At 43.9% G+C, this 255,072-nt stretch overlaps 10 protein-coding genes and 1 long non-coding RNA gene across 18 annotated transcripts; 7 read left to right on the forward strand and 4 right to left on the reverse strand.

Moving 5' to 3' along the window:
• The first annotated feature begins 1,758 nt into the window (after window positions 1-1,758).
• On the forward strand, window positions 1,759-14,399 carry LOC135256780 (angiomotin-like 2a). The gene is made up of 11 exons (XM_064338917.1): window positions 1,759-1,969; window positions 3,349-4,170; window positions 4,348-4,537; window positions 6,368-6,512; window positions 6,767-6,856; window positions 9,516-9,811; window positions 10,028-10,221; window positions 10,338-10,439; window positions 10,587-10,759; window positions 11,184-11,354; window positions 12,195-14,399. The coding sequence occupies exons 2-11, from the start codon at window positions 3,437-3,439 to the stop codon at window positions 12,278-12,280; spliced, it is 2,181 nt and encodes a 726-aa protein (XP_064194987.1). The 5' UTR covers window positions 1,759-1,969; window positions 3,349-3,436; the 3' UTR covers window positions 12,281-14,399.
• A 17,857-nt stretch (window positions 14,400-32,256) lies between these two features.
• Window positions 32,257-37,219, reverse strand: LOC135256782 (uncharacterized). Of its 5 annotated transcripts, none has more exons than XR_010330521.1 (3): window positions 36,729-36,863; window positions 34,953-35,134; window positions 32,257-33,332 (listed from the first exon to the last, which is right to left on the reverse strand). XR_010330521.1 is itself a non-coding variant. In XM_064338920.1 (3 exons), exons 1-3 carry the CDS (start codon window positions 37,030-37,032, stop codon window positions 33,012-33,014), a joined length of 660 nt encoding a protein of 219 aa, XP_064194990.1. In that variant the 5' UTR covers window positions 37,033-37,219; the 3' UTR covers window positions 32,257-33,011. The 5 variants fall into 5 exon arrangements, 3 of the variants coding, with proteins under 3 accessions (XP_064194990.1, XP_064194992.1, XP_064194991.1); XR_010330522.1 differs by lacking the exon at window positions 36,729-36,863 and adding an exon at window positions 36,179-36,307; XM_064338920.1 differs by lacking the exon at window positions 36,729-36,863 and adding an exon at window positions 36,876-37,219.
• Window positions 37,220-40,451: 3,232 nt separating this feature from the next.
• sap130b (Sin3A-associated protein b) lies at window positions 40,452-54,710 on the forward strand. Its single transcript, XM_064338919.1, has 21 exons — window positions 40,452-40,899; window positions 41,872-41,997; window positions 42,268-42,524; window positions 42,918-43,085; window positions 43,193-43,319; window positions 43,873-43,994; window positions 44,976-45,100; window positions 45,739-45,886; window positions 45,994-46,084; window positions 46,484-46,588; window positions 47,039-47,180; window positions 47,721-47,839; window positions 48,153-48,425; window positions 49,176-49,347; window positions 49,471-49,575; window positions 50,363-50,730; window positions 51,196-51,438; window positions 51,869-51,994; window positions 52,108-52,211; window positions 52,421-52,534; window positions 52,884-54,710. Exons 2-21 carry the CDS (start codon window positions 41,889-41,891, stop codon window positions 53,040-53,042), a joined length of 3,177 nt encoding a protein of 1,058 aa, XP_064194989.1. The 5' UTR covers window positions 40,452-40,899; window positions 41,872-41,888; the 3' UTR covers window positions 53,043-54,710.
• A 6,173-nt stretch (window positions 54,711-60,883) lies between these two features.
• Window positions 60,884-89,933, forward strand: LOC135256783 (unconventional myosin-VIIb-like). 2 transcript variants are annotated; one of them, XM_064338923.1, is made up of 48 exons: window positions 60,884-61,149; window positions 62,427-62,452; window positions 62,634-62,735; window positions 63,024-63,176; window positions 64,387-64,571; window positions 64,774-64,895; window positions 65,015-65,157; window positions 65,620-65,733; window positions 66,138-66,291; window positions 66,403-66,479; window positions 67,005-67,124; window positions 67,427-67,569; window positions 68,123-68,333; window positions 68,449-68,584; window positions 68,976-69,145; window positions 70,344-70,484; window positions 72,209-72,367; window positions 72,840-72,932; window positions 73,821-73,915; window positions 74,221-74,305; window positions 74,853-75,071; window positions 75,582-75,785; window positions 76,278-76,493; window positions 76,693-76,842; window positions 77,074-77,151; window positions 77,379-77,533; window positions 78,285-78,411; window positions 78,682-78,801; window positions 78,892-79,065; window positions 79,545-79,772; window positions 80,455-80,622; window positions 80,835-80,952; window positions 81,424-81,550; window positions 81,859-82,025; window positions 82,427-82,608; window positions 83,397-83,518; window positions 83,723-83,859; window positions 84,626-84,779; window positions 85,012-85,167; window positions 86,075-86,180; window positions 86,270-86,383; window positions 86,849-86,951; window positions 87,059-87,165; window positions 87,649-87,834; window positions 88,345-88,461; window positions 88,563-88,646; window positions 88,763-88,882; window positions 89,230-89,933. In XM_064338923.1, exons 2-48 carry the CDS (start codon window positions 62,435-62,437, stop codon window positions 89,323-89,325), a joined length of 6,456 nt encoding a protein of 2,151 aa, XP_064194993.1. In that variant the 5' UTR covers window positions 60,884-61,149; window positions 62,427-62,434; the 3' UTR covers window positions 89,326-89,933. The 2 variants fall into 2 exon arrangements, with proteins under 2 accessions (XP_064194993.1, XP_064194994.1); XM_064338924.1 differs by lacking the exon at window positions 60,884-61,149 and adding an exon at window positions 61,807-61,827.
• Window positions 89,934-92,001: 2,068 nt separating this feature from the next.
• Window positions 92,002-98,615, forward strand: LOC135256784 (uracil nucleotide/cysteinyl leukotriene receptor-like). Its single transcript, XM_064338925.1, has 2 exons — window positions 92,002-92,073; window positions 95,101-98,615. The coding sequence occupies exon 2, from the start codon at window positions 95,110-95,112 to the stop codon at window positions 96,130-96,132; it is 1,023 nt and encodes a 340-aa protein (XP_064194995.1). The 5' UTR covers window positions 92,002-92,073; window positions 95,101-95,109; the 3' UTR covers window positions 96,133-98,615.
• Window positions 98,616-99,771: 1,156 nt separating this feature from the next.
• LOC135256788 (F-BAR domain only protein 1-like) lies at window positions 99,772-153,014 on the forward strand. Its single transcript, XM_064338930.1, has 27 exons — window positions 99,772-99,959; window positions 109,493-109,541; window positions 120,359-120,450; window positions 124,773-124,847; window positions 125,229-125,370; window positions 126,202-126,354; window positions 127,036-127,140; window positions 129,279-129,377; window positions 130,143-130,239; window positions 131,023-131,137; window positions 131,645-131,669; window positions 135,258-135,315; window positions 136,833-137,014; window positions 137,580-137,604; window positions 138,134-138,196; window positions 139,041-139,092; window positions 139,542-139,621; window positions 140,868-141,926; window positions 142,395-142,504; window positions 143,362-143,494; window positions 143,790-143,904; window positions 144,488-144,643; window positions 144,753-144,885; window positions 145,106-145,302; window positions 145,703-145,767; window positions 146,083-146,250; window positions 152,382-153,014. Exons 2-27 carry the CDS (start codon window positions 109,515-109,517, stop codon window positions 152,408-152,410), a joined length of 3,555 nt encoding a protein of 1,184 aa, XP_064195000.1. The 5' UTR covers window positions 99,772-99,959; window positions 109,493-109,514; the 3' UTR covers window positions 152,411-153,014.
• A 142-nt stretch (window positions 153,015-153,156) lies between these two features.
• LOC135256787 (DNA-binding protein RFX2-like) lies at window positions 153,157-197,020 on the reverse strand. Of its 2 annotated transcripts, none has more exons than XM_064338927.1 (17): window positions 196,818-197,020; window positions 196,436-196,563; window positions 178,229-178,341; window positions 176,643-176,725; window positions 175,494-175,755; window positions 170,842-171,023; window positions 169,427-169,546; window positions 168,618-168,739; window positions 167,042-167,160; window positions 163,023-163,135; window positions 161,418-161,569; window positions 161,086-161,183; window positions 160,483-160,632; window positions 158,224-158,432; window positions 157,805-157,958; window positions 156,090-156,126; window positions 153,157-155,436 (listed from the first exon to the last, which is right to left on the reverse strand). In XM_064338927.1, coding segments are annotated over exons 2-17 (2,040 nt in total). In that variant the 5' UTR covers window positions 196,437-196,563; window positions 196,818-197,020; the 3' UTR covers window positions 153,157-155,311. The 2 variants fall into 2 exon arrangements, with proteins under 2 accessions (XP_064194997.1, XP_064194998.1); XM_064338928.1 differs by having other exon boundaries at window positions 196,384-196,563; window positions 196,818-197,017.
• A 2,853-nt stretch (window positions 197,021-199,873) lies between these two features.
• Window positions 199,874-205,365, forward strand: LOC135256790 (uncharacterized). Of its 2 annotated transcripts, XR_010330524.1 has the most exons (3): window positions 199,874-200,191; window positions 200,718-204,115; window positions 204,635-205,365. It is a non-coding gene; the product is annotated as an uncharacterized LOC135256790 (long non-coding RNA). The 2 variants fall into 2 exon arrangements; XR_010330523.1 differs by having other exon boundaries at window positions 200,718-205,365.
• Window positions 205,366-212,683: 7,318 nt separating this feature from the next.
• On the forward strand, window positions 212,684-225,419 carry LOC135256786 (long-chain-fatty-acid--CoA ligase ACSBG2-like). Its single transcript, XM_064338926.1, has 15 exons — window positions 212,684-212,705; window positions 215,915-216,038; window positions 216,134-216,240; window positions 216,884-217,152; window positions 218,166-218,254; window positions 218,645-218,765; window positions 219,634-219,714; window positions 220,095-220,244; window positions 220,654-220,830; window positions 221,347-221,528; window positions 221,651-221,890; window positions 222,661-222,878; window positions 223,089-223,228; window positions 224,495-224,741; window positions 225,059-225,419. Exons 1-15 carry the CDS (start codon window positions 212,699-212,701, stop codon window positions 225,136-225,138), a joined length of 2,232 nt encoding a protein of 743 aa, XP_064194996.1. The 5' UTR covers window positions 212,684-212,698; the 3' UTR covers window positions 225,139-225,419.
• Window positions 225,420-228,341: 2,922 nt separating this feature from the next.
• Window positions 228,342-245,229, reverse strand: LOC135256789 (protein ENL-like). The gene is made up of 13 exons (XM_064338931.1): window positions 243,489-245,229; window positions 241,092-241,272; window positions 240,397-240,479; window positions 237,554-237,697; window positions 236,862-236,987; window positions 233,333-233,944; window positions 233,221-233,286; window positions 232,737-232,827; window positions 232,461-232,572; window positions 232,074-232,167; window positions 231,733-231,801; window positions 231,494-231,565; window positions 228,342-231,168 (listed from the first exon to the last, which is right to left on the reverse strand). The coding sequence occupies exons 1-13, from the start codon at window positions 243,534-243,536 to the stop codon at window positions 231,040-231,042; spliced, it is 1,827 nt and encodes a 608-aa protein (XP_064195001.1). The 5' UTR covers window positions 243,537-245,229; the 3' UTR covers window positions 228,342-231,039.
• Window positions 245,230-247,009: 1,780 nt separating this feature from the next.
• LOC135256791 (alkaline ceramidase 1-like) lies at window positions 247,010-253,827 on the reverse strand. Its single transcript, XM_064338932.1, has 5 exons — window positions 253,556-253,827; window positions 249,994-250,132; window positions 249,651-249,788; window positions 249,173-249,310; window positions 247,010-248,719 (listed from the first exon to the last, which is right to left on the reverse strand). Exons 1-5 carry the CDS (start codon window positions 253,668-253,670, stop codon window positions 248,542-248,544), a joined length of 708 nt encoding a protein of 235 aa, XP_064195002.1. The 5' UTR covers window positions 253,671-253,827; the 3' UTR covers window positions 247,010-248,541.
• Between the last annotated feature and the right edge of the window lie 1,245 nt (window positions 253,828-255,072).

The following is a 255,072-nucleotide window of genomic DNA, read 5'->3' on the forward strand; positions in this document are numbered from 1 at the left end:
GAATTACAGCATTTTTTATACATAGCCCCCCAACCCATTTTAGGGGACCAGAAGTAATCATACAGTTGGCTGCTCAGCTGTTTCTTCCTTTGTCTGTTGCATCATTAGTTCATGCACAAGAAAGGTCAGAAAAGGTCTAGAGTTGATTCTAGCTGTGGCATTTGTCTTTTGTCGCAGTCTCTCAACATGAGGACAGAAGAAGTGGCAATGCCATCATAATGAGGCTGAAAAATCAGAATAAATAAGACATACCCAAAACACTGAGTGCATCAGAATCTACTGCTTGAAACATTGTTAAGATGCAAGAACGCACTAGTGAGCTCAGCAATACCAAACAACCTGATAGACCATGAAAAACCACTGTATTGGATGACAGAAGAGATGAAAAGGATGAAAAAAGCCTGTAAACTGTATGGAACACACTGTGCCCAGAATAAAAAGTTGCACCCCAAAATCTGTGGCTGCACCCCCCCCCCCCCCCCCCCCCACACCCCCAATCAGAACAGTCCAGAAGCAGGACTGTCTCAGGAGAACAGATGGCCCTCACAAAGCCATCACAGGGTTTCTGAATCCTGTCTGTCTCATGCATCTGCATTCTGCGTCATGATCCTGTTGTTAGCGTGGGCTCCTAAAACACTTAATCGCATCTCATTTTTGTCCAGCCGAGTACAAAATTGGACATATTACAGTGGCTTCAAGCTCCTCCAATTCGGTCACGTCTGGCGTGTGGTCAGTGTGCTTTCCACAGAGCCTATAGATTGGCTGATGTCTCTCATCACACGCTGGAAAGGCCATGGCCTGTGTGGCCATATCCCGGCATGTTTTTCTTATTTTGTGGGCAGTGGCCATACCTGTGATTTCTGTACCAGCTTCAATAACAATAAGCAGTTGGATATACTGTACGTACATGTGCCTGCTGCATAACATACCATTACATTTCAGGACTGTTACAGTTGCCCATCAGGGTAACATTGTGCGTGGATGCCTTTTATTCATTGTTAAAATCATCAAAAATTGTTAGAATTATTATAATTATTAAGTGACATGCAGAAAGATAGTGTGTAGCTACCATCTTAATGGTCTCTGGCATGAAAATGAACCTCCAATGCTGTCGCCATCTTACCTGACAATTCAGTTATTTCTCTTCTGAATAATGCTGCCGTTAAGATCAATAATGCGTACGTGGAAACATAAAACATGTACAGCTATGAAAACTACAGCAGCTACTAAAACATTTGGAGACTATATTATTACAATGACAAGGAAAATACTATTAAACTATTTAAAAGCTTTACCTTTTCGTTTGATTAAATTAGGAATAGTCATTTCAGTCATCGAAAATTTTAACATAGTCATTTCTGAATGACTATGTTAAAAGAAAGAAATATTAATTTCCTATATGCTTGATCTCCTATACAGTATCTTCAGATAATTAGTTTCCACTAAGGAAGCGCACCATACAACACTGGGCCAATGCTGAAAACTATCAACGCGTGATATAGCGCAGTTGCTACACAGTTGTGGTGGACTGGAATTGCGATTTAACTAACCCTCCAATTATTCAAAAACATGACGTTTTCTATGTTTGCTTTTTATTACATTCAAAATGACAAACCGAACGGGTTAAGTATTTTATTACCTCTCTCTCTTTCTGTCTCTTGCTTGCTCGCTCGCTCGCCCTCCCTCTCTCTCTGTGCGCGGTTTCAACATTTGATCCCGGGAGAACCTGGAGCTCGCGCATTCCAAACATTCCAGCCTCAGCGAACAATCAGGCCTCAGTTATTTATTAGCTCACTGCGCTCGCAGCGGAGTTCAGTCTACAGCACGCACACTCTCTGGACGTATCCACAAGCGCTCTCAGTGGATCTTGAACCGGGTTTCAAATTAAAGATTGAGGATTCAGTTTACGGAAATAAATACGCGCGGTGTACACGTCCAAAACCTCTGACTGTGATGAGTCTTTGAGTTTGTGAGTACTTTCGTTTTATTTGTATTCTAGTGTTTTTGTGTTGTGCTATGTTTTAATTTAGTTTGGCTTTACTGTGTGTGAACCTGTGCCGTGTTGACTGTTCATACTTTCATATGCTTATGGAACATTGGTTATGGTTATTATTTATTGAGGAATGTATTTATTTTTAACTGAGGACAAGGGCGCAATGTATGCAGTACAATAATATAATTATTGGATACGTATGATTTTCCCCAAAAAGTATTTTGTTGGAAATAATGGAACCTAGGCGTTCTGCCTTTTAGTCGCTATGATTCCGCTGTTTTGGAAACGCTGTTTGTTTTTGTTTTATTTAGCTCAAAGATTTCTTTATCCCAAGTTTAACGCGAAGTTATGTCCTGTTATGATTTTCATTAGAGAAACCTATACCGCCTTCTCGGGAGGTAAAGTTGTGTCAGTGTTTCGTAAAATTTACTGGTGGAGTCCCGAGACGAGTGAATCGGTCGTTGTGAGGCAATGCATATGGAATTTGCTCATTTCCCAGGAAGTGATCTACGTAAAGCAACACCCATACACGCATTCCACATTGCAAAATCTAAATAAGAAGTAAATAACTGTTACCAAATGGTTTATTAAATCTATGATAACGTGGGTTCAGTTGTCAACTTTTTTTTCTTTTTTGAGAATATTAGCGACACGCAGTAAAAAAATTCGGTGCACTCATGCTTACACGAGCTGTGCTTTTATTGTTTTTTTGTCTTACTATTTAGAGTTGTTTGTCTTGCACATTCAAACTCGCGTCAATATGTATTCTCCATTTGGGTGCCAAAAGAAGGGTTCTCGAGGGAAAATGAATTGATATTTTGGGGCAGCCATGTCGTTGCTATGGCAATAACCCTTGAGAGTTGGAACATGTAGCCCCACGGAGTCACGACTGGTATGCGCCGTGTTTTTGTATCGGGGCACATGTGCCCTAGAGGGTAAAAAGATTCCACAGTTCCATTCAGCATTCAAGATGGGGCCTCGTTAGTTTTGCCGCTGCCTTCTGTCTTTTCCTGCATTTCTGGAAAGCATGGGTTCTGAGCATTCCCTTCCAACTTAAGTTTATTTTCTGTCATTTTGTTATAAATAGAATGGTATGTATTGGGAATGCCAGCAACTGGAAGCCAACAATAATTGGAACTGCTTATTTCAGCTCAGGTATTTCTGTGAAAGAATTTACCTCCCGTGCTATTTTAATCCCATATATTCATAGGTTGGTGTGACTGGTTAATGTGGTGTTTTCTGAAGTGGTGTAGTGTGTCTTTTGGCTTCTCGAAATCCAGGGAACTAAAATTTGTTTTTACATTTTTTTTTGTTTCTGCTTAAAGTGCTGATTGTTCTGCTTCTGTTCCAACTAGGTTCACCCATCAGACGAGCATCCCCCTTCCCCCTCTTCACCCAGTGTGAATAAGTCATCACTACCTTTTGCTTCAAGTACACCTGAAAATGAGAACAGCGGAGGAGTCGTCTGGCACGGTCCTGCACCGCCTCATCCAGGAGCAGTTGAGGTTTGGCAACCCCACAGACACCCGCACGCTGCTGGCCATCCAGCAGCAGGCCCTGCGAGGTGGGGGCAGCGGCGGGGGCGCAGGTAGCCCACGCTCGTCCCTGGAGAGCCTCACGCAGGAGGAGTCCCAGTTCCTCCAGCTCTCAGCCCGACAGGAACCCCAAGGCCAGGAGCACCAGGGGGACTACCAGCACTCTGAGAGCTACCAGCTCTACCAGCTCCATGGAGAGGAACTGCCCACCTATGAAGAGGCCAAGGCCCACTCCCAGTACCTAGCCTCCCAAAGGGGCCAGATGGGGCTGGCTTCATACACCCTGCCCGAGGCCACAGTCATGGAAGGGATGGATCAACAGGATGAGGCCTTGCGGGACATGAAACGGAGCCACGTGCGCTCGCTTAGCGAGAGGCTAATGCAGCTGTCCCTGGAGCGGAGCGGGGCTCGGGCCGGCATGGCCTTGAGCTCCTCGCACAGCTACCCCCAGCTCACCAGCTACAACAATTACCACGAACTCGACCCCAGTCAGGGGTCCCAGTACAGCCCCGACCATCGCGGCCCCCCTCCGGAGTACCCCTTTTCTGTCAAGGCCCCCGAATATATGCTTTACAATTCCCAGGAGCATGGACAGTGCTACAGCGAACCACCACCACCACCATTCCATTCCCAGCATAACAGGTAATGGATGTAATGGAGTGAATGGACTATCACTCAAAATAAAAAGAAATGGTTATTGAGTAATTTCAAAACCACTTCACCTCCTTGGCAAAAATAAAATCTGGTGTGTGGTTGTACATAATACATCAACATTTTTGGTTGGTAGTTAATATATAACCATGGTCCTCCTTTTTGCAGGTATGTGCAGGCTCAGCCACCAGTGTCACACCAGAGTGCACTGACCTCTGCTGGTGTGGAGGCCTTCATGGCAGCCCACGCTGTCTCTAGCAGCAACCAGATGGCCCAGATGGAGGCGCTCATGAAGGAGAACGAGAGGCTGAGGAGGGAGCTGGAGGGCTACAGTGAGAAGGCCATGAGGATCCAGAAGGTGAGGAAAAGACTTTGTTCAAATTTCATGAGTGCTCAGTTTTACTTTCACACACTCCTTCCACTCCACTGTAGTCTTTCTAGAGGTGTTCTCTAGATAGAGATTTGAATCTGAGATATTTGTGAGCACAAATGGTATAGCAAATATCCATGTCCCATCAAACCCAGTTGAAGAACCAAAACTAAGGCAGTAGTAAGGGTAGGGTGTGAAGTCTGGTTTTAATATGGTTTACGAAGGGTGTGGATTTCATTAGTGATCAAACGTTAGTCATTGCCACACCAGAAAGATTGACATTCCAGAAGGATTAGCTTTCTAGCAACTCTGGAATGTACAACAGGGGACTGATTAATCTTTTTCTTCATTTATGGTCATTTGCATTCACAATGGTGGGATGATATTGTTGTCAAAAATATCAAACAACTTGTGTTTTGTAGTGTTAAGCACCGTAACACCTCCCAGTGGTATGTTTATGTATATGAAACTGAAATAAAAGAAAATTGGTGAAGAACAAGTTTGTGCTGACTTCAGCCTCTTACTGTAGCAGTGGGGCCATCACAGTCCTTAAAAACCATCACAGATGCAGTTGGTCTAATTGTTTTTAAGGGCTGTAATGGCCCAGCTGTGGGTTCCGGAATGCAAGCGTATCAGTGAGCGCAAGAGTAGCAAACCCAGACAAATCCCATAATCCTCCTTGGGGGCAAAGGCCCAGAACTGGGAGTCCTTGTTGGGCAGGCTGGTTGGTGAGCACTGTCTGTGTTTGAGGGGTGGGGGGTTGGGGGGTGTGGGGGGGGGGGGGTGGATAGAAAGGGAAAAGCAGCCGTCGTGCAGCCAATTCCTGCTTTTGTTGTCAGGGCCCCTGGTGAGCATTTGCCTGCACCCTGAGCGGCTGCAGATGCCCTGGCTAATCCAGGAGATGTCAGGGTGTGACATGGGGCCCTGACCTCAGTACAGCTGAGGGGCTTTGAGTACAGCAAGCGACAGGCAGCTCTAACAGTTGGCTCTCTGAGACTGAAAGGCCTTATTCACTTTCAGCCTTCACTTATTCCCTACCAGCCTCCTTAAGGGTTGGTTCATGCCCTCATTCTTCTTCCCTGTCAGATGTGAGCACAGAGATCCTATTGTGTGTGTGTGTGTGGGTACTTTGAATAGGAAAACAGATTTGGCTAGCTGACTTAGTTGATCAAGTCTGAGAGAACTGACTCCTGTTATCTCTTACAAAATGTTTAAAAACCCACACATGTAAGTCTTAAATCAATCAATGAGGCCTTATGTCTTGTTTTTTCCATGACCAGCCCCATACCTTTTTTTTTCCGATTTCCGTTGGCGCGTTTGGAGTCTTCTCGCGAACGATATGTTGCATCACCTGGGTTCCGTTCTCTCTCATGCAGAAGGAATGATAATTATAGAGGTGGAAAGTTACACAAGCAGGTTGCCTGGAATAAATACGCCCAGGCAGATATGATTTGAGTAATGTTTCCTTTGTGGAGGCTTGTACACATTCGCCATGGCTTACCCCCCCCCCCGCCGCTCTCTGCTTCGCTGAGCTGGCTCTCTGCCCACTCGAGAAATAAATGCGGCAACACCTGGAACTGGGGCCTTAGCTCTCAGAAATGTTGATTCAGTTCCCAGTCCCAGAGGAGCAGTTTGCATGTGGGCACACGTGATAAATGTGGCGACTAGGTACACGTGCGTATACAGTCTGCCGCCATATTTTCTGCCTAGTGAAGCTGATCTTTGTTTATTGAGGTGACTGCAAAGGTATGTGAGACGTTCCCGAGGCTTATAATGAAAAGTGGTTCTAAGTGGAGAATGCATGTCTCTGTTTTTCAGCTGGAGCTGGAGATCCAGAGGATATCAGAGGCCTATGAGACGCTCATGAAGGGTTGCTCCAAGCGGGAGACCCTGGAGAAAACCATGAGGAACAAGCTGGAGGCCGAGATCAAGAGGCTACACGACTTCAACCGGGACCTGAGAGGTAAGCCCCTTAACCCTTCAGCCTCAGTCTGCCAGCCATGTAGTTTCACATGGCCTGAATACACGTGAGGTCAAAAAAAGGTCACCATTGGTCATGTATGTGCTGACATACATGACCAATGGTGCTCATGCTCTGGACCTCCTGGTTAGCATTTGGAAAGTTTAAATCTGTTGCAGAGACATTGATGCTGGTTGTGTGGTCATTTTCCACTGGGGAAAATTGTAACTGTTTGGTCTGACCTTTCTTTGTCGCAGACCGCCTGGAAACGGCAAGCCAGCAATCTGCTAAAGAAGTCGAAGCTGCTGACCAAAACCAACATGTCTTGGCCGAGCTCACAGAGCAGAGTGAGTAGAACGATTGTCACATTTTATGCTAAATGTCTAAAGAGCCTGACTGGAAAAGAAATGTGCACTCAATAAGGTTCAAGCCTCCTAGTGTTGAGTGTTGAGTTAGTGACTATTTGAAAGACTTTTTTTCTCACTGTCTCAGAAGTGAAAGACCAAAGATCAGTAGAATTAACTAGAGTTAAACTCGGTGACTCAACCTACAAATTTATGGTGCATTGTGTACAACTTTAATTTGTTTCTCTTGAGTCAGGCTTTTATTTTTTAGATTAGGATAGTGCCCTTCTGGAATCTGTTATGTATTGCAGATTTTGCAAGCTTGAGAGTTTCTCATAAGCCTGCAGAGGAGCATGAGGTTTCTGGCAGGGCTGTCTGTTTGGGGAATTGTTGTGGTTTGCCTCAAAATGCCAAAAGTTACAAAGCGCATATTGACACTCGGTGACGTAGAAAAAAACATTTTAAGGAATTCATAAAGGGGGGGGTGAGAATCAAAGTGTCATCAGTAATCAACACCAAATGAGCCCGTTCTGTCAGGGGGAGGGCTAGGAGGTGGGGTTCTAAGGAATTTCCTTCCTGCGACAGGAAATAAAAAACGAATCTAAAACAAAACAGAAATGCAATCTTCGACAATCTGGGCTGTTGTATAAAACGATGTGTTCCCGAAGCCCCTGTTTTTAATAAGAGGAATGCTTGACTGCATTCATATGCCATGACCAGCGCCTAACAAAATTTTGTTGTGAACCTTTTGTGTTTATGCCAGTTAAGCACATCCTTAAGATACGGCAATCTGAGCTATTGCAATTATGCAAGAGTGTTCTTTTTTTCATCAAAGTTTAGAGACAGAGAATGCCTGTAACTCTGGGTTAAGTCGGGGGCTGGGTTAAGTATGGTAGGCAGCGATACTTTGTGAATGTGTGCTGTGGGATGGCTGGAGGCTTGGTTAATGTGTAGTCTGCCCTCCCAATTGCAAGCTGCACTTGGCATATGAGCAGCAGCCATTCTTCTCAGGGGCAGTAAATGTGGCCTGGATTCTTGAAATTCCTTGGCCAATTCAGGCTGTTCCGCACACCGGGGATGCCTCCCTCCGGCAGCTAGCACAGATAGCCGTCTTTCTCTCTCCCCAATTTGAGCTGCCAGAACCAGCATTCTGAGACTCCCATCCTGGCTTCTGCCCACTTGGGGCATACCAGATCCAGTCTGCCATGTCTCCTCTTTGCGCCGTTTTGTGACCCAAAGTCATGATGGAACGGGGGGAGTTCTGACCAAGTCTGCTACTCTCCCGCCACTTCTGTTTTTTTCCCCCCGCATTGTCAGATCAACAGCATCTGATCTGATCCAGCAGACTTGGCAGGAAGACATCTGTGGCATTGTTTATCTTTGAACAGATCCTGTGCTTGATTTGATCAGCCATTAATCTGTGTGAACACAGTTTAAGTCCTTAAGTATGTACAAGGTGGCTTTTTCTTATCTGAAATGGATTTATTTTTCTTGTTTGTTAAAGTGGCCCTGTCCATATTACAAAGAAATGCCAGAACAACGATTAGGGCCATACATTCCAAACATAACCAATAATGGTTTTGAAATAGTTTGCTTTTAGTAAATGCTACATCCTACTGAATTACTTTAATCGTGTCATTCTTCCTCAGAGGGAAGTGTTGTCACAGTGTTTAAAAATCACAATATTTTATACAGCTAACAAATTAAGTTTTGCTTATGTGTCCTAAAAGTAAACCAGCAAAAAAAGTGACAATCTGCGAGACAATTTTGTGTGAAACAGTGAATGCCTGGAGCCATGTTTGAAATGAACCGCGCTGTTTCTGGAGATGCTGCGGAGATATGAGGCTTTTCTATGCTGCAGGGGCATGTGGACATTCTTTAGCTCCAATGAACACAAAGGCATGTTTGTGGCACCAAGGAGGGTGTGCATTCTCAAAGTGGAAGCCATTTAGGTTGTGTAATCTGTACTTACTCTGAGAGCGCGGTTAATGGTGAAAGCTCTCCAAGCTTGTTCAAGGGATTAGGTGTTCAGTGTGACCAAAAAAATACGCTTGAGTGAAAGTTGAAAAGGGCTATTAGTGGGGAAAAATAATTTGCTGCAGAGCAATGCCAATGTGTTTACATCATTTTCCTGCCATTTGTTTCATTGTCTGGTCCATTCATGGGAATTGAGTTATCTGAAGTGCTGGAACTCAGATAAGGGTGCAGGGTGGAGGGGCTGAGGCGCCAGTTAGAGGTGCGGGGTCTCCCTCAGAGGAATGCCCATAAGTGGGTCACAGGGAGTAGGCGGCTCCTCCTGGCTCTTCCTTGCATTCCAGACGGCCTTGTGTAAATCAAGCGCTCTGGTCTTTGTTCAAACTCCGGGACCTAAAAGAGCAGGAAGTTGGGGGGGATGGGATGGGATGGGGGTGGGGTTGATATCCCTAGAGGAAAAAGGCATTCAGGAATCCACCTCATCCCCCCCCCCCAACCCCACCCTGATGTTAGTATGATCCCCATTTTGATTTAACAGCCTTTCTTTCAGGAGAGCCCCAAGTGACAAATTAGTGTGCTTTACAAAGGAATTCTCTGATGGGCATCCTTGGTTCCAATCCACGTCTTCAGCAGTAAACAAAAAAAGACCAACTTTCTCAAAGCAAAAATGTTTCTGTCACCCCTGCAGATGAGGAGCAGCAGCGGGAGAGGGCGCGCCTGGAGCGGGAGGTGCTGCGGCTGCGGGCCTCCGGCGAGGAGCAGCGGCAGAGGCTGGAGGCGCTGGAGCAGGCGCTGAGCTCGGCCCAGTCACGCAGCCGGCAGCTGGAGGAGGAGCTGCGGCGGAAGCGGGCCTACGTGGAGAAGGTGGAGCGGCTGCAGCACGCGCTGGCCCAGCTGCAGGCCGCCTGCGAGAAGAGAGAGACCCTGGAGCAGCGGCTGCGTCTGCGGCTGGAGCAGGAGCTCAGGATGCTGCGCGCGCACCAGGTGAGCCGTCCTACCCACAAGCCTTTGCTTTTCACCAAAGCCACAGTCCTACCCTCAGTGTTTTTCGTCAAGGCCCATAGTTCTACGTGCATTCCTGAATGCTGGTCCAACCCAGAATTCTTTTCAAGGTGGCCGTGCCTTTTATTACATCTCCATTTGAAGTAGTTGAAGACCGGAATGTTCCTAACCAGGTTCTCCCCTTTGTGTCTCCTTTAGCGGCAGTCACACAACACGGGTTTGGCCACGCCGAGCGAGCTGAGCACAGCCTCCTTGCAGGAGAGCCTGCGGGAGAAAGAGGAGCGGATTCTGGCCCTGGAGGCTGATATGACCAGGTGGGAGCAGAAGTATCTGGAGGAGAGCACCATGCGCCAGTTTGCCATGGATGCAGCCGCCACAGCAGCCGCCCAGAGGTGAGTCACAGGTCACATGGTCACTGACCCAATCAGGGAGACATGCATTGCCGTTGTTTTTATTTGATGTTATGGTTTCTTTATGGATTCCTAATGGTTGCTGTCTTATCCCACAGGGATACGACCATCATAAACCACTCTCCCCGTCACTCCCCCAAAAATAGCTTCAATGAGGATTTACCAACAGCCAATCAGAGGAATCAGGAGATGGAGAACAGGTATTACCACGCCCAGCTTTCCTTGTTTGTAGCTCTTCCCTTGTGTCATGTTAAGGCATTTAAGAAATACTGTATTGGAAGTGTGTGTATTTTTACAGCATGTAGCTAGTTTGGTAAGCAACGCTAAGTGTTGCGTGTTGTTCGTAGGATCCGGGCGCTGTACGCGCAGATCCTGGAGAAGGACGCGATGATCAACGTGCTGGAGCAGCGGTCCCGTCGGGATCAGGCCAGGCCCGAGCAGCAGGGCCTGCGCTCCGCCAAGTCCGTGCCCTCCATCAACTGCCTGACCGTATCTGCCGACCACGCGGGCCAACCGAAAGGTGAGCGCAGAGTCGCACTGAGAGCAAGTTCAAGATGGTAGAATCCGCAGCAAGATTTGGGTCAATTCAATTATGATTCAGTGAATCCAGGGCGTTACTTGAGGTTCAGTTCATTCACTGGAAAAAAATCCTCACAGACATTTAGACAGCTTATGAATTGCATTCCAATGCATTTCCTGAATGGAAATTGAACTAACCCTTATCCGTAAAGTTGCCAATTCCATGGTTCCAATTCCATGACCGTCTTCAGTGTGCTAATGAACGCTGTCCCCACATGGCCTTCAGGAAAATGCGTGTAACGTTGTCACTCAGGAATCCTATGAATTGCAAAGAGAGCTTCTCTGAGAAGAGAAATGTGTACTCTACAGGCGAGACTTGGCGGTAATTAACGGGCTTCCTCTCGTTTTTCCTCTGCGTGCAATAGGGAAGAGCCTCTCAGATGACCAGACAGCTGTCGCGTCTTCTTGTGCCCTGTCTGGCTCTCCTCGGTCCTTGAGCCGTGACTGCGGCACCCAGGTTGACCTCCTTCCCCAGGAGTCTCCGGTTACGGCCCGGCCTGCCGGCGCCCCGGTGTCCGGAGCGGCTCCCACCCCCGGTGAGTCTACCTTCCCTCCCCCCACCCCCACAGGAATAGTGGGCCCCCTCTGGATTGTGGATCAGAGGCACAGAATTCTTGAGGACCTTTATTTTTTACTTAGCTGAAAACCCTGACCGCAAACCTGTTGGGCCTTCTTAGACATGGCAGGTTCACCCTTTGGAATACCAGTTAGGCAGAGTTGAGAAACACTGAGGAATAAGTGACTACTGGGGAAAAGAATGGCTTCCATATCCTGTCACCCCCCATACTCGAAGATCAGTAAAATGCAGCTAATGCTAAACGATACACAGGCTGTTATGTATTTATAGCTCAGCAGAGCAGACCAGTGCCTTCACACTCGCATGGTTAAACTGTAACTGGGGCACTCGGTAATGGAAGTGGTGGAAGTTTTCCATTCAGGCCACTGGCGATTTAGTTATGAAAACCTTGACTGTGTGCCTGTACCTGCCATTACCAAGGTTGTTGCCACCGTGTGTACACGCGGGCGGTTTGCTTTTCCGCGCAAACATTAGGGCCTGTTTGCAGAGCCGTTTGGATGTGTTTGTGCAAGTGCACAGCAGCACTTGGAAAACGAGCCTCTCTGGTTCTGTTCACGGTCTGCTCTCCACTCGAGCGTGCGCTTGCACACCATCAAGGTGAACGCGCAGTCACATATTAGCCGAGCCACAGTAACTGTGGAAAATCAGTGACCGAGTCTGTCAGCACAAGTCAAGCATGCAGTCAGGATTCCACCTTAGCCAAGTTATAGCCCAGGTGCATAGTGATGTTTTTACATTAGATGTGCCATGTGCAATGTTAGCAAACTCCTAATATTCCTTTTTTCCTTTCTCTGTATAGATAATACGAAGCAGCAGAAGCCCTCTATCAATGCGTACAAGGGCCTCAACAGCTTGGAGGCAGGAGCGGTGGAAATATTTATCTGAAGAATTCGTGGAGACCCCATGAGACAAAGGCTTTCCACAGCTGCGACGAGGCAGAAAGAGACGTACACCCTCCTGCGATTTCACGAGAAGGGGACGCTGCGCTTTGCCGTTCAGAAGCTGCAACGAGAGAAAAGGATCTTCAGAGAAAGGCTGGCTCCTCCCACTTGGTGAAAAGCCACTACTGTGAAATGGAAAAGTACGTGCTTGTTTCGAGACGAGAAGGACGGGACTGTGGAGTCGCACGTAAAAAAGAAAGCCGAGCTTTCCTTAAGTGCGTCTCTACTCTAAAAAGGGCTCACGTCGGTTCTGTCATTATATTCATCTGCCTGGTGCAAGAGATGGGTGTGAATCTTTCGAGGTACATGGACAGTGTTTCACCTGCCAAGGGCAGCTGATGGACTACATGTATATAAAAACCTTCTTTGTAATAGCTGCTGCTTCTCGTGACAGTGTGTGAAGTGCTGTTGTTGCAGCACTTAGTTCTTGCCCCCAAGATGGAAAAGAATCCTGAATGTATATTATTATTATTATTATTATTATTATTATTATTAATGCATCGACATACCATCCTCATGTGCATGTGATTTTTATGTATGTTTCCATTGTATGATGAGGTGTTGAGCTACAGTGTTGAGGATTCTCATGTCTGTTTGTAAGAAAAGCATACTGCGTCCACGGTGTGTCATGTCACAGAAATGTCGTCTATGGCGACCGGGCCTTTGGTTGCTCCTCTCCCTTGCTGGCCTTCCCCGTACGGTGCAGCGCATTGTTAAGCTAGTAGGAATCCTTGCGCAGTGCACTCCATTCTTCTCTCAGGGCGACGGCCCTGGCGCATTCTCCCCCTGCCCCGCAGCATTTGCACACTGCATAGCAACTATTCCCCCTGCGCAGCAATAATTTCGCGCTGCACAGCAACAGTTCAACATAGCGACGGCTAGTTTTCTGCGAACGTAGATAAACAGCGGTCCGCTATTAGTCAGCCTGAATTTACGCTGTGGCCGGTAGTCTGTGTTAATGCCCGACGAGGCCCATTGTCAGCCGTACAATGGGAACGGGGACCCTCGCTTCGCGAGCTGCGACAAGGTGGCAGCCTGCTCTGTTTAATATTGTCAGAGACACTTAAGATTTCACTCTCGGGAGAAGAGAGGCCTCTTTCACAAGACTCCCATTTTTCAGATACCTCTGAAGAGCAGGTTATCGTTTTGGACCAAGGACGGCAAATGCCCGAATGCCTCTCCTTAATCTTCCCGCATTCCTCTCCATTGGAATGGCTCTGGTGGAGGAACAGGGCTATCTGTAGTTTGATGACACCCACACACTTTCAAAATGGCAAGCATTCAGTTCATTTCCTTGGTCTATTTATTTCCTCTTAGCCCATGTAGCTGGTTCTGTTCATGGTTTTCAAAATTGACAAGCAGTTATATTCAGCACCTTGAAAGTAACTTGCCTTGTTTGGACAAGTTATTGTCATTTTGTTTGCTGACAACCGTGTTCTCTGGTGAAACAACACCATTTTAACGCAGCAAAACAGAACCCAACAGTTGTGAGCTAGCGTGTACGTGTGTGTAATTATGTTCACCTTGCATGGAGAACCAGTGGAAGTCTCTATTGATGTGTCTGTCCTTTGTGTTCATCAGTAGGCTGTGTGTCTTGCAAGATAGGATGTGTGTCTTGGCTGGCTGTGAGCTTGAGAGGAGTGAAGATTGATTGTTTTGTTTCAGAAATCTATAATCCCTGTCTTTCTCCAAATGCTACTCTTTTATTTTTGTATTTTCTAATGTGACGCATCTGCTGGCCAGAGCGACACTAGGAAAATCCTTTTGCTAACCCTTTTGTCATTTGATCTCTGTTTACAGAAAGACTGTTTTAAAATGGAAAACTTAATATATTTTGTATTCTTTAATATGCATTTACTGCCATGAACATAATGCCAAAGATTCGCATTACAATTAAGTTATAACAGAGCGTTAAAAAAACTCAACAGGACTATGTCTAGCTACCCTGTTTAAGTTTGTTGACTCGTACTTCGATGTTTCTGTGAACCTGGGAATTTTGTATTGAAATGCCAGAAACATTTCATTAATACAATAAAAACCTTAATATATATGTAATATTACAACTTTGTCTTTCTTTCATTTACAGTTCCTTTTTGTTCCTTGTTCGTATTTCACTATTGTTATCTGCATGTATTGTGTTCATCAAACCATTTTTGTGAATTAAGATAATTGTGTAAATATATGTCACTGTCAGTGTAATGACAGAGTCATTTCAGATAGATGCACAATGCCGCTTTTGTGCCAAATTCATCGAGAGCATGGTAAGATTGGATTGGACTCCTGGTGAGGGGGTGATGTTTTTTGATCTGTCCGCTTATCAAAATTCTTCCACATGTATGTTTGGCATGCCATCTCTTATTCACTGCTTAAGTAGGCCATCTGATTGGCAACACAGTTCTGGCACCTGCTAAAGAATGGGCCCTATCAGTACACTTCCCAAAAAGCTCCCAGAGAATCTGGCCTAAGGAACTTCCTGGAAAGTGATCTCAAGGTAACGCCTACTGTTTACTAGGAAAGGGTTTGTTCATTCACAGTACTCTATGGTGGCGTCAATGGCAAAATAACTCAGTCACCCCAGACTACACCTTTACCAGTCACCCCAGTCTATACCTTTCTACTTGGTAAGCATTTGGAGGTTTTGTTTACAAATACCATTTCCCTTGAGAACCTTTGGATGTCAAATCTCTGAGGATAAATATTGAAAATTATGACTCATTGGAATAGTCTGCTGTAAAATGATAAAAAGAAAAAAAGGTGGGCATGTTTTTTTCACTCCACGTGTGAACAGTATGTAAATATTTTCCCACCCCCCCCCCCCCACCCCCCCTCCCCAGGCAAACAGGTGCTATAACAACAAAGAATTGTGTGTCAATTGCACCCATAGATCTCAGGTTGCTCTGAGAGTGGTCTTACTGAAATCTCAGTATATAAATTAAGTGATATTAGCCACTAACTTCAGCTACAGCTTACATAACTATGTTTTATTTTGTCATTCAAATGATATGCACTGCTACAGTTCTCTCAACACATTGATGAATTATTTGAGAAAACCAATCAAGAGCACACATGGTCTCTCTCACACACACACAAACAGGAAGGCCCCTTCATCCTCTGATTCTGAGTAGAATTAACAAATGTTGATTTATTCCAAAAAATGTATTCTCCATCAAGCTTAGATTGAAATTGTCTTTGTCATGTTGGCTCAGCCACAAGGAATGCACAACAAAAACACATACCACACATTGCACTGAAACTGTTAAGAAAAAAATAGGCGGTTGCGTAACAATGTTTGGGAAATTGAGCTTGTAACCTCAATATTGCAGATTTAGTTCCCAGGTGGAGCAATGCCATTGTGCCTTTTAGCAAGATATATAAGCTGAATTGCATCAGTAAATATCCAGATGCATAAACTGGCTTGTTAAAAGAATGCAAGAATGTATGTTTGTCTGGATAAGAGTGTCTGGTAAATAACTAAATGTAGGAAACTTTACAAAAAACAGAAAGACAAAGAAGCAGTGATCAAATTAAAAAAAAATTAACATCTGTTGCTACTGAGTCATTGGCTCAGATAGTGCAGAAATCATATTCATTCCAGGAGCTTACTTTCAAAAGTGTGCAATGAACATCGTCATTTTCAAGAAGGCTGCATAAAGGAGCATATGAAGAGCCTAGACTAAAGAGTCACATTCAAGTATTGCACTGCATCGTCAAAGGATAAGGATAATTTACGCATTTTGGATATTTAGCTTTATGTGTAAATAGGAGAGGTTAAAGGGTTCAAGATAGACTCAACAGCTAAGAAATGGGTGTGTTGCCAATTGTTTGATATTGATATCTCAAGAATTGTGTTACCTTGTCTCTCGGCGGGGTGAAGAAAACTTCACTGCAGCCACATTTTTGTTTATTTTATCCCGCTGGAATTCCAAATATCCTCGACTGTGTGGCCTCACAGGCGGATCGCATTCCAAACTGGCTTTGTGTGCGGAAAAAAAGACATGGGGGCTCGGCGAAGGATTCAATGAACCAGATCTGATGCAACACCTGTCCAGCAGCATCAACAAAAGCCTGTTAAAGAACAATTAACAAGGTCACGGGGTATTGCTGGAACAGCAGTTTGGCAGAGCCTGCTGCATGTGCCTGTAAAGTCAGCCCAGAAATACTCAGCGGATGGATCATTAAAACCAGGGGAGACATTCCTCAACTCCCTAATCACGTCACAAAAAAGTATCTGCATCTGATTCACATCACGACGGTCAGTTCTCACTGTTAGGAAGTTGTATTTAGTTCTAAACGAAAACAGAAATGCCTAATACAAGGATGCCTGAGGCAAACTCTGAGGAGCCTGAGATAATCGGAATTAAAAATTGAAAAATGAAAATAAAAATGCTGTGTACAAGATATGTCTTTCTACAAACCAATAATGAATGAAGGCAAATGTGTAGTAGTTCATGTGATGATTAAAGCTGTGGGGCTACTATGGTTTCTGGATGGCTTGTGACTTGAAGAACAGGTTTGTTAAATAGCCTTTATAGCAGATTGTATTGAAAGCTAATGCAGTAGTTAACAAAGTGATACATTTTTTTTTTTGTGAAGTGTATCCCAAATGATTAAAAGTAATTTTTCTAAATTGAATCAATTAATCTCCCCAACATGATGTGAAGGAGCTGTGTGTTTACTGGCCAATGGATTATTCAGATTATTGGCACACTTGTTAATCATGGAAAATTAATGAAAAGGTTGAGACCAATGATCTAAAGTGAGTTTTTTGCCCTGTTTATTTTCACTTCATCAACTGCCTCTGGGAATAGTACAGAAAGCTAAATGGTTTCATTCCACATTTGGATAATTTGGCTAGGGAGCTAGCAATACTTTTGGAATACAGGATTGAATAGCCAATCTTTTTTTGAATAGCCAGTACCAATGAGCAGGATGTCATACTATAGCAAAAATACATAAGGAATGTTGAGACATACCACAGACATATTTTTGTTATTGCACACAAAGCTAAATGATTTTACTCCACCTTTGAAACCAGTTGCAAGAACAATAGTCTTGGCTGTTGATCAAACCCAGAACATCAGCTTTTGAAGTTTGAGCAAATAAACCATTTGACAATGGGTCAAACAGTTAAAAGAACAGTAATGTATTACTATACATGTGTAATATTCTATGTTATATTATAACATTCACATATTCCTTAAGAAATGTTTTTTTCTTCCAGACCACTAGCTGTGAAAGAAGCAAAATAAAGTGACTAACATACTTGTTGGAAGACGAAAAGAAAAACTTGAGAAACTGGCACACACATAAAGCAATAATAGCACGTTTCCAGCTGCCTTAATTAAATTAGACCTTTACTAATCGTGACTCCAAAACATAATGGAATACTTGTGGCCTGATGTAGCTGTAAATGACGTAGGGTTGAGCCGCACAGGACAGTTGGGTCACTGCAGGAATTTGCCCTCTCTGTGCTACAAGACCCAAATAAAGGGGCACTCCACAGAAGCTGAGGGCAGGACAAAGGCAGCTTTAAGCTGAGCAGAACCAGTATGGTTAGTAGAGAGCTGCAGACAAAACCCTTGGAGCAGATAATTAGTATACGTGCAGCTTCCCTCTTGCATTGTCCCGTTGTGCACATGTCAGTGAAAACGGATCCCCTGTTCAAGGTTACGTTCATTTTGTATAAAACTTTGTGTGAACCTTTGCATGAACTTTTTGTTAAAAAATTCATCTGACCATGCTGATCCAGGTGCATTATTAGACCTGGATATAAAAATGTATTACCAGGGATAAGACACCTGAATTATCAAGGAAAATAAAATGTAAAGAAAATAGCCACAAGTATTTATTTTTTTTATTTTTTATTTTTATGCTATTTTATCTTTATCTACCCAGCATGTAAGTTAACTGAAAACTAAATTATGATTTGCAGTGCCAGCTGGTTTTCAGGTGTAAAGGCATCTGAATACAATCTGTGACTTGTTTCTCTGTATTATTTATGTAGATGACGATGGGATTCCTAGAAGCATGATTTAACAAAATCCCACAATTACATTTTTCCTTTAAAGGAACTCTTCCCAGAGTAGAGTTTCCAATTGAGCTGTACAGTGAACAGAGGGCGGGGTTTCCACGAATCGGTCACAATAGCCGTGAATACATACGCATGGTACCAGCTCAACTCGACTCGACTCTACTTGCTTTTGGTACCAGGTACTTCGTTTCCCACTGCAGATAGTACCCCCGTCAATGTAGCTGCTCGTCATTAGCGACGCCGCATGAAATGCGTTGCTCTGGCCAATCAGTGTTTTCAAGTCACCTTTTGGTATCGCCTCAGCTCGCTTCGAACCTCGACGGAGGTGATACCAAAAAAGTACCAGGTACCAGGTACTATCCACAACTTTGCACGATGGAAAACCAAAAAAGTCGAGTCGGGTTGAGCCGGTACCATGCAGTGGAAAAGCGGCTAATGTGAAATGTGTCCCCACACACCTCTTAGCAGAGAAGGTGTGAGGCGGCTGAGGTGGCAATATATAAATACTTCACAGTTCGCTGTGAGCATGTTTAGTTGTGGCAGACCGATGTGACTTTTGTTGTTTTGGGGCGGGGGGGGGGTTTGGGTGGTGACATTTCCGAAATTCTTCACCTCGTCAACACAGACGTAGGAGGCCAGGCCACTATGTTTGATCTGCTCACCAGAGGTGTTTTCTGCACCACCCTGGGAAAATGACAGGGCTGTCAGAATCAAGAGGCATATGTCTTAGGCAGTTCAAATAATGGCAGGTAATATCAGGGAGATACATGATCCAGTGTACTGGATATCTGATTTTGCCATGTAACATTTTATTAATGTTAACGTAGCCAGGGTTCTGTCTTATTTACCATTTCCCTAATGAAGACTTACAGCGGAAACATAGCTTTTCAAGATTGAATAACAATAGACATTTTATACTTTCATTGTTCTCATTCTTATAATACAGAAACAATTCTATTGCATTTCATGTTTTTTTTAAGCTTTCTTTAGCAATCTTTTCTTTATAGAAATATAAAATGCGGAATGAAATAGTGAATTTTTATGTATGTAGCAAAGTTTTAGCAGCCGAGAGAAACTGACATGACTCCAAAATACGCATACGTGCCAGTATGCATTACTGTCAGCAATGGTCTTGTCTTAAATTGAACCATTTAATGTTTTTTTTAAAATATGCAATACCTTTTGTGATTCTTCATGCTACTTTGGTAAAATGTACTTTTTATAAATTTTAATTAAATGGTGTTTCAAAAGTGTATTTGCGTATTCAAAATAAGGGTCTGCATGAGAAAAAAGCTGCACACAGGTCCGCACCACATAGGACAGAACAACATATCCCATAAAGAATATTTATCTCTGGAAAAAAAATATTTCTGTGACAAAACAGAAGATGTCCCACCAGTGAATAACATTCCAAAGTGTCTCTATAACATGTTATTTTCTTGCATCCACATTATAGCAGTGTTCAAGTGGAAAAGCAACCACATAATTTATGTATGTGAACAGGTTCTTTTTTTTTTTTTCCTGGATAGTTTCATGTTAGTTTCAGTCAATCGTCCATGCCCTTCAGCTTCGGGGCATGTGAGGTAATAGATTGATTTCCATACATCAATCCATTGCATTCTCATTTCTTAACCAAGCCAGCCTTAATTATATGGATTTCTTTGTGGAATGCCCTGGAACAAATATTTTTGGAAAAAGAAAACATTCAGTCAAGTGCTTTGTCCACTTGTTGTAGTGATTCCAAAATTTTGTGCCTGTAGACATTTGAGAATGCGTTCTTTCCTCCCACCCCACATAAAATGAGTTTCTCTCTGTTGAATTATTGTTTTGAAACTGGAAAGGATCATTTAGCTTTCTTATTGCTGATTTTGCGGACACACAATATTCAAAATAAAATAAGAAATTTGTCTCCAGGACCCAACATCATTTAGAAATAAATGTAACTGGAAAGTTGTTGAATCAGTTCCATGGAAAAATTGAATGCACAATATAATGCATACTATACATTTAAAAAAAAATATAGACATTAAGAGGAATTAGAAAAAGGAAGACATGACAATGAAAACATTCAATATTACATTTATTAATACTGGTAAGATACTGACTGAGCTCTTATTACTACAGGGAACAAATTCATTTGGGAAGCTCGCATTTAAAAGCATGTGATGAACTCTCATTGGCATTTTCAAGAGGACAGCATAAAAACAGGAGGAACACACAGTACATAAGCGGTAAATACAGGTAAACACCCGTCGGCATGTTAACGGAATGTAGAAAAAAGCGTGAACTTTCTAAAAAAACGGCATTTCTGAAGGTAATCCGCACAGGGTCACGAGTATCACCAAAACAGTATGACGTAAACGGCAATGAGTTGGATACATTGGCATTTCAGAGGAGCAGACAACATGTTATGAGTCACGGTGTTTGGGTGGGTGAAAAACAACACCAAAAAGGGTGTGTCCTGTATTCAGTCACTCATGAGCCTCCGGGGTGAAATGCAAACTATGCGTGTACTGTAACAGTTTCTTCAGTGCTATCATTCAGGGTATTGAAATGTGTTGTGACGGAAAGGACATGGGCCCATGCCCTTGACAGCATACCCAATAAGCACCTAAGTGACGTTACAGCCATGTGACAACGACCAAACAATGTTACAGAAACGTTACCAGAAGGTTGTGTCTGTTGGGTAATTATGGTCAGATTATCTCAGTCTCTCCACTTCTGTAATTTGGCAGCAGGACAGACTCTTACCCATCAAACACAGATGGTATCTTACTGACCCATCTCCAGACACTGCCTCATATGATTCTGTAAATACAAACAGAATCCTGGTAAGTTATTTAGTTGAATGAGCTAGTTCTTGAGGGAGATTTGTTACTTGTACATCCCAGTAATTCATTTTCTTAGGCTTCATTTACATGTTCACATAAACTACAGAAAGCTTTCAGTTAAATTCAAGCTTCAGTTATGTTACTGTGAAGCAATCTTCAGAAGTAAATAGTCTGACTGTCACAGAGCAATTATTGATGCCTTTTGAATGTGAAAACATGCAAACCAACTGCAGAATTGATTTAGTGTTTTACAAGCTCACCTAATTCCACAAATTGGTCAACAAAGGGAGACAGCAATGCACTTCCTTGTTAATTCAGAATTTCACATAAAAAGTTCTAACCGAAAATATTATATCCCTTAAGAAATGGAATATACTGAAATTATGCTGCAATAAAAGTTATTGCAGCCCTTTACTATGTATGGGCAAATATTCAAAACACTTTTGCTTTCAGATACTGCAGTACATTTTAAAAACACTACTGTAAAACATATTTATCATTATATTGTCTAAATATTTCTCATACTTTATTTCAGTATTATCCATTTTCATAAGGAATGTAACCTGAGGGTAGAAGAGTAATACATTTCAATAATATTTAGATATTCTATGTCTTCTTAAATGCAGCTAGAAAGCTGAAACATGGATTTATCTGGGAACTGTGTGATTATCTACCATATATTTTCACAGTAGCCTAATTGATTCTGTGAAGCTACCTCATAATTCAGAGAAAATGAGCTTGAAATGTCATTTGAACCCTTTGAAGTCCCTTTGAACCCTATCTATAGAAATTCTGCAAATTTTTACTATGTTTATCTACACAGAGGTCTGTTGTAATCCACATCACTCCTACTAAATCAGGAGATACACATCATGCACAATATCTCTCCCAGGGCCTCAGTCAGACAGAATTCTGACGGACAGCAGTAAGCCTACGATCGCATCTGGAGAATTTGCCTTATCGCCTCAGCAAGCACAAACCTGGTCTTGGGATCTGGGATTCCTGTATGCGGGACCAGGAATCCCAGATCCAGATGGAAATATATCCCTAATTTTTTTCGATAGCCAGGATCGCAGCGGGAATTCTGGAAGCAGCGGTACGCTCTCGCCGAAGCGGTGGCAGCTTTTATTTACGAGCTGCGGAGCGCTCCGACAAGCTGCCAGCGTTCTTTATGCTTTCGGCAGGGGTTGTTATCCTTTGGCCTCCCAGTCCCTCGGAGAATGTACAGTATTCAGGAGGAGGGAACATCGCAAAGGGTGTCACAGGTTAAATTCCAGCAGAAGCATGTCCTGTCTCGAAACGTTTGTTTCCAGGCTTTACAATCGTTTCTGATCCTGTTGTGTAGCCGCGTCATAAATCCAGTCGTTAATAAGGTGTGAAGTTAGTTTGATTTTAGTCGCTGGCATATCTGAATGACACTCATGGCTTGTCAGTACACTTCACTTGCGCTTTTTAAACGATGATTTATTATCATTTATTTATTTATACATATTTGTTGGCCAGTGATTAATAGTGAGCCACCCAGACACCCAAAGAGTCTAACTCAGAGAACATGCCAGTCAGTTCATGTGTACCCTTTACTGAGGTTATCCCGAGGACATCCAGCAGATCGAATGATTTCACGGGGCTTGAATGCATTTCAGCTTGGAGCAATGAAACAAGGTGTTGTTGTTCACTGGCTTGTATCAAAGCATCTGCAAAAACAGTTCCTGCAGTGTTCAATGTCCCTCCATCTTTAAAACACTTTCATGATCGGAAAGAAGTGATTTGTGTAAAGAATCTGAACAAAATTACACAGCTGTTATTGGTAGGAGAAAGCTGTCACTGCGGAGCATGTGTGTTGTGATCCTGTTAGCCTATCGATCAATTGCCCTGACTTCGGATACAAATTTCCACCATCAATTAACTGGAGGGGGAAATAAGCTCAGTGACAAGCAGGGTTCAATTCACATGGGTTGAAACATCCCGAGAGGCAAATAAATTGATATCATCTTGGCAAAGTCGCTTTCAAAAGAACAGCATGTGCAATACATATAATACATGTGCAATCTATTAGTCTTGTAACACAACAGGGAGTGATATTGAGTCTCCACCTCTCACAGAAATAAAAAATAACCTTTGCTCTTCTATGTACTGTATGTTAAATATGTTACAAACGTTAAGTATGCACATTTTGTTATACTGCCTTTCAGCACTTTTGCCTTTCAGTTCATTTCAGTTCAACTTCATTAAAATTAGTCGCAGGGTATCTTTCAGAGAATGACATGTACAGTATAGTCACAATACTATGTTGTAAAGTGCTGGTAGGTACTGTGCCCTTGTTTTTTATTGTGACTTAGAGTATTACTACTAGGCTGCATAATAAATAGCCTAAAAGGGACAATAAACAGTTAGTTCAGTTTATCTGTCCAACAGGGCTTAATCTAGTCCCAAAGTTCCATTATTTGAGCATGCATCTCTATATCACTTAAATGATAATAAGGTCAATGAAGTGCAAGCATAATTTCAGGAAACAGAACAAATGGAATGCTATAGACTGTCTGCGGGGGCATGAAATCAAGGTATCTCTGAAGGTTGGCAAGTAGGAGGACCAAATGGATTTGGCTTCAATGCCTAGATGGTCTCTATGTGCTGGTGCATTCACTTCTCAAATCCAGACCTTAATACCCAATGAATCAATAGCTATAATGAAGCAGAAAGATTTTTTTTTAAATCAATGAATTGTTGTGTGTTGATGGGCCAGATCCTCTTTTCCCTCCATTATTAATCAAAAGCCCAGTTATACAAACCTTCATTGGACAGAGGGTGTAATTGTTAACCAGCTATGTGATTGATGGTTAAAATGACACATGTTTGGGACACATGACAAATTAACTTGGCTGTCTAACAACACGTACTTGCTTTTATTTGTTTAAATGATTGTTTGGTGACTGACGAGAGTTTCGTCCTATTAAAGCACTGTTCTAATTCATTCTAATTCATGGATGGATGGGCCTCTGATATGGATTCTGGACTGGACTAGCGCCAACTGTGGCCAGCAGTCCTGCAGGGCAACATGCAATTGACTCTAGAGCTGTGCAGGGAGAGGAGGGATTCAGTCAACCAGGACACATTGCACGCCAGCCATCCTTGATGGTCGAAAGGAAGTCCACCCATAAAGCTGCACATGAAGTGTCTTCCTCCGACTCATGTCTGTGCGGGCCTGAATCACGAACTGCAGTTCGGTAAGAAGCAGCTGCTGACATCACGTGCATCGGAGGTAAGCGCATGCTTGTCTGCACTCTCCTGAACTGAAAATGAAGGTTGCATGAAGGTAGCAAGATTGGGCATTCCTAAGTGAGGAGAAAAAGGTGGAGGGACGCATAAAAAACATGGCTGCTTGCCGCACTGAACATCGTGTAATAGAGTGGTTGCATTTAATTCCATTAACACAGATCATAGTGCACAAATTGAAGCACCTCTTCCAAGTCTCAAAAACATAATGAAATGTTGCCTGCATTTACCCAGTACCTGTAATGAACCTTGCGGCATGCTGCCAGAAAAATAATTTGGCAATTTATTTTCCGCATCGCTGAGCTCAGATCAAAAAATGTCTATTGTTTGGGGATCTCTGAGACATTGAGATATCAGACTTGTGTGGAAACTGAAAGCCTTGGACCGATCATGTGGTAACACGCTTACCCTCCCAAACGCAAAGGGCAAAGCACGGTGCGAAGAAACATTAAACATCTGAATTCAATTTGCAGCATGAGGATACGTGCCCACACAGTGACTGATTCTCAGCTGTGAGCTTTCAGTTCATCAGGTGGCCCACTTAATAACTGTTTCCCGCAGAATCCAGATATCGCCTTTTATTTCCAGGGCCCAGGAACGCACATTTCTGAGCGCATTGCAAAGGTCTCCAGTTGGAACTCGGTGGCTGACAGCTGGTTCGCGTATGTGCGAGGAAACTTACTGTCATGAGGATATCCAGAAAGCAGATACTCACTCTCGAAATATGTAAAGATTGTGCCCAGGGAGAAAGACCGCCATTTTGGCTGAAATCTTACCAAAGTACCAGGAGAGAATTTAAAACATTGTGGCCATCAGCCCCCTGACACACAGGCAAAGCTGATGTCATCCAAAATGAGCATTGCAGCAGGGAAATGCTACCTGACAGAGCAGCCAATCACATTACCTGTAGTCCAGGCCTGTTTATGGCTTCCACAGGTAGGGGTGTAGAGAGACCAACATACTGTAAGTGCATTACTTAGTAGATCTGAGCTGGCATTATAATATGCTGCTGCTGGCTCTTACTTTGTAGTGTCTTGGTATGTCAATGTAACGATCAACAAAAGCTATTTTCTAAAAGTGGTGTTTACCGTTTAAAGGACAGTTTACCGTTTTATATTTATTAGACCATGGTAAAATCATTATTCAAAATACTTAACTCTGTGGTGAAACCAGCAAAATTCCTGCTATTTGAATTCTTAACAATTTGAAAACAAACTCTACACTCTAAATCTGTAAACTTTTTTCACCAATTTTCAACAATTTTTAAAATTTGTATGATCGTGCATTTTGGATCATTACATTTTTAGTTGATTGTGTCAAGAATCTGAAAGAGTGTTTTCAAATTTGACCAGTACTAAAGGGTTGAATTATTTTAAGGTCATGTTTAACGTGAGTCTGATATATAGACAAATGGAAATTATTTTTTGGCACATTAAATCATAACAATAAAAACATGGTTTTCGTATATGGTGCTGTCCTGGAATTCTTACGCTCCTTGACTGTCGGGACAGAATGTTCTCTGAAATTATTGTTTTAATGTTTGTATCAATAAAATGCATAAAAGGTTGTTCCCGGAAGATTTGGCAAGATGCTCGATAGCTATATATAATTAAACGGGATTCAAGGAACTGAAGTTATTGCTTGAACCTGTTACAGTCTTCATGCTGTATCCATGGAGACCATAATATTTTCATCCCCATCTTTCCCTCCTGAACGAAAGCGATGCCAGGTATCCATTGTTTTTGGACACAAGCCTGAAAAGGCACTGAGCCATAATGGAGATCCTGATCCTGGAGAGCTCAAGCTATGCATCAGAATAAGCCTGACAGATTGTATGTGTTTCTTTCTGTTTATTTATAATCTACGCACTCCTTGCACAAGCCTGGCAAGCAAGTATTGTTTTATTAACAGGGGAATTCCAATATTTTATTTTACGAGAAAAAGTATGCAAGTGTGCCATTTTTCTCATTGAAAAGTTTCCTTGGGATATTTTGAACTCATGTTACGCTGTTTGCCCCTACATTACCCAGTAAGTACTTCTATGAGAGTCATGCACATCAATCCATTCATATAGCTTGTTTGTTGTTTGTACTGTACATGTATTGTATGCATTACGTACATTCAAGCTAGCAAGCATACAGTGGCCCAATATAGTGGCACACCTGTCAGTCCACCAGCATCTTGTCAATTGGCACCATGGTGGTGTGCTCGTGAACAGCTGAAGTAATCAGCACAGTAACAGCTCAGGATCAGGATCAGGATCTGCTGGTAAGGCAATGCAAGATAGCTGGTGAATTGTCCTGAAGCTAAAAGAGTGTGGATTTACAATATACTGTCGGGAATGTGTTTGCCTCCTGGGATAGCACGAGAAGAAGCTTTGTTTGGAAGTGCTGAGCTCTATGGTGAAATTTAAAACAAAGAAAAACCACTAAAGAAAACATGAATTAAATGAACACACATATACCTGCTGGCAGTGGACACAGTAGGGGTTTCAGTCTGCCTGAGGCTTTGGCATAACGTCGCAGTGAACAGGGGAGGAGGCTGTGTTTTCCCTGCTAATTGCAGTGGAATCTGTTTAAATATGGGTGCTGCCAGCTTCAAGCCGCTGAGGGCCACCGCAGCCCCGTCACATGCGAGAGCAAAACAGAGAAGCCTTTATGAGCACAGGCGACAGAAATAACAGCCAATCCTGGCAAAATGGCCAAGGTCTGGGAGCTCTACACTGAGGTGACACAGAGACACATCGGCCGGGTGACATCATAGCTAACCACCAGGCCTGGTCAATGTGCCAGTAATGCCTAGCATACACTACAGGATTTTCAGGAACGATTTTTCGGGTTTCAAGATGTTAAGAAAATCTTCTAAAAATATTAAGTCTTTGCATGAACGCTGCGCATACGCACCCCGACGGCCTTTTAATCTGAGACGGTCAGAGACTCAATCGCAGCTCTGCCAATACAGCCTTAAGCTAGTCTGTGGCTCTCATGAGAATATAAACTGATTTGATTTTATCACAAGTCTTCAAGCATGGCTCGTTTTGTGTGTAATCTCTTGACCATAGACTGAGAACACATGTTTAGTGTGAGCATTCCTAGGATGAAAATACCAGTGATTTTTATAAGAGACGGTCATTAAATTTTAGATGCTCTCCATTGTTTGGATTTTGAAAGTTGCGTAGTGTGCGCAAGGCATAAGATGATGCTCACAGTGGCCTGTATTGTGTAGGAGAGGGGGGCGGGGTAGCAGCTACTCCCATGGCTCCGCTTCCCCTTTCCCGTGGCCTCGCTCCACTGCTGACATCATTTCCCTTTCCTCCCTGGCACACACAGGGCCTTGTTTTTTGCCACCTTCCCCTTCGCCCTTGTTTATTCAGCATAACAACATTTCAAGCTCCCAGTGGGTCTACCTGTCAGCGTCTGAATTAATGGGCCTGTGCATGTCAACATATTCTCTGTGTCAAAGGCAGTGGAGGCAGTTGCCATAGCCGGGCAGAACCCCCCGGGTGTATCTGCAAGGTTTTCCATGCGGAAAAGCACAAGGTTCTCTTCCAACTTCAGGCAAACTGTCAGGATTATTACAGCCTCTGGGGATAACTGCACACGGGCCGTGGGCATGCACACTCAGTCACTGAAAACTCCCAGCAGACGGCAGCAATCTTACGATGCCAAGAGGAGGCAGCAGCACTCTGTGTCATTCGCACACACGAGTCAAATAAATATTTCAAATACGTTAACGCTTTAGACGCCAGCAATTTTCCTCAGCGAGCAATGCAAGCTATAAATAGCCTGATCTGATAATTGCTCATGCAAACAGCTTTCTATATATTGCTTTTCACAATGCTTGACCGGGTGAATAGATTGTACATAATGTGTTAGTATGACAAAAAATACTAACACGTGCACACCCAAACCAGTGATACAGGTCCACAACATAGCAAAGTAGGTAAATGTGATAGAATCTGCACCCCACATTAATAGCTGTCAAATAGCCAAGAATGTATTTTAAAATACACCATAACATGATCAGTGTTTTGTCCTGTACTGCTTCTTCTTCTTCAGGAATTCCATGCAAGGCATTAACCAAAAGTGTTCAGACTTCAGACAATGAGAAACAATCACTATCGCGGTAGCAAATATAAAAGAAACTTCGGAATGGAATGCAAGCTCTGGAGAAAAAGACCTAGGCAAGTGCCTGAATGTCTCCATTTCTCAAGAAGTTCTTGTCAAAATATTAGGTTAGCCCTCCGGAATGACATCTGAACCTAAGCCAGAAAAGTTTATTTTGCTGATCCTCTCCCGTTACCAGTGACAGTCGCAGTAAGTCATACGGCAGGAGCCGTAATGGAAACCTTTCCTGGCGCTTACATTACCCACACTCCTCTCTGGCAGGTGGGACAGGCACATTTTTCTCTGTACTCCCTGGACAGGAAGTGGGAACGTCACCGTTTTAGAAAGTGACTGGAATGTAAAACAGGTGGCAGCGCCTAGCGCTAATGAAAATGCCTTTTGTTCAGGCAGCTTCTGAACAACTTGTTAACTTAATCTCGGAGTTGACGCATAGCAATGCTGACAATGGCAACAATGCTATGCCATTGTGTGTCAACGGGGCAAGGGACATGACATACGCTTAAGGGATTTTAAACTTCGGAGCCAGCACAGATACAATTAAAATTTGATTCAAAATTATGGGATGCACCACTGGACAAAGACATATTGACCGGGCTGGATTGGCCACCAGACCCTGACATTTTCTATGGCAGTAAATATCCTGTGTCCTTGGGTAAACAGGCTATTTGTAAATGTCCATAAACTAATGTAAATCAAGAATTCTCCTTTCCTAATCATCAAAATGTCCAAGACAACCACATGATTTATGATCCTCCACATTTATTTCTAATGTTAAGTCAACGTCACACAAGACTATATATTATGTGGTTATTTTACTCCTATCCCCAACCAAGAATTATTCGCAATGAAACCAAATGCAGTTAACTGAGCTGCACTCATATTCTGGCTGATGTCAATTGATTTTAGGCCTCGGGGTCCTATAATAAAAACACCATTGAAAACGTAAGAGATGTCTCACTGAAGTATATGCTTTGTACACGGACTGTTTGTCTTTTGCATTTCATATTAAAAAATCACAAATCTTTGATTTCACCAACAATGAAATGATGGACAGACAACATACAATAATATTTTTGGACCAAGAGGATTTCACGATCAGTGAAAATAGTAAAAGCTTTAAAACTACTACTTCTAAACTTCACCTACCTTTTCTTAAAAGAAAAATTGAAAGGCTCAAGAAATTCTTATTTTGCCTGATGTCCTTTGCCATTGTGTCCTTCATCACATCTGGATGCTGTGATCTATTTCCTTTAAGTTCTTAATCTTCATGAAACACTGAATGGAGGAGTTTGATGCTGCTTTTCAAGGGGGAGGGGGGGAGGTCGGAGGGTTATAAAATGAATTATATGATAATAATTTTTGGCTGCACAGATAACAAATGGTGGAATTTGAAAGACCAACCATCCAATCATGCACAGCATACCAGCGAAGCAAAAAAGCACCAATGGGCTCATTGCCAAACATCTGCATCTCATTCCCACTGACATATGCTTACATACCAGGAGGGTTGTGCATTTTAACTTCCTTTACGTGTTTGAATTCCTTGGACACAAGTGGTTATAATGAGATTTTGTCATGGGCCAAGGTATGTGCAAATAGAAGCAAATACTTTTTAAAATACTTTAATTTCTTTTGACAAAAAATTGGTTACGTTGTTATATGTTACCAGTGTATTCAGGTTTTACTGTTAATTTTATGAAACATATCGTCATAAAAACACTTATTGTGTGCATTTATTATTTTTGTTCAACATTAATATGATCCTACTTGATTGGTTCTCATTGGGAAAATATACCCTATGACAGACTGAGTTCCTTTTCAACCTTTAAATCTTTTGCATGAGGTACTGCTGCTACTGCAGTTATTATGAGTGCATGGTGAGTGAAATGTCAACAGTGTTTTGGTAAAACTAAATACTGCCACCTAGTGTTCTCAGACAATAATTATAAACATTCAAGAGGATCTGCATGAAATCGTTTCAAATAGGCTAACCTCAATACAATTCTCCCAAAATACAAAATAACAGTGCAAAAGAAATACATTGAATATTTAAATCTGTTTCCAAAAGTATATATATATATATATATATATATATATAATTATTATTATTATTACATACGTATGGTTATCTAATATACATTACACAAAGTAAATGCACTTTTCTTTGAGATCCAGGGGTTCCTACCTTCACATCAAAGGTGAAAAGTACTTAAATAGACTCACAATTATTGTGCCAGCATAAAAACAAACCAACCAAATGGAGACAAACGACAACCATAACAATAATATGTTTATGCAAGAGGGTTAGGCATGGACAAATGCCAGATGAAAAAAGGGGGTATTACTGATAAGTCCAAAAATTAAGTGTGATGGTTTTATGCAATACTTAAAAATATCTCAAATTTTACTTCAAAAGGTGGGATGTGAAGAAGGACTGTGTGATGCATAGGCACAAGCTAAAGTACTGTAGACTGCCCCCACATCACTATGATGGCAATGATTTGATTGTAGCTCTAGTGTTGGTTTTCTAGACATGTTAAATGCACCTTCAGTAAGTGGCATTGGCTAAAAGCAACTAGTTATTTCCTAAATTGAAAATTGCAACCAGAGCTGTACCTGATGTGTAACTTCTAGTAAATTATTTGACATGCAAACAGACCAACGCGGCAAAAGTACACAATATTCTGTACTTCATAATCCAGTTTATTTACTTCTTAGCTTATTTAGTTCTTAACTGTAACATTAAGGAAAGTGTACATTGCAGTCCAAACCCATACCTGAACCAGTAACCTCCTGCTTAAAAACCCATCTCTTAGGCCACGTGTGTGCAGTGTTTTCACCTTCTACATCTTCTGATTTATTTATGGTACTCTTCTTATAATGAGCAAATGTGGCAGCCATATTAGATTTTCCAACGAACCATGTGACCTCACAGTACAGATGCAGTCCATTGCCCACTACACTGTAAAAATGGTGAAGTGGCAAAGGTACAAAACTGTAAACAGCTGAAATGTAAATAATTGTATTATATTATTGTATTTTATAATATCAATTGTGAAATGGAACTATTGAATGTAATTATACTGCACGTGATGGATTTTCCGTAACCTATATATGCGATAATGTGTAAAATGTGTATTTCACGGCATAACATGTACATGAATCGACACGTGATTTTGGCATGGTTATTTTATTATTTATTTTTTCTATATAGATAATAGCTTCATACATATGTGTTTTTTTATACTCATTTTACTCTGTGGTTGTACGTGTGGTTTTTGGGCAGCAGACACAAAGCAAATTTCTGTGTTACCAGAAAAACTTAAAAGTATAACCTTCTCTTATTTAAGGTGAAACACTGAAATACTGAAATATTTCTTCGACATACCGCCTGCTACCGTATGCTTAATATATCGGTACAGGTATTTATATGGTAAAGGTCCGGTGACCCAGTTTCCAGTATTTTGCCGTAAAATGTACCTTTTTTTACAGTGTACAAACATGCCAGGTTTTGCAAGCATTTGAGAATCTGGATTTTACACCAATTTTTCCAAAGTGGTGGATGAGAAAAAGAAGAAAAAAACCCTGAGCAGTATCAATATGGTGCCTTACACACCTGCTCTGTGCCATTACAATAATGCCATAAAGTCATATCAAGTCTTATTAAGTCATATTTTATTTACATTTCAGAGACAGGGAGATTTATGTTATTCTTCACTGGCACCGCTGTAGCCTCTTTGCCCTACAAGGCTAACCAAAGGGTAAGGGAAGATAGCATAGAGCAACAGAAAAAGAGCAATTAGGATTAACCAGGGGGCCGTAGTAAGTCACATTTTACATTTTGGCCTGGAATTGTGGGTCCTCATCCTTACAGGGCTGCACAGAGTGCATATATAGGAACTGTAGAGATTAGGACGTGCAGTGCAGGCTAAGAAGTAATGGAAAACAGCCTCTACTGCGCATGTTGAGTGCAAAAGAGCTAGCTGCCCATTGAGCTCAATGTAGAAAACCAAGATGATTTAACTACCGAAGAAAACCTCATTGGTCAGTTTTTTGTGATCATAAATTTCATTTTGTGAAATGGTCGTTGTTTTAGTCCAAAAGTTTTGGAAAAATATTTATAAAAATGTATTTACTGCACATTTGCCTAAAAAATTCAACATTTCATTTAATTAATCTGCTGTTCACATGAAACGTTTCGATTATTAATCGAGTTTCAAAATACTATTGGGGAAGGTTTATTTTGCCTTCAAAAGTCTGATATTCCCCATTCACTTTGATGGGAGCTCCATGTTTAGCGCTCAACACGCGCAGTACAGGCTTACTTCTGGGGCTACACAGCTTAGGCTGGCTGAGGGCCTGCTTGCCTGTCCAGTTAAATATGCATCTATGGGACTGCGTTGTGCTCCTTCACTAAGACTGGGAGTGCTCTTGGTGAGGAAGCTGCATCACTGTGTCCAGCTGCACGTCCAGCAACACCTGCTGTATGCGCAGTCTCGCCACTTTCTGAATTTGCGCCGTTTCCATCTGCCTGAGTTCCGAAGCAACAAATTTGCCAAAAATGTCAAAGGAGTCTTCTGCCGGAGGTTCCCTGGCATTCCCAATGTCCAATCTGTCTTCGTACGCCAGCCTCATCCTTTTCTCCGTGGCGACACTGCCAGCATTACCGTTCTGTGGCTGGTTTGGAAAATCGGCCTCCTTCTTCTTGTCGGTCTTCAATCTGTCTTCGGTCACCTGCAAATGTGTGACCAGACATATGCATCCCTTCAAAAAACACACTCATGTGCAGATGCTATAATATATTACTCAGAAAAAAACTCAATGGCTGAAACTGTCACTTGTTATATGCTAAATATTTCTTTTTTGTGGCTTCCAAATGAAACATGTGACTACACTCTTTTTTCATGAGACGTTATTCAGTTAATTCATTACCTACAGTGCAATATTAGGTGGCCAGTAAGTCAGCCATTCTTCTCTAAAGACTGAGGTGAAACCAGTTCTCAGTCCATCAAAAGCAAAAATACAAACAGAAGTAATGATTCTGGATCAGACCAAGACACTTCATAAAGAGCATGAAATGCAGGCCTAATGTACTTTCCCAAATATGATGCTCTCTATCTGTGACCTATCAGTGCTGCCTTAGACTGATTGGCTAAACATCCCCTGACACACCCCAAGTGACAAACCACTACTCTCTTTATAAAACTGGATATATAACAGACTTGTGGAAAAAGGCAACCTTTATGTCTGCTGCAGCTTTGACAGAGAGATTACGAGTTTGAACTGAGTTCATGTTCATTAAATATTCATAAATGATCACAGCAGTTAATAACATGACAGCTCAGCTGATCCTGGACGACTTCTACTGGGCAGTACTAGTCTGTTTTCTTATGGGAACATCCTGGTGATCTCAAAAACATGCATATCTTGTAAAATTCCTTTGTAAGCCTTGATAACTTAGAGTGTTGAAAACTGGTTTGCTATTTATTATTATTATTATTATTATTATCAGTTGTTGAAGTAGGACATTTAGTAAATAATGTGCTTCAAGAATTGGCACCTGTTTGTAAAAAATCCTTTCACTGACTTTAGTAGTGCCTGAGGATTTGCCTCATTTAACACAGCTGCTGTTTGCATATGCAAATTACAGGCCTACTTACAGCTGGTTCTCCCTCCCCTTCCTCTGACAGTTGAGCACAAGTAGGTCAGAAGACACGGCAAGGAAAAACCAAGTGGTTTGATTATTAGTATGTGTGATAAGCAACCATTGTGGATAGGTTTTATGCATAGAAGCTCTCCAAAAGGATATCTTTTGGCTGAAATACAGGGCTTAGCCAAAAATATGGAATGTAGTTTGTGTGGTTCCTTTGGCAAAATTAGCTTCTGGGAGTGGAAGATGGGTGTGAAAAATAGATATTCACAATATTGCAATTGGGAGAGGTTTGGTGCCATTTTGAGAGGCTTTTGGGAACAAACCATTGGTAAAGCACATCAAATTTCACTTCTTCGTTAAATTGACTCCACAACTTTTTCCCTGGTATTGCAGACATCCCGGAGTACGATTTCGAAAAATAAACCTGGTTTTGTCCAGTATCAGAAATGCATGTATTCACTACAGAATAAAGAAGTATTACATTTCATTGTTGTTTTTTAGAATAAACATGTCCTGTATGTTTACTGAGTGAGACTCCCATAGGAACAGGGAATTTGGTAATTTTGGAACTAATGTGCTCTTTATTTCAAGCTTTGACCAATTTCTGAAATGTATATAGTTTTGGCAATAACAAGGTTTATTTAAGATGGGTGGATTCTTGGGGTTTAAGTGGTTATCATTTAAATGATTTTGAAACTGACCTCTTCATTGACTTCAATGGTTGATATTGAGGCATCAGACTTCTCTAAAAACTTCAGTACTGACAAGAGGTACCATTTTGATGAGGACACTTGACAGCTAGTGACAGGTGAAAAGCGTGTCTTCTGTCTCTCTCTGGCATATTGACTTCGTAAGTTCTTCATTTTTTTCAGTAGTTCTTCCACTGTTGGGCAGAAAAAAACAAAGGATCATTGTAATATGAAAACAAATCAATAAATTTTAAAATTACTAGCACAACATAAGTAAAAGCATACAAATGCCAACCAACACACTTCACATTGATACACAGTTGTTGTGCTTGCTGCCCAGAGTGGCAGGGTTTACTTTTTGTGTCCCTACCAATGTCTGTCCAACTCCAGTAATTATGTTAAAATTCTGGACCTGTAACAAATAATGTCTGCCCTTGTTGATCAATGCCTATACCACCCTGTTTTACATAATAGCAACCAATTTTTTTTTATTTTATTTTTTTTACACTCATGGAAGTAGATAAGCAGACTTCAAGCAAGTTATGATTTTTAAAAACACTTTTTATTTGTATATAGCTTCCTTAATTAATTATAAAGCAGAGGACAGGCGCCTAGGGAGCTATTGAGTCTCTACAGCTTGTGAGTCTGGTTGTTAACAATTAACACTTTACATAACAGACTAAATTAAAGTGTTTCAATTCAAGGGACTGAAACTTAATTCGCAAGGTCACTTGTGGGTAGCTGCTCCTGTAGCTAGTGTTCAATTAGTATTAAATTAAACATAACTAATCGTTCACTGTGCGTTGCAATTTAAGCCAACACTCGTCATGAAAATGCATTTGCAAGGCCATTTCCAAAAATGTTTGTTTAAAGTATTATTATTATTATTATTATTATTATTATCCTAATATTTGGCAAAACGCTGTTCAGTTTCCCATTTGACGATTTATGTTTACACGAATACCTTGCTAATACCAATGAAAATGCTTAATTTTTCAGCCTTACGTTTCCGTGTAGCCTATTGTTTTAATCAGGTAGTTCAGTTCATTTATGTTCATCTGGACAATGTCAAGCTGCTGTTTTTGTTGAACACCATCGTCCTCAAATAGCCTTGTATCGTAAAGAACTCAAATAGCCATTATAGCTCAGCAGAACTATAGAAAGTTAGCAACAGAGGAAACAGGCTCGACATGAACGAAATATATATATTGCACTACCCTTGCTTCATTTATACTCACGTTACATGACCATTTGCCATAATCACCAGTTTTGTTGATCTACCTAGCATTTATTTCCCTTCAGCGGACGTATTTTGTTGACTTATTTTGTTCCTTCGCCCAAACGGGCGACTTTGACCATTCCTCTCGACTTACCTGTTGTGCCCAAATGTTGAGCAATTTCTTCGGTATCACGCATTTTGTGTCATCTATCACGATAATCATTAGCACATCAAATTTCACTTCTTCGTTCAGTCGACAAACTTTTTTCCTGGTGTTGCAGACATGCATCCCGAGGTACGATTTCGAAAAATAAACCTGGTTTTGTCCAGTATCAGAAATGCATGTAATCACCACAGAATAAAGTATTACATTGCATTGTTGTTTTATGGAATAAACATGTCCTGTATGGACTCCTGTAGGGTCAGGGGATTTGGTCATTTTGGAACTAAAATAAACAAGGTACTTCAATAGCCATTCTAGCTCAGTAGAACTGTAAAAAGTTAGCAACAGAATAAACAGGCTCGACATGAACGAAATATATATTTCACTACCCTTGCTTTATACTTACGTTACAGGACCATTTGCCATAATCAACAGTTTTGTTGATCTACCAAGCATTTTTTTTTCCTTCAGCGGACGTATTTGTTGACTTATTTTGTTCCTTCGCCCAAGCGGGCGACTTTGACCATTGGAGAGTTGAGCAACACCGACTTACCTGTTGTGCCCAAATGTTGAGCCATGTCTACGGTATCACGCCTTTTGTGCCATCTATCATGACATTCATTATCAACATTGTGCAGTGAGGGCTTTGTTTTCCATAGTTTACAGAGCTCCTCTACTTTTGGACGGGTCCAAAATTCTTTCCCCTCCATGCTGGTACAGGGAACTGTCTACTGTGCGAAACAGATTAGCCTACTTTCACTTCCCTGTCGATGAGCGTAAACGAGAGATTTTAATGTTACCGTTTGTCATAGATTATCGTCGGAAACGAGTAGAAGTGCGAACCAAGCAACAACCGGAGACAAAATTGTGTTTCCGGTGCAGGATAGTTGCCTCATTTGGCGTTAATGCGCAGGCGCAGTGGTAAATACACTAGTATGTAGCGAGCTGCGAGTGTGGTCACCACGCTCAGAGCTGTGAGTGACCAAAAGAGCTGCGGGCAGAGACACCACCAGCTCCACTGAACTATATAAGAACTAGAAGGGAAACTGCCTTCTCAAAACGGTGTCAGTACAAAAGTTGTTGCTCGTATGAAACGTGTTGCTTTCCGCTTTCAGTCGGGTTCCGGAACTGGTGTCAAAGTACATTTCTTTAAATTAAACAATAGAGTACAGTCATGACGTCGTTTTGCTCGCCAACCCGGAAACAAGGTATGTGGTTAACGTAAGGCTAAGCGTTTCACGTTTTGTTCTAGGAGATAAATTACAGTAATTAATGTCTCAACCGTGAATTTAGAAGCCGTTATGTGGTTTAAAGAAGTGAATTGCTAACAAGTTGCTATATTGAAACTACAACAACGGTCCATTTCTTAACTACCGCTCAAGGTTCCATATTAGCCCGCCGGCCTGCGCGTGACAAGCATTGTAGTTTCAATATAGCAACTTGTTAACAACTTACTTTTTTAAGTAAGTTGTAATTTATCCTGTAGAACAAAACGTGAAACTCTTAGGCTTACGTTAAACACAGATCTTATTTTCGACAGAAAACGAAATCTCTACGGGGGAAAAAAACGTAAATCTGGTGAGGGAACCCATGACTGAAAAATATTATATGTAGCCTACTTCCAACTTGCTGATGGAAATACAACAACACGATTGGTAGTTTCCGGACATTAAAACCACAATGCAACAGGAAATTAATTCCTCCTATCTTTTTGGAAAATTTCCCTGGGCATACAGAACCAGAATCTGTCTTCTGATTTAAAAAAAGAAGTATTTTCAGCGTTCCATTGATGCAATTGATTTTCAGAGTTCAGTTGATATTCAGAGCTCCATTGATACAATCATTTTCAGCATATTGCTTGCAGACCAGAGTTTTCAACAAAAAAAAATTAAACGAGGACCCCTTTTTTAAAAATAATTTTTTTTTTGTCATACTTGTTATTTGAGTAATTCCTGTTTTGAGTCTATTTGATGTGAGATGTCAGCAATTTATAGTCAGAATTAAGAAGGTCTAGTGGTATAAAATTGCGTTGTATTTTTGAGTCCTTTCCTGGTTTAGGTAGTAGAATAATAACTCCTTGCCTCTTAGTAGGAGGAAGTGTATGATTTTCAATTATTTCCTTTATAGTGTTATAAAAAGCAGCTCATCCCAAAAGTGTCCATAGAAGTTAAAAGTTAGACATTCTGATCTAGGTAACTTGTCCAGTTTTACACAAAATAAGGCCTTATCTAGCTTCTCAGGGGGTCCTTAGGTCCACATCACAAGTATTTTTAAAACTTTATTTTGGGGATTAAGTGTGTCACTTTTCTGAAGAAAGCAGCACAATAAGTAAGAGGAAAAGACGACAAATAAAGATTATGGTGAAAGTTAAAAACGTCCTTGTCAATAGTGTTATGGTCATTACATTTTATATAATTTATGAGTAATTTTTATGGCATTTCTTTCTTGGTGTATTTTTTCTAGCTTACAAAAGTGTGCTGTGACCCTTTCCCCCTCTTCAATCTACCTAGCTCAAGACGTAATATAAGCCCCCTTTTATTTCTTTATGCAAATTTCATCTAGTTATGGTTAAGCTATAATGTTTTGTTTATCATTGTCAGTAAGAGTGGCCTTGTTACAGAATTAGTTCATTCCTGAATTTGATTGGCCTCCTCCAAGCATTGGAGTTTGTTAAGGGGTTTGCTAAATGAAATTGAGGAATTCCCACTTTTTGGAATAAGATGTAAAGTTCTTCCTGTTTACTTGCGATATAATACATTTAATGCCATTACAGTAGTTATTGTATAAAACAGAGGAGTTGAATTTCCAATAGCCTTTATTATGGAGCATTACCGGAGGAGAGTTTTCTCTATCATAAACTAGAAGTCTATACAACACTACATTTTTAGGCCTTGCAGCAGGGCCCCCTTTGTTTTGTGGCACTGAACCTCTGAAGGACAACAAGAAGTTGGAAGTACTGCATGTACGTGTGTCTCTGTATGTATGTGTGTTTTTCCCACGGTGGGCAGGAACTGGCGGTGCATGGCAAATTGTGGTCACTCACTCACTCACTCACTCACTCACTCACGGACGACCTTTGAGGGACGTTTTGTGGGACGCATGCGCAGGTGGTGCTTCGTTTAGTGGGACGCATGCGCAGGTGGTGCCAGCTAAAATGTGTCTGCTGCAGTGAGTTGCGCCGTGGGTCTGGACGGTTCTGTGCTTGTCTTTCTCTCTATCTCCTCTACATTTCTCAGAGTCCAAACTGGTGAGCTTGGCCTTTCCATTATCCTCCCCCCTGCCATCCTACCAGGGAGGAACCATGACACTATGCTGTCTGGGACTCTGAGAACAACTCAAAGATAAAGTCTAAGTAATTATTTTTGATTTAAAACTTGTTTATGTAACATTGAAGGCTAAGAGGTCACTGTGTGCTCATTCAGTTTTCATGCCATATGTCATGCCTGGTTATTATCTGGAGAGAATTTTCCCTGCTCAACAGATGCAAAACCAGGGGGTTTTAATCCAACCAGATTAAACAATGATCCATTAATTGTGCAGCTGATTGATAAGTTTTTTGACATTTTTTGAAAGGTTTTGTGTGTGAAGAAAGAAATTTTTTTCAAATGATTTAGAACAGGAATACCTGCCCACTCCAAGGTAATGTTTATAATTGTGATGCTGCTAAATTAAATCTGCTCATATTTATAGCAAGTGGAAATGTAACATCAGAGTACAAACTCCTTTGGAATTACTTGAAGTGTACTTTTTTCTTTAGACCACAAACCCATAGCTGCAATTGTAAAGTTGGCAGGTATTCAGAAACTTGTCTAAATATTTAAAATATCCAAAGTGCAGCCCAAAACTCTGGACCAAACTGAAACGTTCACTAAAAATAAAACTTAAAAAACACAAGCAGAAGTGAAGTACCCCTTTAACTCATGGCTTCCATTTTATGAAGCCTTAAATGAAAAATAATGATCCTTTCACAAGAAACGTTATATTTGGTAACTATAATTCAATTCTGAACTGACTTCAAGTTCATTGATAACTGAAGTGGTCAGGTTGGCTCATTAACACCAGTACCCCAATACGATTAGCTGAATAGCTTATAAATATTTAGAGCTTGCTCAAGCTCATTGGTTAATTAGGAAGAAAGGAATTCAAATAGGGCGGGTTCGCATTGAACCAAAGAGATTCGCCTTTGTGGCCATTTCTCTGGATACATAACAAGGCCCTAGTTGATTGGTTATTCTGTTTCCAACACGCGCCCTTCGAAATGTTATCTGCTATTGGTCAACTCAGAATCATTTTTCTTTTGATTGGATGTAAATCTGTGCGGTTTTCGCCGAGAGCAGTCCTCTTCCGGTGTGACTCATTGGTGTTGTTGAAGAGACGGATGGAGAAGACTGACCCCGCTAATACGGTTTATGATGAGTTGGGCTGTTTGTTTTAAAAGCAGATATTGTTGTACGGCAAACTGAAAGAATAAAGTGAAATCGATGAAAAGTAAAAGGACTGAACAATCACCCGGAATACATATACCTGGAACATTTCAGCATATCTGACGAAGAACGAAGCTAAAAAGATCATTTACGGTAAGGGGCGCCTTGTTCTTTGCACATTTAGCAAGCTTAATAGCTGCCTTCTCTTGCGTTTGATTGATTTTACTTTGAAAATAATAATATTCTTCTTGAAGAAATGCTGACTATCTTGATTTGTTCACTTGCCGGCGTCTATGCCTGCATACTCCGCTACATAGCCGGCCACATATGTATCATTGATGGCTTGCTGTATAGCTCGCTGGAGCTAGCTTTTTATTTTACACATCCACGCGTCGTTTTGCTGTATATTTCTTCTTCAGTTACTAGCAACCTCGTAGTGCAAATAATGAAATTATGTAAAATGTGTTCTAATTAATTAGCTTGTTGACGTTTGCTGGATAGCAAGTATGGCATGATTTGTTCAATGCAGGGGTGGGAACAAACAACCCATTTTTATAAATGCATATTCACCGCCTTAATAATATTGCGGAAGAGTATCTGGCTCTGGAGTTATTACTGTTGTCAGGGGAAGTATTTACGTGTATTTAATTAGCGTTACGTTTGGTTGTCTGAACTGCGACGTGAAATGCTGGACATCGAGCATATGTGTAGGGTACCTGCCTGGCTAGCAAGTTAGTTAGCAACCGAATCGTGCTAGCGAGCTTTGGCACTAATGGGATCTGCTTTTAGTAACGTTACTGTTATGTATAGACCTCATTGTGCAGTGAATCAGCATATCCAGGGTACCTTACAGTTTTTTTTCTCCCATTTAACCTTTTTATATACCCGGCATTGATAATCTTTTTAAACGTTTCATTTGAAAGTAACATTATGTTTGCTGCATCCTGAATAAAATGCGGGAACTAGCTTGCTGAGGGCATTGACTGTAAACATTGGCAGCAGTATGTCTTGCTATAGCCTTAAGTTTTGTTAAATAGTTAATGCGACTAGTGTTTCGTAAACATTTAAATGATCAAGCACTGTGAACTGTAAGACATGTCAGACAAAACGATACTTTCTGAACAGAAATAAAGTTTGCCAACATGAGCTCCCAGCAGTTTCCGAGGTCCGGAGTACCCGCCCCTGGCCTAGGACAAGCCCAAATGCAGGGAGCCACCACTACCATGGTGCCTGGAACCCAGTCAAACATAGGTAATGTGAAGTTGCAGAGAACTGAGAAGACTTTATGCATTAGTCCTAACTGCTGTATCCAAACTACAAAATGTGCAGAGTATGGTTGTTGTATAGACCTGTGTGGTGTAGGTTTTTTTTACAGTGTGGAAAAATTGGATTGTGTAATGGTTCATTCAGTCGAGTGTACCATGGGCATCATTTTTCAGATGGGGCCAAAGTTGCCTGGCAACCAAAATCAATCCCATTCAGTCAAATGCTTGCTTGCTTGCTTTGTACCGTGCCCTGCAGCGGGGAGCGAGGACGGGTGCAGAGACGGCGACCACGGGCCACGTGACCACGCCCCCAGCGGAGGAGCGGCCATGCCTTTCCGTGACGAGAAGCAGGAGACCGTGGTGGTCCGGCCCTACCCGCAGGTCCAGGGCCACGGGCAGCCTTTGACTCTGCCCCAGCACCTGATACAGCCCGGCACCCCTGTCACCGTGTCTGCCCCGCCCGCCCACCTCACCCAAGGCCTGCCCCTGGCCTTCACCGAGGGACCCATGAAGGTAGATGCCTGGCCTGGGCGATTGTGGTTACCCCTGTAGGAACTGCAAACCTGAACCCTCGAACTGTAAAGCTGCAGTTACTTCTGCTTTGCTTCATTAATGAGTCTTAAATTAGCTTGATAGAAATAGCTGTCTTTAACTGCTGTCAGGCTATCAGTAATGTAGAAATTAGTCATATGGACATATGCTAGCAATATGGTGACTGGTGAACTAGGATTGGTTACCTGGGCTGCTTGGTTGAAACAATTGGCAAACTTTTTTGGTGATATTTCAGTTTTATTTATTTATTTTTTTTTTTTAAAGTTCCATTCATCGCAAATTCAAAATACGCATAAAAACGGTTGGATGGAAACCCGACTGTTGTCATTTATCCGAACTTCTGGTGTCTTCCAGTCTGCCCTGAAGACGCCCATGCCCAGCAGGCTGATCGCCCCGGCGCCAGCCTCCAGCCAGGGCCACCTCGCGGTGCCGCCCAAGGTGCCCGGCCACGTCACCGTCACCATGGAGAGCAGCATGCCTCAGACCTCCGCCATCCCCGTGGCGACCATAAGCGGCCAGCAGGTGAGGCCCACGCTCTTCCCCCCCCGCAGGCGCGCACGCGCTCCGCTGAGGGCTTTTCGCGTCCCTGGTCCGTGGCGAGTCACGCTGAGGTGTGTCTCTCTCCACAGGGGCACTCCAGTAACCTGCATCACCTCATGGCCACGAACGTGCAGATCATCCGGAGCAGCACGCCGGCCCTGCAGATAGGCTCGTCCCCGGCCCCTCCGCACACCTTCACCTCCCATTTACCCAGAGGTCAGTGGGGGGGACCTGCTTCCTCCGTGATGCTCACACCCGTTGGAATCGCTGCCATATATTTGGTTCAAGTTTGGGTGTTTTCAAGTTTGGTGTAGCAGTTTTATTCATCCTTAGTTTGAAATGCATCCTTTAAATGACCGTAAGCTTACTGCAGGTTAATGGCAATTTTCAACCATATTCAGAACAGATTTCTTCTTTCATGTGTGTGTTTTGGTTAGGAACGTTTCGCTGGAACTTCACAGTGCTGCAGGAGTGTTTTCAGACTTTAACAGCATGCCAATAAGTCTTTAAAATGCATATAGGACCCGTTTCCTAAGTTTATTTATATAGCAAATGTTATACATAAGAGAGTCATTCATACAGGATGCAAACTTGCATACATGCAAGAAAAATGTATGAAATATAGCGCTATGCAGGTCAGCCCTGTCCTGCATTTCGACGGCGGTTTTTGTGTGCTGAGCGGTGCTGTGAATGGGTCGGGTGCTCAGCGCTCGTGGTACTCAGCGCTCGTGGTGCTCAGCGTGCGTTTATGCTGACCGTCTCCCCGCAGGTGCCGCCGCCGCCGCCGTGATGTCCAGCTCCAAAGGGCCCACGGTCCTGCGGCCGGCCGCGGGGCCCAGCACGGGGGCCGGCCAGCCCGCCGTCCCGAACTTCATCCACCAGCCCATCCAGGTACCCCCCGCCCCGCGCCAGAGAGGGGTCAGGGCTGACCCGATTCAGCTCTGCTCCCTTTCAGTTTGGCCAGTTCACGACATTCAATTGTTTTATTGAGATATGTTGTACTTTTTCAATTCATTACATTACATTGCAGGCATTTAGCAGACGCTTTTTTCCGGAGTGACTTGTACAAATTTTTTTTCATAGCATTTACATAACATTGCATCCATTTATACAGCTGAATATATTACTGAAGCAATGCAGGTTAAGTATCTTGCTCGATGTTACAACGGCAATGTCCTACCTGGGAATCGAACCTGTGACCTTACAGGTTACAAGACCAGCTCCTTACCCATTATACTACACTGCCGCCCAATTCATGAATTTTAACCGGCTGAATCGAATTGGGAATTGAAATTGTCTGCGAGTACCCTAAGGATTCTTTTTTTCATGTAAATATTTTACATCTCTGATGTTCTGCTTTTAATTTGCCGTTTTGTACTTGAATGTGGATTGTGTTTTGTAGTTCAGTCAAAGAAGTGTGTCGCATTTGTTCGCATTTGTGTCAGTTCGGTGAGGTCCAAGTCAAATGAAACCAAAGTGCACAGTCTGAGTTCAGGCCATGCCCGTGCAGAATGGGGCTGGCAGTCCTGCGGGTTTGGTGCGAAATTGACCGTAGCATCACAGAGCAGCAGCCTCTGGTCTAATGGCCTCCTGCAGTAAGTGCACAATGAAACGTGCCACTCCAAGGCAATAACTGCACAGCTCAGCTGGAGGACTGCGGAGTGAAGACGAGCGTCGTTTGGCAACGCGGCGCTCGTTCGCTCTCCCCCGTTTACGAAAGGCGTTGGCGGAGATGGCGGCTAGGAACATAACTGCCCATTCCATATGGGGGGGGGGGTGAGAAGGTTCTAGACTACGAAGGGGTTCCGTAAAGAAAGAGGAAACGTTTCTGACCGCCAGTCGGAGTGACCGCCTCTCTCTCGTTTCCCCCAGTCGCGCCCCGTCGTCACCACGTCCACGGCGGTGCTCCCCGCCGTGGTGGCCCCCGTCTCGGCCACCCGGGCCCAGTCCCCCGTCATCACCACGGCCGCCACGCACTCCGCGGAGATGGTGCACGGGTAAGGACCCGCCCTTTCTGGGGTTCAGCGTTAACATCCGACAGTCACCAACAGGACCACAGAGGATCACGTCTGCTCGGTAGTCTGTGGTAGTCAGATTCATTCCTGCTGCGTCTACCTTTGTGTGCGATATATTTGATTGCATGTCTTGCTGTAGTGAGCTACAGGTGATGGAAAACAGGTCATGGTTTCTACAAGGGCTGTTGATGTAGTTTAATTTGCCGTTTGATATTCAAGCTATAGTAGTAGTAGCCTGCAGCCTTGGACGTCCAAGTACAGCTGCACACACAACATCAAAACTCAGGGAATGATGAAATATATGACTTTGGAAGTAGGAATGAAAAACCTGTCATTCATATTAGAATACTTCTTTATGCTGAGGTACTAGGCCATACATAGAAATTTGATATTATTGAATTGGGATTTGTTGAAAATGTAATGTGTGGAAGAAATTTGCCACTGCAGCATTTGTAATAACCATTAGCCTTGTTCGGCTGATTTCCTTTAATGCTAACTTCCTGGTAATGATTATGCAGAATCCATTCATCTGAATTTCGTCTACTGTATGCGGAATGCATGCCACTGCACCAGGTGGTGACGCTTAAATCTTGTAAATCTGATCTCCGTTCCGGTTTCAGACGTCCCGGCCTGGCCATGCACCCTCCCTCGACCACCATCAGCATACAGCGGCCCCCCTCCTCGCGGGACACCGCCACGCGCATCACCCTGCCCTCCCACCCCGCCATCGGGGCGCAGAAGCCCCAGCAGCCTCACACCATGACGCAGGTCAGGGCCCCTTCCCAGCATGCCTTTCAGGCGCGGCCTCCTCCTCCGTCGCGCTTTCGTCAGACCCCCGTTAAGCAAACTCCCCTCCTCTCTCGCCCCTTCTACAGAAGCCTATTTTTAGCACTGTGACTCCTGTTGCTGCGGCGACAGTGGCCCCCATCTTGGCCACCAACACTGTGCCATCCCCCACGACTACAGGTACGCCTGCTCGGTGCACACTTTATTAATGTGTACCATAAAGTGATTCTGACGTTCCTCTTTTTCTGTTGACAATTGATTCAATGAGAACAGAATCGGCTGTCATTAAGCAAATAAGAATCTCTTGTCTTTTGCTTATCCGAAAAGTCCAGTGACAATTCTGAACATTTCAGTGCTAACAAAAAGAATGGCCTATCCTTCTGTTATGTGCATTGCATAGAAAATGTGCGGGTAGCTAGGCTTTCAAGGTTTGTTCCTGAATGGAGCAAATGGAGCTGAATTTGCTAGCTGAGTGCTCAGTGACACAATGCTGAGTGCTAAGTAACTCACAATGGTGTGAATTAGCCAGGGATTCAAACTGAGCATGATGCTAGCGAAATGCTTCCTCCTCTGTCGCAGGGTCCGTGCCCCACACGCAGATGACTGCCAGTAACATCGTCACCATGACGATGCCTTCTCATTCGTCCCACGCCACGGCGGTGACCACCTCCACCATCCCCGTGGGTAAGCGCGTGCCACCTTGTCTCGCCACCGCGCTGGCACAAGCCACCCAGAATTCCACGGCAAACTCTTTCCTTCCTCCCAGGGTGATACTCTGTCTGCCATCGCTCCACCCCCACATAAGGAGGTTTAACAGTGTACCATTTTAAAAACGACTCCACCGTATGATTGACCCTTAAAGTGCAGGAATGGACACTGCATTGCAGTTCGACCATTTCAGGTTTTATTACAAGTAGGTATTGCTACAAGCAGGTTGGTGCATTGAGTTTAGTCTGCCTGTCGGTGGCACGCTAACCTGCTTATGGTAGGACCTGAAATGGCTCCAGCTGCTGTGAGTTAGTTAGCGTCATGTTTGTCTGCAGTGTCCATTTGAAATGTGTGAGCTAGTCCAAGGCTTTTTGTATCTGAAGCTGAGTATATTTGTGTTTGTTTTGACCGTCGCGCTCTCCGCAGCAAAAGTAGTGCCTCAGCCGATTGCCCACACCTCGCCCCGAATCCAGCCGGACTACCCCGGGGAGAGGGGGAACCTCATCCCAATCTCCGGCCACCGCTCCTCCCCAAACCCCGTCACCATGGAGGCCCGCAGCGACAACAGGTAAGCATTGCTGGGACTCTTTATGATGAGCTTTTCACAGATCCTGTGCGGGAGTAGTCTTTAGGATATGGCTTTTTTAGATCCAGTGAGGGAATAGTCTTTAGGATCTCCCTTTCACAGATCCTATGAGAGAATAGTATTTAGGATCTCCCTTTCACAGATCCTATGAGAGAATAGTCTTTAGAATCTCCCTTTCACAGATCCTATGAGAGAATAGTCTTTAGGATCTCCCTTTCACAGATCCTATGAGAGAATAGTCTTTAGGATCTCCCTTTCACAGATCCTGTGAGAGAATAGTCTTTAGGATCTCCCTTTCACAGATCCTATGAGAGAATAGTCTTTAGGATCTCCCTTTCACAGATCCTGTGGTCTTTAGGGTACTCCTTTCTAAGATCCTCTGAGAATATGAGCTCTAAATGCCTCGGTAGTGCCTAGCAGATGATGTGGAAAAACTGAGTTTGCTGCTGGCATCTTGAAGCAGTATTGTTTTTTTTTTTCCTCCACTGACCTTATCAAAACCCCTGTCTACCCCCCCTACAGGCAACCTGTGCCAGTGCAGTTCCAGTACTTCCTGCCCACATACCCCTCCTCTCCGTACCCGCTGACACACACCTACACGCCCATCACCAGCTCCGTGTCCACTATACGCCAGTACCCAGGTACTGCACAGCGGTGCATTAGAGGCCTGTTCTAAAGCCAGGCGCTCTGTGTCTACAATGGGAAAGAAAATGTGCTGTTTGTGTAACTGGTTTCTGTAAGAAGTAATTTGCTATTTAGCCAGCTGCGAGTTGGTTGATGAGCTTACTGCACCACCATAGAGGTTTATGGTTTGAATCCCTCCCAGCCACACAAAATGATTTGTCAGGATAAGTGACTCCCCATTGGTTTATGATCAAAATGCATGTGCAGAAGTTGAGCTGAGCGCCTGTTCTGATTGGCCTGTTCCCGTTGTTTTTTCCCATCGTCGCGCAGTGACGCCTCAGGCCCCCAGCTCGGCCATGCCGGCCCAGACGGGGGTGGGCGTGGCCTCGGCGGTCCACCTCAACTCCATGCAGCTGATGACCGTGGACCGGATCACTCAGATCAGCACGCAGGGCATCCAGCCCGCGGCCATGGCCGCCCAGGGCATCCAGTCCGCACCGATCGGGGCGCAGGGGCTGCACACCTCGGCGCCGATCGGCACGCAGGGCATCCAGCCGGCGCCAATCAGCACGCAGCAGCCGCAGACGGAGGCCAAGGCGTCGGGTAAAGTCTTCAGCATTGCAGTCTTCAGAAGTGCTTTAATTTTACCCTTAAAATTGGTTACTGAGTCAAACCAATGAAACTGAATGAAGTGGCTTAACTGTGTAATCCCTGGTTTTTCAACAGAGGGTCCTTGAAGGTGCTGTTGGGGGGGTCTCTGATCGGACGGTGATTATATTGAGATTTGGGGAAACTTTTCAAATGATTTTTGGAATTACCCTTTGATTTGATGGGGGCCTCCTGGGTACTTTTGAGCCTGGGTGGCCGGGGGGGGGGGGGGGGGGTCCATGTATCAGAAACGGTTAAATAGCTTTATTTTTACCAAATAATTATTGGGCATCAGTGAAAATTGCAGTGATAGAAAAAAACAAACACTCACCAAAAAACGAGTGTAAGTTGATCACAGGAACATACGCAATTGGAAAGGAGAATACTCGCACACTCGCTCGACGCTCAAAAAACAAATAATTGTATTTATTTGCCTTGAGATCGGTGGCATTTGCCTTCGACCTCACGGGGTATTCATCAGAGCACTGATTACTATTCAAATGGGTCAATATAAAACCTGCACCCTCGGTGTCCCATAGGTACATGACTCCATTATGTGAGCATCTGTGAAAACCAGCAGACCCTGTAGCTCTCCTGACTAGGGCCGGTGACCCCTGGTCTACCGCATTTGTGTGATGGCGAGACATCTATTTTTTTTTGATTCCTCTCTAAAGTAGTGGCTTCTGTTTTGCTCTCTTTCTACAGTCGTTCTGCCGGACGGCTCCACCCTGGTGGCCAACCCCATCAATACGTTCAGCGGCACCCAGCCGGTCACCACGGTGGTACAAACGCACCCCCAGGGAGGCGGCACCGGCGCGCCCACCCTGGTCTCCTCCCCCCGGCCCAGCATCCTCCGCAAGAAGCCGGCCAATGAGGGGTGAGGAGGCGTGTCCCGAGACCACCAGAAGATCACACTGCGTCGCACGCATTCGCCAGATTGTGTTTGCTTGACTGTCCGGGCGAACCGTTTGATTGGCTGTTGGGTTGATTTTGTCCTCAGGTCCGCGGTGCGGAAGAGCCTGATCCCAGCACAGCCAGGCGAATCCACGAGCCCCAGGCTGGACGGCAGCATACGGAGCGCGTCTGGGTCCCCACGGCCAGCTGGGTAATCTATCCACGACTTATATTTAATGTTTTAGGGCATCACTTCTGTAATCTATATATTTTTTTCAAGTTTAAGGGTGTAATTAATACCCCAGATGCATTGCCATTTTGAGTAGCACCAGGCCCGATTAGAAAGGTGCAACTGTGCTGGGTAGTAGCCTCCTACTGGTGGCTTCAGCTCATTACACTCACTCTGCATAAGACTGGAGCTGGAATGGTTCAAACTGGTGTGCAGTGGGAATTACTATAATAATGTAACAAGCCCGGATGACACGCATTAGTATGCATTTGGAATGAATGTAATCAATTTGAAAAGGCTGAGGGGACCAATTTGTGGCGTAATCTATTTCTCTCTCTTGTTCTAACTCTTTTTCCATCTTTCTTGCTTTCTCTTTAAAATTCTGGCATCAGTGTTTTGTGCAAGTTTAGTTTTTCAACGACCTTTGGCAACTTAGACAACAAACGGTGCAAAAGTCCGTGCCAACTTTTTTGCATCGTGTAGTGTTGGGAAGGGTCTTGCTCGCCCTAGGGCTTACTTTGCTTTAGCTGAAGGCATCTGCTAAATTTCCAAAACTGTAATTGTAGATTATATGTCAGTGGTTGATTTTTGCCTTGGCTCCCCACCTACATGTGATCACATCTCATCTGAAGAATAATTGATCCATTGGTTTATTACTGATGCATCTCCCTGGATTGAGCTCAACAGATTGTCGACCTGTAGAGATTCATAGTATTTTAGAGGTGTTGTAAGGTAATAATTTCTCTTTAATCTGTAATCTGTCTTTCAGTGTGAAGCAGAAGCCTGACATCCACGTGGCCATCGCTCCCCCGGTGACGGCCGCCGTGGAGGCCCTGCCCAATCAGAGCGGCGACCACCAGCAGCAGGCCCCGCCCTCGTCGGCCCAGCACCCGTCCCAGGCCGTCCCCGCGCTCCTGGCCGCGGCGGCCGCGCCCCCCTCCCAGCCCGCCGCCGCCGCGCTGTCCGCCATCCCGGCGGCCGTGGCCGTCACCCCGCCCATCCCCGCCTCCATGGCCAACGTGGTGGCCCCGCCCACGCAGCCGGCGGCCAGCAGCACGGCGGCCTGCGCCGTCAGCTCCGCCCTCCCGGAGATCAAGGTCAAGCAGGAGGTGGAGCCCGTGGACACCTCCCAGCCAGGTAGCCCGCCTCGTTCTCATTTAGACACGCTAACCACGCCCCCTCAGTCACATGACAGTCACAAATCTGTATTACCGTCAACACCTTTCAGATTTTTCTTTCTTTGAAAACTTTAAGACTGTGGCCCTCAGCTCTGTTTGTACTGTAGACCTTGGACTCTGCTGGTTTTTTGTTGTTAAAGGGATTTTCCCACATCTAACCCTATTTTCAACTTCCTTATGATGTTGATTGATAAAAGAACACGTCATGCCAGTTCAGCCTTCACATAATAACCAGACATGGAGTTCCTGTTAGTGAGCTGCAGCTTATAATGGAACTGAACCAGGGCAACCTAATGCAGCCCCAGAACCACACACATACTCCACAGTGCACCTTCAGTGAAAAGAATTCCAGTTTTCGGTTCCAAAACGTGCAGATTCGGTTTGCCCGAAATCGCTCTCTTAACGGGCTGCGTGTCCCTCGCAGTGCCCTCGGTGACCCCCAGCGCCGCCCCCGCGCTCACCCTCATGGGGAACTCCCTGTGCGTCGCCGCGGGCGACACCATCCCCGGCGCCTCGCCCCGCAAGAAGCCGCGGAAGCAGCAGCACATCATCTCCACCGAGGAGAGCGAGATGATGGAGACCAACAGCACGGACGAGGAGAAGGTCACCGCCCGGCCCCTCAGCATCCGGCCCGAGAAGCGCAAGTCCCCCCCAAAGGAGTACATCGGTACGCCCCCCGGCCCTCCCTCTCCTCCCTTTCCTCTTACTCATTGTGCTCTGAATCATTGTGGTTGGGATCGTAAATTACCAGAGTCCAGGGTCATAGTGAAAGTCCTGCCATGTGTTTCTTACACCCATGAACTCAGCCAGCTGATTGCAGGAATTGGTTCTACTTCCTGGCTGAAGAATTGTGCTGATCTAATCTTGAACTAATCTGAGTGATTGGAACAAAATACCGGGGAGGACTTTTACTTTCTGATTCTGGATTTTCCACCTCTGGAAATTATGATCCGACTACCTTAGCCTATAAGTGAAGTGAAGTCTTGTTGTGAATTTTGATGACCCCTTCCGTCTTGCAATGGCACGTGGGGCAAAGTGCTACTGCCCGGCACAGCCCCTGATGGCACAGCCCCTGATGGTACGCTCTGCCTTTTCAGACGAGGAAGGCGTCCGCTACGTCCCGGTACGCTCGCGCCCGCCCGTCACCCTGCTGCGCCAGTACCGCAACCCCTGGAAGGCCGCCTACCACCACTTCCAGAGATACAGTGACATCCGGGTCAAAGGTCAGCTCGCCGCGCGACCCTAACTCCCGTGTCAGATCCTAATACTCGTCGTTTGCGATTTGGAGGCCGTGAGGAGAGCGTGTTGTGTGATGTCTGACGCTGCTTGCTTGCAGAAGAGAAGAAGGGCTCCCTGCAGGACGTGGCCAATCAGAAGGGCGTGGTTTGCAGGGCGCAGGGCTGGAAGATCCACCTCTGCGCCGCGCAGCTCCTGCAGCTGGTGAGCGGGGATCCGGGTGGGGGGCGGGGCAAACTGCAGCGAGGTTCCCGCCTTTTACTCCCTGACTGTTGTCTTGGAGAAGCCGACCCTTCGCATTTAAGGAGTTCCTTTTGTTGTTGTGTTGTTCGAAAATAGAAGAAAAGCCAAAAGAAGGAAGCGAATCTTGAATGGGCCTAGAATTACTCATTCTCTTCTTCTTTGGTCCCCAGACCAGCTTGGAGCATGACGTGTACAGCCGACTCACCACCCTCCAGGAGGGCCTGATCCCAAAGAAGAAAGGCGGGTCCGACGACGACCTCCACCGCATCAACGAGCTCATCCAGGTGAGATCCCCCCCTCAGCGCTGCTGGCACAGGAAACAATACAGCGGTTACAAAGAAGTGAACTTTTTTAGTAGCGTTAGCCTGACTCCTCTTTCTGAGACCGCTGTCTCTCTTCAGAACCTTGAAAACCTTTATCTTTCTTCATTCTGTGCCCCAGGGCTGCCCAACCCTGTTACCGGAGATCTGTTGTCTTCTAGGTTTTCATTTAAACCCTGATTTGGCTCACCTGACTCTACTAACTGGCAGCTCAATGAGATTTCTATCTGTCGAATGATGTGTGCTTTGATAGGGTTGGAGTAGAAAACCTACAGGACAAACACAGAAATTGAAAATGTCTCTTGCCCTCTAGGGTAACATGCAGCGCTGCAAGCTGGTGATGGACCAGATCACCGAGGCCCGCGACGCCATGATGAAGGTTCTGGACCACAAGGAGCGGGTCATGAAGCTGCTCAACAAGAACGGCGGTGCCAAGAAGGTGTCCAAGCTCAAGCGCAAAGACAAGGCCTAAAAAAAAACCAGCCGCCGCCCCGTTTCTTCCAACCTCCCGTCCGTCGGGAGGAAGACGGCGGTTCCCAGGATCGCGGTTGTTCCGCCGAGCACAATCACACCGGCCGCCAAAAGAGAAAAAAAACTGAACGAAAGGACAGCGGGGAGACGGCGGGATTCCGCCTTGGGGGCTCTGGCCGGTATAGGAACCCGTCGATTTGTATTTTTTACCGGACAAATGGCTCCGCTTCCATCACCTTAAAAGCCGGACGTTTAGAGATGGGGCCAATCCAGACCTTGGTTTCCATTTCTCCGCCAACGTTGCATTTCAATCAAGGATTTAAAGAGCTTTTGTCCTTTCCTCTTGCCTGCCTCTGTCGGTGACAGAGCCGGTAGCACTTCTTTTGTGGGTGAGGACAAACACCGAATCTGCCACTGGCGTGATTTGTAAGCGTTGGAAAGAGCACTAGGTGGTGCTAGCAGTCTTAACTGTTCACCTGAACCTTAAGGAGCCAGCAGCGGACACTGCTGATCGTCTTCGCCTGGCAAAACTCCTCTCTTCTGAAAGAAGCTTTCCGTGTCTCCGTCTGCCCCAGTTTTGTTAGACGTCTGACAAATTACCTGTCCCCTTAATTTTGAAAAATTCCAGGAACTCAGATGAGGGTATTAGGCTTTGATTTTCAAGTGCTCCCCCCCCCCCCCCCTTTTGCCAATAAGTAATCATGAAACCATGACTCTGCCACGATTTGTCCTAGTTTCGGTTTCATGTGAAGGTTTCAATTTAAAATAAAGCCTAGGTTCAGAAGGCCGTGGGGTGTGGCCTGACGTTCTGAACAGAAGCACAGGAACGAAGCATTGGAAATGGTCTGTTTTTCAAACTTAACGTGAGGTTGGACATGCGGAAACCTTTATGCTTTTGGGCCTCTCCCCTAGAACACTTACAATAAGCTACACCCATAGCATATTCATTGGCAAATGTACTTGGTTCCCCTCCAGAATCAATGTGAGCCTTGAGTATGCCATGAATTGGTAACGTGATGTTGCCGTACACCCGTATTTGCACTCCCGCTGCTTTCAGATTGACGTGGAACACCAAATCAATATTGTATATTACATCACTGTTGGCTCTGTTGAGGAGTCGTATAGCGGGCAGTTGTTTTGGCCCTTTTTGTTCTGTTTTTTTTTCGACAATACAGGCAGATTTGCCTTATAAAGGGAGATGCTGACTTTGAGGTGAGATCTGCTTGGTTGTCGAATGTCTCTCCTTACGAAAGCTGCGTGGGGAGTATTTCACTGTCAACAGGTGGATAACATGAAAATCATGTTTAAAAGTAGAAACATTATAAAGTGACTATAAAAGAGAGCAAGAAAAGTTAAATCTATATAATAGGAATGCCAAAAATGAGCATTTCTTTTTATGTTATGTGTTTAAAAAAAGAAGCTAAATAAAAGTAGGTTTTTTTCGTCTTGTAAATGAAAATGAGTTTTATTCCTTGTTTTTCTTTTGTATTTTATTAAGTAGTTCACTCGTACTGTTTTGAAGCATTTGATTTTGACTGTGCCCTGTAATTTTGCTGATGGTTGGTGTATGTTTATGCTGTTGTCACCTTAAAATCGGAACCTCTGTACATAGGTTTTCTGTGTCATGAGATTATACTCCCATTGCTGCAGTAAAATGCTTTGTACATTTTGTGCTTTTGTTCATTTTTATGCCTTCCCACGTTGCCTTTGAAGAAGCTGATCTGTGGTGCGGTTTTCCGTTTACACCGCAGGTAATATTTATTTTGTTTTCCATCTCTAGACGTCTCTCCCTGTCCAAACCTTTAAGGCAGGGGTATGGAACCCTTATCTCAGGAGGAAGTGTTAGTTTCTGGATTTCTTGCTAACTTCACTTAATTTTTAATTGGCCCAATCACTTGTGACATTTCGATTACAGTTATTGGTGAGCATGAAGTGTGTTTACTTCACTATATGAATAGTGAATATATGTACTGTGTATATATATGTGTATATATACATATACACATATATGTGATGCACTATATGCATCACTATGTGAAGCCGCAGCTGATTGAATAGTAGTAAAGGTTAGAAAAGAAGCTTCGTAAATATAAGGTTGTGGGTTTGGGCCCCAGGTGAGGTAGTACTGTTGTACCCTCCAGTTAGGTTCTTGTTTGCAATTCCTGTGAATTTCCCATAGGAGTGCGAGCTATGCTACTCCCATATATACACTTGGAAAGGGCGGTGGATAGAACTTAAGAAATGGGATTGAAAACATAGTCAAATGTGCAAAATGATAAAGTTAATTATGTGTGTAATGTGAATCAAGAATGTAGCATCAAGAATGATCAAACCTGGCAGGCATGGCCTCAAAAAGAGAATAGCACGCCGATCAAATAATCTAGTCTCCTTTCTGTTCCATCTGGAATTTTCTAATATGGGCATTAGCCCAGAGGTACAAAATATGACAATACCAAATTCTTCATTGAGTTCTCTGGGAAACCTGGTTTGTAAATTTTTGTACATTTTTTTCCCCTTTGGAACGTAAGAGGAAATATTTGTCTACTGTGAACTTGAAGATGTTTGTCCTTTACCAGTAATGATTTGCTTCTTATCCTCATAAGATACAGGGATGACTGGCTATCTGCTTTTCCCATTTTACAACGTCTCAGCAGAAACATTGCCTTTACTCTAGTTTTCCTGTAGCACTATAGTAACGCTCCAGGTTGTCAGTTCCTCTATACAAGCTCATAAATTCCTTCGTACTGTAAAACCGTCACATAATTTTTCCACTTTTTGACAGAAAAAAAAGTTCATTTCCCACGAAAAGGTGGTCGCTGAAGATTTTTTATTATTGTTGTATATGCTCTTATGTGCTCTTTGTGAAGTAGGTCATCAGAATGTGTGAAAAAATAAGTGCTTTCAAAAAACAATTTATCTAGTCAAGACCTGAATGGCTTATAACCACAAGTGGTAATTCTTTATGTCTGGAAAAAGACCATTAACCCAATATTGATCAGTGTTTTCAGTATGCTGTTGTCTGTGAATACTGATACTAACGCCCATTAACTGGAGATCACCCTGGTGATAATCAGCTGTGTAAACGGAACAAGAATCGCACGCACTGCCACTCCCTTACTGAGAGGCAGTTCGCCTCCTGGGTCACTTACATCACATCCACTGTCATAATCTATTTTCATCCAGACCCCCATATTGAAATTGGTTTGCACTATTCTGTTACAGTCGCTGCCAAATTTTGTGGCAAAGTTGAAGGTACGTGAACATCCTCAGTCCTACCTGTTCTGGGGTCCAGACCCCCCCAGCTTGTTGCTAACAATTATATAGTCCGGGGACTTGCACTTGTGAACTTACAGTACTTAGTGATGTGAAAAAGAAAGTAAACTCTCTCTTAATTCTATGGTTGTGCATATTAGGACATTGTTAACCCTCATATACTCAGGAGGTCCTAACCGTAAATCTTAACTCATGTGACAACACACAATAGATCATTTTATGTTGTCATTATTTATTCAACTAAAAATGAGCCAGCATGCAGAATCCTTATGTGAACTAGTGTACCCCGTGATTCAGTCTCTTGTAGAACCACTTCCGCAGCATTAACCTGAAGTTTTCCGTATTCTTTCATCGCATCGGCCCACTCCTTACATTACTGCTTCCGCTCATTGACATTTAAGGGCATTTGTTAATGCATTGCCCTAAAAGTCCCTCCACAACATCTTAATGGGGTTGAGGTCTGGATATTGACGTAGCCATTCCAAAACCCTGATTCTTCTCTTTTCCAGCCATTTGCTGGTATGCTTAGGATCATTGTCCTGTTGTATGATGCACTTTCGGCCGAGCTTTAATTGTCAAACAGATGGTCTCACATTTTCCCCTAGGAATAAGGGGTGGCAAACTCTCCTGGAGGGCCACAGTGTCTGCAGTTATTTGTGGTTTTCTTTCAGCAGTCAGTTAAGGCCTTAGTAACATGGTGTGTGGAGTCTTTAGCCAATAAATGACTTAAATGAATCACTTGTGCTGAAATGCACTGAAAACTAGCAGATTTTGCGGCCCTCCAGGACTGGAGTTTGACACCCCTGCTCTAGAATATGCTGGTGTAGAGAGGACTCAATGATTGAGTGGCATCCATATCCTGTGGCTGTGAAACAGCCTTAAATCATCACCCCTCTACCACCATGCTTGACACTCAGTGGATTTACATGATGTTTGAAAAAGTCGATTTATTGTATTAGTCCGACTAAAACTGGACTTGTAAAAATCATGTAAACATCGTAGTCCGACTGAAATCGTACGAAGTTGAATTTTTCAAAGTTGGACTAACATACCTAGATAATGCGGTTCAGGGTTGATTTACTACGGCATGCATACGCTTCAATCGGACTACAATTGGCCTAACATCTGCGCATGTTCCGTAATTTACATAGAAATTTTATGCTCACGGTGGCCAAGCGGAATCGATAACGTTTCAGAAAATATATAACTTTAAAAGATTTAATTCAATCTTCAACTGGGACTTTTGCCGTTTATTGAGGGTGTGACTGAAAATTTCAGTGCCGCTGACTGTAATTGAATGTTTTTCACATTTACCGTTTGATTGGGCAAGTAGCCTGCCATTGAAAGTACATTTTTATGGGTTAGTGCTGTCCGATTGTACTTCACATTAACCTTGTACGGCGATCAATAAAAGTTAACAGCACAGTATCACTTAATTATTGTCACTTTTATCACCACTGTAATGAACTAAAAAAAGGCGACAAACAACCTTTTCTGTGAGAAATGCATTGTCGAGCTCACGCGCATACACTGCTGACGACATTCTAAAGCTCCGTTTTGCCCTCCCTAGTATCATGGCAAAAAAAACATTTCTGGACGGACAAGGAGACCAACTTCATGCTATCGCAACTAAAGGAGTTAAATATCCTAAAATACATGGATGGAAGAAAACTGCGGAATGACGAACTATTCAAAAAAGTTGCGACAAGATTGGAGGAAGCTGGATTTATAAGAAGCCTTAGTCAGACACACCTCGGTCAATAATTCGATTCTTTCCGAGTCATGTATATTGGGACAACGACAATAATCCAATTAAATCTCATCTTTGGCCAAATCGAGCTATTAATATATTTCAACTGTGCATGTAAACGTACTTGATGTGTGGTTCTTGTGGTGATATGCAGTGTTTGATTTTCACCCAACATGGCATTGTGCACTACTGCCAAACAACACCATTTTCTCTCATTTGTCTAGAGAAGTGTTCAAGCAGTTTTGTGATTCATTCAGTTGGAATTTTGCAAGCTGTCTGAAAAAATATTACAGAAATAAACAGATTAGATATGCATGCTAATCTAGTCTCCTTTCAGTTACAAATGTTCTAATATAGGTAATTAAACATTAGACTACTGTCAATCTCCAGAATGTACGAATATGGTTTTTTGACAGATTATTCAATGGGACCATCGGGGGACCTACTGTAACGTGTAAAGGTGTATCGTAGATAGATATTATCATCACATGTTTGAATAAGTCAGAGTAAATATTTGTCCACCATCAAGATGAATCTGTGAAGGCGTGTCTGTTCTTTACGAGATAATTTATTTCTTACCCTCGTAAAATAGAGGGATGACTAGCTATCTTAGATTACTGTTTTATGATGTCCTCAAAGAAACATAACCTTTCTTGTAGTTTTCCTTTTGTAGTCATTCAGTTCCTCTGTAAAAGCTTACATAAAAATGAATTTGTACTGTAAAAAAAAAAAGTTTTGCTCCATGGAAGAGGTAGTCGTTAAAGACAAAACTTAAATCATTCAGATCCAGTGGCTGCAGAACAGCCCCAAATCATCACCCCTACTCCAACATGCTAGACAGTTGGCATGAGGTTCTTGTGGTGAAGTGGTATTTCATTTGCATCAAATTTGGCGTAGTGCATTTCAGCCAATCAACTCCATTTGGGTCTCATCTGTCCCAAGGATAGTGTTCCACAAGTCATGTGGTTCATTCAGGTGCAATTTTGCAAACCTAAACTGTGTTTCAATTTTTGTAAAGAAGAAGACATTTTGTCCTGGCTATCCTTCCATGAAAACTATACTTATTCATTCTTTTTCTTGGAGTTTACCATTTACCATGTTGACATAAGTTGTTTAGATTCCTAGGTGTAGCTTTGGGATTCATTGTGATTTCTCAGACCGTATAGTCTGATGTTGGGGTGAATTTGGTGGGACACCCACTCCTAGAACCAAACTGACTTGAATGATCTCCAAATGGAAATTATCTTTCTCACTGTGGAATTACTTTGAAGGTGGAAAATCCATAGGTTTAGAAGGTAAAGTCCTCCCCAGTATTTTGTTTCACCTGGATTTGCTAATTAGCACACTTCTTCAGCCAGGAGGTAGAACTAGTTGGTGAAACCAGCTGGCTGAGTTCATGTGTGGAAGAAAGACATAGCAGGACTTTTACTTTCTGTCCCCTTTCCACCTCGAGGAATGATGACCATTTTTATAGCCCTTCCCAGATTGATGAGGAGAAACAATTGCTTTCTATTACAGATATCTTTTGTGAGCATGCTGTTTTAACATATAAACCTAAATTCACCAGACCAAACTGTCAAAGTTTCACCTTCTACATACAGGTGGTAGCACATCCTGATACTCAACTAATTGTATGTGTGTTTGATCCTAATGACCTTTACTGATATGGAAGCAGTAACTTTTTGCACTTACTTTTTCACACATGGCATTTTGGCTTATTTTTGGTTGAATAAATAATGACAAAATAAAATGAGTTTGCTGTAAGTCACATATGGATAGATTTACTGCCAGGACTTTGGTTGGTCTCCATCTCTCATACCACACAAAGATTGCCAATGGCAGACCAGGAGCGCTAAAAGCATTGCAGTGGGTGCACTGATCCAACCTGAAAATGATAAGACTGTCGTTCTATTGTTTAAGAACACTAAACCCAGCATCTTCCTGCCAAAAACATAACCACCTTTGATTGGTATGGTCCAACTTCCTTATTGCTGCTAAGATAATGTGATTCTTTAAAGCGTCAGATGGTATTTTTGACACGCGATGATGGTGGAAATTGCCTGTTTATTCACATATATAATTCTGCAATAATATAACTTTTGAAAAGTAGTCAATTCTAATTGGTATCTAATTGCAACATAGTTAGTGGAACCCCATTACTATCCTGAAACTGGATCAGGTAAGAGTGAAAACACATTTTACAATTTTATATGCTCCACCTGCTACTGGACCTGAAAGAGGTGATATAACAAGGCCAGATTGTAAAACTGTGAAAAGGCATTTTGAGCATTTCTACCATCCTTCTGAGCAAATAGATGTGTTCTAAAAGCAATCGCGTGCTTATCATAATTGGTCTCAATATTTATTCACTGATATTCAGCATGTACCTAAAGTATTACATACTGATTTGATTTACATACTGATTTGATTTTGTATGTTTTCTGGTTGTGCTTCACTATAAAGAAGAACAAGGAGGTTTATGTAAGATTAGTACTGCCTTGATTTTGTCTTCTGCAGAGTAATGTTTGTTCAGGGGGATGTGCAAGTCCACTAATTCCCTTCGAGAGGAACCACTCCTTTACAGATATTAAACGTGGGCGCTATTGCTGTCATTTACAGCATAATTGCCTCTCTGTTTATTCTGGAGGATTGCATATGTATGCTACGTGTGATGCAGGTCTCTGGCTCCAAAGTTCAGGGGGCATTGAGCATTTCTGATTCTATAACTGGAAGACGGCAAACAACGTTTGTTGCCAGTTATGACCACACCAAGTGCAGTGGCTGTAATTTTTAAGTAGTTGCTCATATTTGAATATAGTTTGGTATACAGATTTTTTTTTTTTGCAGCAGGAATATCAAAGTTGAGTATTTGGGGTTAGGGAAAATTACTTATAGGGTAAAAGTCAGCGGGGATAAAGAGTGGGGCGTTTCGAGCAAAGTTCCAATTGAGACGTCACGTTGGAGGTGGCGCCCACTTCCTGGTCCATGTGTCAGTAGCCGAGGTGGAAACGAGTTTGGTTGGGCACTACTATTGGGGAGGCCAGAGAGGATTTTAAAGGACAACCACTGCAGGCGTTGTCCCTAGGTAAGACTAGCCATCAGGTTTAATACCTTTTGTTTTCTCAGGCTGCCAAGGTTTATTTTCAAGGCTATTTTATTATTTTGGTGAACTTGACATTCACCTCGACAGAAATATTAGCACAACTAGTTTTCGAATACTTGCACTGTCATTGAGTACAAAATGGCTGGATTAGTAAAATCTCATAGATGCTAGCTGTCTCAATTAATGTTCTGTTCTGAGAAGCCATGACATAATACTGATACTGTATATGCTTTTCTGTGATCATTTGCAAATTATGAGTTTTGGTATTGTTTTATGAAACATATGACACAATAAATAAAGAAACTGGGAGTTGAAGTTACTTGATTTCTAATACTGTTGCATTGAAAAACAGTACAGTGCTTATATGACAATATTCACAAATCACAATATCAATGTTTTCACATTTCATATTATTGTGAATTAATGATATCATGTTTGGCTCCCTGGTGGTCAGGATTTTGTGAAATATATTTTGTACATTCACACAAATAGCACATTTTGTAACAGGTACTTGGAAAGGACATTTTCCAAGCTTTGCTTAGTAGACCTGAATCTCAATTCTTCTGAAAAATGTATAAAATTTGTTCTTAGTAAGTAGTTGATTTATTTACTGAACATTTTCAGGCAACTTGCATTGTTAATCTGAGAAGCTTTCTTATGGTAAGAATATTATCGTCCTTGAATTTGATTTGAACGTATAACTCTCTGTGTACCGTAGAAGAATTCTAAGCTGTCCATAAGTTTCTGAACTTGTATAGAACCAAACGAAATACAGACTAGACCACCAAAGCATAAAATAAATCAATTGTCTCTGGGACATTATATTTCGAAGACATTCTAAATTGCACTTACCTAAACAAAACAAAGTTTTAAAAAATATGGTAACGTTTTTATATCTAACAATGTCATGTGTATACTTTTCTGTATGTCAAATGATATTAGAGATTGTTTGGCAGTAAAAAAAAGTTAATATTCTAGTTATTCATATGTATTTATTTATTAAATTTATTTAAGTACATTTTGAACATTTTATTGAATAAAAGACTGCTACACTTCTTTCTAAGGGGTTGTTAGCTTAATAATAGCACCTCATTGCCTCAAGGAGCTATAGCTCAGGTGGGGCAACCTTCAGTTCCAGCTGACTTCCTACCTGAACATGACAGCGAGATAAAAGTTAGGGAATAACTCTGGGGACAGCAGGTGTGTGATCAGTTTCTTTCATGATTTGAAGCTCTTTTTATTCTTCTGATTTTTTTCAGAATCAGATATGGTAGTGCTAAGAGAGGTAAGACATCCATCCAGTCATGCTCTGCTATTTTTCATATATGTCATGCTGTGTGAAAATCTTACATATTTCCCAAATAATTAAACCTCGAGTGAGATTTTTGCTTTCATTTTCTGGCGGCCATTTTGGTGAAAGCTGCAGACGTGCTCAGTGACGTCTGACTTTGGTTGCTGGGTTTCAGGGAGATTATGTGTGGGTGGATTCCAGCATCGGGGTGCCAATCGGCGCCCAGGTCAAAGTCACGGGTGCTGGACACCGGCTGCTCATTGACGATGAAGGAAAGGTAGGGTGCAGGACAGCCATTAGCCTAGATCTTTTCAGCAGCTAATCGTGGCCTGTATACAAATCAACATATTTACTCTGACTTTGAATAAATGAGGTTCAATATTTTTTCCTCACAAACATAGTATAGAAAGTTAAGTGATCACCAAATTAGCCCGTTAACTGTGTGAAGAAAATAAGTAATGCTTAAATGTATTTGTAAGTCAAATTTAAAGATACATTTTGATGAATCCAGGCCCACGTCAAGTACATTTCTTTTATACTGGGTACTGTCTCCGTTACGTTGCAGGAGCACAAGATCACCAAGAAGAACGAGGGCTCAATTCGGCCTATGAACCCCACTTCTGTCAGCGGGGTGGACGACATGATCCAACTAGGCGACCTCAATGAAGCAGGCCTCCTCCGCAACCTCTTGATCCGTCACAGAGAAGGCCTCATATACGTGGGTTCTGGCAGAGTGGTCAAAGCCACCTTTAGTGACGTTGTTACAGTAAATCTACGAATACATTGCCTGAAAGCTGTGGAAATTGGTTTCAGTATTAAATAACACAGCCAGAGTAAAACAGCCTCAGAGTACCATAATCATTTATTATATAAATGAAGTTATTGTGTAGTATAGACAGTCCTCTTTTTTGGACTTTTTAGAGCATGTAGTCTGCCCTTTTGTAATAATTCTTTGCTTCTTTCAAATAGCGGAGAGGCTATCAGATAGTGAAGGAATCACAGGTCAGAAAGGGCCATAGACAGGGTATCAAACCCCCGCCCACAAAGGGAAGTTTCTGCATGGCTCTGGAGCTTGCTAACCTATGGACTGCACCACAGGTCTCACCAGACTTCAGTTGTTTTGGAAAGTCTGTAATAGTCTTTCCTGGTTCGTAAAAACTGGGGAAAAGTAATCCATGTTATATTGTAAAACTGATAAAAACAATGAGGAAATGTATCTCCAATAACCAAGCCCCTATATAGGCTCATAACCAGACCATGGGTGGCAGCTTCATGAGTGACAATGAGCTGCTGGTGCCAGCCTGTCTGGCACTTGTCTGTGACTGGGGCTGGCTCTGCCCATGGACCTGCAGACTGTGGGAAATTGCTCAGAGGAAACATTTTTTAACTAGTAATAATTCTATTCAGTGAAAAGATGTGGTGTCATAATTATCCCTGTCTGTTTTCAGTACTTTGTGCACCCTCCCTTTGCAAGCATAACACTACAGAGTGGTTGTCTATAGAGTTTCATAAGATTGGTGAACACATTAGATCTTTGACCCTTCCTCTATACATAATATTAAAAAATCCTTCAGATGCTTAATTTGCCATTTATAGACTGCCCTCTCCAATTCAAATCGTGGGTTTTTGATTGTGTTCCAGTCTGGTCATGTTGAAGAAATTCATTTTTTTGGGCAGTTAAATGTTTCTTGGTAGAATTTTTGGTTGGGATTATTGTCTTGTGGAAATTTTTTCTGGACCCATAGATGCAAAGCAACCCTATAGGATTTTTGACACCACATGCACTGCTGGTGCATGTGGTCAAAAAGGTTCCAGTGCTATTTGCTCATCAAGGGTTCCAATGAATTGTTGAGGACACTGTATGGAGGGCACTGTATTTATGTACAGCATGTGTAGTGATGTAACAGGCAGTGTTCTTCCCCATTCAGACCTACACAGGCTCCATCCTGGTAGCAGTCAACCCCTACCAGCTGCTGCCCATCTACACGGCCGAGCAGGTGCGCCTCTACCACAACCGGCGTCTGGGCGAGCTGCCCCCGCACATCTTCGCCATCGCCGACAGCTGCTACTTCAACATGCGGCGCAACCTCAGGGACCAGTGCTGCATCATCAGGTTAGCCCCGCCCCCACTCCCACACAGCAGGGCCAGCCCCGCCCCTTTTTCCCTCTTTCTGTCCACCTGAGTCAGTGGGGAGCTCCGTTTATGTGGCTCTTTCACTGCCAGGTCTGCTCATTCTAAGGGAGCCCGTTCTCATTATGTGTACTGTCTGTGTCTGTGTGAGCGCCAGTTAGCCTGTCTCGTTTCTCTGTGCCAGTGGGGAGTCTGGTGCTGGCAAGACGGAGAACACCAAGCTCATGCTGCAGTTTCTGGCCGCCGTGAGCGGTCAGCACTCCTGGATCGAGCAGCAGATCCTGGAGGCCAACCCCATTCTAGAAGGTGTGCTATGCTCTTTACATTGTTTTCCGGTCACACACAGTCTGTGATATTCAATGATGCCTCATTAAAATTCCAAGTTAAACCTCCTGGTGACCTCAGTGACCCTGCTGCTTCAACAGCCTTCGGCAACGCGAAGACCATTCGAAACGACAACTCCAGCCGCTTCGGGAAGTACACCGACATCTACTTCAACAAGAACTGGGTCATCGAGGGGGCACGCGTGGAGCAGTACCTGCTGGAGAAGTCCCGCGTCTGTCGCCAGGTGGGCACACAGTGTGGCTGGGCCTCTGCCAGCTTCTGTGAGAGAGCGGTAGCTTGCACGCTACTCTTACTATGAGCTGTATATAAATTATAAATGGCAAATTGTTTCTCTGAAGCTTGGGTATGTGTCTGAGTGTGGTATAAGACATTGGACCCCTAAGCTTGTTCACCCTTATGGGTGGCAGTGTGGTGTAGTGGATAAGCAACTGGCCTGGTAAACTGAAACATGCAGGCTCAGATCCTAAGCCAAGAGCTATTTGGGTGAAGTCACACAAGGGACATGCATAGCCTTGATTACTCCAATAAAGCCTACCCAGCTATAAAATTGATGGATGAAAAGCGCCAGTTACTGTAACTGGTCCTAGATAATTGTGTCTTTTGACCAAATCAGTTATGACCAGCCCGTTTCTTGGCGCAATGAGGAAATTTGATGATTTTTTAATTTGTCATTTATTCTTTGCAGACTGCAGAAGAACGAAACTACCACATCTTTTATTGCATGTTGTTGGGGATGCCAGCCGAGCAGAAGAAGACTCTGTCTTTGAGAGGTGCTGAAGAGTACACCTACCTGACTATGGTATGGTATGGCATAAGAAGCCTAAAGCATAACGATCCAGTTTGCCAAGTAACATGACCTCGACTAGTTCTCGTGGACAAGGAATATACTGCATTATATTGTGCTTCTATGTGGACTTTTTGGAAAATATGTTAAATATATGTCATGGCAATAGATTCAAAAGTGTATCTTGCAATATCTGAAAACGGTAATAATGAGTATATTTGATCATATATTGTCACGTTTTATTTCTGTTGATTGAAATTTATTCCATTCCCAGAAGTTTCTCTAGTTGCATAGCATAGAAGTGATAAATAGGCGCAATAAACTTATCACAATGATGCTTCAAAGGCATGAGGTCTAAATGTTGTTTTTATGAGTCAGCACTCATCAAATGGCAATGACTGAAGCCTCTACCTCTACAGGGAAACTGTACCACCTGTGACGGAAGGGATGATGTCAAAGAGTATGCGCGCATCCGCTCGGCCATGAAGATCCTAACCTTCACAGAGAAGGAATCCTGGGAGATCTTCAAGTTGCTGGCTGCCATCCTCCACCTGGGCAATGTCAACTTCGAAGGTGAAGACCGGGGCCCATCAGTCCCATCTATGGTGGAGGAGAAATGGATTCTGAAAGCTTTGTGGGTCAACGGGACTAGAATGAATGTATTTTTTTTTTGCTGTTTAACAGGCACTATCTTGAACAACATGGAGGGCTGTGACATCATGAACTCAGATCATTTCAAAATGGCCGCTAAGCTGCTGGAGGTATCTGTGGCATGTCGCTTTCTTATAGTGTCGTGTTATTGCATTTCTAATAATTTGGTCAGTGCACTTATCCAGAGTGACTTGCAGGGCTATTGTGGAATGTAGTACATAGAGTGTGCATCATGGGAGCTGCATAGGAGAATGGGCATGCATATGAAATGTATGCAACATCAAGTAACACGTTAAACAGTAAAACAGAAAGTCCCATACAAAAATATTCTCTATGAAGTCCATAGTGCAGTGAAGCACTTCACACTTAACCTTAGTGCCAGAGTTTTCTCAGATTTCAATGTCACTGGGCAAGAGCAGCTCCTCTGACAGATTATGCTCCTACCATCTACCTGCATTATCTTCACATGAACCTGAACCTTTATGCTGTTAGGAATGTTACTACTAGTCTGCATTCCCCCTGGGCACACTGTAGTGACAGGAAGGGCCTAGGTATGAGTAGGAAAACAGTAAATAATTATATGTAGTTAGAGAAATCTATTTTATTTTTTGACTCCATTATTCTTCTTTCCTCAGGTGGATATCCAGGCATTGGAAACCAGTCTTACATATCGCTCCATCCTGACCAATAGGGAGAGTGTGACTAAGCCCCTCACCTCCGAACAGGCTATGGATGGCAGGGATGCCTTCGTCAAGGTATGGAAACTGCCTCAGAAATGTTGATTGCCCTGCACATTTTGAACTTGGCTGACCTTATAAATGGCAATGGGGAATGATAGATCCTTAAAAGCGGTCTCTGTTTAATGGGCTCTGGTACTTTCCTATTAAACAGAACAAAGCATTTTCCCAAAACACATCTCATTTCAAGTTGTGTTAATGTTATCAGTGGGCCTCAGCTCTTTGCTCACTGTACTTGCTGTGTGCGTGTGTGTGTGTGTGTGTGTGTGTGTTTGTGTCTGCATGTGCATGTGTGCGTGTGTCTGTGTGTCTTTCTCCAGGCCATTTATGGGAGGATGTTTGTATGGATAGCTGAGAAAATCAACAGTGCCATCAACAAGTCTCCTTCTAATGGTCCTACCTATGTCCGTAAATCCATTGGGCTGCTGGACATTTTTGGCTTTGAGAATTTCAACAAGAACAGGTGGTTGCACAATCACATGCTTTCTCTCCACTTACATGTGTTGCAATACTATGGAATCCTGCAATATTTGTTCATTTCTATAAAGTTTTTATGGACCGCTATACCCATATGATTGAGATATGGTTATGCAATTTCCTAATCAGAAGGGTGTAGTTGCTGAGAAAAGGAGAAAAGGTGTCAAAATTGTTCTTCAGGGATGTTTACAATGATGGGCATGTTTGACTGAATACTTTCACAGGGTTTTATTTTATTATGCAGTTATGCTAGGCTTTTGATAGTGGTGAAAAAAGGCTGAGGTGGATGTATATAATAGCTCATATTCCAATCTCAAAATGGAGGTCTTGCTTTTTCCGCAGTTCTGTTGCATGCGATTTAGTTTTAATTCACCATGCAATTCCTTATTTACTCTTTTTGAATACATATCAAATTAATTGGCTATGATAAAACCGTGATTCATTAAATTGAGAGACCAAGTGGAAAAAAAATAAAATATATATATTAGGCTGTAGCAAATACACACATTTTGCATTTGACGTCAATTTATGTGGTCTAGCTTTGAACAGCTGTGCATCAACTTTGCGAACGAGCAGCTGCAACAGTTCTTCGTGCAGCATGTCTTCAAGCTGGAGCAGGAGGAGTACAACTGCGAGAACATAGTCTGGAAGAACATCGTCTTCAACGACAACCAACGCACCTTGGACTTGATGGCAATCAAGCCCCTCAACATCTTGGCCCTCATCGATGAAGAGAGCACCTTTCCAAAGGTAACACACGTGCCCCCTGCTTTCTAAAGTTGGTTGGCAAGTCTCAGCATGTTGTAGTTCATTGTTTGTTGAGTACATTTACAATCTGTAACAGTAATATGTGTAATAAATTCAGGGTACGGACATTACCATGTTGAACAAGATGAACCAAGTGCATGGGAAGAGCAAAATATACCTCCCTCCTAGGAACTACCATGACAAGCAGTTTGGGATCCAGCACTTTGCTGGAGTGGTCTACTATGACTCCGAAGGTATCCAGCAAGATACTGCACATGGCCTTGAGCTGCCACTCTAATCCCTCTTTATACCTTTGGTGATTCCTACAATATAAGGGTCTATGCTGCTTTTCTTGTCTTTAATCAATATGAGTTAATAATACTGAACCAAAATACATTTTCTTCTGCAGCAACAACATACATTGACAATATATCTACACAACATAAATAAGTCATAAAATTTCTCAATGATGAAACCATTATGACAAACCTCCACAACTTTTTACAGTGTATTTACAGAGTTTACGTCAGATACTTACAAGACATACCTTTCTCAACATATAGTCAGTGTGTTATTAATGCAGTATGGAAGCCGAACTTTTGAAAACATTTATTATCTTCAGCTAATTGTTTGGTCGTTTTCCAGGTTTTCTGGAGAAGAACAAAGATTCCGTTAGCACAGACATCATGAAGCTGGTGGAAAACTCATCCAGCAAGCTCCTCAAGCAGATCTTCAGATCTGACATCACATCAAATGCAGTGATGAGCTCTGCCCGCAATGGTCGGGTAATACTAACCCCGAAAAGTACCCTGCGGGTGAGTAGAGTGAACTGAAACTTACTATTCATGTTTGGATGCATTTATGAATGCATTCTCAATTAAGTCCTGTAGGGCAGAAAATGAAGTTGCACTAAACCAGAAATCCAAACATCATTAACTTAAAATATTATTTAAAAAATAACAATATTTTATTTTTAAGATTTTACAATATCAGGAACATTTTCAGGAAAAATAAACACATTTATCTTCTGATATTATGCTTTGTCAGATGGAACAACAATTCATTAGTACTAAATTTAATTTCAGACAAATCTTCAGCTAGACACATTTGCATTGATTCAATCTTGCAGTTTGTCTATTATTGCATTGTAATTCAGTCCTCCGCCAGCTAGAGGTCATGATAACCTTTGTCAAGCCTTTGTCAAGCCACTTCTCAAACAATAATCCCAATTGGACAACCTCAATAATCTAAGTTGATAAATAAATTGCTACTAATTAAGCATAAATGATGATTGACAGCAATGTTTGCTAGCAACACTCATGTTAAATTCAGTTCAATTACTATTGTGGACATTCTGCAGTATTTTTAAAGGTTGTACAGGGGCATGACAGGTTTTATTAGAAGCAGTGGGAAATGCCCACATTAAAAATGACAGCAGTTATATAACAATTTACTTGCACAAAAAAAGTTAAAAATTTAATTAAAAAATTAATTCTTTACTCAACTAATTAACAAATCATGGTCTTAAATGTAGACTTTAAGTAAAATCAGGTTTCTTGATGCTGGGCTAAGAGAAAGCCTTCAGCCACACTGGCCATTTTCAAATAAGATTGGACACCCCTGATGTTCTGCGGAACAACAAAAGCCAGCAGACCCAGCTGCACTCAATGACCAGGTTTGAGAACCACTGGCTCAAAGATATACTTTTCATTGCATTTCAACTTCCATCCAAGTTCACTTTCCTTCCTGGCTCTCCCCACATTACGTCAACTAATTATTTTCATAAATGTTTCAATTAGAAACTCAAGTGTACAATTAGTCACTTGACTTGGCTGTTGAAGTGCCTGTGGGGACTACTGGAGGACAACCATTGAAATTGAAGTTTAAATCCCTGCAGGTCACATGGTGGAGACAAACTTGTGTCCCTAGTCATTGTACATTGAAAATCATCAAAACTACATCAATGCAGCAGATTTTTTTAATCTACATACAAACATCTCCTTCTCTCCATAGCAAATGTCAGAAACAAGGAAGCAGATGCCCACACTGAGTGGTCAGTTTCGCCAGTCCCTCGACTCCCTGATGAAGGCCTTATCAGACTGCGAGCCCTACTTCGTGCGCTGCTTTAAACCCAACGAGTACAAAAAGCCCTTGGTAATTAGACACAATCTAATTGTATGCTTATCTCTACTGCATTTTGTCTTACGTCGCATTTGTACTGACTTAATGTTATCTATGCTTGTTCATTGTCTTTCGGCAAAATTAATCAAAATGACCAAGAAATTTATTTTTTATCCAGTTTTTTTTTTGTTAAAATTTTCACGTGGTTTTGAAGGTAACATATCTAAAAGCTAAAAATCACAAAGATTGAAGCCATCCCCGAACCTCAGTTTCAGACATTCAGAATCCTTTGCATTGTACCTTGAATGGTATTTGCTCAGTGATGGAATAACACCGACAAGGTTTTGGAACTGGAGTCCCTAACCTAGCCGGTTGTCCAGATGACAACCACCTGCATGTCCCTCTGCTCTTATCCTCTTTGGCAGACCTCAGAATCGCAAGATATCTTAATCTGTGCTACCCTGTCTCAGGGTATAGTAGAATGCTGGAACGTGTAGACTTACACGGCTGGCAATTGAATCTGCGGTTTTTGCATGACAGACAGGCACAGTGATCTAAACATTATACTACACTGCCACCCTATATCTATGACTATTGACAAATAGACACAAGAATGTCGCAACTGTAAATTCCTAAGAAATTCCGCTGTTGAAAATCCTACTAGCCTTGAAGAATTGCTCAATAAGTATACTACTGCCCAGAGGGTTCATGCGGAATACAACCTTTAACTTGACATAGTTTTTATGTGCTTACGGAGGGCTTGTGCTGAGTCAGGAGAAATGGCTGGTTCATGGCTGGACCTGCAGAATGTGTGTAATCATATGGCTCTCCTTCCTGAGGGAATTCTGTGTTAGTCTGATTTTCTGCATGTTTTTGCTGTTCTGGCACCTGTTGGTAGGGAACTCAATGATTTATATATACAGTGCACACACACACACCACAATACTAAATATATATATATATATATATATATATATATATATATATATATATATATATATGCTTCTTTGCAGATGCTTTTATCTAAAGTGATGTACAGTATATACTGTATATATGTATACATTTTTTAGTATATGTAGCCCTCTGGGATCAAACCCTCATTCTACCAATGCTTAATGCTCGGTCAACTGAGCCATGGGAGTACTATTGATTGATTTAAACACCTGAGCACCACCCAGAATGCACAAGACATGATACCCAGATAATGTTAAGAACAGCTGATATTCCTGGAGCAGGAAGCAAATCGCTGCCTGGCAACAGCATTGATCCATAGATGACAGATGGTAGGTGCTAATAAAAGAAAATATCACAGTTATGGCATATCTACAACTCTATTGCAGTTATCAGGTTTAGCATCCCTCTCAAACTTCATACAAGAAATTTCATATTTTGTTAGAATGGTCAGTTTTGAGCCATCAATGTTTGGGAGTTATATCACTGAGGATATTTAAAGGACCTTACATAGACCTTGAAGATTCCATATCAATAATAAAACCTTTATTTGCATGGACTTTGTATTTAAGCCATAAAACGATTGGCTTTTATAGTAGCCTTATGCTGTCAGTTAAACATTAGACAGAAAAAGTAATTGTGATGAACAGTGAGTTATGCATTTCTGAATCAAATTTGATCATGCAATTTTGACGGCACTATTATACAATACAGACCATATTTTGAGATTTGTAGAATCATCGACTATGATGTAATGGTCTACAGGGCTTGGTATTTTAGCCTTGAGCTTTCTTTCCTCCTCACAGCTGTTTGACAGGGAGCTGTGTATGAGACAGCTACGTTACTCTGGGATGATGGAGACCATTCGAATTCGCAAATCGGGGTACCCCATCCGGCACACCTTTCAGCAGTTCCTGAATCGGTACCGGGTGCTGCTGAAGACCACCCTTTGTGATCCCAAAAAGGTGACAGATATGCTTTTACCCTCAATTTGATCTTTCACTCTTCATACTGGCTTTTGCAGTGCTAGCCACTGTTGTGTCCTTGCCTCACCAGTTTACCTCTTTTTGTTTTCTCGCATGATACAGTCCTCCATCAGCTGTTTGCTTCTTGGGATTTATTGATAAATTTCCAGTTGTGCAAAATACTAAATTAGTCGGTATGCAGTGTACCAGGTGGATACTGCTTCACTGATTCACTCAAAGACATGCTTTTCATAGCATTTAAACATCCATCCATGTTCACTTTTCTTCCTTACTTTCCCAAAATTAGACCAACTAATTGTTTTCTCAATTAGAAACTCAGTTTTATGATTATTCACTTGACTGTGCAGTTGAAGTGCCTATGGGGACCCCTTGGTTAAATCCCTGCAGGTCACGTGGTGGAGATAAAACTGTTGGCCTTACTCATTAGTAACAACTGACTTCTCCTGCACAGGAACGTGCAGACAAGTGCTGTGACTGTATCTGCAAGGCTGTCATTCAAGGGGCAGGAGACTGGAAAATTGGAATGACAAAGATTTTTCTGAAGGTACTGAAGGCACCAAACCTGTCTAAAACATGAGTTAAATCTTACATGGGTGTAATTTAAGTGCATTCAAAATGGAATTTCTGACAGTGGATATTATTTTAAAAAAATATGGTCCAAGGTAAAAATGTTCTTTTTCAACACTGGTTTTCAGTGTAATGATTCACTCCTGGGTTTAGAATCAGATTAGCATGTCATAGTAGTCCCACATAGGTAGGAGGCCATGTGTGGTATCATCACCTAGAGGGGCTTTCATTCGGCAGGGTTGCATCTGCCACACTGATCAGCTCTTCTGGTTGATTATAAGGGCTATATATTGCTGTCCATAGAGGTGTACATAGACACAATGGGCCTCATTCACAAAACTTTTGTCAAATTATTATTACTTTTGTTCTTAAAAATGTTCCTATGAAAAAACACTATGAGACTCATGACACATGTGCAAACCTTTGTTTTTGTGCATATCCCAGATATGAGATGATGAATGCTGGCTATTTGTAAATTTTATTCACAATCCTGTTCAAGTGATTTGCATGAGGAAGCAGCCATGAACAAAAATAAATCAGAAAAAAATGATGAATGCCGAAATGTTATTGGAAACATTCTTACACGCAGTTTACAATCAAATGTGATCATACGCATGTTTTGTGAATGAGGCCCAATGACTGTACAATGCAGTCGGTGGGCTAAGTGACTAATTGGGCACAAGATCTTTGGTGGAGAGGAGCCTTGTTTGTCTGCATTTGCCCAAATCAGTCAAGGATATTCCTGGGATGAGAAGGGCCTATGAATATGGCTGGGCATTCCAAACTGGAAAGAAACATAAAAATCAGTCTTAATCGTTTGCTGAAAAAATAGCGAAAAGTATAAACCTTGGTCCCTTGATCCTAGGATTTCCATGACTCCCTACTGGAGCTAGCGAGAGACAAGGAGATCCACCGGAAAGCCGCCATCATCCAGAGGGTCATGCGAGGCTACAAACACAGGTACGGACACAGATGCACCAGTCTCTTTAGTGTGACAGATCATTTCCTGGACTGGCTTTACACTCACTTCCCGCCACTGTTCACAGCGTCCACTCAAGATCCATGAATTTCTTATCATCAACGTGAACTACAGCATACCTTAATTACTCAACTGCACCCATTGAACTTCAATCAGCTGGTGACTGAAGGGCACCTCATAGCACATTGGATCTCCAGGATTGGTAACACAGTCAACTGGTGTATGGCTTGGATTCCCAGTAGTGGTCATAACAGAGCTGTTTGTTGTCACCCTGTGTGGCCTGCAGGAAGAACTTTGTCTCGCAAAGGAAGGCAGCGTTGCTCATACAGAAGACCTGGAGAGGCTACAAAGGCAGGCAGCAGCACAGAATGGTGAGCTAATAGCCCATTGGTTAGCAGGAGCAGAGAAACTGAACCTTTACTCCTGTAAATAAAATTGTCTTTACAGTTGTTGCCCTCGTAGTTGACAGTTTACGTTTCTTATATGAAAATTAAGCATGCAGTGCCAAATTCACAAGCACAGTTTCTCACTGCATACATTTAATGTATACGTTACGGTCTTACAAATCATTGTCATTTAATTTAATCTGTTCTTCTTTTCTGTCTTTGTTGGTCTGATGTAACAATAATATCTTATTACTGTCATATTGTCATCTCGGCCCAAATTCCTTGGATGTACTAGCCAAGTACCAAGTAGACTTGCATCAGACACGTTTATAAAAATACGTCAAAGTTTTTTGTAACCGAATCCCCCCCCCAACACCACCTCACCCTAGCCCGAAACAAAAATAATGTTGTCTGAACTAGATGCTGATGAGCTGACGAATAGGGATGTGAGCTAGTGAGCGTCATGAGCTGATCAGCTGACGAGCTGGCTCTGAGCTGATGGAAAGGCCCTTTGCCCCTGTACCCCTCGCAGGTCCAGCTGGGTTACCGCCGACTGCAGGCTAAGATCCGCGCTCGACGGATGCGCTCGCACTACATGCAGAAGCAGGAGGCGGCCGTGCTGCTGCAGGCCCAAGTCCGGGGATACCTGAACAGGAAAGAGTGGGACCGCAAGAAGAAGGCCGTCAGGGTGCTCCAGGCCCACACCAGAGGAGCGCTGGCCCGGAAGACCTACAAAGGCATCAAGGATGCTGTGAGTTCATTATGTCTGGAGAAACTGGCTCAACTATGACAGTGTGGATCCAGGTTGAGCCTGTGAGCAACTAGACATATGAACCAAAAATGTTAATGTTAATTTATGTTTTACAGACTGGATTTAACATTTATCCTTTATATTTTGTAATTATTTGTAAAGTTTAAAAATCTTTGATAAGCATTTCATCTTTTGTTTCCTGCATGTGTAGGTATTAATGTGTGAGACTGACAGGGTATTGTCGTATTTGATGAAAATGACGGCATTTCATTATAACTTATATTGTATTAAAGGCTGACTGCAGTCAGTACTATAATGCATCACCCCCCTCAGTCTGATTCTGGGGACTTTGCGCCAACATGCTGGCTAATTCCTGCCAAATCCAGTGTCTGTATTTAATCAGCCTCTGCTCTCGGAGCTGCTAGGTGGTTTATCCGGTTTAGGCACAGCTCCAGTGTGTGGATGGCCCCCCGGGGTCTGGGATCTGACATTCCCTTGTGTCTCCGGCAGGCCTTCCTTTCTGCCCAGGAGAAGCGAGCCCAGGAGGAGCACGCCCAGGAGCTGCAGCGTCGTTTGGAGGAGGTGCTCCAGAAGCAGGAGACCAGCACTGCGTCCCGGGAGGAAATTAGCGACCAGGAAATGGTGGAGAACATCTTCGGCTTTTTGCCTACCACAGTCGGTGGGCAGGAGGGACAAGCTCCTGTCGGCTTTGAGGTTAGACTTCCAAAATACTTGCTAAAGGCCTCTGCTTTAACAAGATATGATTGTGTATGGGCTTAACAGCAAGTTGCAGCCAGAAAGCAGTTTAAACAGTATATAAATACTGGCAAAGAAAGAAATTTGTGCATCCGTTATATGCTTCAGTATGAGTCCATAGGGTTTGTTAATCCCTTACAGAAACAGAATATTTGCAGTATATTGTAAATATGTGGAATTAGGAAAGTATAATGATAAATATATTTCACACCAATGTAATATATATTAGAATAAGGCAATTATTTGTATATTTGCTAATACATTGTAAAATGATGCAGTATCTTGACAATATCCAGTATTTCTCAGTCTTACCTAGGTCTTCATCAGAAAGATGAGCAGACCCATGTGAGGTTGAAATTTTAACCAGTTCTGTGGTCTTATATCTCAAGCTGGTCTTGGCACAAGCAGTAATAGTGATTTTAATTTTTCACTGTTTTGTTCTATCCTTAGGACCTGGAGGGGAAGAAGGTTGTGTTGGAGGAAGTTGACACGGAAGACATTCCTATTGTGGAGGAAGCTCCTGAGAAGGAAGAGGAGGAAATTGATGATGAGCACTCCTTTGCCAAATTTGCCTCCATGCACTTCCAGAACTCAGCCACACACACCCACATCAATCAGAGGCTGCGCCGCACCCTGCTGTTCCACGATGATGAAGGCGACGCCCTGGTACCCCACTTTGCACAGGAGGCTGTGCACCCTTTTCCTTTACTGTCTCCATGGTTGGGCGAAAAGTAAAGCTGCTTAGATGTTTATATGCCCCCTTACTAGGGTGTTTACAGGTGAAGCTGTTGTGCCTGGTCTTTGCTCAAAGTTGCCATGATGCCAGTAGAGCCCATCTCAGATGTCTACCTGTTGTCCTCCTCAGGCTTGTCTGACCGTGTGGTGGATGATCCTGAGGTTTATGGGAGACATCCCTGAGCCCAAACAGCAGGACCAGGATGAGAACCAGTCCATCCAACAAAACCTGGGACAAAGGAAGGACCGTCGCCTTAGCAACCTGGTCGGCCTTGAACAGGTGCCCAGCTGGCTGCTTTGTGATGAATCTCTCCTTAAATCGTAGCTGCTTATCCAGATGAAACCTCTGCTAAATGTGGCCTGTCAGGATAGAAGATGGTTTCTACAAAGATTGAGGACATTTTAGAAGGCAGCAGTTTTAGAGGCTGTACTGGAATTGATATGCTTGTACTTTGAAGCCAAGACTTGGCACGAAGTAGTACTTTCTGATTTATTTAAGCTTTTGTTATAGAAACTCCTGAAAAGACACAAAAAAGGGAGCAAAGGGAGTGGTCCCAGCAGAAGGAAACCTTCAATGATTCCTGAAGAGGTGAGAGATACAGAGAGGTAGTCTCTTGTTTTCTGGGATCAGGCCCAAAGGAGATCTCCACAGCTTATACTCCACATAACTTTGCCTCTGCATAATGGCCTCACCTTCACATTGCACTATCATGGATTGTAATCATTTTAGTCCATAGATAAAATATCTTAGGACTCATTGATTTGTGTAATTGGCTCTAGTCATTTGTGTTTATTTCGGTTATTTTGTGATTCCAGCCTGCAGCGGAAGCCCCAAACGTCTCTGCAACACCACCTCCAAAGGAGGAGGGTTATGTAATGATTGGAGAAGGACCCACCCTGGATCGGCCAATGACATCTCTGGAAAAAATCCATGTCATTGTTGGATATGCTATCGTCAGACCAGACACCAGGTAGTGAACTAGAGTTTTGATCGAGAGGAAGTTTCACAAATATTGCCTATTTACTATTTTATGTGTGATTGTAAATTCTGGAGCTAAAAAAAGATTTAACTCCGGAGTTGACAACCCTTGTCACGGAGCGCCAGAGTTGCTCCACACAAGCCTACATGTATAAGTACATAACTGTATTAATTATTACACTTAATGAATATAAGTGATCGTGTTTTCAGCATTTCACCATCAATTCTCTGAATATTCAGGCTGAGGCCTTTTAGAAAAAATGTTCAATTAAGGTCATTCAGTAGAATTTTTCTTTTGGAAGACCCTCTAAAAAAAAAGTGCTGCGTTCATTTGAAATCATCTTGGTTGTCTTGCTTTCCTAAAGTTTTGATTTTAGAATGTTCATTAGTGAGGTTGCACTGGGAAAGTTGAACAAATTTGAGCTATTGGTCTGGCAATGTGCACTTCATCAACTTATAACAAAATGTGGTAGCTAACATATTTAAGTTACATAAGTTATTCACGTTTAGCTTTTTTTTCATTTTCTCTTCATCAAATATATTGGTTAATTGAACATGACATTGTTCATTTTTGGGGGGGAAATCCTTTCACAAAAAAAATGGAAAAAGTCCTGCAATTAATTGTTATAAAAATATACACGCTTGATTTGATGGCCATTTCTCTGGTTCACCTACCCATCTCAGTGTTCCTACTGTAGCTTTGTGTGTCTGTGAGCCAATGCTGCTTTCCTCCTGTGCTCCAGGGACGAGATCTACTGTCAGATCTGCAAGCAGTTGGCAAAGAACACGAACCGCAACAGCTGCGTCCGTGGCTGGATTCTCCTGTCCATCTGTCTCGGCATCTTCCCGCCGACTGATCGCTTTATCAAGGTGGCCTCAAGCAGCCTCTCTGCCGTCAGACCTTCTGTTTGCTGAACAAGTTACTCTACAGGGTTGGAGTCCTGATCTATGTGGTCACTTCTGGCACTACGATCTTTACTTCACTCTAGTGTGTTTCTTTTGTACCTCTGCACCTTGAACTAATGCACTTGTTGTACGTCGCTCTGGATAAGAGCGTCTGCTAAATGCCTGTAATTTAATGTAATGATAATTTTCCAGAGTCAAAGAAGCATTTTCACTTTTATTAATCTGTCCTTACAGTACCTCCAAAACTTCATCCATGCTGGTCCGGCTGAACACTCGGCTCACTGTGCCGAGAGGCTCCATCGCGTCATGGCTAATGGGGTGCGCAGTGAGCCCACTTGCTGGGTAGAGCTGCAGGTAAAAGTCACTTTGAAAGCCTGTGGTAGCTGCTTCCTGTTTTTTACAACACAAGTTGACAAATCCTTATCCTGCCCTTTGATTTACTAGGCCACCAAGACCAAAAAGCCCATAGTAGTATCGGTAACCCTAATTGATGGCAACAACATCAGTGTGCGCCTGGACTCGGCATCCACCTCCAGCGAAGTCTGCAAATTCATCGCCCGGAAAATCAACCTGCAGGACACCTTTGGCTTCTCTCTTTACATCGCTTTGTATGAAAAGGTAGGACACGTGGCCTACTTCTGCTATGCAGCACCGTTTACAGGAAATGTTTTTTCAGGAAAATGGGTCAGGAATGCATCTTAAACAGAATACAGATAAAAGGCAATAATAAAACAGCAATTTTGAAGCTAACAAAAGGCACAATGGATTTGTAGGTAGTTTATTCGTGAAATCTCAAGCTTTAACATTTCTTTGAGCTTCTTTAAGACGTTCCAAATCATAGAATCCTTTTGTACTGCTGCTGTGTTAGTTTTAAGAAGTCATTCAACCAAAAAGGTCAATCCCTCATGAAGAGCTCAATTTGACAACAATTAGCTGGTAGAATCATGTTGTTATAAGCTGCCTGTTGATTCAATTTGGGAACAGGAAGTTGTTTCCTCTTCCACTTCATATCCATCTGTAACTATGAGAAAACCTTGGCGCAGGGCAGCAAGATTTGATCGTAAGTCCCTGTTCACTGTGCTATGGTGTTCTTTCAGGTGTGGTCACTGGGCAGTGGTGGAGACCACGTGATGGATGCAATCTCACAGTGTGAGCAGGAAGTGAAGAGGAAGGGCGGGGAGGAGCAACACGCCCCCTGGCGCCTTTATTACCGTAAGGAGATATTCACCCCCTGGCACAACTGCCTACAGGACGCCCTCAGCACTGACCTCGTCTACAAACAGATCATCCGAGGGCTGAAGTGTGGGGAGTATCAATCCGACAAGGTAACCAAGGTTTTCTGTCCCGGAGCTTTTTCACATTCAGTTTCTGAGTGGTATTCATTTTCACTCTTGGAGAACTTGGGTTTTCATGTTCTGATGTTTCTCAGTATATAATTGATCAATTGAAGCTTCGGTTTCACAGTTCACCCACATCACCTGGTTTAAAATGTGTGATTACACCATTAACTCACTTACATTTTAAAGCACAAACAAGCAAAAGCCACCCATGTTGATGTTGATCTCCATGGGCAAGAGCAATAAGCACTGGGAACACTCTTTTCCCACGATGGTCTCATGACTCCCACTGAACCCTGACCCTGAGTGCTGTCACTTTTGGTTAGTTCTAGTTGCAGAACTGAAGAACTAGAACTAGATCCAAAATGTACACTCAAGTGCTCAAAATGGAGTAATTGCTGCCACTCCGTCCCCCACTCCTCCCCCCCCCCTCCTGGATTTAGCACAGTGAGTACAGGTTTGTTGCTGAAGCCATTGTGTACCAAGAATGCCAGGTCGTTGTCACATTTTCTCCAGGTAATTACCTCAATGGGAAAATAGGTCCACCGACCCATTAGTGATGACAGGAATGATTGATGATAGCAGGGAGTTCTGTAATTAGCTTAACCTGTCTATTTTTTTATGGATTGTGAACCATCCAAATTCATGTCGGGATTCTTCTCTCATTCAGGAGGATGATTTTGTACAGCTTGCTGCAAAGCACTTCTACGTACAGTTTGGGGCCGACACTAGGGACGAAAATGCAAAGAAAGTCGTGGAAGAGTGCATAATCATCAATCTGGTTGAAACAAAGTCAGAAGCCAAATTGGTGCAGCTGGTGAAAGCAGCACACATTCAGGTACACTGACCTGCTTTGTGCTGTGAAGTCACATTCGACAGACTGGGTGGAGATGGGGCTCTCATAAAATCCTTGTAAAATCCATAGAATGCAAATATTATCTTCTGATTGTCGCTCTCATTTCTCATCATAAGTTTCTTCCTGTTCGGTATTGTGAAGTTGCCTGTGGATTAATAAATCACCCATCTTGGTTTTTCATTTTTATCTTTTAGAATCCTTACATAAATTCCAAGACGGATCCTGGCCTTGTGAAAAAGGAAGTGGTTGATTACGCTCGGCATAGATGGCCTATGCTCTTTGCTAAGTCATTTAAAGTTGTAAAGATATCAGGTAAAAAAAAACAAACATTTATTTAACATTTACAATTGTACATTTGGCAGCTACTTTATTCCAGAGACTTTCAATGTCATTATACAAGCATCAACAAAACAAGAATGAATTAATTTTTCAAGAATGGATAATATATAACCATATCAAAATACTATTCAATCATGGGACATTTAAAATAGAGATGTCAGATCAGCAAAGCTTCAAATGGGAGCCAAAATTTCCACATTTATTTTGCTTTCTACAAAAGGCTTATTCACATGGTCTTCCCTGATTGGATGGTTGTCCTTGACAGATTGCTTAGCCTTGCAATAACAATAGCAGTGTGCCAGCATTTATCCCCAATCAGGGCATTACAGAAAACTGAATTTTGGGAACCGGGACAAGCTGAAGAATCTTGGAATTGTGGTTCTTTAGTGTTTCCCAAGTATATTTGCTGATTGCCGTATGTGCTATTGAATCCATCTTTCTTAGGTCCCGTTTTACCCCAAAACACGTTCGTTGTCACCGTCAGCTGGACTGGAATCTTTTTCTTGGATGAGAAAGAGAGATCTCTCCTGGAACTTTCTTACCCAGAGGTGACTGGGATCAACCTAGAGAGGTACAAAGGGTCATACTGGTCAGACCGAGGTTGCTGACATAGGACAATTGAGAAAACTTCTGATTGTACTAAGTGGTTGGCATTAATAATAGATGAAGGACAAATGCATTCAACATTGGTCGATGAACTTACAGTAACTGAGTTCCAAATAAAACATGTGCTTGCTTTTTTCACAAGCACAGTTTAGAAATAGAAAAATTTAACCTGTCGAAGAATTTGTGAAGCTAAAAACGAACACATGAATTTATTTAGAACTCAAGTTGAAATGTTGATTGAATTCATAGAGTCTCTCTCTATGCTCTCCTCAGTGATGAAAGGTCTTCTGGCCAGTTAGTCTATCTCTCCACGCTGAAGGGGGACTTCACCCTCAGCGCTGTCTCGGCTGTGGACATGGTAGAGCTGGTGCACCAGTTTCTGGAGGGGCTGAAGGAACGTTCCCGATACTGTGTAGCCTTGCAGGATGTGAACCGGCAAGGTAAGAAGGAAATAAGTTCATTTTCCTCCATTTCTTATTCCATCCAGGGTTTAACTTCAAGGTATGTATTTCAGATCTGGTTGATCAGGGGTTGCCAAAGCTGGAACGCCTCAAAATGTGGTGGTTTTCATTGTTACTTGGCACTCAATTGATCAGTTAAAGCAATTGCTCACACAGTGACTCACCTCCAGAAGTGTCTTGGCAAACTGGTTGCTGATTTTAATGCTGAAAACAAAGACCAGTCGACCCTGCGATTTGCTAGGACCAGGATTGGACTACTTTCGCTAGATTCCTGATTCATGAAGCTGTGAAAACTGCCGCGTAAGCCTCTAAAAGAATACAGGATAGCGTGTGAACAAATACCAGAGCATTAAATATAGTTTGACTTTTTGTCTCCACAGATGATCCCACATTTCTCAGCTACAAGAAAGGAGACATGCTCCTCATTATCAAAGACAACGAGCCCTCGTCCGACCGCAGTTGGATGAAATGCCAAAATGAGCGAACCGGTCAGATTGGGGCGGTGTCTACAGATGCTGTCTTGGTTCTGGCCACTTTGGAAAAGCCCACTAATGAAGTGTTGGTATGAGCCTGCAAGGGACACTATTGTAAAGATCAGACCTGAGTCAAATAATTATTTTAAATAATTTAAACCTGCAGAAACCAGATATTTCAGGCAGATTATTAACATTTTTAAAAGAAACATCCATATTCTGCAACATTTCATATGGTTGTGTATTTGGGTTAGTGACAAATTTTGTTGAGACCTCCCAGAGATCTGAGTGTTTAATAATAATACGAAAAGAATTATGTCAAATTTATTCATTTGGTTCCAACATTCAATACATTTGAAATGTATTATTTGTTATCCAACATCCAATACAAAATGAATTAAAAGCATCAGCATGCAGTACACAGTGAGGAAATACATTTAGCTGCAGCACACAATACAAAATAATGTAAATACATTACACATAGGAAATACAAAGTTTTACTGGATTGCGTGTTGGAGCCAAATTAATTTCCCCATTGTGGTATAATACAGCTGACTTATTTTTTTATTATTATTAAACACTCAGATCCCTGAGAGGTCTCAACAAAATTAGTCACTAACTCAAATGTACAGCCATATGAACATTTTTTTTCCTGAATATCGGTGAATATGACTGCTTCTTTTAAACATGTCAGTTATCTGCCTGAAATATCTGGTTTCTACAGGTTTAAAGTATTTGAAATATTTATTTGACAGCTCCGTTTCCAAATCTAATCGAAATCTAGAGTACCTCTGTATGTATCTGAACCAGTGATGTGTGATGAAATGTTAATCAGGAGTCTGTGAGTTTACACATCTCGGGTTGCCCATGTTTCCAGAGTCTCCTGAACCTGTCACCAGAGCAAAGGGTTAGCATTGTACAGAATGCCAAGAAAGAGGAAGGCGCCAGCGACAGAGTGGCACCCATCTCACTCAAAGAATTCTCCTTTGAGTACTTCCGGTAAACAGCCTTGGAAAAATCTAGAGACTCCCCATAAGTAACTGACCCACAGAAAAATAATTGCATTTCCTACATATTTCCTTACATATTTGTTAAAATGAGCTACGTTTATATTTCATTTTTAGTGCCATATATTTCGTATATATTTTGTTGAAGAGTCATTGTTGAGATAACAGACATTTGTGTTCTATCCGGGTCCTCCAGGCAGCCCAGCAAAGACCGGCAGGCGCTCTCCAGGGAGAGGCTGTGGGCCATCTCTCGGGAGCCCCTGAAGCAGCCGCTGCTGAACAGCCTGGTGGGCAACTCTGAGCTGAGTCATCTGGCCTGCATGTCCTTCACTGATATCCTTCCTGCAATTAGAGACTTAAACTGGGAACTGCTTCACAGACCACTGGAAATGTAATTATCCATCCATCCATCCATCCACTATCTATACCCGCTTAATTCTGGGTAGGGTGGAGGGGAGGGGTTGGAGCCTATCTCAGTGTACATTGGGCAAGAGGCAGGAATGCATCCTGGACAGGTTGACAATCTATCGCAGGGCACCCCAACCATTTACTCAAACATGTCTATAGGACATTTAGAGTCTCCAATTAGCCTAACCTGCATGTCTTTGGACTGTGGGAAGAAACCGGAGTACCTGGAGGAAACCCACGTGGACACAGGTTTTATTTATTAAAAACAACATTTTTCAGTGTACAATTAAGTGTATGATGTTGCTTATTTATTATACAGTTAAATTATCAAGCTTTTATTGGCTTTGTTTACAAACTCTCTCCATAACAATTAAATATTCATACATAAGTATAATGTGTTCCTTTTTCAGTCCTGGCTTGTTTTTGGCAGTAAATTGATGCTTTATGAAAAGGTTTTTTGAAAATCTTGGGAGTTTTCATTACAGGGTGGCTTGCTGTACTGCAAAGGAAGCATGTCTAAAATGTGGAAATCTTGGGAGTTTTCAGTACAAGGTGGCTTGCTGTACTGCAAAGCAAGCATGTCCTGTATGCGGAAATCTTGTGTGAGCACTCCTTTGCGGGAGAAGGTCGTACCTCAGAAAAAGAGGTCACTACACGGAAGCATGTTTATTTTCCTTTATGTTGCCTCTACCCATCTTGAAATACATGGGAGATTACCCTGTAAAGCACGTACGTGGCCCACTTGAGCTCACGGACCAGATCTTCGGCCCAGCCACGCAGCACGAGGAACTGAGGGATGAGGTCTACTGCCAGATCATGAAGCAGATGACCAGCAACGGCAACATGTGCGTGCTGCGTCAAACAAAATGACCCGGTCAAGACAAAGAATACATTCCGTCTGTAAACAAAATTGGGGACAAAACATCCATAAGCAAATGCATGCTATTTACGGCCATGAGCTTACAGTACACCTAGTATGTCCATCTAAAACCTTCCCTGGGTTTATAATATGTAATGTATATAATACCTAATGACATGAACCCAGTGCCTCAGTGTGCTGTGTGTCGTCCCTTCCAGGCTCAGCTTGGAGAACGGCTGGCAGCTGATGTGGCTGTGCTGCGGACTGTTCCGACCCAGCCAGGTCCTGCTGAGGCACACGCAGCGCTTCCTGGAGTCCCGGCCGAGGGAGCCCCTGGCCTCCGACTGCCTCCAGAGGCTGCAGGGCATAATGCGGTAGGGCCACTGCGCACAGCGCCAACATCTCAGTTTGTTCATTCATTTATTTAGGTTTTACATTACATTACATATATTTAGCGGAAGCTTTTATCCAAAGTGACGGACGAAAGCGCATATCAAGGTCATTGAAACAACTACAAAAGACAGGTTCGATAAGGAACAATACTCATTTTGTATTATTCATAGCCAAGACCACAAAATTCCAGTTCACGCAGTGAACATTATTCTGACCTAACCTATGCTAAGTCAACCTAGGGGGCAGGTTTCACATTCACTGTCTTTCAAAGAGGGATTTAGATCTCCAAAGCTCAGCATAAGCAATGCGCAGACATGCAAAGCAAGCACAATGTGTTGCAGTAAAAAAAACCTGTATGTGAACATAAACTTAGCTGGCTTTGATAAATGATGATCAAGCCCAAATATCTATGTGGCTGACAGTAATACTTCCCTCTGATGTAGTTGCCAGTGAATCACAGAGAGACACGGTACTGGAATGCATTTGCACAGGGATCTGCCTAAGCTACTGTAACAGATTATCTCTGACTTGCATATCCTGCAGCCAGTGCTCTCCCCCTCTCCCAGTGCAATGTGGAGCAGGTCACTTAGTGAGTGAATGGGCCCGTTCTGCATAGATTCGCTGCCTGTTTTCTTTGCTTCACAATTTACTCAACATCCTTCAACAATTCTTGAGCTGAGGCAGCAAAGATGTAATCAAAGAGGGTGTACTCTGTCTTACTGTGATTTACAAAGTCCACAGCACAAGAGTCAGGGTGCCCGTGGGAATGATTTTTTGATGCATTCTGACATCTGGCTTGCTTTTAGCCCACCATTCGGACCTGGGCAGTCAGTGGCTGTGCTTTTCCACATCGAGTTGTGGATGAGAAACGTGGTTTTCCTCTTTCAGAATTGAACCCAGGAAGAGGCCTCCTCACCAGGTAGAGGTTGACGCCATCCAGCAGAACAGCACCCAGATCTTCCACAAAGTGCACTTTCCCAATGACACAGAGGAGGTAGGAGTCTTCTTCAGTAACAATGCGAGAGGAAATGCCTGCTTTGTCTCTGTCCCATTGTTTCACGCTCAGTGTCCTCTTTCCGTTAGCTCTTTGAGGTGACCACCACCACCAGGATCAGGGAGCTCTGTCGCAGCATTGCCAACAAACTCATGCTGTCATCACCTGACGGTTATAGTCTTTTTGTAAAAACTCCTGAAAAGGTAAATCGAAAACACGAGCTTTTCTTCGTGCCATTTTAGAATTGGCAATGGACACTTCACCAGGTCTCAGCTATAATCGCTGTGATTGAGATTGAGGTTGTGTTCTGTTGCGTCTCTGGCTTAGTCTGTTGGTTTCAAGTGTAAATTTGAAAATAACAGCGGGCGGGAAAAAATAACCAATCAAAAAGGGGCAGGAGCAATCTTGGTCAATGAAAACATCAGTTTACTGATTTCTTTGGAGGCGCACAATCTAGCAAGTGCTGAAAAATGAGTGCTCAACAATCAGTAACTGCAGAACACAGTGGCTTGGTTCATACCTACAGTCAGTGTCAGTCTCAATGTACTTCTTCCATCCTTAAAGTCATTTTCTGACAATAGCAAACAGATAAATGGTTTTGATCACATCTTTGTGTTCTCAAAAATGTGAGAACGCCTCAAAAATGTTGTCGCCTGTGTTCATTTCAGGTGCAGAGCTTGAAGGATACAGACTACTTCTTTGACAGCCTGAGGCAGATCACCGAATTGTCTAAGAAAGCAAGAGCCAAAGAGTCAAAGAAAGTCAAAGAGGGTAATGCATGCAAACCAAGTGCATATGAAAAATAGACATGGCCTCACAATATTAGTTTTCACAGCTGACGTATGTGCACTCACGGAAGGGCTTTATTTGAATTGCAGGAATACCAACAAGTATGCCGTACCTTGTGTTCTTCATGAGGAAACTGTGGTTCAATGTGTCCCCTGGGAGAGATTGGAAGGCTGACCTCATTTTCCACTTCCCCCAGGTAGAGCAAACCGTTACCTTCCCGTGTTATGGAAGTTCACCTTTAGGGTTTATGCATTATGATGATCAATTTGGTGACAGCTAATTCAAACCAAGCTTAATTACACTTATATACTTATCTTTGTTCATAGACCTTTAAGAATGATCACACAAACTTGTGAAATGGGCTAGCCGATCCAAACTTGCTTGTATTTTACTGTATACTTTGCAGTCAGTTATTTAAAAACTTGATTGAGGAAATTCCAATCCTCATTTGATTTTTCATCAGCACAGAACAATTTAGCTTTCTTGTGAATGATCAGTTAGGTATCTCACATTTTCACATGTACACGTTTACAGCTTAATCAATGGCTACTTTCCTGCCATATATTTTGTACATCAGTAGTGGGTGGGGGATTCATGGAGGGGGGGGGCAGGTTCACCCCCCACCCTTAATAGGACAGCTTTTCAGTTTAGCCTGACCCTCTGTGCTTTGGACCTACAGGAGCTCCCGAAGTACCTGCGTGGGTACCACAAGTGTACCAAGGAGGACATGTTCAACCTGGGTGGCCTTCTGTTCAGAACAAAGGTCGACACTGACAGGTCGGAGTTTATCATGATCCCCAGGATGCTGAAGGACCTGGTGCCCTCTGACCAGCTGAACGCCGCATCCCCTGAGGAATGGAAAAAGGTGAGGGGCCCAAGGGTGGATCCACCCTGGGACACCCTGTGTACCCCGGATGTCTAAAGTAGAGGGTTCCCAAACTTTTGGAACTCATTCCCCACTTCAGCCAATAAATTTTCTGTCACCCGACCTGGATGTATGCTAATGTGTTTTAGCATGCAGTTCTTATTGTAAGTATTGGGACAGCAATAAGTCAAAATTCCCAATACTTAAACAGCCTGGTTTTTTTTTATCCAATGGAGAATATAGGAGGCAAGTCCAGAATGTGACACATAACATTTGAAAGGAAAGAGTATTATATACAATAAGATATTTTTCTTCATGGGATATTCACAAGCCACCTCAACCTCACCTATGTATAGTCAACCTGTGGGAACTGACCCACATTTCTTGAACAACAGTTCACATAAAAATCATTAAATTACTCCTGTCCTCATCACAGTCCACCCAGACAACAATTAGAGAAATGGTGCAATCAGCAGAAAACCTAAAACATCTTCTGAACTTTATTTTCAGAACATAATCGCATCTTACAACAAGCAGGCCGGAATGACAGTGGATGAAGCGAAAGTGGCGTTCCTGAAGGTCATTGCCAAGTGGCCCACCTTCGGCTGTACTTTCTTTGAAACGAGGGTAGGAGCTGTGTATTTTAAGAGAACTACGATGATCGACAGACACAAAAATGTATTTGAAAAATGGTGACTCACGGTAGAACGTATCCTCTCACATTCCAGCAAACCTCCCAATCCAGTTTACCAGGTGTCATAAGGTTAGCAATCAGCAAGCACGGAGTTGCCATCATTGATCCCAAAACTAAGGTAAATTTTCAAATTGCCTATCGTTTATTGTGTATTTTCCTCATACAAATAAGCACCAGAGTGTCCATATTAACATATTAAAAATGATATTTATGTTCCACTTTGCCATGCTTTAGGATGGGCTTGCGAAATACACATTCAACGAAATTACAAACTGGTCCAGTGGAAACACCTACTTTCACATGACCATTGGGAATCTGGTCAAGGGAGGAACGCTACTATGTGAGACCCCTCTGGTAAGTGATCTTTCATTTCATCAGATGTGGCCTTAGCATCATAGTGTGCAACACCAATTTTAAATGTTGAACCTAAAAATTGTTTATTTTTGTACATAAATAAACATTGTGTATATGTACAATACTGAATCTTGTGTGCTGTTCCTATGTTTTTAATAATACTTTCTAGTATTCAATTTATGGCATAGAGAGGGCATGTCATATTTCATATTTCATATGTGCTGTCCCCTTGATCCATCTAGCATATTCCTTTCTGCAATCTTAAGGGGGTGTAGTGTCAACTGTGAGATAGCATTAGCTTGCTGATCCTAATACTCATGACTACTTTTTTTGTCTTTGCTCAAAAGGGTTACAAAATAGATGACCTGTTGGCCTCCTACATCGACATGTATCTCAACGAGCGGAAAGCGGTGCGCCCCAAAAACCAGCTCTTCCGAAGCTGAAGCCTGCTGTCGTACGTCAGGGCTAGTCAATCACATTTTCCACCACACTCACAGTCCAAACTGAAAACCGATGTCCAACTGTACGGCTCAACATAGCCTACGCTGTTTCATGAATACCAACTGCAGGACTGTTTCCAAATAGGAATTTGTTAATATTAAAGCACCATATGACTCTTGTACAACTCTACAATTTACTATAAACCAAAGATGCACTGTCAGAATGCGATGACATCACTCCTGTCCTGAGTAGATTAGCTCTGAATGCTTTCTGTAGTGATGTTCTTCCCTCTCTACCATCTTAATGCTCAAACTTGGTGTTTTGAAGTCACTGACTTAAAGTCATTGTGGAAAAGTCATATATGTGAAGATTTAAAATACAAAATAAAAAAAAATATATACAGGATATCTTTTAATATATGTGAAGGTATTACACGTATTTAAACAATGATTTTATATTGCCAGTTTCATATACTTTTGCCCACACATCATGGAATATAGTGTAAAATTACATATACCTGTGTGTAAAATATGCTCTAATATATAGGAAAAATTAATGGTGATTTTTTCATTTTATTGTAAAAATCAAAAATAAATGATTGACAAACCAACTTGATGCATTCCTGTGGTCCATTTTCGAAATTTGACAGTAAGAATGGCTTGGTGACATCTGTAAGATTTTATGCTTTTTGGATGCTGCGAAAAGGGACAGCTCTAGAAATTACCCAGTCATTAAAGGGTTATTCCCACCAGAACAGAACACTACAATTTTAACTGCGGCAACAACTAAAAATAACTGTCCTGCACCTATACCAAGAACTTTATTATTATTATTTTTCACATACTGGGCCTCATTCACAAAACATGTGTACAATCACATTTGATCGTAAACTGTGTGTAAGAACATTTCCAACATTTTTTCATTTATAATTTTTCATAATCTGTATTTGTTCATGGGTGTTTCCTTATGAAAATAACATGAACACAACTGGGCATAAAATTTACCAACAGTCAGCATTCATCATCTCATACACCTGGGATATACACAAAAACAAAGGTCTGCACGTGTCATGAATTTCATATTGTTTTTTCGTAAGAACATTTTTAAGAACAAAAGTATGAATAATTTAAGAAAGGTTTTGTGAATGAGGCCCATTGTGTTTAGCAAGTCTCTTGTAGGAGGTTTACCCTTGGTAGACTAACAAGAGGACTTTGTTTAATACCTTCATGCTGAGACTTAATTTTTTCCATTTTTGCCAGGTTTTTGCTGTTTGGTTTAAAGTTTATAACACCAGATGTCAACAGTGCACACCATAACAGCTTAAATTAATAAAAACATTTATTATATCATAATTCAGCCATTGAATAAACCTACTAATTGCTCGTATGTCAGTAGAGGATCTATAGGCTTAACTAACATTAATTGAGAAATGTGAGCAGGATAGCTGCAGTAGGATAGTTTAAAAGTAGGGAACCAGCTCATTTTTAAAAACAAAGCTAGCTACCTATGTTGTATTGGAAATATTAATTAAGAAAAATGAAACGTACTGGATACCTTTGTACCTTGAAGATAATTTTTTGCCCACTTTTCTTGCCTAAGGTGTTAGTTACTACAGTAACCTACTTATATAATAATATCTGTATCTGTGCCTAACTCATGTGCAGTTGTATTTGCATTTCTATTGGCTAGAAGTATTTCATTTTTGGAGATAAACAAAAACTGAGCTGTGTAGAGCTAAGAGCTTGAACAGGATAGTTGGGGAGTTATCAACAGTTACTGTCAGCAACAAAAAGTCACTGTCACCACAGTTTCCATAAAACAGTGCCCTCATTCAGGTCCCTGAGTCCTGTTGGCATGCAGATGGGACAGGAGGCAGGGAAAGCAAAGCGTCGGATCTACAGCTGTGATCTCTGCGTGAAAGAAATTGTATCTCCAAGGATGCACATCTGTCTGGTCGGAACGTGACCGACTATCTTGGGCCTGTATGCGAGTCCCTCAATGCAACGCACAATGCCATGAAAAGCCTTAGCTCTGTCTCACTCTGCCGCCCTTTGTTCTTTACTCCCAGGAGAACAGGGGGCCTTTTTAAAAACTCAGACAGCCCATAAAAGAGTATCTCAGTCCCTGCATCCATAAAGTGGCTGGCTAACGGCACAATCATCCTTCTATTTATTGATACGAGGGAGAGTTTCTCTATGAGAGCCCCAACGAGCTTGTTTCCATGGCACCGTGGCTGGCAGCTCATCTCAGTGGAGGTTTGCCGTTCTTTGCTTCTGACCATCACCCAAGTCGCTGTTGACTTAAACTGTCCAGTGCACAAGAAGGTCTGAGAGTAGATGACTTGGTGCAGGACAGGAGGTCAAACGAAAGCCTCCCCCGTCAAAGCTCTGCGATCAGGCACGTGGAGTACTGACTGTGCCCAGGGCGGAGTGTTTACCAGCAAATAATGAGCTGAGGGTGACGGACATGAGGGTACGCCTCCTTCCCCTGCCTTAGCCTTGGCTAAAATACACTGCACCTCGGTGATCTCCCCAGTCCGCACGCCACTCTCCACGAAAGACCTGGAGGCACACACCAACCCCCTGCTCCGGGAACCATTTGTCCTCAGACCCGTTCCTGGACCCCTCCCCCCTCCCCCCTCCCCCCGCTCCCCTCTCCCCTCTCTGAAGGCATTCCTACTCTGCTCCAGACGGACAGACAGACAGCTGTTGCAGCACTCTGTGCGAAGAAGGACTGCTGCCTGGTGACTGGTGAGTACCCCTCTCAAATTAAGGTGTCTATCTGTGGTTTTCAGTTATGAACAGCCAGACCAGTGGGTGGAATATTTTAAATATTTAGATTTACATTTGCATTTAGTTTTATTTTCTTCCCTCATAATGTTTGTGTTAACCCTGTACAGGTCTGCTCAACTGTGGGTTGTGGGTTTTTTCTTGGTGTGCCCATTTAAGGGTTAAGCTCATACTTTATCTGCATTTAAGTTCATTCTCATTCAGAATTGAACTCTGGCTTGAGACTTAAATTTAACTGCCCTGATAAATTTGTCTTTTTTAGATAGGCTGTGTCTGTGTCTGTTTTGCTGGCCTGACATTGATTTATTTTGCATCAGAATTAAATAAATGCGACAGAACAATTGTCTTTCCAGAAGCCCAGTCCAGCGCCTTAGATTCACCCAGGGAAAGAGAAAATTTTTGTTAGACCTGTCAGCTGTCCTGCTGTCATAGGTGGCCAGGGGTTTTCCTAATGAAAAAAACAACCCACCACATTCATTATTTCAAACAAACTGCCGCAGCTGACGCCAGCTTTGCATAGCTGTGTCATGCAGTCACATTGATAGACTCTGAACGGATTTGACCAGTCTTTGAACGGCTAAGCTAAAGAATCCAATTCTCTTTTGTGTTCTTCAGGAATTTCCTGTTAGAGATTTGCTTACCCTAATTGTGATTAAAGCATGACTTTGGTATCAGCGTTAAGACTGCATAGTGGCTGCATTTTTAAAGAATGCTTCCTCAATATTTGCATCTGTGTACCCATTATATTCTTTCCCTTCTGGGTGGCTGGATCAGTTCAATTATTTAAACCTCCAAAATGATGCAAGTCTGCACAAGGCTTGACAGTTGTTTTGAGAATATTTACATAATATTTCTCCCCATTGACGCATGAGAAAGATAGATGTCTTGGTAGGGAGATACCTTGGGAAATGTAGTTCTCCCTTTGTGTCATTATGCAATTATATCTTCCATGAGGAACTGAAAAGTTTAAGAACTTTTAAACAGAAATGCCTACTATAATTTATTGATTAGCATTATTTATTAATTAGATGGACAGATGAAATTTTTACCAACAAAATAAATGTAAATGTTCACCAGTCCAGTCTACGTCAGTAATATCAGTAAATATGGGTACGGTTAATCTGAAAACAATTGCTTAGATGGTGTCTCGTAGCCATGGCTTTTGAAAATGGTTATTTATTGAAATAGCAGTTGCATGTTGCGATTTGAACACTGTTCTGATACAGTAGACTTTAAAGGTTAAATATAGGCTCTATCATTAATTATTTTGAACATCACTGGGAGTGAAAAAAACTAACACTGTAAGTTCAATATAGAATTGAAAGACTGATCTGATGCATCATACTGAAAAAGTTGAGAAATTTTAAAAACTATTTCCCCAGTTATGAGAATTCATTTTAGATTGGGTGTATGTATTCTGTGTCTGTGGTTGAATGTTCTGTTTGTAAAGAAATTCAGAAATGATTGACACTCAACCTTTTTATTTAGTAAGATGAGGCTGAAAAATTCATATTCTTCCACATACTCCTTCATCTGTGAAATGGCGTTCTAGACTGATGGTAGTTTTAGTACCTGCCTCTATAGCAATAGGTGCACAGGTGCACAAGCTAATTTCAGAGGAAATGCCAATCAGATTTTTTATTTCCATGTAAGTCTGTAGCTGTAAGAAATTAGGTAACTACTTTCAGAGAAGATACACAGTCATCCTTTTTAGTTAAGCTAAAGCTAAAAGATTCATATTGCCTTCTTCAGGTCTAAATCTGTTCTGAATTCTAAATGATACTCATTTCTCAAATCGCTTGCGAGAGTAGCAGGCCGCTGAAAGTAGCACATATCCTCACGGTAGAGTCTTTCTTTCCTCTTTAAATTAAATTATTCCTATCAGAGTTAGGGTTAATTCCTTCAAATTTGCAATTGAATGGAAATCAGCTAATTAAATGAAAAATCCCCATAGGACACTATGGGAAACCTGAATAGAATTTAATAGCCTGTGTTGAAATATAAATCACATAAAAATCAAGCTATAATAAGCTCCAAAAGGCAAAAAGTTTAAGCCCACAAAAAAAAAAAATTAATGACATACCCGTTAACTGCACAGCAAAGCTAAGCGGGTCAGACAATCGTAACCCAACAATAGTTTTGGGGGAGAAGAGAGGAATTGGGGGCGGAACAAACAGACCTTGTGACGATGCGAGGCTGCCGTCTGACACAGTGCGGCCGTCGAGGCTGTCGGGGACCTGCATCTGGCCCGGGGACATCTGCACATTCCCCGCGGACACACAGCTTCTTTTTCCCAGCGTCTCTGGCTCTGCGTCCCGAAGACAAACAAGGCGCTGTCGTATTTACCGCGGCACATGTTCGCCGCGGAGGCTGCGTGTTGTGCCATCAGTCATCTTTCAGTTGCGCTCTTCAACGCGCGTGGAGCCACAGATATACAAACGGCGGATTCCTCCCCTGTCCAAACAGAGACCGAGTTGTATAGCGCATTCCTGAAGCCTGTACGGTATCCACATCAGCTGCGGTGACAAGTGCTAGCGAGATCCCTGCTGAAAGTCAAATACCCCTCACAGACACACAGACGAACACTGGTGACAGGAGTCTGTTTAATGCTGACATTAAATACGATGATGTTAAGTATTATGTGTAGTTTCTGCCAAGTGAGCCTGCCAAGGGAATACTGATGGAAATCGGCTAACTCTGGCTATCTATGAATGGGTGCAACTGCAGACATGTTGATTTTGGTTTGTGTGCATTGCCCCTTTCAATTAAATAAATAAATAGATAAATAGTCCCTTAATGACTTTTTTGCCAAGATAGTAGTGTGTCAAAAGAATCTGACACACTACTACTACCTGACAAACTACTACTGGCTGAAGCACAATTTACTCAAATTTAAAGAACAGCACATTTATGTGAGTTACACAAAGTGATGAGAGAACATGTTTTCTGTGATTTCCATAACACATTTTACTTCATGTTTTGCCCTAGCTGAACGAAATGGAATCCCCTGCGACAGATGTCAGCACTCTGTTCTTCAACCAATCGACAGAGAGCTGCGGGAGGGAGACCACGCTGGAGGACACGGTCTTCGGGGGCTACTACATCGTGGTCTTCCTCCTGGCCTTGACCGGGAACAGCCTGGCCCTGTGGATCTTCTCCCACCAGCGCGGAACGTCCACTCCCACCAACGTCTTCCTCCTGCACCTGGCCGTAGCCGACCTCTCCTACGTAGTCATCTTGCCGCTGCGAGCCGCCTACCACCTGACGGGGGGCCACTGGCCGTTTGGCGAGGTGGCGTGCCGGCTGGCCGGGTACCTGTTCTACGTCAACATGTACGCCAGCCTGTACTTCCTGGCCTGCATGGCGGCGGACCGCTACCTCGCCGTGGTGCACGCCGTGAGGTCGCTGAAGCTCCGGCGGGCTCGCCACGCCCACGCGCTCAGCTCCGCCCTGTGGGTCCTGGTGACCGTCTCCATGGCGCCGCTGCTGGTCAGCCGGCAGACGTGGGAGACGGAGGAGGGCGGGGCCACGGCGTGCCGGCAGCTGTACCGGGAGAAGGCGTCGCAGCGGGCGCTGGCCTCTCTGGCGGTGGCCTTCACCCCGCCCTTCCTGGCCACGCTCACCTGCTACCTGCTGATCATCCGCGGGCTCCGGCGCGGCTCGCGCCTGGAGCCGGCCCTCAAGCTCAGGGCCCTGCGCACCGTGGGCCTGGTCCTGCTCATCTACGTGGTCTGCTTCCTGCCCTACCACGCCAGCCGCGCCCTCTTCATCCTGGGCTACGGCCACCCGGGCATCTCCTGCCGGGCCAGGCGCGGCCTGGCGCTGGCCAACCGCCTGACCTCCTCCCTCACCTGCCTGAACGGGGCCCTGGACCCCCTGGTCTATCTGTTCGGGGCCGAGAGGTTCCGGGGGAGCCTGCGCAGCCTCTTCCGCAGGGACAGGGGGCGGGGCTCCGCCGCCACCACCGGGGAGCGGAAGGAAACGCACGAGAGCTCCGCTAGCGTCAAGTCTGAGTGCTGAGCTGTGGGGAGATGTTAGCGGCGCCCTGGATGCTGCCCATCGCTGTAGGTTTCATTTCAACTTACGGGGAGACGCACTGCTGGACCACCTAGCCTGAAGTAGTCAAACGTCATGTCTCACAAGTATTTCAACTTATGTTGGGACCAATTCATCTAAAAATAAGGGGGTCACACGTCTCCCGCCAAAACTACACATATGTCATCGCCAATGCCTTTTGCAAACTTGTCACTATGACTGGCTGTCCAAGAGTCCTATGTTCAACATATGTTGGTTGAAATGGATGGATGGATTTATAATACAAAACCTGATGTATACTACGCTGTGCACTGTGGCAGAGTTTAGTTTTTTAAGCTTTACTTTTGAGCAAGATTTTTTTTAAAGCATTGAAACGTTGACATAATTGCTGGCAAACAGAACAGTTTCATTGGTAAACTTGGTTAAAAAAAAGATTATCACCACTCCTCAGTACTACAGATGATAGACCCATTGCAAGCTTGCTTCAGACTAATGACATTTGGTCATTTCTTTGCTTTTTGAGTACTGTGCTGAGTGATAAATATCTGCACCAATCAGGAGCCAAATATTTTTTTTGTTTCTGTTTAGATATTTTATATAACATAGACATAATCATTTTTTGCACTTCCTTGTTTTTCTACTGCACTTATGAGAATGGCTGGCCTTCAGGTTTATTGTTGTATTGCAGGTAATTGGGCTTGACTTTCAACTATTTAAAACCAACTGTGCAACTGTGTGACTTGTACGTATATTTTCAGTGTAATTCTTTTAAGCCTAAATGTCCCTGCTGAAGCAGTAGGCATACTGGTTATAAAATATAGATTTGTGACTGTTTCTGAAAGTAAGAAAGTAATCTTTGTGGACTGAAAATGTGTATTCTTTTGTTCCTGACAGTGTGTAACGTACACTTGCCGGTTTGTGAGCTTGTTTTTGTGCAAGAATCTTTTTTGTCATAATAACTGTGTGAAAAATGTAATATCTTTTTTGTTTCAAAGTTTGTTGGAGGCTGCATTTGGAGTAGTGTGGAATTGTGGTCAGGGTTTGTAAGCTCATTGGCTTAAAAGAAGGCCAGGGTTCTGGAGGTGGGCTTCACCCCTAAATGGAACCTGTATGTGTCATACATGTGATGCCCATTTTACATTAATTACATTCAGGCTCTGTAATATTTGGGATGAAGACTTTTTTCTATATTTGGCTCTGTACTCCACAATTTTAGATTTACAGTACAGAGCCAAATCAAGAAAATAAATGTCTTTGTTCCAAACATCATGGAGCTCACTGTACGCGTGTAGGATATTCCCTTAACCAGGGTGAATTACATAGCTTACCTGTACATTTTACATATTGTCCATTTGAACTCAGATTGGATCTGCACTGAAGCAGTTCAGATGATAGTGTCTTGCCAAATGGTACCACACCAATGCCCCACCTGGGATTTGAACCTGTGGCCTCACAAGCCTAGCTCCCTAGCCTATACTAGCCAATATAGTTTAATATACTATAATGACATATACTGACATCCCTCTCTGAGTCTCACCACTGTAGTCGGACCATTCACTATTCCATTTACACTTGATGGTAGGCCACTTATTGATTTGTGGGATCCTTCATTTTTTGTCTGTCCTGTGAATTCTAACACACCAAGAGATAACTTGGTCATGGGAAATCTCGGGTAGACTTACATTTAATCACACTGTGGCATGGATCCCCCTCACTCACTTGAGAAACATAGGAAATGGCACTATGCTCCCTGCTACCTCTTGCACTGAACTGAAAATGCTTTTGATTTATATTATCTTTTTTCTGTTTTATTTTCTTGTTCACTCCTTTTCCTGTCTTCATATGGATTTCTGACTCCACACCAGCTTTACTCATGATTTGTTTGACCATGGACAGACCTTTGTGGAACGCTACAAAATAGCCTCCTTAGATACGATTCTATTGACAGAAACGTACTGTTCTCTGTAATTATTTTTTTCACTGAATTGCTTTATCTGTAGAACATAATTTTGCAAGACAAAATTCATAATTGACCATTTGAAAGGTTTTTGAAAGATCTTAAAATATAGAAAAAATATATTCACTTTTAATATCCAGTGACCAGGGCCAACACATGTACCCTTGGGCCAAAGTATCTTCGGTTCAGTCAGACGGAAGATGTTTAGCAAAAGAGGCAGACATTTGCTATGAGGACAAAATTAAGAAAAACAAAGGAGTTAAAAAAGGAGGAAAGAAGGGACATACGCTACCCACATAATAATCACGATCATAATATTGTAGTAGTTGTTAGTTAGCCACCACAAGCTAGCTATATGTTGGCTCCACCACTGTTGTTTCCCATAATGCTTTGTGTTAGTGCTGTAACCATGGGTGAGATGTGATGTTCTGACGGTGGCCTTTGGCCGTTCTGGCCAACGTGAGTAGCACCAATGGTGAAACTGTGTGCTTACTATGGCAAATAAAAGTAGTGTTAGTGCCTCATCCCCCCAGTTGAGTCAAAAGTGCTTTATTTTTCACAGAGATAGTTGAGGAGTAGGACTGACAGAAACAGGGAGATTGTTGGGTGGGGAACAGCAGGTGAGGTGAGAGAGCCAGAAAGCTGTGTTCAGTCATTTTTATTGGCTTATACTACCCTCTACCGACTGATCCTGGTAAGTACTATAATTGGTTCACAAGCACCTCCCCATTTTTTAATTGGTCAACTCTAAACTGCTGGGCATTTTCTGAGAAAGGATAACAAACTTACATTTAAATTACATTTTATTTCAGCTCTCAAGAATTACACAGTATCTTTGCTCATGTGTAGAGGCGGCCGAAGACACAGATGCAGATACATAATATAGAGCTTGGAAGTAAAATGTAGGAGTTCACAGAAGCTTCTAAAATAATTTGTAGAATAGAATTTGGAAGAAAATAACCAATGAAAAAACCAACGGTTCAAGATGATGACATAAAATGTAGTGAATAGATTGTGGAGAGATTCTGATCCTTAATCCCATTTTCTGACTCAAGCACAGTACCACATAAGGGCACAAGGGGGAGACAATGGAAAGCGTTTCAGCCTGGAGATGTCCTTGTCCGTGAAGGATTTTTTCGTTTTGCGCTTTATTAAGAAATTGCCAAATATTTCTGGTTACAAGATTTTATTATTATTATTATTATTATTATTATTATTATTATTATTATTATTTTGTAACCAGAAATATTTGGCTATTTCTGTGGACACAACAGATGTTTTAGGGGGATTTAGTATTACAAATTGAAATGTATTCTACACTGTATTTTTATCTGGTAGATTATTTGAGAAGAGTAGTGTGACCAGAAATATTAGCCAACTTCTGTGGACACAACGTCGCTGAAAGCCAAAATGATGCATCCTATTGTAGAAACCTCTCGTTTCCGTATTTAAATTCCGGAAATATCCTATGAATTCTTTATTATAAGTTCCTCTTTTTTAGTAGGTAGTGATAATAAGATAATAATGCAATTTTCTCACATAAAGAAATTCTCACGTGGGCGTTTGCATGAGAAATCACGGTCAGCACAGAATAGTCCTGGAGACAGCTCAGCCGCGCTAACTGTGGTTCTACCTTTTACCATGCCCAGTTTGCCCACACAACCACGCTCCCCGAGGCTTGACTGACAAGATACCGAACCAATCGCGGTTATATAGGGCGGAGATACGCGGGCGACGAAAAAAGGCTTGTTAAAATTGAACCAAGATACACTTTGCAATTGCACGTTTGGTCGGACGTGCGGACAGATCAACGAGATTAAAATGTACTGCGTTGCTATTTTAAACATATGATCAGGTAAGTCTTGACACCGATTTTGTCTTGTTTTAGTGAAATTTTATTTGTTCTGGACAGTTAGCTACGGTAAGAACTGGCTGACTCTAGGTTATCTTGACTGGCATCTTTTGCTAACATTCAAATGGAAATCGAAGAGCTGGAACAGGGAAGAATATCGCTTTTCGGAATAAGAATAGACAGTTTATGCATTTTTAAAATGCATTAAATGAAAGTGCCGCTTAACTAGTTTTGACTAATTGGATTGGTTTGGTATAGGTCTTTCGGGACGATCGATATGTATTAGTATATATTAGTAATTATACATTTAGCAACCCCGTGTTTATTTTGGCACGTGTGCGTAAATGACAACTAGCAAGTATTTACATTGTTGCAAGCTAGATACCTGTTCTTAATGATGCTACATGGCTGTAGCTACTTGGATTAACTTCTGTCATACCAGCAGTATGATTTCAGGTCGATTTGATTGCTTGCCGTTAAAAACCATCCGCAATTTTTCATTAGCTTAAAATGAAAAACTGGTGTAAAATGTTCATTGCTAATGCTGTGTCAAAGGGATCAGACTTTATAAGTGTAGCCAGTTATCTATAGATATGTTGGAAGCAATGGGCAACTTGTGGTTTCAAGTGTTGCTTTAGCGATTTGTATGAACCTACAAAGATAATTAAGACCGTTATGTTCTTGCTATTCATTGGGTAAGCACTGGTTCCTAAATTAGGCTACTATCGCATTAAAGTTTATTTTTGTTTTTTTGGGAACTACTGGAATCTTGTTATCATTATTATTAATCTTATTATACAATTATTATTATATTATCTTATTATTATTTTAAATCAAATAATTAATTGATTTGCCCTTGCTCTTAGTTTAATGGGCAATGTCTCTGGGTCGGTTGAGGCAGAATTTATTGTGTTTAACAGACAAACTTTGACACCTGATTGAACTGCCAAGCTCAGGTGGCAAATCATTTTCAAATCAAACTGAAGCTTCACAGCTAGTCTACATCACCGCTGAGAACTCGGCAAGGATTCGTACGCGTGAATGTAATTATGCTTTATACCGTATCTGCAGAGATTGCAAGGAAAAGGACAAATAAAAAGAACAAATGAAACATTCTATCTCTGCTTCTAGTTTGAAATTAAGTCTTCTCAGCTGTTGCGTCGTTAATACATCGTAATTTTTCATATTTGCTCGAACAGAAAAAACGTGTCTGTCTTGCGTGAATATGAAAGGGACGATACTGGAAACTTCGCAAGAAAATATGGTTATTTCAACAAGTTGTTGAAAGAATCCATCGTCATTCCCTGTTTTTATTTATTAGTGTGCTACTTCTCCCGACATCCCCTAAAGCAGCGTGGCGAACATGAATTAGTAAAGAGGCGTCCCTCTGAAGCACACTGCCGGTGGCAGCTGTGCCACAGTGCCAAAGAGGACATGGCAATGCCTGGGGCATAACCGGCCCAGCCTGAAGCCACCCTGGTCCAGCTTCCTGGCAGATGGGACCTTCTGGTCCTTTGTGCCTGTATGGGGCCTGGTGAGGTGTTGAGCCTGTAAATAACATTACAGAGTGGTGGCAGGGTCTAAATGACACCACTTTTGTACATATAGTCTATGTGTCCTTATGTGTGAATGCAGTGGTGTATTGTGGTTAGGGGAATAATAAGCAGAAATTGTCTGTTAACCGATTCCAGGTGGCCTCTTCTGTTATTGCCCTGAGCAATGGTGCATATAGCCAGAAAGGCTTCAGTAAACATCATCTAGAAAGAATCTAATTGAAAATTGAATGAATGGTGATGTATGTCAATAATTAAAATGATTGTAAATAAGGTCATTATTTAAGGTTATTCAAATAAAAATGAAACATTTTTATCAAAGACCATTCTGAGCATCGTGGTGTTTCTCCTTTGATTGTTGATTACAATCTGTGTATGTGTTAGCACCACAGAAACAATCCAACTTGCACTGACACACAAAGAAGCAGGAGGTCGTTCCGCTGCAGGCAGAAGCCCTTATTTGTGACTGAACATAATATCAAGTAATATCGCTTGTTTCATAAGTGTCAGTATCGCAGCCATGGCATGGTCACACAGTCAAGCATGTCTGGTGTGCATGGATTCTGTGCCTGTGCCTATTGTTCTACGGCCAGAGAATTATTTGTAGAAGTGACTTAAATAGGCAAACTAGTCAGTGGATAATAACAGCCATTGTTGTATTCTGGTGTATACTGCAGATAGATGCTGTACATCTAATGAGAGCCCAATTTGCTCAACTGAAACCTGCAAGGGATTATGATTTGTGCTCATATTAGCATCTAAATTAAAGGTGTTGTTTTCAGTGGAAAAAATTGCACCGTCTTTCATGTGTCTTTAGCAGTGGCCTTATTCCAACACTCCGCAAATGAGTTCTGGGACGTGAGCTGCCCACACTCTGTCCTGATTACTTACAGAGTAATTGGTGTACCATTTAGGCCTTTCCAGTAGCTTTTACTACTAAGGGAAGATTTAGTGCTGTGCTTTCTTATTAGGTTCTTAGCATTTGAAATGTAAGTGACTCAGGCCTGGTGGGTGGGTAGAGGTAGAGGGAGGAGGATCAGGAGAGACGCAGGCTCGTCGCATGTATTACCTGCGTATTCAGGCTCAGTCAACAAACGAAAAAAATCTACCTCAGTGCTACACTGTGATCCGTGACTCTGGTGAGCCAGAATTGTGAAGGCATCATTGTCAGGCTATCAATATAATGTCGGTCACCTGGAAGAGATGTGTTTAAGAAGAGCATCTTTTAAAAGATTTTATTGACTGACAAAATTACCCCAGATTTGTACACTACTGGGGTTTCCACTTCCTTATCTCTGTTTAATCCTGTCTGTATCGTTTTTGCTGGTGCTCTTCTTGCCTATTTTCGTGATCCCATTTCTGTCTCACTCTTTCTTTGTTTGTTGCTCTCTCTCTCTCTCTCTCTCTCTCTCTCTCTCCCTCTCTCCCTCTCTCTTTCTCTCTGCTGTGTCCACCTCTCCACTCCTCTGCAGTGCCAGTGCCAATGACAGATGGAACAGTGAAGAATTGAGCAGGCTGTTAATAATCGATGGTTGGCTGTGTTGTTATTTTTCCCCATTTGGCCCATATCTCTCCTGCAGGATGCTGAACTGGTTCTAATTCGGTTGTGTGTGTATGTGGGTGTGGGTGCGCGTGTGTGTGTGTGTGGGGGGGGGGGTGTTGTGTGCATTTGCTTGTGTGCACCTGTATAGGTGCTTGTGTATGTGGGCATGCGCTCCTGTCTGTATTTGAGTATGCCGGTGTGAATGCGCATTCCGTGTGTCTATGCTCTGTGCGTGTTTGTCTGTGTATTTGCCTAAAGGCAGTGCAGACGTATGTTGTGCGTGTGTATGTGTGTGTGATTTTGTGTACTTCTATGTTTACATATGTTCTGGCTTCTATATATTATAGTGCATAGAGTGTGTGTTTGTGTATTATGTACATATGTGTTTGCATATATGCGGGTTCGTATGCATGTGTGTGCCCGGGGGCGAGCAAGCGAAAGGGTGTGCCCAGAGAAAAGCGTCTGTCAGGGGCTCGGTTCCAATCTGGCTGCCCAACAGGGAGAGCTGCCCGCCAGGGAGGGGGTGAAGGACACCCCCGAGGGTGGCGGCAGGGCTCTTAAAGGGCTGTTTTTCCACTGTGGCCATCTGTTTAACTGCTGTTTGTTTCCACCATCAATATGGCTCTGAGACACCACTGTACTGCCCCATGCCTTATGTGCTGTGTGCAACCCTGAACGATGTTCACCTCTGTCTGAAACACCTGATTGGGCTCTAGATGTGTCAGTATATTCAGAATAGTCAATAATTGATATGGTGGCTGTACAGGTAGATAGACCTATGGACATTACAGTCCTAGGGCACACACTTTCAAACACTAGACAGATAGACCTTTGGACATTGTAGTCCTGGGGTACACACTTCCATATACTTGGGGACAGATAGACCTTTGGACATTATAGTCCTAGGATACACGCTTCTTATACTTGGGGACAGATAGACCCATGGACATTGTAGTCTTGGGGTACACACATCCACACACTTGGGGACAGATAGACCTTTGGACATTGTAGTCCTGTGGTACACACTTTCATATACTTGGGGACAGATAGACCCATGGACATTGTAGTCCTGCGGTACACACATCCACACGCTTGGGGACAGCGGTTATTTCCTCTGCTGGTGATGTGTTGTGCTCTGAGTTCGATGCTGACATAACCTTAGGCGCGTGTAACATCGGCAAGTGGATATTTACAGTGATGAGCTGACAAGAGGCAGATAGGCTCTTGAGTGCAAAGGCTGGGGAATAAAAAAGACAAATGCATGCACACACACAGTGTGACATCAAACACAATATTGTGACAAACGATGGCATAGGCAGCAAGCAGACAGGCCGCGAGCAGAAGCAGGCTACGAATACAAACGGCATCAACCACAGATGCATGTACATGTGTAAGTGAGTGAAGCAATGTCTAACAATAAAAACAACACATTAGAAGCAGGTTGGGGTGGGGTAAAGCGTTAAAACATATGGCAGCACCGACAAAACGCAAGGAAGCGGGCTGTTATTGATTTTACTGGTTTAGGAAAGCTGTTACCTAACGTTTTCGGGTCCTCCACTTGTATGTACGGTCTGTGTGCACGTGTATTTTAAATGTGCGGGTGTGTATATGTATGACTGATGTGTTGTCGGTGGTGAATCAACTGGAAGTGCTGAACTTGAGTCAGAATTGGATTGGAATACCTGTGAGGCAAACACACCATTCTGTGATGCTGTCTATCTTTAGAGAGTGCAATATTAAAGTCCTGAGCCAATGGAAGCTCCGAGCTTCTCTTTGTGTTTTTATTCTATTCAACACCCGCCTACAGGTAGGTCATCCTGTCTGCGCCTCATACAGGCTTTCAACATTAACAGCGCTGCGCCGTGCACTTTAAACAAGGACCGATTTATGCCAGCGAGCTCCGGGGTATTTAAGGAAGTAATTAACTTGTCAGTTAACTTGTGAGAATTGCAATTTGTGCATTCCATTGTGGACTAATGATCTGTAACACTCCCGGGAAATGGGCTATATGACAAGCGCATCTAGCATAGGGGATACGCATCAGTAAAGACTTTGGTGATAAAATAACAACGGTGTCCTGCCTCAGAGACTTTCTCCTCGTCGGTACAGCTTTGTACGTTTCAGTGACTCACAACTTACCTGTTAATAGCAGCATTGCAGTACACCAGATGGCAATCTTCAGGGCTTTCCAACGGTGGCCGCGAATATCCGTCATATACATTGCAAGCGAGAATCCATATCTCGCAGGTGCACCGCTGGGTATCGCTTCCTCAGAATGAGGTTTTAATGTGTTACCATGAGTCCCAAAGCCATTTACAACTGCTGTTTTCATTAGCACTGCTAGATAAATGTTTTACATTCATTTCCTCCCGGTGAGGGTCACAGTTTGTGGCATTGTGAGTGTTTTTTTGAGCTTAACCAGTGTGCATAACTCCTGGCCTTGGGAGGTCAAAGGGCCCCAGCTTCACATTATGCCCACGCTCTTAACCAGCCATTTGTCTAACAGAGGTCTTCAAGTGTTTGAGTACAACAATAAAACAGGTAGGATCACAGCCTCTTGTGTAAAGTGATACGCACAGGGTAAATGTCAGCACTCTTAAAAATGTTTCAAGTTGTAAATCACAAAACGCGTGCACCAAGTAGGTTTTGTTTTCAGTTCTGTTAAAGCCCCGCTCTTCTGTTTCTCCCCTCCCTCTCTCCACCTAGAAAAGGCAATCTCTGTCTCCTTTGCAAATGGGAGTTCATTTCGGCAGATGGAAATTAACGTTCAGAACGGGCCTGGTACTGTGTTCCATCTACCGGTTCTGTCCATGCCACAAGGGCAGCTGAGGTACGCAAAGCACCGTGGTCTGCACTCAACCTGCGGCTTTCCTCAGCAATTATGACAGCACCTGGGGCAGAGAACTGCCTTGTTGCAATAGCAGATTAGCGATCTATAGTCAGTCGTGATTACAGTGATATTGACTTTGGTGATAGGAATATTCAGTATTGGTGATTATGAAGGCTACGTGTTTGTCCTGGAAATATTGGTCATTGTTGTTAAATCTGAAATAACACGTGCAACTGTAGCAAGTGCTTGAAGTAAAAAAAATAAAAAATAACTGGGCAGTTGCCACTAGTAAAAAATACGAGTAAAATGCGTTGATAGGCTGGTGCATTTAATCGGTTTGTTCCGTCACGGAAGTAAAAATTGTGCTTTTTTGCCTTGACAAGAATGGTTTTGGAAACAGCGTGCTCAAATTGCATTATTAAAGTAATATGAATATAATGTGTCCATTTGTATATTTTTAAAGTTTTATTTGGTACATTTTGTAGCCTACATTGCGAGGCTGAGGCTTTGATGGAGCACCTGTTGTCACTGATAGCATTACCTTTATGCAGGGGAGCACAACAGGGGTGGACTGATCCGTTTCGGAATTTTTCTGCCAACTTCTGCTCTTTAATTACATGTATACACTATATGCCCAAAAGCATCTGAACACTCCTTGGTATGGGACTGTTTTTCATGGTTTGGACTAGGCCCCTTAGTGATGTGAAGGCAAATCTTAATGCTATAGCATACAATCACATTCTAGACAATTCTGTGCTTCCCCTACAGTTTTGGTAATGCCCTTTCCTGTTTCAGCTGAAATTTCAGAAATTGTATGTCATCTGTCCACTTGCTTTTGGCCATGTAGTGTATTTGTATAAGCACCAGATATCACCGCAGAGGTGTATCGCAAGGTTTTACTGTGCTCAAGTACATGGGTGAATCAGCATAGTTTTTCGAGCTGTCAGAAAACTAAAACTAAGGTAATTGGTTGGAACAAATACCAGCACGCAGAGTTGTGCACCCCTGCTGTAACAAGAGAAAGAGCACTCCGCATGAAACATTGTTGACAGAGGCAGTCAAACATCTGATTTCAACAACTGGCTGAAGGATATGTTAAGGTAGACAGTTGCTGTCAAAAAACTGACAACAAAATCTGAAAAAGCACCAAAGAATTGACAAAAATGCAGAAATGGCATAAAATGGGGAAAGGCCCCCAAAAAAATGCGAAAATCACACACAACTGTGACACACACAACTTCTGTGACAAACACCAGCCATAGTGATTGTAGCTGACTGTATGAAATGTTGACTGTATATCGCGGCAATTAATGATTGTTGCAGTCTGATTCGCGATTAGATTTGCCTGTAAGGATTAGGCAAGTGATCAGAGTTCTTTCTAGTGATTGATTATTAGTTGTCTGTGGTGATTAGTTATTATAGTTTGCTGGCGATTAGTTATTCAAGCTGTGTCTGGCTAAAGTGCACTCAGTTCCCAGTTGCAGTTAATGAGTAGCACCATCTATGGCAATCAGTTTTTGGAGCTGTCTGGTTATTGATTAGGGGTGTCTGTAGCCATGAATGATCAGCACTTTCTCTGGTGATTAGTGCTTATAATATTCTTAGGAGATCAGCTGTCTTTCACCACCTGGGTAATGGCTCCCCAGTGGATAGGTTTCTCCACGGGGGGGGGGGAACCTGTCAATCTTCGGTGGACGTTCTCTTCCCTGCACTCACAAACAGGTATTACTCCTGCCACGGATTGATGGAGAGCATGTCACTGCTGCACAGGGAAAAATCACAGTGCCGCATTATTGCTATAGCCGCGAAGGAGTGGGCAGGGAGATTTGATTCAGCCGGCAGGCTATCATGCTGTTGTTGGGTGTGTGTCTTGTGTCTTGGGTGCAGAAATCTGAAAGCTGACTATGTGACTCACTGTAGATAAAGAGATGTAAATTAGGCAGATTCACTGTTGGAATGTGTGTGTGTGTGTGTGTGTGTGTGTGCATGTGTGTGTGTGGGTGGGTGTGTTTGCGGTTGTGTGTTTGCATTTGCGTTTTTGTGTGTGTTTTTTTGTGTGTGTCTGTGTGCGGGGTACCGTGGTGTGTGTGCAAGGTGGGCGTCTTTTTTCCGACTCCCAGGTGACTGTCATGGTGAGTGTTAGATGACTGTGGTCTGCCTTAGCACTGTATCCGTTTTTTTTCTCTCCCACTCAACCTCCGTGCTTCCTTTTCTCCGTCTCTGAATGTGTTCGCTTGTATATCTTTCCCTCGGCTCCAGTAACTTCGTTTCTCAGATGACGGGTGATAAATGAGGAGTGTAGGTGGTGGTGTTATTTTAGTCATCGCACAGTTGTCGAAATTTGTCCTTTCCGCGCACGTTGTCTGTGGCTAATAAGGTGAAGTGACCCGCCTAACTTCACCTCGTCTTTTCTCCCCTTCTCTGCTCCTCCTCCCACTCTTCCCTGCCCTTTGCCTGGGTGATTCTATTATTCGTACGGCCGGTCTTTTGACCCAGAGCGACATCTTTTGCGTGTTTAATGTTCACCGCGTCGCACCCGGGTGAATTTGCAGCGCGATGCGCTTGAGCCGGAGGTTTTTTTTCGGCTTCGGTCCCAGAAGCTCTTTCTGAAGAGGTGCCGGTTGCTTGCGAAAGCAGGCATGCAGAACAGTGAGTACTCGTGCTGTGTTGCGCTAAAGTTTAAGCTGGAGCCTAGCGCCTCTTCAGAGGGGCAGAGCTGCTCTAAGCACACAGGGTGGTCATGGGAATTGATGACCCTCCTTAGCTGCGCGACATACAGTACGTGTACATATGAGCAATAATTCCTTCTTTTTTATAGCACAATCGATATACATATAGACCATATACATACAGTATGCGTGCAAATTTTACTCACTCAGGTCTGGTGTAGATTTAGATTAGAGAGGACAGGTGTTATACGAGAGGATGTCATTTTTGATCTCTGAATGAAAGATGTAACAGTTTCTGAATTTTTCACGATCTGGGGAAGGTCACTGTAAAGTTTTGGAACCATGAAGCAAGAAGCTCTGCCACATACATTAAAAGTTTGTACCCAGTTAGACAACCTCCTTTGACCTGAGGGGTCCTACTTAATGCGATCAAATATGGTTTTATGCGACTAAGTTTCATGCAACTCGGTTTCCTGCAACTGAAACTGAATTTCAAGTACTCAGGAAAGTAGGTTAGAAGCTTGATTTGAGCTTTAGGATTTTCTGGAACTGCCTTCACCCAACTGTAGAAAAAAAACCGTAACCAAACAAAAGATTTTTTTTCTTTTCTGCCATTAAGTATGCTGCTACATGGTTCGGAGTAGGCATTGATAAAAATGGACGGCTGCTCACCTCATTCATCTGCTTGTGTGTCTTGCCGGAGGCATCTTCCAACCCGGCATCGTATCTAGGGACAATGTTAACCAGGGTCATTGTTCTGTGGAGACGTCTATGGTTTGCTGCAGGAGTGGGTCTGAAGGATTAGTGAGTGGGTGCAGCAACAGACTCAGGGAAACTTTTGCTTTTATATGCTTTTCAGAGAGCTGGGTGGAGAGGATTCTCGTCTTTCTCACAAATGTTCAGTCAGGCCTCTTAATGCCTATTTTCTTTTCCTCTTTCAGATCTCACTAAGCTCCGAACAAGATGGCGTTCTTCAAAAACAACTTCTGGGTGAGTGCGTCGGTCGAATCCTCTGTTGTTTGGGCTTCCTGTTTTTGACCTGGTGTCAGTTCGCGTAGTTGCCTTCTGACGATGCAGACAAATGGGTCCGGTGTCCAAGCGGAGATTGCTTTAAGCTTACTGGAGAATTGGTGTGAGGCAGCTCTGTGGGCTGTGTGAAATTTATTCAGGCCTTCCACTGGTGTTTGTCACTTCTCCTTAGTGCTCTGAGACCTCCAAGTCCCATCTCATTGTGCTTATAGAGCTGTGTCTGCAACACAAGTGATGAATGAAGTGCCAATGAGAGAGGGATCTTGGGTATTGAAAAGTCCCTGTCGTGGTTGTTTGGGAATACAAACTGTTTGGAAAGCATTTAGTTGGATGCCTCCATCATAATAAAGTGGTTTTGTAGGGCTCTTAGTGTATGATTGGTGCATTCAACATTCTCTTGGTTTAATTCCAAAAATAGTACTCTCTCTCTTTCTCTTTCTCTATCTCTCTCTCTGTCTCTCTCTCTCTCTCTCACACACACACACACACATACATTCTTTCTGACTAGAAAATGTAAAACGTCCTTCTAAATCCAGAGATCAGCATGAACAGTTAAATCACTGATAATTTTTCATAGCACAAACCTAGGTGCTGGAGCAGGATTAAAAAGGTGGATGGGGTTCTGCCAGTTAGAGCTCGAATATAAACCTTTTGTTTGAACAGTCGGTCTGAGGTGGAGAGAGATAGGGATGTTGTCCCCTAGAGTGATCCCAGATATGCACGAGGCCTCTTTGCTTCTCTGCCTACGTTGTGAGTGAGAAGCGGGCGGTTCCCTGCGGAACCTGGGTCGCCAGTTGGCGGGAAACGGGCCAGGCCTCTGTAGTCCTCTCCCAGGGGCCCGTTGTGCACTCTGGACTGTCAGCACATCTGGACAGGCTAATTTTGGTCCTGGTCCTCTATTACTTGGCCAGCTTGGAACAGCAGGCCAGCTGGAACCTTCCAGAATAGCAGGGCGATGGACCGGAATCTCGCACCAAGCGGTGCAAGTCACCCTCAGTCTGTAGACAGTAAAAAAACATTTCCAGTTGTAACGATGAAACTAAATTGTTCATTTTTGTCCACATGGCAACAGTTGTTTTGACACATTGTAATCTTTTTAAGTGGGTTCTAAGAAATCTAAGGAAAGTGATTTAATTGACTCATTATTGTAGTTGTTGTAATTTAGCCACATTCATTCACTTGAGCATTAGAATTAGCTGTTATCATTGAATAACTCTTTGACATTATTGTAATTTTACAGTTTATATCTTCAGTTGTCATTCCTGGTGGAAACGGGCATTTAGGTGCCGTTTTACACAGAGCGCAATGTTCTGGTGTTCTGATGTTTCTGGTGTTTTCCCAGTGCTCCAGTTGCCTGGCAGAATGACACACTGACCGTCAGCACAACCTCATGATGCAGCAGATTCTCACAGCCCCAGTGAGCTGATTCAGCCAGGCTTGTACTCCTGACTGGCAGCCAAACATACACACACACACACACACATACAGGCACACACACACACACACTCGCATACACCTGCATGCACATACCCAGACATGCGTACACACACGCACACCCCACACACACACACACACCATCAAATACACTTGCACACACGTGCAGGCACATGCAAACACACACACGCATACACTTGCATGCACCTGCATACACACTACACACGCATACTTGCATGCACATGCATATACAAATACACACATACACATCTCACATTGTGTCTACAAACAAATAGATAGTTAACAACAGACTCAGAGACCATCTTCCTGTGTGTCATCATTTCTCTAAATAGAGAAATCTGCAAACTGTAAAGCTATTTCTGTGAAACCACGTGGGTCAGGTGCACATGGATTCAAATGCACAATACAATTTCAGCTCAACAGCTGACGACTGGGGAACGGTCAATAACAATGCAACAGAAGCTAAGGCTACTGCTGGTAATCTGCTAATGGAGACATTGCTCCTGAGAAAGACAGTCAGTACATTCTCCATTATTCTCAGTAGTGCAGCAGCCTTGAGAGCATTTGGATGAGCTGTCAGCCTTCAGATTCGGAAGCTGTGATGGGTGAATGAGGATTGGGCTATGAGACATGGGATAGCATTAGTCACAGAGACAGTCGCACCTCTCTATTCAGCAGGGGGCTAGCAGCAGGGGTTGGGGGTGTATGGAGGAGGAGGAGGAGGGGGAGGTTCTGTAACTGATGCCTCTGCAGGGGTATTTGACCATCCCAACTCCCCCCCTCCCCATCCCCCCACCCGCCAACCCACCCTCCACAGACATACCGCCCCATTGTGAAAACTTTGGCTCAGCGTCAAAGCTGACTGTGTCAATTGAGCGGTGGGCCCCGCTGTCTGTGTGCAGACCACGTGACCCCCCCCCCCGCCTTTGTAGCGCAGGCCTCATCGTGCGGGGATGGGGCGGAGGGGGGGGACGAGTGGACCGCTGGGTTTGAAATGTAAGATTCCTCCATTGTGTCAGACAAAGCCGGCCAAAGCCCCCTCTCGCCCATTAAAGTGCACGAGCGCTGCAGCGGGGGCTACGGGTTCACATCCCTGGCATGGGCCCCGCCGCTCACATCAGGCATCGGTTACAATGGATGAAAGCAGTTGCAGTAGTTACACTGGCTGGCTTCAGTCCACCCTGACCAGGGTCATCGGTTTCCTGAATGAAATACTACCTCAGGGGGTTTCTGGGAATTGTGGTACATTGTGTAAGAGGGGATTATAATTGGTATTTTCATTACATACTGGATAGTTTCATAATTACTTTTATGCCCATACTTAAATGTGTCATTTTTCCACAAGAGCAAAGATACGTTGTGTGATCAAAACCCTTTATTTCTGATTAGTAGTGTGGTGCATATGGAGGCTTTTGAGTATAGGCTATTGGGTCTTCTGTAAAGTGTACACTGTAAAGTGTGCTTACATAGAGCATTACTAAGTGTGGACAGCAGTACATACTAATGATCAAAGATCAGATGAGTGAAGTGGCCGGCACTGTCATAGTAAAACCTGACATCCTCAACATGGCAACAACAGCCTGTGACCCTCCATACTCCACACTCAATTAAAAAATAATAAGAATTTAAAAAAACCTTTTTAAATAGCCATTTTGCTTGCTAACCCCATCAACGAACCTTCCGTAGTAATATTGCGTCAGCCTTTTGGTTAAGGGACCCCGGGCAGATTTCTTCAGACTTATTAACTTGAAACGAGACGGGCGTCTTCACCACAGACGGTCGCTTCACTGCAGTCTGGCGGTCGACTGGAGGCCGAGAAGGAGCGGCTGGCGCGCGCGTGCGAGACCGTTTGCGGGAATTGCTGAGGAGCGGCAATTAATTTCGGCTCAGAGAGCAAAGCGCCAACTGCTGCGACCAACTGCCAATGAACTGCAAGCGGGAGCCGGAGCGGGGGGGGGCTAATCCTCGGCTCCGTCTCGAATGTTATTTTGGGCGGGGTCGCGGGTTACCTGCCGGATCCCAAAAACCCGAGCGTGTGCCTCGTTCCTGCTTTTGGTGGAGGGGGAGAGGGGAGGCTTGGGTGAGGGGTTGTGTGTGTTTGCGTCAAAGTCGCCCCTGCTGAACTTTAATGCATTTTGGTAACTTTGTTCGCAGAATCTTCAGTGTTGCAAGGCCCATTCCATCGTCTCTAGTGACGGAGGAGAGTTGAGCTAGTACTGCTCTCCCACCTCTTAAGTGAGCTAGCTGCTTTTGTAAGCCTCTGGAGATATTGTTTCATTTGAAAGGTCCAGAGGCACTAGTTGTTTATTCATTTGCAGTCTAAGAAAATTACAGAATTACTCTCCAAAGTTTTTTGCAGCAAAAAATAATTGTAAAGTAATTCAGTGATTTTTTTCTTCTTCTGCAATATGAAAAGGTTTTATACATGTAACCTGCACATGATTGTCTTATGCAAGATTATTTCTGTATCAGGGTCATCTCTATAACTTTTCAACCTGCTATAACTATAGCATTTTTCACCTTCATGCACAGTGCATGTTCTGATTCAGGAAGGTCTGTTTGAGACTGAAGATCGGTTATATAAGATGTGGGACATTTGGTCTTATTTCAAAGTTCAATAGGCACTAGTTGATTTTTTTTTTGTTGCAGTTGGAAACGCACCCCGATTGTGAAAAGGAGTGTGAATAAACTTTATACGTGCGCATACATGGACTGTATTACTATGCTTACCCTGCACGGCATCACCTGTCTGCTGGCCGCGTTCCGCAGGTGCACGCGGCAGGGGAAATGAAAGTCTGTTTCTTTTGAAATGGCGCTAGCATCCCGTAATTGTAATTATGTAAATGCGTCCCTCGGATATATAAGCAGAAACTGTTTCGTTCCGATTGCCCGCCTCGTATCTCTCCGTCTGGAGTAACAGGGGCAGAGAACCCCGGGGGCTGGTGGCTTAATTTAGGCGCGGGAGCTCGGGGCCAGCCGCGGATCGCCGTCGGTGAATTAGATTAATGAAAACGAGCACAATGGCTCGCCGTTCTGCCGGATAAAGGGACTGACTGGCGAGGTGAGAGATTCGGGGCGGCGATGTAAGGCGACGGGAAAAGGTAATTTGAAACGGGCGGCCCGTGAGGTCCGCCGGCCGCGAGCGTCGCCAGGCGTCTGCGCGTCGCCCCGCCCCGCCCCTCTCGCTCACTGCTGACTGCAGCTGCTCTGCGCCAAAGCCATTAATCACCGCGGTAACGGCGACAGGCGCGCGGCGGGCTCCTGCACGTATCGCGCTCTTGCGCAGGTGGATTTAATTAGCCCTGCGCTGACGCCCTGGGAAAATGGGTCATTGGAATCGTCTGCAATAATTTTAATGGTCCCAGTCGTGACATAGGATGTTTAGCCCAGGTGATCGATGGTTGGAACTGACTTGGGAAGCCGGTCCAAGCATTTGCCCTAATAACAGCCTGGATGAAATCCTAAACTGATCTGGGGTCAGCGTACACTGTATGAGCCTGACCATGGATCAGTCGGCCTACACGGGGCAACACCGGCAGCGTATGCTTAGCGATCTATCCACCTGCTTGCTTTTTTATGGTGAAGGATTTAGAAGATGTGGGTCTAGACGGGTTTTAGACAGAGACGGGACTCAGCCCCAAAACGCCATACCGATAATCTGATGCCGATAATCTGATGCGGTAACACGATTCGAACTGCCGGTTAATCCCGAAGCTTTTTCTTTTGCCATATGCCTCACCTCAGTGGTTATGTTACTGCGATCAAAGACCTTGGGTTTTATACGACTTCTGTTTCAACTTCACATTCCGCAGTAACTTAATATATTCCGTCCCACTTACGGATCTGGGTCCCGCTGGGGCACTAAAGGGGGAGGGTCCTGTTTCGGGAGGAAGTGCTCCAGGTGTTGCCAGTGCCTGGCTGTCGGCCAGTGATTTTCAAGGGACTTTTCACAGGGAGGGTCGTCATAACAACGGGTGACATTTATATAATGCCTTTCTTGCCACGATCTCAAAGCACTCTACAGAGAAGTGGAGAAAACATAACTCAGCCGTCACAAATGTTTCTGAATGAATGCATGAATGAATGAGAATTAATTTTCAAGAATTTGTTTTGCATATAGTCTCACTCACATGCAATATAGCACAGCCCTTCAAAGAAAGCAACACTTGAAAAGAGCACCTAGATTATGCATGACAGCCTTTATATGGTTAGCACACATCGGCTGAGGTAAAGAGGGATTGACAGTTATTCATCCAATTAAGCACAGGGATGATTTTGTCATTCCTGGATGTGACTCTCCCACTTTTTGTCTCCTTTGGCAAAATGCCGAGTTCCACTCTCTCTAATACTCGAAGGCTCAGAGGCTTAGAAACAGTGTTCAGACTGACAGCCCATCACCATCAGTCCATTCAATTCAGCTGGACAGGTTCAACACTGACCTTCATTCACACCACGTTTATCTAGTGACGGATGCTCGCGGTTAGTTCTCCCAGATTAAAGTCTTCCATGCAGGATTGGTGCTAGCATTTCACTTCTCACATTACTGCTGCTTATCACTTGGTTGTTTGAAATGCGTCACTTAAATAGACCAGCAATTAAATATTTTTGTTCCCCATCTCACAGATCTAATGCACGGATAGGAAACTGCTTTGTTTTATTACAAGCTTTCAGTTCTTGACCTTGTAGGTTACTTAAACAAAAAATAATTTAAAAAAAGCCTCCCACAGTGATTGAAACTGGGCAGATTTTATTTAGTTTGGGATATGAAACCATAGTTTTATTTTATTTAGTCTGGGATGTGAAACCATAGCAACAACAGTCATTCACTGTTTGAGCAGGGCAGTCCCCTGCATCATTATAAACAGAAATAGCAGAAGACAGCTGAATTGGTATCATGGAGCAATTCAGTAGGACAGCTGAATTTGTATTAGAATAAGGTTTCCACTTCAGAACGGGCCAGACTAGAAGCCAGAATAATGCATCACCAGCGTTCGTCCATACAGTCACAGTGTGGGGACTGATCATTAGAGCCAGCAACAGAAAACAATGGTCTGTCACTGTGTCTGTGATTACAGCTACTGTCTCGTCTGCTCACTCAGAGAACACCACTGCGATTACGTCCACCGAACCGGGGGTTTTCAACCTTTTCTGATCCAGGGACCCTCCAGCCGCGCTCAGAGTCATCCAGGGATCCCCCACCCTGAGTTTAAAAAGGGTTATGTTTAAAAAAGGTTTTATATTTTGAAATATTTTCCCAAATCTATGTATAGTCATAGCATACCAAGCCTGGCCAGGGAGCCCCTGCAGTGCCTTCAGGGACCCCCTGGGGTTTGCACACCCGCTGTTGTAAATCCGGACACTAAAGGATTTCAAATGGCCTGCTGAGTTTGGCTGAATGTCATCGTTAGCACAAATCACCACAAGTTGTTGCTGTTTTCCCGGTTGGCTCTAATATTTACGATATAGCATGAGCATCCATTGATTTTTTTTTTCTGTAGAGAGACCGACTCAATCAGAATAGTCTTTGTAATCACATATATCAATCTTATAATCATCCTGCCAGAACTAGGGAGGTTGAAGTAGGCCAGGATTCCTTGGGTTACTGCTGCATTAATTCCCACCATCTATGTGCCAGGGGTCTACAGGCTTACTTTTGTCAGTTAGATGTACAGCTCTCCTCCGGTCAGCACCATCTCTTCTATTGTTCTGTGCAGCCTGTGAAGCATTTGTTTTATTGCAGGCGAGTACTTTAACTGCAGACCTTTATGTGTGGATTTGTGTGGATTTGCTGTGTGTTTGTGTGTGTGCATGCCAGTAATGGCAGAAACGCAAGGCACAATTTTGGGGGTAATAATTGAAAATGTCTTCAGTTTGTTCTGATACATTTTAATTCCCCTTTAAAATGTATCTAAAATGTAAGCAAAAAAAGTGAAGGGCGACACATTCATTAGAAGGACAATATCAGTCATGAGAAGCAAGGACGTGCGTTTACAATGAGTCTAACGTAGAGTTTGACGTTGAATGGGCTTATATTGGATGGGGGGTGAGGGGGTTTGCTTACACGGGTATATCTAAATATCTAAATATTGAAGCAAGCAACCTAAAAACTGTCTGGGGTGCACACAAAAACCCAGGTAGGTGTGCAAATGACCCCAGAAGTGTTAAAAAGTGAAATTCCCCTTTTTATATCAAATGTGTTCCAAGATATGTTTTTAAACTGCATTATTTCAACCTTTTTTGTGAGAACTGGAATTATCTAACTGTAGAACTTTCAGACAAATCGAAAGCTCGGAATTCCCCTTCCTACAACTCGTCTTTGTTAAAGTAATTAGCCCCGTTAATGCCTGTGTGTATTGTGCAGGGGTGTTGTAATTAACAGCAAAACGGTTAAATGAACACACAGCCTGTTGAAATGGGAGAGTAATTTGCAGACGCTCCCTCGGGCAGTGTGGGAGGCCAGTAGGCCGGGGAAGCCTGTGACAGACGACAGCGGTGCTGGCCTTGTCTCATACGCAGTCGGCTCCGTAGATGTGGAGCTTGGGTGATTTGTGTGTTAAGGCTACTGGTGGTTATTATTCATAACTGTCTTTCTCGGAAACTGAATGAGGACTCTTCTGTCAATTCCCTGCCCCACTACATATCTGGTTTCTTCATCCTTCAAGGATGCAACGAGCGGATTTGTTGAATTGGTTATTGACATTGTGTCAGTTATCCACAAAACTCTCAAGAAGATTGAAAAGGTACACGTCTTCCTCTTGTTGCAGAATTTGGAGCTAGGGTTAGCATCATTGTCCTCCATGATGGACACTTTAAAATTTTACTGTCTGTGAAGGACATGAATGTTCTATATGATTTTTTCAATTTTTTACTTGGGTTGCAGATAAAAAACCATAGGTATGGAACGTTTTTACACAGATGCGGGTATCCGTGCCCAGACATGGTTTGGAGACGCAGCTGCGGACTGTGACTTCACCCCTGGAGAAGCAATAGGCGTATGATTAGTTCCCTTAACTTGTGAACCCTGGCTTTTAGCTCAGCAGGTTAATTGTATCTCCTGTAATGTGGAGTATCTTTGTCACATTTATTCCATGAACTGTAGCTGTCAGTTATGCTTTTGTGTGTGTGTGTGTAATTGTGTGTTGTTAAGTGAACTAGACTGCAATACATGGGCAAATCAGGGTGGCTCTCCTTTCTTGGGGTCAATTTCCAGCAGAGAATCCAGGGTTGGAGACCACTGATGAATTAAGGACTGTTAAATAAGGGAACTGTGGAGGCATAACATGCGGTATGAATTAATTACACACATCCTCCGTTCTCCACCATAGCCGCGCGTTATATAAGCACAGCGTTATACATCATCTAACCTTTTGTTTTAAACATTATGGATATTTTTGTGCTAAGATGTTAAATGAGAACTGGAATGTGACCTTTACTGAAACAAATGGCCAGCTAGCTGCCCACTAACAAAAAATTTTGCATTGTTGGATTTAAATAGGCACGAGTGCTTCCTAAGATCTCGACAAGCTGTTCTAAATTTGGGATATTAGGTAGATGCATAATTAGCTTTTTTGGAGTGTGTGTGTGTGTGTGTGTGTGTGTGTGTGTGTGTGTGTGTGTGTGGTGTGGTGTGTGTGTGTGGTGTTTGTGTGTGTTGGGTGTGTGGGTGTTGTTGTGTGTGTTTTTGGGTGTGTGTGGTGGGTGTTGGGTGTGTGTGTTGTGGGGGGTTGGTGTGGTGTTTGTGGTTGGTCTGAGTGCTTACGTGTCTCTGAGTAGGTTTGCTCACCTTTGTCCAGGGAAGAATTATGCTCGTAGCATTTCCCTGCAAACTGTGGGCTGTCTGACCTGCTGTATGAGGACAGAGAACACACTCCTCCACAGTGATTCAGAGGAGCATTCAAAACCCTTTTCATTCATTTATATTGTGTAGATAGCGCCGCTTGCACAGATCCCAACCTCAGGGATGTGCGTCAGGAATGAATGCCATTCGGTACTAATGGCTGAACTTCAGTTGAAACTAGGTGCCCTGATCAGATGAAACCAAAATTGCACTTGGTCAAAGCACACCAGTGGTGGGTTTGGCTTCAGAATAAAGATATTCATGTTGTAAAGGATGGCATATCTGTGGAGAATCATGTGGCATTGCTTTTCACCTGGGGTTCTTGCTACGGTAGATAGAATCATGAACTCAAAGAAGCCATTTAGGTGAAAAGTACTGTTCTGCAATGGCCATCTCAGACTTGAAGTCGATTAAGAATGAGTGGGAATTAGTGGTTTGAATTGAAGGGCACCTCACAAACAGACCAAAGAATTTGAAGGATCTTGAAAAATTCCAGGGCATGGTAAGACATATGTTCACATGTTCGCTAATGTCATAAAGTGCAAAAAAGATGACTCAGTATTTTTATCCTTGGGAAGAGGTGGGTGCACAAAATACTGAGCACACGGGGTCCCAGTAATTTTAACACCTATGTATTTGGCAAATAAAATTCTCTGAGCAAATGTATTCGTATAAAATAACATAATGTCCTCATTCGTGTGATACATTGTAGCTCATTGCCTGTGTTTAGTTTATTTTATACAGCCTTTTTTTGCTAAGCTTTGCCAAAGGTTCCAGTATAACCAGTATTGGCATGGAGGGCGCTGTGTGTATGTGAAATAAATATGATTTACGGCGGTCCTTGATGGGTGGAAAGTGTGTGTGTGGGGGGCGGGGGGGGGGGTTACATCTGTGTCCCGTTTAGGCAGTGGGATCTGCATCTCGAGTGCAGGGCTGTGTGAGTGGTGTCATACTGCAGAAGGACACGGCCCCTGGTTTACACCACAGGGCCTCGGGAGCCCGTGCCGAGAGGCAGCCTGCTCACGTTTGGAGTCTTGTCACGTGCGCTGTCGGCACTCCTGAGCGCGCTCAGGTAGAACCGATGGAGAAGACGGTTCCGGCAGTTTCAGCAAAAGGCGGAAATCCCCACCCTGAGTCTGACGTGTTCCGGAGTTTCTGGTGTGAGGGGGCGTTCTCCAGTTTATCCTGCACGTTTTCGAGCAATGACTACCCCCATGCCAGACACACATACACACAAGTGTACACACACGCACACACGCATGCACACACAAAAACACACACACACACACACACAAACGCGCACACCCTCAAGCACATACACACATACACACACAGGGCATAAGAGTGCACAGCCTGCTCCTTCTGCGATTGACGTGGGGGATTCATATTTATTCATTGAGCTCCGGAAGATGCTTGAGCACAGAATGCCAGACATCCCAACGCATCTCCCAGCTGAAGATCTGAGCTAGCATGTGTTGTGTTGCAGGGGGAGAAGAACACGGGATTCGACGTGCTTTACCACAACATGAAGCACGGACAGCTTGCCGCCAAAGAGCTGGCGGAGTTTGTGCGAGAGAGGTAAGGAGTGAGGGGGAAGGAGGGAGGAGTGTTGTTTGGGTGGCAGACTGTTCGTGGGAGAGGTGGGGGAGGGCAGAGGAGGAGCGAGGGGAGGTGGATATCTGTGCGAAAAACATGAGTGAGTTCACTGTCCTCATGATTAACACCTCTGGAGACAAGCATGTCTTAATTGGCTCATTTTGATAAACTCTCCCTCACATAAGTTGTCACAAGCTGATAATTGATTTGACAGCCCCATTCACCGCACATTAAGGGGAGAGCCACTCGCTCCAAACACTTACATTGGCGAGAAGTAGCGTGTCATTCATCTACTTTGTTTGCCCCCGAATTGAAAGACAGAGCTGACCTAGCTCTCAAAAGCAGAGCCCGGAGAGCAATTAAATTTTTATTGATTCCTCCTCCCACCTGGCAGCAGTGTTAGAATAGAACACAATATGGATTCATTTTCTTCCTCCGAAATCTGCCGTAGGCTTCTCTGCTCACTTGTTTGCGTATTTATTATCTTATTATTTTTAGATATTCTATATGCCTTATATCTACACTTAAGAAAAGCCTGTTTAAATATGTGCAAAGGGCAGTGTGCAGGGATGTCCCGAAGAATCTGTGGACAGGTTGTTTCTGAAAACTTTTTAACTTTCCATATATTGTCATCATAGCCTGCCATATTTCTTTGGCATCGACCCAACTCTTTGCAGCCTTTTGTTTTATTTTTTGCCCGGTGCTCACCTCCGAAGGACCCGCCAGTGTCTCTCCTGCTCTGTCTGACTGCGTGACGGGAGCGCGAATGGGAAGAGAGGGGGAGAGATTGATGGAGCGCCGGGCTCAGATGGCGGGTCGTCTGATCGTCGTGATAATAGCGCTTCTGCTTCTGGGACTTCTCCTCATTGTGCTTCCCGGGTGCCCGGAATATCAGTTAGTCCGTAATTAAGCGGAACGGTTGACTTAATTGCCGTAATTAAGCCCGCTCGAGCTCGGCGCCTCGCGGAGTCCTCCGTCACGCTTCGAGCGGACGGGAGAGATGACATCGGCACGGCGCCATCGGGGCACCGAACCCCGCTCTCTCTCTCTCTCTCTCTCTCTCTCTCTTCCGTTTGAACGGCTCCCGTTTCCAGTGCCAGCCGTTGACTGGAGCCAAGTGCCATCTATCTCATTGCCATTCGGGTTCTCAACAAGTGAGCACGAACGTAGCGCCGCGCGAACTTTAGTTTGCCGCTTAAGTGAAATTTAAAGCTGAGCGAAATGTGTTTTGCGCTGCTTTCGTGCCTCTCTGATGGGGTGTGAAATAAGTGGGTGAGCTCTTCCGAGTCGCAGGTAACGGCAAATTATCCGTCGCGGTGTTAATCGAAATAATTCTGCGGTGGCTTTCTGCGCCGCTCTTTCTGTTTTACATAAAGGTTAGTGTTTCTCCCATTTTGAAATCACCCACTGTACGTTGTCATACTTTTGCGTCACTGCTGTGATACTAGTCACTAGTTTCCCACTGATTATTTTCGTGCCAAGCCAAGCAGTGTGCTATAGGAGAGCTATTGAGGGATAGCTGCATCTCGTGATGGCAATAAATGTAATGTATATGTGCTAGTGAGTTCTAGGGCACATATGGAGTAGTAACCCATTGAAACCGGATTGACCGGAGCCCACTTTTTCCCATTTGTATGGAGTCAATATGTCCTCCTTCAGGTTGGATCGATTCTAAATAGTCTAAGTCTGAATATTCAGCATCTGAATGGTGAAACGTGAATATCTCCAGCACATGGTCACCTGCATTCACAAAGCCTGATAGTTAATCAGATTATGTAGTTAGGGGTTTACAAGATGCTAAATCCAAAAACATCTACAGCACCCCAGGACCCAGGTTGCCTGACCCTTGCCTAGACATCATTGTTTACTCCTGATGTACACCAGGGGCGTATTTCACAAAAAGTTTGTTTTACTTCAGTCCATGTTCTAGATTTGGGAGGGTTCTAGGTTTTACTCTGTGCAGTTGTCCAGCTAAATCAGTAATCCTGCTTCGTAAAACATGGCTGACTCATGTCCTGGAGAGCCACAATGTTCGCAGGTACTTGTGCTTGCCTTTAAATCAGCAGCTTGCTAAGGCCTTGAGAACAAGGTGTGTGTATTCTTTAGCCATTCAATGGCATAAATGAATCACTGGCACTGAAACACTCCAAAGACCAGCAGACACTGCAGCCCTCCAGGACTGGATCCTGAATGATATGTAGTCTATGAGGCACAGCCTGTCCTGTGCTTAACCACTCAAACAATTCCAAGACATTCAGACCATCAAAGGTACAACTTATGTAAGGATTTGGGGCATTCATAAGTCAATCAGTGGCGAAGAAAAGCTGCTTCATATGAAAATTAGTCATTCTGACTGAATTTTGATTATTTAAGCATGTGAAATAATTGTGTTTGCCTCCTCTGACCTTGGGATTCAGTGTAAATGTTGGAAATGTGCTGAGTCTGACTGTCCATTTCTCTCATATTTTAACATTTTAATGAGGCGTCAGCAGGAGCACCTCGGGCAAGAAACAGTGCTGATGGTGTGAAAATCTGTGGTGAGAGAGCTTCCAACATGACAGGGAGGAAACTTACATGGAGGGTTCCCACAATCCTTTGCGTTGTTTTGGTGTGGGTTTGGAGGAGCCGAGTGGCCTCGTTTTCCTGTTCTGCTACCAAAACGGTCTGGACTTCTTTCCATTTCTGCAAATTTGGGATGCCCAATTGCAATCTAGTCCCATCGCTTTATAAGCACTTTGTCAGTTTGGGAGGAGGCAGACTCGCACGTGTGTCCTCCCACAAGCTTTTAGCTGGCTGCTGCTGCTTCTTCTGTTTTTAAATCTGCCATCTACCAGCTGAGATGCACAGTCATTGCATCGAAAGGGCTTCCTTCTTTTGCAGCTGGAGCAGGCAGACCACAGGCATGCAGCAGACTTTAGGAGTTAGCAAATGCGCAAATAGGCTGCCTCTTGAATCACTCCCTGACTGTTTGAAATGTGTGTGCACTTCTAAAAACGCAAAGGAAAATGGCTGTACTCTCAAGTACTGTTCTCTGTGGAGCACTTTCAGTCAGCGTTGACCTTTAACTTTGTCACACAAACACATTTTGGCATTTTCAGGCCTGAAATCACCAAACATAACTTGCCATATTGTTATATATAAAAAAAAAAAACAGGTTTACATTTTATTTTAAGTCAAGAGATAAAACATTCCAAAGCACAGGCTGGGACTGGATTGGAGATTTCCTTCACCTTGTTATAAGTCCTTGTTTCTCTTCCGTAACCGATGAAAAATAAGTGAATTTTTGCCGAGGGAAGGTAGTTTGTTTCAAATTTAATTTCCTCCATTCACAGTTGATCACTCACATGAAGGGAATTCTTTCTTTCCCTGCTATTTGAAGGGACAGTTGAATTATTTACTGTAATTAGGCTATTTATTATTTATACACCATCTGCACCAAATATGTACAGCGCATTATTAACAACGGGTCTGTTGTTCATTTTTTGTTTTCTTACAGTGCCATGAAAATGTGTTTTCCTCTTTCCTGATTTCCTCTCTTATTGCATATTTGTCACACTGACTGATTTCAGATCTTTAGACGAAATGTAATATTAGACAAAGGGAACCCGAGTAAAGACAAAACACATTTTTAAAATTATTATTTCATTTATTTCATGAAAAAAGGTATCAAACACCCATATCACCCATGTGGAAAAAGTAATTGCCTGTAGTTTGCTGCTTGTTTATGCAATGTGTTGTCAAACAGTTGTTTTGTTTACACTTCAAAAGTTTTAGTAGTAATGCGAGAGTGATTTAGGTGTCAGTCATTAAAGTAATTGCCTGAATTGTCACACTATAATTTTCCTCATGTTTCTTTCTCTAACTTTGAATTAAAAATTTTGCTTGTCAAGTCACCTGATACCTGCACCCATGGAATGAGTGCTGCAGTTGTAGACTGTGCACTCCCCTCATACACTCACGCAAAATACAGCAACCATTTATATCACTTCAGGCAAACGGTACTACAGGACTGGTACCAATCGGAGGAGAGGCATATCTCTCATTGACAGCAACTAATGGCCTGTGGGTGTCCAGCCATTCCAGAGGAGCAGCTAATGCAGTGGAAAACCAGGAACCCTGGTGGACTTATACCCACCCTACCCCTGGCAGGTTGAACTCGGTTGTGTCCCTTCACTTCAGAAAGCACCATCTACTCCTGGCACTATGAAGGGATTGCATTACTTTAACGTATCGCAGTGTATGATTGGCCTCCCAGTGAGACACTCCCCTCCAATTGGCTGCTATTGTGTGTGCGTGCCTTACAGGGCAGCCATCGAAGAGACGTACTCCAAGTCCATGAGCAAGCTGGCCAAGATGGCGAGCAACGGAAGCACATTGGGGTGAGTGACAGGCGGGACGAATGCACTCACCGCCAGCAGTTCTCCCACCAGCGCAGGACTTCCTCTGCTTGCTTTTTATGATACTGACAGCGTTCGACAGACAATTTATGTTCTAAACAAATGGGTTGGAAGTGTAACAAGCAGGATATTGCAGGTCACAGCAGTTCATAGCAGATTCAAATCGATGGTGTCAGGCTTCCATGTTCCTCTTTAGAATCGCTTGACCCATTTACAGCGTTCTGAGTCAAAGTAAAGCTACAGCATGTATCTGTTAGACTCAAATCTTTCTCTAATAGAAGAATTTCTGCACTGAAAGGAATGAACAGGTTTGATTTTGGGGGCCACTGGCTCTGTCCCTGTCCCCTCGTCCCTTCCTCCCAGGACCTTCGCCCCCATGTGGGACGTGTTTCGCGTTTCGTCAGACAAGCTGGCCCTCTGCCATCTAGAGCTCATGAGGAAGATGAACTCCCTCATCAATGACATCAACAAGTATGGAGAAGAGCAGGTCAAAGTCCACCGCAAGGTAAAAGAGGCCTGCGCTGTGTGGGGTTTTCACGGTTTCTCTCCCTTACTATTAACCTCACAGGTTGGTCGTGCTGATCCAGGATCAGTTAAACCGCCTTTGTGACCCTTCAGCTTCTTTGCCAAAAATGCTGAAACTGATCCAAAGTCAGCACATTAGTAGCCCTGACTGACATGGCCTATTACTGTAGAAAGAGGAATTTTGATGAATCTCTTCATACCAAATATATTTTTCCCTCTCTTATTACCAAAACTCTCTTCATACCAAAACAATTATACACAACATATAATGTGGCCTGTTGCATATAATGTACCCCAAATATCCCTTATTTTAACTGAAAACAATTACACCAGCTTCTTACATGCTAATACTTGATTACATACATTGAATACTTAATTAAATTGGCAAACTCCTTTGCTCCCATGTTTTGCTCTTTAGTATAGCGACATCCCCTTTTGTTACACGTGGACTACCTCTGGGTAAGGTCAGTGTAGACTGAAATAGCGCTGAATTGAATTGAAATGATGATGCGCTTCACAACTACGTTCATCGAGAGCCATCTTCCCTACACCCACTGAGATGTGATGTGCACTCCATTACGCCTGCAGCCTCCGTGTTATTATTAGCATTAGGACAATGCAGGCCGTAGATGAGTGGCTGAGCTGTCGTCATTTGAACAGAGCGGCTCAAACCACCGCGTGAATGAAAGCCGGCCTGTCTCTCACGGCCGAGCTAACGCGGTGCCGTCGGGTCGAGCGTTCTCTCTCTAACGGGCCTGAGCGCGGGCGTCTGTCTCCTCCCACCCCCCACTCCCCACCCCCCCCTTCCCAGACCAAGGAGGAGGTGGTGTCCACGCTGGAGTCGGTGCAGATGCTGCAGGTGCAGAGCGGCCAGCTGCAGAAGGCCCGGGAGAACTACCACAGCAAGTGCACGGACGCGGACCGCCTGCGCAGGGAGGGCGCCCCGCAGAAAGAGCTGGAGAAGGTGCGCGCCGCGCCCCCTGTCTGTGCCAAATGCTCGGTCGGTCCGGTCTGTTCTGTATTCCGTGCAGAGAATGCACAGACGCTGTGTTACCCCACTGAGGGTTCCCTATTAGTGTACTAGAGTTATTAGGGAGCTGGGCTTGTAGCTCTGTGGGCACAGATTGAAATCCACCGCAGGACCTGCAATAAAAAATCTCATAATACTGTGATAAATCTAATATACAAACAATATCTAGCTTTAGAAATGGACAAAATGTAAAACTGTGTAAAGATGTTTAAGTTGCTTTGAATCAGGCTACCTGGCAGAGAAATAAATTGTAATAGTAGTGTAATATTAGATATGCCATTATGAAATATGGTAAGACTATTATGCTGTAGGTATTTGTATATATATAGATATATGTTTAGTATTGCATGTGGAGAATATGAGAATATCAACATATCTTTATTGCAGTTTGAACCAGCTGAAGTCAAGTGTGAAAATTGAAATGCGCATGATAATGATCCTTCTACAGTGAACTCAGTGATTTGTCATTTTGTAAATATGTGCAGGCTCCATATGTGGTCTGCATGTCCCCAAACCCTCCCTCCTTGTAATTTTCGTTATATACCATCTCTCTCTGTCATTCCCTCCCTCCCTCCCTCCCTCTCTCCCCCTGCTACCTCTCTCCTCATTCCCCAGGCGGAGATGAAGTCGAAAAAGGCAGCGGAGTCCTTCAGCTCCTCCGTGGAAAAATACAACCGAGTGGGCGGAGACTTTGAGCAGAAAATGTGCGAATCGGCACAGGTGAGGGGCGGGGGCCGCAGGCAGGGTCCAATCGGTGGAGGCCTGCGGGGAGAGGGAGGAGCAGGCCGGCACAGGGAGACAGGCAAGCCGTTTGAAGTCGTGCGTTAATGAATTATTGAAGGAAGACCTTTAAGGGAGGCCCCCTAGCTTCTCATCATGACCCTTCCCTGTCATCGCAGTTTGCGGCTTGACGCCACGGTGTTCAAACCCGCGGTGCTGTGGAGGGGTTTGTTACCGCGGAGTCACAGGCTATGCTGGGGCAGATTGAGCGGCGCGTTCAGGCAGCGCTGTGTGCTCAGGAGCTCTTTTGACGAGTCGTTTAGGAGTTGTTGGGTTGTGCTGAAGCAAGCTGTTTTCAGTTGAGGGTGAGACTCAAGGTCTTTTTGCTGACGTTCCCCGCACATCGGTTTCGAGTGAGGCCAAGCGGGCTTTCCCTCCACTCTGCCTGGGCTGAGGCCCTGTGGAGTCTACAGCACACGTCACAATTCCAACGGGGACAAACTCATTAGCTGCCGTGCTACACCGTAACTGAGGAGATGGATGGGTTCAGTGGCCAAATGCGGGAACCCTTTATCTTGATGTTTGGGGCGAAGGATGACTAATGGGCTTTTCTGGGCTATTAAAGTCAACGTGTGCACAGGTACAAGCTGGCACACTAAAAAACATCCTCCATGTTTTATGCCATGAGATTAACAACTTGTAATACCTGTAATACTTTTCTGAGGTTAGCCCTGCTATTGCTAACGTTGTTCAGGATACAGACTGGCAACCTTGACCATTAGCCTGCATGCTGGGTTATTTGTACTTCTGAGTGTGTCCCGATCATTTGCGATATCTGTCACAGTCACACCTTGCTGTGGTAAAGAGGACTGAAACAGGTACAGGAGTGGGAGAGAGCGGCCCAGATCCACATTTATTTGACTCCACTTGCACTTGGACTCCAAGCGTGAGAGTGGTTTAAGTGAACAGTGTCCCAGTCCAGCTTGTTGTAAAGAACAGGGTAAATATGATTTGGTTTAGTCACGGCTGCCCTGTAGAATCCGTAATGGGCAGCCCTGCTTTAGGGTTTTTTTTTTCCCCCACTCAGCATGTGGGCGTCTCCATGGCGACCCTCAGTGTTTCCAGCGAGACCCTCCAACAAAATGTATGAACACTGCTATTTTTATGTGACGTGATGATGAAAACCCTTGCGGCAAAGTAATACACGTCATTATTTCTAAAATGGTACCAGGGATATTATAAATGGGTAGATTGTTGTGTTCGGTAAGGATCAGGACAGGTGTAATTAAGATGCTCATCAGCAAAAATTCAGCCCAGCCTACCACATCAATGTCCATCTGTCTTGTGATTCTCATATAATTTCTGTGTTTGTTCCTGATGATGTGTTTTTGTGTGTGTTTGTGTGTGTGTGTGTGTGTGTGTGTGTGTGTCTTTGTGTGCACGTGTTTCTTTTCATCTTTGTCTCTTAGTCAGTGTGGGGATGGGGCAGGGTAGCTCTGTTTTAGCTGGTGTGTATGTGTTAGTGCGTATGTGTGTGTATTTGTGTGCGTGTGCGTGTGTGTGTCTCTGTCTCTTAGTCAGTGTGGGGACAGGGCAGCGTAGCTCTGATGTAACTGGTGTTTGTGTGTGTGTGCATTTGTGTGCACGTGTGTGTGTCTCTGTCTTTCTGTCATTTAGTCAGTGTGGGGACAGGGCAGGGCAGCTCTGATGTAGCTGGTGTGTTTGTGTGTGTGTCTGCGTGTGTGTGTGCATTGTGTCTCTCTCTGTCTCTTAGTCAGTGTGGGGACAGTGCAGGGTAGCTCTGATGTAGCTGGTGTGTTTGTGTGTGTGTGTGCGTGTGTGTGTGTGCACGTGTGTGATTCTCTCTGTCTCTTAGTCAGTGTGGGGACAGGGCATGGCAGCTCTGATGTAGCTGGTGTGTTTGTGTGTGTGTGTGTGCGTGTTTGTGTGCACGTGTGTGTCTCTGTCTCTTAGTCAGTGTGGGGACAGTGCAGGGTAGCTCTGATGTAGCTGGTGTGTTTGTGTGTGTGTGTGTGTTTGTGTGCATTGTGTCTCTCTCTGTCTCTTAGTCAGTGTGGGGACAGGGCATGGTAGCTCTGATGTAGCTGGTGTTTGTGCTCTTGCTGTGCTGTGTGCAGAAGTTCCAGGAGCTGGAGGAGGTCCACCTGCGGCAGATGAAGCAGCTGATTAAGGCATATTCCCACTCCATAGAGGATACGCATGTGCAGGTGGGACAGGTATGCAAACCCGCCTGTCCGCTCTGCACTCCAAGGGCAGAGATGTCTTATTAGTCAACGCTTTGTACAGCTATCACACATCTCCACACAGTTTTATAATTCCAACCATACAAAGGTCACAATTGACCAATAGAGACCTTTTGTTGTTGGTACTGGGCTAATAGAACAGAGCTTAGACAGACTGACATATCCATGCGTTGGCGCCGTACTGGAACTTAGCATGGCTAATTCAGTTCCGGGCTAGGATCGATGTGTGGGTTCCTTTGGTGTTTTTAACTTGTGTAGTCAGGAGGGTTTAGGAATGAGGAGGCCCCCCCCCCCCTGCAGTCAGGAATGAAATCAGGAGCACCTCCTGGCTGCTGTTTGAAATGGTGTTCAGTGGTGTGGAACATGAATCAGGAACAGGAGGTCCTGGTAATTATCGATATACTAATGTTACATGTACTCCATTTAGATGTCATGGAGCTACAGGACGCATCATTTAGAGAAAAAAAAATGAGGACATTTCTCGGCTCTGAGTTTTGCTAAAGTTGCGAATGCTTGTTTTGAGCTTTAATGTCTCCTTGAAACGGTGAGTCACAGCGCCTTGGCAGAGCAAGCGCGTTAGAGAGTGTGGGAAGGCCGTTATTCCCCACTGCGAGACCGCGTCTGAGTCACGACTCCCTCCTAAACGATAGGTATTAAAGATTCAAATGAGACCGTCTCTTGATGAGCGATGTGAAAAGCAGAGCCGTGTGTCTGTGGCTTGCTGGTCTGTCTCCCCAGGTGCACGAGGAGTTCAAGCAGAATGTGGAGAACATCGGGATTGAGAACCTCATTAAGAAGTTTGCTGAGCAAAAGGGCACGGGCACAGAGCGACCAGGTACCATTTACAACGCTGACTGAACGAACACAACACCAGCATAAAACAAAAACACCAGGTACCCCACATTGACCGTAGAGTGACCAGGTACCATTTACAATGCTGACTGAACGAACACAACACCAGCATAAAACAAAAACACCAGGTACCCCACATTGACCGTAGAGTGACCAGGTACCATTTACAACGCTGACTGAAGGAACACAACACCAGCATAAAACAAAAACACCAGGTACCCCACATTGACCGTAGAGTGACCAGGTACCATTTACAACACTGACTGCACCAAACAAGCACAACACCAGCATAAAACAAAAACACCAAGTACCCCACACTGACCATAGAGTGACCAAGTATCATTTACAACACCGACTGCACCAAACAAGCACAACACCAGCATAAAACAAAAACACCAAGTACCCCACACTGACCATAGAGTGACCAGGTACCATTTACAACACTGACTGCACCGAAGAAGCACAACACCAGCATAAAACAAAAACACCAAGTACCCCACACTGACCATAGAACAGCAGCAGGTACCCCACATTGACCATGGAGTGACCAGGTACCATATACAGCACTGACTGCACCGAAGAAGCACAACACCAGCATAAAACAAAAACACCAAGTACCCCACGCTCACCATAGAACAGTAGGAACCCCACGCTGACAATAGAGCAGTAGGAGCGCAACACTGACCATAGAACAGCAGGTACCCCTGAATGTGAGGTATGAGGTGTGGCGACATTGTGACAGCAGTGTCTCTGCTGCGTGCTGTAGCTCCAGTGGGCTTTGAGGAGTTCAGCTCCAGTCAGGTGCCAGAGGGCAAGAAGAGCCGCAGCAAGGCTTTCCGCATACCGGGACTGGGCAAGAGGGACAAGGAGCCCGACTCCACGTGAGCACACACGCACTCCCACACACTCCCGCACACACTCCCGCACACGCACTCCCACACACTCCCGCACACGCACTGCCACACACTCACACACACACACTCCCACACACACACACACACACACTCCCGCACACACGCACACACTCTCACACACACACACACACTCACGCACGCGCGTGAGCATGTACAGACACACGCACACACTCCCACACATTCACACACACACGCACTCCCACACACTCACACACGCACTCCCGCGCACACACACACACGTGAGCATGTACAGACACACGCACACACACTCACGCACGTGAGCACGCACACACACACACATACACACGCTACCACACACTCCCACACACACACACACACACACACACACACACACACACACACTGTTCATGTACTGTATGTGCTGTCATAGTGACTCACGCTGTGACACACCCACACACAGATCCACCATTCATCCATCCTTTCACATGTCTTCCTCTGTCTTTTGTTTTCTAGGGACACAGCTGTCACTGAGGCTCCAGTGAGTATGATGCACACTCCCTCCCACGTTACCTCTCTCTCTCCCTCCCTCTCTCACACACACCCACACACATGCACACGCACACACATACACATACACAAACACCCTGATGAGGAACCTACCATATAAAGCTGGGCGTGAGGTTGTGTTTAGATCACACGCAAAGATGAATACAGGGAGAGAGAAGAGGTTATAGAAACCAGAACAGTGTTCTGCTCCCTCTCATTTCCCTCTCGCATTAGACCTGATGGAAACACGCAGTACAGAACAAACACACAGGTACCGCTTGCAGTGTCACGGTAACTGCCTATTTATAGACTTCCCAGAGCCCAGAGGTTTACTTTAGGAAGATGGGTGTTCAGTCAATCGGCAGCTAAGAATTTTTTTTAACAGAACCGTGTGACATACAGGGGGGGTTGGGATTGGATGCAGTGGGAAGAGGGGCTCTTTAATGACCGTTACCGCCCCACTAAACTCCCTTCTAAAATGCTTCAGATTCAAACGAATGGAAGGGTGCTTGAATAACCATAAACAATAGCCAATTTCTGTTGTCTTCCAAGGCTGTGGCACCGTACTTCTTGTTAGCGATAGGCTTCCCACGCATCAGTATAAATAATGGGTTTCAATGACAGAAAACAATTGCTGCAACAAATCTGGAGCATGCTTAGCTATGCTAATGTATCACGTGGTCTGACTCCCAGGCTAGAGTCAGGATTTACTCGGGTTTGAGACTGAAGTGGGTTGGAGTCGTTACTGGGGTAACTGTGTTGCTAGCTTGTGCTGCACAGCAGATCTCCACAAGCTACCAGGGGCTATCAGTGAGAGACATCGCTCGTCTCTTTTCAGTGCTAACTCTCCTGTAGTACCGTGTGCTCTGTAAAACAGTGTGTAAAATAGTGGCTTGGTCACTGCGTCAAAGGGATGGAGATGCTTCAGCTGCAGAACTCATCTTTTGGCACAACTGGGGATTCCAAATTGGGGAGAAAAATTTAAAAAATATGAAAGCGAACGTGTCTGTAAATATCTCATTGGTCCACTATTTGTGGAGCGAATTTAGTGCCAATATTATTTACACGTTTCACAACTCATGCCTGTTTTTCGAGGTGCAAAATTCACACGTGTTTTACGCATTGCAAAACACAAATCTTGTTTTATCGATTTCAAACAAATTACAAACTACTAAACTCAAACAGTAGACACGGAAAAATGCTAATAATTTTGGCACTATTATTCCATGTAAGAGGAAATATCCACACGTACATGCTGCAATCAAAATGAAGGTGTCCTCAGCCAATCAGGGGAAGAATAGATCATGACCAATCAATGACAGCAGCAAAGTGTTCAGTAATCCCAGAGAATAACATAGTAACCACTTTCATAGAGACTTACATTTGAATAATTTAGTGTGAAATTTTTTCTAGCTTGCTATTTAGCTAGTTTTCAAGCCAGCCAGCTGCCAACCTAGTTACACAGCAATAACCGTCATGGCCTTGAGTACAGAAACAATTACAATATATCTGTTTGGGAAATTTGCATGTTAAGTGTAAAGTTGGAACGCTACAATATCATTTAATATGTGGGTTATGTTATGTATCGTGTTGCTGCATATAAACAGCCATGTTCTAACATTGTGCTAGCATATACCATTTCCATAGCACATTTTCTTTAACTGTGTAGCGATTATTAAATTATCATCTTCGGTTTACCGTTCACCTCTTGTCGGTGCTACAGTGAAATAAGAGTAAACATGAAAGGTATCCTCCCACCCTCTCACTTTCCATTCATGTGTATTCCAGTGCCGCCTTTCTGGTGTCTATTTCTATTACAGTACATTGCTATAAAGCAAATGTGTCCCAAAATGTTTTCAGGATTTTAAATGATATGTTTGCCCAGGAAAAAAAAAGCAAATAGAAATGCTTGCAATTTCACAAATTAAAATCACATTTAATTGTGTAGTGCATTCCCCAGAACAACTGTCACAGTGCACTTTACAGTGTACCCCGGCCTACCCCCCCACAAAAGCATTCCTAGGGCAACAGTGGCAAGGAAGAACTCCCTAGGTGGGGAAGGCAGAAACCTTAGGGGAAACCAGACTTAAGAAGAGGAGCCCATCCTCCTCTGGCTGGCTCTAGGAGTTCTTAATGTACTTAAATAGGTCAGATCCGATAGTTAACAATCAATTCTGAATAATTTGCTTGCTAGAGTGGGGAGTGATGAAGGGGTTCGGAATTGCTTGAGTGCAGCAGGTGTAGGAGGTGGCGGTCCGGGGGGGCGGGCGGGGGCGGGCGGGGGGGTTGGGGTTGGGCACTGTTCAGGCATCTCAGCGCTGCAGCATGCTCCACCAGTAAGAGAGGGAGATTAGGGAAGAGCAGTGGGAAGCTAGCAGGGGCACAGATGGGACATTTGGCTACAGGTGTCCCCGTAATGTGTCCCTGTCATGCATTGCCATACGGTGTCGGTCCACTGCCAGATCATTTGCATTGCTGATTACTGCAAAAACAAAACATTGTTAACAAATGAAAAAGGGGTGTACTGTTAATCTATAGACCTATATGTTTGAGATAATAGTCATTTCAGTGAAATCATGTTCTTAGAAATTGATGCTATTGTTTAGGTGTGGTCCGGGCATGCATTGCTGTACACTGCCAGTTCACCACCGGCTCATTTGCATAGCTGATCAGTGCAAAAATGTTAAATTGTTACCAAATGAAAGAGGGTATACATTTTTATCTATAGATCCATATCTTTTTTAAATTATGCAGTCATTTGAAATCTCGTTCTCAGCAGTTGTTGCTGCTCTTCATTTAGACATCGGCACCGTTTTAAAAGTATTGTTTAGCACCGGTGTCGTCAAAATTTAAACGATACCCATATCGAATTAATGCTACAGAGCAGAAACTCCAACTCCTGAATTTTTCATCATATCCATGCTTCAAATTATTTTTTCGCTACAAGCAATTCAAAGCCGACTATGTCTCTTGCTAGCTGAACGTGTAAGTTAGTGATGTGGAAGCTTGTTAGTCTGCCTTTCATTCAAATGAAATTAATTGCTTGCATAACATTGGCCATTGCTCGGCCAACGATTGCCCATTAAAACATTATCTTTACTGCAAGCGACTAATCAAAGATGTTTAAGCTGGTCATCTATCTTGGGAATTAGTACATTTTTCATTAGATATTGCGAAATCTCTGATATCTCACCTGCACATCTACTATGCTTTCAGCTCATGTCCAGTTTCCTGCTCCCTTGCCTGCTCTCACTGATTGGTTATGAGCTACTCTTGCTCTGATTGGCTGTGGATACCTTCATTTGGATTAGTGCATAGTGCATGCACATGCTGTTTTTTTTCCAGAGCAGGAAAAGAGAAGCATAATGATTTTTATTTTTGTGTGTGTCTGCAGCCTGAGCTTTGTAGTTTGTGATTTGTGGTTTGAGATCTGTAAAACTGGATGCATAAAACACATAAATTGTGTTTTATGGTGCACAAAACACTTGAATTGTGATACACGTGTAAATAATATAGGCAGTAAATTCACTCCATTTGCTATGCTAATAAACTGAATGGAACAAAATTTTTCTGCCTGCAGAATTCCCCACAAGTGGACGACGAGGGCTTCGTGATCCGAGCAGACGGCGATCAGAATGATATCCTTCCTTGTGACACTGTGGGTGTGGCTCAGTATCTGAACCTTCAGCTGCATTATGGGAAATTAGCAGGAGGACCTCCCAGACTCGCAGCACTGGGAGCGTAAGAATGTTGAGACGGTTTCAGACTGACTTTTTCAGCTCCCATTAGTAATCGTGCCTCAGTCACATGCAGATCCTTCTGCTGTTCCTGCGATGTTCAGGATGAATAGCATCTCGTTCAGTGGAATGACATCTTGTGGTTCACATCATGGTCATCTCTGTGGAAGGGCCAGGTCATGAAATTGGCCTTTTCTGTGTGTTCTGATGCTGCTTTGTTAGAGCAGCTGGTTAGATTAAGTAAGGGTCAGTCACGCTCCCAGTGATTACGTACCAATATGAGGTCATGCACTCTCTGCATCATCTCTTTCACAGTACACACATATGCATGGACACACACACACACACACACATACACACACAAGAAAACAGGCATACCCACATGAACACAATGAGCACAGACATATATAGCACAAATATATGAGCACAAACACACATACACATGAACATGGGCATAAAAGCACAGACAAAATAGACACAGACATACATATACCTGCAAGGAGAATGCTGAGGGGTTGGGGTAGGGCAGGAGGAGTTGATACCTGGTTCTCCATCCCGTCCTGTGCCACCTGGCACACGGCAAGCGTGTGAACTGGCGTGAACTTTGCTGTGGTGGTCTGATTGGAAGCACAATTTAAGTCTGTGAGCAAGAAATAGTTAAACTGAATGCAATTACACTGGTTCATGGAAGAATAGCCATTGCTAATGGTGAATTGATTTGTCTAATTGCATTTTGGGTTTAATCGATATCAAACCCAAGTCAATCACCATCTGACTGCATTAGGCTTTCTGCTGTATTGAGTGATGCTGCTACTTTGCAGTGTGCTGTATTCTTGTCTGTCGTGCTCATTCAGCTCACCAGAGATGGCTGTTGAACTAAAGATGAGGGACCAACCTCAATTTAAATCATTGCTCATTGTAGCCTTCTCTTTCTTCTCTTTACATAACAGAATACAAATGACAGAATCCAATTTAGTGAAATTGATTTAATTATTTCAAATAATGCACTTTTACTTAAAGAACAAAATCAGTTAATGTAGAATGTATTATACCAGCCTTGAGCACAGTGCACAATAAAAGCTAGCAAACAAACTTCACGTAGATTTCCCATGAGCGGCCAGTTGGCTTGATATGCACAAATCTGATGGATATATTATTATTTTTATAAGCAAAGAGCATTTGTACATATGCACACACATACATAAACTACATGTGTGTAGCAGGTTTAAGGATACAGCGAAACTGTTCACTGTCACTTTCTTGCAACACCCTTCAAACGCGTTTCAAACCTGCAGTTAAAAGGAATTGCAGCTGCTCTGCAGTGTAGCCTCCTACTCTAGACCGCGTAGACCTGTCCTCGGCCCCGCCCCGCCTCATGCCGCTCTGCTCCTTGACCCCGCCCCTTCCTCCCGCTGCACGCCTCTCCCAGGAAAAAGACTGCAGCTTCTTCTCCAGCGACTCCGACTTTGACGACGAGGAGCCCAAGAAGTTCAACATCCAGATCCGCCCGGTGGGCAACGGCGGGAGGGGCCACGCGGCGGCCGAGGAGCGGGAGCTGAGGGCCACCGTGGGGGCCCTGACGCTGCCCCCCAACAGAGCGGTAGGAGACCGGCTGGGAGGGGGGAGGAGTCTAGGAAGAGGGCAGGAAACAGCGAGGGATCTGCCTGATATTATCGCTAAACCAAAGCACTTTCACAAGAAGCATTCACTCGAGAGAGTTACCTGGAGACTCATTTGTTCCACTGTGATATGTTTTCTAGGAATCTTCTAAATCTTGCTGTCATGTTAATGGAACAACTCAATGTGACCTTCCTGAGGAAACCACAGCCAAACTTCAATATAATACAGTTTTACATATCTTTGAACAGAATTCAAATTTTGCAGCGGAGTGTTTCATTTCATTCTTTTGTGTTGAATCACCATGAAAAGTACTGACAAAATGTTATTCATGTTGGGAAGCGCGCATACTCCTTCCTTTGTTAAATGCCATGGCCACTGCCAATGCCAAGTTCACACTCACCAAAGCACTCATCGTGCTACATCATGGCCACTTATCCAGGAACAAAGCGAAATAGCTATCTGAACTTGTAAACGTTTTATCGGGTATGTGTTTTTAAAAGCACATTTTTGTGTGGCTCAATTTTTTTTCTTTTCCTTCGTTCCAGGTCTCTGTCAAGAGGCATCTCTCCAGTAAGTTCTGTGCGGTTTCAGCCCATGCCCTTAGGTAACACTTTGGTAAACGTGAATTCAGCCTCGTCCAATTGGACCGCTGCCTTCTGCAGGACTGATCTCAGATCAGTGTCCGGAGAATGTGCACTTTGTGTCATTGTGGAACCCTGAGCATGGTTGGGGAGAAGGCCAGGAGTGGGTGTAGAGTGGCTCAATTGTAGAGACCCTGTTTTGTATCCTATGTGATGTCTTAACTGACTAACTTTTTTAGTGCTTCTTGTTCAACCCTTAGTTTTCCTCTTCAGTTCCCCCCTCTTTTTGTGAGGGGGGGGGGGGTGGAATGTGGACATGAGGTGTAGTTATGTCCTTTTTTGTCTTCATTTGGGGGGGTGCTCTTTGGCTTCCCACGATGGGAAAAAGCTCACACACAAATAAAAACAATATTTTTAACTCGACCCACCACCAACCTCAAGGTAAAAAAAAATCATTGTTTTTGTTTGTGTGAGTTTTGTCCTTATCAGTATTTTTCCCATCATCCCCTCTGCCACAGGGAACTCCAGCTGCACGGCTGGAGCACGCTCAGAAGGTGAAGGGGATTCCGCCCCCCGCAGGGGTGGGTCAGATTTGTCTCGTACTTCCTGTGTGGTGTGAACACTATTCATTGGTTAGGGTCCGGCTAAAATGTTTTTATATAAACGTTACTGTATTCATGTATTTTACCGGATTTAATCTAGGCTGTTTTTTATGTGCAGTCCGTGGGTGGGATGTAATCATACAGATAGAGCACAATGACTCAGTGGACCACTGTCTAAATAACAGCTCTTAGGATATCTGGTGTTCCGGAGCAGCTATAATAGTGTCGCTTCATGCTGAGGGGCTCTACCCAATGAGTTACTACTACAGTAAAGCAAAGAAATGTGATTGGTAGGCCCAGTGCTTTCACACATCTACTTTCTTGGAAAAGATAACTACCTGGTGGGTGCTTGGTATGGCCAACCATACACTTTTACTGGGTTTAATTTTATTTGGTTCATCTAGGTAACTTTATTTCAAGTTAATTTCATTTCATGTGCACATGCCTTATAGCATGTAGTGGTTTGTTTTTGTCTTTTTTTGAGAGAGTGTTTAGTTAAGGTTTCAGTGATTCAGACTGGAGGGGTTAATGGTACTGTGTCACCACTGTTCTCATTTGCATATCACTGCTTATAAATCTGTGTTAATTGAGTATTGGACAGGATAGGAAAGAAGACACACCCACGTTTTATGAGGTTTCTGACTATAGCAGTAATATGTGCACTTAAAATAATAAAAGAAAATGTTGCACACTTAACGTTAACTATGCATTTTGTTATATTCCTTATTTACAACAAAATTTACAAAAATACTTTCATGAGAACGCAGTGTGATAAAGTATGTCCATGTTGATTGATTGACAGTTGTTCCTGATTCCTCTGCAGAGAGTGAAAAGGAAGGACTGCGGAGATCGACCTCCAGTCCTGACCATGGCAGGTAAATAAATGCCCTTCTGCTCGAATGAAGAAGGACATTTTAGCACGAATACACTACATCAGTACTCTTCAGTGCAACCCATTCTACTGCCAATGTTTTTCAATGGAGATTGCATGGCTGTATGCTTGATTCCATGCACCTGTTTGAAATGGTTGTTGCTCAAATAGCCAAAACCGCTAATTAAATGGGGTGTCCACATGCTTTTGGAAATGTATTATTATTCGGAATCGATAGTCTTCCCTTCTCCCATAACTTCATGAGATTTAAGTTTTGTTTTTGATTTTGTATTATATCATTAATGAGCTTTCTGAAGATGCATCAAAGTGGAATTTTTCAGCGTCAACAGAAAGGAGACGACTGTCAATGTTGAGGATGTGGAGTTGACCATCTGGTTAGTGGGATAGCTGGCTTCCTTCATCTCTCCTCCTGTTTTTACACCATCTGTTTAGGCTGAACTGCAGTGTTTCTGGCTCGGAGAAGCTCTTTGGACCTCCGCTGGACTCCGCCTTCAAGTCCAGCAGCTTTGCAGGTAAAATTTGGCTTCAGGTAATTTTCCATTTTCGGGGAAGTTTGAGGTAATAAGATAAGAACTGTGCTTGATAAGATCGTTTGGATTAATGAAACTCTCGTTTTTTAATTAGGGTTGTCATATTGCCTTTCGCTGGTGCCTACTACTCTTTATAGCCTATAATTCAGTCCACCTGTGGTAAGATTCTCATTACGTGGTAAGCTTGCGCATGAAGCCACCTGTTTAGTCTTCGCTGGCAGTGATTCTGTTGTGGTACCTGAATCGTTGCCATTCAGTCAGTGATTATTATTAACCAAGTGATGTAATTGAACGCGTCCTCAGTATGTGCAATTGAAAACGGCTTTCACACAGTGGTGTGGATGACTGTTGACCCATATTCATGCATTTATCCACCATTATTTTGGATGCGTCACTGATAAATTGTTTATCAGTAACCCTATTTGATATGTCAACTGGCCATTTTTGGCAGTTGTTCAGTGTTTATAATATATACCTGGGCAGAATTCAAATGATCCTATTCTCTGCATGAATCGGTAAAGGTTTCAATCACCACAGTAAATTCATCTCAAGACTGCGACGCCCTGGAGCTGTGTGATGAATCATTATACTGTAGGATGTGCTGAAAAAATAGTCATTACACCTACATAAAAATCTGGTACATTGGCTTAAGCCATGAAGAAGCAGAAGGTGGATTGCTTTCTTTGTTGTTTTGTTCAATTTCCTTGTTTATTTTCATTTGTGTATTTGTGAATGATGTGTTATTAATACATAATTTAGCCAAATAATTACATTGCAGAAATGTACCGTATTGCCGTCCAAAGTATGGGGTAAATTCAGAGATCGCTGTCTCTGAGTTTTAAGGTTAATCTTTTTATTTTATTTTTTGACTATGACTTTAAAATATATGTACCAGACCACAATTAGGCTACAGCACAGTTGGAAAAATTGGTTGCAAAATTCAGCCATAGTGGACAGAAATGGCTTTGTGACCCAAAGGCATGTTCATGTCACATACTCATACTCCTATGTTATATGAGTAAGTCGTACTCATGTAACATATCTAACGTAGCTTGGATTTTGTGTACGGTTACAGAAGTCTTTGCTCTTTTAAAAATCGATTGCAAGCCTTTATAGTTCCCCTTTTGGATCTTGGGCTTATGTTTGTGAAGCCCTGTTTCACGTGGGAATGTTTTTGAAGGAATGTGAGGTTTTGATGAGGAGTAACAGGGGATGTTCTCCCTCCCAGATGCTGCTTTCTCCTCTGAGTCCTCCTCTCCAGAGAACGTGGAGGACTCGGGGCTGGACTCCCCTTCCCATCAGCCTCTGGGGCCCTCTCCAGAGCCTGCCGGTTGGGCGGCCTGGCCGTCCACTGCGCAGGGCAGAGAGCCGGGCAGTCTGGGAAGGGCGTCCGACCCCTTCCTGTCCGCCTTCCGGGACCCTTCCCCGGGTCGGGCCCCTCCCGTGCAGGACGACTCGGCGGGGGCGTGGTCCGGCGCCCCCCGCTCTCCCCGGCCCGCCCCCGACGTGGACCCCGCCTTCTTCACCTTCCCGGCGTTCGGGCGCGGCCTGGCGCCGCCGGAGCTGGACGCCCCGGTGTGGAGCTGCAAGCACATCCCACCGGAGGACCCCTTCCTGGCGGCGTTCGAGCGGACGGCCCCCCCGGAGCTGGGCGCCTCCCCGGAGCCCTGGGCCCCCGCCCGACCCCGGCTGTCCCGGGAAGGCCGGGGGCTCAAAGACCCGCCCAAAGGGGGGCCGGAGGGGCGCGGGGACCCCTTCGCCTCCCACGGCGACAAGAAGGGCCCGTCCGCTTCCTCCTCTTCCTCCTCCTCCTCCTCGTCCCAGAAAGAGAGGGACAGAGGCGCCCCCATTTTGGAGTCCCCCGAAGACCCGTTCTCCATCACCATAATCGGCAGCCCCTCCCACCAGTCCACCCTGGCCGCGGCTGCGGCGGCCCAGAGCTCCAGCAGCAGCAGCAGCAGCAGCAGGCTGGCCCCCGCCCCCAGCTCTGGCCCCGCCCCTGGCCCCGCCCATGGCCCCACCTCCGGGTCCGCCTCCAGGCCTAGGAAGGAGCTGGTGCGCTGGAACTCCATGCATAACCCCTTCAGCGAGACCGGCAAAACCGGAGCGCCCGCAGGGACAGGAAGTGGGCGGAAGGAGGGCAGAAAGCAGCGAGCTTCGGAGGGAGGCCCACGCAGGAACGGCCTGCCTCTCACCAGGCATTCTGGGCCGCAGGAGGACCTGTGCTTCTCTACAGAAAATGACCAGAACTGCTTGAGCCTGAGCAGTCAGCCGTCCCGGAGCGGAGGTACTCAGTCACACACACACACACACACACACACACACGCACGCATGCACACACACACACACGCATATGCACGTACATGCACACACTACCAGCACTAACACAGGGGACTATAATGCCATGCCAGATTTTCATTAATCACTCTGTCAACACTGCAGAACTTGAGTGAGAATGTATTAGCCATCAATTCTAGTGGCCCCGTGGCACTTATTATAGTGTAGCACCTCGAGGCTGGGATTTAAATAAACGTCATTCCTGTCCACTTGTGTATTTTCATTAATTATCTCTGCTAAGATGAGATCATGTACTGCTAAACAAACTATGAAATTGACTGCAAAAATATTCAATCAAAATGTAACTTACCGAATATCAAATACAATACAAATTTATTAACTTCACTTTTGTATATTAACATCAATGCACTTCTCTTGGTGCTCAGTATATTATTTTAGACTCGTTCTCTCCCTTCAGACACACCCCCTCCATCTCGGCGGGACAGCGCGGAGCTGCTGCTGGCGGCCCCCCCTCGCCCGTCCCGGTCCAGACGGGTCACCGCGGGCCGGCAGAGTGGTTCTGAACGGGTATTAATTTTTAGCATTTTTCTTACTTTTATTTTACTTTTATTGTCTCCGGTGCAAAAATAAAACGGCACCTGATGCCATTAAAATCTGGGAAGAAAAAATAAGAAAAATAAGAAATAGTGCATATTAAAGTTTAAAAGTTTGAAAACGATTATTTAGGAGCGATAGTTCAGTTGGGTTTTGTTCTGTCACGGGCTTTTGTAGAGCACCTCCGACTGTCCAATCAGATTTCAGATCTCCCGTGTATCCTGAAATCTGCCCAAAGAGCGGATGTGGAAAAATTAGATTTTCTTTCTCTTCCAAAGCGGTCTGGCTGACACCTCAAAAAAGACTGAGCGCAAAGCTGACAGGACGCTTCTCTATTCGTTTTGAGAAATCGCTGCATTTCAACCGTTCGCAGTTATCCGCACCGCCTCACAACGATCATCAAAGCCGTGCGTTTGTGATGCGCGTTCCCTTCGCTCCGGAGAGTTCCGCCTGCGCCTCAGTTCTCGACGGAGAGCGGTTTTGTAAAAAAAGCTGACAGCTTTGTCATGCCTACAGCTGGTTTTAAAACGTAATGTCTCCACAAGGCGTGTCGGTTATGGGTTCGCTTTGTCACCCTGGGCCCATGTTCAGAGAAGCAATGCTGATCTAGGAAGAGTTTAGCCCTGTCTGTGTCTCAAGCTTATCCACTAAGATGAGCTGAAAGGCAAAAGTGATACTACATCAGCATTGTAACACCAAGGTGCTTTGCTAATTTGGGCCCGGGTCTGCATTCGATTGCACTCCCCAGATGCAGTGTGTATGTAAAGTGTGTGTGTGAGGTCACAGCGCTGGCTTGGCCGTGTAACCCCTGTGTGCCTTCCCCGTCTCAGTCCAGGTCTCTTTGCTCCTCCCCCCGGACTGGCCCCAGCCCCCCCCTCACCGTCTCCTCCTCCTCCTCCTCCAGCCCGAGCGAGTGGGCGGGGCAGCCGTCAATCACCCCCCGAGCAGCCAGCCCCGCCAGAGGTGGGTGCCAAACGTCCAAACGTACGAAACTCAAACTCAAATACACTTCAGTGGCAGGACGTGCACATCACAGTGTACCGTTGTTTACATAAAATGCTATTCAAACATCAACTGCCTTTGTAGTGCCCTTTGTTCAAATGGCTAATGTTAATGTTCTTTTGCCTGAGCTTAATACCAGTTAAGTATGTTCATCCCCTCCTTAGATTTAGAAACAAATACATGTCATTTATATATGATACTTCTCCAATGAGTCTCACTCCCCCCCCACTCCCTCCCCCGCCCTCTCTCCTCGCAGCGGGGTTATCCCGGGGGCCCAGCCCGATCTCCCTCAGCGCCCAGGAGTCCTGGCCGGTGGCAGCGGCCATCACAGAGTACATCAATGCCTACTTCAGAGGCGGGGAGCACAATCGGTCAGTGCCCATCGCCGCAGGTGCGAGAGAGAGAGAGAGAGAGAGCCGAGGGGCTGGAGCTCGCCCAACTGAGCTGGCGTCTGATGTCGCTTTGTCTCCCGCTCTCTTCTCCTCTATCTCTCTCTCTCTCTCTATCTCTGTCACACATCCTCTTTTTCACACCCCTCCACCTATCCCTGTTCCCTTCATTCAAATTCAAAGAAAATGCTTCATTGGAATGACATTTAGTGTGCCTGTGTTGTTTGATTTAAAATCTAAAATTGTGGAGTGCAGAGCCAAATCAAGAAAAAAACATCTTTGTCCGAAACATTATGAAGGGCACTTTGTGTATATATTAGGGATGGGCATTTTAAATTACTTTCATTGATCGATTAATGGCAGGATTTAATCGATGAAATCAAACATTGTTTTTAGAGGCTGTAAAAGCATGTGCCAATAGGCCAGACCACTGCCATAACAATAAAATCCAATAAGCTCGTAGGCTTTGGCCCATGAGAGGCTGTTAGTGAGCAGATGGGCTGTACACAACAATGCAACAAATGTAAAATATGTAGAGAAACTGAGCATGAATTCGTCCCTCCAGCTGCCTGGTGAAGATAACGGGTGACCTCACCATGTCCTTTCCCGCCGCAATCCTGCGCACCTTCACTGCCAACCCCAACGCCCCCGTCCTCAGCTTCCGATTGGTCAACATCGCTCGGGTGGACCACTTCCTGCCCAACCAAAAGCTGCTTTACAAGTAAGCTTGAGTGCGAGTCCCAGAGTAAATTGTTTATGTCATGAGGAAATGCAACCCACAAGGTTACTTCCATGAAGGAGAAAACTGCATTTCGGTGTGCTTTCTTCAGCGACCCCTCCCAGAATGATCCGGACAACAGGGACTTCTGGTTCAACATGCAGGCCCTTAACGTGTATCTCCAGAGAGAGGCTGAACTCAATCCCCAAGCCTCGTACTACAACGTGACTCTACTGAAGTACCAGGTGAGATATCCTAGTTGTATTGTGTTCACTTATTATTCGCTAGATGTTTAATGTTTACTGATGTCGCCGTTTACTATGGCTTTACATACTAATGTGTTTGTTGACAATAAAACATCTTGAAGAACTCTCCCTTGCTTTTCACCAGTAGGGAACGTGTCCCAGTTTTTTTTTGTGCTGATGGTTTTGTTTCACTCCGTTTCTGTCCTTTCCTCTCCCGTAGTTCTCCTCCCAGGACCCGGGCAGCGCCCCCTTGCTGCTGTCTGCGGAATGCCAGCGCAGTGGCACGGTGACCCGCGTCTCCCTGGACTACCACTGTTGCCCGGCGACCGCCCCGGCCACCCAGCTGACGGGCGTGCAGGTCATGATGTCCCTCGATCACACCGCCACTGACCTACAGTGCCAGCCGTCCGCATCATGGTGAGAGACAGAGACGGGTGGGGGGCAGAGAGAGAGCAGGAGGGACTGAGGAGAGAGAGAGAGATGAGGGGGTTGAGGGTAGGGGTAGGGGTAGGGGTAGGGGTAGGGGGAGGGGGAGAGAGGCAATAGCTCCTTTCCCACAGCAGGAACCTTTTAAAGAACTCAGGAACTTTTTCTGCCGAACTCAGGGGGTGGTAGACAGGAAGCGAGGGAGGCTGAGAAAGAGGGGGGAGGTAGAGAGATGAGTAAAGCGCAGGAGAGACGGAGCGAAACAGGATCCGGTAGATGGAAAGAGGTAGGAGTGACGGGGATAGAGAGAGGGGGCGAAGGAACGGTTATAAATTAAACTGAATGGATGTGTGGAAAAAATGAAGAGACAACTCTGTTCCTTTTTCGACAGGAATACGGAGGAGAGACGGTTACTGTGGAAACTGCCTAACCTCTCCCCCACCAACCACAGCAAAGGTCAGCCTTTCATCTCCGTCAGATGTGATGTCCTTGCTTTCTTTTTGAATCTGCCCACAGACAAAAAAAGAGGCTGATGGGTAACAGGAATAACCTCTGCCTCAGACGGGTCTGTCGAAGGCAGCGTAGCCGCGCGGAGCGATTAGCATAAGCGCGTGGGCGGAAAAGGGGGAGGCGGCGGCCGCGTGCGGGCGGAAGCGGGGGAGATATTAATACACGCTCCGGCGTGGGAGAGCTCCGGCAGGGGTGGGGGGGCGTTTCTAACCCGGGTCTTCGTCTCCCCCTCCCTCTCTCCCCCCCCCCCCCCCACCGCAGGCTCGGGGACGCTGTGCGCCAGCTGGCAGTGTCTGGAGGTGCCCCGCGGGCCGCCGCCCAGCCTGCTGGTGCAGTTCGTGGGCTCCGGGGCCACCCTGTCGGGCATGGACGTGCAGGTGGCGGGCAGCCGCTACCGCATGTCGCTGGTGAAGAAGAGGTTCGCCACCGGTAAGCGCGCACACGCACGCGCACACACGTACACAAACGAATAAACACACACACCGACAATGTTACGTGCTCCAGCACCATAACACACAGCATGAGGATAACCTACACACACACACAGTAATACATAGCATGAGACTAACCTACAAACACTTCTGGAGATTTTACAAAAATGATGCTCATGGCAAGATGTATGGTGTAGCCTCTACGGCAGCCGATTACCCCCCCCCCCCACCCCTCACCCCTGTGTTGGTGGGGGTTTGAACCAAGTACGGTACAAATGCGATCAAAATACAAAGTCAATTTTTTCTCACAAGAACAAATAGTCATAATAGGTGTATTTTATTCGTCTTATGACTGTCCATGGGTCGATTTCACGATTTATTGCGTCAGTTGGGCACAGTGCCAATATTTGTTCTGGACCAATGAGGTACAGTTTGCGTCACTTCCGGATTACTGCGGAGGACTGAGCTACAGTAGGTGCTATAGTCTATGGTCACTGGGGTGGGCGGTGGCGCTTCTTGGCCTTGACATTGCGGCTCCGGCCCAGAGACTGTAAAAAATATGGACAAAGCTACTGTGACGTCACCCATTGACTCTCCGTGGGTCTCTAAAACACGTTTTGAAGCCAAGCGGCCAAAACCAGACTTCGTTTTTGAAGCTCATTTCCTGGTGTTGTAGTTCCTGGTTGCTCACTAGCGCCACTACGGATGGCTCCAATATAGGTGTTTTCATATCCGGTTTCCATGTAAGTCTACGGTACAAATGCGATCAAAATACAAAGTCAATTATTTTTTCTCACAAGAACAAATAGTCATAATAGGTGTATTTTATTCGTCTTATGACTGTCCATGGGTCGATTTCATGATTTATTGCGTCATTTGGGCACAGTGCCAATATTTGTTCTGGACCAATGAGGTACAGCTTGCGTCACTTCCGGATTACTGCGGAGGACTGAGCTACAGTAGGGGCTACATTCTGTGGTCACTGGGGTGGGAGGTGGCGTCTCTTGGCCTTGACATTGCGGCTCCGACCTAGTCAAATCACCAGTAGTCTACACAGTTGCAACGCACATTTGTGAACTAGCCAACAGTTTTGTTTGGAAGTGCAAAATCAATGGCAAATTTGCCTACCTGGTGTAGTCTCACAGCCCACCCGATTCGATAATGACCTACTTATTTGACTAAATTTACGATTTAGCCAAAGCCAACATTTTGTTATTTTGAGCGGTTTGTTTGATGATCGCATATCTATTATGAGAAAAGTTTTAACCATTAAGAACTTTCAGACAATCAATTCTAGTTGTATCTTGGCTTTCTCGGTGGCTATTTATAAAGACTTTTCCTCAATATTATTTGACGTAATAGAAGCAGAATTTTGAAGCCGATCTCAACTGAATTCCATTTTATTCAAATCACATCAGGGTCAGCTCTTCGTTTCCTGCTGTACCCTTCTTATTTGGAAAAAAATTGCAGTTTGTGAAGGAACAGCAGGCTCTGAAAGGAACCAGTCATTTCTCCACTGTGACTTCAGGCCCAGGACTTAAAACACAATGGCTTCCACCCTTTCTTGCTGTTTCATTCATTTGAGCCATAGGGCTTGTTACAAGGATGGTAGGTTGGCAGCTAAATTACAAACATACCGGATACAAATTGGACGTATCGAGGCCTATTCAATCAATATTGACTCTTACAAATCCACACATACAGTGAGCACCATAATTCATTGGACAGTGACCTTTTTTGTTATTTTGGTTCTGTACTCTAGCACTTTGAGTTTGAAAGGATAGTATGACAATGAGGTTGAAGTGCAGACTGTCAGCTTTAATTTGAGGGTACTTTCATCCATATCGGATGAACCGTTTATAAATGACAAGCACCTTTTGTACATGGTCCCCCCCGTTTTAAGGTACTATGAGTATTTGTTGTGCCCCCACATAAAGGGAGGATGGACAGTGACCTGTGAAATTAGGTCTCCATTATCTGGAAGTGCTGATAATACCAGGTCTAATTTGAATGTTGGTTAGATAGGGGAGACATAGCTCAGGAGGTAAGACCGATTGTCTGGCAGTCGGAGGGTTGCCGGTTCAAACCCCGCCCTGGGCGTGTCGAAGTGTTCTTGAGCAAGACACCTAACCCCTAACCACTAACTGCTCTGGCGAATGAGAGGCATCAATTGTAAAGCGCTTTGGATAAAAGCGCTATATAAATGCAGTCCATTTACCAGAATTATTTTTTATTTTGTTATTTATTGAAGAGATGGAAAAGGGGGATATGGGGATGAACATGATTTATAAGGAAGATGGTATCAGCTGCTGGTTTAGAGGGAAGATGGAATCAGAAGGTATCTTAGAAGGAAGACAGTATCAGAAGGTGGTTTAGAAGGAAGATAGTATCAGAAGGTAGCTTAGAAGGAAGATAGTATCAGAAGGTAGCTTAGAAGGAAGATAGTATCAGAAGGTAGCTTAGAAGGAAGATAGTATCAGAAGGTAGCTTAGAAGGAAGATAGTATCAGCAGCTGGTTTAGAGGGAAGATGGAATGTGGTTCTGAGGGAAGATTAGGGAAGAATTAGAAGGTCTGCAGCATCTAGTTGCGCTGATGATGGTCATGAGCTGGGGTGGTGTTCTGGCTAAGGGCCTGTCTGCACAATCTGCTGCTATCTTGCCACCTGCTTGACTGTGTTCTCAGCTGGAATTGGACAAAACAGAGTACCCCAAAACAACAGGAATTACCAACAGTTCCACTGCTACAAGTACACAATGAACCTACCCACACAACAGCAGCTGCCCATCTCAATCTCTGTATCATTACTGAGGTTGTGGCATAAGTGAACCTTCAGCCACACCATGCTGCTGCTCACCAGTCAAGCTTTTTTCAGACGGCGTACGTCATGGGTGATGGTTCCAATCTTTTGGACATCCTTACATCTCTAGAATATAACAACAAAACAAAAAGACAACATGACATTTAGCCACCAGGAACAAGTTTAAATTCAAATTAAATGGTCAGACAACGAGCTAAGCTGTTTTGTTTAATCTGCAGAACATTTTTGTTCTGACCAGCGGGATCAGATCGGGTCTTGGGAGAGCAGCACTTACTCCTCTGCTGCTGGTGGTGCGAGCCAGGACCGGTATGCGCGATCGGAATGAGCAGCGCTGGAACCCTGTGCTGAAGGGGGGGTTTCCCAGTGCGTGCATTTCCAGAGCTGTTCAAGAGAGAATGGCACAGTCCCACAGTAAGATAACACTGTGTCCAGGACCCCTATTCATACTGGTTGCAATTCCCCTAAGCCCAGTCCATTCTGAAAGCAGTAGAGTGAACTGGAGCTCCAAATTTGCAGTCACGTGGTGTACAGAAGTGACTCCTGTGTGCATGATCAAAAGGATGCAGGATGTTGTACAGCAGGACAGAACAGGCAAGTCAGTCCATTCAGCAACACCCATTCTGATTGGCTCCTCTCTGGGGCCGTCAGTAGCAGAAGCCATTTTCCATCTATTGGCCAATCCGTGTGCAGCTACAGTAGGCAAGCTCTTACCCAAGCAGACCTTGTGGGCCTCTTCAGCATACTCTGAATGCCAGGATAGAGAATCCAGGCAATGCTCAGAGGCCTGAAAAAGAAGCAAAGTAATCAGGAGCATGAAGCATTGCTGCTCTGTTAAAAGTCAATTTAAATCTAGTCTACACAGCAGGAGTGCGTCACAGCAGATTTTTATGACAAACACTTCAGCCGATTAGTGAGCCAACACACACACTTGACACCCCTGCTACAAACAAAAATATCACAACATTACCGTTACCCAACAGATGTTTTCTATTCCATAAAGGATTAGTGTCAATTTACTAATGAACTGTTTGCACACAAGTAGAACCATAGATATTATAATCTGCATGAAATACAACAATATAGTAATATGATATATTCTAATGGATGTTCAGAAACACGTTACTGACGAACACAGGAGCTGACCTGGTAGGGTCTCACTAACCTGCGAAACGTCATCCTGGGACACACTGCAGGTGAACATGGTCTCGTCCACCTGTGTGGCACAATCGGATGTGGTAATCTCCACTGTTTGGGTGGCTGCATCCCGAAAGCTGGTCCCTAGATTTCTCTCAGCCCCAGACGACAGGGAGGACCTGTCTGGAATGAAAAGAAACAGAACAAGGCACTTTGTGACACACACTCACACTTCACCTTGCTTACACAACTATGAAACAGACACTTCTAGTCATCACAGCTAGTCTGTAGCTGGCCAAAGCTGGTCAAATCCAATGAAGCAGGTAGAGTAAACTGATGGTCAAACTGGTTGACCAGCTGAAAGTATCAAAACGTATCACAGTTTAAACCAGCGTGACCAGTTTAGGCTGGTTTACACTGGAATTTTCAGCAGCAATGTGTGTTTATGAAGTAGGAGGAAGCTTCTCAGGGAAAGACTGAAATAGCTTCTAAAGTCAATCTACTTGTGCACTGTGACGTGGCAGGGCAGACCAATAGTAAATTTACTACAGGGTGTAATGTGGCCCAGTCCATGATATGTCCCTGAGTGACACCAAAATTACTTCATTCATACAAGATATTTTAACTTGTATCGACATTTCAGCTGCGACGCACATTTGTGAACTAGCTAACAGTTTTGTTTGGAAGTGCAAAATCAATGGCAAATTTGCCTACCTGGTGTAGTCTCACAGCCCACCCGATTCGACAATGACCTCCTTATTTGACTAAATTTACGATTTAGCCAAATCCAACATTTTGTTATTTTGAGCGGTTTGTTTGATGATCGCATATCTATTATGAAAAAGGTTTTAACTATTATGAAAAAGGTTTTAACTATTAAGAACTTTCAGACAATCAATTCTAGTTGTATCTTCGCTTTCCCATTGGCTATTTATAAAGACTTTTCCTCGATATTATTTGACGTAATAGAAGCAGAATTTTGAAGCCGATCTCAACTGAATTCCATTTTATTTGGCTTCCATAACATTCGTGAACTGGTTTCTCTTGTGACGTTAAATAAACATTCGAATTCTTGTGTTATTTTGCAACTTGCCTTTGACTGCTTATGCAGTCCCGACACTTCAGTCATAACCATACTGCCTTGGTCTGGTAAATATTTCTTTAGTACCACACAATAAGCGAACGCGAAAAGAAATACAGTAGCTACAGAAACTACGTGCAGCTCAGAAATCGTTCGGCGCTCGGTGATGTCACAAGTAATATGAGATAATAGCTGAATTAATTAATTAATAAGAAATAACAAAAACGAACAAGATATATATTTTTTTTTTATCAGGCAGACAAGTAGAAATGTAACAAACAACTGGTGACTGATGAACCACAGTGTTGGAGAGTACAGGTGTCATCTAAAATAATTTCCCCCTCAGAAATAAATTCACCCCTGTCAACATTTAATGGGAACGTCTGTTTCAGTGAGCGTTGGACTGACAGCCGCTGTCTATTGGAGCCGCACAGCTGGAGTGAAAACCATGACTTGGCGCGCTTCTAGGAATTCAAATAGTAGAGTTTCGTGATATAAATATAGAAACAAATTTCAACAGCACGAAATACGCAATACCACTAAATTGCGTATTACAATCGGACATAGAAGCAAGCACTTTCCTGCTTCGCTAAGAACCGCAAGCTAACTAGCTAGCTTAGTTAATGTTGGGCGGAATAAGCGGCTGCTGTAGCCAACGTTATTTTACTTACCTCGATGTGCTTCCTCAAATTTGATGGCATTTATTTCCCTGGGTTGTGGCAACCAAAGTAGACTATGATGTCAGAATGCAAAGGGAATGTCTGTTTCAGCGAGGGTTGGAGTGACAGTTGTTGTCTCTTCATTCTCCACCAATAACATTATTGGTATGGAAATAAGCAAAATTTTTTAGTCTCTGGTTTGAACACCTGCCATAACACCTTCTGAGCTGTGATCCTTCCTCTCTCTCTAACCCTCTCCGCTTTCTCCCTGACGGAATAAAGCAAAAAAAAAAAAACTAAAGGAGAGCAGACTGTCCACTCACCTTTCGATTAAAAAACAAAACACGAGACTCATTGTGTAATGCTTTATTGGTCTAAGGTGTCATAGATGCCCTTGAACATTGAGAGGCTCGTGTTTCTCTCTCCATTTCTGCAGGGAAGTACATGGCCGGCTGCTCCATCTGAGCAGGAGAGGAAGAGGCCTCCTGGGAGCTTTCGCACACCGAACGCACTTTCGATTTCCCCGCGGAGCCCAGAGCCCAAGGGCCCGCCACGCACCGGGGAACATCACGTCCGCTGTTCCGCTACCCTGACCCTGACCCCCCCCTCCTCGGCGTGAGAGGGGACGTGCACTTACCCGGGGACCGTCACACAAAACCTAGTACTTACCTTAGAGGTGTTCTTCATTGGTTCACAGTTCAGAAATCCCGCCCGTTCTTTGTGGGAGTGTATTTCCTTTTCTTCTTTGTGCTCTAAGCAATGTGAATTGTGTGTGCCTTGGGTGAAGATCTTGAGTTGGGGAAACCATGGATGTAACAATCTGGCAGGACTAAGGACCGTGTACAGACAAATATGTGTTTATATGATCTCATGCATATGTACCTGAAATGGAACTGCCATGAAAAGTAGATTTTTTAAGTATTTATATATTGCTCAAGGTAGACGCAGTAGTTAGTTATGCAGACATGTCTGGGTTGTAGAGTACGTGTGAATCAGGCAAAAATCAGTCTGTGTAAATCTAAGGATTTGTTCAGGTGGGACTAATAAAACTGCCAATTTCTTTTTCAAAGACGTTTAACAGTCCCTTTCATGTTTTTTTTTTTTTGCCTAACCAGAACCAGAAATTTAATCAGTTGATTTTTTTTTTTTTTTACACCAATTTATTACAGTGTGACTGGTACAAAATACAATTCAAATGGTTGCAGACCACGGTCTGCTTTCCAGCAAGGGAAAGTGTAGTCAAGAACAGGCTGTAAAAATAAACATTCAACATACTCAAGAGTAAGAATCAGAACTAGACCAGTAGAAAATAAACCCTCATCCCAGGTTTAAACAGCATTAAAAACAGTAAGTTCAATTACATTTAAGAAACGATGTTCCCCACTGTGACTAGCGCAAGCCTCAAAGGAACAAAGCCAGGTAGCCTTGCAGCAAACGACCCTAAAACAACACAAAGGCTGTCTTGGCGATGACATAAGAGGAAATGGTCAAATTATTACCTGCACATTGAAGTAGTGTTCATAAATAAAAGGCGTGTCAGGAATCGGGCCTGAAGGTTGCGTGGAAAGCGTCGCTGGAACTGAAAAAACAAAGGTCGGCTCTCTGACCTTTCGGAACGACCCGCCTGTTTTATTTCCCGCCGCGCAGTTAGCCAGCCTGCTGTTCGCCCGCCATGGGTTTAGCCTGCCGCTAATTTAGCCTGTCGTGTTAGCCTGCGTTACAGTTAATTTTCTGTGTGTAGCAGACAGGCTAACCTACATTACGGCTAACCTGCTGTGTGGTTACCCACTGTACGGTTAGCCTGCCATATGGTTAGCCTGCTGCGCGTTTAGTCTAGTCATTTCACGTGAGGGAGACGGCCTCAGTTACAACTGTACATTCTTCAACAGCTCAAGATACATGTACAGTACAAACATTTGAGTTTGGTTTTTAAAAATCCCGTTAACCCCTTACTTCATATAAGACGGCTGCTACATTACATGGACCGTGCGTAAAGGAAATCTAGAACAAAAGGCTATTTCCAGCCTTACAGTTTATTATGGTGGGAGTGGTTCAGCTGCACACAGAATGCAGGAGACCGCAAAATGAACTTTCATGAACTGCCTTCAGAGCCCCCAAATAAATGTTCTTAGGTTTCATTTTGTTTTATAAGAGAAAGGGCTCGATGCCTTTGATAGCTGACCAGTGGGGGTTGGAACAGAGCCAGGAGGGAGGGGCCTGAGCTCTGCAGGCTCAGCCACTGCAGCAGCGCCACCTGCTGAAAACTGCCGTGAGCGCAGAGCACACAGCATGCGGGTGAGCGGCGGCGGAGCAGAGCCAATGAGAGTGTGGAGAACGCCGACTCGGTCCAACGGTTGGCTCAGGAGCCCAGGGGGAGGGCCTTGCTCCGGAGACCCGGCTGCCGGAGAATGACCCAACATTTTCGCTGCAAAGTAAGGTCTTGGCTGGCATGGAAACGGCCCCACGGGGGCACAGTGTCATGCCCCCAGGGGTGTGGGTGTGGGGGCGGGGGTCTGCATTACTGTGTGAAGTAACCCTCCGCCCATTTCCGGAGCTGCAAGGAGCTTCAAGGGTGGAGGCTCTGAAACCGTACATTCCTACGCGGTGAACATCAAGAGGCACAGCAGAGGGCGGAGTTTCTGTGGACGGGGGGGGGGGAGGGGCTTAGTAGCTGACAAAGCAGTGGTAACCAACCCTGTTCCTGGAGATCTACCGTCCTGCAGGGCTTTCACTCCAACCCTAATTTGGCACACCCGCACTCTCACCAATCATCAGCTCAACGCGGATTGTTATCTGTATGAATGAGGCGCGCTTTGCTAAGGCCGGAGTGAAAACCTACAGGACGGCGGATCTCCAGGAACAGGGTCGGTTGCCACAGTCGTAAAGGCACTGGAGCGGCGCTACAGCACAGCTGTAAAAAAATGCCGCTCGTAAAGAGGCCACGCGTGTCCTGCTGGACTTCGGCTCCGCGCCGAGTTCTCAATATGAACCGCAGCGGGGGGAGAGGGAACGAGGCCGGGGGCGTTACCCCGGGCAACGTGAAAGGTCCTCGCGACGTCGCTGAAATGTCATAACGTTGCCACGACGTTGCAGCAACGTTGTGAGGACGTTTTGTTGTTGCCTGGGCCTGTAACCCAGAAATGCCACAATCTACTGACAGTTTGTTTTTTTTCCCCCCCTTCTTGCTAAAGGAATCTAAAGCTCCCGTCAGGGGAACCTGAAAGGCAGTGCCCTGAGCGCACGGTTGACGCTGCGGAAACTGCGTGAGCTCGTGTGGAGCTGTAGAGCTGATGGGTAACTCCGCCCACCCTCCCAGCGCAGGACTGGGGGTGGGGGGGTTGGGGGGGGGTGTGGGGTGGGCGGGTCTCAGATCTCCTGCAGCGAGTGGCTGATCTCGATCCTCTCCCTCTTGACCGGCAGTTCCCCGGGGTCCCTGGACGCGTCTCCGTTGCTGCTCAGATCCCCGATATCGCCAGGGAAGTGAGACGGGTCTGTGGGAGGGGAGACAGGAGGCTGTGAGGGTAGCGTTCCTCTTTCTGAAAGTGCATTATCTGATGTGCTAACGTTATGGATTTCTACTAAACTAAGCTAGAGATTCTAGCTAGCTAGCCAGTTAACTAGCTAGCTTGTTTGTTTGTGCATGGCATCAAAGCTAGATAGCCAAGAAATAATTGCTAAGCAATAAATAAGGTTCCTGACATGTAAAACAGATTTAAAAGCAGTGGTGTTAGCATGAACTAGCTGGCTAGTTAACTGGGTGGCTGGAGTTGCCGAAAAAAGCAAGAAGCTCACTTCACACCAGCCAGAACAGACAGAAGACGTGACTAGGAGATAGATACATGGGGGAGGGGCCAGGTACTCAGAGGTAGCAGAATGGAGCTGGTGTGTAGGGACGATATTTCGAAAAAACGGAACAGCCCCTTTAGCTACCGGATTAGGCTAGCAGCAAAGTTTTGAAGGTTTTTGAAGTGGAGGGAGATGAGAAGGCTCATGGCATGGCTGAGCCTGGGGAGGTTGTTAGATCATATACTGCAAGTATACATCACAGTTAACCACACTGAACTTCATGCTGATGAAACTGTGTGGACGACCGCGTGGAAAATGAATGTGGCTTTAGTGCAAGAGCCAAGAGCTGGACTCTTACCTTTATCCATGAGGGTCATAGAGCTGAGGTCACTGAACTGTGATAAAGAGAGAACAGAATATCAGACACATCTATCACACATGACCCAATAAATATACCCTTACATTAGAATGTTCCAGAGAATATTTCTTGAAGCATTGCACGCATCTGTGTTTAATTGTGTACAAAAAACTCCCTGCACATATGCCTTTTAAAAAAAATTTTTTTTTTAAAATTCAGCTAAGGTTTGAGTGAGCTTTATGTCAACTGCAACTCCCTCCCACCCCCCCAAATCTGCCTTAATGCACATTTAGTAGGGAAATTGAGCTTTAGAATGTAGACAGCCATGTGTGCATATGAGGGTATGTAAGACTTTTAGAAGTTTGGGTATCCTTTTTATTAAATTAGCTTCAATGGAGGGAAAAGTCACAAATGAATCCTAGCTGTGGTGTTATAGCTTGTTCTATATTGAACAAACCCTTATAGCAAGCACGAGAAATGGCACCAGCCACAAAAAGAGCTTTCCTCTGAAAAAAAGTGAAACATTGGATCAACTTTAAATTCTTCTACAAGTGGTCACATCTAAAAATTTTAATCTGACTGAAATTTAAACAAAAAAATAAATAAGTTCATTCAAGTCAAAATTTTCTAGATGTGACCAGGCTAAGAACTTATTAAGAAGAATTTTAAGTTGACCCAACGTTTCTATTTTTTCAGCATCCGTTGTTCCTTTACTCGAATGTTCAAAGTGACACGTTTCCATTATGTCCAGCGGCACTGTAATATCCGTCCTTCACTCGAACCTTGGCACAAGTCCCAGGAGGGAATGGGATTACATCTCGGAAAGTTATAGGTTTCCTAAAACTGCTTGACCGCTATCCATCATTCGAACGCCCTTTTTCTACGTGAATTACATCAGCCGTGTTCGGCACTGTACCCTGCTGTGTCTAAACTTACAAGGACAGCATTTTCCTGATTAGAGCCTCAAATGCCATTCATCCAAGAAACTTTCAAACCTATAACCAATAATTTTGGACTTTTAAGTTATGATGCAAGATTTGTAAAGTGGTCAGTGAAAATTCAGACGGCTCAAACTTGAGCCAGTCACCCGAAGGTAGAACGCTGAGACTCGCAAACCAAACAGCCGAGGATGAATAATGGAACACAGTCATGGCTATATGCTTTATGTGCTTCAAAAGCCCTACTCTTACTATGTTGGTTTTAAATTCACAAGAACTCTACTTAACGACAAGTCCACTTTCTCTGTCTGATCATTTAAGATTTAACTGATATTTTATAATAATATTTACATTGACATACATAAACAACATTTCAGGATACCCTATCTAGCCTACCAACACTTTAAACCACTCAATAACGATGTTCTATTCGACTAACTTTCATTTTGTTTAGGACGGAGTGTAGCACAGTGGGTAAGGAACTGGGCATGTAACCGAAAGGTCGCAGGTTCGATTCCCGGGTAAGGACACTGCCGTTGTACCCTTGAGCAAGGTACTTAACTGAAATTGCTTCGGTATATATCCAGCTGTATAAATGGATACAATGTAAAAAATGCTATGTAAAAGTTGTGTAAGTCGCTCTGGATAAGAGCGTCTGCTAAACGCCTGTAATGTAATGTTTATAAGGCTCGTTTCCATTGGGCACGTCACACGGATTCTTCAGTGGAGTAAAGGTGAGTGCTAGCCTCGCAGCGTAGGCCCTGCGCCGGCGCTCACCTCTCCCATGACGGCGATGGGCGTCTCGCCGGTCGCCTGGGCGACGCGGTGCTCCACCAGGTAGAACATGTACTCGTCGTAGAGCAGGCGGATGAGGTGGAAGGAGCCGAAGCTGGCGGCGCTGCGGAGGGTCAGGTCCCGGATCACCATGGAGCTGCGGAGAGGAGAGGGGGGCGGGGCTCACAGTCAAGAGCTTTTATATATACGGCGACGCTATCGAGACGAAATCCGCAAAATCAACAAATAAATCCAAGCGCTGTTTTATTTTCATCTGTCGAGAGTTGCTGACTTTTCATTTCATTTATAAGAACTTCCAAGTATTTTTACACTTCATTTTTAATTTAGTGAACTTTGAAGGTTTTTTATGGACACGTGGCCTGAGCGCATAACGTAGCGTAGAGGTGCTTAAGTAGCTGTACCTGTAGAAGGACCACTTGAGCAGGAACTGGCGCGCGGCCTTGGGGAAGCTGGGGCTGCCCTCGTGGGGCCTGAGGACCTGATTGACCACGCTGTCCAGCCAGAGCGCCCACTGGTCCAGAGAGCTCTGCTGCTGCAGGGTCACCTTAAAGTCCTGCTCCAGGCGCTGCACCATGGCCTCATTACACTGGCACACCCACGAGGCCTGCTCCTGCAATACAGCGCACACACAGGGTCTGAGGATACAATACAATACACACACTGCTGCAATATAACACACACGCACACACACAGACTGAGGATACAACACACACACACACACACTGCTGCAATATAACACACACAGACTGAGGAGACAATACACACTGCTGCAATATAACACACACACACAGACTGAGGATACAATACAAACACACACTGCTGCAATATACCACACACATGCACACACACAGACTGAGGATACAATACACACACTGCTGCAATATAACACACACGGTCTGAGGATACAATACAAACACACACTGCTGCAATATAACACACACGCACACACACAGACTGAGGATACAATACACACACTGCTGCAATATAACACACACACACACACGGTCTGAGGATACAATACACACACACACATGCACTCCTGCAATACAACACACACACACGGACTGAGGATACAATACACACACACACACACATGCACTCCTGCAATACAACACAAACACACACACACAGACAGACTGAGGATACAATACACACGGACTGAGGATACAACACACATGCACGCATGGACTGAGGACACAAGACCCACACACACACACTCCTGCAATATAACACACACAGAGACTGAGAATACAACACAAACACACTCCAGCAATACAACACGCACACATACACAGGATATATTACACACACACGGACTGAGGATACAACAAACACACACATACTCCTGCAATATAACACACACGTGCACACACACACACAGACTGAGGACACAGCACACACACTCCTGCAATATAACACGCAGACACACACACACACATGGCCTGAGGATACTACATACACTAATACACACGCTAGGGCTTTCAAACGATGGTTAGAAAAAAAAAAGACATTTGAGCATGGAAATTAACATTCGAATGTGAAAGGGAAAAAAAACGTGGCTGCATTGTAGCAGTTTTCCTTTCAACCTGAACTGTGTTAAAAATAAATTGTGAAGTTTAGCACCTCCACTGGCGAAACAGAAGTCACGGGGTCACACGGGTCGTGGCTATGCGGCTACTCAACAAACAGGGCACTTTGGTTTCACCCCCGGTGCGATCGGAACACACCTCTTCCTCCACTGGGAATACAGCGAATAAAAAGATTGGCACAGGCCTCTTCCCAAGTGGACCATCTGGTGTTTTTGGCATGTGACCCACAGGCCTGACATTGGCATAAAACGCTTCATCAGTCTTGGGAGTTCCAGCATTTTGGCAGGATAACGTTAAAACCATGCCGATCTTAGATTCCTCTCCACAAGGTCCAAGAAAGTACTTTTCAGTTTGTTTTTAATGGCACTTTATTGTAAATAATCCACCAGGATCAACATTATTTTTAGGCACATTTCTAGAAATTGTGCGACTTAATTTTATTTCAACAAAATAATAATGAACAGGGAGGTGACGTGGTACACAAGTACGCATGCAGGGCGAAAAGATTAAAATACGCAACAACTGGATTGTGACTATTTTTAGGTGTCCATCTATTTTCAGGTACACTTTTCGTTACGACATAAAATTGCTGCTCATTTTGATCTTTTTGCCCTGCATTCTTACTTGCAGACCACTCATGTGAACCCCTGGTTATAAAAGCGTACTGTATGTAGATCTTAAAAGCCATCTCGAACGTTCTTCAACTTCACTGCGTTCATGTTTATTTCAAATATGTACCTACGCTAGTTAAGTCTCTCATTGTATTGGTTCGCCATCTTGTGGACACAACGCTGAGCCAGTTAACACAGCCCGAATTTAACACAGCATATATTAAACTGTAATATATATTTTAATATATTGAAACGTATGGGGTTTTTTTTAGAAGGAATATTCAAACATAATTTTTGGCCAATGTTGACAGCCCTAACGCACGCATACTGAGGATACAAGACACACACATGCACACACCCACGCACACCCACAGTACACACACAGTACACACACACACGCACGCAGCACAATGAGCGAACACTGACACAGCCGTGAGGGCTTGTCAGAGGGGCTCATTACCTGCACGTTGGTGAAGTCCACTCGGTTGAGGTCGCTGAGCATCTGGTTGATCTGTGAGGTGTTCTGCAGCACCGCCCGGGCCGCCTGAGCCAGGTGATTCAGAGACGTGTACCTGCGCAGCGTCTGCGCAAACGCGCTCACTACTGCCACCTGCAGGGCGGAGGAAAAAGGGCTGATCACACGCTAACGCTGTCACAGGAAACAAACTGCACACAGTCACAGGAAACACTGCACACTGTTCCACACGCTAACGCTGTCACAGGAAACAAACTGCACACTGTCTCACACACTAACGCTGTCACAGGAAACACACTGCACACCGTCTCACACACTAACGCTGTCACAGGAAACGCACTGCACACTGTCTCACACTAATGCTGTCACAGGAAACACACTGCACACTGTCTCACACACTAATGCTGTCACAGGAAACACACTGCACACTGTCTCACACACTAACACTGTCACAGGAAACACACTGCACACTGTCTCACACGCTAACGCTGTCACAGGAAACACACTAACACTATCTCACACGCTAACGCTGTCACAGGAAACACACTAACACTATCTCACACATTAACGCTGTCACAGCAAACAAACCTTGGTACGGACGATCTCCTGGGGGAAGTGGCTCATGGCGGCGGTCAGCCAGCCCTCCAGGCTCTTGGCAAAGTTGCGGATGGCTTGCGTGAGAGTGCCTGGGGCGGGGACAAAAGAGACGACGGGCAGCGCTGAAACCAAAAAACCCGCCAACAAACCGCTTCTGTACGCCGCTCTGGGTACGAGCGTCTGCTAAGTGACTGCAATGCAGTGTAGTGTGGTACACATGGAAAAGCTGGTGATATGAGAGACTGGACAGCGGAGGAAGGAGTAGAGAAAGCAGAAGAGAAGCTGTGGAAAAGCGTGACGGACGGCAGAGGGGCGGGACTTACTGGGGACGGGGCGGAGCACGTCGGGGATGAGGATCTCCACCAGGGCCTGGTACAGGACGTGGTCGCAGCTGCGCATCCACTGCGTCACCGGCTCGTAGTGGCACAGGGCCACCAGCTTCTCCTGGGACAGGGCGCCGTCTGCCTCCCCCTCGCTGCACACACACACACACACACACACACACAGACCTCTCAGCTCTCTGCACGGCCATCCGGCAAGTTACAGTCACAACCCACAATTACTGCCCAGCAAGTTACAGTCACAACCAACAATTACTGCCCAGCAAGTTACAGTCACAACCAATCACTGCCCTGCCCGTTACCGTCACAACCAATCACTGCCCTGCCATTTACAGTCACAGCCTATCACAGCCCAGAAAGTTACAGTCACAACCAACACTGCCCTGCAAGTTAAAGTCACAATCAATCACAGCCCTGTAAGTTACAGCCAAGTCAAATCACAGCCCTGTAAGTTACAGTCACAAGGAATCACAGCCCTGCAAGATTAGTCACAACCAGGCACAGCCCCACAGGTTAGTCACAAAACACAGACCGAACCAACCACGTAAATTAGTCACAACCAAACAGGCCTCTAAGTTACAGTCACAGTCATACACAGTCCTGTAAGGTAGTCACAACCAAATACAGCCATGTAAATTATAACCATAACCAAACACAACTACAAGGCACCTTTCAAGCAATCTTAAAGTTGTGACAGACTTGGATAAAATATTCATTAGAATTTCTGCAACCCTCTAGACACCATAAAAAAATCCCTGTACTGACAGTTTAAAAAGAAACATCTCATCAATATTCAGATCAAAAAAAGGTTTTGGTTAGTGACATGCTTGGCTTAAAATTCTCAGGGATCAGAAGGAGTGTTTTCAAATGTTGCCTGCACTTAATGAGTTCAAAGTATTCCATGTGTATGCAAACCAAGTTAGTGAGCAGCTATTGTTCTAGAAAGACTTAGCTTTCATTTATGCTGTATTTAAGAACCTGGCCTTTGTCATCCCAAATAAGCTACTTTAATTTGAACTACTTTAATACGGAGTGTAGCACAGTGGGTAAGGAACTGGGCTTGTAACCGAAAGGTCGCAGGTTCGATTCCCGGGTAAGGACACTGCCGTTGTACCCTTGAGCAAGGTACTTAACCTGCATTGCTTCAGTATATATCCTGCTGTATAAATGGATACAATGTAAAATGCTATGTAAAAAGTTGTGTAAGTCGCTCTGGATAAGAGCGTCTGCTAAATGCCTGTAATGTAACTTGAATAAGCTGTAGGCTAGCTATTACTTGTTTTTGTAGCATGCACATAAAAAATCACAGTATAGTATATATCCAAAATACACACTTTACTGCAGTTTGCTTATCATAGTTTTGTGTCGGTGCCTGTGTGGTATACTCACACTGTGTGTGGTGCAGGAACGAGCCTGTGTGCAAATGTGTGTGTGTGTGTCAGAATGTGCTGAATGAATAACTATACTATTCACGGTATCATCTCTGCTCAGAAGGCTCTTTTTCCATGCTGCAATGGGACTGCTGGGTATGAAAACAACAGCATTTCCTGCAGGGAGAGCAGTAGTTGTAGGCTGGTGCAGACTGACCTGCCAGGCAGTGGGGTGGCTCTGCCACTAGATGGCGCTGCTGAACACCAGAAGGTCTGCCAGAGCTTCTCGATGTAGTGGAACTGCAGGTTCATCACCACGTCCAGAGTAGCCTGGGAGAGTATACACACACACACACACACACACACACACACAAATAAACTCAGTTAAGTCACAGTATCGCACAGTCAGCAACTCGTTACCCTTTTAGCAATACGCTTTCACGTGGGATGTTATCGACTGCCCGTCCTACCTAGCTTCGTCTGCCGAATGCCCAGGATTTATTCGCTCTGACTTCTCTTTGTGTTTTCACACCGACCGGAAACTTTTCTTTAGCGGCCTTGTGTGAACCCCCCCCCCCCCACAACGGCGAGCGCACATTCCTCCTCTCGTGAGTGTGAGACCTATCGCTGAGAGAACGAGGTGCGCCCCGACGAATGCGCCGCGCCCGCAAACGCCGCCGCACGCCGCGCTTTTCGCCCGCCGGCTTCAAACACGTGTCAGAGACACACAGCACCAGAAAGCCTATCGAAGTGAGGTCTCCGCGCTCCTACGCGTTAGCGCACGCGCACGTGCGCGGCAACAACGTGACAGGAAAGCACTGCGTGTTACGGTAAATGAACTCGTGGAAGTGTCAGAGGTTGTTTTACCCCTGTTTCCCGGTCAAATTACCACAAACGTGGCTCCGTAATTATGGCTAATCATCTTCCTGCCTCTAATTGGCTACACACTCCGTTGCGCGTTCCGCGCAGTTCCTCACACACACGACGTACACAGCGGGGCGGCAGCGTAGTATAATGGGTTATGGAACTGGTTTTTGTAACCTGAAAGGTCACAGGTTCGAGGACACTGCCGTTGTACCCTAGAGCAAGGTACTTAACCTGCATTGCTTCAGTAATACATCCAGCTGTATACATGGATGCTATGCAAATGCCATGCAAAAAAAAAAGTCACTCTGGATAAGAGCATCTGCCAAATGCCTGTAATGTAATGGAACAACAACGTGACGATAACACACTGCGCGTCAGGAGCAAATTAACCTGTGGAAGTTTCCGAGGGGGGTTGGCCCTGATTTCCCGCTCAAATCCCCGAACGTGGCTCTGCGGATGTGACCAATTATCTCCCCGCCTCTAATTGGCCACACAGCCCTTAGCCTTAGTTCCACACAGTCTCTCTCTGTTGACCTACCTAGTTAAAATAAACGAGGTCTTAGAGTCAAGACTGAGAGCACAAAATTCTGCTAAATCAGACGTTTTCTCGTATGTAGATCTGCGCTCTTTCATTTCCAAACTTAACGCAGAGATGAGTCGGAATTCCCAAACCTGAAAGCAGAAAGCGTAATGATTTCAAACGCTAAGATCCGCCTGCTAACTGATTTGCGGTTTAAGATTACTTCAGCCCAGATCACCAGGAGCGTGGAGGCATGGGACGCTCCTCATCACACTTTTACACGCCCGTCCTTTTCAGTCCACGGGCGCTGAGCAGAGCACTCTCATCTCCGCACTGTCAGACCGGACTGGAAACGGCCGCAGCCGATTGGATTACAGCGTCCGTATGATGCAAACTAGCAAGTCTGCACAGCTTCCAGAAAAATCCCACGGAACTGAATCCGATTCCGTTTGATTTCATTCGTACAGCGCGTCTTGCAGAGACGTTGAGACGCGGTAATTCTCGAAAAGACTTTTGGCGGGAACGGAGCAGAGACCGGGAATGCATCCCGAAAATACAACAGCAGCAAGCGAGGTACTTCTCTCTTCTCAGAAACTCCGCTGTAGAAAAGGAAAAAAAATACTTATATTGCGGTGAGAAAAAAACGTTGTCATGGGAACACCACTCAGGGCAATCCCAGCATAGAGGGGAGCCCATCCTCTGCCGGCCAGCCAAGCGTCAGCAGTTTAGCTGGGCTAAATGGTAACGGGGAGGTAATGGGAAATCCATCCATCCGTCCATCCATCCATTATCTATACCCACTTATATCCTGGTCAGGGTTGCGGGAGGTGCTGGAACCTATCCCAGTGTGCACTGGGCGAGAGGCAGGAATGCTCCCTGGACAGGTCACCAGTGTATCGGAGGGCATAATGGGAAATCTAATGGTTAAAAAAAAAATCATTGCAGTTGGGGAATTTACAGCCCAGGGTATTACATTCGATTTATTACAAAAAAATTACCTGGTACGGTTTTTAACAGAGAATGCTTGCGTTTTTTTGGAAAAATATATATATTTACTGTTGTTTGTTACTGGTAAAAAGGCAGTCCATGCAATAAAGTGTATATTAACAGGCTGGTCGGAACATCAAGGCTATCCATCTATACAGGATATATATATATATATCTTTGTTTTCAAAGTCACCTCAGCCCCAGTAATTTAACGTTATAAACCGAATGCCTTGTTTCTGACCCAACAGTGTCGTTCCCCAACTTGTCAGGAGTCTCAAACGTACAGTTTTCTATACATTGGTATCCCCTCCACTGGTATCCCCTCCACCCCTCCCATCCACTTCTGGAACAGTTCCAGCACCTTCGCCTCCAGATCGCATCGCATCTGCAGACGCGTCTCTCTCTCTCTCTCTCGGCGGACGCCCGCAGCGCAGGGAAGGCTCGGAGCGCGCGCGGCGGCTACGTCTCCCCTCCGTGAGGCAGCAGGTGTTTTTCTTCAGTGAGCGCAGACGAGGCCGCGGAGAGTTCTGGAAGCCTGTCCCCTATTAGCGGCGATGCTCTCCAGACGCCGGCCATCTGGCGCGGCGTTCGGCCGAACCCCGGCAACGGCGGAGCGCAGGCTTTCCCCCCCCCAACCTCCCCCCCCCCACCCCCCCCACCCCCCCCACCCCACCCCGTGATCTACGGCCACGGTTTCCTCCGGGGCGTCGCCACGGCAACCTTATTTACAGCTGGCGCTGGCGGCGGCGGCTCGGACGTGGAACTCCGAGCTCTCGCCGCGGTTTGAGCAAGCCACCTGACCTCCGACCCCCGTGCGGACGAACGCGCGGCCCGAGCAAACAGGTGGCGGTAACACGTCGCCGCAGGGGCAGCGCGCAGAGCTGCTATTGAGCAATACACTGAGCTAAAGCAGACGCAGGAGCCCTCAGAGGAACCTTTAGCTTTGAGCCCACTGGATAAAGCTGACTGTGGACTGACTGTGACTGGACACGAGCGACGACTCAAACAGCACCGCGGATGAGACACGGCGCACGTACCCAGACAACCCCGTACAACCCCACGTTCACGTGGAAACGGGTCTCCACAGGCTAAAAGATGCACACACGCCAACACACACAACGGGCATGAACACATACAACACACACAAATACACACACACACACACACACACACATACACAAACACACACGTATACAAACACACGCACACATACACACACACACGCATAGAAACACACATGCCAACACACACAACGGGCGTAAACACATACAACACACACAAATACACACATACAAACACACGCACACATACAAACACACACACACGCATACAAACACACGCACAACGAGCATGAACACATACAACACACACAAATACACACATACAAACACACGCACACATACACACACACACGCATACTAACACACACACAAACACAAACTCATGCACACACACGTACACACACATACACGTATACAACACACACAAAAACACGAACTTGTGCACGCACGCATACACACACACACACACACACACACACACACACACACACACACAACGGTGGTTATCAGGGACGCGTCGCTGGGTGAGGGGGGAACGTCAGAGGGGTGACGGAGGGTACATTATCTGATTACCCATTACAGAGCAGCCAGGGTTAGACTGAGGCCTGGATTCAATCAACATTCGCCCTTCATCCCTCCCCCCCTCCCCCCCACCCCACCCCCCCTCACAGAAACAGTTTGGAGCAGCAGGTCTGGTGGAAACTGAACTCGCCGCACCCGTGTTGGGATAAACGCAGACGGGACGCAGGCCGGTGTGTTTATTCGGGAGCCTGTGTGGGGGGGGAGGGGGCGAAGCCGTACCTCACAGTGGTCCCGGTACAGGCTCTGCAGCTTTTTCAGGTCGCCCGCCGCGATGCCGTCGGGGAGGGGGTGCGAGCCCGGGTCCGGGGAGGGGAACGGGGGCAGGACATGGGACACATCTGCCGAAAAAGAAAAATGCAAACAACCACACTCACAATCTGGAGATGAGACCAACCATGTTACAGATATGGGTAAACCCACCCATAAAGAGTAATATATATATATATATATATATATATATATATATATATATAATGAACATAACAGTGGACAGAAGAATGTCACTAAGTGAGGGATGCGGTCTACCACGGTGTGAAATTCAACAGGGGGAATGCGACACCAACAGAGGGTCGGTGAACTTATGTCTAGCTCACGGAGGTTGAAAAGGCTAGCCGTTATTTCCAAATATCCTGTGAAAGATATCACACCTTAGACGTCACTGTTTGTGAAACGTGTTCTTCAACACGTCTCGGTCATCGAAGCCTCCTGCCAAACACACCCCACCCCTCTTTCAAAGGGACTCCAGGCCTGAGGCAACCGGGCCTGTCTAGCATTTACATACATGACCCTATGCATGCTGGGATGCTTGATTAACAGAGAACACACCTACCGTGTGTGGCAGCCTCTGCTTTGCATAAACACCTCCCTCTCGAAAACACGCCCCCTCGTCATTTGCAAATTCGGGGAACTTGTGCTTTTGGAGTAAGTTCTCAATTTACATTGACGCCCCATCCAATATTCATTCATAAATGGGTGAGTTGTAACTAACGTAAACAAACACTGTAAGAATCACCCATACATGCAGTTGACAAGCTTTAAAAAGTACTTCTAAAAAAATCACTATTACACACTTTCAGAAAAGACTGCAAGCTGTAGGTGAAAAGTCAGAAAGAAACGTGTGCGTGTGTTGACAGAAACTGAAAGCTATTGACTAGGAAGAAGTAGGTAGAGGGTCAAGAACACACGGGCTGGACTGTGAGCTTGAGGTCAGGAAGGGACAGTTCTTGTGATGTCATAAAAGACACAATGTGAAGTTATAACAGGTGGTTTCTGACCAGCCAGGCCAACTTCAACCATTTCCAGTGCAGTCAGTGAATGAAAACATGTTTGCTGCTGGCCAATGTGAGTTACGATGAGGGAGGTGTGCTTTCTGTCCCTCATTCACCCAGGAGTTTCCATTTGTTTCTGCACTACTTGTAGGTCTCCACAAACTAACAGACATATGTATCTCACCTAGAGGGCCTCTCTCCCTTTAAATGCAATGAAATAAATAAATAAATAAATATGGCTTCCAACACAATGACATAGACAGTGTTAAACTAAATCTAAACTGTTTCGGTTGAACGGATTGATGGGGTTGTTCTCCCTCAGATATGCTGAGGCCTGTGTTAAACCCTGTTCCAGGGCCTGTGCTGAGGCCTGTGCTGAACCCTGTAATGAGGGCCTGTGCTGGGGCCTGTGCTGAACCCTGTAATGAGGGCCTGTGCTGAACCCTGTAATGAGGACCTGTGCTGGGGCCTGTGCTGAGGCCTGTGCAGGCTCCTGTGCCCTGTGGGCACAGCGTCGGGGCTCTTACCGATGTACTGCTGGTGGTGCTGGCTCTGGGAGGACTCGGACTGCTCGGGGGGGCTGCTCAGGTGATGGGGGCCGCCGGACAGGCCGTCGCCCATGCTGTCCATCCTCTGCAGCGGCTTGTACCTGCACCCGGGGGGAGCACAGCGGAAACAAGGGGGAGTCACTGAGCACGCTCACCAGCCAGCGCTGCTACCACTCACACACGTACCGACACGCTCGCTCACTAACGCGCGCGCGCACACACACACACACAGCCTGATCAATGCTCCTGCTCGTCACATAATTACAGGTTCAGCACAAATCCGCAGTGCGCGCAAAGGGCTTAGGGAGCTTCAGTCTGCAGAACTGCAGGTGCAAATCCAGGGGGGAGGCACAGCAGCTGTTCCCCCCGAGCAAAGCAATTCGTTATGAACGATTTCTGAAATGATCCCGTTGGCTGTACAAACGGAGAGCGTTTCAAAAACAGAAGCAGCCCACACTCGCATAGATACGGGCATCCCCCACAACCAGACAAAACGGAGCGAAGGAATAAAAAGAGCAAAGAAAGAAGAAAATATATTTAGCGGCCTATGGGTAGGAAAAAAAAGAGAGAGGGGCAGCAGGGTTTTATGTTTACGCCCCTTCCAAGGAGGACATCTGCTCCCGAGCTGAGAAATTTAGGAGCACGCTAACACATCCAAATTAGTCTACGCGCTCCTAAAATTATTTATCCTGTTAGCACACATCGTTTTTCAGGAGCAAATGCCCCGTAAAATGGGAGCGCTACAGGCGGGGTTAGCGTACTTTAAGAGGTGGACAGAGGCCCCTCACCTGCGCTTCTGGTGCACAAACTGCTGCCTCATGGCCATGTACTGGGAGTCCTCCTGCAAGCGGTTGAGCGGGGATTCGGGCTTCAGCCGGATGCCGTAGTAGTGGTACTTGGAGTTCCCCCTGCGAGAGTGTAGCACAGTGGGTAAGGAACTGGGCTTGTAACCGAAAGGTCGCAGGTTCGATTCCCGGGTAGGACACTGCCGTTGTACCCTTGAGCAAGGTACTTAACCTGCATTGCTTCAGTATATATCCAGCTGTATAAATGGATACAATGTAAAAATGCTATGTAAAAAAAAAAAAGTTGTGTAAGTCGCTGTGGATAAGAGCGTCTGCTAAATGCCTCTAATGTAATGTGAGAGACAGAGGGGGGAGAGTCCGTTCACTCCGTCCCCGCCGCTAGCGGACGCTAGCGTCGCTCTGGGAGCGGGCGACAGGAAGCGCGGCCTGTCGAGGGCCGGACTTCCTCTTCGGACTACGCCTGGACTAACTGCCACCGCTCTGCGAGACATTTCACTTAAATTCCCCTCTTTCGTGCCACTCGTGTTGCACGTGCCTCCATTCCAGCACTTATTGTAATTTGCATTTGTCCTAATATCGTAGTTTGTACTTCCCCCCTAGTTTGACTTAGCATAAGTTAGGTCAGGATAATGTTCAGTGCGTGAACTGAACTGAACTGTGTTCTTGGCTATGAACAGCTGTACGAATTGAGTATCGTACCTTATCGAACCTGTGTTATGTAGTTGCTCCAATGAACTTGATATGCAATATCGTAGCTTGTACTTCCCCCTAGTTTGACTTGGCACAAGTTAGGTCAGAATAATGTTCACTGCGTGAACTGGACTGAACTGTGTTTTTGGCTATGAATAGCTGTACGAATTGAGTACTGTACCTTATCGAACCTGTGTTATGTAGTTGTTCCAATGAACTTGATATGCAATATCGTAGCTTGTACTTCCCCCAGTTTGATTTGGCATAAGTTAGGTCAGAATAATGTTCAGTGCGTGAACTGGACTGAACTGTGTTTTTGGCTATGAACAGCTGTACGAATTGAGTATTGTACCTTATCGAACCTGTGTTATGTAGTTCCAATGTTCCAATGAACTTGATATGCAATATCGTAGCTTGTACTTCCCCCTAGTTTGACTTGGCATAAGTTAGGTCAGAATAATGTTCACTGCGTGAACTGAACTGAACTGTGTTCTTGGCTATGAACAGCTGTACGAATTGAGTATTGTACCTTATCGAACCTGTGTTATGTAGTTGCTCCAATGAACTTGATATGCACTTTTGTACGTCGCTTTGGATAAAAGCGTCTGCTAAATAAATGTTATGTAATGTAATGTAATATAATGAGGGGAGGAGGGGGGGAGGGGGAGGGGGCAGGTGCGCGTAGCGGGAGCGCGGCGGCGGCGGACCTGGTCCCCAGCCGGCGGGTCTTCAGGCCCATGAAGACGGAGCGGATGAGCTTGCCGAAGGAGGCGGCGTTGACGGGGTCCAGCTTCTGCTCCTGGCAGTGGCGCAGGTAGTGGTAGTACAGGGAGCTGCGCGGCAGGCTCACCCCCTCCGCCGTCTCGTAGTTGTCCAGCAGCCACTGCAGCTGGACACAGCACAGGCTCGCCGTCAGCACAGCTGAGGCTGACGGACACACACACACACGGCACACACAGCGCCGCTCAATACAACCAATCAGACCTGGGTCAAATACGTATTTGTTTTTTATTAAAATACTTTTCTGTACTCTACTGATCTTGCCTGGTGTAACTGAGCCTGCCAATATGACCAGAAGGCAGGTTTTGCACTTTTTCAGAGTATTTCATTGGTTCCATTACACCAGACAAGATCAGTAAAGTGTAGAAAAGTATTTGAATCCAAAACAAATTCGTATTTAACCCAGGTCTGCATCCAACAGATAAAAACAGGAGGGCTCAGAGGTGCAGAGTGACTCCAGGGTTAAACACACACACACACAGCACACACACACTTTTTCATACTCATGGCCACGCTCATACACCTATGCTCACACAGACTGTACAGCCTCTGCATGTTCACAGAATTGACAGCAGACTCATCCCTGAAGGATGATGAAAAAAATGTCCCAGCATGCATCTGTTCCACTCCAGGTAACCGAAAATGCACTGACACCGTAATTTCATTTCCATGTGTGGGGTGGTCTGGTAAAGCGCTCAGAAATGGCCCATGGCTGACAGTTCTTCTAAGAACTTATATTTATATTTATATTATAAATATGCTTCTAAGCATATTTGCTATGAGCCTGTCAAAAAGGTTGGAGTGACAGAAAGCAGAAGCCTCAGAAGGTTCACACATGGCTAAAAACCTGGAGAGGTGTAACATCTTCCTGGCTCGCTTCCCACAGCCTCGTTCCCCTAAAACTTTAACACACTCCACGCTCTGGCAGAAACTGGAGAGTGAACAACTGTTTTACTGTGTAAATGTGTGTGTTCAACTGTGTGAGCATGTGTAAATGTGTGTGTATGTACTATATGTCTAAGCATGATTGTGTGTGAGAGCGTGTGTGTGTGTGTGTATTTGTGAGCGTGTGTGTCTGTGTGTGTGCGTATGTGTGTGCGCATATGTGTGTGTCTGCGTGTGTGTGTGCACGCATGTCTGTGTGTGTGTATGCGTGTGTGTGCAAGCGTGTGTAAGCATGTGTGTGTGTGTGTGCCTGTGCGTGTGTGCGTCAGCTTGCGTGCGTGCGTGTGTGTGTCTGTGTTTGCGTGCATGTGTACGTGTGTAAGCATTTGCGTGCGTGTATGTGTTTTGCATGGGAGAAATGAAACGCATGCAAAGCTTCACTCAGGAGCCGGTTCATTCAGAGCCGCTCTGCGCCCGAAAACGGATTCGAGCTTCAGCGCCGTGGCCGACTCTTCGACAGCCGCCTTGCGCGCGGAGGCAGTCTGTCGAGGGAGCGCGTGCGCTAACTCCAGCGACAGACGGACGCGCCGCCCGCCGTCCTGTTCGCTCTCAGCCTCTCCGCAAAGCCTCCTGGTTTAAGCTTGCACGGCTGCTGTGATCGGGCTCGAGCTGCGATCCCTTCTGACTTTTTCTTCCCCTCTGAGATTTTCTAAGCACCATTTCAAGTTGAAGGGACAAAAAAAACCAAAAAAAAAAACAAACAGAGAGCATGCCAAAAAAATATAAAAGAGTGACAAAAAAAAAAAGAGAAAAGGGCCGGGGAAAACCAAAAAAAAAAAAAAAAAAAAAAAACGGGAAAGAAAAATAGCGCCGTTAGCCGCGGGCCGGGCTTCTCCGTTTCACAGTCGCGTCGCGGCGCGGAGCTGAATCTCTAGCCGGCTGACAAAGAGCATGCAAATGAGCCGTGCCCCGGGGGAGGGGGGGGGGGTTAAGCCGCGGGCCGAAGGGGCCCCCTCGCCCCGCGCGCTGGCTCATGCAAATGCGCGCGGCGAGCGGCGGCTAAGGGTCGCAAACGCGCTCAACGGGAGACGACTGCGAGACGGCTATCCGATTCACAAAGAGTAGCTCTGCGGGGGAGGGGGGGCGGGGCCGAAGGGAGCCACGCACCTCTACGCGTACCTGAATGACCCATAATCCCTCTCTCTCTCTCTCAGCCGCCAGCCGTTAAAGTCGGCGCTAACCGCGGGCGAATGTGAAAAGAGCGGGAACGGAATCCGACCCGGTTAAAATTGCGCTTTGCAAAAAATAGCCAGTAGTGGAAATTCAGGTTTTTCTACACTGAGCGAGCGCTCTTCCCTGCGCCTTCGCTCTTTCCACCTGACGCGTAACGCAAGGGCTTGTGAAAGAGGAAGCCGGGGACAGGGTTGAGCTGACGGTGGTAAAAAACCTGGGGAGGCCAACCTGAAGTGATTCTCACATGCGGTTATAGCTAGTACAGCGTTCCTGCTGCCGGAAATGTACAAATCTAGCGTTGCAATGGGTGGGTGGGAGGGTGGGGGGGGGGGGCATTAAATCTAGAGGCCAAGTCAACACCAAATAAAGCCAAAAGGTTCTTGTTCGCCAGCTTTTTACATCATTTGGGAGCTTGAACGTGATTGGACCAAATCATAGCGCGGTTACACCAACTGTGCATGGAGGGAGGGGGGCTTTTCATTTGAGACCACCCTGGCGTTGAACCAATGGTGCAGTCTATTCATTTGTATGTGAAAGTACAGCGACACAATGGCTTCACATTCAATCATCTTAGCCCAGTGAGATAAATAACAGCATTACAATATTAAGTTTGTTCTCATGGGAACCTAAACTGTGACTCTAACAGTGCTCTGCTTCACTAATTTGGAAGCTTATTGTTTCACCAAATCACCTGAAAGCAATTTTGAATTTGTAATCAAACAATTTACACATGATTAAAGTCTCAGCTTGTATTAAAGGTATTTTCATTCATTTTGGTTTCCTCGTGTAGAAATTACAGGACTTTTTATACATAGCCCCCCGTATCATACTTTTTGGGACAAATGGCTACACAGGTGTTTGTGATTAGTCAGGTCAAGTGCTTCCTTAGTGAAGGTATAAAACAGCTCTCAGGGAGAGAGCACTGGCGACCTCAGCAATCGAAAAGGGCCTTGTAGGCCAAGGAAGATGACTGTTGATGACTACAGTTGATGAATGATGACTGAAGAATTCTCACCATAATTTAAAAAAAACCCAAATGCCCATCTGCCAGAGAAACACTCAGGCACGCTGTCACTGACTACTGTCTGCAGAAGACTTCACAAACAGAACTAAAGAGGCTACACTGCAAGATGCAAAGTACTAGCTGCAAAAACAGGATGTATGGAACCCAAAAGGAATTACCAAAAACCCAAAGCAGCCCCCTCATATGTGAAACATAGGGGTGTTATGGTGTTATGGGCATGTATGGCTGCCACAGTTACTGGCTCACTTGTCTTCACTGATGATGTAACTGCTGATAGCAGCAGCAGAATTAATGCTGAAGTGCACAGAAGCGTATTTTCTGCAAAAGGTCAACCCAATGCAATCCAAACTCATTGGATGTTGCTTCATCCTACAGCGAGACAATGACCCCAAACATACTGCTAACACAACAAAGGCACTTTTCAAAATCAAAAACTGGAAAGTTCTTGACTGGCCAACTCGTTTACCTGAACTGAAGCCAATGCATTCCATATGTTTAATAAATGAAAACTTGAGGCAACCAGCCCCTGAAACAAGCAGGAGCTGAAGATGGCTGCAGTACAGGCCTGGCAGAGCATCACCAGAGAAGATACTCAGCATCTGGTGTTGTCTAAGGGTCACAGACTTCTAACAGTCATAACACGCAAAGGATATGCGACAAAGTACTAAACATGACTACTTTCATTTACATAACATTACCATGTCCCAAACATTATGGAGCGCTGAAATGGGCTGGTTATGTATAAAAAGTTTCTCTAATTTCTACATGGTGAACCCAATATGTATAAAAATATCCTCAAAAAAAGCATTTAATGTGCACTTTAACCACAAGTGAATTGTTTGATTACAAATCTAAAATTGTGGGGTACAGAGCTAAATAAATAAAAAAATATATTTCTTTAACCAAAACATTATGGAGCTATATTATAGATAAATAAAATGAAAACGGGAACCAAGACCGTGGGCTAGCTACTTGCGTTCTGGGTTTTGGTTCCCGTCTCAGAACTGTTGCATCCCTTACTCTTCAGCAGTCCTCTGTCAGTAGACTCTGCTACCGGGCATCTGCTGAATATCTGCTCAAACTGACACCCCTGGCAGGCCCTCAGTAGTGCTGCGCTTACTCACACGACCAGGCGCAGCGCCACATACTGCAGTGTTATTACTGTATCACTGCTACCATGCTAGCTCTCTGGCCTGGTTTAGTCAGCAAGGCTAACGATTCCAACATACATAATTATTGACATCAAGGGAGACATATGCTTGTAATGCCTCCGAACCAGAAGGGCTAGAGCGCTTGTCTCTGTGATATGATGAACTGCAACAGTCTTACTGAGAGTAACCGTCATTCTCGCCTCCAGTTAAGCCACTTTATAGGGCAGGACTGGACCATTTGAGACACAATCAGGGGGGAGAGGACAGAGCAAACTCGGGGCCGTACCATTGCAGAGGAGGAGCGGGAGGTGTGGTGACGGCTGCCCTCGGCCGAGCCGCTGTGGATGATGTAAGCGTTGCCGCCGGAGATGATCTGCCCGCCTCTGGCCTCCATGGAGACGCCCGCCATGCCGTGGGAGGGAACGCTGGCCGACGACACCACGGCGGTCACCTGGCCCCCGCCCCCGCCGGCCTGCGCGTCCATGTAGCCGCCCCCGCCCGACTGCGCGTACAGCTGGGCCTGGGGGTTGTAGGAGTAGGCCGCCCGGCTGAGCGAAGCAGGAGGCGGAGAGACGGTTAGACGCGAGGCGCGCCGGCGCGCCCTCAGAAAAACTGCACACAACCCCTCAACATTTTTACTGCCCTTTAACGGAGAACTCAACACTCAGACACCAAGTCATACATCGCCGAGGAAAAGGATGGCCAAAATCAGTTCAACATAATGACTCATCATAATATCTGCCTTCTGCTTTAAATAGCTGTTAACCATTGCTTTTTTGTCAAGGTACTCATCTCCATCTGATTCCCAGTAAAATAAAGATTAAAAATAAATCCAAAGTGAGCTTTGTAGCCCCAATTTTTCCTTTACTCCTCAACTTAATCACAATTGTAAGCCTCTCCTGTCATTGCAGCACTCTCTGTGTTTGTTGTCAATCGCCACTTGTTCACACTCTGGGTCTGATTGACTAAGAGACCTCCAGCATATGAAAAACTCATAACACTGATGATTGGTGCAAAACAAATACCATGACTAATCATTGGTCATGTTGCTGGTTCTGTGTGTGCTAAAAGGTTTTGCATGAGCTGAAGGTCTTAGTAAATCGTGTGAGTTCATTTCAATTCTCATTTCCACTGCAAATGCCCGACAAATAACAGCAATTATATGAAAATGAAGAAAAAAATCAATTATAATAACTTGCTTTCTGAAGACAGTAATGACAAAGTAAACTCATAAAAAAACATTTAAAAAACCACAAACCGTAAAGTTGCACTGTTAAAGGTTCCGCAGCCCAATCGATAACCGCATTTACAGAAAGTGCTGGGAATGGCACACTGCGTAACGCAAAAGTGCTTCCCCTGGTTACTTCCTGTCCCCTAATCTGTGAAACGGTCTAAAGCATGTATCGCAGGCTGAGCAGAGGTGGCTGGTTCTTACATGGTTCCGTTGGGGTAGACGGCCTCCCCTCCGTCTACATACTGGGTTTGGACTGGGTACACGTGCTGAACCACATGATGGACCTACGGAAAGACAGACATACAGCAATGACTCTTAGAGTACATACACACCACTGGTAACCCAAGACATGCCTGGAAAGAGCGTCTATTGCACCCAAGAAGCACATTACAACAACAGGAAAAAAAAAACCACAGACAAATGAAAGCACTCAGTTGAGCAGGTGGTTCGAGGGGTAATTACACTGTGAATCGCGTTTTTTTGTTGCTGTAAATGTTTGTATGCCTACTTTATAATGATACATTTTCATCAATGCTGTTATTTCAACATTTGTGAAACAATACCATTTGGCAGGAAAAAAATGGTAGAAAAGCGTTGTCTTCACTCTAGCCCCACCCAATTGTGATGTCAGAGTACAAAGGAGGTACTATTACGTAATATAAATGTCAATCAAGATATCCAACCAGAAAATTGTTGCCGCCCACAAATTCATCTGTTTACTTTTTAATACGAGAGAACACTGTTGGCACCTGATCGCCTAGATTGGTTTTGGCCGAATGTTTTCAAAGCGGTAAAACATGGCAGCCTGTTCAGTCAGGCTGAAACAGGGAGTTCCAGGGAATTACTCTTTAACCATGACTTTCTCCCCTTGGAGCGAAACCAAACCAAACGCTCATTTAATCAGGCAGGTCGAGCCTTAAAGAGACCTACTGGAGTTTTTCTAAAAATATTGTTCGGTTTAGATTGGCCTAGACAGTTTTTCTGTGCGATGAATGTTAAAACAAAAAAATTACTCCAGAACAGCTTGTACAGTGATGGTATGCCTCAAGAGACTGTATGTGTGTATATTTATCAGATTTTTTTAACTATATTTTTGGTTCTATACATTTGCTGTGCTGCATGCAGCCTGAGACCACTGTGCTCAATGAAGCAAGTGGCATTGCCTCCTACATCAGCAGTGCTACATATGCAAAAAAGAAGTTACTTCAGTAAAGGTAAGACTTCAAAGCAAGAGACTGCAGAAGCCATGCATATTACAGACAGTAGATGGCAGTACAGCGCCCCTGCAGTCTACACAGGTGCGCATTCACGCACTCACACACACATGCACACACGCGCACGTGCACTCACACACACACACACACAAAACTTCCTCCAGACCCTGGTTTTCCAGAAGAGTTCAGGTCACTGGGACTGGAAGCACTCCTGAGGGTCTGTACATTGCTGTGAGTTTGACTCAGCCTAGGTTTACCAGCTGCTACAGCTGAATCCCTTAGCTCAATTAATTATACACCACTGCTTCACTCCGTAAGAAATGCTAACACCTGTGTTCGGATTCATAACTGAAAGCTAAGTGCCGGGCTCCTTGTGCTTGGAGTGAATCGGTCTGTGTGCTTTATCTCTGCTTGTGAGCCCAGCTTTGGATGTGTCTGAGAGAAAGAATCTGATACGATAGCGAGCTCCTGCTGAGGCTGAGCACTTGTGCAAGACGAGCGGTCGGTCGCTCCTGTCCTTTCAAGTCGGAGCCGGCTTTTTTGGAAACGGGGCGGCGGTGCATGGTGGGATACCTGCTGGGAGGCCGGGACGGGCTGCACCACGGGGGCCTGGACGGAGGTGGAGGTGTGCAGCACCACGGTGGAGGCGGAGTCAGACCCGCCCTCTGAGCTCTGCATGCTGAACACTGAGGGAGAGAGAGAGAGAGAGAGAGAACACCACATTCAAACCACTTGCCTTACCTCCATTTCAGAGGCTGCTGAAAACACGAATGCATGAGAGACAGGGAACGTGTGTGTGTCCTGTCGCTCAATAAAATAAATACAATAAAGATCTAAAATACAAATCTGTAAACATAAATACAGCACAAAACATTACGTATGGGAGACAGTAATTCAAGTAGTTCAAAGTTGAAACAGTTGAAACAATAAAGTAACAGGAGAAGAAACAAATCTCAACGAAAAGGTAAAAACCTAAAGCATCAACATAACTCAGTATCAGAAGTCTATGACTTCCTTAGATTTTCTTCACTACTTAAAAAAAAACACTTGTTAAAAATACTTTATATTTCATAGCAAACTCATCCAAAACACTGGGGAAGGCCTTTTAACTGAGCAGTACTGTAAGCTGTAGTTACATTCCAACAAAAAGCGCAGGTCTCAGCTGGGCCCACACAGAGCCCAGCTGTGCTAGCAGGAGCCACGCGAGCGCACTAGCATGCGCCGCCCGCCCCTCCCGCCCGAGAGCAGTCCGGCAGTCCGCCGTGGCGCTGAAGGAAAGCGCCTCTCGCGCGGTAATCGCGGGCAGACCGCAGTCCCCCGACGCGCCAGCGGAGGCGCTGTCGCGCAAAGAGGCCTTCAAACTAAAATTACAAGGGGGGGGGGAGGGAGTGAAATGAAAGAGAAGGAAAGGGAGGGAGCGGGGGAGAATACGGCCGAATCGCTCCCTCCAATGCTCTCGCCGAGGCTCTGAATCCCCCCCGCGTCCCCCCCCACTCCCCCACCCCCCCACCCCCCCACCAGGGCCCTCGCACCGTGCGTCGGTCGCTTCAGACGGGAGCCTTTCTCCAGGGGCTCCCATAATCCAGCTGATATGAGGAAATTCCCCAAAGCTTTGTAAACGTTTTGCCAGTTGCCATGGAGAGGGATCCATGGCGACCACCCTTAACTTTGCCCCCTCCCCCTCCCAACCCTGTGCTCCTGCCTTTCTCTTTTCTTTTTAAAGCTCGGGCAAGTAACAGGAGCGTGACAGGGAGGAGAGCGAGAGAACAATGGAACGAGAGGAGGAGGAGGAGGAGGAGGAAAAGAGAGGCAGTGAGAGAGAAGGTCGGCGTAAAGGGGGAAGGCCTGAGAGGGGGTGAGAGACGGTATGAATGTGTGGGAGGGAGATAGAGAGAAAGAAGGAGAGCGCTCTCTCAGAAGCTGAGGGAAGCCCATCTCCAAGGCCGGTTGATCTCGACCCGAAACGCCGTCGTCATCCAGACGCTCGCCAGCTTCCCCGAACCCAAACGAGGCCGCCAAAACAGCCGAAACCATCCGAAACCATCCGAGACGCTGTCAGAAATAAAGGCGGAAAATTCCGGAATCGTCTCATGCGTGTCCCAACCGCTGTTGTTTTATAGCCATCTACGTTCAGAAGCGTCACAGGCTTTTTTTTTAAACTGTAAGAGTCCCACTGCACATCTAGCCAACAGAAGGCGACCACACAGTTGGCTCATAAAAAAGACGCCAGGTGGGCCATACCCTGCTGGTTATGGATGGATGTAGCTTGCAGCCATTAACTCTGCATACAGTAGCCTATATGTGCAGAATCTCACTATTGGGTTAGCTGAAATTTCGAGGGGCAGCATTTCAACAAACAAGCTGTTTAACATAACATAACATAAAGCGTCGCGTGATTATGAGAACAGGCCCTTCAGCCCAACAATGCTCGCCATTTTCTCTTTGCTTCTCAGACTCGGTCACGTGGTCAGTAACTGGCTCAGTCTCCTTCTCACTTTGAGTTTGGCAGGGTGATGGAAGTATGGGCTCAGTTAAACTGACTGTGTGTGAGTGTGATGTGCACACGCGCGAGAGAGAAAGAGCGCATACATTTCTAGCTTATTCCTAATACAGCCCTTACGGTAGCTACCAAATGTACTGTGACGCTTAAAAAAAAAGTCTGCATGTGCACCCTGAGATCGCCCGCTAGCTGAACGCGCCGTCGCACGCTAGCGCGTCCAGCGCACGGGCGCGGCGACCGCAGAACCACGGACGACCGGTCGACCGGAGAGCTGACCGGCGCTCGCCGCGGCCCTGCAGACCGAGGCCCCAAGACGCCCTGGCCAATCGCACGTCTCCGCGCTAAGACCGGGTGGAAATACGCCACCTGACAGCAGGGAGGTTTTTCCAAATTTCTGGAGTAGCGAGCCAGGTGTGAAAAGTAACAAGTCAGGGGCTGTTTTGTTTTGCTGCGGGGGAGACAAAGTGTTCCGACGCGCAATTTGTGTAACGCTAATTAGCAAACCGCGAACACGCGTCTAAAAGTAGCCCGTCAAACAGAGGCCTGTAGTCGGCTGTTTAGCTCCCAGGCGACTCCGAACGCCGTCTCCGCCGGTCGGCCTTCTCCCTCTCCACAGCCACCGAAAAACAACGGGCAACAACCGACCCCCCCCCCGCCGCCGCGAGGCCCGGGTGGACGCGGCGGGGGGTCTGGCGCTACGCCTCCGTTAGCCAGCGGCTGGCGGCAGAGCTGCCCTTTAAAAGCGGGCCTCGTCCTCACGTCCCTCGCCGGGGGGAAAACAAAAGCAGCTCGCGACGCGTCGTTAGAGCCATTGTGCTCGCCGCAAAGGGGAGCGCCGTAGCCGTTGACCAATTTCCCTTTTTTTTTTTTTCTCTCCTTATAAGTCACCTGCTTTTAACGAGGAGGAAAGAAAGGAAACGTTACGGAGACCTCCGTAATTACTTAGCCCCCCGGCAGTATAAATGCATAGCTGCTTGCGACTTGGTTTTGAAAATGCGGGGGGTTGGGGGGGGGGGTGGGGTTAAGCAGGTCTGTCAATGACAGATCTCACTTAAACAGCTTGCATCCAGAGAAAAACACATACAGATGTTCAATTTGAAAAAAAAAAAAAAAAAACAGGAGTCCGCAGTCTTGGCCTTTGTTTGCACCGGCCTGCGCTGTTTGCGGAGCAACAGTGGTTGCCAGGGGCGACGCAGTCCACTCCTGTTTTCAGGAGCCTGTTGCTAGGTGACCGACGGAATACTTCCCCAAACTAAATAATTGCACCACTCCCGCTGATTCGCTAATATTTCACATTAACCAGAAACCTGCTACAGCAAACACAGGGGCTCTTTTTTTTTTCTTTTTTTGCAGATGCACAGGAGGAGGCGGAACAGAGGGTTGTGACAAGAGAGTCGTTCTTCGGCCGAGGAGAGACGCAGCCTAACAGTCACAGCCGTCTTGAGAACGTTTAGCCTAAATCGCCTCCCTGCCCCCCCGCGGCCGCGGACGGCGCTTCTCCGTTTTACCGCGCGGCTCAGCGGCAGAAAGGGAGTTAGTGCTAAACTAATCAGGTAAGGTAAGATCGACCCGCCCGGGCCGCCGTTCCGAAAACAGCCCCGGCCCCGGCTCGGAAAGACGCCGCTTCCGATTTCAGCTCTCCGGCCTCCGGCGACCCGAGCGGGGGAAAAAAAGCGGCACGCGTCCCGGGGCGGGAGGGACCCTCTCCGGCGTGCCCAAACCCGTCGCGAAAAACAGCGCGAAGACGAGTCCCGCGCCGCCGACGCGGTTCCGCGCACGCTCGCGCAGCTACTCGACGGGAAAGAGACGTCCCCCCTTCCTTCCTCTCCGTGAATTTCGTTACTATCGTCCGTAGCCAAAGACACCCCCGGGGGGGGCCTCTTCGGCCTTTGTTTAAACAAGATTCGAAAACGCGTCCGTCTGCGCTTTCCTCCGCGGCGAACGTCCCCCGAGCGGCGTTCCTCTCCCCCCCCCCCCCTTACGGCGCTGTAACGTTCGGTTACCCAGAATGCCTTCCGTACTGCTGGATTAGAGGGCCTCTGGGACGTCCGCCGTGCGCTTCCATCCAGCCCGAGTGCGGTTTAAGCAGCATTACAGCTCCCAGTTGAACGCAGTTTAGTTAGCATTAGCGCCCGCAGCCTACGCAGAGTTCAGTCGGCGGAAGCGCTCTCAGCTGAGTAGTTAGCATCAACGCTTGGAGGATGAGTGCAGTTTAGTTAGCATTAGCGCTTGAAGCCTAATCACAGTTCAGTTGGCATTAAAGCCTGTAGCCTAATGAGTTTAGTTAGCCTTAGCGCTCCCAGCTGAGCAGTTCAGTTGGCATTAATGCCTGGACCATGTGCACAGTTTAAATGGAATTAGCGCTTTCAGCCTGACCACAGTTAAAACAGAAATAGCATTATTTTAAGGAAGAACATGGTGTGCTGTAACTCATGTGGTTTCTGTCAGATCTGAGAATGAAGAGAAGCATACATTTTGAGTCAAGCAGTTGCAGGACTTTGTGACCGCAATTCTACTACAAAAAATCATCAAATTACTATTCCAGATGTGAATACTGTCTTGTTAGCAATGGCATTTGTCAGTAACACCCCCCTATGGTCTCTGACAAGTATGTCACTGAGGAGTAGAAGTGTCCCGGTGTGCAAATGTGGTATGGAAATCCCATTAAATGCACACTCCATGGGAGTTTTTTTCTGTTTATAAACTTCAAAAAAATGTTTTGTGGAACATTCCTTTCGCCAAATCTAGATTCTATAAAAAAAATAGGCTATTTTTCATAGGGTTGGCAGCCGAAACCCGATACCACTCTGGCACCAGTTCCCATATGACCAGTACCTACTGGACCAGATCGGAACGTAGATTTCGGTGCCTGATTTCTCAAAACCTCAAAATCTAAACACTATCCAATCCACAATTTTTCCGTAGTGTAAAGTTGCCCTCCAGGTGGATACGTAGCTAAATGAACTCTAGCCCAGTGATGGGGGGCACCAAAGACCATTTTCATGCCATGAAAAACCCTGTGAGTGGATCCTTAGCAAAATGCATTAAAAGGCTAATATTTAGATATGGACTTAAGGCTGTTTTATACTTCTGCGTAGTACGCGTAAAAATGGGTCTGCGGGGTTGTGCGGAACGTGCGGCATGTGCGACGGTTGCAGACCACGGCCGCGTTGAGGCCGCGTACCTCCTCAAAAACGTAAAAGCGCGTAGTTAGCGACCAGTGCTCGCATACGCCGTAAAGAAGATGATTGGTTGGACTGCTGACGTGAGGTCGCTGGCATACGGCTCTGGCTAACAGGTTATAACAGTGTCCAACATGCAATAATATGCTAAAGCTTGTCAGTGAATGACTTGTGCAACAGTTACAGTACTCATTTGTGATGTGGGCAGTATTTAGTCGTTGAAATATAAAGACGTGGCTTAGAACATAAGGTCAGACACAATCTAATCTGCTGCCAACCTGTGCAACATGCGCCAGTATAAATGATCTGCCTTCCGGTTCACACGCAAATACGAAGTATACCACAGCCTTTAGGCTCATATTCAGGAGAGCAAAGCAATTCTATCACCATTTGTCTTTAACTTTGAAGAAATTGCCAATACCCCACCCTCAAACACCATTTTTCCCTGCAACATTCACCTAAATTAACTCTCCAGAACTCTCCTAGAGGTTGCGAGTCTGCTTACAGGAATTAATGAAATTAGGCAAAACTTTCAATACTTGAACTATGGAGGAGGTAGAGAGAGAGAGAGAGAGAGAGAGAGAGAGAGAGAGAGAGAGAGAGAGAGAGAGAGAGAGAGAGAGAGAGAGAGAGAGAGAGGGGAAGAGGCTTGCATGTCTTTCAGTGGCACGCGCAATCTCTCGGACAAAGAAGGACGCCCCAGAATGAAAACAAACACAACCGTAGAGCTTTGAGAAGACGCTTCACGTGGGGGACCTCGCGGTCGAACCCTGGAGGGCCGTCGCGTCCAAAAGGTTTTCGACGTGCTCCCACGCTTCAGTGCTTAATTTAAGACGCCGAAAGGAAATCGCACAAAAACAGCGGAGACCGCAGTCCTCTACTTTCCTGCGAGGAGAGGGGTTAGCGCGGCGCACGCTCCTGTCCAACGCGCTCGCGGGATCACATCTGGAAAGCAGAGAGGGCATCGATCATTCCGCAAACCGTGCAGCCTGGACCGCGAACAGGACCGCGTGGCGCTAACGTCACCCTGGGGGGGGGGAACGAAACGTGCGCAGAGCTGGAACGGCTACCCGTCAGCGCGCTGCAAATCGAGGCTGGCCGCGTTAGGCTCTGCTTCGCCTTGGCTCCAAGTTCTCCTCAGAGAAGTCGATCCTCATGGCGAAGAGAAGTTCACTGAGAGCTTTAAGAACTGGGGGGGGGGGGAATCATAGGGAGAAGGGAAGAATGAGCTTAGCCTTCTTAGCCAAAAAAAAAACTGGGACTGTTAGTCTGAGGGGAGAGTTAAAGCAATACACAAACAAGTCCATGACGACCTCATCTCCGTGACCGCGACCTGCCAGCTCAACCTGGTCCGACCGACACGCTCCCCTTGGCGACCGCGAACGCGGCGCACCTCGAGCCTTCCAGACGAACTGGTCGACAGCGACGCGTCTGAGAGAGCAGCTGCCTTTGACAGCGTCGCCAGCCCGGAGAAGTCCCGGACAGTCCCGCCACTGCGAGACTTAAGGGCTTAAGAGGCAGCTGCGCTACAGCGCCGCGGAAACAGCGACCCTTCACTCAGGTCTACACGCAGCTACCTCTCTGCAAACGGTGGGGAAAACTGGCACCGAACGCACCGGGTTTCTGTCTGTACGGCGTCAGCAGACTCAAGCTGACCCGCGGGACGTTACGACCTTCTTCATCCAGCATTGGAACTGAGCCACAGCATTAAAATAACTGAATACTGTGTACAAGGCAACAGGACAGTACTGCAACTTACAGTGATGTTCAGCGGTTGTTCTACAGAGGCGGTAGGGGCGGTAGAATTCAAGAGACTATAATGTATTTCGTTGCCTGATTCGCAAAGGTAAAATCAATCTTGCCTCCAGCAAGAGACATAAACCATGCAATAACATAAAATATGAATTGCAAAGGTCCAGTAGGCTAATAAGTAACCATCGCATGATTTTTCGCCTTGCACATCAACAGTAGTGCAAAAACACAAAAACACATGAAATAAAACAGACAAAAACAGCACAATTAAATTGTATGGTTTGAAAAGCAACTACCCTGTTAAAGTAACAAATAAGTAGCAACACACATCATCATACAACCTCTGACAAACAATCAGACCAAAAGGCTATAACTTTCTACTGCACAAGCAGCCTCGGTCATTTGAGGCTACATGTGTGGACGCTAGTCGCTGAGTTATGGTTTATCGTTATAGGTAGGCTATTGTTATAGCGCCACTAGAAACTGGCCTCTAAGGGGCTGAGTCGCACAGACGTCTAATATGACTCGTGAAGCACGTCCACCGGGGAGAAAAAGTGCTTCAGAGGAAGGACAAGAGCGGAAAACCAGCAGACATTTCGGCTCCTGACACCTGCGTCAGCAAAGCCGCGCTCTTCTCCCGCCCTGCGCCAGGTGCCCTCGTTAAAGACGAGCGCTGCCAGAAGGGCTTGAAAAACCCCTGTCACTCAAATCCCGGCCCGCCATCCATCAGAACTGCTGGTTTCTCCACTCTCCCTTTACCTGGGAGGCAGGTGTGAAGACGGTCCAGGCAATCAGGAGCACAAATTAGTGTTCCACCTAAGATTTTTTTTCCAGCAGTGGCGCAACGCAAGGGTTCTCAGGTTTACGGTGTAACTCAATGGCCCACTCCCAAACGGAACCCTCTGCACTCACGGACTATGGACTCGTAGACTTTAATATTTCCAGGGACGAGCGGGCAAGGGCTTGAGGGGGTATACAAAGGCTGAAATGGGACTAGACTTCTGACATCACCCAGTACGAGACACATTGCTGAGAGACGAAGACACAACCGTACAAACTCAAAACACCACTATTTGTTTGACTCCTGTTTGAAACAGGTAATTTTGTCCACAGAATGTGATTCAGCCAATGTTGCATGGAGGCACATACAACTGATTCTCGGAACTTTTTAAAATTTTACTAGCAGATTCGTACGTTCACCGGTGTTGGAGCCAGCATCTCATCTGCACGTAAAGCCAGTAATCCTTCACTTGTACGTATTTACCGCTCCGTACGGAGGAGCTGGGATAACGAACAACGCTGCGAGTGAATCCTAGAAATCTTCCTGAAACAAATAACAATGATGAAGAGTTGAAAAATTGTTCCTGTGAGAATTGACATAACATTATCGGATCAGCAAACCATCCGGTGCATAAACTGGGGGAAAAACAGTAACCAACAGTATCTAACATTACAAATCTATAAATTTCACCATTATAATCAACATAGGCAAAACTACGATATGCAAGACCTAAATTGCGTGCTAACTCGCTACACTCATGGTTATATTTTTTATTCAGCTGAATGTGAGCTACTGTTACACAGTTAACAGCGGAGGCTAATAGCTAACAATCTAGCTTAGTTTGTCATTAAGTGTTTAGTTAACAACTAGCGAACACATTATTTGTTTAGGGGTATTATTTACAGCGCACAACATTATATTTCACTCACAAAAACATCCTCTGCAGTGTCGCTTGATTCTAAATCAGAACCGCGGCAAATCACAACACTTCTATGGTGAACAGTGTTCTTCTGCCTTCACTGATTCACACTGACAGCCTAATATCTCTGAAAAAGTCAAATGATAATAAATGTGTCCTTCCCATTGGCTACATGTATTTATATATTAGAAGTCACTGAGCCATTTTGATTGGTTTGAAAAGTGCAGTGCGGTCATCAAAAGTAACAGTTCTAGGTTATAATGGGTTCGTTCGCATAATACTAATACCGGTGTGAGAAATGAACGAATAAACTGGCAGAGGCTGATCCATAGTCCTCACCCTGATTTCACCTGGTGGGGGACAAAAAATATTCCAGGTGCTGGAAATCTAGCAGTGACACTGCGCCGTTATGTAGCCCTGCCCCAAATCCAAATCCGGCACTGGTTTTCTTTTCTCCTCCGGTAATTAACTGAACAATTAAGCAGCGTTTCCCCTGCATTAGTGGTAACCAACCATATGGCTGGAGATCTACCATCCTGTAGGTTTTCGTTTCCACTCTGTTTTGGCACACCTGACTGCGCCAATTAGCATCTCAATGCAGATCTTTAGCCGCTAAACGAGCGGTGCTTTGTTAGGGCTGGAGGGAAAGCCTACAGCAAGGACAGATCTCCAAGAACAGGGTTGATTACCACTAATGCAGGGGAAACACTGCTTAATTGTTCAGTTAATTACTGGAGGAGAAAAGAAAACCAGTGCCGGATTTGGATTCGGGGGGCCAGATGTCAGGTTTAAAAGGCACTGTGTATTAATGATGAAACTACCAGCTAAAGTCTGCACTTGCTGAGAAGGGGCCAAAGTTAAATAAACACGCGTTAGCACACAATGGAGCGGGCTAATTACGGAGCCATAGAATGCATCGCTGATAGACTCTCCGTACACACACACACACACACATATGCTGGGTCACCTCTTCAGTCCCGAGCACCTGTCTTCACCAGCTGCCCGAGCCACGCAGAGCTGAAAAACGTGACTTCTCAAAAGCTCAGTGCTCATCGTACGCCACATTCCTCATTACAAGTCAGCGCAATGTTAATTGCGCTGACTTGTATCTATTGGCTACGGATACACGATATTGAGGCTGATATCAATCAAATGGTAAATGGTAAATGGACTGCATTTATATAGCGCTTTTATCCAAAGCGCTTTACAATTGATGCCTCTCATTCGCCAGAGCAGTTAGGGGTTAGGTGTCTTGCTCAAGGACACTTCGACACGCCCAGGGCGGGGTTTGAACCGGCAACCCTCCGACTGCCAGACAATCGGTCTTACCTCCTGAGCTGTGTCGCCCCATTAACAATCAACAATATCGGTTTGTCCATGTTGGCTGATGACGATCCTGTTTCACACTATAGCTCAAATCCGAACCTGCAACCAGGTTTTCACAGTCATGGAAGAAGTTGATGAGCGCAGATTTTATTTGTGTAACAAAATATTTTACATATTTTATACTACTTTATTATTAAGCAGAGAGCTGTGATTGACTCTGCGTAGGTTGTATAGTAATAGCTTTTCTTCTGAGTTTGTCTGGCAAAATGATATATTAAAAATAAGTGATAAAAGATCCACAAGACTTTGACTGATTCAGCAAGATGTTTCCACATAATTTACATCATCAGTGGTGCACTGAATGTGTTGCCTCATTCAAGCAAAGTCTACATTTTAACAAAATTATTCACACCACTGATGAAGATGAGCAAAGAGGGAAAAATTACTGTACAATAATACAGACAATGAGCTAAGCTATGCTAAAACAAACTGCTAAAACAATCTATAATTTTATAGTAGTAAAATACCTCAAAGAGAGAAATTTTGTTTAACAATACCCCCCCCCCCCCCAAAAAAAGTCACAATTATTCACATCATTAAGTGTTTTAAATAAAATTCAGCAAAAATGAATCCACATTAACACGTTATTTCTTAAAGAAACTCCATTTTAGGGAAATGCACTGTGGCCAACCATGGCTTATCGGGTATGAACATGTCAGTGGCCTCATCGTAGCGCGCACATAAGAACTTGAGAGGGTGGAAGGGGCCAGGAGGTGAAGCCTAAGTAACGGGAATCTGTGCGCGCTGATTGCCAAAGAACGCGCTGCCCGTTAAATTCAACGTAGAAAACCAAGTTTTACAATAGCTTTACGGTTGCGAAACATTAAGTCGTATAAACCTACATGTGGAGCTATTCCCTTTCAAGGATCACTGCTGCGCTACCTGTGAGAAGGCCTTTGCGAACTGAGCGAAATACTGTGAACACTTTTAGGGATCGGTCAGATTCTCTTAAAGTCTACGCAGTTTACCCGGAGTCGTCCTGTCGCAGCTTGCCAAGCAACATATTTAGTTTTGCTGGATGGTGCCTACAGCTGACGGGACCAAACAATAGCCGCGCTCTCGCCAGCGCCTCCGTCAATCAGCACTTCGATCTAGCATTCAGAGAATTCTTCTCTTTACTCGCTCTTCCGCCATCACGTTTCCCATAAAGTTTTACTACAATTACAATTGCTTTATTACAATTGCGTCGTTTGGCAGCGTTCAACTGACATTTCCAAGCGATTTAAATAGCAAAATAAGATGTACTAAGCCAGCATATGAGAATAACTCTGAGGGAGTTTAGTGGGTGGAGTCATAAAGCTCATTCACATATGCACTCCTTCAGGGATATTTGATTTACGAATGAAACATGCACACGAGTGATTTACGAACAAAATTCAAACGAACATGTTATGAATCATGCGCACGCACAATGCAGTAACCGGTTGTGCAATAACATTTAGGATGAAATCCACAAACATTCTACAGCATGCATGAGCCCCAGGTAATATAACCTACATGTAAAATCCATATGTCATCCATCACCATAGAGAAAGGAAAACAACCTTTTGTTGAGTCCACTGAATCATTATTATAGCTGATAATTTTCCAACTTAAACTACAGCTCAGTCCTTGCATTATTTCTAATCTTTTTGTTCATGTCAAGGGTGTGAATAATTATTTCGGAGGGCACTGTAACTGATCTCAAATAAAGGGAACCATTTTTTCATGTGAGGGATGTCTCAATCCATTTGTGCAGATGCCAAATTTGGCCAATCTTCACCCATTTAGGAGGCGTTCTATTTAAGGCTTCATAGCTTCAGATGTGAGCATCAGAGAGACTTGGAAAATGGCTGAAATGAAGCAAGACAATTGTACCATTTACAATACTGGCTGAGATTAGTTTATATTCATAATTTAGGTAGAAATAAAGTGCCACTATGTGGAGATTTGCATGTTAACAATGTAAATGCCTATCCCCACTTTCTATTTGCGTGTTTATTTCTCAAATGGATGGATCAAGATAATAAATGACCACAGAATCTTGAAAGGGGCCTCTTTACTTGTAAAACTAGCGGTAAATTCATACATTTATTCCACAGTTAGTCGCAGATATTGATAGTAGAATGACGTGGTATAATTACACAAGAACTCTTGTGGGTGGGGGGGGTCTTGTTGAATAGACAACTCTTACACTGCAATGGTGGCACTTATAAACTCCGTATTTGGTGTTAGTTGTAGTGTATCATCTATGAATAAAGTGAGAGCAGGAAGTTTGTTGTTTCCATTCATAGTTTGATCACAGGAGCACTGAATGTCTGAGTCAACCAATCTCAGAATGTCGCCGTCCTGGCCAATAGGGGGCTTGTACGAAGGGGTTAATCATTTTAATTTACACTTACTCAATGTCAGTGTTCATAGTGACTCTTACACAGAACCAATCAGAAGCAAAATCAGGTATATTAAAATGGAATGATTGTTAAAAATAAATTGATATCACAGTGTTTGAATGAACTGGATTGAATATTTGCAGATTACTGGAGACATATGCATGAGACCTGCCATTTGTTTTGCAACCAAGTCAACAAGGCAGTCCTGTCTTGTGATAAACAGTGGTTTACATCTACGGCACCCACACACACACACACACACACAAAGGAACAGCAGCACAGGTAACCTGTGTTTTGTAGTTGTCCAATGACCATGATATGCACTTTTATACGTCACTTTGGATAGAAGCGTCTGCTAAATAAATGTAATGTAAATGTAATGTATTAGTATTACACTACACACGACACTGTTCTCTCACCCATTCATCAGAAACACGCCTCTCCCTCTCACCCCCAGCCCCCCCCCCCCGCCCCGACCTGTCAGTGCTTGCTCCTTGTCTGCACACCAACCGCACTGAGCCAGATGAAAACCTTGATTAGAACCAACTTTTCAGAGAATGTCGCTGCGCTCCCCGCTCTCGTCCAAGATCTGTGTATTTGTGTACGGGGTTGCCATGTGAACACAACAGCTGGGCGCTGTCACATTAGTTCCGCGAGTTTTGCTCCCGTACTTTTATCATTTCCTTCTCCGGGGTTTTTTGGGCCGGGGAAAAAAGCTGCATTTTTACTAAAATAGCTAACTTTGAAATGTAAAGCTTAATCGCACAATCAACAAAGAGCGCAATTATCCACATAGAGGCCATGGTCTACATTTGAGGCCATTCCCACAAAACACAGGGCTGGATATATTATCAATAATCAAGAACAGTGTATTTTTTTCCACGTGGATTGTATTCCTCTGACAAATGTGCCCAGAGGAGTTTGGGAGCGTAGAGTTCTGGGTTCAATGAGACCACATCTAAAAACTAGCAAAGAAAAATACTGGGTTAAAAAAAGTCTTGTATACAAACTGTGGTAGTTGAACTCTCAACCGTGTCAAACACCCACATCTACTATAGACAACAGAGTACATTTCCTGCACTGGTATTTGGTCCCATCAATAATTTACCCAAGTAGCATTAATCATTCAGGCTCCATTGTCTGTCTGGAAGATGAACCTTGTGTGGGTGGGAACCAGTAGTAGTGAATTTGATTATCGGTAACAAGATATTTGCCTCTTAATTAACACGGCGGCCGGATTTTCATGCCGCAAAAGGTTTTTAACAAGTTGCCCCTCTGGGGAACCACTTTCACAAATGAGCAAGGGGCAGCCACTTCAAACACGCAGTCGCTGGATTTGGGACTGCCATTCACAATGCATTAGATGTGAGCAAAGTAATCTAAATATGGACCATAATCTGACCTGAAATGCTGCCCACACCCCCACCCCCCCCCCCCCCCCCCCCCCACCCCCACCCCCACCCCCACCCCAGAGTTTCGAGGCGCGGTATATCTGAAAGTGAATAGCGCGAGACCGCTAGGGGGAGGTCATAGGAACGAGACTGATTTAATGTGTCATCACCCAGCGCCCGTCACAAGGACAGAGAACAGGACAGAGACGCTTCGGTTTGCCTTTATTAACCACTTGGGAGAATGACTGGCACAGCACCACCTAGCTGCAGGATCTTTAAATGCATGTTCCAGGGATCGTTGGGTATGGCGAGCATAGCTGCAGTAAGGATAACTGGAGATGATTTTTAATAAGCACAAAGAGACTCCATTGGCAGGGATCACTTAATGATCGAGCCTTTACAAGAGGAAGCCTCGAGGGTCTTTAACTCCTCACAGCAGCATACTAACAGGAACTTCAGAACAAGAAAATATGAGATAATGTGCATCTGTTCAATACAGTCCATCAGCAGGATGCAAGCCCAACCCCTAATACAGGCAGAGAGTGTTTGTCTTTATTATCATTACCATGATTATTTAATTGCCTGGCAGGCATTTAAATTCACTGTGAATTACACAGCATTCGTCTTCTCCAAATAATCTTTTGCTGGATAGGTACTGGAACAATTCAGATCTGATACCAACCTCAAGAGTATATCGGAATAGGCTTAGATGAGAACTGAATGCTAAACCTCCTGGCACCGAGAGCGGTCTACACAAATTTCAGCCGTCAAAAAAGGAACTTGTAACCCATTCCACAGCACAGCCAAACTGAAATACATTGTAACGATTTTGCATGTCATTACACTTTAACTAGTGAAAGTATGCAAGTTAAAAATATGTATGGACAAATTTCATACAATCTAGGCCTATTTGCAAGAAAATTTTCCCTATGATTGGAATGCCAACTTGTATCCCCCCCATATACTCCCCGTATACTCATTTGGACTAATCACGGTTTTCTTAGACCTATCCACCACTCGCAGGTGTTTGCGTTAAGCATTTCATAGCATGCACATTTGTTTGCGTGGTACATATTAACCTTTCACACTGCTCATATAAATCACTTGGTGATAAGCATGCGCTGTCGCGTGCTTGAATTTATATACAATTTACTGTCCCTCTGATGTCTCTCTCTCTACTGCAGCTGTGCCTGGCGGACTTTGGTATGAGTGTGTTGGAAACAACGTGTTCCATACCACCCAACTGTGCAAAAACCCACGGTTGAAATGATAAAAAAGTGTCACGAAATCCACCATTCATACACTGACAATAGGCACCCACTTCACTCCACAGTGGGTCGGGATCTCAGTAAACACGTGACTTATAACCACACGGTGAACTGAACTGTAGCACACCTATTTTGAAACACGCATGTGCTTATCGTTGTTATTTATGGAAATACCTAACCCTAAGTGCACACACGAAGGATACAAAAGGATAATCACTCCATTGCCCATCGTTCTTTCCGTAAAAGAGGATAAGCACATTTGTGTTTAAAAACAGGTGTGGCCTACAGTTCACTGTGTGGTTCTAAATCACATTTTTATAGAGATCCAGACCCACTGTGTGGTAATAAATCAGGATTTTATGGAGATCATGGCCCACCGTGGCATATAGGTGGGTACCCATTTTCAGCACAAGAATGGTGGACTTCGTAACACCTTTCCACCATTTTAGCCGTGGATTGTTTCACAGTTGGGTGTCCACACATACCTTCGCACAAACGTGCGGCCAGAGGATAAGCAGAAATCCTCCATGCAGATGACATGAAAACACACACACTATGTTCATGCACTATATTCACATTACGAATCAACACTCTCTGCACTAATACACCACACGTGATTGCTGCTTCCTGCTTTCCTAATACATTCATTTATTTATTGCTGTGCTATGGCAATGCCCTAGGCTTTCTTCTCCAACCTCCATTTTCATTGCTCATTAAGGGGCCCTGATGTCCCCTGGTTGGTTCTTATGCCCTATCTTCTAGCACAGCCATGAATGGGAGAGGTGAGCACAGGAGAAACAAATGCAGCTGGCCTGCAAAGAAGACAAGGACTTTTCATTTTACCAAACAAGATGTTTTAAATATAAAACGTTCTATGCATAACTGACTAGCAAACTTCGCATTTAGCAAATTGTTGCAATATTGACCAATGCCATTCTGACCAATCAGTGTAGCATAATTTAAATATTATCAGCCTTCAAAACTTTTTTATAAAATGTCCTCTAAGCTATGTTATCTTTGAGAATATTAGCGTCCTAAGCAGAAATTTGAAACGCTGCCTTCACCTGAGTGCCTTTATGAAAATTGCCTGAGAACTACATTCTTGACTCTGCTGGTGATTTCTCAGTTGTCCTTCATACAAGTGGGAATCAATTACATTTCTTTTTTTAAATCTTCCTGAAGTTAGCAGACACGTAACATTCAGAAGATTGATACAATGTCTTAAAAGGCACACCCTTGATGTGTGATAAATACTCAATTTCCATGAGCTATGGCAAGAAGTAGTGTATTAAGTGCTCTCAACAATCTATTCAAATGTGACTTGTTAAACCAGGGGGGGGGGGGAAGATCACTGTCCCCACCTTCCACCAGTTTCAGTACAAGAGATAAAAGTTAGGCTAATTGTTTATCACCAATGGTCCTGTAAACAGGGTATGAATTGAACACTCACCACCAGCCAAATGCTGGTAAAATGTTGATTGTGGCCAGTAAGACTTTTCTACTCTAGAAGCTACTTTGGCAGGTAACCAACCAGTTACTGTTACATTGTAAAAGGTAATGTGGCTGATACAATGTTGAAAACGCCTGGTGATTTCGGGGAATCCACAAGGCACTCTGACCAGTGGGTGAAAAAGAATATTTCATGCCCTGCCTGTAAACCTAAAATTTTGCTTTGATCAAAACTCCTGTTGATTTGCCTGGTAGATTTGCCTATTTTGACTTATAGGCCTAGTATCTAACTTCAATAATCCATGCCTGTTGTACAGCACACAGGGCACATCTCAGGCGTTGGAGAGCAAATATAGCAGTGCTCAAAATGTATTAGTAAATCGTATTCCGTTTCAGCTGATGAACCACAAAGGTCTATAAGGGTCATACGTGGTTCAAATATTATTCATTCATAATTTGATTGCAATTACTGGTCAAATTGGAATCGAAAGTGTCTAAATTTTTATGTGTAACTGTCGAGCTACACAACTACAACTGCAGACGAGTGGTTACAAAAGAATGACGAAAGCAAATGTTTACATGCACAGATGACAGCGACATTTCACTTAGTGCGCAAGTTAGGTGTGGTTAGCTACAGTCTTATTCGTTTCCCGTACCAACTCATTTACTTCTGGGTTTCACTTTGGAATCGCGATCCCAAACGTTTTTTATCTAAACATAATATCTTATAAATAAGATACCATAAATATTTGACCAAATGAATGGTGAAGATTGAATATGTAATGGTCTTTCAATTGCAATTCATCAGGATAAATCACCTCCACGAATAAACGATTAATCTACCTGTGTTTTAATTTTAAATTGAAAGTAATCATAAAAATAGGTTGTTTTAACTTTTGAGTTGAATTATCCACAAAATACAGCAAAAACTGAAATGTTAGCCAGTGTGTAAAGAAGGACAAGTTTTCAAGAACTACCAAGCTATCCAACGTAACTAATGGCTAGTAATGCAACATGCTAAAAGAGTCGGGAGTGTCGCCCCATTTATATCACGTCAATGCCCAGTGGGGATTTAAACACTGACACTGTGTTAAAACCGCAGCTAAGTTTGTTAAAACGAATTTCAAATCTAGCTAGCTGATATATGGCTAAGTTTGGATGCCGAAGAAAGCATTAGTTAGCAGCAGGTTAACCAAGTTAGAAAACTAACGTTAGCTGTACAACTACACAAACCACCAAAGAGATGTTTATTAGGCTAGCTAGCTACGTAAGGTTGGCCAACGTCAACTGTAAGCTAGCGTTAGTTACGCAGCTAGTTTTCCCCGGCTAGCTAGCTACGATTTCTTTAGCTAACTAACGTTAGTTTATGTTCATTTATAGCTAGCTAGACACGTTAGAAAGAGGAACCGAAAACTCAGATAACATCTGCAAATCATAACTAGCCAACGTTAACGTCGCTGTCGAACTACAGAGGTAACGTTAGTTGAAACTATACGGTAACAATCTTAGCTACTGGTTTTGTGGTTGGTTTGTTAGACACTTTTTTTCTGTGCGGCCAAAAACCCGTTCTCGGTCCGTTGCTGATCAACTTTGTATTTCAGGTTGGCTAACTTATTTAGAGATGGTGAATTGGGAATTAAGCAAGAAATTATAACTAGCTATTCATAAATTTCCAAAGAGTAACAGAATAATAGAATAGTAAAGCATTGGTCTCAATAAAGATATATTCACCTTTGCCTTCTCTTTAGTTCGGCCCTGGCTGTCCTTTCTCTCACACACTCACTTTTCCCGTTGCTGCTGCTGCTGTTGCTGCGTGTTGCTCCCGTTGGTAACTGTCTCCACGACTACAGTCACTATGGCGCGTGAGGGTCTCGAGGCAACTGTTGCTATCCTTTTCTGCTACGTCATCGTCTAAAAAAAGTAAAAAAATAAATTAAAGCCTGTCCCTCCCTCAACCTCCCGCCCTCTCCACCTTTTCCAGCTCGCTCGAACGTGGAACGCGGGCTGCGCAGCGGGAATCTCTTGACAGTGAACTCCTAAAGGTGCAGTGTGTAGACCTACATAGGTCATGCAAATAACATTTTTTATTCTTCCCCATCGATATAGGTGGTCACTTCCTCGGTGCCCTAATAACTACTGTCCTGTATCTTATTAGCTTAGTTTACCTGGAACCCGTTCAGCTCTGTTCTGCACAAATTGGAGAGGTGAAGGGGTCTTTCGTTGACTAAACAGCTGGTTTAGCATTCAGCCACAAGCTTGACTCAAAATGCAACTGTGTATTGAGTTAGCATTTTCCAATAAGACTCACATGAACACAACCTGTCAGAGCTGCTGTTTATGGAATATTGCGCAAACTGGCACATAAGGCTAGTCTAAACTCCAAGTGCCCCATCTCTATCACATTATGAGTATGAGAATGAACCTGCAAGTGAGGCTAGGCTATTGCCGTTTTTTAAAAAAGGTGTTAGACTACAGTAATGGAGGGTTGCAGTGTCTCACGTTGTTTGCTATAATTCAGCATTTAAGTAATTAGTTTAAGTCATTGATTAGTTAAGTCATTGTGTGGGCACTTTATACTTTGTCCACACACCTTGTTTCCAAGGATTAAATTGTCTGCTGATTGGAAGGAAAGAAGGCTGAAAACCCTGCAGCCCTCCAGGACATAATGTAATTAATTTACCGCATGATAAATGTGTGTTTTGCTAATTTATTTTACATCAATTTCATTTGTAATTAAGTCTTTGTGCACAAATTAATTGATCACCTGTATATCCAACCCTCCTTGCCATTTTAAACGTGAAAATCAGGCTTGACTGCAGTTTTTCTGTTTGCATTTTTCAATCTAATCTGTTAAGTCTGTCTCAAATAATTCTGGCAGGTGCACAAACAATACGTGTTATTATTTATTAATTGGCTGATGATCTTAACAAATAGTAATCTATCTTCTGACCTGGCACAATTCCTCCCACTATTATTCAGTTATTTACCGCTTCTCATTCCTTTCAAATTTGATGCAATAATGCTTTTTTAAGAAAAAAATATTTTGAATATATATCTATATGTTTATACATGTAATTTAATTTACACTTAAGAGGGAAATGAGGGTTGGACTCTCTTAATGACTGCAAAGAGTCAGACAAGTTTGAAAATTGTCTTGCACAGACTGTTCCCATGTGTACTAATGCTGGGGTTCCCAAACTTTTTCTCCTCAAAGCTTTCTAAAATGACCATCCTGTGGACTGCCATCTCAGTAAAATGGCTAAAATCTGATACCATTATCCAACACACGCTATAGACAGCACATTATTAATGCATGTCTATATCATGCATTGTGTTATGGATTTATACAAGCCATTTAGCTATTTAGTTCAAAATAGTGATTTCTGTATTTTCAAGCATATGTAAACCAGAAAAGTGTCTTACAACATTTGCTCAACTTGATCCGCAGAGATGCCTGCCCCCTACTGGTCAACCAGTGGGAATTTGCAGAACTGTGTGGTTTTCCCAAGATCTCCCATGAGAAGATGACTCTTAAAATGGGAATGCTACAGGAAAGCCAAGCTAACTGTAATATTTACAGTGTCTTATGTGATTTATGTCACACAGTGAACAGTCATCATGTGTAGGCTTAGACTGCACCGCTAAGCAACTGACCAATGCTCATTTTAGCGAAAGAATGAGATGTCAAAAACATATCAGGTGAATTAACTAGCAATGATTCAAGATTTCAGACCTGCCAGACACTAGGATTGGGACAGTCTCACATTAAACAGCATCTGCAAGCTGGTGCAAAGTAACAGCTTTAATACTTGTATGGATTCCAGAGGTGGTCTCTTGCAACGATAACCTTTGAATTGCTGGATTGCTAGTTATTAACTAATGGAAGCAAACAATGTCAAAATTACCTGTGTCCTGTACAATGAACACCATGCTTCTACTGCAAAGTTATGTTAAAGGTTTATTAATAGTAGTTTGATTTAGTGTAAGTCCTGTGTTTTGTTTTTTTGGCATTCAGTATACAGTATATATAATTTTTGTTTTTGTTGGTTTGTGATGCTTTCTTCACTTGACACAGTTTTGAACATTCTAAATTCCACCCATAGGTTGTTGTCATCCTGAATATTGCTCACTAAGCAGAGTGATTTCTTCTCTCAGTCACACGGAACACTTATATGATTTTTTGGCACAAATGTGTCAAGAGGAGAACCTGGACTAGATTCATTGAAATTAACAAAAAATAAATTAGTTGTACCACAATTGTGTGAAATTGCAAAGAAATAAGACTACATTTGGAGGCATGAATAACAATGATGGCTTATTGTTTATTTGCTAACTCTTGCAATGAGGGGGAGTTATAATGTGCCTCTACTAGAATATGCTGCATCATCTTAATGGTATAATTTATTTTCACTGCCAGGGAGTGAAGATACTGTATCTATTGTAAAACTTTAGTGATAAACAGTCTCTGCCAAAATCATGATTCAGCTGTACTTTGCACTATTGACCTTGTTGCAGGATGTTTAGAATTGTACAGTGTGGCTGGTTTTTAACTGTGAGGAGAGAAGTTAATAAAACACCTTTTTGTTATTTCAAGCATATTAATGTATATTTATATATGTGTGTCATTTATATTTAAGTGTTAAGCAGATGATGTTATCCAGAATTACTTTTAAACATGTATACATAAAGGTTTAGGCAAACATGGGTTTTGGCTGATTTATAAAATTACATTTCTGCATTTATGTTAGAAACTTCTTATATGAGTCATGCATGTGCCTTCACTAACACTGACAAACACAAGGGAAAGTGTGGGAGGAAATATATTTAAATAGGCCTACAGTTCCGTGGGTGAGCCTATACTCTCTTTAGGGTGATAAGAAGAGGAAACTACATAGTCTGAGTTTAAAATCATTATTGATACTGATCGTTTGCAACATGTAAAAGCAACGCAACAAAAGTAGATCCTACAGAGTTGCCTATAACAAATACAGAGTTTACCTATAATGAACTTTTAACAGTTAATTATAATATTAATTAATTTGGAACCACTGAGTTTATTCATTCCAAAGGTTGTAAATCGTACTGAATTAAGTAAATACACACTAAACGGGCCTATGTGGTAGCCCACTCAAGCATGCAATAAGGCGGGAGTGAGTTATCTTGTATCCAATAAAAAACCTCTATATAAGCAAAAGACACTTCCTTCCCTTGGTATCTCACGGCTACGTCACGTGGCTGTTCCTCTAGTTCTGCCAAGCGAAAGTGGATGCAGAGCGCTATTCGTCGGTGTTCTTTCATGACATTGAATGTTTATTTTGAATTATTATATGCGTTTCGATTTATATGCTTATCGAGAATTTGATTTATATTTACGAAAGTGTTGCATTATCACTGTATCTGGATCGCTCAAAACTGCCACAGCTGTCTGCTCTGGGAAGAAAGCGAAGAAAGCGGTGCTCAGAAACGCTATGCCCGTGTGAACAAGAGAACCGGAATCTCTGATGTTTAAGAGGGATAGGATAATAAACGTCATAACTCGGTCAGTATTGCACGATTTAGAGTGTGAATTGCTGCACGGTCAAGGAAAGCACGGCTGTTCGTTGCGTTTTCCAGTAGGGCATTTTTCAAACGACCGCACAGTGCAACAGTAGCCTACACACATTACTCAAAGCGGCCTTGTGACCGCAAGTCAAGGCTGTTTGGACTTGATAGCAGAGCATGTTTTGTGCATAGTAATAAAAATGAACCATTACAGTGGAGCTATTTATCTGTCTTGTGATCCTGCATGTTTTAAAATCAAGGAGATGCATATGTCTCTAAACCTTCTTGGTTTAAATGATTTAATTTAGCAGAAGATTTGACTTTTTCTGCCTTATAAAATGATACGTACTTTTCGTCACTTTTGAGAAATTCATCTAAGCATTATTTTGTTTCTTCAAAGCAGAGGCAATATTTATATGGCTTTTGAACAAACCAATGTTTATGAACTGTGATGCATTTGCTTAAGTGTGAAAAGAAAAAATGACTGTCTTTTTGGTCTTATTTTTGCTATTCCTTTCTTGCAGAGTGCTCTTATGCAAGCTTACTGTTGATGAGCAGAGTGGACCAACAGATGGACCCTTTCAGGAGCCAACAGCTTGTGTTTCATTAAGGCACCAAAAAGCACTGTGCTTGGGGTAGAAGAGTTGCATGGAGTATAGGCAGGGCGAATATTGCTAGGAAACTTTTAGTCCTAACCAAAAGAAGAATATCTGTAGGCTTCGACACAAAGTTGGGGTAAGCCTCTTGTATGAAAGGTAAGATGTCTCAAGATCTGATGGAATCAGATTATTTGCCCCCAGTGAGAGCAGATCAAATTAAAACAGAAAGAGAAGATGAAGAGTACTTCCTGGTTGAGCAACTCTCCAGTCAGAGTTGGGATTCGGCAGACGATGAACCCAATGCATGTTTCGACACGGACGAGGAAGACTCTTACTTGAAGCTTTGTTCTGACCAAATAAAAATTGAGAATGATGAACTGGAACGTGCAGGATCTGAACAACATTTTATGGAAGGACCCGACAAATGTACTGACTCACCAGAAAACACAACAGCGGACAAATCCCGTAGAAGAGATCTCACAGAGTCGGAGGCTGAGCAGTCTAACGGACTGCAAAGTCAGGCTGGAATCAAATGGTCGTGCCTGCGGTGCAATATGACGTTCGCTGATGGAAGCTACCTGAAGACCCACGAGGAAACTCACAAAGCCGGGAAAGCGTACTCCTGTCCCGACTGCGGGAAGGGTTTCAATCACATAAGCAACATGAAAAGACACCAGCTCATCCACAGAGATGAAAAGCCGCACTACTGTGCGGAATGCGGGAAGGGCTTCAACAGATTGAGTAGCTTAAAGGTGCACAAGCTTAATCACACAGGGGAGAAATTATTTACATGCTCAGAGTGCGGAAAGAGTTACAGTATAATGAAATACTTGAAACTGCATCAGCGAACACACTCTGGCGAGAGACCCTTCCCTTGCACCGAGTGTGGAAAGAGTTTTGGTCGTTTTAATAACTTGAAAAGACATCAGCTGATTCACACTGGGGAGAAGCCCTTCTCTTGCCCTGATTGTGAGAAGAGTTTCAATCAGTTAAGTAGCTTGAAAACCCATCGACTCATTCACACAGGGGAGAGAATGTTTTCCTGCACAGAGTGTGGCAAGCGCTTTACTCATTTAAGGAACTTGAAAGACCACCTTCAGATCCACAAAGGGGAGAAGCCGTACTCGTGCACGGAGTGCGGAAAGTGCTTCAATCGATTGGACAACTTCAAATCGCACAAGCTAATTCACACGGGGGAGCGGCCGTTCTCTTGCACGGAATGCGAAAAGAGTTTCAACAAGTTGAGTAGCTTGAAAAGGCATCGCGTCACTCACACGGGAGAGAAAATGTATTCTTGTCCAGACTGTGAGAAGAGGTTCAGTCAGCTGAGTAGCTTGAAAAGACATTGCCTTATTCATAGGAGAGAAATTGCATTCTTGCACCGTGTGTGGGAAGAGCTGCAATCGGTTAAGTAACGTGAAGGGGGAAGAAATGCCTGCTTGTTGACAAAGGATAGATATTTTCAGTGGATTTTGATAGCATGCGTAAAGCAGGGTGCAAAGAGGGAAGTGAACCAAATTTTCAACAAACACCTGGGCTTCTTCCCGAGACTGCCTCTCCCCTGAGTCTGTTGCTCAGTATTTTTATGATTATGCAATTCATATGCCTTTGGTTACAATACAACTGTGGTGTACCCAATTTATATTAACCCATGCGCTATGATGTTTGGTGTCATAAATGGGGAGAGGCAGCATGAAATGACTTGGTATGGTAATCACGAAAAATGATAATAGTGGATTTAATGGTATCAGGATCGTCATATGATATCAGTTTGTGAGGTAAATTTTAATTTAAATTAAAAATGTAAAATTACTTATTTTTGAGTTTATAAAAATGTGTTGTTCTGGAATCAATCAATATTTTTATTAATACTTTGCTACCATAGGAATCCTTGGTCATCAAAAGTGATTTGTTTAAAACTGGAAGAGAAGGATAATACTTTCTTAACACTTATGAATGTAACATATTTGCAATGCAGGCAATGGTTTGTGGACCCTTTATTTAAATTTGGGGGAGATATTGGTTATCTCAATATGTATGGGATGACAATGAAGCTTTTCATTACAGCTTTAATTTGAATAAAGTAAATGGGCAGTTATTTTGACTTTTGAGCACTCAAGAATGTCAGAACCCGCCAAGTTAAGTTGCTGTAACATGACACTTTCATTATTGTGCCCTCTTGAGGGGGTCTACTGTTAGCCTATTACTCGCTAAGGTATCTTGCATACATACAGAACCGTAAAGAAACAAAAAAAGTCAGCTCTTTCAGGTGAGAATGGATAAGGTTAGCATGCGTCATCTCAGACACCCATAGGTGGCTCTGGTGGAACCAAAGAACTTCTCCACTAACCATAATATTTATTGTGGGGGGGGTGGGCGGGGGTAGGGGCTGGGGAGCAAATGTGCCCCCACCCACCCCCTCCAATATCAAACTCACTCCTACGCCCCTGCCTGTAGGCTGTCATTTGAACCCTAATCTGGCACACCTGATTCTACTAATTAAAGCAGTAAAATGACGAGAGAAGATGGTAGGGAGGACGCCATTTACATTACATTGCAAGCACGTAGCAGATGCTCTCATATCTAGAGCGATGTAAAAAAATGTGGGCAACATCACTGTCACTCAGGACTGTGGAAATATGGTGTCACAACAAGGCACAGAGGCAAACTTTTAATCAGTACTTAATGTAAACCTAATAAAAAAATGTGCATTGTAACAATAGAAGGTACGACTAGACAGGTAACCATTATTTACACAGGTGTACCTATAACATCCAAGTGGAAATCCAGAGAAAGAAAGGATATCTAAATGGAGTAGAGGGGGCCTTGATTTCACAGTGTTCAGATGGGGCCTATGGCTCTCCAGAACCAGGGTGGGGGGATCCCTGCTTTACAGTACCAAAAAGGTGATGACACTGATCTGTTTAGCCTCTGAGATGGTGGGAGCTGTTTTCATTTGTAAGCTGCAACAGAAAAGCCTACCGTTTCATCACGACTGAGCATCTTGCTGGAGAAGTGTAGCCTTCCAATCAGTCCCTACAGTTCTCAGCATTACCATGAAGCAGAGGTGAAAAGTTCAGGGGGTCAAAAAAAGAAAAGTCCTGATGTGTGTTTCTTCCACCATGAACTCAGCCAGCTGATCTCACTGACTAATTAGTTCTACCTCCTGGCTGATGAATTGTGCTAATTATCAAATCCAGGTGATTGTACCAAAAACTGGGGAGAACTTTTACTTTCTGAACATGGATTTTCCACTGCTGCCATGAAGTGCTGTCTACATGAAGCAGTTGATGTTCGGTGGCTTAGAATTAGAACAGGGATAGGTAATTCAGGCTCTGGAGTGCTAGAGAATTGTTACTGTATTTTATTTAATTATTTTTGCTGCATTCAATGCCCTAACTACATAATTATATGAATTATTGTGCTTGCTGACCACAGGTTACCATATACTAGTTGTACTCAGTATTTCATTTTTCAGACTGAATATTTAGGCTCCCTATCGCTAATTGAACAAGACCCAGAAACTTCTAGAACAGTGGTCTCCAACCCTGGTCCTGGAGAGCTACAGGGTCTGCTGGTTTTCATAGTGACTCTGCACTTCATGAATCAATTAGAGCAGTTGATTACACAGTTAACTCAACTCACCTGGTGTCTTGGGTCTCAAGCGGATGCTGATTTTAAGGTAAAAACAATAACCAGCAGACCCTAGTGCTCTCCAGGACCAGGGTTGGAGAACACTGCTCTAGAACTTCAGAACCAGGGTCTCGGGGCCTTCCCCATGGTTTAGAACACCATCGAGTGAAAGTCAGAGAATTCAGAATTTGACTTTGATAATCTTACAGGTGGCACTGCATCCGAAGGACTTCCTGTCACCCCAGAAGGGTATTGTCAGAATATATTGCTTCGCGGTCATCTGGAGCAGAACAAAATGACCGACAGCTGCTGGAGTAACCACCCAACCCGTGATGGGTGACCAAACTGTGTGCATGATAATGTAGTTTACTCAATGTCCAATAGGTGGTGTCATAGCTTTGGAAATCAGTGCATCACATCAAGAGGTATTGGCTATTGAGTTACATTTTCTACTGTACCATCACATACTTGTCTGTCAGGTTAAGCCTAATTTTTTTAAACATTCATTTTAGTCATTACATTTCCTCAAAACTACACTATTACCTTTGTTTGGGGATTGGAAATAAAATGTAATTGGACATGGTAAGGTAAATATTTTCAAGATCTGTATGTCTGGTTTTTAGCATAAATGTAATACTGTTTAGACAAAATTGAAAACCTTGAGTAGCTACCTACAGCACGTGATGTGGCTTCCCAAGACAAGAGTTAGGGAGTACTTCCTGTAGGTATTCAGCAGTGATGAGTCCTACCTGGCTGGTTCAGGACCAAGGATGCAACTGCATTGTAAGACACAGCTAAGCACACAGCTCATTTATCAACAAAGCCTGACAGACTGTTATCAAAATCGCAAATATGTTGGAATAAGTAAATGTTGCCATATTGTAATGTAATTATGAACATCTCACAAGAGCAGCAGCATTGTGTTTTGCTATATATATATTTAACTAATTCCCTCGCGCTAATTGCATTAGTTAAATGTGTATCTGCAAAAGATCACAACAGCGTAGTTTCCTATTGCTATTCGCATGTCCGTGATGCAACTTTGTCATATTGCTAACAACTAGCATCCCTTTCAAAATAACGGAATGAATAACACCTGTTAGGGGAATATCACGTGACGAAACATAAACGTCTAATCCTGGAAAATGAGCCAAAATTGCGATTTTAAGCCGGGCACCCACCGCACGCGTCGCGTATGCGTCGCGTAAACAGCAGGGCGAAGCAGCACGGCGCGACGCGTAGGGTGTCTCCACTGGTTCCGTTTGTGTCGCGCAAAGGCTTGCGTAAAAGCTATATATTCCTAGTAGCTCTCGCAGTCTGCAGTGGGCTTTTACATCGTGTATTTCACGTTTGTTCACGACTGTTGATTATGGGTTAAGTGAATACTTTGGTGAGAGACCTTTTTCAGTTTGTTAATTTGGTAATATTTCGTTAACTCGTAAATACGTGAGAAAGTAAACGCTTTCAAGAAGTACCATAAACTTAAATCGCAACGTAGCCTGCATAACAATCAATCTCAAACTGTATTAATTTATTTGCTTGGTTAACAAGCGTGCCAATTTCATGAAGAATATGTAATGATCATAATAATAATAAATAATCCGTAATCAACCATTGGGAATTCCCGTGTTGTTTTGCCATTCACGTCAAAACATTTATAGGATCAGATTTAGTAAAATCAGCTAATCATGAAAAAGTCAGTAACAGTTTTAATCTTGAAGGGATATGAACACCACAACGCCATGAACACCGGAAGCTTTGAAGTACAAGTGCAATAAAGGCTTGCTTACAACTTCATTTATAAAATAGGTGCATTTTCATCGGCAAGACCACTAAATAATCTGATTTTTTTAAAGCTCTGTGGATTATCTGATTTTTATTAACAAGCCCTTTTTGAAAGCACGGCGAACGAAGACATCGGAGAAGTCAAATAGGCTGAGCAATGGTTGGTTAAAAACTATCTTCCAATACTCGAGCTAACAAACCGCTGCTCGGTGCATTCCCTTTTACGTCACTCAATAGCCTACGTCTTTCTGTGGTGTATTTTCAAATTTACCCCACCCCCTCCGCAAAATAAGACAGCGAAACTAAGTTTGCCTTTTCCCCAGGTTCCAGTTATTTATTTATTTATTTTTACAAAACGAAAAGGCTTGTATTTTTTTTTTTTTTTTTGGTGCTTATAAAATATCTGGGAGGTAACTAGGGACACACCCCCAGTAATATAAGGATGAAATATAAATCAGAGCATGTATACCTAGCATTTTAGAGCATATTTCTGTGTATAAACAGGCCACCGTGACGCGCGACAAGCCGAAAAAATAGAACAGAAGCGAAAAACTACGCTTCAGTTCGCTTGTGTCGCGCGAGCTTCGCAGCCGGTACGCGACGCGTTCGCATCTGGTGGAGACGACGTCGCCCGCTGCCGTTGTAATAACAGTACTTCAACTACGCTTCAGTTACGCGCGTAATACGCGCGTAGTGCGCTCGCGGCCGATACGCGTGCGGTGGGTGCCCGGCTTTAGTTGCACCTCCAGCGTCAATTTGTCCTATCGTGTTATCTGCGCACCTTCGCTGGTTCTGTTTTGACTTGATACTAATTTTCCTTCTGATTAGGCTACGTTCCAGGTAAGAACTTTAAAGTAAACTTATAAAATATAACTTGCTAGCACATTCCTTGCGTAAAAGTGCCCATCCGACACAATGTCGTATGTCCCTCATACAGCATGGCTAAAGCCGGGCACCCACCGCACGCGTCGCGTATGCGTCGCGTAAACAGCACGGCGAAGCAGCACGACGCGGCGCGTAGGGTGTCTCCACTGGTTCCGTTTGTGTCGCGCAAAGGCTTGCGTAAAAGCTATATATTCCTAGTAGCTCTCGCAGTCTACAGTGGGATTACATCGTGTATTTCATGTTTGTTCAGGACTGTTGATTATGGGTTAAGTGAATACTTTGGTGAGAGACCTTTTTCAGTTTGTTAATTTGGTAATATTTCGTTAACTCGTAAATACGTGAGAAAGTAAACGCTTTCAAGAATTACCATAAACTTAAATCGCAACGTAGCCTGCATAACAATCAATCTCAAACTGTATTAATTTATTTGCTTGGTTAACAAGCGTGCCAATTTCATGAAGAATATGTAATGATCATAATAATAATAAATAATCCGTAATCAACCATTGGGAATTCCCGTGTTGTCTTGTCATTCACGTCAAAACATTTATAGGATCATATTTAGTAAAATCAGCTAATCATGAAAAAGACAGTAACAGTTTAATCTTGAAGAGATATGAACACCACAACGCCATGAACACCGGAAGCTTTGAAGTACAAGTGCGATAGGCTACGTCTTTCTGTGGTGTATTTTCAAATTTACCCCACCCCCTCCGCAAAATAAGACAGCGAAACTAAAGTTTGCCTTTTCCCCAGGTTCCAGTTATTTATTTATTTATTTTTACAAAACGAAAAGGCTTGTATTTTTTTTTTGGTGCTTATAAAATATCTGGGAGGTAACTAGGGACACACCCCCAGTAATATAAGGATGAAATATAAATCAGAGCATGTATACCTAGCATTTTAGAGCATATTTCTGTGTATAAACAGGCCATCGTGACGCGCGACAAGCCGAAAAAATAGAACTGAAGCGAAAAACTACGCTTCAGTTCGCTTGTGTCGCGCGAGCTTCGCAGCCGGTACGCGACGCGTTCGCATCTGGTGGAGACGACGTCGCCCGCTGCCGTTGTAATAACAGTACTTCAACTACGCTTCAGTTACGCGCGTAATACGCGCGTAGTGCGCTCGCGGCCGATACGCGTGCGGTGGGTGCCCGGCTTAATACAAATATGTTTGCTAGTTTGCGTCTTGCGTCTATTCTTGCTCTAATTGGAAACTTTTTAAGTGGTCTCGTCGCGGTTTCGGTTGTTCAACTTTCGTGTGTTTCGGCATTGCCTTCAAGTATTTTTGTATGCAGACTGGTATTGAAACAATCGACACCGATAGTGACCTACAATGACTATTTAAATTGTGATTTCGAACATTTGAATATTGTATCCAAGTACTAAACGGATATCTGCTGAAAAATCCAACTCAAACCAGGTTGTTTGCGCTGTGTGTTCAACAACTTTGGCCACCAGTTTGACCAGCCATAGACCAGCTATGACCGCAACCAACATAGACCAACATATAATCCCAGATAATTTTCCTGGTCACGAGAGCAGTGTTGAGATTGTGTGATTTCACATTTTAACGAAGATAAAATATGGGTGATAAACCATAATTTACATCCCCCACATTTTCAATAAGTATAGCATATTTCCAAACAGTATTGAATCTTCAAGTAGAAAACAAAGGCATCATCAAAAGTGAATAAATAAAGTGGGGAAAAAAAGTGTCACAATTTGCATACGTTTAAAAATAAAAATTGGATGCTCAGGGGAGAAAGTTATAATTTTGGCTTTTTTTCCAGGGTTTCCAGGTAAAATTAAATGTGGCTTTGAATGCCACATCGTTTGGTTTCTGGTCCAGAAATTTGCTGCTATGTATATGGTATTCACCAAGATACTTTATTGCATTAAACTATTATATTTCATTATTAGAAAGGTCATCTTTCTTTACTCCGAAACCTACGTGTTCAAATGTTGAATTAAAAGGCATACAGTTATTATAAACACAGCGCATTATATCAGCCCAAAACCTTCGGATATAATTGCTGTAACTCCACCTATGCTGGAGCCGACTCCGTTGACTGTTTTATGTCGAAATAGGCTAACCTACTGTGCTACACTTTTACCCTTGTGTAACATGCCACAATAAAATAATGCATTTATGACACATCAAAACATAGTCCCTAGGGGTGTTTAAATTATATCGATAATAGTTCCCACTTCTGCTAGACTGCTTCTAATTCTGGAATTAATCGTATCTGTTTCTACGGAGATACCACGGAAAGTGCGCTTCATTAAATTATGTTGAAATTTTGTACAAAAAAATTATACATGGGAGTATCCCTTGATGTATGCTAGTTAAACTAAAATTCCTGGGGAGAATTCAAAAGAATTGGTGGGATGTCATAGATCACAACGATGCCACTGCGTGACCGAAGGTAACCTCCTGTTAGCAGTAGAATCCAGAGAGTCGTTTTGCCTATCGATTGTTAGGATGGCTGTGCGCAACGGATGCAGCACAGAGCAGTTTTTCGGTTTACAAATTATTGGGGGAAAGCAGAGTGTGTTCGGGCATGGGTATCAGAGCTCTGAGAAAGATGTTGTCTGGTGCAGTGAAATTGAAGGTAGCTAGAGGCTGCTTAATTCCACAGTGAATCATTGATTATACCTTTAACCTGAATTTATTTCCCAGCAGTATGAATGTAAACAGTGGCATGCGGCCCTATACAAGTATGGTGCACAGATGCATTAAATGTCATTATAATGATTACTTAAAACTGCAACATGAATTCGTTTTGACATGCTGTGTAATAAACGGAATGCAATGAATGGTTTTGCAGTGACCAGTAATGCTCTTATAGTTGCCCTGGTCAATGCATCTGCCAGATAAATGATTCGGAACACATCAAACCTAGCCGGAAAAATAGCAGTTTAATTATTATTTTTTTCTGTCCATTAACATCTTCTCCAAAACATACATTAGCTTAAGTTGTAGATGGTGTTTGAAATGCAGAAGTTGCTAACGCATCCGATACTCGCGATGTCTCACCTGACCGGCTTTTCAAGGTAAACAGGGCAGTTGTTAGAATTGCCTCATGATTGTTAGCCTGCATACCGACTCAGACATTAGTGGAATGCAAATATACAGGTTTCTGTCAATGACAGTGTGTGCGGTTTACATCTTTTCTGTAGTGGGCACAATGGTTTGTGAAAAGTATGCTCCTTGTAAATTATGGAATGTCACACTTTTAGCCAGGATAAGTGTCATGGGAACGTTAATGACCACAGTGAGTCAGGACCTCGGTTTAACGTCTCATCTGAAAGACAGCATCTCCTACAGCACAGTGTCCCCGTCACTGCACTGGGTCATTGGGGTTTATTTGACCAGAGGGAAGATAGTGCGTGGTGGTATGGCTGCTGGCATATGGTATATTGTACACACACACACACATCTATATGTATGGATATGTCTGTGTTCATATAAATTCTATTTTCTTTGCCCTGAAGGAGATGTCACATGATTTAAAAGCAACTCTTGAATCCAGGCAAACAAAAAATGTATTTTAGTGTGAATGGTGGAATGGTCTTTCTGTGATTGAAGCATTTCTATTTAGGGCCCTCACAGCTTAGAGACCTTCAGCTGTATCACAGGATTTATTATTTCTACAAATGCGCAGCCCAATTTCAAGCGCATCAGCAATTTAAAGATGGCTTTCAAAAACGGAGAATGGCCATGTGATAATTTGAGCTTCCGGACATAAATGCTATAGTAAAAATATAAGATGCATCTGTCCTGTAGAGAGAAAGCCAGAGGTTTGCCCTTGCACCCTCACCCTTCTGTTGAGTAGTTTCACAATGTGAGTTTCTAGTTGAGTGTACATGTGAAATAACCCACAGGTTTGTATAGACATTTGATTTATTTCATTTTTATCACCATATCAAGCACACTGTTTCTCGCAGTTTTCATTTTTTCTTGTTCACCATCTTTAATCTACAATGATGCAATCAATGGTGTCCTTTTAAGAATACACACGAGTGATTATCATTGCCACGATTGCTCCGAGATCTTTGCATTGCAAAACAATGTTAAAATTTTCAGCAAACTCTGAAGTCAGTCTTTTTAGTAATGAGAGGCTGTGGAGAGGAAAGAGATATTTCCCTGTGGAAGTGAACTGTACTCTCTTTTGTATGTTTATTTGAATATGTGTGAGCAAATAGACAGGTCTGTTGAAACATGCGTGTTTCATATTGAATATCAAATGAATTGTATTCCCTTCTTGGCATGCCCTTCACAACTTTTTCGAAGAAGGTAGGAATGTCCCTGTTTGTAAGTGTTCATGTTTATGCAGGTTTGCTAGCTTGCTTGCATTTCTACTGAACAAACAGGAAAGTCTTGTCTCCCTGAGGTCATTGGCCTCTGAGTCGTTAAGAAAGATCTGGGCCAGGGAAACTTCATCTACAGAATTTTGGCGCCAAGAGTGTGTTTTCACTGGTGGGAGAGGAAGTCGGCCATAAATGCATAAAGAATTTTGCATCACACTCTTGCAAGTTTTATTTTAGCACAACAGCACAATATGAATTGTTAACAATGAGTTTACAGTTGTTTTTCCATCTTGTGGCAGATAGCATCTCACTTCAGTATAACGGGTGCAAATCAAAGGCTGCCTTTTTTCAGGATGTCACGTCAACTTCCAATAAAATGATTGTAACTAAATAATTAGATTTGAAATTATTGATAATATCACAGGCTACTGGAGAGGGGCAATGTGATAATATACTGAGGAGATGATTCCTATCTTCTGACCTTTTGTTGACGAATAACTAAATTGCAGATGAGAAAAAATTAGAAACTGCCTCAAACTGTTGTATAGCTATAGGGTATAGATCAATGGCTTCCAAACTTTGAATCACAAGATGCACACAAGTATTACTGAATATAGCCTAATACACATTATTTGGTCATTCACACCAGTCAAATGAAACCCTTCTGTTCCTTGCACTGCACTTGCATTAAACATATATTTTTATGTTCATATTTGAACGTATAGTAGGCTACATTTCAAAGGGTGGACCCCAGAAATTGTATTTGCTCCTTAAGGCAGTAATAGACTAAGAAGTTTTGGGAACCACCTGACAATATGACTGGAAAGCCAGTCCAGCCTGGAATCATTGTCAGTTTCAACCAGAAGAGGTACTTTCAACTGCAAATGCAGCCAAATTGGCCAATGATTTGATCTTGATAAGAGCCAGTCTGTCAACCAGAGACTCCTCCTCTCTCTCTATCCTTGTCAGGCGAGAGTATTTTGTGGTGTGATGAGCTGGTTCAACCAATGGGGAAAGTGGGGAAAGCTTCTCCACTGTTCACCTGCACCTACATTGGGATCCTGCTTTTGGAAAAGGGGCTGGGCTATAGGAGGAGGAGAAGGGAGTGGCCTTTGAGCATGAATGATGCAATGTATACATGACAATGTATATAGTAAAGTGGGAGGTCTGGAAACGCCTGCAGCTGCTGAATATAGAGCACAAACGCTGGTCCAGGGTCAATCTGCAAACCTGAAACCTCAAGGAGACCAGAGGGTAGTGAGAATATACTGGAAAACCCTGGGATAAAGAATGCATCGTAAGTATTTTTCCATTATATGTTCAGCATGCTGTTTGTGGGGAGCCGTTACAGTGCTATGTGTCATGACTGGACAAGGACTACTTACAGGGAACATACCAGTTTCAGGCATGGAGTGTCTGTGGCATGTGTACCGGTGGCTTGCGTAGACATGCTTTACATGAGGCTACGTTGATAGTCTGTGTGTGTCTTGAAGGGGGGTCAGTCTTGCAGCTTTTTGTTTGGATTTAGAATGCATTTTGTGGTGTCTCAACGTGTAGGCCTACAGGTTGTTCTGATGAGCTGGTTGAGGGAGAGACTCCCGCAGCCCCCAATCTTTCTCACTGGCTCGTTGAGCAGAACTGTGGCATGAGAGCAGAACCGTGGCAGGAAACCCGAAAGGCTGTCGGCTCATTTTAAAAGACCGATACCGGGTGAAACTTTTGGAGAGGCCAATAATTTTATCTCAATCAAAAAGGGAGGACTAAAGCCAGGTGGGCTGTTTTGCAGTTGAAATGAGCAAACACGGAGCCCTGTGCATTAATACGTGCAGTGAATTCAGGAGCTGTTAGCTCAGTTTTTAAACATGCCTGCGATTCTGAGCTTGTATTCTGACTTTCTAACCTGCTGTGCAGAGTTTCTGGTATATATGGTATGGAGTGCATACTCTTTTATGGAAAACATTGACCATTACAATTTTCAACTACGTCCATTGAGCATCTTGAGTGAAAAAACACATCCCTTTAGGTGTGAGATGCGATAAAAATCAGTTTTGAACTGTGATTTGAGGTCTAATTCATTCTTAAACATATGAGATTGAGTAGGAGCAGTCTCCCAGGTAAGTTCCCAGTATCAAATTGAAACCACTGCCGCCCCCCCGCCCCCCCAAAGACATTAGGCATTGTTAAATTCTTACATTCTTCTCACTTTTGTTCTTAATAAAAGTTCCTTCGAAAAAACTAAATGTCGGATTCATCAAAAAGGCGCAGACCCTCGTGTGCATCTATCCCAGGTGTATTGGAGGATGAATTCCCTTTGTTCTTTAATTGCGCGCCTGTTCGTGTTGATTTGCATAAGGAAACACCCTTGCAATCTCGTAAAAGCCATGCCACCTTCAGGGCCATGTGCGAACATTGGCCATTCATCGTTTACTGCAGATATAAGATCTGTGCCGTATGCGCACGGTCCCTAAAGACGCACTGTCTTCCCAAGGCGCGATTAACCAAGTTATCCAAAAGCAGCAAATTTGCCAAATGCTGGGTTTGGCTGTGCGCATGTGGGTCTCTATAGGAAGGAATTATAATGAATTCTAATAAATGGCACAGTGGTGCAGTGGGTAGCACTGTCGCCTCACAGCAAGGCGGTCATGGTTCGTGTCTGGCCTGAGCCTTTCTGTGTGGAGTATGCATGTTCTCCTCGTATCCATGTGGGTTTCCTCTGGGTCCTCTTGTTTCCTCCCACAGTCCAAAGATTAATTGGAGACGCTCAATTGCCCGTAGGTATGAGTGTGTGAGGGAATGGTGTGTGTCCCCTGCGCTAGATTGGTGGCCTGTTCAGAGTGTAATCCTGCCTCTCACCCAGTGCATGCTGGGATAGGTTCCAACACTCCCCGTGACCCTGCCCAGGATAAGATAATGATGGTATATATAATGGGTGGATGCGAATGAAATACACATTACAAGGGTAATTAAAATGAAAAGTGTGAACGGGATTAAATATAAAAACAAGAGTATTTGAAAACTAAACTAAAACTACTAAACCTTCTCTTAACTAAAGCTAAACTGAAACTGAAATCATATAATCATTTATACACATTTGTTATTAACATGAGGTCTGTAACTACTTAAAAGGAAGCATTGTAAATAGAAACATCTGCATTATGCTTTTATGCATGTTTCGAAACGCATAAATTTTGATCTTACCAAAGAACAAATTCAGATAAAAGAAGGATGAATGGCGAAATGTTCGTGAAAACATTCGTAAGCACATTTAACAGTCAGATTTGATCGTATGCATGTTTAGAGGCCTGTTGTGATCAACTGTTTCACAGGGACCCACTTGCACTGAGAATATACTATTACTTACTATCCATCCTTGAACGACCAGCCATGGCCATTTGCTTCCGGCTGCAATTTTGAATTGGTTGCAGTGCTTGCATAATCGGTGATTCTGAAAGCTAAAAGAATGATACTAATAATTCTTTTCAGGTCATTTAAACCAACAGTAAGATGAAGAAATCATTCTCAGCACCAGGAGTTATACAAGTAGAAACTCTGAAACTCTTTGAGCACTGCTATTTTTTTGGGGGGTAGTGTAGGTGTTTCCTCAGAATTTCCTGCCTTTGTTAGTCTGGCATTGACAAGTGAGAAGAATGTGGGCAGGGAATTTTATGGAATGGTTTGCTGGCTACCAGCCCACCTGCTCATTAAAAAACTGTAGTGCTGAATTTCACATTGCATGCAGATGGAGTCACTGGATTTAAGTGGCTGAAAAAGGAAGGGATGACCCAGACCCTCTCTTACGAGATGGATTTTAGAATGAGAATGGAATAGATTTTTGTTCTGGGTTTATACACAGTTTAAAGCATTTTTTTAAAAATGAGCCAAACAATTATTAGCATATAGGGAAAGGTTAATTTAGAAATAACATGAACATTAATATAGGCAGATTTGTTCAGTAAGCTGTTCTATAAGCTGTTTTATGGTAAATTATGTTTGAAGGTCTCTATTGTCTGCGATCATTTGAGTCCAGTATCGATAGAGCTTATTTCAGTAAGTAACAAACTGTGTGGGCCCTTACGCTCAGATTAATCTCTCCTGTCAACAGGTCATTTTGATTGATCATTGCATCCATGTCTTATTTTTAATATCTGCTTGACTACAGTGAAGACACTTGTGCTGTTATATACCCAGAATCCTTCAGTGGAAACATCATCGAAGCAACGCAAATGCTTGTTAATAAATCAAACTAGAATATCTCCTTTCAAGAGTGTTTTCAAACAAGTGTGGAATAGGTTTTAAAGACGGAATGGAAAAAACACTGCAAACCTATGGTAGAGTAGAGTCAAACAAGGCCTCAACTTTCAATATTTGTCATGTTTAATGTTGTGGAGCAGGAACCCAGCCAGTAGCTGCAGTTCATGAAAGTAAATTTGTATATTGGCTTAGGGAGACATGGGTCCCAACTGGGTACTGTTGCTGAACCTGTGACATCTGACCTTCACCCCTTAGTGACCGCCTGTGAGCCCACCGCCATGTCCACCACCACAGCAATGGACCCAGCTGCGGATGCCGGTCTAATGCAGCTCAGCGGCTCCGCCTCCGTGGATGACATCAATGGACGGCCTGTGGCCATGTACGTGCTATGTCAGTTATCTTCTTGGGTCAGGACATCATACTCACTGTTCAGACATATTAACAGCCCTTTCTGACTGTGCACGCTTTCTGTAGGGAGTCATCAGGGGAAGAGTCTGCCTGTGAGAGGGAGGAGGAAGTGGAGACCCCAGGTGAGCCCGTCCCTCAGCCCATCGAGACTCGGGACCCACACACACAGAAAGGTGGGTGTGTGCACGTGCGCACTCAAGCACAGGCACACAGACATTAGACAAGCAACGCATTCAAAATGGTGTCATTTTGGAGATAAAGCAAACAATTAGCTTGGTGACTAACACTGCAGATTGTTACCATGTTAAAGATGATTCGCTTCAAAGTTGGGTAACTAGACAGCCTTAAGACTTTGAATACATGAAATCCCCATCATCATTTATTTATGTGCAAGTCTATGTGAAGTCCACCCAGTGAGGGGTATACTGTGGTCACTGCTTTCTGTTTCTCAGTTCTGGGAACCTGTCAATGAGGCCATTAAGGCCTCCTCACCCTCCCTATTGTTGGGCCGTGCATGTGCTGTTTTTTGGGCTGCTGAAGGGGGCCACAGTCGCCAGTGACTGCTTGTGTTGGCAGAGACTGAGCACTGCCTGGTGCCTGCTTTCAGGTTGGGGATTTGATCAGAAACACCAAAGGAAGGCCCTACTTGTAGGGACATTTGGTTTTTACATCTCTCCCGAAAGAGGAGGTCGCCTACCGTACTGAGTCTCCCTCCTTACACTGGGACGTGTGCTCACCCTCTGCAAGTCCCCCGCCTCGCCTACCTGTTTGCACCTGCATCTCACGTCTCTCTCCTCCCACCCCGTCCCCCCTTAGGTGAGGCACCACGTCTCGAGACTTCGTCCCCGCTCGTGCCCACTTCCCAGCTGTGGACCAGCCGCGGCGACGGGACCGTGAAGCTGAGGATGTCAGAGTCTGGGCCGGCTGCCGAGCCACCTGTCACCGTGCACGAGCTCTTCACCAGGACGGTGGAGAGATTCGGGGGCCAGACTGCACTGGTCAGGAAGGAGGGCGAGAAATGGAGGACACTAAACTTCAAAGAGTACTATGAACAGTGCAGAGCTGCTGCTAAGAGCTTCCTCAAGGTGAGGCCAGTGCACTGCCTCACAGTGCCTAGCAATTTTCTCACTCTGTCACAGACACAGTACAAGCATTTATGGCTTAGGCCTGATACACAGCACATCAATTGCATGCTGATTATATTCAGCGATGCACATGCTACTCCCATAATTTGAACAGTTGGCGCATTGAACATTACTTTTACAGTAAGTTGAGGTTCATTTAATCCTTAAAAAACCACAACAAAAAACTAAACAAATGGAATACCTTGCCAATCATTCTGTGATGGCTAGAAGGCCTGCAGTAAGATGAACTGACTCAATCTCCAATACACCATTTCCCCTTTAACGTAATAATAAATTCTCAACCTGATGGAAGGTCAAATATGACAGTGGAAGTTTAGGGTCAGGTTGTGTTGTGTGTTTCTCTGGCAGTGATGTACGGTCTGATTATGCTGTTGGATTTCTGGCTGATCAATTGCCTAGAAACCAGGCTGCTGTTCTGCATTTTCATAAATCTTGAAAAACCAGTCCATTATCTCCGTTCACCAAAGGAGCTGTGGGTGGAATGGTATCTTGCATGAATGCAGTGTCAAGTGTCCGGTGAATGATGCCTGTGTGAGTAGCTCTTGTGCAGTGACTGTTGAGTAAATGGTAAAAGCACAGTGTGGTAAATCCACAGTGAGCACCAAGTGTTCAGTGAGTGTTGGGTGAATCTTCACTGAATGTTGAGTGATCGATATGTGCTGAGTGAATGTTGAACTGTGAGTCAGTGTTGAATGAGCTATGAGGGCTGAGCAGTGTTGAGTCTTGGGTACGTGTTGGGTGAGCGGTGCTTGCTGTGTGAAAGTAGGGTGGCCAGTGATGAGTGCATATTCAGTGATCAGTGAGTGTCGAAAGGACGTTGAGCGGTGAATGTTATACAGTGGTTGTTGAGCAAGTGTTGCGTGAGCAGTGAGCATTGATTGAATGTTAACTGAATGCTGAGTGTTGGGTGAGCATTGAGTGCCATACTCTGACTGAGCCTCTGTCTCGGACAGCTGGGTCTGGAACGCTACCACAGCGTGGGCATTCTGGGCTTCAACTCCACCGAGTGGTTGATCTCCAATATTGGAGCGATTTTCGCAGGGTGAGTCCTCACTCTATACTTTTATTGACCTTCCTTTGGAAGGTACCAAACAATTCCTGATACAGCAGTTAATTTGAAGGGTTCAGTAAAAAAAAACTCCCACAGCTATGACTGAAAAGGCAGATGAAGGCATGGCAGTGACTGACTGTTGTTCTGTAACAGCAACCCACACCAAATCTACGAAGAATAAATGACTTGCTTCTGCAAAGTAACTTCCTACAAAACGACTTAAAAAAAAAAAAAAAAAAAAAAAAACTCTTGCTGTTGCTGCATAGCCATTGAAATAGAATGAGTGTAAATGCAAAACTACCAAACATGATGAATAAAGTGCCAACATCACTATGTGAAGTGAAAGATTTAAGAGTCACCCTCTTTTCTTAACTCCCCCAGCGGGTTTGGTGTGGGCATCTATACCACCAGCTCTCCGGAAGCATGCCGGTATGTGGCCGAAAACTGCCAGGCCAACATCCTGGTGGTGGAGAATCACACGCAGCTAGAGAAGATCCTTGAGGTATGTGGGGCCAAATGGGGCAGGGTGGAATAGGCTCGCTGCTGGCTCACTTACAGGACACTTCAGACTTTTCTCTTCAGTGGACAATTTACGCTCAGATATTTAATAGGAAGTTGAAATTGGGCTTCGTATGAAAAGTAAATGTTTGGAAATTTCACCTTAAAGCCAGCAGCTAATTCAGACCTTAGAAACCAGGGGGTCTGTTAAGGGGTGCCATGAGGGATTTGGGCCACATTTTTAAAAAATCTCACTTTGGTCCCCATTTTTGGTAGTTGCATAGGATGACCAAATCCCGAACCATTTCCTGTTCATTCCATTGCAAAGAGATCACACATTTGCATTTACCATTAGTGCATATTTAGGATATTTTCATGGAATTATTTCCAGTTACATTGCATAATGATCCATAATTATACCTAAATATACAGCAGTGGCACAAATAAACAAACAATTGCTCTGTGAAGACACACAACCGCAAAAATGTACTAAGGTAGGCAGTTTCTGTTGATAATAGTCGATAGCGGACGTCGAAGTGGCACGCGTGGCATCGGTTTCATTCTTTTATGCAATTAACCAGATTCAACGATTCAAGTTTCAACTTGAAATTCAATATCATTCAAGATGAATTGGTGCAAATAAATTCATGGACCATTTCTAAGTGTTTTACAAGTTTTTATTTATTTATTTTATTTTATTTTACTTTATTTTATTTGCATAATATAACTATAGGCAGCTTGAAAAAAAACATTTAAAGGGCCTGCCTAAGACATTTCAATGCAAGAAAAACCTCAAGGTCTAGCATTTACTTTTTATACTAGAGTTATATCATGCATGTTTGTTTTAATGATGTATCTCTTCTGTATTACAGGTTCAAGACAAGCTTCCACACTTGAAAGCCATAATCCAGTACAGCGGTGAATTAAAAGAATCAAGGTCAAATGTATTCACGGTGGGTTTGTCTCACTCTGCTGAATATGTCTAACTGAATTCATATTTCAAAACTTTCTGTTTCTGATAATGCTTTCTATAGCTTGTCCATAAATACAGACCTTTTGGCATATATATTCATATATATCTGAAGGGCAGGGTGCTATTATGATAACCTGACATCTTTCAAAGTTCTTAATTAGCAAAGCTGCAGAAGCCGGGCATTCCTTGCATACAGCACACAGGCACATTAGTTTGTGTTCTCACATTTTTTTGTCATGTCATTCTTTAATTCTTGACGCTCGCGACAAACCGTACGAGATTATGAGTCTAAAACGTTTCAGATCTTATCCACTTTTTGTGAATGTTCATGAGTGTATTGTTTTTTTTGCGTGTGCTAAGTGGGCGGAGTTCATGCGGATGGGGCAAGAAGTACCCGATGCCCAGCTGGATGGCATCATCGCCAGCCAGAAGCCCAACCAGTGCTGCTGCATGATTTACACCTCGGGAACCACGGGGGCGCCTAAGGGCGCGATGCTGAGCCACGACAATGTGAGTGCGCCACTTGCCAATCGTCTAGTCCCGATGTCTACCGAGGAGAAAGAACAAGGATAAATGGCTAGTTTCCCATAAGTTATTTGCCCAGTCATTGCATTGCAAGGGTTTTCACTATTGTTTACTCACCGTATGTACATTCAATAAGTGCATGCAAACTACAATAAATCCAGCAAATGTATTTTTGTTACCATATATTGTCTCCCCCCCCCCCCCCGTATTGACTTCTAATGTTCCACTTATTACGGTTGCAAAATATTCTGTTTTGAACAAATCTTGCTTTTAAAAAAAATCTAGTCGCGAATCTCTATTTTAAAATAATATAACTGTTCGAAATTGTGCGGTAGCCTCGTTACGCACAGCTTGCCTCTGTAATGCATCACAAACCCCTCTGACCCTTTTGCAGGTGACCTGGGTGGCCCGGCAGTCCGTGAAATACATGGGGTTCACGGACGCCGACGTCAAGCAGGAGGTGGTGGTCAGCTACCTGCCGCTGAGTCACGTCGCCGCGCAGATCATTGACATCTGGATGATGTTGACGATCGGGGGGGCCACCTACTTCGCTCAGCCGGATGCCCTAAAGGTGATCTGGGGTCAACAGGTGCAGGGCAACATTTGGGGGGTGGGGGGGGATTTTGATGGATATTTGTATTAGTATTGCATTATTTTTCATTTGTTAACACTGTTTTATAACTGATTCTCGGTGTTTCCTTGGTGTCCTGAAGCAAAAGAACAGAGTGACACATTAGATATGCATTTTTTCTGCCCTTCCATGTTTTTATTAATGAAAAAAATGTCCACTTCAGTCCTTATATAGCTCCGCCTTACCTACATACGAGCTCAACCTGACATTACATAACTAGGTTCTACAACCAGAATTTTCTCAGGGCAGTTCTCGCAAGGGTAAGGTGTCTCCAATGATACAACAGCAATTCACTTGAGTTGAAGTATAGACCTTCAGGTATGGAGTTGTGTGCTTCACAGCCCTTAAGCTGTGTGTGGGCTTACAGGCGTGTGTGTGTGTGTGTGTGTGTGTGTGTGTGTGTGTGCGGGCGCGTATGCGTTCTCCAGCCAAACGTTGTGCCGTCCCTCCTCTCAGGGCTCTCTGGTCAACACGCTAAGGGAAGTGCGGCCTACGTGCTTCTTGGCCGTGCCTCGCGTGTGGGAGAAGATGCAGGAGGGGATCGTGTCCACCTCCGCCAAGTCCTCCGCCATACGCAAGAAGGTGGCCGTCTGGGCCAAGGGCGTGGGGCTGAAGACCAACCTCCGCATGATGCAGGGGTACGAGGGGAAGAGGGGGATTTTTTTCGGGGGGGGGGATGACGGGATGAGGTTCTAACGCTCCGGTGGTTAGACTTGAAAAGGGTCGGTTTCAGTACGCCTCTTCCTTCGGCTCCCTGCAGCACGGCGCCGTCGGGACCCCCCCTGGACTACCTGCTGGCGAAGAAGCTGGTGTTCCGGAAGGTCCGCAAGGCCCTGGGCCTGGACCGCTGCACCACATGCTGCACCGGGGCTGCGCCCATCGCCAAGGAGACGCTGGAGTTCTTCCTCAGCCTGGACATCCCTCTCTTCGAGCTGTACGGCATGAGCGAGTGCTCCGGTCCCCAAAGCTTGTCCCTGAACCACAGCTTCCACCTCGGCAGGTAAACGCGCACGCTCACGCGCTCGCTCTCAGACGTGCAAGCAAAAACGCCTTTCCGGCAGCTTCTCCTGCGGCTGGCTGCTAACATCATAGTAGCGGACTGAATGCTAATGCTGCTGCTGTCGGTTGCTGCTGTTACGTTTTGCACCTTCTTCACTGAGAGCAATTAATGTTTTCTCAAAAAACAATAGTTTAAATATTTGTATTTCATTAGATAGTTTGCTTGCCGATGGCTAATCCATAGATAAAGCTACACTGACAACGATACAACCAAACGCCCAACGACCATGCTGTAACATATTAGATGCTGGTAAACAAGTGATACCCATCAACTGCTTTCAGTTTATTCATCATCAAACAGTTGAGTGTTCATTGGTGTAGGGTAGCTGAACTGAACATGCAGTGGACACAATCAATGCATCTCAAGCATGGCGGGATTAAGTCACATAAAATGGCAACAAAAAAAAAACCGCAGAGCAGATGTATACTTGGTGTGTACTGGTGTCAATTTTTGTATGTACAATTTAACAGATATGTTTGCATTTGGTGACCTTAATTCTCTTAATTCTCTTTCCCAGAAATTGTCTACATCACTGAGTGCTTTCATTGAATTGCATTTTTGTGTGTACATCCAACAGTACATCATTTTGATGTAAAAAGGCAGTTTTTTCAGAGTCTCTGTCAAGTGCATTGGTGGGTAGCAGTGTGATTATTTTAAGGAAATTTTGAAATTAAAGACCAAACCTGCATGTGCCTCTTCCCTCTTGGAAGCTGTGGGAAGAATTACCCTGGAAGCATGACAAAGATCTTGAACCCGGATGACAACGGAGAGGGAGAGATCTGCATGTGGGGCCGCCACGTCTTCATGGGCTACCTCAACATGCCCGACAAAACTGCGGAGGCGCTGGACGACGAAGGCTGGCTGCGCTCCGGGGATCTGGGCCGGCGCGACGCAGACGGCTTCCTCTACATCACAGGGCGCATCAAAGGTGAATGCAAAAAAAAAACAAAAAAAACAAACGCAGTCCCTTCAGCTGCTTAACCGTACCTAGCGGTCAACGCCGACGCCAGTCTCGGCCGCGCTTGAGGTGAACATAATCACCAGATGCAACTGTCTTTCTCTTAATTTGTGGAGATACTGGCCTTCAATAGCTGCCTGTAAACACCTTTTTACACGTGTGTGTGTGTGCCCTTTCCAGAACTGATCATCACTGCTGGTGGAGAGAACATCCCACCAGTGCCCACTGAGGATGCTGTGAAGGAGGCCGTGCCGCTGATCAGTAACGCCATGCTCATCGGGGACAAGAGGAAGTTCCTCTCCATGCTGCTCACCATCAAGGTATGAGCTGCGTGCGTCTGCTTGTTCACACCCGCTCATCTCGCAGCCTCAAGTCCATTTCAGTGCTTGTGTCTGGCAACAGACGCAGCAGTCTCTGGTTCCAACTGGAGTGAATAACTACGCGTCAGTCCGTCGCTATATTCCTGAGCATTCAACAGGAAGAATCCTGTAAACTGGTTTCTGGGACAGAACGGTAGTATAGCAAAAAAAAAAAACTATGTTAAAAACCCTAACCCTAACCCTTTTTTGTTTTGCCAGAGTTGTGCAGATGGCATCTAGAGCGGTGTTTATCTACATGTAATTGAGTTCTTGGCCCAAAATGGAAGTTTATGGTCTGCTAATTAAATCCATATACAAGTCCAATTCAGTTTGAATGTTAAAGGGAATACCTGCGGAAGTTACTGGCAAAGCACATTAAATTAGCTGCCACAAGATAATTATTGCCATTTGCCGGCCAGGGTGGGAGTTCATTTCAGGACGCGATCCTGAGTGGTTGATCACAGAAGTGGCATTCATTTTAAATGGTCTCGGCTATCTGAGAAATGCATGTACAATCAGTGAGGGATCTGTGCTGACTGGCAGAATGCTCTATGGCCGGTCCGTCTCCTTATCCGGCAGCGCATGCCTGATATTATCACATGGTGTGGTTGTAGTTTTTGAATCATAAAATTGATCTCTTCAGCAGGATGCTTGTGGATGAGTATGGCAGTATAAGGCTACATTCTCTGTATGGACTGTAGACACACATTGCCATCTAGTGGTCTGTCGGGCACTTACAATGCATATTAACCAAAGAGTGCCAAGGCTAATTAGATAATAGCGTCATTTTGATTTTAATATATGTGAGTTCATTACTTTATTAACTGGCAATGAATGATGCATGGGTAGGCAAATTGTAAAATGAACAGATCAATTTGTTAAAAAGGAGCAACATATGAAATTACTTAAAACATTTAAGATTGTGTGACTTCTTAAAGTCTTAAAATAAGCGTTAGTTCACAACATACCTGGGTAAACTAACGATTGAAACCCGGATTAAACATGCAAGTGGCTTGCGGTGCCGTTTCTACGCCGCACAAGTGTAAAGCGGAGTATCTCCAGGGTGAGAGCGCCACAAGTGGTCAAGCTCAGAAAACCACAAAGTTACGACTTTAACGAGTCAGGCTGTACAGCTGCCGTTGTGGGCATTGACCCAGTTGCGCAGGTGGTGCTCCCGGATGGCAGCTGTCTGACCAGCCCCTGACCCCATCCCTCTGGGCCCCCTAGTGCAAGATGAACCTCGAGACGGGCGAGCCGACGGACGAGCTGACGGACGAGGCGGTGGAGCTGTGCCGCAGGCTGGGAAGCGGCGCCACGCGGGTCTCCGAAATCGCCGGCGGGCGGGACCACGCCGTCAACGCCGCCATACAGGACGGCATCAGCCGCGCCAACGAGCGCGCCGCCTCCAACGCCCAGCGCGTCCAGAAGTGGCTTGTGCTAGACAGGGAATTCTCCGTCCCGGGGGGAGAGCTGGGTGAGCCAATGGGAACGCCGCTATGAGGGGGGTGGGTGGGTTGGTGGGTAGGTGGGGGCGGGGCTTGTCACAGTGTGTATGACGTCTGCAGGCATGGTCCTGCATCTCGCCAACCTTAAAACGCCACAAGTTGTTGTGTATCAAAGTATGAAGCAGGTCTACATGTAGTATAATGAGCAGTGTTACAGAGCGCACTAAAATGCAAGTTGTCATCCTACTGTACCACACTGTCTGACACCAAACGCTGCTTCAGCCCTGTATTGATATAGAAATGGTGTCCCTCTTCTCCTCTCCTCTCCTCCTCCCCCCCCCCCCAGGACCCACAATGAAGCTGAAGAGGCCAATGGTCTTGAAGATGTACCAAGAGCAGATTGACAAATTCTATAACGATGCGTAGACTCCCACCAGCCCTGTCAACATCGTGCTTCTGAAATGAGACTTGACAGTACAATCTCCCCAACCCCGCACGCCATTCCGAGACCAGATCTACAGAAATGCACCGAATGCTCATTTCAAATTCTGTGAAAAAATGTAATGTCTGTATAACTAACTTTTTTTTTTATTTTTTATTTTTTTTACTTTAATGTTTTGGGTGTGGTTAAACTGGGAAATAATTTGTAAATATCAAATTTGTTTATTTTTAAACAGTATTTATTAATAAAAATCAGGGTTCATACACTTTTTCACCAATGATTTTCATTGACTTTTCCATGACTTATCCACAACCTTTAACTGAATTTCCATGACCAAAACAAATGACTATCTCAGCAGGACGATTTAAAATTATTTATTGTAACACTAAGTAAAATTAGGTCTGCATCTGAAACATATGGTGCCTCTCTAAAACAAATAAACACCAGACAGACACACTTCATATTTTAATTCGAATAGTTTAACATTTTGTCAATGTCTCAAACAGGGCTCGAAATTGCGACCATTTTGGTCGCATATGCTCCCAAAATTTAATCTGTGCGACTTCGACATATAATTGGGAGCATTTGTGCGAGTGCAAATAATTGTTCTGGTGCAACGTTTTTTTTTTTTCTTTTTTCAGTCGAACGTCTCTTCCTTTGTACTTTCGCTGGTTAGTACACTCAGTATGTGCCTTGTGAGCTGACGGTGACCCTTCTAACCAATCGTGAGCTTGACATTCTTACCTTTAATGCTGATTTTAAATTGCTTAATATTAGCCTGCAATCACTCCCTTTTGCAGCACTCCACTGTCACGCGACACACAGAGCTAATGCGTTTACTTATGTTACCTGAGGACAAAAGTTTGTTCAATTTATTAGCGTTATCGAAAGTTGAAGCGAAGATTACGGCATTTTTTTTTTGAAACATTAACGTAGTGTTTTGTGTAGTGACCCGGTTGAAACAGCTAATTTCTCCGATGCAGTTTACTGGCGGTTGATTTAATTAGCGGTATTAATGTGACGAGAAGCGCTTTGTCGTTTGAATGCATAACACACAATTCCTTGAAGAGTCGACACATTTTAGGCGTGACAGTTTAACTGTTACTTGTAAACCGTACTGTTATATTGTCGTTTTTTATCAATAAAAAAAAAAAATCTATTGCATATATTGTTGGTGCTCCTTACATTTTGGTGGGTGCTCCTAACTTTTTGAAATTGGGAGCACCAGTGCTACCAAGTAAAAAAAGTTAATTTCGAGACCTGATATATTATTGAAGCTGCACTTCCCTGGCATATTGTTGGCACAGTAGGGCCTACGTTTACTAACTGCTACATTAGCAAAAGCGTGTCTGTTGGGCGTGCCTGTAAACAGACTGAGCCAGACCGAATTAACTTCTCACACCACCAAAATACCGCGAAGATTACGTGCCTATTTACGTCTTATTACTATACATACCATTTTTATGATTTGATTAATTAGCAATTGTATTTGATGCAACTTTAGCTATATTTCCATTACTTTTCAAAAATTATTTTCCATAACTTTTCCAGGGCCTGGAAATTGCATTTTAAATTTCAATGACTTTTCCAGGTTTTTCATGACCGTACGAACCCTGAAAAATTATTGTGGGATTAAGTGATCATGATAACAAATCGAATCCAAAATCAGCCACACAGGAACCCAGAAAGTGATCAGTTGTTTTCAAGTCTGTGTAAATAAACATGTGTTTTTTTTCTTAATTCATTTTAGATTTATAATCAAACAATTCACATGTGGTTAAATTGCAAGTTGTCAGCTTTTAGTAAATTTAAAAAAAAAAAAAAAAAATACATTTTGGTTTCACCATGTAAAAATAACCACTTTTTATGCAGTGCCCCCACCCCCAGTTGTGTTCTCTACTTGGTCAAACCGAAATATATCAAAATACCCTTTAATAAAAGCTGATAATCCACAATTTAATCACATGTGCATTGTTTGTTTCAAACCTAACAATTTCAGAATAGAGCCAAATCATGAAAAAATGTCTTTGTCTCAAGCATAATGGAGCTCACTATATATTCTGGTTTTAATAAGGCATTTTTAATCTGGAAATGTGGCAGGAAAGAAATATACAGGAAAACAAATGTAAAATAGTTGTAGATTTATTTTGTTAGTAGCCTTGTCTTGTAAAAAAGAATTTTCTGCAAATTCAAAATGCTGAGCAATATTGAATATTGCTGTATAATTTAATGACACTGTGCAGGAATATATGAAGAATAGCCAAAGGTTAGCTGTGGCAGACCTTTCTTGGTACTGGCATTGTTCTACAGGGGAGTGTTTGCGCAATGTACAATAGGCATGAGTATTAGGTATAAGTATAGAAACTACATCCCAGCAATAGAGCCATAATTCTCTTCTTTTATACCTTTGAAGGCCTTCGGTGTTCTTTTTGTGCGCAACAATACATCACTATGCCTTATTGGACTTGGTCAGTGTTCCTATTTTTTTCCAGTTTGAAATGTACGTTTCCATACATCTGGTCTTGTAGTTTTTGTAGCTTCAAGCTCTCGTGCCGATGTCACACTGATTGGCTGCGTTCAAGTACTGCGGTTCCTTCTACTTTAACCTACCAGTGTGTGACATCAGTGAGTGCACATAACTGACCTTAAGTATGCAGATGGACACCATTTCATTTTTTTCAGGAAAGGCATACTACATTTCTCTACTGTTGATGCTCACTTGTCTATGACTGATCAAGATGTCACATGGGTAGTGTGTACCAATCAGTAGAACACGTATTGTGCACAGAGAGGTCACACAGATCAGGGGTAGGTAGCCAGCAATGTTGTTTTCGCTCCACCCAAACACAATTATGCAACTGGACTAATAATTATTAGGCTTAATGAAGAAGACTCAATGTGTTAGATGTACTCAACATTTGACCATTCAGAATGAATATTCATGCTCAGTCTTGTTGAACCAAAAAACCAGGAAAATCAGGACTAGGGCTACCTACCCACCATGGATGCTCCGGAAAGAGAAAAAGGCTTAGATGTTTAGCCATCTGAAATCACCTTGGACATCAGGGAAGACAATGCCACACGCCAATGCCACAAAGTTGGCTTGACCTCTGTATGACCCTTGCTCAGCTTCCGACAAGTCTCTCAGGCCTGTCGAAGTTCAGTGACCAAACTAATACAAGGGGCAGACAGTACTCACTGACTTTATTAATATGATTCAAAAATAAAAATTATAGTTCTTGTTACAACTTGCACTATATGGCCACATGGTGGCACGAAATGCCAAGTTAATACCAAACTCACAATACCAAATTTGAGCTTCTGTTCTGTCCATGGAACCCACCAATTCCATCTTCAATACCCCTGTTAAATACAACCCACCCCAGCAGATACAAACCACACCCACCAGCACAGCACAGTCTCCTCCCACATTACATCCCTAAGATAATCTGCAGGTTATCCTGCAGTCAAGCTGAAATGCTTTGTTCTACCACCCCAATTCTGATTTCCTATGGTACATTTTTTTCTGTCCTTGCGTGTTAGAGGTCAGAAACTGCTTGGAGCAAAGGGAAAAAATGTGGGAATGAGACTTTGTGCCTGGGTGTTGTAACCATACCTCACAGAGTACAGACGACTAGAACGGTGCCACATATTTTGAGTAAAAACACTCAAATATTCGACACACACACGCACATTACTTTCAGTAACAATCTAATAAGCACACATTCAGTCTGCTCTACATGCTTTCCTAAGACAACAACCGAGTCAGCTTATCGTACAAGGAATACACGCCCTCCAAAATAAAACCTGCCACATAGTGTCCGACTGTTAAAAAAAAAAAAAAAAAGAACAAAAATAAAATGAAATACTAGTGTCCAACTGTAAAATAAAAAATAAATGTGATACTAAGGCTAACGTATACAGATCTGGGGGCTGTGTTTCTTTGTATGACATAACATGCCAATAAAAATACTAGAACAATTAAATAGAACTTTTTTAAAAAAGGTAGGCAAAAAATCAATACTATTTTGCATGTAAATATAGTATAAAATCATTAAAAATACAGTTTAGATAATTCCATAAGTACTGAAGTCGCCACAGCCACAAAAGTGCAGAGGTATATAAATTAAACTGACTGTCAGTAGACGGAGGGACTCTCTTGGGGGTCGAGGGCTGTTCCTCCACCCCTTTCTGTTCCCATTTGTTTACAAACAAGGGACGTGCTGAGCGCCTGGGTCAAAGGTCAAAGTTGGTGGACTCTGGGTTCTGGAGTTTAAAAGTTCAGGCGCACAATTATGGACTGGTACACACACACATGGCCGTTTGCTCCCTCTCCTGCGTTTTTGCGGTTGGGTTTCCCCACAGAAATTGTTTTTTTTTGGGGGGGGGGACGACATCAGTTTATCTTTTCCCCAGGAAAGAAAGAGAGGGTCAGCCAGGCGCTGTGGAAAATGTGCTTTCTCACAGTTTTAGACACTTTGAATCGAACTCTCCACTCATCCATGAAAGACTTCTTTGCACCGCTAGCCTAGCAACGGAGTGGAGTCCACCATTAAAGCTATCAAAGTCACAATAAATAGGCATTTCACATGGACCATACGCGTGGGGGGGGGGGGGGCAGTTCAAGTGTAAAAGGGTCGACTGAGGAGCCACAGTGGGTTTGGTTATGGCTGTCTGAACTAGCACATGACGCAGAATTCCAGTGCTCCTGGGACCTCATCTGACGTAGATCCATTCTGCTGAACCCGACCTCGAAATTGCACCTTCCATCGGACACGTGAGAAATCGCCTTTCGCCCGGGTCTGTTCTGTTTGGTGAAGCTCTGTCCTCTGAAGGCCTGTCCTGCCCCCTCCGCCTTAAGATGCAGTCGAGGGGAACCCCAACTGGACAACTCTTCGCCGGTCTGGGCCGCATTCTGACCACGGGGTGGGGGTGGAGGGGGGTCCCAGTTTTTCCAAGTGACAGACAAACCGCCCCCCCTTGAAGATAAAGGCACTGAGGAGGCGGGGGGGGGGGGGGGGGGGAGCGCTTCTTGTGAGCCCATTAAAAAAAATTTGTACAAAAACAAGACGAAAGTACATTCATGCCTCGCAATTCTTAACCGTATCCATTTTGGCTAGCAAAAATGCCTGAAAACAGCAATAAAATAAGAGTTAAATACAAGGCGTGACCAATTTATTGACTCAAACTTGAAAGGCTGCTTCTCAATGCTTCTTCACCCCCCTCAAGAGGCTCCTCCTCTTAGTTCCTTGCAAATTAATCCCTTGCACGTACCCATGATGCCGTGGGTGGGCAAAGTAGAGGCAGGACAGGAAGGAGCTTGGGAAGGGGAAGGTATGGGGCCTGAGGAGAAGTCACCAGTATTTTGAAAAGAAGAAATGTGAATGCAGCAGGGATAGGGTGAGTGTGGAGAGTGATGGAGAGCCAGGATGCAGGGCTTGCTCCTGGTGCCAGGACCAGGAGCAAGATGACAGCTGCCACTCAAGCTTTGGTGCAAAGTGTACAACACAGTTCTACCGTTGCTCTACCCGAAGACAAGCGTGTAGAAATACATGGGGTCAGGTTCTGAGAGGAGAAAGGGCAGAAGAAGGGGAGACGATGGGTGAGGCTGGAAGGCAGAGGAACTGCTGGGCCGCAATGCACGCGACACTCCTCCGGTCCAATCGGCCCGGCCTCTGGCCGCGTCCTAGCAAGGTTCGCTTCGTTTCGTGCCGTTCGTGGTCCTCTCCTTTCCTTCTCTGCGGCTCCGCTCGTCCGTCCGTCCCTCGCCGCCGGGCGCTCTCACGGGTTCCTCTTTCTCTCAGCGCCCCTCACACCTCCCCTCCGGGGTCCTGGCGGAGACGGCGGAGTTGGAGAAGACTCCTCGCCTGGAAGGACGCTTCCTGTCACGTGGCTGTGGCCTCCAGGTAGCTCTGTAGTTTACGGACCGTCGACTCGTCCAGGGAGAAGAGGTCAAAGTCGAAGGTGGTGTTGGTGACATTGAAGTGGCCGGTCTCTTCGATGAGGTTCACGATCTGACGGGACAGACGTACAAGACTGACGCTTAAACGGTCGAATCCTCCCTACAACGCTTTCAGATTCCATGTAAGCGAGAAAACAATGACGCTACCAAAAAAACCAAAGCTCGGTCTACTGTCTAACATAAGAAAGTCTCCGAATGTAGGCAATCTGCACACAGTTCCTCATGGAAGCAGTTCAACTACCTTGCTCAACAGCACCACAGCAGTGGCTCACCTGGGATATGAACTGGTGAATGATATAGCTCAGTATGTTAGCCACTATATGCTGCCCTACTACACGCATACACCTGACCGCGCCAGTCCAGCCGCAAGCTCAAACCTGCTGTAGGACGTTCCTCTCCCTCAAAGCCATCAGTCGGCGGTGGAGGTCCACCAACTCCTCTGTGTACGCCTGAGGAGAGCAGAGAGGCGATTGCCTGGGTAAGATGGGGCTATTAGCTAACGCTAATAGCATATCACTGCCTAAAAGTGCCGTACTGCTTTTGCACCAACATTTACAAAACCATTGCAAACCAACAGGAAATAAGATGTAAATAAAAGTTGATTTACCCTTCCTACCTTGTCGTACCCTTTCTTCAACATCTTCTCTGTCCTGGTACAAGGGTCTGGGCTCTTTCTCCCAGAGTTCTGCAGAGAGGGAGAGAGACAAAGAAACAGAAGAGAGGGGGAAAAGAGGGAGAACGGGGGATTTTAGGCATTTTATGATCTTCTAAACTCGTCCGCACCTGAGGCGCGCCCAGCATGGTAAACAGTGACCCATACGTGCTGTCAGCCAACCACGTTGTAGGACGTTCTGCTGCGGGGATGGAGACTCACACTGTCGGCACATTCCTGAGGTGGAGCGGCGCTGCTCACCTTGCTGGAGGTGTGGTTCTGTGGCGGGGGGGCACGACCCTCACCTTGTTGTTGATGTGTTTCTGCTGCGGAGGCGGGGCTTCTCGGCTCGGGGGGTGGGATCCGTCGCTGCTGTCGCTCTCGCTGTCCAGGCTCAAACTGAGGAGAGGAGGAGGGACAGACCGCTCAGCCAGCGCGGCTTTATTCACGAGCGCGCGTGTGTGTGTGTGTGTGTGTGTGTGTGTGTCTGTGAGTGCAAGCACATGTGTTCCTACAAGGTCTGTCAGTGACACTGACTCCGACGCTCTTGTCTGAGGCAGCGGGTCCGTGTATTTACAGGACCGCTGCTTGCTGTATTCCCGCGGACGGCTGCGCGGGAGCGACATACTGACCGCGAGAGCGACATACTGACCGCGAGAGCGACATACTGACCGCGAGAGCGACATACTGACCGCGAGTCGCGGTTGGGCGGGTTCGTTTTGACGGGCGTCCCCCCTTCGGAGCTGCTGTCGTCGTCGTCCGACTCCTCCGACTGCAGGTCCTCCACCATGGAGCGCAGGGGACCTGAGAGAAGGGGGACGGTCACCGACACGTCGCGCTCACCGAATAACGGACACGCGCGCTCGCGCACTCAGACGCACACTCATTCACGCACACTTAAAAGCAGACTCATACACGGACACTCGCTCACTCGCACGCACACTCACTCGCACGCACGCGCACCGCACCTTGGCCTTGCTTCTGCGAGGGCTCAAAGTCGGAGTCCGAGCTGGAGTCAGAGCTGGAGGTGGAGTTGGAGGGGCTCGAAGGGGCCGATTGCTTTTGGGGAGACAGAATTCGGCCGGTTAACCGCTCGCATGTCAGGCACACGCCACAAACGCTAGTCAAAAAGCTGGTCTGTAATGGTAAATGGTAAATGGACTGCATTTATATAGCGCTTTCATGCAAAGCGCTTTACAACTGATGCCTCTCATTCGCCAGAGCAGTCAGGGGTTAGGTGTCTTGCTCAAGGACACTTCGACGCGCCCAGGGCGGGGTCTGAACCGGCGACCCTCCGACTGCCAGACAATCGGTCTCACCTCCCGAGCCATGTCGCCCCAGTAATGAACTCGGCTTCTCATCTCCGCCAGGTGCTCGGGGCTGATGAATAACGTGGGCACACTGTGACACAGTAAAGCGCCCGTGTGAGTGGGGAGGGCGGCGGCCTCTCACCTCAGACTTGGAGGAGGCCTCGTCTTCCGAGTTGGACTCCTCGGACTCGGGCGGCTTTTTGGGCTCCTTGACCTCCGGCACCTCGCTCCGGCACCTCGGGCACTTCCGGCACTTCCGGCGTCTCCGTCTTCACCTTGACCCAGCGCCGCTTGCTCTTCGGGGGTTTCTTGTCCGGGTAGGTGGGCGGTGCTGCCGTGGTGGTGGAGGAGGAGGAGGAGGAGATGCGGGGGGAGGTGCCAGAGAAGCCCCCGCCGCTCTTGGGCCCCTCGGGGGCCCCCTTCTTGGGCTTCTTGACGCTGGGCTTGGGGGACTCCATGGCCGAGGGCCGCTTGCTGGGGGCCTTGGGCTCCGGCGGGCCCCCTCCTCCTCCCCCTCCTCCTCCCCCTCCTCCGCCCCCTCCCCCACTCCCCCCGCCCTTCGGGGACATGCCCTCCTTCAGCGTGAGCTTCGGCTCTTTGAAGGCCGCCTTGGGCGGGGCCTTGCTCTCCTCCTTCAGCTTGACCTCGGCAGTCTTCTTGGAGGACGAGGAGTTGGAGGAGGAGGAAGATGACGAGGGGTCGCGGGCGGGCTTGCTGCCGCCGCCGCCGTCGCGGTCGCGGTCGCTCTCGCCCTTGGACACGGCCTTGCTCTCGGAGTCCTTGCGCGGTCGCTCCCGGTGCTCCTTGGCTGGCCTGTGAGGCTTTGGACCCTTGCTGCTGCCTCCACTACCATCTTTATTTGGCTCCTGTTTCGGGTGGGTTAGTCAATCACAGTTAACATTCACAAAAAACACACAGCCAACAAACACACACACAAATAACAAGCAAATGAATTCGATGAACTACATTCACTTTATTTTTTCCCAAATTTTTGCATAAATTACCATGAATTCTCATACTCGTACCAGATATATGACGTCACATGGTTTACAGGGAACATTTGCAGAACCTTCATGCATTTCTAATGTAACAGCAAGGAAGGAACATTTTCAAATGAGGTATTTCCTCATTCAATCAATAGTAGTGCGGTCATTAACCTTTTTAAGCCATTCAAAATTAACCACAACAACCTGCAGTCAAGATCCACCACAGTACTGTGCAAAAGTCAGAGACCATCCTTTTTCATTTTTTTCAATTTCCAGGCAAATAAGCCATTCAATGCTATTTTTTTTTCCAGAGTCAGACAATAATGCAGAAAATACACATTTAACAGAAAATAACAGAAAAGCTTCCACAACCACATACATAAAATATAAAAGTATTTGTCCACTCTTAGTACAGTAAATAAAAGAAAGGCTTGTCTCTGACTTTTGCACAGTACAGTATATGCACCAACCTGATAGACATCCAGTCTACTAACTGAGCACAGAAAAAAACTGAGCTTGTGAGTATGGTGAAATGAATACTGGATTCGGAAACTGACAAGTATCCGCTTACGCTGCTCGCTTTCATGCGGTAACATGGTGTAGCGACAGGAGCACGGCTGTAATCAACACTATGCCAACACTGGACTGTGCCAAGCGAAACAAAAACCAGAGGCCAAAGCCTAAAGAAGCCTGATCTCAACATCAAACCAAGTGTTCTGGAGTAAGGGTAGCCCTAAAACCCAACAGTGCTGTCGGGTGACTGAACTGCCTCTGGTCTCAGTGGCGTGCTTCAGGGACATACCAACCCCCCGTCCGATTCAAAGCCCCCCTACACACCATGATCCTAAATCCTAAAACACTATTTGGAAGGGCGGCCGATTTATTTGGCCAATTAAACGTCATCAGCTGACCAAGAGGTCGGAATGAGTGGCGGGTTTCTGGAATTTGGACAGCACTCCCAACCAAAAACAAACTAATCGAGCTACGAACAAAGCAACATACAAGAATGTTCCCATTTTAATTTCCTCGATTACTCATGTACATTGAATCACTTCCTCTGACTTTGCTCTTCCCAGTGTATTACATGTGAAATCTTTTCATTTATTATTTAAACAAATGCGATAAGTAAGCAACACAAGTGAATAAAACTGACTGGCTTAAATTTTCACTCAGAAGTCCCAACAGAGAGCCAAAGAGTACACAATGACAATGAACACTGGAACATAAGGATTTACACAGAGCACAAATATAGATATAGACAGATATAGATATACAGATATAGATATATATATATATATAGAATAATTACAGCTGACAGACCTGGGCTGCCCTGCCAAAGTCAAAATCTGACACTGACCGTTTCCTTCTTTATATAGAATGTTAGCCTTCTGACGCCCAACCAAAATATTTTTGGCCGAAACCTGACCCCTTCCAAGACTGAAGACTTAGCCGTGGGACGACCGGGGCGGCTGTTTCCCATGGTTACGTCTCCACGGTCTCCTGAGCTTAACCGCGAACCACGAGATCACTTCAGAACAGAGTAGCCGAGTAGCGATTTTAGCTCCTTTTAGACCTCAGTTCTGACACACACTGACCTGAAGTTTCCTTATGAACATATGTAGTTCTGTTTTTTGAACATATGTAGTTCTGTTTTTTTGAACAAGATATTTCCATTAATACGATGCAAAAATCACATATCATTATACACTGCTCAAAAGACTAATCACATTAAGCAAAACCAGCCAATAAAAACTTGCATTTTAATTTACTTTTCAAAATTATTAAAACAAAATCTATTTTATGATCATTTCGTTTCAATCTTTTCTGTAAGTACAAGTACTCTGCCTTAAGCTGAATACCAGGTCCATTCTTTGCAGAGGCTAATTCAGGACTTTCTAATATTGATTTTATTAGGCCAATCATTTCTTTCTGTTGCGGACAATCTTTCAGAAAGCTAATCTGAATTAGAAAATATGAGCGGTTTAAACAAGCTTATGGATTTTTTAAATTATTTAGTGATGAGAATTTCTTCTTGTTACAATGGCAACGTGAATGATATGACTGTATTTACCAAATCCTTTAGTGCAATGATGAAAGGCATGCCTTGGTAAAATTATTGTTGCAAATGAAAACTGCATTCAGGGTTTGAATTTTTTTTCAATTCAATTCAGTTCAAATTATTGTCATTATACCAGTACCAGTATAACAAACAGTCTTGTTTGTCAGTCTCTCTGGTGCAACATAAAAGCACAGTGCAGACACTGACAGTTAAAAGTAAGGCAAGTGAGGCAGTGACCACGCATGAGAAGAACTGGGCGCCGCCAGTCATCCATCCAGGAAAACCACTGATTCGGAAAACTCTAACAAGTGGTGATAGCTGCAGGTTGTCTGCGGTATAAAGGCTGAATTGTTAACTCGCATTGGAAATCGAAAATTCTGGGCTTAACCCAGAATGTCCTACCATGTTAACATCTGCTTGCTCCATACGAAGCCGTGATGTGAGTGGACATGCTATGAACGATCAGCTTAAAACAGGGTCAGAGTTCAACCGACTTGAACTTTGAGGATCGCAACTTGGCAGTAACAGCAGGCTGCTGCCAAGTTGGGAATCAACGCTGCTTCCATAGGAATTTAATGGTTTGGCCCCATGTCGAGCGTTTTGATGCTGGTCATGTGAAAGTGGCTTTAGTAATAAATACATGGCAGTGTTTAAGAAATGTGTTTACAATGTAATAATAAAAAGGGGGAAAAAATGTATAGCAGAGGTTAGTGTGTCATATAAGGCACTTGGGCTGACCTTTGACCCGTGGGAGGGCTTGGTCTTCTTCGGGTCGGAGAAGGCGGAGAGTGGAATTGTGGGGAGCATGGGGTAGTCAGGGCTGGGCCTGGACACAGGCTCCTCCCCCTCAGGCACCACCATCACCTGATGGAGAAAATAACAAGAGAGAGGGTGAGAGAGAGCTGAGAAAAAAGATAAGTAGTAGGGAGAGGGGGTGAGAGGAAAGAAAATAAACAAGGGATGAAGCAAGGAGAAAGGCGAGAAGGGCAGAATACAGCGCATATGAAAAAATCAGTTCAGATTTAAGCTGCTTAGGTCTGAATGCAAACAGAAAGTCAGCACCAATTACAGTGACAATCAAGATTAAAAAATAATATTGGCAACCCTTTAATACACAACCCAAAAAATAACAACTCAAATATGCGCAAATATGTAAATGCAAACTTTCTGTGGGGTATAGAAAGCCTAGTCATAAATATTGAGTCATAATAACAATAACAGCGATACCAACAATAGCAATAACAAAGAGATGTGGAGTTGGGGTTCTTTGACCTTTCAATTAATTAGACTAGGAAATTTACAATTCAATTAAAAAAAACTTCAGAGGATATGATGGGCACTTTCAATTCATAATCTGAGTATCAGGTAGTATTTTTTTTTTTTAACTGACATTTCGCCCACAGCTCCACCCCCCCCCCCCCTCCACTCACCCCCCCAGCTTTGAGCAGCTTGCGGCGGAACTCGTGGGTGGGGTTGTTGAAGGTCAGCTTCTCGCAGCGCAGGTGGTTCACGGGCGGGTTCCCCTCCAGGTTGAGGAACAGGTCGTAGTTGAAGCACACCTTCTTCGGCTCCTCCTGCAGCCACAGAGACGGGGGGGGGGGGGGGCGTTTTCGTGAAATCACTGGTGTCGTGAGCGCTGTGGAAATACGCGCCGCTCTCCGTAGTGATGACGCCAAAGATTTCAATTTGATTTGCAACGCCAGAGGTACAAATCTGCGCGAGACTCCTTTCGCGTGAATCACCCAGGGCGGAATGAAAATGTGACTTTAGAATTTTGTGAGATGAAGCATTCACTTCCATGGTGCCAACTATGTGCAGATTATCCCACTACCACAAAGTAAGAAAGGGCATTATTATTATTACACACAGTCTAAGGGAACTTCGTACATCAAATACATTTTTCAGAGAGAAACCCTGAAAGAAAAGAAGAGCATGCCCTAATATGATGTACATGAATACACAAGCTATAATAAAAAAGGCAGGACTTTGAAAAAGCAAACCTGTGGACAAAGGAAAAACGCAGAGGGACACGGGCTCATAAAATTAACTTGAAATCAGAAATAATTCTTCTGTACTCACCAATTCTGTGCCCTGCCTCTCCCTCTCCTTCTCACTCTCTCTTTCTCACTCTGACTCTCACTCACTCCTACCGCAGCCTCCCAGTGTCCTGAACCTGTCAGCCTGTCCCTCTGTCTGCACTGTCGGTCCCGAGAAGTTCTTGGAGCGGCCCACGAGGATTTGCTCTCCCAGACTGCCTCAGCTAACCGCTAATCGCTTATTTTCCCTCACGCTCTGAGGAGAAACAAAAGCCAACCTCCCTTTCACTCAATGGCTGTAACTGTTGACTCAGGGCTGGGGTTCCTAATCCTGGCCCTGCAGCCTGTGTGCACTGGTTCTCATTCAAGCCCATCTCTTGGTCAGTTAATGGTCAGAAAAAACATGCGTTCTCCCATGAACTTTAATATACAGTTTATAACAGTGCAGTTTTCTTAAAACTCTGCAGCTGACATTTTAGTGTAGCTAACGTTATGCCAGTCTGTAATCCTGTAATCCTCCTTGCCAAGGAGTCACAGCTAAAAATGTTGATGCCTGTTGATGAGGACGTGCCAGGAGAAAAGAGGGGATGGGGGTGTGTCTCTTTCTCTGTGGGCAGGGCCAACAGGTGTTATTATTTTCAAAATGTTTTCACAACATTGCGATCATTGAGAAAGTTAATTTCTAAAAGAACACATTATGACATAATGTGCCCCAAAGATGGTAAATAATGCACTTTATACTGTACCAGATTACATACATTAACTTCTTTCAATATGTTACACACCACCACTTTAGTGAACACAACGGGTCAACTACAGAACCAATTCCAACCAACTTGAGTCCACATTCCACGATAGACCACAGAACTGCATTACAACTGGAACGGCTATCCAAATATGTGAAATAAGGATTCTCTGTTGTAATGCACTTTGGTGCTTGCATTTTTGTGGTTTAAACTCCAGCTAAGCACACTACTGCTAACCCCCCCCCCCCCCCCCAGTGGGACACCCAGGAATTATCTCCCGAGGAGTATTGCCAAACACAGAAAACTGTTCAGGGTGTCCAAGAGGGGGAATGTTTGAAATGTAATAGAACATTCTTCCGATTGAATAAGCACAGTGTTTATCAATGACGTCAAACTTTTCTGCCCTTGTTCAATGAATGGAACAGGGCTTCCCAAACAACAGTGCATGCTGAATTTGGTACGAAATGAATCGTCCATTTTCAGCATTTAACACACTGTGAATGGAGCAACCGTTTGCAAAAGGGACAAGGCCTATATAGTGTGGATCTTAATAATTGAGTGACTACGATTGAACGACAAGCAAAATCACACTGGAGTCCTAAACACGGAAGGTGCAAACACCCAAGAACATTCATTCACTCTGAAGGATTTAAATCAAACACAAAAACCATGGGAAGCACAAAGACATGTTCTCAATTACCTCAACAAATTATGGGATTAGCCGGAGCTAAAACCAGTTTACAGAGGGCTCTCTAGGACTAGGTGTTTTAGGAATATTAGCTATGTTTAGTATATTAGCACAAAGGTGCCCACAGAGCCTGATGGCCCAGGAGAGCTGCAGGGTCTACTGGTTTTTACTTTAACCTTGAAATAAGTTACAGTTTCAGACTCAATTAACCAAGTGAGGTGAGACAACTTTGAAAAAACCAACTGCTTTATTTGATCAATTAGGTGCTGAGTGAAAAAGAAGACTGCACCCTGTGGCTCTCCATCACGGCATTAGCAGATTGTGCGGGTAAAACCATGGAATACTGGAGACAGATCTGTGGTCCAATCTACACCACTCTCGCTATTCTACCTGGAGCACAGCAGGAAGGGGAAGAAACTGACAATCCTGAACATACATTCTAGGGCAAAAGTACCAAAACCTTGCCATGAAGTGGGACAATCTGGTCCAGTCTGGCCCGTACCAGTCCAGCCTGATCCAGTCCAACAAGAAAAGCCCAGAGGCAAAACGGGCATGGCGGACGAGGACTCTCGACCGTATTAATATTCGGATCTTCACTTTTACTCAACCACTGCAGAGCACGGTAAAGACGAACGCACATGGCAAACGGCAGTGTAAGGGACTGACAAACGATCCCGCTTCACGGTGATACACATGTAGAATCCCAAACGCAGAGTTCCTTCGTGAGGGAAAGGAAGCGAACGCATCTGAAAATGAAACCCAGGAAAAGCGTTTGGTTGGACGTGCACGTTATAAATACCCACCTTGTTCTTGAAATAGACCTCTATTGGCATGAGGAAGCCGGCATACCCCGACTCCTCCACTTTGTATGGTGGCTCCTTGCACACTGCGGATTCAAACAGGAGCCACACAGCAAATTATCGAGCAACTGCTCAAGAACACAGACACATAGAAAGTCGATCAGAGTGCATAATCAAGAAAATCACTTGTAGGAAAATGAAGAAGTCAAAATGATGACTATGGCCAAATTACGGTACGTCTGCGGCTCCCAGCTTCCACTAACACAATGGAAATAACTACGGCAATTGAAGGGAAAATGACCTATAATAATGAATGACCTACAAACCAATTTATTGTCTCAATGCTCATATGAAAGATTTTAAATGGAAGTGCACTAAAATAAAGTGTATTTCAGCACTAAAGGTAAAAAGCAGTTGTACAGGTCAAAAGAATTCTGTGCCTGCATTCATGACAGGTCTGTTCTCAAGATTTCTCTGTGAAAACTTGGCCTTCATAGGTGATCACAGATGCTTAGACATGAAGGCAGTACACAGAAAAGATTCAATCTGCCCACGCCTTACAGAAATCACTGAGTGCTGTGCTTTCGTGAATGTAGTTACTCAATTTCTTATTAAAAAGCCTGAAGTTTTTGTTGGTATGCTACGTTTCAGCCATGACAGTAGCAGACCCATGGAAATGGCAGCCTCTGTGGACCCACCTCTCTTGGGCTTGGGGAAGCTCTCATGCAGTCGAAACACCACTTTGTCCACAAAGTGCTGGATGTCGCCCATTTCGGGCCCTCTGACAAACACCATCCAGTCGTGCGTGAAGCCCTCCGTGGTGACCTTCTTCCGCAGCTGAGCCCGGTGGCCCAGCTCCAACTTCACCTGCACCGTGCACTGTGGGGAGAAAGAACTCGAACGTCAGTACTGAACCTACAGGCCACCGGTCACCATCCCAGGGAGACAGTAGGCCTAAGTAACAAAGAAAGTAACAAAAATAGAGTAACAAGCATGATGGAAAAACAAACAAAGAGGGTCTTCCAACGCAATTCATACTGCCAATTGTATAGGCCTATTTATTTGCAGACATTTAATTATTTTAACTTTATAAAGTGGCTATATCCACGACAACAAGTGAGGTCTCAAGTCCAGTCTCATAAGTGCATTTTAGACCCTCATGGCCCTGTACTCTTGCAGCCTTCATGTAATGAAGCTGAACACTTCAGACAATATCAGTTTGTAAGACCGAAGTCCTTGAGGCTGAATCCACTAACCAGAAGATGGGAGCGCGGCTCCCAAAATTTTAGAATCGACTCCAACTGACTCTGGCTGAAATTTCAGGAGTCGTTGGAATAGACTCTTCAACTCCAACAGAATCCTATCGCAAAGTGCGGTTTTCAAACACGTATGAACCATATTACACATTGATAGGCCAATAAGTGGTGTAGCCTAGTGTATGATACTTGAGAATGGTGAACATATGCTAGCCTCGATTAGCAATTCAATTTAACCTTTAATTGGGCCCAAAATTACGAAGAAATGAGAGCAAATATTAATGCGTAATTGCATGAATCAAACAGTGACTATTACACGCGTGATATGTGATATGCAGTTATGTAGATAATATGCAGTTATCCAGTACAATAAAATATTATAAAAATAAATAAAATGGCATTGATGGGTCTTGGAGACTGTTTTTCTCTCAGTATTAACTGCTTTTCAATAGGGAATTGGGAGCCAATTACATTTTTTATTAATGTATAGGTAATCTTGCCAAAATGGTCAAAAATCAGTAATCATAGTAGTAATAATAATAATAATAATAAAGATTTAATTGAATTTAAGCTACACAGTTAAAATGATACATAAACGATGTAGACTTCGAAATAACTTTCAGCCAAGACTGTACGTAGAGAGACATCTTTGTGCTTGTTTTTATAACCAGATTTTGCAGGGTGGGTAATATATACAAATACGAGACGAGGTGAGTGTAGAAAGGGTTAAACATTCAATGACGTGGTTTAGGTGTAGCTTAATAAGCGAAGAAGGGGTGGGAGGCGCCCCTTTTTGGTTTATTGCTCTTTCTTGTCCTAAGTGCTGACGAGGGGAAAAAGTGCTAGCTAGATACAAGACCAATGAATGCTCCCGGGCTGAATGCAAATTTGGGGCGAGTGTGTTGGATGCGTTTAAAACTTTGTGGCTCTTTGATTGATCCCCATTTTGTGATCACTCGGGGCGCTGGATGAAGGCTAAATGATCACCAGTCTACTACAGATAAAATCACTTCCACGGACTGTGGTAGTGACAAGACTGTTGTTTACAACTGATAGATACACGCCAGCATGCAATCAGTTCGGCAATGATCCAATCAGAGATACAAGGGTTGATGGTGATTCTGCTACTTTTCAAATTAGGCTACATTCAAAGTCTATTGGAAACCAAAACCAGCCTAGGTTTCACAATACACTCCTTTTCGCCTCAGAACTTTATCTCTTGAGCTTTACTGAAAAGAAGCCAAGGCCATTAACCTTATGGGGGAAGTCGTCTCATCTCTATCAGATGAAAGTCCTTTACATAGCACAGCCTTTGATTGCAGCTCAGAGGCATGAAAAGCTTTTAAATGCTTCCACGTCACCGATGAGCTTTTATTATATTTGAGCCACCTTTTACATAAGTTACAGGACATTTTTTGTCATCACTCGAAGTAATATAACTCCACATTGTTGATATCACCATATCATACGCTTATTTACACACAGAAAGATGACGGCAGTGCTGACAGACGACCTGACAAGGCAGCAGTGAAGTGTTTTTTTTACGGTATATGGTTAGCTGGCTACAGTTTATGATGGGTAGACTATCATATAGCGTATCTCCCCAATCCATACCCGAGTTGTCCTACCTAAAGTGATGAATGAGCGCAACTGAATAAACGTCGGGGCATTGAAATAATCGTTGACGTTGAGCTGAAGTAGAATAGAACGGCATTCTGATGAGCAATGACAATCGACTCTTTCGGAGTTGACTCCCCATCCCTAGTCGGGACTCGGGAGTGCGAACATTTGGATTCAACCCAACAGTGCATCTATTAAGAATCAACCAACGATACACACCTGAGTGAAAGTGGTCATGCCTCCTTGACAGCACTGCTTTGGCCTCATAATACGCTTGCAAGGGTAATGGATCTACACTGCAGTGAACATGGAAGCCTGACAGCTAGATTCATTTGAACATTCATGCCAACCTCACCGGATATCAATAAATATTTGCATCATTAAGGGATGAATGATGTATAGTATTTAGTCGGTCTCAGAAGCAAAGCACACCAACAAAGAATGCACCATATGAATGGTGGTGGTAAGGTTTTTTTATGCACAAATGATACGACCAGAGCTGAGAGTGCGGTACCACTAACAAACAGTTAACTGCGCCTGATAGACGAACAAATTCACTAATTTTTCGCAATTGTTAACGGGCAAACTTTACGACATACCTACAGCCCCGTCAACTTTAACTGCGAAGAATTTCTGCGAACCATAGACTAATCAGGATATTCAACTGACATCCTCTTATTAAAAATCAAGGCATCTAGGCTAACCATCATTTTAAAAAATAATTAAAAAATACAAATCCAAAAACCAGATACGACTCAAACAAATAATAACCTGACTTTCCTTTTGCTTATGTTATCCTTTCTGACTGCGATTGAACGGTCCAACGTACGACGACTGTAGACTTGGCTTTTCCGGCAAGAAGTTGCTCTGCTTTTCTACCCGGCTTCATATTAGGACAGTAACAAATGCCAGCCACAAGACTTAAAATCAATATACTTCTAAGAGCTTATTTTGATCAACTTATTTTAAGTGAATAGAAGAAAGTATGCTTTGAAGTGTTTGCTAAAAAGTTAACGATCTGCCGAGTGGCTTGCTACTGCTAGGTGTACTGAGGGCACCTACATAACTAATTGTTCAACAAAGTAGGCTAAGGCCGGGTAGTTAGCAAGCTAGCTTACTCAGTGAGCCAGCCACATTCCAAATAGGGCAATATATTGATAGATAGGTTTCTCCCTACCTTGCTATGTGCAAAGCAATAACTTAATTAGCTGTCGAATGAGCCAGTCACACTTGTAAGTAAACCAAGTTAGCTGACGCCAATTTTCCTAGCTAGGTAGATAGCCTAGCTTGTTAACATTAGTAACTTAATGTCAAAAGTACCATTTACAAAAATGTACACATGCTAACACGATAGTTAGTCAAGCCAGCACAGCACAGAATTAAGCAAAGTTTAACTTCTAAGGCACGCAGTGTAATACAAATAAATGCCAACTAGTCAGCCAAAATCCTCAAATAACATAAATACGCTATCGTAAAAAATACAACATATAATCACACAATTAGGTCTGTCTGGCATGCTAGCTAGCTACAACACTTCCAATATGCATAAGACTAAAGCTAGCTTACTTTCTACTAGCTAAGCAAAACGACTTGGGGCTAATCAGCTATAGCGAAGCAAGAGCTGTTCCCGCTAGTAGTTTCAATCTTTCTCACCGGCCTGCACTACCAGCACTAAGCTAACTTGCTAACTAACGTTGGCTATCCATTTCCTCGCCTTCCTTCAACGAGCTTAATCTCAATGTGAAGACATGGAAAATACAATCACATAGGCTAGCAATATAGCACCCATGCTACTAGTTTCCAGTAGTTAGCATCAACACAGCGACATCATCGCACCTCAATAACTGGGAGCCAGGAGCTCTATTTTCTAAGGCTAGGCTACTACCCATTTCAAACTCCCGAGGCCTGATACGGCACCACACGGACCCATTTTATGAAGCTAGCTAGCTTGCCAGCAATGCGTGTCTTCCTCGAGAGTACGTTAACATTACCTTGCTATGCTGGCTACGTCCCTGTGTCATTTTATCAGCAGTGCTAACATTAACTAGCAATCACGGCATTGTGACTTTTGGGTATGTGATTTTCCCTCTCACGCTCCCAATCTGTCGCGTCGGTAGTGAGCGTTAATACAAGCCAGGGAGCAGGAACGTCTCATTACCTGGTTCTCCATGATTCCCTGGCCTCTGCAATTACTCTATTTATTTACAGCGGCTTTCCCAACGCCTCATTGTGTGTCAATCCAGTAACCGGAAGCCACGCACAATTCCACCCTCAAACTCAAGGCACCCATTCGAAACAGAATGCGCGTGGAACCAATCGGTTACGGAAAAGCTTTGGCGGCTGGTAAAAGTAGAGCCAATCGTAATTTTGTCTAGGTGGGACTTCCCTCCGGTGACTGACAGTAGTAAGAACCAGCCAGCCAGCCCACCCGAATTTACCAATTTTTAGTTCATGCATGTAAACCCTTTCATGCATGAACTATTAAAAATTTGAGCAGGATTTTTTCAGATGATTTTTATTACGCAAAATAAAATAATAACAAACAAATAATAACAAAATGAAAAAAACTTTTTTTTTTTTAATTAAATTTTTTTTTTTTTTAAATATACATTCCAAAAACGTATTTAGCACGTATTAACGTATGTGGACACCATGCATCAAAGGAGTAAAATGGGGTTGAATGGCACTTTGGAGTACACAGATTTAAAATGAGTTTCTAAGCATTTTAAATGAATGTATTCACAGTTATATCAATGTCATTGCTAAACAGATATTTAACACAAAGAAATCCAGCATCAATTAAATTTTTTCAAAGGTGTCATTTTTGCATGAAAACTATGTCAAACATGCAAAAATGTCATGACTGTGCATAGGAGGTATCATCCAACTGAAATGTGTTTTTATGTAAATATGTATTCTGACCAGCAACAACAATTAATCAAGGAAGATTGACAAAAACAATTGAAAGATATAGGCGAAGCGTGTGTTGGTTGGGTCTTGACTGTGAACTGTCAAACTCTCCTACGAAGGGAGATGGGACACCGTGCTAATCATTATCCCAGCAATTCCATGATCTATTTTTGCCTCTCCCTCTCTGGTGTCTTGGTGAATCTTCATCAACCTCTTCCTCACTCCCTGTCTACCTCTCCATCTCAATTCCTGTCTCAGCGCTGGACTCTCCCTCTGTTGGCTCATACTCCTCATCACTAATGTTGTCATTATCATTGCAATCTGATGCACTCCCTGATGGAGTCTCCTCAGTCACACTGTTACATCTAGATGGCCTGCACTATCCCTGATTGAAGAAAAAAAAAAATATATAGAAAACTATTTAGAGTAAGACTTCTAAAAAATAAATACATATGCACATATGTATGTTTGTGCGTATGCACACACACATACCCATACACAACTATTGTATATGATATATATTGTCTGTTCTTAAAAACATATAACCTACAATAATATTTTTTTTTAAATCAAAAAGGCAATATTTCCCCTGCAATGTAAATAATCCTGCAAAGAAGGACTAAGAAATGACGCATGGTCACAAGCACATACACAACTGTGTAGTACATAGTCTATTATTGACACTATGTTGATTGAAAATATGTCCAATACCATTTTTGGCGGGCAAAAGGCAATTTTATCCCTGCAATGCCAAAAAGTCAGCCAAAATGAGATTTTTAAAAAACTGAATGTGTGCATGTGAACATAGCCACACCTATATAACACAAATAATCTATTATTAATATCATGTTTATTTAAAATATTTACAATAGCATTTATGAGACATCAAGAGCCTGGGAAATACAACAAAAATCCTTGTAAACAGTTTAGCACCATTGCATATGAGGACAGTTAGTTTCTGAAGTAAAAAAAAAAATCACACTATAATAATCTAATTGTGTGCATCTGCTAGATACAAATAATAATAATAATAATAATAATAATAATAATAATAATAATAATAATAATAATAATAATAATAATAATAATAATGTTGGACACCATGCCTCAAAAGTTCTGCTGAGATCCTTCTTACAACTTTTCTTATTATTGGTTAGTAACCTATACAATTATTTATAACTACAAAGAGAACCTGTAACCATTCCAATAAATGACTGAAATTAAAATAGGCTTATTTTTATTATATTACATTATATATAAGTAACAAATATTTCAGAGTTCTGAAGAGGTTTTACTGCATAAAAAAATAATCTGAACTCCAACCTCAAATCTTAGAGGTTAATGTTTTCAGACAAATGATTCAGGACATTTTTTTTTACTGTATACTATGACTAATAACAATAATAATAATAATAATAATAATAATAATAATAATAATAATAATAATAATAATAATAATAATAATAATAATAATAATAATAAACAAGGATCTTCCCATTACTGCAACAATCCCCTGCCCCTTCCAAAGATAAGAGGTTTGTATGCACATCCTCTGAAACATGAACAGTCAGATATACCACTTCTTTTCACTCTGCAGAGCACCAGTTGAGCTGCCTTGCCACAGTGCTGGAGGGCTGTACATATTCTGTGGCTGAAGACTGAGGCAGACTGGACGTGCCTCGTCATTTATAGAAGTTACTACTCATCATGAGTTGGGAATACCCTATGTAAACCTTCCTCCACGGGTGATGTTATGGCCAATTGTGAGCCACACTATGACACTTTCAATCACGGTCAGCATAGGCATGGTCAGGAAAGTTTTCTGAACCACGAGAGACATCACTGCAGAGAAAACAAGTTCCTTTCATTGAGAAAACAAGTTCTTTTTCACACTGAAACCCAATGTGAGCCCCAAAGCAAATTGTGGAATAAATCCTATATGAATTTTCTATTGCAAGGATACTCAAATATGGCCCTTGAGGTTGGTTTTCTTTTCTGCCTGGTAGCTAATTGATCAATTAATTGATGAACTGACCTGCCACCCCAGGTTTAAATTAGTCCTATATTAGAGGGGAAGAATGAAAACCAGCAGTACTACTGGCCTTGGGGACCGCATTTGAATATCCCTACTCTGTAGCACTCACAAGGTAGTTCAGTCACATACTAACTAAATAAATAACTCATATATGCATTTACTACTATTCAGAATCCCATTCCTGAGTTAACTCTGTCAGCACACAAACATATAATAGATATATAAAACAGTTAAAGAAAAGAAAAAAAGTCACTTTCAGTGGTTATGCACAGCAATTACAAAGGAGTGACTTCCTCTCATCACCCCCTCACACACACAATGAGTTCGCTAGCAGCATTTCTTTGTCTTGACTGGGCCCTTGAGTACGACATATGGCAGGCCTAAGTCCCAGCTTTCACATGGCCAGTACTGTAGAGCTGGCTGAGAATACGGGATCTCATAGTGGGCATCCAGGTAGGACAGCAGGGAGGTTCCATAGGCTGTGGCCATCACAATCAGGATATGCCTGGTGGGAGGGGTGGAGGGGTACAACCATTAATGGACTTGGTTGCTACTGCGCACTATCAGAGAAGGTAAAGTAGAGATTCAGCCATGTCCTTTCTTTCCACCCTATTTCTATTTCTCTCTTTCTCTCTCATTGTTCAATTTGATTCAAAAGCTTTATCAGCATGAAATATCAATATGTGTCATAGGCATACATCATGTTGCAAATCTTAATATACAAATAGTAGCGTAGAAGTACTATAGTCATAGCAATGACATTGCAATACTGTAGTCATAGCAATAACAACTGCAATAGTAAAATAATACAAAGACTACAATGATTTTGATAGAGAATTAAATATATTCTGATTTCAGTCTCTCTCTCTCTCTCTCTCTCTCTCTCTCTATTTCTTTCTCACTACCTCCTTCTCTCTCATTCCATTATCCCATCTCTTTGTCTATTTATTCCTCTCACCAAATTGCGTGCAGGTAGCAGAAGTTCATCTTTTGCCAGAAGCTGCAGCCGAAGCGATCACTGATCCAGCAGCAGACCGCAAGGACCCACAAGCCAATAGCTTGGCGGGCCAATCGCAATGCCTTGGGGTTTGTGCAACTTTTGGAGATAGAAGGAGCGAAAAAGGAAAAAGGGAGAAACTGAGAAAGACTAAACATCAGACACAACACAACATGTGAAATATCATAGCTATTATGAATAATAATAATAATAATAATAATAATAATAATAATAATAATAATAACAACGACAACAACAACAACAACAACAATAATAATAATAATAAAAATAATTATTATTATTATTATTATTATTATTATTATTATTATTATTACTATTATTATGTTGTTGTTGTTGTTTCTTGTTACTTGTGATGAAGTGATATATGCTGGGTCATGGTCAGGTGGCAGACGACAGGAGAAAGAGTCTAGTGCCTTACATGCGCATCTCCAACACTACTGAGTAGACGACATGTATGGCGAAGCAGTTGAGAGCATAAGCATTGGCAACTGGCTTAAAGAAGGAGGACACTGTGGTGATCACTGTTATCCCTAGAACCACGCAGGAGAAATGTGACCTGGAGCAAGGAGAAAGGGACCATATAGAAGTAAAGTTAAAAACAATAGAAGTCACATTTAGTATCGTGTGCTTACACACTGCATTCAACACATCAGCACGTCCAAACAGGAATGACAGAAAACAGCAGTATCTATGAGTACGCATGGTGGGAATGGTGACTTTCTAGGTACAAGGTATGTAAAATTGGACAAATTTGTACACACCTGTCCTTGATGAAGAAGGGGAAATGCCTACGTGGAAACCAGAGGGAGTAGCCAGCGGCTAACACCCACAAAATGGAGAGCTCATCCAGCAACTGCCCCATGAGGCTCAGTGTCATATGAAAATACATAGAAAACAGACCTAGAGAGAGAGAGAGAGAGAGAGAGAGAGATCACACTTCAACTGAGCTGGCTGATCGTTATTTCAACAGATTTAACAAATTAATTTCATTAGAATTATATTTACAGTAAAGGAAAATATGAAATAGTGCCACAAAAAAAAAATATGGAGGATGTGGGACATCAAGAAATCATGTTGTGCACAATGGTATGTTTAACATATTGCTGTTACCCAGGGATGCAATTTAACTGATTTTTTTGCACTATAATATTTTGAACAGCCCACTGAAATTTACACAGTTGCTAGATGGTGATTTCTTATGAAGCACAATATCAAAAATAAAAACTCACAATCATTAGGGTGCCCTGGGGGAAATAGTAACACCTTTTGGTTTTCACACAATTACTTAAAAGCAACTGAAGATATCCAAGTCAAGCTTCTGAGTAAGCAACTTTCATCTGTCTTAATGTTTACATGATTCAAATTCCCAATATTACCTCTAAAATGGCATGTGGGTACGGGGGCAAATGTAACATTGCCATGAAATTGTTATAGTGACATTAAATACATAATTCCTCTACTTAAAGAAAACAGTGTTAAGTCAACAATTCAGCCTCAAGGTTAATTTAAGCCTTATTGTGCAATTCAGGTAAACATTTTTTTGTCATACCAATTGACTATTAACATCGAAAAGGGCTTAGGAGTCGAACATAATTAGAAACATTTTTTGCAATTATTGAAAACATTTTGCTAAAAGAATGTTTATGGGTCAAACTTAGAGTGGGGATAATTTTAATCAGTATTATTATTTTTTTTAATAATATGAACACATAGGCGTACACCAGGAATGATGTGCACCGGTAGGTATTTAGCCGAATCTAACCACTAGATGTGTGAAGTTACATAGCCTAACAATTATAGCCTACAATACCCGGGGTCAAACACACACGATTATTCTGTAGAACCTAAATGAAATACACCTGTCTTCGTTGTATTATCTTATTTGATTTAGTCGTAGAATATTAGGCTACGTGGACATGATTTGAAACCACTTTCTTATTAGTCGTAGTTCAATCGCTGAAATAGCCCAATGAAATACAATAGCCTACACAAAAGACGAAATATGTTGCAAAACACAATTAAATTGAAGTCAATTACAAACAATCAAATGTTGTAAAACATTAAAATAAAGTTGTGGTTCTACATCATCGGGGCTTATGTCGTCTAACCGGTTTGTGGCTTATGTATAGTCTAATGATTCACTGTATGATACATGGAGTTCATTGATTCAAATGTATTTATTTATTTAATTTATTTAAAAAAATATTTTAAAAAAAATTCATTTAACACCGTACGGATTTGTGAATATTATAAATTAAAATCGTTATACATGAAAAAAGTAACAATTTTCTGTAATCTATTCGTCCAAGAAATGTTTTGACGCCTTAGTTCTTTGGCCAGAAAAGGACAACTGTCAGTATGAGATTAGCCGAATTGCAAAATAATAATAATAATAATATTAACAATAATAATAATAACAACAACAACAACAATAATAATAATAATAATAATAATATATATTTATTTATTTTTGTCATACCATAGACCTACTGTATCGTCTATTGTGAACACATTCACAGAATCCCTTCGAAAATGATGTGTTTTACTAATACTTTTAGAAATGCTTCCTTAATTTTTTATTTGTTTCAATTCGGACTTCGGACTGTCAGCTTCAATAACCTTGCGAAGTCCATGCATTTTTCCAAGTCGCAACGTGCTTTTCATTTACGTTGCCCCCAGATAGAGGCAGCATAACCTAAGAAGTTTGTTTCCACTTTTTACACTTTTCTCATTTGTGAACGTCTGTCTAATCGGCTGACATTGGCCAAGTAGCCTACTACACTGGGCAGCTAATCTCAATTATTTATCAAATATTGTTCTGATATAAATTTGCTTTTCTTTTTCTCTGTTGTTGTTTAAATGAAGGTGTGTTGTGTCGATGATAAGATAAGATAAGATAAGATAAGATAGACTTTATTAATCCCCAGGTGGGGAAATTTGGGTGTTACAGCAGCAGATAAAAACAACATATCACACATAGACATAAAAAGTGCTTTTAGTTATTTGCTTTAACAATAATAATAATAATAATAATAATAATGATAATAATAATAATTAATAAATAAATAAAATAAAATAAAAAAAGTGCTTTTTTAGTGCAGCAGCAAAGTCCTTTAAAAGGCACGGCTGTCATTATGCAGTCTGATGGCGGTTAACACAAAGGAACGCCTCAGGCGCTCCATCTTGCACCTGGGGTGGATGAGCCTATGGCTGAAGGCGATCCCCATCCGCCACAACTAATACTTACTTGTATTAATTATTCCGGTAACTCTAAATCAGTTGCTTTGATACATGTTTAAAACCACTGGAATCCATTCAAGGAAGTGACAGAGTTTATTTTGCAAATACAAAAAGAAAAGATTGAATCGCCATTCATTTCGACATCACAGAATGGAACAGCACCGTAAAGGGGAAAGCTATCCCAAAATTTGATATGCTCTCTATACAGTTGGTAATTTTGTATACTATCTCTATAGTTGGCAATCTTTCAATACCAACTATGTGGTCTGCGTCTGCATAAGACTATTTAAATTAAGGATGACATATAGTCTCCTTTTCTTATCATTTGAGAGAATGCAGTTCCTAATATTTTGAAATGGGATCATACTATAATGGCAATAAATCTATTGCTTTCTCCATATTTCTCTATATTTCTGACCAAAATATTTCAGAGGTATCTGAAGGTTTACAGTAAAGTAGTTTATGTAGCCTCCACTGAATTTTCCAAAGAAAAGGAGAAAGGGTAGACATCAATTATACACAAGTGCTGTCATTGTTTGGGGTGGGGCTTTGCACATTTTTTATGAAATAACACATTATAATATGACCAAATAGAAATTATATAGATCAATTATGTGTACGATAAGGACCAGCATATTAAGTAATGCTTTTTGGCAGGAGTGTGAATGTTTAATTGAATCATTAAAATTGTAGGTTCAAGACATGATGTGGAAAATATGTGCTCTCAACCAAGTCAATAAAGTTTCTGTGTCTTTTCACACTTCAATCCACAAAATGAGCTTACACATATAGTTAGAAGATGGTGCTTCATATGCAGCACTTTAGCAACCTGACTATGGGTGCAGGATTGACCACTGGGGGTGCTGGTCAGCTCTAAGATGTGGTCATCCTGGCCCAATGCCCTGCAGACGTGCTGTCCAATCAATGCTGGCACAGTCTGAGTTTCTTCCCAGACCACACTAGATCCAGAAACTAGAGCAGTGCCTTTAAAGGATGTGCCCTGGTCACAGCAATTATTTTAAAAAGCCTAAACTTCCATTGGACTAGTGAGCCAGCCCTCAGGTTGCAGTGCTGGGGACTTACCGACAAAGATCATCATGATCCAAACAAGATGCACGGCCAGGTTTCGTTCCCTGGCATAAGGGTGCAGCAGATAGAGCATCATGGGGGAGACCACAAAGAACACGAGATTGCTCATCTGCACAAGAGGACAAACTAGTTTTACTCAAACAGCAATTTCAAGAACAGGCATTCTACAGGTTCAGGTTCAGGTTACTTTATTACTCAGGTTACTCTACAGTCACCTATCAACCAATTACAACAAAGATGTGACTACAAATACCACATTGAATCTGCAGTTCTGATTTAGACTAATAATTCTAAATAAAAAAGGAAATGTTATGATCTAGCTATAAATTGTAATCCTGACACAAATCATTTAAATTACTACTCTTTCATTAAAACCTTCCGGACATTCGAATTACTCCAAAAAGTGGTTTATAGCTACTTTATTGAAATTAAAGCATGGATGGATCTGGTGCTAAATTTGACAGTCCCATTAACAAAAGTGGTCTGTATGAAGAAAAGGGTAGCACATTTATTGAAAAATTAAAGCATGGCATGTGATCAAATCATTCTTCATTCTTCAAATTTTAAACAAAAAACTCCAAAAGCAGGGTTATCTGTCTCTAGTTGTATTACATTATCTGGTTGATCAGATACCCTTATTATCATATACCCTTATAGGCACACAGCTGAAATTTTATATATCAGAGCTTCTAAACCTAGAATGCAGCACTGGTGCCTTGCCTTGCATTTGTACCTGCAAACTTCGGCAATCAAGTCAAGATGCCTAAGCATTGCATCTCACAATCACCACATGGAATAAATGGGCTGCAGAGACTTACTGTATTGAGAAAAAATAACATGTTCAGAATGCCGAGTAGTTGTCTTCAACGCAGTCATCGAGCTCCATGGGAAAGATCTGCATGACTGTGTCAGAAGAGAGAGAGAGAGAGAGAGAGAGAGAGAGAGAGAGAGAGAGAGAGAGAGAGAGAGAGAGAGAGAGAGAGAGAGAGATGTTTTCATGCCACACTACTATTGTGTATGTGCCATATCGTTAGATGTGATATCCTGGTTATGTGGATTGTGAAAAGAAACACTCCTTATCAAGGCTGAAACCAGCCAGCATATACAGATGCAACACTATTCCAATTTGAAACCAAATCATGTGCATTTACCCATATACTGTATTTATCATGTGAGGTGTATTACAATTATGAGACTCATTACAGTGAAGGTCTGTAATTCTCAGTAAACAAATTTTCATGCCACACTACTATTGTGTATGTGCCATATCGTTAGATGTGATATCCTGGTTATGTGGATTGTGAAAAGAAACACTCCTTATCAAGGCTGAAACCAGCCAGCATATACAGATGCAACACTATTCCAATTTGAAACCAAATCATGTGCATTTACCCATATACTGTATTTATCATGTGAGGTGTATTACAATTATGAGACTCATTACAGTGAAGGTCTGTAATTCTCAGTAAACAAATTACACTTTTATGTTTGGCATTTTAATTGTGCAATTA

This window comes from Anguilla rostrata, chromosome 6 (genome assembly GCF_018555375.3).
Source record: "Anguilla rostrata isolate EN2019 chromosome 6, ASM1855537v3, whole genome shotgun sequence".
Classification (NCBI taxonomy): domain Eukaryota; kingdom Metazoa; phylum Chordata; class Actinopteri; order Anguilliformes; family Anguillidae; genus Anguilla; species Anguilla rostrata.

Excerpts from the sequence above, each read along its gene's own strand:
- LOC135256780 (XM_064338917.1), top strand. The coding sequence starts at position 3,437 with ATGAGAACAGCGGAGGAGTCGTCTGGCACGGTCCTGCACCGCCTCATC. Across the intron at positions 6,513-6,766 it reads CTTCAACCGGGACCTGAGAG|ACCGCCTGGAAACGGCAAGC; the intron begins GTAAGCCCCTTA and ends TCTTTGTCGCAG. Across the intron at positions 11,355-12,194 it reads CGGAGCGGCTCCCACCCCCG|ATAATACGAAGCAGCAGAAG; the intron begins GTGAGTCTACCT and ends TTCTCTGTATAG.
- LOC135256783 (XM_064338923.1), top strand. Across the intron at positions 72,368-72,839 it reads CCCTTTGTGATCCCAAAAAG|GAACGTGCAGACAAGTGCTG; the intron begins GTGACAGATATG and ends TCTCCTGCACAG. Across the intron at positions 82,026-82,426 it reads GCAGGATGTGAACCGGCAAG|ATGATCCCACATTTCTCAGC; the intron begins GTAAGAAGGAAA and ends TTGTCTCCACAG.
- LOC135256791 (XM_064338932.1), bottom strand. The coding sequence starts at position 253,670 with ATGAGCAATCTCGTGTTCTTTGTGGTCTCCCCCATGATGCTCTATCTG. Across the intron at positions 249,311-249,650 it reads GTAGTGTTGGAGATGCGCAT|TTGCACAAACCCCAAGGCAT; the intron begins GTAAGGCACTAG and ends TATCTCCAAAAG. Across the intron at positions 248,720-249,172 it reads TGCTACCTGCACGCAATTTG|GCATATCCTGATTGTGATGG; the intron begins GTGAGAGGAATA and ends CCCTCCCACCAG.
- LOC135256789 (XM_064338931.1), bottom strand. The coding sequence starts at position 243,536 with ATGAGGCCAAAGCAGTGCTGTCAAGGAGGCATGACCACTTTCACTCAG. Across the intron at positions 233,287-233,332 it reads TGAAGACGGAGACGCCGGAA|GAGCCCAAAAAGCCGCCCGA; the intron begins GTGCCGGAAGTG and ends CCGGAGGTCAAG. Across the intron at positions 232,828-233,220 it reads AGGCCTCCTCCAAGTCTGAG|CAATCGGCCCCTTCGAGCCC; the intron begins GTGAGAGGCCGC and ends TCTCCCCAAAAG.
- sap130b (XM_064338919.1), top strand. The coding sequence starts at position 41,889 with ATGAGCTCCCAGCAGTTTCCGAGGTCCGGAGTACCCGCCCCTGGCCTA. Across the intron at positions 42,525-42,917 it reads TCACCGAGGGACCCATGAAG|TCTGCCCTGAAGACGCCCAT; the intron begins GTAGATGCCTGG and ends GGTGTCTTCCAG. Across the intron at positions 47,181-47,720 it reads GAGGCCCGCAGCGACAACAG|GCAACCTGTGCCAGTGCAGT; the intron begins GTAAGCATTGCT and ends CCCCCCCTACAG.
- LOC135256786 (XM_064338926.1), top strand. Across the intron at positions 216,241-216,883 it reads GGACCCACACACACAGAAAG|GTGAGGCACCACGTCTCGAG; the intron begins GTGGGTGTGTGC and ends GTCCCCCCTTAG. Across the intron at positions 222,879-223,088 it reads CATCACAGGGCGCATCAAAG|AACTGATCATCACTGCTGGT; the intron begins GTGAATGCAAAA and ends TGCCCTTTCCAG.
- LOC135256787 (XM_064338927.1), bottom strand. Across the intron at positions 158,433-160,482 it reads TGGACTTCACCAACGTGCAG|GAGCAGGCCTCGTGGGTGTG; the intron begins GTAATGAGCCCC and ends GCTGTATTGCAG. Across the intron at positions 155,437-156,089 it reads TATGACCCTCATGGATAAAG|ACCCGTCTCACTTCCCTGGC; the intron begins GTAAGAGTCCAG and ends CCCCTCCCACAG.
- LOC135256788 (XM_064338930.1), top strand. The coding sequence starts at position 109,515 with ATGGCGTTCTTCAAAAACAACTTCTGG. Across the intron at positions 137,015-137,579 it reads CGCTGCCCCCCAACAGAGCG|GTCTCTGTCAAGAGGCATCT; the intron begins GTAGGAGACCGG and ends CCTTCGTTCCAG. Across the intron at positions 143,495-143,789 it reads AGCAGCCAGCCCCGCCAGAG|CGGGGTTATCCCGGGGGCCC; the intron begins GTGGGTGCCAAA and ends CTCTCCTCGCAG.
- LOC135256782 (XM_064338920.1), bottom strand. The coding sequence starts at position 37,032 with ATGGAGGGGAAAGAATTTTGGACCCGTCCAAAAGTAGAGGAGCTCTGT. Across the intron at positions 35,135-36,875 it reads TCAACATTTGGGCACAACAG|TGGAAGAACTACTGAAAAAA; the intron begins GTAAGTCGGTGT and ends TCTGCCCAACAG. Across the intron at positions 33,333-34,952 it reads CCATTGAAGTCAATGAAGAG|GTGACCGAAGACAGATTGAA; the intron begins GTCAGTTTCAAA and ends ACACATTTGCAG.
- LOC135256784 (XM_064338925.1), top strand. The coding sequence starts at position 95,110 with ATGGAATCCCCTGCGACAGATGTCAGCACTCTGTTCTTCAACCAATCG.